Here is a 218547-nt window from a genome sequence, read left to right as displayed (position 1 = left end):
TAAAAAGTTACCAAAAATGGTTCTTCTTTCGCTACATTTTTGTTTTATATACATTTTTGCCAACTTCTGATAGTATTTATTTCCTCGTCGTTGCAAGTTTCGAGAGTATAAAATGCTTGGTTATACCCGAACTTAGGCCTTTCTTACTAGTTATTCTTATGCATGAATTTTGACTGCTGATTTCGCTGTGAGTTTTTCGGAAAAAATTGGTCGCTTATGTATGTATATATCGCTTATTTTGATCTATTAGGTGATAAAAATAAATTTATAAGTATGTATGTATAATTTTTCACTGAATATATTGTACATATTTATCCATACATGTATTAAAGTGTTACCCTTTTCTTGTATGCATTATCAAATTCAAGATTTTATTATCTTGGTACCTTTGAGTAGATTTCACATGACTTTTAAATAAATTCAACCAATTTAACTGATATCAGCAAGTTGTGGAGCTATGTACGAGTATGTATTTACTTTTAGTATAGTTGTTGTAATAAAAATGTTATTGTTAATCTGCATTTGCTTATATTTTTGCATTTTATTGTTATTGCTTCATTTCAATTTCGCTCACACTCTGCGCTGTGCTCGCGCTCTTTAGCCTTTCGTTATTGTTTTGCTACTGCATTTACAACGTACGATCTTTGCTTTATTTAACCCTCGGCTTTGTTGTTGCTACTTATTATTACCGCATTTTTTCTACCATACCACCGACTGTTTGTAATCATAATCGGGTCGTATCTGCTAGTACAACTATGACTATCTACCTATTACTTGATTCGCTCCGCTCGCAACGAGCAAAACAAACGCAAGCAAAGTGAAGAAAAGCATTGAGCAATAAACACAGCAACAACAAATGGAAACACTGCTCGTTCAATGTTTTCGAGGGGGCCGCAGCTTGAGCGCGATCTTGATCTCTTGCAGCTGGCTAAGAGGTGCACTTGGGGTGCCTCAGTGCTGTTCTGTGGCTTGTGCTAAGACGTGCTCTGAGCGCCGCTCTTGTTGCTGGTAGCGTCGTCAGCGGCGTGCATATCCACTTTGCAATTTTTTGCTCCTTCGGATTAGCATCGTTCACCTTCGGCGCTGGTTAATCGTCGTTGACGTTGTTTAAGTTGTCTTTGACGTCGTTGCTGCGCCAATGAAATCAGAAATTCCATTAGTTTACTACTCGCCTGCCTGCTGACTTTCCACTACGTGCTTGTTGTTGCTGGCCGGTTTTTGCAATATTGTGTATATTTTTACACAATCGCCTTATGGGTGCATTTGGTTTGGATGCCAGTGTGGCGGTGGACGGAATAGTCTCACTACGGTTCTCTCTTCATTCGGTCAATAACTGTGTATGTGTTTTTGCTTTTGCTTACTGCTTTGTTGCTGTTGTCAGCATTTTTTGCTTTTGCGTGAGAGTGTATGTGTAGGTTTCTGCTTTTTTTCCGTTTTATTATTATTGTAACTTATATATTTGAATGTTGCTTGTAGTTTGTAAGACATTAAAATTATTGAAAGCTAATTTCGTTAGTCTAATTTTCGATATTTCTGACTTATATGTATGTATGTATATGTGTATGTAATAAGTTTTAATTCCTGTAAACAAATATCCGAATATGTGTGCACATATGTACATACATACATGCTTATAAATTAGGAATCCTATTACCCAATAATTTCGCATTTTTTTCATGTTCATTTCTCTTTTTGTCCAGTTACCCTAGCACGGGGTATACTTATTTAAGATGATTTTAGAACATTAAACATTTTATTAAAATTTAAAATTATGTATTTCCTAACGGCAACATTGAGAGCTCCTTACATAAGAGTCCCCCATCTAGCCTTTCCTTCAAGCTTCGACCCATCCGTGAAAAGGCTCACTGCGCCTCTTCCCTAGCGACTTCTTATCGTCTACATATCCCTCGTCCTGGGATTAACCCTATAGAAACTATTCCGGCGTTAAAGTTTTCCTGATGATTATAAATTTATTAGTGATATTTACTAGGTCAATTTAGCTTTTATCGTCTCTCTCTCGCTCTAGCAGATAAAACATATTATTTTGGTCACCCATGAAATAATATAATATGGAATGAACCAGTAAACCATTTTTATTGTTCACTATATCTGTAATTAATGGAATTATCTAGCTAAATGAGTAAATTCTTACGTATGGTCCCCACAAAGAATCTTAAAATTTCATCTGAATCACAAGCTGACTAATAAATCTCAAATCAGTCAAACAAGCGATTCAACCAGGATCTTCGTAATAAGGAAGAACGCCATCAAGTCGCTGAAACGTATGATTGTTGGAACGTTCAGTATAGTTCTTTGTATTCAGCTTCAGCAAGAGAATTACTAAAAGAATTTTTCAATTAACTAAATATTTAGAGCTTCATAAAAAAAAACTTTTGAGAGATTTGGACTCGTCATTGAAAATTGAATTAAACTTATATGATATAATCTTATTCTCAGAAATGCTGTTGCACATGCTATTATTAAGATAAATGTAAATTACAAAATGTAAAATATGGTGTTAAATTTTAATACACCAGAGGAGCGTCTTTTCAAAAGGAGATATCTACCTTATTATATATTTTTATACGTAAAAATATCCCGTTTTGAAACCAATACTCACATTTAAAGTTTTCTACTTGGAAACTATCTCGTTTAGATCATAATATACATAAGTGAAGAAAATTATGTATATTAGCAATAAGAACAAGACAAATTTTACAAAAATGGAGTGTATTTTCCTCATATGTCATTTGAGAGTTTTTGATGATTCACTATGGAATTTTAAATTCAAAATTTTTTAAATCGGATCTTAAAGTTTTCGAAATGTGTTCGTCGTGTGAAATATAATATGTACATCTATTGAAAGGTGCAACGACAGCGGAAAGAGAAAGTAAATATTATTTATGACATAAAGTTTATGTGTATCTGTACAAATATAAAGCTGCCCTCGCCACATTGCCATTATCAGTACTTATGCAATTCAACGTGGATTTTGGATTTAGTGGAAAGATTTAAACTACTGCTAAACGTATCTGCTAGATACTGCGCAGTTATTAAATTGCTATTCTACCATTCGAAGTATTAATACTGATGTATTTCATTATCTCATCGGGGTCAAGACTTGTTCAGCTTTGTGCATATAAATGATGACAACCATACACATATTAGATTCTCTACTCATATCTTATTACCATTAAAGAAAGATTTTTAAGAATAAACTTTGTTTGATTTTTCTTGTCTTTCATATATGTACATTCGTATATGAGAGGCTCAACATGATATTTTTCAAGAAAAAGGCAATATTATCACAATCCATCTACTTTACTCCAGTACGGCTACAGAAATTCCAAAAAACATATTTTTGTAGCCATATTTTTTCATTTTAGAATATTATTCTTCAGAAGTCACCGGGTCAGCCATGAAGATATTCATCACATTACTATATACATACAGGTATATGTGGGCCATAATTTGCTGGTATATAATCAGCTGTTGAGTAATGTAAATACAATACTTATAATATACCCTCAAACATATTTATGGGTATATACATATATATATGTATGTGTATGTGCAACTCAATGGCGATGTATTTCTATTAAAGCGAGTATGAGAGTGGCATAGGTTTACTTAATGTAGGTAGATTTCAAAGTTGGCAGCTGGTTCGTTAAAAGTGCTACTCACTTGATGAGAAACCAAGTTACATATGATTGTAAATATTTGTGTTTACACATGTATACAAACATACGTTTAAGTAGATAAACATATGTGAAGTAACTGGTGCATTGCAAATCAGGTTATGAAAATCATGAATTATAGAAGAAGCAAGGCTAGCCGTGATCCTGGCAGATCAGTCAAGCGCCGAAGTATATTTTTGGTAGCAAGAAGCCTTTATTATAAATGCATTAGCTGTATAAATCCTGAGGGATTAAACATTTTTGAAATTGTTAAACTTCAAGTAGACAGATGATAAAAGGTTAGGAAAGAAACATTAGAATAACAGCCAAGAGAGAAATATTATTTTCTAAAGTCAATGTTCTTTTATATCTTTTAACTTAATATATATAATTGTAAAATAGTTAGTCCACTTTTTGACTTTTTATTTTCCATCTTGAGTAAAATTTGTATTATTTGCCCTATTTTTTTTTATTAGATAATTAAGATTCAGATGGAGGCGGCTTTCTGAAAAGTAAAAGATCTCTTGTATCCCTGTTACAAAAGGATACTGTCCTAACAAGACACACAGAGTATTTAATTGTCTGGGGTAAAAGTGAATACTCCAAAAAAATACTCCAAATTAGGAAACCAACTTAGCTAATTCTGACGAGATATGCAGCTTAGCATCTTAAGGGACACACCTAGTGTGATTGCATAAAAAAGGCGATCTTTGGAACTTTTTCAAAGAAAAGTACTGTAAGGTTTTGCGTTAAATAACCTACCTTTGCCAAAAAATTAATAAGACAAAACGATAGACTTCGCAAAAAAAACATTTTTTTTTGTTAATAAAAAAGATGGTTTTGGCAAACCAAAATTACATTTTTCATACATTCGAAAAACTGGAATGTCAAATATACTGTCGCAGATTATAAGAATATGTTATCATATTTTCATAAAATTGATTCATGTGTTGACGAATTTTCGCGGAGTTAAGCTCCTGTTATCCTGGGATTATATGTTTGGGTTTAATTGGGGGCCCTGGGGAGATATAAACTGTTCGTTTTGTTTGCTAAGATTCTTATATTTCTTGATACTTGAATTATGGGTTGTAAAGTTAGCTAAGCTTATGAGATTAAAAAAGATATAACGTGGGAATAAGATTATTTTTTATAGAAATTAGTGTATATTCAGTATTTTCAGAACGATTAAAATATTAGGTAAAGTAAAAAGTTCGTTCGGTTTTTTATTGATTTTTTAAAAGATGATTTAAGTCAAATATGCGCCGTTTTGTTCGTAAACTTGAGATGCCAACCTCATTATACCTCTCTCGTAGAAGGCTACGTCCCTATTGGCAAAAAACTCGGAGAGCTAATTTTCACAGGCTTCTCTTGAGGCCAACTTCTTACCATTAAGCGCATTCGCCATGGAGAGGAAAAGATGATAATCACTTGGTGCCAGGTCCGGACTATAAGGTGGGTGCATTAGTACCTCCCATCTGAGCTCCGGGAGCTTCTGGCGCGTCACCAAAAACGTGTGTGGCCTGGCGTTGTCCTGATGGAACACAATTCGGCCGCTGTTGATCATAGATGGCCTCTTCTGGATGAGTGCTGCCTTCAAGTGGTCTAGTTGTTGGCAGTAGGGGGCCTAATTGAGCGTTTAGCCATAGGGGAGCAGCTCGTAGTAAATGATTTCTTGCGAATCCCACCAAACACGCAGCAAAACCTTTCTGGCCGTCAATCCGGTCTTGGCCACCGTCTGGGCCGCTTCCCCGAGCTTTGACCACGACCGTTTGCGCTCGATATTGTCGTAAGTGACCCATTTTTCATCGCCAGTCACAATCCGCTTCAGAAACGGGTCGATTTTGTTGCGATTCAGCAGCGATTCGCAGATGGAAATTCGGTCTATCATGTTTTTTGCGTTAGTTCGTGTGGCACCCAAACATCGAGCTTCTTTTTGAATCCAAGGTTATGCAAATGGTTCCAAACGGTTTTCTGGCTTATCTTTATTTCCTCAGCAATTAAATAAGTCCTCACGTGACGGTCTGTTTCCACTATTTCCATGATTTTATCGCAATTTTCGACGACAGGCCTCCCGACGCGTGGTGCATCTTTGACATCGAAATTACCGGAACGGAACCTAGCAAATCACTTTTGTGCTACACGTTCGTTTACAGTATCGGGCCCATAAACTAAATTAATTTTTTCAGCCGCTTTGGCTGCTTTTTCGATTTGATCGAAGAAAAATTGTAAAATATAGCGAATTTTCTCTTTGTTGGTGTCCATCTTTGACGAGCGCTCACAACGAACTGAGTAAATCAGTCGAAAAACTAACTAACAAACTCTTAGCGCGAATAAACACGTTTTCAGCGCCGTATAGTTTGACATGATGTGACACGTAACACTAGTACTATGGACAATAACGCCATCTCTTAAATAAAAACCGAACGAACTTTTTACTTGGCCTAATATTATGTGTCACATTCGCTTCAAATCGGTCAAACAAAGTTAACAGAAAGCAGGTCTTGGAACACCAATATTCCAAATCTGAAACTGATCTATGTATGTGTGGAGCAGACCTACAAATATATATACATAATTTGGAGTATAATACTGAATTTCAAAAGCGAACTGAAAGGGTAGGTAGGACTTCTAGTCTGCATTTCACCAAAAGCAATTCTTCTTCCCTTGCGATGGTTGTTGCGTTTCTGTCGCTCTTCTAGTTGCCTGTTGCTCAGCTTGCCTTTCTACTCGAGCTCGAGCTGCTTGCTGCTACTTCTCAGCTCTCCGTGAGCTATATGGTAATGCTTTGTTTAACATTCATCGAATGTAATTGCAAAATCGACGGTGATTTTACAAAAAAGTCCTCCGTTAGGACTATATATATATATACATATATATTATATTTACATATATATATATATACATATATATCGTTTTGCGATCGTGGAAGTTGTCCGATTACGCCCATCTGGAATATCTACCCTACTTGGGTACCAATGAACATATGTATCAAGTTTCATCAAGTTATATGGGGTCGTTGCCTTGCTGAAATATCCAATTTTCGTCATGGAAATTCTCAGCAGAAAGAATGAGCTCACTATTAAATAGATCAATGTATACTTCGGCATTCACTTTAATCGGTAAAAATCACATATGAGATTTGCCTTTAGCCCTTAAGGCAGCCCATACTATTTAAGATCCTTCACCATGGTTTCGCTTAAAGCAAATCTTTCTTGGATGTCTTGTATCTCGCCAATATTTGTGATGATCATCTGGACCATCCAAATTAAATTTGTTCTTATCACTAAAAATTACGTGTTCAAACTCGTCCTCCCAAAATCGGTATTTGTCGCAAATTAAAACACGGTCCTTTTTATATCGCTTCTTCATTCGCGACTGGGCTAGTTTTGATTTAAAGTTAAGTCCCATTTTATGCTTTATAATTTGCTGAACACTCTGTCTAGTGATTGGCAGGCCTAATTCTACTTTTATCTGCCTGCAACTTATGCCTTCTCTAGTTGCTAAGTAATGACTGTGTCTCTTGGTGCGCTTATCGACTGCTGGTAACCAACCAGTCCGCTTGGTGACACCATAGATTAAAGGATCTTTCAAAAAATTTGCGACCGTATTACGATAATGGTTCATTGACTCAGCAATTCGACCAATTTTTATTTCGGCTTCATGGATTCCAATTATCCTACGCCGCTCTCCATCCGAAAGTTCTGTACCACGTGGCATTCTTACTATATAATTAAAATTAAAAGTTGTTAATTATATTTCTATTCACTAGATATAATACCTTTTCCAATTTTATCATTTTAGTTAAAAACTAAATTTATGTACTTACATACATACAGTCTGTACAATTGACAGAAGACAAATAGATGAATTTGAACACATAATTATTTTCTATAAACTACAAATGACAATATTAAACGTTATACATAAGTACATAAACAAAATATGTGAACCAAGAATACTGCATATGGAAAAAAATTTTACCGTAATAAATTCACCTATTTTACTCTAACATTTCAGAATTTAAAAATACTTAGGTATTTTACACCTTCTCTAAACTCCTATGGTAATGTGTTCTGTCTCTTTTTATAGTAGGGATTATAAGGCGTGTCTCTTTTTAGCAAAAACAGTAACTGACAGTTGACAAGTAAACTGTACGTCACGACTGACATAAAAAATATGAGTGTATTGGGGAACCCATTAGCAGTTTCTTGTAGGGGTGCTAAAGACAAATAAGTGTGTGTGTATGTACATACTTGAATTCGAGCCATTGCAGTGACCGGTGAAAATATCTGCTCATTAAGCGAAAGGAATAAAAAGAACCAAATAGCAGCGCACACAAAAAGCACAACAATAAAATAATGCGATACTGATATTTCAGCCTGCAAACGGTACATGTGTGTGTAAACACATAATGTTTTGTGGTGCTGCTTAGCGCGATGTACAAATGCATGTGGATGTGCATAAACGCATTTATGCATAGACATTAATCCGTCCGTCCGTTTGTATTTAAATCGTAGGTGTGCTTTTACACACAGACTCTTTTGTAACCCAAACCGGTTTATTGTGGGCGAGGGGACGACGAGGAAAGACGAAGGGACTGTGCCACTCGTGTTCGGGTGGCACGCTTTGTGTTCTTGTTCGTAACAGCTCGCTGCTACCCTTTTCAGCATTCCTTTTCACTTTTAAATTCTTTGAACGGTTGCAAGAGCGCTCGGTTTCAAATTAATTCGTTCACAAATTTGAATTCTGTATGTTATATGCAAATATGTATGCATAGAATAATAGAAATATTTTAAAAATTGTAAATAAGGAGAAAATTAAGATACTCAAATATATTCAATTTACATAACATTACATAAAGCGGTATTAAATGTAATAATGTATCAGTATACATAAAAGAATTCTTATAAAAATGGTAACTTTACTTTTTTATATTAACATAAAATATTAAGATGCTTTCATATTTATTTCTTTTTACCGCAAATGAGTTAGTTCAAATATTTTTTTATTTGAAATGAGAATTGTAATTGATTCAAGGATGTTTTATAATAAATAGACAAAAATATGGAGTAGAGAAATTATGAATTTTTAATACTATACTATTATTACTAATAATAGGATTAGAAAATTCCTGTTATAAATTTGGCCTTGAAAATATTAGTAGCGGGTATGCAATACATTCTGGTGGAATATGGAATTCCCGTCTGAGGTATTTCTTTGAAACTATTAAGCGGGTAGGTATTATGCATATTGTTCTACCACATTAATGCTAATTCATTGCAAGCAAAATGTGGGACCACCATCCCAACATACAAATTAACTATGCAACACACTCTAAGTGTCGCGAAGCCGAACCGCACAAACATTTTCGAAAATTTTATGAAAAGGAATGACAGAAAACTCGATTTAAATTGCTGGACTCTTTTTGCTCGTGTGAATGCACAGAGCGACACCAAAAGGGAATTTGCCAAAAATGAGGGTCAAAAGAGTCCCAATGTAAAAGCACACTAAGCAACCTTACAAGTACAGTGACAATCATTTTACCGTTTATTTGACAGTCGCAAATGAAAAATTTTTGTTAGCGCTTAGAACAAAGCTTTTTTAATATTTTTAAGGGCAGTTTTCCAAAACTCATATAAACAAACGCATACGTATGTGTGAGTTTGTATCTCGCCTTAACATATTGGTATTTGAAACGGACATTGTTGACCATAAATCATCATAGTTCAAAATTGTCTGTTATGTCTGTAAATCTATCACAAACTAAAAAGTCTATTATTAAATAGTCCAATATATGTATTAAATACATATAAGTATATTCAAATCTTTCAAATCGATCCGAGTAAAATTTTAAGAAGTGCATCCTTCGAAAATTCGGCCCATCAGGCCACATCAGTGCAGCGCTTCGTACTTAAATGCGTTTATCTCCAAAATCAATTTTTTAAGTCGGTGGACATGATTTCTATAAAAGTTATGAAGCGATTTTGTTCAAATTTTGCTCATCATTCGTTCAAAGTGTGTCAAAGAGTAAAATTAAAAGTTTTTTTTATCGTGCAATAACGGGATTTATTCATTTATTTATAACTAACGAAATATTTTTAGTTTTTTGTTTTTAGATGATTCAATAATGAGTTATGCTGTCCACGGCAAGAAGGAGATGAGGCTAAATTTTCTGAATTTTTAAATAAAACTTCACAAAATATTGTGCATACTTATTAAAACATGTACATATGTATGTACTTACATATGTATCTTTGATATGCTGAATTGTTTGAATTATATATTTGAATGTATATACTTATACAAAAAATAACAAAAATACCATTTTTTTAACTTCTGTAACCCACTTAACCCTTTAAAGGCAGTGCGTCAAAATTGTTGTAAACAAACGTATACGTGATTTTTCCTCTTGATTTCATGCTGGCTCCTCTCAATAGGCGTGCATGCGTTTTCTTCCAATTCGTGGATATTTCATAATTGAAAAATGTCTAAATAAATACGGAAATGAACTAAAAATATAGTGTTATTTGAAACTAATTTAAGTTAGGTATATTTTATTATAAGGCAGGGACTATTAGTCCGGGTACTGTACGAATAATTTATAATTAGTCATCCGTTCAAATTCGTTTTTGTTTTTTTTTCCTTTTCGCTGCTGTTTGACGAGATTGAATTATGAACACCCCGGTTTTGTACCGACCAGGGTTATTTTTTTGAAGCGCGGTCGAAGGCCGCCAGTGCGAAAAGAAGTTCAACGAAAAAAAACGTTTTTATTTTATTTTTTTTATTGAACAAATTCACTTTCCGCTCACGGATTTGTAACCTACGCGTAAAAATAAGACGATTTAAAAAAATTTGTAATTCTTGAGGCCTCCTTAGTTGGGGGACCTAAACTATACATTTAATGAATTATCTACTGTATTTTTAGACAAACAGCTTTTACTGTATAAAAATAATGAAAGCACAGGTTTTAGGTTAAAATAAAAGGAGTGGCTATTCACACGGATGAAAAATCAGTGTTAAATACATGTTACAGTCAAGCAGCACTGTCCTAAAATAAAAAAAATTGTTTATGCCTAAATATAAAATTTTTAATTTAGCCGGATTAATAAAAAAATATTATTCGTACGGTAACCGGATAAATAAATAAAAATTATTCGTATTCTTTGAATTAAATTTATATTTTTAAAATAAAACACAAAATGGATATCCTACGGAGGCAAACATCACTTTGTTTCAAGGGATAACAGCAATTCTTGGTATTTGACAAATTCTCGAAACTCCTATGGAAATGTGTACTTTCTCTTTTTGACATATACAAAATTTCGATTGTCATTCTACTGTTCATTTGATTGTGGTGACAGTATTAAAGAATTTAGCTATTTCGTGCTCACATACATAGATATGTAAAGCTATGGTAAGCATTATAAATTTTTTACTTACCGATCCAAACTGGGTTAAATCCTCGAAATAGCAGCACTTCGTCGGATAAATTCCGGGTTCAATTCCAGTAACATAGAGCCGACTGTTGTGGGAATTGTAAGCATTATAAGTCGTAGTCTTCTCTTTTTAACAATCATAATGACGGTCAATTGACAAGTCTATTTGACATCACCACTAACATAATAAATGTGAGTGTATTAGAGAACCCAACAGAAGTTTCTTGTAGTGGAGTCTAAAGTCGCACCGTTTTTATTAAATGCTGATAAACACACTTACACAATGTTGTTGTTGTTATTATTGCTATAGCTGTTGCTATTGTTGACGGCGGTGTTCTCTACGCTGCTGCCCTGCAGGGCGCCGACAGTGTACTTAGTCCACTATGTGTGTCATCGGCATTTTTCACACACCACCTCGACAGCCAGCGCGCACCGTACAATCGAGTGATATGAACTGTATGAACTGAACCGCAGTGTGATATTTTTGTTATTGTTTTTTATAAAAAAAAGAAAAGCAAAAAATTTGCCGTTTGGAAGCAACAATCACTAGAGGAGCGGCAGGAGTACGTCCACGTGTGTGCTTGTAAGAGAGAGATCGAGAGCGAGGCGCATGGGGCGGATGAGTTACAAACATTATAAACTCGTCAGCGGTCGTGATGCAGAGAAGTAGCAAAACGGCACAGGGCAGCCAAGCAGTGGCAGTGGCGATGTCGTTTCGGTGGTGTGGCCTCGCTCATTCGCGCAAGCATAGAGTTTGGTTGCACAAAAGAAAAAATGATGTAAATGAAAAAATTTCAGCAAACAAAAAACATAAATGTTATTCAACTAAGAAAGTGTAAAAGTGGCAGCAGAAATACTTTTCAACAAACACACTTTGGGTAAGCGGCAAATTACATGCAACAACAAAATGAACTGCTGCACTGCTGTCGACAGTATATAACAACAACAATTGAGCGCATCTGCTTTCCACTAGCATTTAGAGTACAATAAATTGAAAAAGTATGGAAAAGAGGCAAATAAAATCTGAAATTTAATGCATACATATACAGCGGTGTTGTTGTTGCGGCTATTGTTGCAACATGTGCTGTTGTGACGCATGCTTTGTGGCAGGTTCAATATATGTACATACATAAGTATGTATGTATTGTACATATTGCCAAACGAATGTAATCAGCAGCAGCGGAGCTTGCGAATTAGACTCACAAAGCGGAGGGAAATACCTACAGACAAATATATGTACATCTCATAACTGTAAAAGCGATGGTGGTGGTTGAATATTTCCTAAATTTAATAATGTAGCATTTTTAAGACAATAATTAAAATTTGATGTTCTGAACGCTTTGCTGTTAAGTGACTTTGAATATTTTAATTTGTAAGCTACATTACTAATAATATTTGAGGTTGGAAATTGAAAGGAAGTTATGAAGTATTTAATAATAATTTATTTGTGCGTAGTAACATAAATTATTGGTGCTGGCGTACAGCTGTGTTCATTGAAATAGTGCAACAGAATCGAAAATATACATACAAATGTCCATATGCATAACGTTTTTTTTTGCATATTCTCTTTCGTTAGTTGATCGTTATGTATAAGTATGTTATAATGATATTTCAGAAGTATTTACATATGTATGCATATATGTATGTACAAGCTCCATATATTTTTTGTAGTAATTATCAATAGCCGGAGTGCGGAACTCCGCTAAACCTACTTCCAAATCAAGTATCTCCCACGGAACCACCGGATTAAGTATTACTTCATGGAGAGAAAAGGATATTTAAGTCTCCTCTATGGTACGGACTGACTAACTTCTAATTTGTTGTAAATATTATAGTTTTGTCATAATTAGAGCTGACGCTTCGCTGACAGCTTTCCATTTATCAAAGGACTGACACATACATATGTGCTGTCAAAGTTTCCACCGTTGAGCTACCGCCGAGTGTATATTTAAACTTTTCCCTAATATTTAAAAAACGGGGGCACTAAAAAAATAGGTGTTCAGAGTCTTCTATGCACTTTCGTCTGACAAAATTGACTAACGTCAATACGGACTACCTTCTTAAATATCCATGCCCACTCAGTATTTGGGTTAGGTCTATTCCCGAATGAATGTCTGGTATCAGTCTGGGGGTCCATCGTCCTTTGGATGAGGTTTGCAACCGTTGCTGCCACATTGTTAAGCTCTTGGCTCTCTCCTCTTTTTTTGTTTACTAGTGAGGATGGCTCTGAAGGCTGGTATAGGTGCGCGAATTCGTTCTCCTGGATGTCAATAGGCATGCTGGCTAAAGCTGGATGAGGTTTGCAACCGTTGCTGCCACATTGTTAAGCTCTTGGCTCTCTCCTCTTTTTTTGTTTACTAGTGAGGATGGCTCTGAAGGCTGGTATAGGTGCGCGAATTCGTTCTCCTGGATGTCAATAGGCATGCTGGCTAAAGCTTCAGCAACAGCACCTATTACTCGGATTTGAGAAAACTTATGCACTGCTTTTATTGGTCTAGCATATGATTTTATGTGTAGCGCTTGTATACATATTGGTGCTGCATAAAATATCACGGAACTTATTGCTTTTGTTATTAAAAATCGACGGCTGGAACGCGCGCAGCCTCTATTGGCCAATATTATCGGTCGAGCATTATATTTTGTTTGCTTTACCGGAAGTATACATACACCAGGTGTTCCTTAAATTTGAGTTTGGAGGCTAGTATTACTCCCAGATACTTCAGCTGCAGTGATAACCTTTCTTTTTTGCTTTTTGGATTGCTAACTCCAAGCGGTTTCTTACAAATCGGAATTTCTTTTCGTTTTGAAATTCATTCCATAGTTGCGATTGCGGTCGATTTTAAATTAATATTTACAATTTGTTCCAAAATTTAAATTTCAGTGTCTATTTTTGGTATGTAATATTAGAATATGATCTGAAAGGGAATGCAGAAAATCTGAGTGAATACAATGGGCAACACCAAAATGGAATTTCCCGATAACGAGTCAAAAAAAATTGCCATGTGTAAACCTAGTTTTACCGAACGAAGAACAGTAAATAAAAAATTTCTTTAATTATTCTTATTATACAATACCTTCAAGAACGTATATTAAATATGCCACGTTTATAACACGCAGAAAAAAACGTTGGAGACTCTATAAAATATGTTCATATATGGTATAAATGATAAGCGTGACGAGCTGAGTCACGTCTTCGTCTGTCTGTCTGTATATATATACGCGAACGAGTCTCTCGTTTTGGAAATATCGACCTGAAAATTTTTACACGCCACTTTCTCCTTAAGAAGACTATAGCATATAGCCGCCATACAAGCTGAACGATCGAAATCAAGTTCTTGTATGGAAAACTATTTTATTTGACAAGAGATCGTTACGAAATATTGCATGGATTATTTTCTAAGGCAACGCTACAGTCTCCGAAAATTTTGAGATCGGACAACTACAGCACATACATACATAGATGCTTTACGAACTGACCGATCAAAATGTAGTTCTTGTATGGAAACATTTTTTTTATTTGTGAGGGGTATTCTAGGTTCAGTGCAATCGAAGTTAACGTTTTTTCCTGTTTCCCATCTGTTCACATCTTTTATTTAGTCTTTTTATTTTGTATGGTATAACCTTTGATTTATACTATATGTCCATACATAATTTTAGTTTAGTACGACAGAGAGAGAGAGGACTATTTCGTCTGTATTAAAATTTATTAAAATCGACCAAATAGTTTCGGAGATATTAATTTTTTTAAAAAGGTAACACCCGATGCTATTTTCAACATAGCGCAGTGACTGCCATTTCATTTAGGATAAAATGTAACTCAATATAAACCTATTATCTCCCAAACAGTTTCAAGGAAACCGGAAGACCACTTGCAAATCGATTTTTTTACCGACGAAGTCTTAGCGATACCAGCTGGTCAGAACTGTTGCAGTTATAATAGCACCGCATGTTCTTACATATTTACATACATATATGTATGTATAAATATTGGAGCTAGGGCAAAACACAAGAATTCATGTTATTTCTACAAGTCCAATACTGAGTCAATGCCGAGATGTCACGTTAAATATTCATCATTTGCGTAGATAGTCATCGCCAACACGTCAATGCTTTTACACGTGACAATAAAAATTCAATTCATCTTAAGCAGCGGTGAATAAACGAAATTGTTTATCAAATTTTTTTGCAGTATTTTTATTCGCTAATCACTCATACACTAAAAACAACGTGGAAATCAACTAAATGTTAGCGTACTCAGATATGCATTCACATACGATACACAAAAAACCACAACAAAGATTCACGTTAAGCGTATTGAGCGCTACAACACTTTGTATCGTTAATCTTTTGTTTAGCAAAAGGGTAAAGTGTATCAGGAGAGCATTTCTCTTTTCCCACAGCAAAATCACACGGATACCATATGTGTGTGCTGCTACTGTCGAGAGTATCACTCTCTTAATGGCACTGCCTCTGGCTACCTGACCGGCTGTGGCGGAGACCAAACAACTATTAGTAGCGTCTTCTGAACGTAAATATGACGTTTTCAGGGGTAGTGACGCACAGCTGGCTGATCGCTGCGTCAAACAGCTGATTGTCCCGAGTTGGGCATCTGTTCGTTTGCTGAGAATGCGAGTACAAATTCGATTTTAGCTTGTTTGCCTGATATGCCTAACTGTAAGTATGTATAATATACATATACATATGTATGTTTGTATAAGATGTGTACGTAAAAGCATTTCAAAAGTCGCGTGTGTTAACCTATCGCACTTTAATTGAGTACAGCGTCTGCCGAGAGCGCTTCATAAGCAATAACAGAGCTGTTAGCATTTGCTAAATTCAAATTTTAACAGATTTTCTCTATGCAATTCCCCCGCTGTGTGTCTTTGGACACACTGAATGTCTAACAGCGTGTTTACTTCAGCTCTTTTACCTCTCCTTGAATATGCATATTAGTAAGTATGTAATTAAGTGATTTTATATATATTGTATTTGTTTGTGAGTGGTTATTTCACACGAGTTATTTAGTTGCTGTTATTGTTATTACTGCCATGCTGTTGTCATGCATACAAACATACATAGAAGTCCATAAAAACGTACATACTTGTACTAATATACATATGTATTTAGTTGTAACATACATATTTTATTTAGATACTTAATAAGGTTAAGTGGAAATTACAATGCACGAACACAACCTGCTTGACTCGCGCTGCCGTGCATTAGTTTGTGGTTTTGCTTTCTGCAATTGATGTTTTCGTTTTGCATTAAAATATTGCGTTCACTCATTCAACCGTGCAATATTCCTGCGATTACTTTGCTTGCGATTTATTTGTAATTTTTTGATACATACATACATTTATATTTATTTGCCTAACATAAATATATGTATGCACATATATATATTGCGTGTTATGACAGTCAAAAAAAGCAGAACGAGTGAACATTTAGTCCACAAAAAATCCTTGCTGATTGTATTTAAAATGCATATTTTATTTTCTCCTGTTCTCTATTATAAGTTTTAAAACAATTTTAAGTCAAGGGGTTTATTAGTTTAGCAATATTATGTTAGCAAAAGTTCTTAAAGTTATTAATTATACATATGTTTGTACAAATGTACCATCCCTACAAGAACAGTGACAGTCATCTGACTGGTCATATGACAGTCACAGCTGAAAAAAATTTTGTCAGCGCGTTGAACACAGTTTCTATAATTTTCTTAAGAGCCTTGTGCAAAAACTGATGTAAACAAATGCATGTGTGTGAGTTTGCATATCTCTTTAACACATGGGTATTCGGGTATTTCATTGATTCATATATCTATATTGCTCACATTCATGTCTTTTTCTGAGTCATTGCTGACCATAAATCCATCACAGCTGCAATTTGTCAGTTAGGACTGTAAATCTATCACAAGTGAAAAATTCTTTTGCGCAGTAGATAATATAATTTTTATTTCTTTAATAAATTCAAAACTTTTAATTAAAATTAGTTATAATAATATACATAACTTCTATGGAAATGTATGCTGTCTCTTTTCGACGTATACAAAATTTTCTATTGGAAAAATCGAAAACATTGGCAGTCATTTTACTGTTCATTTGACTGTCAGTACTGTCATAATAAATGTGAGTGTATTGTTGAACACACCAGTAGTTTCTTGTAGGGATATATATCTATATACATATGCACTTCAAATATACATAACTCCAAGTATATAAATGTGTACGTAAATATGTAATATATTAAACTTTTCTTTCCTATTTATAATCGCAATGTAACCCCTACAGTAACTTGAGGCCAGCCTTCTGCTCTAGGAATTTATTACAGCAGCCCTATCGAAGATTGTACGGGGTCCAATGGATTGTTTACTCAAATGTTAACTCCCAGTATTTATGAGAAACTGTTTTACACAAGAAATGTTCAATTTTTAGCACTTCTGTAATGATGTAATGGGTGACAATCCCGCTCACTCCCCATATAACGGTACTGTTAAAAACTACTAAAAGCGAGATAAATCAAGCACTAAACACGCCAGAGACATTAAATTTTATCTCTGGGATGGTATAAAATGACTTTATGGAAACCGCTTTCAAAATCAGGCAGTGGGCGTGGCACCGCTCACTTTTACGTGAAAACCCATGTTTTGGGATCTGCTTAACCGATTTCAACCAAATTCTGGGCATAACATTCTTCTCATAACTCTATGTTACAGTGCGAAAATGCACGAAATCGGATTACATTCACGCCTATTTCCCATATAACCCCATTTTAAATTCCATCTGATTCTTTCACTTTCCACTATGCAAATCAAGCACCAATGTTTGTATTGGGGTAAAACTTTTGCGTGAATAATGCGCTTCAAGCAAACCACCTTGTGACCAAAAATTGTCTATTTGTTTGTTATTTTACCGAAAATATCGGTCTGTGTGTAAATACATAATTGAAATTCATATGATAAAATAAATAAATAAAACTCTCGATAATAGAATGTTTTTGTGTCAAAAATGGGTTGAATCGGTTCAATACTTCCTTTAATATACAATTTTGCCAACACCTGACGTAATTTCACTTGCAAGTTGGGAGAGTATAAAATTTTCGGTTACACCCGAACTTAGAATTTCCTTACTTTGGCTCCCTGTAAATTAATCCGCTGTTATACATACATGAAGAGAAAAATGTGTACATATGTAAGGTATATAAATATATTTCAATATATCTACACTCGTATATAAATACATATGTATAATACCATATATGTATATGTACATACTATGTATGTATGTAAAATCATGCGTTCATACAGCTCTGTGATTGTGCATATGTATGCACCACGTAACTTCCGGCATTTTTCGTGCAAGCAAAGTCGATTTCAACATTACAACAACAATAATAATGCAAACATGATTACAATTGCGGCAGTTGCTTACACTTCGCCATACAATTTAAAATTTTCCCCCAAACAGGTTTGCAATGTTAAGTTGCTGTTGTTATTAATTTGCTTGGGTTCATCTTAACGATTGATAGACTGGCTGGCTGAGCGCCTCAGTGACTGCTCGTAATGACAGCATGACTGAGTTGGCTGAGTACATTCCATTTGCTTCATTCTTCAATTATGTGCTCAGCACACGTTTTCCATATTTATGCACTATTGCTTATAATTTTATCAAACAATTTCTTCTATTTTTTTTGCTTTAATTACTCATATACGTGCGATTTTGTTATAAAGTTTTACGAAATTTTTTTCATTGCTCTTTAAGTTACTAAGTTTGCCTAGCAATAGGTTTTACTAAATTACTAAATCTGGCCATCTATGAAAAGAACCCACACGAAAGGTATTCCATAATTTTAAATGTTCACAATTTATTGTGACCCCGTAGTCGAGTAGTGGAGCATATGATTAACACTCGTTTAAATGGAGATTCAGTGAATCCGTACTCGCTTATGTGCTCGTCGGCTTGAATGTCATCACTCAGTTGAGGGTGTAGATTTATATTCCATTGCAAATAAATAACTCATTTGAGATAGTCCCATAAATTTTTCGGACCAATTCTTTTGTTTCCTCTTGGATTTTAATATATTCCTTATTTTATAAAATTCCTAACGTTTGCGAATGTATATGTACATGTAAACTGGCGAAACTATAATTCTAACATGTACTGTAAAAATACGCGTTAAAGCATTGATTTTCTATAATATATTTTCTAAATTTACTACACTTCATTTAATGGATAACGTAATAATGAAAAAGAGAGGGCTTCTTCGATTCTTACCAGAGATTATTTAGTCATAAGACGTAAAATTTGTAGAAGTACAACTAATAGGTTTGTATCTTAACAGCTACCTATTACTAGTTAGTTCTGCTGAAAAAGCAGAAGAGAGCACAAGTTAAGAGCGCAAAAAGCTGAGAGAGCTGCTAGTTTCTGTTAGTGCAGAAAATATCTGCTGCCATATAAAGATACAGCTGTTAGAGCACATGTGAATACAAGTGATATTTGATGCATTTGCTTTGATTTTTTTAATTTCATTGTTTTTAATTGTTTAATTATTCTATTAATTGATTTCAAGTGTTAATATGAAGTGATTGTAAAAAACATCATATTGGTATTTTCTTGCTAGTTTCTGCTGGTTTTCCGTTTCTTTACTTTTTCGTTATTTCGCTCTTTGTGAGAGCAACTGTTAATTTTCTTCTCCATGAATGCTGGCAATTACTAGCAGTTAAGATACAAAGTTAATGAATCTGGGGGTTGAGAAGTTGTAATGATCATATCTAAGAAAGAACTGGCGTGGATGCTAACTCATATATTTATGTATATTACATTGCAAAGCACTCGTCCGCGCGTTCTTTTAATACCCTGAACAGGGTATATTTAGTTTGCCATGAGGTTTGAAACACAAAGAAGGAAACGTCGGAGGCTCAATATAATATATAGTATTTATAAATGATACCATGGCGAGCTGAGTCGATTTAGCCATGCCGGTTGGTCCGTCTCTCTGTATACGTGGAAACTAGTTCCTCAGTTTCGAAATATTGATTTGAAACTTTGCTCACGTCTTTTCTTCTCCAATAAGCTGTTCATTTGAAAGAAAATTGTTCAGATCGGCTTACTATAGCATATAGCTGCCATACAAACTTACCGATCAAACTCACGTTCTTGTATGCAAACAGGGTATTATACCGAAGCAGCCACCGAACCTAATGTTTTTTATTGTTTAAAAACAATATTCTTCACCACGAGACAATCTACATAGATAAACTATCTTGAGAGTATGTGTAGATAAAATGGCCATTGTTGTAATTAAAGACCAATTCCATTCGAAGTATTGACGCATGTGGCCTTCGGAGCGATGATGTCCCATATGTATGGTCATCTTCGCGATAGGAGTAATTAAAATTTCGTATTGATATGTGCCTCAGCAGATAGAATGTTTCTCATAAATAGGGTGTCTGCCAAACCTGTTAACTTCACTGCTATCATACATACACCAATACATTAGCATAATCATAGGAGGAATTTGTCGACCGATATACAGAATATATTAAAGGAAACCATTTCTGCGTTTTAGTTGTTGCATTCCGCACTTTCTTATCATCTGACTTAGTTGCTTTATGAACACAACTTATGAGAACCCCTTAGTGAGAGCTCAGGCTAAAGCAATGAGCCAGGTGACGTAAGCGATCAGCTAATTAGGGATATATGATGGGTTGCGAATTTTTTAAAACAAAATTTAGGATTGAAAAATTAAAACTTAATTTTTAATCCCAACATATTGCATAAATTAAAAATATAATTCTAAAATTAAAAACTGAAGATAGAAAATTTAATCATGCCTAATACGGGATGGAAAAATAACAAAAAAAAAAAAAAACATTTTAATACCAAAAACCGGATTAAAAAAATTGAATACCAAGCATATAATTTAACTAAATTTTCAATTTTTAATCACAAAATCAGTATTAAAAATTGATAAAATATTAATCGTTACATAATAAATATAAAACAATTAATTTTTTTAATTGTTAATTATATGTTTAGAATTAAAATTTGTTTTTTTTCATATACGGGATTAAAAAAATTGTTAATTTCACATACCGGATTAAAAAATGAATGAAAAAATTTTAACCCCAAATACCGGTTTAAAAATTTATAATTAATTAAATAAATGAAAAATTTTAGTCCCAAGCATATATGTATGTATGTATATTTTTTTTTGTTAAAATAAAATTTTCAATTTTTAATCCCAAACTTTTCGGATTAAAATTAAGATTTTTAATTTAATTTGGTTACGATGTTGGGAACATCGAGATTAAACATGAAAATCTAATTTGTTATTTCAACACAATGAAGTGTGGGTAACATACTTGGAATACTGCTATGAATTCCTTTAAAATAACTTTTTTATATGTAACATACATTCATAAATATGCTAACAGCTGTACATACTTCTAGTACGCTGTCATGGTTCACCTGGTTTTGGAGTCCTCAAATCCTGCATTACACATTCATACACTTACTAACTCGCAGTTGCCCAGTTTGACTAGGAATTTTCCCATGGCGATGGTTCCTTTTATTATGCCATTCCTGGTTTGCTTTGTTTCCACTATAAGCTCGCTGCTTAGCCACAATGCTGTAATTGCTGCCTGCTACCATGCAAAACACAAATAGTAAATAAAAAACAACAACACCAATTCATTACATCGACGCCGAGCAGAGTGGCTGCGTGGAGAAGCGAGCACGAAATGAGCGCAACTAGCGTGCCATTGACCACATACATACTTACCAGGCCGTTTTCTAAGTAAGCGTGGTTAATACAGCTAAACTAGGGCGTCAAATGGAACTGTTGGGCTACCTTCCTGTCACAGTTGCTGACCCTGTGCGCCACGGTGCACTTTACCTACAAATCGGGAGGTCTGTGGGACACGCGGCTTTATACGCACTTTTTTCGCCAGCGCCCAGCGCGAACTTACAGCCGCAACTGCGTCTTCCGCTACAAAGTTTTGCAGGCCCACATTAATGTAGTAGTCCAGTGGGCGTATGTGTGTGTGTGCATAAGTGCACTTGCCTTTTGTTTAATCTATGGCTTTCTTTCACTTCACTTTCGTTGGTATTTCGGTATTTAATGTTTTCACTTTGTGCTTGTTGGCATTGAGCCGCGCCTTCTGCTTCTAAGTGAATACGCATACTTCCGCACTGCCACTGTTGCTGGGCAATTTGCTAAAGCGACGAAGAAGCGAAGCGACGAGAAAGCTTTCAGTGTTTGCTTTTCGAAAATTTCGTGTCCAATCGGGTTTCTGTGTTATTATAAATTTTTCAGCTCACTTTTCAACGAATACACCCTAAATTTTATATATAATATATATATGTACATTAGGTTGGTACTTGTACTAGGGGGATATAGATATAGTAAAACAAGGAAAAACATAAGCTTCAGTTGCAACGCAGATACAATACCCTTGACAAATAAACAAGTTTTCCATACAAGAACGTCCTTTTGATTGTTCAGTTTGTACGCAAATATGTTGTAGACCGGCGAAATCTATGACAAATTTCGTGAAAGTACCTTGTCGAATAAATAAGTTTTCCATAGAGGAACTTGGGTTTGACCGATCAGTTGGTATGGCAACTAGCAGCTTTTTGGAGAGAAAAGGAAATGTGCAAAATCTCAAATAAATTTCTTAAACTTAATTCGTCAAGCTGATCATTTATATATATTTTTATAGGGTTTCTCACGTTTCATTCTGGGTGTTACAAACTTCATGACAAATTTAATATATTCAGAATATAAATAGGATCTTAATCTATATAATATAAGCGCAAAAAATTACATTGTTAAAAAAAAACCTGGAATATTAAAAAATACTTCTATAGTATATATAATATAACTGTAAAGTTATAGTTAAAATTTTACGTGGATTTGAAAAACGCAGTTTCCAGAAAACCGCTTTTAAAGTTTTATGTGCAGCTGTATCTTAGATATGGAAAAGAAAATTTCAGCCATTGAAAAATGTTTTTAGATCACTATAGTATACTTTAAGACAAAATATCGATTTTTTGACAATCCTTAAATGGATAATATTTTTGACACAGAATGGCAAATTTTAATTTTGCTTCTATTGGCGATTTTTGAGTATCAGGTGACTTGGATAGATATTTAAATATCACACAAAATCTTTGATTTTGGCAGTCTCTATCGTATGAATTTGGTTGAAATTTTAATTTTCATTGGAATCAAAATTTATTAATATGGAATTCTTTTAATTATCGTAGTATTAATTGAAAGGTTAAACCCATTTAGTTATTTAGGGTGTTTCTTTTTAGCCATGACAAAAATTTAACTTTATTTTAATGATAATGGTTTGCTTTTAGATTTAAAATTTGATTCCAGATAAGAGGCCCAATTTTCCACCACTTATTGCAGCAGACGCTCACGACGCGAAATAATGGCTCAACAAAAGTTTCCTTGTAAAAATTAATTGTTTCGTTGGCGTCTCTGAGGATGCGCATTATCCACTAGAGTAAACGTGGTGCGAAACTAATTCATGGTTTCTCGAATTACCAACTCTGCTAGGTGATTATGTCGACAGAATATTGGACGCAGCGCGAGATGCGTCACGCGAATCGAACCATTATTTTGGTAATAAATTTGCACATTTTTCAAACATTGTTCCGGAGTAAGTCTGTTTATTATGAAATGCAAACCATACTGAGTGTAAATCTGGTACAGCTGTATCTCCAAAATTATTACTGATATCAACTTGAGAATTTGGGACAATATTCTAGAGATGTTATAGAATTACAAAAAAACAATAAAATACAAATTTTTGAAGCCGCGAACCCTATGTAACACATGTAGGAAAAGACTCGAAAAATTATATACATAATTTATACTCTTGCAACATGTCGCTACAGAGTGTAATAGTTTTGTTCTCCTAACGGAGACGAGTTGAAGTTCGAGTGACTGTCTGTCTGCCCGTCCGGGCAAGCGATAATTTGAGTAAAAATTGAGATATCGTGAGGACGAGTTCATAGCGTAACGGGCCAAAACGGGACTACAAAACGCCATTAATCGAAAACCTATAAATTGTCATAACTAAGCCTGAAATTAAGGTACAAAAGCGTAATTTGGTACAACGAATCGCAATACTGAGGGGCATCTGTGGTTTGGTTTTTTAAAATGGGCTTGGCCCACCCCTTAATAGGTTTGATGTATGTATCTCCCAAACCATTCAAGCTATGTCACCCAAATTTGCACAGGACGTATCATTTCGACACCTCTTGTGATGGCATGAAAGTAGATGAAATCGGATGATAATCACGCCCACTCCCCATATAACGTTAAAACCTACTACTAAAACTGCGATAAATTAATTAGGAAATGCATCAGACACATTAAACTTGACATCCGAGATGACACCAAAGGGCTTTTTAGGAGCAGGTGTTAAAATTAGATGACGGGTGTGGCACCGACCACATTTAAGTGAAATTCCATATCTCCGAGCCTACTCCACCAATTTGAACCATATTTGGTACATATGATTATTTTGACATTCTCATGTAAACGAAATGGGCGAAATCGGACCGTAACCACGCCTACTTCCCATATAACACAACTTTAAATTCCATCTGATTTTTTCACTTTCCAATATGCAAATCAAGAACTAATTAATATCGGATCAATACTTGCCTTAGCCCCCTCATTTACCTAATGTAACGATTTTCGAACTTCCGTTTGACTTTATGCCTCGTATGTATATCGGCCAATGTGTTAGTTATTTTAATGAAATTGAGAAAGCGTGCTTTTCTAATGACAGTGTATCTTTGTGGGTGAAAACTTGCCGTATATATAAGTATTTAATATAAGGGTTTTCAAACATCAATATTACTTTACATCATATAACTCGGTCAATATGTGAGATATCTTAATTAAAGTGAGCATAATGTAGTAAAGCGATGAAAATTAACGAAATCGGTTGAGAACTACAATAATCATTTACGTTCTTTTGCTAGATTTTATCCCATACTGCCAATATATAAAATTTCGTGCCTATTAGTTTATATCGCTTTTAAAATGTATTCATTAGCATTATGCAATTCTGTAGTAAAAATTATAGCTATTGTACCTTAGAACAGCACTAATATGATTATGCTAGTTAGATTGTTTTAACATATATAAATATATCGAATCTTGAAACAAAATGTAGTAACGAAACTTAATGAGTCAATAAGTTATATTTTTATAGGGTTAAAACTTAGATGTGCTATCCAACTAGTTTAAATATTACATGAATTTTAAACACATGCTTATGATTTTAAATATAATTTGTTTTTATATGTATATGAATTTTAACACAAAAATATTAAAATTATCTGTGTCCGTCCCCTGGTTCTAAGCAACCTCCCCACCAATTTTCAGCCAAATCGGCTCAACCGTTCTTGGTTTGTAAATAGTGTAACCAACATGACTTTCTTTAATATACATACATGTATCTATACCTATAGACGACGATGGTGATCTTCTGATCTTCTGTGCAAATTTTCACGGCTTTCCGTGCTTTAGTTCGGAAGTTCTGCGGGTACATAACGTTTCATTTCTACATATAAGAAAGATATACATATATATTTTACATTAAAAACCTTAAATAACGACCAACGGGGATTTGTCTGTACTCGGTTTAACAAACAAAAACATGAAAAAAACAAATGTATAAAGGAGTTGAAAAAAGAAAATGCTGGTAAAACAAAATACAAAAGAAGATAAAAACAATAAAAAGAAACAGTTAATATATTAATGTTTCTTTATATTTTGTATTTGTTTCATTTTCAACCAAGCAAAGGTAATTTAGATGAAGAGAGTTATCTTCCTATTTCGTTGTTCGTAAGGAAGATGAGGGTTATTCAATAATGAATGAAGGTAAATTCCTGAATGCAGGTTTTCCTAATGTAAAGAACGTTATATTATTGTATATGCTTAGACCTTTTCAAATAAATATTTATATTCAACATTTTCGGCGTCGATTCTCGGTCAGTGATTTGAACAAAATTTCAAACAGAATTCCGATAGGGTTGATGATCAAGTGCAAGGGAATGACGAAATTGAAAGTATAAAAACAAAAATCCAACATGAAGCTGCAGAAAAAGTTCGAAGAATATATCTAGTGAGCAAAGAAGAACAATAACGATTTATAAAACTTATTGTACTGACTGAACTTCAGGAAGAAGTCATCAAATATAATCGACGATAAAAATTTTTTTTTAAATATCTTACTGTATACAAACATTTTGATCTCAAGAATTTAATTTCAGCGCATTACATGCTTTAAGGTAACATGCATATGAGTCTGAAATGTTCGTTTTTTTAACAAATAATTCAATTAAACGACAATTTTACTAATTTTTATTGAAAAAACACCTGGCTGGATGAATACTTTAGTTAACGAAAAAATCGATATAACGAGCTGGCCTGACAATTAATATGTTCGTTAATTCGGAATACTGCTGTATTATATTGGTATATGTACATATATGTATGTATGTATGTGAGAAACGCACCAGTTTTGTCGTGTGACCTCGAATAGCAAAAAGTGCAACAACTGCAAATCGTGCTTAGCATACAGTATAAATATCTGTGCACACATGCATACATACATATATGCATAAATTTGAAAGTAAAAACATTTTGCATAGCCAACGCACAAACAACAAAACAGTGCTTGACTAATTACAAGTAGGCGCGGCGAAAAAGCGCAAAGAAGCAACGTATGACAGCGCATCCCTTAACGAATGGGCGGCCGAACAGTGATGAGAATCACTTGCTGGGCTCAGTTAAAGGGTAGTATGGCCAAACGACAGCAACAACAGCTATAGCGACGGTGGCAAACCACAAACCAGACCAGATATATACATGTACATATCACACGGCCCGGAAAGAGAAGTCAAATTATACGCGTCGTAAAAATGCGTACCAAATTTAGAAAATAAAGATCGATGGTTTATGCCTTAACTCGACTTACCAACAATTTTCATAAAATTGCAAAATTTCACTTAATAAAACTATAATACATTATGATATAGTCTGGTAATATCAAATGTGAAGTCTAATTTTGGATAACATCCCAACAAGTGATGACTACTGAAACTCCAATACATTGAAGGAATCAATGCGGAAACTAACACATACACACCGTGCAACTCAAAGCCCAATGCGTGCGAAAGGGATGAACAATCACACGTACACAAGAGTTTCGGTTAGAATTGTCAATTAGGTCAGATAGAAACTTAGGGCCACAGAAATTATAACAGAAGTCACTGATAGTACTGTTGGCTAAGTAACCGGTGACTTAACCGATAGGTAGCTTCAGGGATGGTAGCCTCAAAATCATATTTTCATTCTTGTCTTGGCTGCGCGCATGGTGTTCCAAATTCGCAAAGCCAGACAATTTTTAAAATAACATACAAATTATAAAAAATTTTATACTTTAATTAGGTGTTGGATGTGTTAAAAGGAATGTTGCGGAAAAATTTACAATTAGGCAATAATTTCTAATGTTTTGAAATGGCGGCTGCACTTAACCTCAAATATTCATATTTACATGCAGTCTCAATTCAGGAATTTTAGACGCCTCGGTGGCCCGGTATTTTAATAAGAATCGCGAATAAAATTTTTAAAGAAACCTTCATTTTATTGAGTGATCCTGATGTTGGAGAATAAAATTGTGATATTCTGTTGTGATCGCGTTTCACAATATATATATACTTACATACTCATACATATACCCGAGTCGGAGAAAATGTTTAGCAAATCTGGATCGCTAATATCTGATAGGAGAACAGCACTAAAGGCTAAAAACGTTAACAAATTACAATTTTTAAACAAAAACAAGTGGATTATTGAGGAATAAAGTACTCTACCGAAACATATTTTAAGTATACATTTTTTGATCCCATATTACATTAGTACACTCTGCTACGGGATAGGCAATCATCGCTATAAACTTGCTTCAACAATGGAAACGTTTCGGTAAAAGTTTTACTAATTTTAAAACAAAATTTAATGTTGGCTCTTTGTTCGAAGCTCATTTTCGCACCGATGACAAAAACATACTGACACTTCAAACTCAATAACTTCCCTTCCAATAGATGAAATGTCATGAAATTTTTACTGGAAGTCGATAAAGGATAGCAGATTCTAACGCACTAGTCGACATATAGAAGGCGCCGCTAGAGTTTACTTTGTTACTTTTTTACTGTTTACTTTGGAACGCACCTGGTAAATTTATAAAAAAATTATCTTCTTATAACCTGTCAACTCTCAAAGCAGTTTACATAGTAACATGAAAAATTGTATACATATCTAACTTTATAAAGTTTTTTTGTGTTTTCCGTTTTCCGCTGTTCATGTTTTGTTTTATAAATAAATCCAAACATTATTTTATAAAAATGAAGTGTATAAAGCTAAGGCCTTTTAAATTAAATCAGCGAAAAGTAAGTAGATTTTAAGGAGAATAATTATCTATACTGTAAAAAGATCATTTTAGCTCATTTTTGTAGAGCGAGATTGTAGGCATAAGCTGTTGCTGTTGTTATTGTAGCCGAAAACATTCCTGAAGTAATTTCAAGGATTGGTGCCGAGTTGACAGTCCTTGGCTTATAAAAAGGACGTCAATTAAAATCCTTAGAGGAAAATTAGTGTCAGCGAAAAGGTAACGAAGGTCTCCTTATTTAACAGATTTCTTATGTCATATCAAAAAAAATAATTTGACGTTATATGGGATATCCTGGCTGGGGCTTATAAAAGGGGTATAAATATTTAAAGATATTCAATCAGAGAGCCTGAATTTTAGCTTTGAATTTTTGACGGAAAATATTAGCAGCAAATTGTTAAAAAAAAAATTTTAAAAATGATACAAAAAGTCGTAAGAAGATTATAAGATAATGCTACTGTGAAGATACAGTCAAAATTGTAAGTGGATACCCGCGATAGTCTCCGAATACCATCGCGAAATTCGAATATCATATTAATAATATTTTTTACTATATTAACGATTTAGGGTCTTAAGGTGTTCTTTAAGAAAAAAAAAATTTAAATTTTTGAAGAATCATGCACTGTCCTAATCTTTTCTTCAATTTGGGTTATTTTTACATTTATATATATTCTTTTACATATGTATATGGTTTATTTCAAATTATTAGTTAAACAAAATGTATTATATTTTAATATTTTTCATTGCTAGCGCATTTAATGAAGTGAAATTTCATTAGTAAGGATTTGAGAAGGTCTATTTTAGTTTGGATTATAATTTTGTTTTATAAAAAACTCGGACAGACTTTCAGAATTCATAGGTCATGTACTCATACAAAACGTGTTGGCTCCCTACTAGTTGCAGACCACTACCACCCTTTAATAGAGAGTTAGGCCGCATTCAACCGTAAGAATTACAACGAAGAAGCCAGCGATTGCCAATATGATAAAGAAGAAAAAATTTTAATGACAATGACAATTCATGAAAGGGAAACCAAATAGAATCAGCTGGAGTAGATAGGAAATTGTAACAAAGAATTTCTACGTAGACATCTCAATGCACATAAAGCTGTACAACAGTGTACTTATTCGCTTGGAATCTGCTTTGAGTATATTCTTTTGTAAATCAAAAGAACCAATGAATAGTAAACGAATCTAAAACACTATTCAAATATGCGCGCTCAATAAAAAAACGCACACATAAACGAAATACAATGACGACTAACAACGACGCACAGACAACTGCAGTGGCCAAAAAATGCGATTCTGCGAAAAAACGCCACAATTAGCAGAGCTAAAAAACAAACAAATGCCTTTAAATATTTGTGGATATGCATTTGTGTATATATGTAAACGCACACCTTCTTGTATTGCCGAGTAAACATAAATAAGTATGTATGGTATGTACATATTCACATAAATGCATACAAAAAGCACAACGAATGCTCGGGACGACAGGTTGAGTACAGATTTGAGTCGATCTTTATTTATCATATTTATTTAAATACAAAGGCTACAGTGGCTTTTAGCCGCTGAGATGAATTTTCTGAAGTGATTGAAAACATCTCATGAAACACCATGATCTATACATATTAACGTATATGTACAAGTATAACGCCTTCCTCACACCGCTTTGGGATCAAAATTTTGACTTCGATGTCACCATATCACAACTCCACTAGGTGTTTAGAGCATCAATATGTTATTTCTTATTATATGCTTTGATTGTTTTTCGATTTTCCCATTTCATCCAAGCGATGACTAGGCCTTGTGGCCCTTTCTAACTTTCCTGTCTATTCTACTTTTTTTTCATTTGATTGCGATAATAATTATCAAACTTCGTGCTTCCGTACTCGGTTCAACTTTGCAAAAGCTAATTTTAAAAAGTTAAATACAGAACTTTCTACAATATCATGGCCTAATTATAATGGTGATATTGAATTGAGTGTCTCTCATTTTAATAACATTATTACGAAATTATTTGAAAAGTATGTTCCAATAGTAATTGTTAATAAAAGTAAAAGTAGAAGTCCGTTGTCCTCAGTTTTGTTAAACGTTGGTCTAAAGAATTTAGAGATCCGTATATTACTAAAACACTTTATACAACTTTGGTTAGACCTATATTGGAATATGGCTCTGTTGTATGGAACCCTAACTACCAAATCCATTCTGACAAGTTAGAGTCTGTTCAAAAACAATTTTTACTTTTCGCCTTAGGGAATTTTCCATTTGATTCTAGGGTAAGTATACCTCCATACACAGTCGCTTAAAACTTATAAATCTACCTACATACACTTTCTAGTCGTAGGGAAATGCTTGGCATAATATTTTTAGTGAAAACCTTGAATGGAACAGTTCTTTTTTCCTGTCTGAAATTAAATTTAATAACACAGTTCGCTTTTCGAGATAGACTAGATCTTCACTGTTAAAATCCTGTAAATCAAATTTCGAACTAAACGAGTATATATCATTCCGCCGTATATATCATGATTTTAATTCTCATTCCAGCACATTTGACTTATCTGACTCGCTTTTCAAAATTAAAAAGACTTTATTGTTTTCTCTTAATAAATAAAAATCTAACAATTTATTATATCGTAACTATAAATCTTAGCTGTTGAAATTTTTGTTTCTGAAGCTGAGCAGTTTTAGATCTCAAGACTTAAAAAACTCTCTTGCCTTTTCTGATTCGGCTAATTCCGCACGTATACGGATTGCGCCTCTCGCGTCGGTTGGGCGGGAGGAGGGTGATCGATGGGTTATTGTTATTATTATGTACATACGTATTTTGTTATTATCTGTACTAAAAGTTTTGTTCGAACGACAGCCGCTTAGAGTTATCGGCATTAAAGAAAAAAAACACGGATTTCAACAACTGTATATACAGCTATTGACAATAGACATTTTCATTCCTACAACTTTGAGAACTTTCTATGGCACTCGTAGTTTTGCTTGAAATGCAACGAACAACTTTTCTCTTGCCGACCTCAGATCATACGTAAATTAATTTTTCTTTCATTTTTGTTATTTTATGTTTCGTTTCCAATGGGTTTCAACCTATTATAAATTTCTTTCACTTTTTGTCATTTTCAAAGCCTTCCGAACTGGTCTACAATAATAACAAAGCTCTCAAAAACTATATTGCATTCTACAGAGCCCGAAAGAACGAATAAGTAAAACACGCTACGACGTGGCACAACCGAACACCGAATTATAAACTACTGACGAGAGTCGTTTTTGTCTCACGAACGAAGAGATCACAACCCACCGCATAAGAAGTGGGCAGTAGCGGATTTTAGGCTGAAGCTAACCAACTTCTGCCGCTTCAAAATTATGATACTTTAGTATTTAATCAAGTAAATTACATTTTCTCTCAATAAAATTCCAAATTCCAAGCTCCAACGGACTCGTTACATCAACTTTACAAGTATGTTAGTATCATTAAGAACAAAGGCACCGTATCAAATCCTTCATTATTTTCATATCAAAGATTTACCTCTGATTCTGAGGCATATCTTCAACTGTTAGGGCTATAGATAATTGCTCCTCCGCCTCTCCGTTAAATTCCTAAATATGGTGCTTTTTTTTATTACATATTTTTTACATATTTGGCTCATGAAGTTTATTGTTTTTTTTGCGGATAAATTGCCGTGATAAATTTAAATTATCTATTAAAACTAAACTTTTTTTTTGTTATTAAATTGTATTGGTAAATATTTGAATTTCTGTCAAATTTTCAAAACTCGTATTTGGTGTGGTATTTGATAATTTTTACTTGTGCCGAATTTAGGCCAAACAAGTATGGAAGGTGTTACCGAACATTTCACACTCTTGCAACTTGCAAGAATCTAAGCCGGGGAAATACTTTCTGGTATTGTCAAAACTTATTAGAAAATGAAATTAGCGAAAGAATTCAACATTTATTATTCGACGAAATCAAATTTGGTATATGGATCCATGTATCCGAATACAGATTACATCGCCTCAATAGCACCTAGCAGTATACTGGAATTTATCAATTTACTGGGTCTACCATAGGTCGCGCTGCAATAGGAAATATAGACCCAATTCAACACATTTTTGACATACTGACATACTATTATTAAGGATTCTCTCCGAATTTCAAAAATATATCTCACGAATCATCTTCAGCCATATGCTCCACGTTTCCGGTATCTTGAATAGTTATATTCCGATTTTAAAAAATTTTTAGACCTGAGATGGCATACCTTAAAGTTACAATTCGTGCAAAGTTCTATCTCTATATATTTATTTGATTTTGAATTGACTGAATTGAATTGAATGGACTGATTACGCCCACTTTCACACTGTAGCATGGGAATGACAGAATAGTTGTGTATTGTTGTGGCTTAGTTATGCCAATTAAAAGTTTTCGATTAATATCGTTTTGTGGGCGTAGCAGTGGTTCCATTACATATATCTACGAACATGTCTTTTCGATTCGAACAAGAAACACGTGTACTAATTTTCGTGACTATATCTAAATTTTTACTCAAGTTATATATATAAAACTATATGTATCTCGATTAGTGTTAAGTGATACAAATAACTGTTATGTGAATTAAATTATATAATATTATATTCTGTAGCAATATGGTGCAAGAGTATAAAAATGTGGGAAGTGTAGTTGAGAGTGCTAAAATTATTTAAATGCGAATAAATTTTCTAAAAAAATATTTTTTTTTCAAAACATTAACTAAAAAAGTAAACGTATTTTTAATTTGATTTTGTGATACAGATTTTTTATTACTGGGGTACACATAAATTAACACAAAAGACCCAGATTTAATAATAAGTTATATCAACTTTTCTCCATAAGTTCATCCTCACTTATCTATAGGCAAATTAATGGTTAAATATTATATAATACGTGGGTTATAGAAATGTCTACAATTCTGCAATTTATTATATTTACCTATCCAACGTGCTAAAATACGCACTTGTGGCTTTGCTATTTATTAACTAATTTTGTTTTTTCTCTTCTCGAAGTGAAATTCACTTCTATATATGCCATACTGTATATTTTTTAAAATAACATATTCTTTAAGTTGCAAATAAAAATTTTAGGTACACTAGGGAGATTTTAGGTACACTAGGGAGGGAAGAAAAATCCGTCTTTTGTCAAACGAAGATTTTACAGAATTTTTTCGTACGTCACTTATTACAGACCTAGCTTAAGGAGTCTTTCTTCCACTCAGGAAACAGCATTTCAACCGATAACAATGACAATGGAAGATAGGAAGGAAGAAAGAAGTCAACGTACAACCATACTTGCCAACAAGAGCTTTTTAGACCGATAAAGTTATCCCTCTATAAAAAGCACACTTGACATGGCTTTATCGATGGATCCTCTTAAATTATTATTAATACACGAATCCCTATGCATTGCTTATTATAAATTTTTAGGTATATATTGTTGCTTATCCGAAAAATTAAATCCTTATTATTTCTAAATATGTATGTATTCTCTTCTTATTTTTTTTTTTGGGTACAGCAAGCAACTGTCCCAAACTCTTTTTTACTGTTAAGTATCTAAACGCACCAATTAGTATTGTATTTATAAAACTTCGTAGGTGTGGACCTGATTTCCTTTCCATCACGTTGCCTAAATTTAACTATTACTTTAAAATTCAAAGAATTAGCCTCGCAGAGGTATTCTCAGTCAGTCCAATCTGCGAAGAACGTAATTCGTATCTTTCTTTCTGGGGTTTGCTGTCGATGAGACAAATTAAACACATTCGCCACAGATTTCGCCCGAAAGGTACTCTACATTGTATGGAAACAAAAGTGTGGCATCGGAGACTCCATTTAAACAGTACACAGCGTCAAAGCAAAATGAAATCTCCACCTCAATCAGCGAACAAAAGAGAAGCAAACATGCAGTCGGACGGCACCATGCGCATACCGACGGCCAGCAACGATGAAAAAGGCAAATAGAGTCGGACGGTTTGTCCGACAGGCGGTGAGTTAGTCAGCCCACCAGTAATTCAAACAGCCTCTCCAGGTCCAATCGAGACGAGAAAGAGCGCACAACGCTAATGAATGTGTAAACGAAAAAGCGCAGCAGCGGCAACATTCATGCGCTGGAGCAGGAGGCGGTTGTAAAACAGAGCCAGGCGCTAGAAAATCATTATCAGCGACGGATGAACGAGCGAATGCGAATGGTAGCAATTGAAGTTGAAAATCAAATTGATATACACATAAGTCATAAAATGTGCGACGCAAACAAAAAAATGCAAGTAATATTAAAAAAGAGAAAAATAAAATCTTAAAAGCAGTGGCAATAATAAACTATGTGGAATGTGGAAACTCACACATACCCCGCATACAATGCATACGTCTCTATATAAATACAAATATATATGTATGGATTAATGTGTACGTAGGAACACTAACCGGCCAAGTGGTGGTAATGTACTAAAATGGCTGCGGTGTAAACGGAAGATTGCAAGTAATGAATATGAAACGTTGAGCCGCGTAAAGGCACCTCACCAGTGAGGATGGCTACTATAGTATTATTTGCAAACATACACACACGTATAAGAACTACATACATATGTACATATTGTATAACCATAGAAATATGCATACAAAAGTATATACATACATACGCGTTGACAAAAGATAAGTAAAATGGCTTAATCCAAAACACATGGAACCACAAGCACTTACGCCTACAACGTCCGCCAAGTAGAAAATATCCATTACTTTATTTCAAGTAATGTTAAACACTGATAATTTGCACTTACCATTTGTTGAGTTTTGACACATTATTTATATTTTATGATTCATTTGTCACAAAACTAGCTCATAATTGTTTTGTTTTTTCGAATAGAAGTTTCAGTAAGTGAGGTATGAGCAGCTTTGGCACTTAAAGGCTAGATCCTGTTTATGATATTTTACTACCTTCCCTCTTTTAGAGCTCCAAAAATAACACGTACTGGACTTCACTTATGGTGATTATTTTCAATCAGCCGCTGGGTCTACCATTGCATTTTTTACTTACTGCATTTTTTTAGACTAAATCTAGCTTGATATTTTACTGCACTCCTTTGATCTTCGAAATTCAATGAGTGCATATATTTAGCCAGCTACGTACGGGTTTTTGTTGACCTAACATATAATTCTTAGAGTTTTTAAGGTAAAGCTACTTGGAGATTGACTACTGGGTTGTCTTTACGATTGACCTAGAGAGTGCTCAGTTTAATTTGGGTGTTATCAATTGCAAGTGAAGTTTCACTTAAAAAATAAAAGTTTAGCTAGGTACATATACAGACATGCATACAAAACTTGTAACTAGCCAACTGCGCGAGTTATCCGCGCTGCACTTTATTTTTTGACATCTTCCCACCAGTGCGGGTCGCCGCTCAACATGTGACTTTTTTCTAATACATAGTACATTTTTAAATTTGAGATATCTCTCGAATGCATTGTTTGAATCGAATAATTCAAAAATTTATATAAAGGTATTGAATTAGTCTTGAATATAAGTTAATTTATTTTAATACGGATTAATATCAAGGTAAGAATAGAGAGCTTTTACACAGGCGGCATTTTAGTTATTATTTTTTAGTTAAAATAACATTTACCATATTGTGACATAACTATAAAAGCTTGATATATGCTATCGCGACATTTTTTATGGATAATTATATATTCTGCAAAGTACATAGTAGTACATATTACTTTCAGAAGGTATGTTTGCCCATATTTTTTGAATAGCAGCCTGAACCTTATTATCATAATGTCATAAACTGTGCGCTCTCGTAACTTCGTCTCCATATAAACCAACAGGTGTTCAATGGGATTGGGGTCTGGAATCTGGGGAGGATGTGGCAGCACTTTTTTTCACATTATACAAGACTTAACCTCGAAAGCAGAATGCTTCGGATCGTTAAACTGAATAAAGCAATAGCCACCATTTTAATTAGGTTTAGTTACTGACGGAGCCTAATTATTTTTTGTTATTACCCAGTAAAAACAAGGTTACCGACGCCATTAGCTCCCATTGCACCCATTTGCTACTATTGCACCCCACACCATAATGCAGCCTCCACCATGCTTGACATTTATCTTTAAGCGGTTAAACTTCTTTACGCCATTCAAATCGACGACCATCGGGTCCAATATAAATAAAATTTGGACTCGCCTGAAAAAATTATCGAATCCCAAAATGGTGGATATACTAAATATTTGAAATATAGTAAACGTTTCGCAACATTTATTTTCAATAAGTGTGGCTTGTTTTGTAGTGTATACTCACTTAAATCGGGTGGATGCAAGAAGCTCGGAACACTTTGATGGTGTAGTTTTTCAATGCCAAAAATTCCTTGGCGTTAGCGACAGCGCATATTTTAGGGTGTTCCTTGATACTCCGAGCCACTTCACTTTAATCCTGGAGCGTGCAAATTTTTTTGGGCGATCCACTACTACTATCAAGTTTTCGAACTCCTCCAGTCTTTTTGAGTTTAGCAATACTGTACTGAACAATAGTATAATGCCTATTTTGCGAATACTTCTGTTCTCTTGCCAATATTTGACTACCAGAGCCCGTAAATTTTTAGGAGTTTGTTCATTCACCATATTTTCTTCAAAAACAAAACCGCACAAGAGAAATTCGCTTGCCAATAGTATTGTACTTTTTGACATACGCAAATAATACTCGACAAAAGTAACAATACCTACTTGATAACTGCATTTAAAGCGTTGCCAACGTAAGTGTAGAATTTTTTTTTTGGCCGCTCAAAAGTGAGATATAATATTATAACTTTTTTGAGTATATCAATTTCATCACGGCACGTCTATTGTAACTCTTGCTTGGTTTGGTGATTGACATAGGGAAGCGTTTTATGGACGAAAGACCCGAAATGAATTGTACATACATACCTCAATATTCGCCGTGGCATGCCGAAAGTGAAGAAACCGATTTTTTTGTTGATTTTACGGTTTTAAAATAATACACTTTTCGATGAGTTTCGTTAAATTATTTTTATGTATTTCCGTTTTAAAAATCCAAAGTGAAGTGCTGCTCATAAATACGGAATGCCTATGGGAGCATACATTTTTTGGAGCAATGGCGTTTGCTTCAATATTCAAACTCTTTCATAACATATTACATATGTGTATAGCAGACATTGAGAAGAAAATAATAAAGCGTTAAGACATGACATAAATGAAAGAAAAATAAAAAGCAAACTAAAATTGCCATTTAGATACCCTATTTCAAACGATGGCAGTAAGGTCATACATACATACCTACATATGTACATATGCACCTAAATATTTACATACACTGCATTATCCATTTACACAATTTTATGCACCCACTATTTATTTATTTATACATACATACAATACATATGTATATGGAAGTGTGTATGCCTTCATTTCAATATTTATTACGACAACAAACACTTCAACGCTTATCTGCCCAAGTTCAACTCTTCAACAACGTCCAGTGGCGGCGAATGTAATTTAAAAGCAATAAAATTCATGCTATCCATGCATTAGCATTTAACAACTGCGCTTTCGTTTTTATTGTTGCTATTACTTACTACATTCCTGCTGCGGGTTGCTGTTGTTGTTGCACCCTGTATTATAACTGAACTCTGGCGAGGTTGTTGATAAAGGAAATTGGCTTGGCTGATGACATTGTCTTATTTACATATCATATATAACATAATACAAGTATATACAAGTATGTATGTTTATACTACACACACGCACATATATGGGTGCCAATCAAACTCGACCTTAGTTATGGTTGTATTGGGGAAGTGAAGTCGTTCGGGTGAGAGTGATTAAATTAAATTTGATGTTATGTATTTTTCCTCTAATTGCTTAAATATTAAAGATTTGCATGTTGTTTAATGCCTCTCAAATAAAAGGAATGGTGAGTGCGCTAAAGATACGAAAAATTTTGATTTGACTTACTTGATTTTTGTAATAAATTCAAACTAATCATGTAGGTTTTTCATTGCGTCCGGAATCAGATTGTGATTATACGAGCAAGAAAGCAATTAGGAGAGAGTAATTTTTACTCATGAAGAGAGAACAATGCCACAAATTACACATTGAGCCCGAAAAGTAATATTCTTCTGACGTAATATTTTTGATGTCATGTTGTCAACTGTGCTCAAATAGATTTTTTTTGACTACTTATATAGTAGATAAATCATTTTATAGTCCTGGGTTGTAGCTCCAGCTAGAAAAGTAAGAAATGTAAACATTATGTTGCAGTTCCCTGAGCAATTGTTTGAGTTCCTTCTCACGCAGTGGAGGTGCTGCTCAACATGTTTTTTGAAGCTCTCCCTGAAAATTCCTTTTTTATACAATTTTTTGCATTAAATGCGTTGCAGCTGTCACCATTAAAAAGTATTTACCAAATCAACTTTCAATAGTTTTAACCAGATCTCTAACCAACAAACCAATCGTGCAACTAGGTATCTTGAAAAATCTCATTGGTTATTGATAACTTCCTCGATATTCATATCCACATTTGGCTGTTTTTTATTCACTGCATCAAATATCGTGAGCAGAAAATTCCATAATCAAAGCATAAACTCAGTTTATAATCTATAAAGTACTGTACTCGACTACCTTTTGATTCCTGCCTCATGATTTCATTTAGGTTCTCTTCTATCACGCTTTATGCTTTAATAATTGAGAAACTTTCCAAAGATGGACACCAACTAAACTTAACGAGTAATATGCGCATGGAACGTACTTGGCTAGTTCGTTAACTTGTTTAATTTTTGTTGAAAGTGATTAGTACCTAACAATATACTTTTGTATACAAAAAATGCCTTAAGAGAACTTGTTTTTGATCGATTACTTTGTATGGGAGCTACATAAATACTATAAATATCGGATAAAATAATTTCTTCGGAGATTTTTCCATTATCCATTATCCCATGCCAAATTTCGTCAATATACCTTGTGGAATATACAATTTTTCACACAAGCACTTGATTCCGATCGTTCTGTTGGTATGGCAGCTATATGCTATAGAGATCCGATATAAGCAGTTCCGACAAATAAAATTGAGAGAAATAGACGTATGCAAAATTTCAGATCGATATGTCAAAAAATGAGGGACTAGTTCGCGTATATACAGACAGATAGATAAACGGACATGGCTAAATCGACTCAACTTGTCATGCTGATCATTTACATATATATGTATTTTATAGGGTCTTCGACGTTTCCTTTTGGGTGTTACAAACTTCGTGGAAAAATTAATATACACTGTTCAGGGTATAACAAGAAAAAAACGTTGATTTAGGTTGCATCGAAGTTAGAATACCCTTCACATTCTCGTCGGAATATGAGCAGAGAAAAAGCCGCTTTGAGTGGCCTCTGTGACGCAGTGATCCAAATTTTCAGGAATGCAGCTGAAGGAGGAGAGAACTTCGCTGTGTCCTTGTTCGGACCTCTTCATAAGCTCAACTTCCCTGAGCCTTAATGCACACTTCGCTACATTGCACCTCCCGGCAATGTCAACAGGTGGTATATTTTAAATAGCATTAAGATCTATCATTGGTATGATCCGCAGAGCACCAGAGATTCTGATGAACGCAGCTCTTTGGACTCGCTCAAAGTATTTAGCAAGTGTAGCCCTTTCGAGCGTCCTCCACCAGACAAACACATCATAGAACAATATTGGCTTGAGCTTTCCCTATAGCTCCCCTGCAGGAATTATAAGGCTACCTGCCTTCTTAACTCTTTATTCGATGTTTGGCCTCCAGGAAAGCTTTCTATCAAGAATAAGCCTTATGTGTTTAACCTTATCAACAGGTTGAAGTCGTGAACCCCCCAAAGAAGGGAGTGGCACGTTTGGGATCTTATACCTCCTAGTAAATAAAACCATTTCGGTTTTGATAATGGTTGATGGCTAGGCCGGTTCATGTTTGCCCTGTTGGATACCACGTTTAGGTACCTTTCGGTAAGCTCGTAGACAGTATTTAGGAACTTTCCCTTAACCATAAGAACCACATCATTAGCATAGGTTATCGCCCGAAAGCCTTGATCCTCGAGTTCTATAAATAGGTCGTTTTTTAACAGAAACACGAGGATGGATCTGAAATCTTTTGCCCCGACGTGAGAGCTTTTCCCGGCCTTCGGAGTAAACGTAATCTTAACTTGTCTCCAGGCGTTCGGGACATGGCCCAATCTAACTCCGTCCGCGTAGCCGTACGTCATAGCTTTAAGAGGCATTAGCCGCTTTGCTGCTTGTGTGTATGTAAATATGAATATAAATTTTTCTTTTTTCATTGTTTGCCGCTTCACCCATCAGTAAGAAAATAATTAAATTAAAACAATCTGAAAAAGAATAATAATAGAAAGCGAGTGGCACTGGGACATGCTGGCTTATTCCACTTGGCGAAAAAACACATTTATTAGCATGAAGTCGTCATCAAAAGCAACAGCCAAACACACAAGCTAACTTGCAATCACATATTAGTGCGTACTCATACGTGTGTAGATGTGTATGCTTTCCATGTTCGTAATGTACGCCAAACCATCCAACGATTGCGCCAAACGACACAAACTGCTTGTCAGCACTGAGCAGCCGCCACTATTTGCTTTGAATTCAACATTTAACGCCGGAAAGGCAGCTGAATAGCAACAACAACAACACATAGAAATAAACATAAAAAAAACTCGCCATGGCGCGCCAATACATTGAAAGAATTAGCGCGGAAACTAACACATCACCATCAACTCATAAGGTCTTTGCGTAAGAAAGGGATGACTGATTATACGTACACAAGAGTTTCGGTTAGAATTGTCAATTGGGCCTTAACAGAAATCTCTAGTGGCGCTGTTGGGTAATTAACCGGTGATTTAACCGATAGGCGGCTTGCAGGGTATCAAATGCGCTCTCTCTCTATTGGGCGCTCTGCATAGCTCTCTCGTTTCTCCTATTCGCTTTCTACGCTTTTTTCATAGTAACAAAGTAATGACGTCGTTGACGTTAACATGTTGACGCTAACAGCCCTCTGTACATAGGTAAATAAATATGCATGTAAATGTATGTGTGGGTGTACAAGTGACGATGAGCTGCTGTGTAGGCCATTTGTGGTTGTGTTAGCGCGCATGCGGGTGTTCGTTGCACCTCTCAATGTGAAAAAGTCAGCACAAGCACAAATACATATGTATATATAACTGTTTGAAATACATATTGTACATATGTATATATTTCCATGTCTGTAACGACGTCAAAATGCTAGGGACATCATAAGATGGTAGCAACAAATCAATTTGCGAACCGATGGAACAGCGAAAAACAATTGGCGCAATTTGTATACTTATATACAGACCACATACAAATGTATGTTTGTTTTTCTTCGTTCTCGTCTTTTGAATCGTCTTGTATAGAAACTGGCACTATCTACCTCTCCAGGTGCATTAGAATCAAGAGACCACGAAAGTGGATAAGAAGTGCCTCGCACTTTTGGATTTCCACGAGGCAGCGCTTGTTGTCCTAACTTGAAAGCGGCCTAGCTTCGATGTACTCACATATTATATATCGCGATTGACAATCGTGTATTATAATATGGAAAATATCGATGACCCGGATTTTGCCGGCAGAAATGTGGTCACCTAAGGTTAGATTATTAAATTATAAAAGTCATTAAATAAGGTTTCAACTTGACTTGACAGCAATTTAAAAATAAGAAATTAATAATTTTAAAAGTAATAGCTGTTTGTGTTACCCCAGTTCAAACCGAAGTTCCTTGTGGGGACCATCACTAATCCGTTAAGACTCATCTAAAATCCAAGGAACAAATACAATAGCTTTATTAATAGATAATCTAGTGACTGATAGACGTCTGGAAATGGTTTTTCACATTTTTCGGAAAAATCCAACTGTTAGTTGTTTCTATTTTTTTCATATATAATATGTATGTACAATATATGGTTGTTGAATAAAAAAATTATGTTATTGTGCGTAACGAAATAAAAAACCTGAAATACTTAATGATAGCGATAATGATCCGACCCACACCAGTAAATTTGGAAAGAAGCGGTTTTCAGTTAAGAGAGTTGAGATAGTCTGATCTCAATATTATGAATATTAAGGAGGCAATTAAGGCTGAATGTAAACTTTTGGATAACAAAGTTTCGGTTTGGTTAAGGAAAGTATTTCCAAATATCCACATAAATTCATATGTATGTATGTATACAAAACCACAGTCATTCACATCACTCCCAACCTCGATACTGTGTAAGGGGAATTTATTCTCATAAAATTACAGTTAATTACGCGTAAGCGAATAAGGGATTATGTAATCATAAACTATTCACAAATAATTTCCAATGCGCCCCTGTAGCAGTAATGTCAAAATCAGAGTATTTCTTCCAAAACCAAAAAACAACGAAATCAATGAAAACCAACAATAAAAAGAAAAAAGTCATCACATCAAAGTGTGACGCAACAAGCACAAAAAAAAACGTTAACGAATGTTAAATATGATGAAGCAACAACAATCAAAAGAAACATCTACGGGGTTGTAACACAAACAACAACAAAAGCCACATTCAAGATCAACAACGCGAAACGGAAAAATATTTTAAGAGACGTCAAATCCCTCAGGTGGCAATATTTATCACAACCATAATTTCATATTCTTTTAGCAGAGAGAGCCGTGCACGTCGGTTGGTGTGCCTACTTCAGCATTTCTGTAGTTGTGTGACCGCCAATGAAGCCCGTCAGTCAATCACTCAGAGGCAGCCGTCTTACCGGCTATAGAGAATACATACACATGTGTATTTGTATGCATACGCACGTACATTATTTCCCAGTCCACCTTTTCTGCTCTTAACTGGCTACTCTCTACTCAGACCCATTTTTATATGTACAAAAATAGACATACATACATTACTTATACAAATTTCTATCTACTCGTATTTAAAAAGGTTTGTTTGCGTGAATTTTTATGCTTTCGTACGAATCTCAATAAGGTGAGTTACTGTTGTTGCATTGTATTGTACATACATACTACCATGCAGATAACTTACCGAAGCTCAACTGAGTGACCGTTTTAAGCGGTTATATGAAGAAGGTTTTTTCACAGTTTTATAAGAAATAGTGATTCTTGGTTTATAAAGAGATCCCTGGTCACAACCGACGGCATTCAGGTAAAATAAATGAAATTCCCCTTAGCGTTATAAATTCCACCAAATGAGTTATAATAAGTAGTCACTATTCCAAACTCTCTACCAAAAACAACCGATTTGTTACTAATAATTGTTGTTGTAATGATATGAAACATTATCCCAAACAGGGTTTAAGAGACTTTTGAGGTCTCGGCCAGATAAAAATCTCTCATTCGTGTTACCTGGACCCAATAATCGTAGAGAGAACATATTGAAAAGAGATTTATTTAGAAAAGGATAGAACTCCTTACCATAAATAGTTCAGTAATGAGTTCCAAGCTTTGTTGGATATGGTCACAATTGCTTATTCTTTTATACAGCTCTGTTCATAATTAAAATTTCCTTTGCCGTATAAAATAGTTCATGTCGAATTTCGTGAAGATATCTCGCCAATTGCAAACGTTTTCCATACAAGCACTTGATTCCGATCGTTCGGTTTGCATGGCGGTTTATGCTATAGTGATCCGATCTAAACTATGTCTTCGAAGATTGCACCGCTGCCGTGGAAAATAACCTGTGCCAACTTCATTTCTATCGTTCTGTTTGTATGGCAGCTATATGCTATAGTGATCCGATATCGGCAGTTTCGACAGATGAGTAGTCTCTTGGGGAGAAAGGGACGTAAAAAAGATCGATATCTCGAAAACTGAGGGACTAGTTGCGTTTATACAGCCAGACCGACATGGCTAAATCGCCTAAGCTCGTCATGCTGATCATTTATATACCTATACATTTTATAGGATATCCGACGTTTCCGCGGATGTGTGTTGCAAACTTGATAGACCCTGTTCAGGGGTATAATAATTGGTGTTCCAAGAAAGTGGTATCAAATTATTTAAAAATTAGAAAAAACTTAGAACATGTAGCACAAAAGGATGTACAGAGGACTATACAAAGGTTTTTCAAAGGTTAAGAATGAGTTCAACTTAAAATATAAGTATAGGTATATATATATACATATCATACATGACATAAATGGTGAAATTCTAATTGACGAAGTATTTAATTAATGGATAATGGTAAAGTGGAACTTTTTTACTTGTTTGAGATGTTGGCCGCAATATACCTTAGTACGAGTATGCTGCAAACACTGAGACGGAAACAATACTTTAAATAATGACTTGTCGCTTCTTTTCATGCAATGGCGAATGGCCTATATATAGAATTCAAGGCATTGTGAATCAACTCAAATCTAAATAATAAAATAGGTTAAACTTGGCACTTTCAAGAAGGCGGCTGAATCGAAATTTACGAGAAGTGTGTAAAGGATTGACTTGAATCCCATCAAAAATGCATAAGCAGATATCAAGTAATTTGTCCTCGATTTCGAATTTTGACTAGTAAAGATTCTTTATAGCGGCAATCAGTCCGGGTGCTACATAAGGGTGTTCAATTGACACGACGTTGTCGCCGGTATCGGAAACAAAGCCTACATACAAGTATTAGTTGCATTATTGTACTGACATTTTTCGTTTTTTAGTAAATGCTAAGTCTTCTGTAGTTTCACTGCTGTTTTTATAAAACACATGTTCCCTTTAAAATAATTTTAACTTGTCGAAAGAACGTAAAGAAACTTATATATGTATGCAGGTGTTTGACTGTATTCTAGAATCCGAAAACAAGTTAATTTAAAATTTAATTCCAATTATTTTAGAATTTATCTTAATTTAATTGTTTATAAAAAATCCCTCGATCAGGCACTAGTTTTACATGTTTTCAAAAGCTGTATACTGTATTGAAATCTTCCGATCGGTTTTCGAGCTACAGAGATCAGCAGGACAAAAGACAAACTTAAAAAGTTTTGAGAAAAACGCATTTGAAGTTTTACACTCTGTTTACGTATGTACCTATGTACAGGAGGGCTCTATGCTAATTCACGAATAACTCGAAAAGTAGTTGTCATATTTACTTCAAATTTTCAGAGACTATTTTTAAGACATTATCCTTTAAGAAAATTTAAAATTTTGACTACCCTTAACTTCTTAATATATTTTATACATAATAGGGTTTTGATTGCTTTACAGCTCTTTTAAAAATGCGACTATGCTAAACACTAGATTTTATCTAATTGAATCTATGATTCAGTTTACTGCGAAGTAGACATATTTTAATACATTCATACTCATCTAACCTACCTATACATTTTCGTATCGATCTAATAAGTAGTGCGTGTGGTATTTATGGTGTCAATATGCTGAGCCAACAACAATTTTTACCGAAACAGCATTAATCACGTCAATACATAGTATTGAGTGTTAATTATGCACCGTCCGGCCAATGAAAAAACTCACACTGTTGAACATTTTTATTTGGTTCGTTCATCGTCGTTTGCCGTTACACCAGTCAGCTGTTAGTTTGCTCGGAGGTTATTTACACATTATTCGTCATTTCCACTATTCTTCGTCATTTTAACTCAGCAATGTGCCGTTTTTATATGACTGCTGCGCCGTCGCTCTTATGTAGAATGTATACTTACATTTTCTGATTTTAAATTTCAGCAATTATTAATTGCTTTTTCATTCACCTAAGACAAATATTTTGGCAAACTTTTCAATACCAATTACCTGAAAACATAATGTGATGCTATGTTCTTAGTTTTCCTAAAGAATTATAAGATTTTAAAAGTACAAATAATAACTGGAAGTTTCAAAGACTATAGGTATTTCTTTTATGAAGATCTTCGAGATCTAAAAGATTAAACATGGAAGGCCTGTTAAGGACAGTTTTCTTATACCAAAATTATTAGTTGGATCAAGGTATTCCTCATAGTGTCATTAACACCATTCTTAACTATCTCAGGATATAAATATGTAAGTATATACTACTGTGATCAAGTACTGTGGAAAAGTAAGGTAAGGTGATTATTGTAATGTGGTGCACTATGAATTCTTTCCGCCAGAAAAAACTGTCAACAAAGAATATTATTTGAGAATTTAAATTTTTTAAACAAATTCACCTTAACTTTTTATTCACAGTAGTTGATAATCAAGACGGAGGAGATTTATATCCGACAAAACAAGGTCATATAACGCCTATGAGAATCAAAATAATCTATGTTGTAATGATATCATACGAGGAGTATTTGAAAGTTCAGTTTTAAGATGTTCCGTTTGCCAGAGGATCTTGCTGGTTTTTCCCTATCTTAAGGGTTTACAGTCGGGTACAATGTATGTAGTTCCAAATCTTTAAACGAATGAGGGGTGCCGTTATATGCCCATTTAAAACTTTAGCTTATGGATACGGTTGTAAGTGTCGACGGAAACCGAAAGTATGTCTGTCCACCATCACATAAGCCTTCGCTGTTCAAGCTTGTAATTTCAAACCTGCCACTGGCAAAAGTTCCAATTTTACTGCAAGAATTTCCCAAAAGGACTAATTACGATGACAATGATAAAAAATTTTAGCTTAATATTAAACGAGTATGCAGCTGAAGTGCCCAGTTTAGATACCTCTTTACCGCATTGCGCAAGAAAGAGAAAAAAGACTCGGCTTGGGTCAGTGATTAAAATTGTCGACAACTTGCAGGACAAAATAATGGACTTCCGGGTCCAAATAGTTTCGGTGATTATGCTACCAATCAATCGGAAGAAGCAGACTTTAAATAACTAAATTACTTAAAATGGTTATAAGTATGCATACAGTCAATTTATAACACGCTGCATTCCTTTTGAGCGCTCCAGATTCTTATCTAAATTTATTTCAAACGAAGATAAGCGAAATGCGAACGCCCAAATAAAGTCAGGGTACATTTTATTTAAGATTCGATTTGAATGAGTAATTTTCAATCACATTGCCTATTATGAAATAGAAACCAAAAATAATTTGTTGAGGAAACGTTAAGCATGAAGATAAAAACACATTTAAATATCACTTTTCATACACGGGGCGAGGGTAGCAAACCAAATAAATTGTTGTGAATGGGCTACAATGCAAATGATGATGCTCGCCACTCGCCCCGCGTTGTTGTTGTCATTAATTCTTTTTTGTTGGCGTGCGTGTGGCGAAACGCAAGCAAAGTGTCGGCGGCTGCGTACCATAAATAAACTATGTATATACACACATGCTAAACATAATGTACATACATACATATTTACATAAACAGAGCCTTGTTACAGCTGTGTTTATCTGCTCTGCAGACGCTTACTTACGCACATACACGTGAATACCTAAATGTGTGGATGTGTGTGTCTGTATTTATGCGATTTTAGGCTTACTACACTATGACTACACTTTAATGTTCACCAATATAATAACCACATGCATGGGTGTGTTCGTTGAAAATTTATTGCGGCAGTCTTACCTTTGATGAGAAAGCATCACGTTCTACGCGAAAATACTGGCAGCACTGCCTGTGACATGACGTTCTATCGGTAAATTATTGCTAATTTGTTGCGCATCACTAGCAAAAGAAACCCAACATAAAAATGTTGACTGCGCGCTTAGATGGAGAAGAAATTGAAAGTGAAATTTGTAATAAATATTAATTTTATGTTCAATATAATTTGTAATTTGTTTTAACGTAAAATTTCAAGTTCAAATATTCAATAATTCTAAAAAAGTTTTCACTTTTATGACTTTTTTTGTAATTTATTAAAGTAAAACCGATCTCTTCTTATCTCTTTTCCAGCGTTTCGTCAGCAATTATATACTATGTACGTTAAAATGTAATTATTGCAGTAGAGTATTAGCTGAGCGTCAGCAACAACAAGATAATATCGGGTTAAAACTTTGCACAAATAGTGCCTGTAGGTATGCCATTTCAAGTAAAAAAATTTCAAAATCAGACTAATTATTCCAGACCCAATATACCGCATATTTTGAACCCAGCACTTATGGCTGACCTTTTGCCGAAAATATCGGTCAACCTGTGAGATATATCATTAACGGAAGGAATCTTTTTCTGATAATAATTTACTTTTTTGTCAAAAATGATAAAATTCGATCAACACTTCCAGTATAAATCGGTGAATTTGCGACGTTTCTTAATGAAACAGTGTATCATTTCCTGATAATATATATCACCTACACCTGAAAGTATTTACTCGGCTTGTAAATTGCCGTAGTATAAGCTGTTCGGTTATATCCGAACTTAGCCTTTCCTTACTTGTTTTTTTTTCATTTTCGTTTTTCGCAATTTGTGTGTTGTTTATATTCCCTATTTTTCGTTTAAGTTTTTATTTATTTAATAATTTATTACATTTTAATGGTATTTGAAGTGGAAAAAAATATGTTAATAACGGCTGTTGACAATATTTAGATGCGAAATTTATACAAAAGAGATGAAATATTAATTTCTGGAAAGAAAATTTTTTGGTTTTACCTGAAATCAATAATTTTTAAGTTGTCACAAGCAGTCCACTTTTCTCCATTTTCATTATTTCCTCTATCTGGGTGGGCTGATTTCAGATAATATATTTTTTTCATAATCTAAAGTACTTGTCTGTATACTATATATAGTCACAATAACTCTTCTTCTCTAACCCATCGGTATCTATGTTAAAACTGATCAGTTGTTTTATTAATTTTATTTAATTGTTAATATTATCTATTTGGGAGGATTTTTTCCAGTAAGTCTCATTTTCATATCTATGGTAGATTGGTACCAGTACTTTAACCAAGTTGAGTATTATTATGATACCACGTCCGAGTTTGGTTTAGGCGCATTTGCTTAGAGTGCTGAGACGGCGTGGTGTTAGTACGGCCGTATAATTGGCATGATTGAGACTTTCGAGCCCTAGTAGAGCTTCCTTTTCTTTGCACCTGCAATTGTTCCACGGGCTTGATACGGCATTACTTTTTAGACCCATACCCCCCATTCTTATTCAACGTATATTAAAAAGTCTATATCAAAAATAAATTGTAGTTAACCAATGTAGAATCTGAAGACCAAACCTAGCGTAGTAGTAGTACTGCAGATGTTATAAATTTAAAGACATTTGTTCGATTTACCTGAACGCTTTCTATTTAAAACTTAAAAAAATAACTTCTTATCCAGGAACCATTTGACAATACGAAAAGTGATTCAAAGATATACCTCAGAATTAATCCATGTACATAGGGTAGGAGTTTCAAGATTTTTTTCTTTTAACTAATATAGGACGTTCTATGGGAAAGTTAAAGCTAGTAGCGTCGTTGTTAAATCGGATTGTGGTAAAGTACAATAGTCAGAAGAGATATTTTTCTTATGAATCATTCCGAACGTTCCGTTATTATGACAGCTAAATGTTAAAGTGTTCCGATCTGAACAATTTCTTCCGAGTATGCACTATTGTTTTAGAAATAACCCATGCTATATTTCGTGAAGATACATATGTTGTTAAATAAAAAAAAAGTTTTTTATTGAAGCATTTGATACCGCTCGTTCAGTTTGTTTGGCAGCTATATTCTATTGTTGTCCGTTTTTGGCGGTTCCGTCTAATGAGCGGATTCTTGGAACGTACGTGTTAAAAATTTCAAAAAGATATCTAAGGGACTAGTTCGCGTATATACAGACAGACGGACATGACTAAATCGACTCACCTCGTCACGCTGATCATTTGCATATATACTTTATACGGTATCCGATGTTTCCTTTTGGGTGTTACAAACTTAATATACTCTGTTCACTTCTGTTCAGGGTAAAAAATATATAAATAAATAAAATGTTTATGTTTATAAACATATATATGGAGTAAAGTCAGCTGGACGTTTTAAAATCGTGAATAGCAGTTATATGGAGCTAATGTAAGTTTTCACCCCCATTTTAGGCACAAAGATGCACTACCATTACTAGCACGTTGGCCGATATATGTGATATAAGGTCAATTGGAAATTAAAAAATATTTATATTCGGTATATGGGGGCTACGGGAAGTATTAATCCGATTCAACCCATTTTTGACTCAAGGATATAATATTATCAAAAGAACATTTTCTCCGAATTTCAATTATATTATATATCTGACATATTGACCGATATTTTAGGCAAAAAGTCAGCCATAGGCCCCGGGGTCCACATCCGGTATCATGGGGCTTCAATAGCTATGGTGCGGTTTTCACAATTATATGAGAATGTGGCGTATGTAGCAAATTTGGTTTGTGTTTTGATTAATGGCGTTTTGTGTGTATAGCAGAGTACCGATTACGTTTATCTACGAACTCTCTTTTTGGCAAAGGAACACGTGTACTAAGTTTCATTACGATATCTTAATTCGTACTCAAGTTAACGCTTGCACAGGCGGACAGACAGACAGTCACTCGGAATTCAACTCGTCATTTCTATATATTTATATGTACATTTGTATACATATATATAATTCCGTTGTATCTCGATTAGTTTTAGGTGATACAAATAACTGTTAGGTAAACAAAACTATTATACTCTGTACAACATCTTATAAGAGTATAATAAAGCAAATAACTTATTACGAAGTGTACCAAAGTTGTTGTATGTAAGTATATCTGTACATCGACAAATCGATTTGAAATCAAAGAAAATAAAATCTTGTAAAGGCTGAGGAGCTTTTATCTGTGAGGTGAGCTCAAAGTAAATACTCATGCATACTATGCTCAATTGAATATGTATGTATGTTTTTAAGTTTGTATGTATTGAAATTTGCCACCCTAATTAAATACCCTTCGAACCATTAAGTAGCAATTCAATGAGTACACAATTGTCTTCGCCAGAGTATTACACCAACGCGCACTTAAAAAATACATATACATAAGTTTACAAAGTTACGGGTTGATTCAAGACTGTTTCTAATAAGCCAAATCCAATTAATGACAAACGTCCATAAAGGAGGGTTGATCAGAGTTGATCACCTAGGACGATTTCGACAGTTTTTAGACGAGAGATATCATACCTTAAATACACTATTTGCGCAAAGTCTTATCCGTCTACGTCTAAGAATTGTCAAATCAGCCCATAACTTTTCAAGCCCACGGATACCGTATTTGTGGACCTCAGCGCCTATAATTAATATCTTACTTAAATTGTAGGTAAATTTCTAAGATATATAATGGAAATTCAGAGAAAACATTTTCCTGACAATTGTCTACCCTTGTGACAATAAGGCTGTAATATCGAGTCAATACTGGTGCAAAGGTTTTGTCGGGTTAGAGAATGCCTTTAGAGACTAATTTAGGGATGGGCTTTGAGATAGTCTTATTAAAATAACTGGAAAAGTTATACCTCTATTAAAGATAATTTCTTAATTAGTTATAAGGATTCATCATGATCCCAAATTTAGGTAACTTGCTGTAAAATCGTGTGGCAATTTGGAAACTTTTCTGCTTCTGATGTAAATTTCTTTACGTTAATTTAAATTATTTGTTCAGATATACCATCGCTGAAAACCTGATGAATGGTAGGCCCTTAAATTATAAAAATTTCGCTGAACCAAAAAACTATTAGGCATATCTGTGCCTAATATGTTTATATTGATTGTTATTTTATAAAGTATTTTCCTCTAGTTGGATTGAAGCCTATATATATTCGCGGCAATGTTTGGCCACTTATGAAGGTCTAGTGTCATGTTTCGAACTGTTTCTTAATAAAGAACATATTTGAGTTTCCTGTCGATGTATATCGAATAGCCGAAAAACTCTCAGTTGCAAGAAAATTAAATCATTACCAACTTGACACACAAATTAACAACGAACCAGCAGTAGAATTCTCGAAAATTGTGTGAAGTCAAACACAGTAATATCGCTTTGACTAAAAGCTAACGAGCAAACGAACAACATTTCAAAATCCGATGGAAAATAAAAAGTGTGGTTTTGCCACAAAAGGTTCCATATATGTACTTGATCATAAGCCGAGTCAGTCAATTCATTTAGCTAATATTTTCAGAATTTTCTTTGGTATATACACATGTACATACGTATGTATGTATAAATATTTTGCGAACGAGAAGTGTTGCCCTTTTGGAGTATATTTGTATTGTATTGGGTTGTTATACCCTGAACAGGGTACATATATAGTATTAAGTTTGCTACAAAGTTTGTAACACCCAGAAGGTAACATCGGAGACCGTATAAAGTATATGTAAGTACATACATATGTATATATAAATGATAGGCATGATAAGCTGAATTGATTTAGCCATGCCCGTCAGTCTGTATATACGCGAACTAGTCACTCAGTTTTTGAGACATCGATTTGAGATTTTGCTGTTCATTTGTCGGGTCCGCCAATATCGGACCACTATAGTATGTATGTAACTACGACATAAACTGAACGATCAATCATTGCGACGCATTTTGAAGTTTGATTGGAATTTCTATCTTTATAAAGAGCAATTCATACAAAAATTATTGTCGCCCGATTAGTAATGACCGATATGCATGGTTGCACCAAACATCCATAGGATGTAAAGTAGGTCATCCGTTAACGTTAAAAAACCTACGGCCTTGCAGCCTGTAAAAACTCTTAACGGGCCTTTAACCACAAGATTTGACTCAGATTATGATTTTAGGACTGACAATTTTTGGATTTGTTTTACCAGTATATGTGGGAGTGACACCCTGCCGTAATGGCGGGCGGGTTAACGCCAAGATTGACTCCGTCCGGCTAAACAGGCCTCAGAGTACTTTTCTCTCCCGTCATTATCACACTGCTCTGAGTGGGACCCAACAGACATGAATAAAACAAAAAAAAAAAAAAAACCATCGAATAGTAGGCAATATTTTCGATGCGTCGATGTTTTTATTCTATATATCGCATAACATCGATTACCAGTTTGTATGCATTCTATGGAACAGAGCATTGATGTCTTCTTTTAATGTGCTTCCCTACAAACGACTACACATATCTCTTGAATGTGATTTAGCTTCTGATGACAAAAGATTCAGATTTGATTTTCACAGGATTTTTTGTAAAATTATTTGAATTTAAAAGTACACCCACATTTATCAGAATATTGACGAGTTCAAGGCAAACATTTGTGCTAAAATGATCGTTATCCCATGAGATGCTCGAAAATGTTATAGCAATCGCGTCAAAAATATCTCAATTCGCTGTGCCCAAAATAGTTTTAGTGAGTTATAAAGGAAGAAATCATATAAAATTATGTCAAATAATAAAGATGGTTATTACAATACTATTTTAAGAGATTCAATGTACCTGTGTATCTCCTAAACCATTTTAAATACAATAACCAAAATCAATTAGGACGTCTCAGAAACATAACTTTTTACACCCGAGATGGTAGGAAACGCCTTTAAAGAATCCGCAGTCAAAATTTCACGTAGGGCGAAAACTTTAAATTGTCTGATTCTTTCACTTTCCAGTATACAAATTATGCACCAATCGGGATACAACTTCTGCACAAATACTGCCTTTAAAGTGTGCCAGATTATGACCAGAAATTATCCAAATCGGACCAAAACTTTTCATGGACCCCTGTTTCTATAGCGAACTTTTTATCGAAAATATCGGTCAATATGTGAAATATATAATTGAAATTCAGAGATCATCCTTTCCTGATAATAATATGTCTGTATAACCAAAACGGGTTGAATCGAGTCTATACTTCCCTCAGGCCCATATACCTAATATAAAGATTTTCGATCTTCCGGGTGACTATATACTATATATAATATATCGAATATATCAGCCATTATGTAAGTTATCTCAATACAATTGAGAGAGTGTGTTTTACTAATAACATTGCATCTTGTGCCTAAAATGGTTAAAATTGGGGGATAACTTGACCCTGCACCAATATAACTATTGTAATATCAGAATTTTCGAGCATCCGGCTGACTATATTTCATATGATTGGCTATGGTATGTGAGGTACCTTTATAAAATATTGGGGGAATTTCATTAGTTTGTGACATGTTAATGCTATATGGTATTGGCAAAAATTGTTAAAATCGGGTCAATACTACCCCCAACAAGTTTTCTTAAAAAATATGTGGCTTAGCGCTGAATCAGCATGGAATTGATATTTACCTTGGTCCAAACCTCAAATTCTTAATTTAGTGAAATCCGATCTTTTGGTTCACGTTTTCCACATCAATGAAATATATATTAAATTTAGCCCTTTTGGTCGAGTTACTAAAATATAGCAATTAAAGTCTAAGTATACGGCCTTCAATAAAAGTCAAGATACTGTAATTTTTTCTTTATTTCATTTAATTCTTTCGCCACATTTTTAGTTCTCTCGCAACTTGTTGCTACAGAGTATAATAGTTTTGTTTACTAAACGGTTGTTTGTAGCACCTAAAACTAGTAGATTTAGATATAGGGTTATATATATATAAACGATCAGGATGAAGAGGCGAGTTGAAAGCCTGCGAGTTGTCTGTCCGTCCGACTGTGCAAGCTGTAACTTGAGTAAAAATTGAGATATCTTTATGAAACTTGGTACACATATTTCTTGGTACCGTAAGACGGTTGGTATTGCAGATGGGCGAAATCGGACCACTGCCACGCCCATAAAACGCCATTAATCAAAAACAAATAAATTGCCATAACTAAGCTCCACAACAAGATACAAGACTCTTATTTGGTATACAGGATCACATTTGGGAGGGGCATCTGCAATTTAAATTTTTTTAAAGTGGGCGTGGTCCCGCCCACTAATAAGTGAAATGTACATATCTCCTATACCACTGAAGCTATAATTACAAAATTCATTAGAAACAAATGTTTTTAGCATCTCTATCGACGTTGTGAAAATGGGTAAAATCGGGTGACAACCCCGCCCACTCCCCATACATCGGTACTATTAAAAAAAACTAAAAGCGCAATAAACCAAGCGCTAAACACGCCAGAGATATTAAATTTTATCTCTGGGATGGTATGAGATGACTTTATAGGAACCGCGTTCAAAATTAGTCAGTGGCCGTGGCACCGACCACTTTTAGGTTATACCCCATATCTTGGAATCTGCTTAACCGATTTCAACCAAATTCGGTACATAATATTCTTCTCATATTTCTTTGTTATAATACAAAAATAGGCGAAATCGGATTACAACCACGCCTATTTCCCATATAACATCATTTAAAATTCCATTTGGTTTTTTCAATTTCCAGTATGCAAATCAAGCAACTTTGCGTGAATAATACGTTTAAAGTATGCCATCTTGTGACCAAAAATTATCTAAATTGAACCAAAACTGTTCAAGCTCCTAGATACTGAATATGTGGACCCCAGTGCCTATAGTTGACTTTTTACCGAAAATATCGGTCAACATAGAACAAGGCGGCAAGATCCACAAATAAATCTAAAACGAGTATACCATTTGACTTTGCGAGAGTATAAAATGTTCAGTTACATCCGAACTTAGCCCTTCCTTATTTGTTAATTTGAAGTTTTGCCAACAACTGAAGGTATTACTGCGGCTTTCATCCTTGCAAGTTGCAAGAGTATAAAATGTTCGGTTATTATTATAGTTATTCAAATTTTATGAAAGATGACTTACCCTTTACCACTCACAACCCTCACCTTGAATGGGATATAAATAAATTAAAGCATTTTTCAAATATTTTATTATCCCCTGTCAAATTTATAGCCTCCTTACGACAATTATTTACAGTCCTAATGACATCTAAACATATACATATGTACATTTCTAAGCACATACATACATCCATCCATATATGTATGTATGTACCATATATGCTTAACATAATAGTATATTTGTGTTTTCATAGTTCACTTTACCATTTGTAACGAGTCCACGGCTGACGAATGTACATATGTACATAGGTATTATAATTTATATATGTATATATCAACTTATGTACGTGGATTTAAACATGTTGCTGCAATTCAGATATTCGTCTGGCAACAACAATATATTACAATCATGGGCTTCGTACCTTCCAACATATGGTACTTATTTTATAAAAGAATGTAAAGGGAGACGCACTACATCACAGTTTGATAGATGTTCACATGTTAGAATGCACGAAGAAATGTACAATCCTATGGGGGTATGCACATATTTTTACTTACAAACATATTTATGTATGTACTCGTATATACAGTGTAAATGCATATGTGTAGCTTGATTTACCGACATTGCTAGCAAACACATGTTTAAGCGTGAATATCTGCAAGCGAATCGCGAGTATTTTCCAATTCCTGGGAAGCTTCGCAGTCAGATTATACGCATTGTATGATACTGTGCTTTCTTACATGCTTATATGTATGTATATACATACATACATATACATATATTATGTAACTTCCATATCGAAGCTACATCGAGTAGGAGAACGGACTGATGGGCGCATACTTGTAGTTGAGATGTATTTAAAAGACTTACCATTTGAATTTGGCTTCATTCTTTTAACATGAAACCATCTTAAAAACTAAAGACAACATAGAACCACTCAGGACCACACCTCCTGCCTACCAATTCTAGGCAATTGAGCAATATAGATACTTTCTAGGTAAACAAAAGTAACACTTTATAAGTCTCTTGTCACGACCATCATATTATTATATGTGGTACAGAAGTACGGATGTTGACAAGAACCAGCGACGTAGTTTATGAGGTGTTAATTGGAAAAGATTCTTCGAAGGACATCCATAAGTCGTAACGATGAATGTTTTAGAAGAGAGTACTGTATGAGCTCAAATAAACTCACCCTAAATACAGGGACTACCTACAGTAGGACACGAAGAACGTGTATTTGATATATAGAATTCCCACATCCCCCATAAGCAGGAAAACACATATTCTTACAAATGCTAAGCGTGGAGAGAAACTTCTGAAACTTGTCGAAGTATTATACCAGTTATATTGTAGTTAATTACGGGTAGCAGACATAACACAGTTCAACTAAAATATTAGCAGACCTTAAGACATGGAGGTGGATTACGTTTGATTCAAATACCAGAGAAGATAGATATAGATAGATCATATAAGTTGTATAAGTCCATGCTTCACCATTTGAATATGTTTGTCTAAATCAGGGGTGCTCACGCCAAGTGTGACTGCATTGTAACTTGAAAATAATTTCTTGATCGTGTAATTACAAAAAAAATCAGCGTTTTATGGTCAAGTCGTGCACAAGAAGTCAATCGCTAGTCAATAGGCAATTGCATAATGCTTTCATGAAAGAGCACTCAAACAAGCTCCTGGAGTTTAGTCAGAAGGATATTTTTCCCGATGAGAGCAATTTTTTCGTGTTTGAAATCATGGGGCGTGAGATTTTATAATGAAAAACGGTAACGACACTCCATAAGGAAATCTTGATGCATACTGTAAAGTATGGTGGTGGTATGGCTTGTAATGGTGTGGGCCGAGTGGAAGTCCCCCATAGACAAAGACGCATACCTTAATCCGTTTCCATAACGGTAGGGTCTACGTAACCGGAACGGACCCGGATTTTTTCCGGCCAAGGACTGCCAACTCGATAAAATTCTGCCGCTACAACAACAACAACATACCTTAATAATTTAAAAATAAATTTGAAGCAAGGAGCGGGAGAATCTACTACAAGGTAACGACTCGGAAGCATACAGCAGACTTATTTAAGCTTTGATTACATCATTTTAAAAGTAATGGCGCTTTGTGTTGATTCAGTTCCAACCAGGGGCCATCACTAATCCTTGAAGATTCATCTAAAATCAGTCGGACAAAAAATTAGTTTTATTAATAGATAATCTTGTGCCTGATCGACTTTTTTTGTTTTTAATTAAAAAATGGCGGTCTCAGGAGTTTGTTTGTAAATTTTCTAGAAAAATATACCAGTTAGTTGTTTATAGAAATAGAAATTAAAAAAATTCCTTTGATCAGACACTATTTTTTCATGTTAAGGTGAGAAATTCTTATACGTTACTGTGGATAATTGGGAAGATCACCAAATAGAAAATTATGCCGTTCTTGGCATTGACTGAATACCCTACATTCAAAATCAAATTCGTCACATAATTACAGGCAATCCATAACATTTACCGAGGCGGAAAGAGTACGAAAAAAACCGAATTGAAAAAAAAAATTTAAAAACACAAAATTGAATGGGAAGTAAAATAGTAGAAAGACTGTGTCACAAGTAATGAGGCTGTATGACAAATCGCGCAATGAGGCATGAAGGCAAGGAAATAAAATAAAGTAAAGAAATGTGAATGTGAATAATGGCAGGAGAAAAGAAATGATTTTGTTGTGAAAAGAATTGGCTGCCGCAGAAATGTGCCGTAGAGGCCGCTTTAAAAGTTTGTGTTTAGCTGGTGTTGGTGTGTGATGTTTGGTTAGCGGAACCTTGCCGAGATCCGAAAATATACAGAGAATTTCTACGAACAAATTGAGAAATGCCATTAAAATGCGATAAGAAAAATAGCAGCAACTCGAGGGGAAAATAAATGTAGAATTTCACGTTTTTTGCCACTGCCGTAGAATTGAATGAAATTGACAACAGTAAAAACAACAAAAGACGGGGAAATGTGACAAATGATTGGAAAGCATGCAAAACAACAACAAAAAAGGAAAAAAGAAAAAAATGAAACGCCCTTGTGAGGTTTGATGCAACACTTCAGTGTAGCGACACAGCTGATGGTCTGAACATCCCTACAAGAAACTGCTGATGGGTTCACCAACACACTCTCATTTGATATGTCAGTACTGACGGACAGTTTACTTGTCAGCTGACCGTCACAGTTATTTTGTAAACAGAGACATTTTCGAATTATATTGCTTACATGTGTAAGAATGAAAAACCATATCGAAAAGGGACGCATAAAATTCCATATAAGTTTCTCAACAACTGCGCAAAACAATTTTACTGTTCTTCTTGCCACAAACGAAAAGTGTCGCACGCTTCTGTGCAAAACTCTTTTGGGTTTTTTGTTAAAAATATAAAATTTTATGAAAGAGAGGTGTTTTCAAATATAATATACATACGTAAGTTAAATAAGTTTCAAATAAAAGTATATATTTAGTTAATTTACATTTGCATTTTTAAATTCAGAACTATCCACTGATTGGAGAAAGACGTACGCAGAGCTATTGAGAGGAGGAGATGGCATCAAGTGAAAATTTATTTTTATATTTTCATATTTTATTATTTAAGTATATTTTTTGTTGCATTCCTTTTTATATTTAGGTATATTATTATAACTAATTTTGATTAAAAGTTTGAAATTTAATAAAGAAATAAAAATTATATTATCTACTGCGCAAAATAATTTTTCACTTCTGATAGCGTTTCAGTCATAACTGACAATTTTCAGCTATGACGGATTTATGGTCAGCAATGACTCAGAAAAAGACATGAGAGTGAGCAGTATAGATATATAGTGAATCAATTCCGAATACCCATGTGTTAAAGAGAGATGCAAACTCACACACATACGTTTGTTTACATCAGTTTTTGCACAAGGCTCTTAAGAAAATGATAGAACTTTGTTCTGCGCGCTGACAAAAATTTTTTCAGCTATGACTGTCATATTACCCATCAGATGACCGTCACTGTTCTTGTAGGGATGCTATTAATATGAGTGTGTATGTGTGGCTGTACTTATTATTCACGTACATAAGTGTTCGCAACAATTCTGCGCATACGACGGATAATAGAAAATTCATTAAAAAGTTGTTTCGTTGCGTACTACAACTGCTTTCGTACTTATTATTGCTGCCACCGCGCTAAGTTGTTGCAGTTGTACATACGGTAAACACTAATATTTAAACTGAGATTGCAGTTACACATAGCAGCAATTGCATGAACTTTCTACAAAACTGAAGAAATTAGTTGCTATAAATTTACATTTATTTAAACAAAAACTTTGATGATTGCAACAGATGAGAGCGCAGCAACGGAGGCAATAATGCGGGCGCATAGACGCACTTCGGCAGCAATAAAATGACAGACAACAATAATGGCGTACAAAGCGCGAAGCACACGTACAGACATACTTATATGAGATATATGCATGAATGTACCATATACATACATAAGTATGTTTATCTAATTGTCGGTTCGGTGCCCCCCGTGAACCTGCATATCCGAAAATAGTGCGCGCTTGCATACGACATACACATACATGTATATAGCATAGATATCTTTTTCATTGGCGCGCATAAGAATATACTACATAAGTATAATGCTGCACGCATCCAGTCAGCGTCAGTTCTTAATACAGTCACCTCCTCGGCTTTACGAGCATAATGTATGAAAGGGCGAAGTGAGTGCGACGGTGTGATGCGCGCACTTGTGTAAATATCAAGTATGTATGCTATGCGGTGCGGTGCTAACGCATACATGCATACATACGAGTTCTGACAAACACAATCTGTTGTGCGGCCTACCTATTATTTAACTGAAATGTGACCGCGACAATGTGAATGCAAACAGGGCAGCATCACTGGATAGCAACAGTGGCATTGGTTTTGTATGTTTGTACATAAATACATACGTATGTAAGTATGTTACATTTTGTGTAGTGGCATTGTGGCGTTGAAGGTGGCACTTGAAATAAATAGTAGACATCTACATACATATATGATTATCACATTGTAATTTAGGCTAAAAATATTATGACATATTAACTGAAAAGCATTGTACGAGTACATACTATGGCTAAACAGCTGATTATTCGAGAAGTAGAATTTATTATCTAGAAATCAGTAGCGTTCTTGGTTGATTAATTAGGCGCCTTTTTGCAGGCATGGTATTAAGGACGTGTTCGAGATGCAATCATTGCGGCAATGTTTAATTTTATGACAGAACATTACGTTCTTTGGTAAAATTTCGGCAACAGTGACAACATCACGCGTACGATTAGTAAATTGTTGACAATTTGTTGCTCATCATTAGCAAATCGAACACAACACAAAAATTTTCAATGCGCTATTGCAAGTGGAGAACGAAAAGTGAGTCAATATTAGAACAAATGTTTTCTTGTATTATAAAACTGTATAATATATAACATTAGTTTAAAATTGAGCGTAACTTAATTCAATTTAAGTATTAAACAAGAAAAAACGTTCACTGCCGATAAAAAAAAAAGCTGGATAAAAGAAACGTATTTTTAAGTAATTATTTGCTTTATTTATTAAGAATCACATTACTTAAATATAATTAGTTTAAGTATTAAATTTTAAATTACACAATAGTAAGTTAATATAATACAGGGAAATTAATTGAATTAGTACATTTAGTACTCATACTGCACTAAGGGCAAATTATGATGAATGAATACTAATTTCTCCGCATTGAGATGTAGCAAGCGGTTGCGTTTCTCTTCATAAATAAGCCCAGCTTTGGAAAAAAGTCTTTCGCTATACACACTGCTGCAAGGAGAAGAAAGGTAGATTTTAACAAACTTTGTCAAATTGGGGTATTGTTTGGCATTAGCTGCCCACCAAGAATAAGGTTCGCAAGTGCGATCAATTCGCACTGCCTTGAGATAAAAATCCAGCTCACAGGTTATCGCATTTCTTTCTTCACGTTGCACTTGGTCAGTGTTGTTTTTATTTGCTACTTCATCAAAGCAGTCCCAAAATGTGTCATGAGCTTTGCAAGATACAGTTGGCTCTGTTTCCTCTCCTCTACTCTTTTTAGCCGGTGTTGAACATGAACTGCTACTTGAAGACTCTTCACAAGACATTTTCAAATATTCCAATAAGATCTCCTGGCATACTGTTGCAGCTTCAATCACACCCAAGTAGTTTGTTTTGAATCTAGGGTCTAGATAAGTTGCAATCAAGTAGTTTGAGTCTTGACTTATGGAGGTAAAACGAGTTTCTAACTCAGCTTTTAACGAGGCTCGCATATGTGATAAATCAGGAGTTCTTTGCTCAGTTTCAGTTTTATCAAAGTATTTTTTTAAAGCAATAAAGTGTGGTATAACTTCCGACACGCATGATAGTCCAGAACTTGTTATTTTAGTAATTTCTTCGAAGGGCTTTAATAAATTGATACGCTGCTCCATCAAATTCCACTGTTGAGCTGTCAAATTTATGAGCGTATCGTGATCAGCAACATACAAGGATATGGCCCGCTTCTGTTCTAACAAACGCTCAATCATGTAAAAAATGGAATTCCACCTAGTGCTAACATCTTGCACTAACTGATGCTCGGGTAAACTTAGCTCTTTTTGGATCCTCAGCAGTTTTTCTTGAGCTAGACCTGAGTGATTGAAGTGCGTCACAAGTCGCCTTCCAGCAGCAATTGTAGCTGTTACTTCAGTCTGTATTTTGAGCGACTCGTATATGGCTCTTTGAAGCGTATGTATAAAACATCTCGCAGAATCGTATTTAGCCAAACGAACACCCTTCACTATATTAGCACCACTGTCATGAATGAACAAATGTATTTTAGTGTGCTCAATATCCCAGGGGTTTGCGATATTGTTGAGTTCCATTGCTATATTTTCTCCTGTGTGTGAACCTGAGAAAGGCTTCATTGCCAGAACTCCGTGTTCTAGTTTAAACTCAGGTGATATCCAATGAGCTGTAAAACTCAGAAAGCTAGCATTATTGTGTAAGCAAGTCCATATGTCAGATGTCACTGAAATAGCGAAGGCACTCGAAATGTTATGTTTGATTTTCTCGTAAATTCTATCATACATCTCAGGAACGATTTTTTGTGCAATATAAGTCCGGCTTGGCAGTTTATAGCGGGGTAAAGCTTGTTCTAAGAGCCTGGTAAAACCGGTTCTTTCCACTATGGAGAATGGCTCGTTGTCGAGTGCAATCATTTCAGCTACTAAATAATGGTACTTTGTCGCTTTAGTATCATTTATATCCCAGAGCAATTTCCTTTCGTAAGATTCTGTCATAGTCAATTGCTTTTTTGCTACTGAAGATGAACTTGTCCCCGCAATGACTAAAGAAACTGTAGTAGCCTCAACAGCTTTCTTGTCTTTATTCAAAGCAATAAATTCTTCTGGATGTTTTGATTTTAAATGATTTTTCATTGCAGAAGTACCTAGAAAAAGTACTTAATTAGTAGTATAAATAAATAAAGGTAAAATTAGTAGGTATAAAGATACTTCTATAAATAACATTAAATATTATATTTACTTAAAATAGTATGTGCCTAACAGCAACTAGATACTCGTAGATGGATAAACGATAAATTACAATAAAAAAACACAACCTCATAGCTATCACTACCAGTCGTTTAAATAAATAATAATAAATAAATAAATAAATATTCCACAACATCACATACATTGATCTGACCCAAAAGTAAGTAGCACTTAAGCACTTGTGTTATGAGAATCAGAACAACAGTGGATACAAAAACGAAATACCCCGAAATCAAAAATTATTGAATATGTTACGAAACTTGCAAGATATCATTTTACTTGAAAGGTATTAAAATTATTGCAATTAGATTAGTTATTATTAGCTACATACCTGCTTTTTTCCCTTCGCCACCACGAGAAATATTAACATTGCATAATAAACAAAGAGCAAACTTTTTATTTTCACTGCTTATGTCAAAGTCTTCCCATAAAGGCCATCTTTTCTTCATCGATGCCATTTCTCGTTGCTAAATCTTTTAGACTTATGTATATAAGTAATTATGTATGTACTTCAAATAATAAGAGCACAAATAAAATTATAACCTAAAAACGATCACACACGTGCCTGCACTGCATGCAATCGACACAATGGACGGTACAATTGTTAACTTCACTCATCTGCGAAAAGACCCGAATCGAACCGAGTACACCCGATCATTCGCGCGACGCCTCCGCAAACGGCTAAGTTTCGCCGGATATTCGGCGGCCGGATACTCGGCTATCCGGCCACTTGGTCGGCCGAGTATCCGGTAACCGGTATCCGGCCAAACTGCTATCCGTTTCATCTCTAATTCAAATGGCCTCCACGACTTCTTTTTCCGGAACGAATTTGAGCACGTTCAATATTGACTTATAAAACTTGAAAAGAGTAAGGTTTATTGCTTAAGACCAATGACTTGACCAATAACCCCACAAGAATTAGCCTAAGGGTGTTAAATCACAACTTCTTGGAGGGCATTCAATGTCACAATTTCTTGAAATAATCGGATCTGCAAACTTTTCCCGCCATAATTCGCTTGTTGCACGTGCTTAGTGACACTAACGGTCTTATTCGCTTCATTTCGAAAGAAGTACGAACCGCTGATTCCACCAGACCAAAAACCACACCAAACTGTCAATTTATTATGTGTGGATTTTCTTCACACCAGAATCGATAGTTTTGTTTATTTACCGCAACACTCAAATGAAAGTTAGCCTCATCGGAGAATATGATTTTCTTAAAAAAATCGTTATCGTTTTAAGTTGTTCCAAGAAATCAGGAAATTCACGAAGTTAACGGTGGCTCAATGGCTTCCGCCAGGTTGTGGTTTGAGACAGTTCCAATTCTTGAGAACGTCTTGGAATCGACAAATTGCGGTGTTCAGTAGCACTTGCCTGAACGGCAGCAATAATTTCATTACTTCTTTGCCTTATTGGCATTTGAACATTATGTAAAGAAAATGAATAGCGAGCACAGGTTGACGATTATTACGATCATAAAATGGCAAAAGCGCGCGAAAAGTTGCAATTGAAGAACGATTATTGTGATAATAAAATTAAATAATAATTTATAAATGTTGTTCTTGCGTATGTGTGTCCATGATGAAATTGTAAACATTACTGAATACAATGAAAAAAAATTAAAGATCATGACATAATAAAAATGGCAGAAACGAAACTTAGAAATCATATCATCCCTATTGGAAAACCCGATATATACTATAGTGGTCTAAGCAATTTCTTCGGAGAATGTACCGTTGCTTTCGAAAACAATCCACGACAAATTTCGTACGGATATCTCGGCAATCGTTTACGTTTACGGTATAGTGATCCGATCTGAACAATTTCTTCGAATATTACACCGCTGCGTTAGACAATAGTCCATGCCAAATTTTAGGAAGATATCTTGTGAAATAAACAATTTCCCATGCAAGGACTGGATTTTTGTCGATTAGTTTGTATGGCAGCAATAGTTATGTAGTGTCATCTTCGAAGAAATTGCTTATTACCTTAGATAATAATCCATGAAATATTTCTTGAAGATATCTCGCCAACTAAAAAAGCTTTCTATTCAAGCACTTGATTCCGATTGTTCAGTTTGTATGGCAGCTATATGACATAGTGGTCCGATATCGGCGGTTCCGACAAACGAGCTGTTTTTTGGGGGAAAAAAAAGATGTGAGCACAATTTCAGATTGATATCTCCTAAAATGAAGGATTACTTAGCGTATATATAGACAGACAGACGGACATGGCTAAATCGACTCAGTTCGTCGTGCTGATCATTTATCTCTCTATTATATATAAAAGTTTTCTGCTGCTGTCGAGAATCAACTAACATAAGAGCGAGCTAGCTCGCGCTCGGCGGGGGGTGGACGTAGGTGAGCGAGCGAAGCGAGCGTCTCGGAGCGCAGCGGAGGGCGCCTAGTAACATATATATATTATATATATTTTATGGGTGATGCTTCCTTCTGGTATTTAGGGTATAATAAGCGTAACTTAATGCAATCCAAGTTTTCAAAAAGTTTTAACTTTCCTTCTTTTGAAACACTTATTCTTCTTTTGTCAGTGTTTAACAAAATCTTATCAATGACCCTCTCCATTAAGTAAATAACAAGGTTGAAGTGAAGTCCAAATCACTTAAATTTTTCCTAATACTTAGATCGAGCCAAGCGCAAACACTTAGACTATTATCACGCCCATGCGCTTTCAGCTGAGTCCCATTAGTACACTATTCAATACTCGCTGTGTTTAGCATTTTCTCTAAGTTTTCTTCCAACCTAGATACCCTATTTCTTTTAGATTATAGTATAGGGAACAGTGAATGATATCACATACCAACCAACTGAAGACTGTATTCTGCCGAATAGCTGTGACGACCTCTACCATGTTACCCATTGAAATTTTTTCTAAAATCGGAATTTGTTGCGTTCCATTACCTGAAGCTTTCTAAAATAGCATTTCGACTGACACGCGTGATGTTTTGCTTCAAAGCCTGAATCGGAGACCGATGATGCTATCGGCCCACAAACCACACCAAACCGTTATTTTTCTGGATGAAATGGCAGCTCTTGAATCTCTTCAGGTTGCTCTTTTATTGAGTAAGAAATGGGCCTCTTTGCTGAACAAAATTTGGCTCGATAACGTCGGATCTTCTTGGAACTTTTAAAGAGCCCATGAAGCGAAGCGATGACACTTGGGAAGGTCGCGCTGCTTCAGTTCTTGTACAAGCTGTATTTTGTTGTGAATAGTACGCTCGGTAGGCCGATTATGTTGACCATATGTTGAGCGAAGCGCGCGAACTACATTCTTTACAGAACGTGAATTTTCGTAAAAACATTTAACAATGTGTAAACGCTATTTAGGAGTAAGTCTTTGCATGATGAAATGCCAACCAATACTTAACAAAAATATTAAGACAGCTTGACAGAACTCATGCGTGATCTGTCAAAAAAGGCTATTGAAACACCCATTGAGTTTGACATTAAAGGCCAATTGTTTGTCTCTTAGATTACAAAACGTTATAAGAATTCTGAAGTACATGGAGTTTCTAAGGTAAAATCCTTATTCGCGCCTTCTGTTAACCCCACAATTTTGACAAATCATACGGAACTGTAGTCACATAGTTTGAAGCTATCTTAAACTACTCCTAAGTCAGCTTTAAATTTTGGCAAATCGATATACATATATGTATATATTTCTACGTCTGTACTTCGAAAACTATACCATTGGTCCCTTATCCTTTGTAAGAAAAATAATATGTTTTATTCATCTTCCCAGAGTTCTCTTTTTCTCCGTAGATAGATACTTGTATATTGGGAGAATATGCACCGGAACCATAGGTCTAATGTGCCCGCTGATTCTTTCATATTGTTTCGTTCAGTACTAAAGCCCTTAGAAAATCTAGGATGCTTGAGGAATTCATTGTTTTAATGTGACTTTGCTTCGGCTGCATGATTCCTAAATTCATTGCGTTTCAACAATATGTACGCTGGTATCTCGGATTTTAGCTCACAGAAGCGACAAGTTTCGTGAGAGCTCATTGCTATTCTGTGCACATGTTTGCGTAGTCTGCAGTGTCCTGTTAGTATTCCTAAGTTAGTTTTACTATATAATATGATATGATACTTTTAAATGTTCTGGTGTTGTAGTCGTCTATTAGTTGCTTTTCGTAGCTTTTATTACCATATTTGCTTATGAATCTGCACACATTAATAATTCTTTAATTGTTTTATCCTGGAAAACCCATGGCTTCGGTTTCGATGCAATCAGCTACATTAACATTACCTGCTATAGCTCAACGAAGAATGAAAAAAATTGTGAAGATGAGGAAATAAAAGCAATGTGTATGAAGAAACTCAGCAGAAATTAACCACAGTCGTTTAGGCTTCAATAACGATTGTTTGCTCATAATATTTAAAAGGCTCTCTCGCGTCGCTCTTTGACGTGTCACTCTTGTTTAACCTACTTATGCTAAGAGCTCATATACATTTGTACATATAACATGAGTTGTTATATTTAGTCCCATAGAGAATTTTCCCGTTAGCTTCTCATGTTCGACAATGCCAGAGAACGTGAATGAATAGAGAAGGAGCAAATGTTAAATGAAAACTTTTTGAGTACTAATTTGTAATTCCACAAGAGGGAACATCGAAAAGTATAACTTCGAAAAAGAAAAATACACCACACAATATGCGAAATGCTATAAATAGACACAACGAATATTCCTATATGAAAAATCGTTGCGCATACCTATTTAGATTTATGTTTTCAATTTCTATGATATGACAAATTTATAATTATGAAAAACCTTTTGAATTAAAAATCTGTATTACCGGTAAAAACCCCAGAATTCATAATAAAATAAACATTTAGTAGGCTATTTTTCCAACTTATGTATGTGCGTTGCGTAAGCAATATACTTATTAAACAAATGATAATAATAAAACGGTGGCTAAGCGGCCACGTTTCCACTTTTGTGGTGGCTGAGGTCGTAAGCGGGAAGGGGTTAAGCACAATCCGAATACGAGCCTATACGTTCGAATCCTAAAATGAATTTTATTTAATTTTTTTATTTTATTAATTGGAGTCTAAGCATATCATAATTCAATTTCTTTAATAGCATATTTTACTTCCTGAGATAATTAAAATATATCAGGAAAATATAATATGTTCATATGTTTAGGTTTATTGAATATTTCCTTATTATGCGTATTTACACAAATGTGATAATCACACATACATTCTTAAATACACGTACGCTGATGCTTGCTTCTTCTTGCCCCGCACAAGCAATGACTTTTGTCCACACTTTTTGCTTTTTGCGAGTTGAACGATCGCAGGCAAGGAGGGATTGGGGCGCACCGCCACATAATTATTTCAGATACATATTTTATTTATCGAATTCAGTTTGAAAACGATTATAGGTATGAATTTATTGGTATATATATATATATATACATATATATATAATATATATTATATTACGAAAATAATTCATAAATGCATCAGTATTTTTCAATACAAATTAAGCAACATATCAATATATTATGAGCCCTCACTTGACACGCCTATGTGCATGGTGGCAAGCCAACGAAATAACGGCGAGTTCGCGCGGACATTGTGTTGTTGAAAAAAACCAAATGACGACTTTGCCGACAAACATACATATTTATATACATACATACAAACGAGCTCGCATACATATTGACGCCAAATTTTGCGCATCGTCGCGGAGTTGACAAAATTTGTTTCAATCGACAATTTTGCGACAATGTCGATCGGCTATGTTGTCTCGTTTGTCCTTTTTGCAGTGGTTTGCTATTGAAAGTTGACTTATGCTCTTTTGAAATATTGCGATTACCAATTGGACTGCATTTTCATAGCGTCGTATTTAGATAAAATGGGCTAAATCGACAAACTATGAAATAATGATAATAAGTAAACATATAAAAGTACTATATGCAGTGTGCTTAGAGTATATAGAAGTAGTTAATGATTTCATATACATGTCAATTTTATATAATTTTTTTAATTTAATGCCATATATAGTGAATAATATGCAAAAATATAAATATTATTTAAACTCGCTAATAGGTCATGTTGCCAATTCTCCTTTCTGAAGTGAACATCAGACAAATTCTTCAATTTCTGATTTTTAGCAAATGTTGTGAGGAAGCAGCTTGTGGGCAACATACAAATGCGAGGGAGATGGTAGGATTTTCAGTGATACAAATTGTAAAATTGAAATTTTGCTGATTCTTCAATTTTACTGAAGGCATTCAAATTCAATTTCATTCATTTTTATATTCGCGCATTTGCATTGGAATTCTATATGAAAACCAAATGTGGTTTACCAGGCGCACAGAAAATATAGCGCGGCGCAGAGTTATGAACGAGCGCACTTTGCTTTGAAGCAGACGCACGTTCCTTATGAATGAATTTGTTGTCGTTGTAATATAAAATACTTAGAAAATATGCCGCGACTTCGCTTGAATTTTTATTGGCCGATGATGGTGCGTCTACGTTTTTTTGTCACTTGCGCGAGTGTTAGATTTTTTGCGAAAGACATATTGATGGACATACATATGTACATATGTGTACATATATGCAAATATATTTGGACATGCGAATGAAGGAAGGCAATTTCAAGAATATTCACATATAGACATATAAACATTGAAGCAAGTAAACAACAATAGCTGTTTGAGTTCACAGATTAGACAAATATGTTCTAATACCATCTGTGGTGCTGCTTGTATAGCACACTTCCTTATTGCAATGAAATGTTTTGCCTAAGTTCAAATCCTATCATATTTTTATATATTATACTATTTTTTATTTTTATAACTCTTTTATTAAATGATATTTGAATTCTATTTTAGTATTATTTCCCTCATTATTTATATTTTCTTGTCGGAAGTCAATTACTTTCGTTTTTATTATTTCAATTTTTGTTTATGCGCATATCAAAGAACATCTGTGCATATGTATTGTATATACATACATTTTGCTTATAGAGTGGTGTAGTTCGTTGCGTAAATTGACAGCTGTGGTGACATTTTATTTTCGAACTTGCGCGTTTTCGATGTTCCTTCTTAGCAATTAACATTTTAGTACTGCTAACATTTGCTCCTTCTCTACTCTTCAACATTCTCTGACAATGCTTTCAGACATTTACACTTTGTTTATACTTAGCTGTAATGTACAGCTTGTAAAATGCTAACACAATATGAATGGCAATTAGATCTCGGGGACTTACAACTTACGGCGCATAAGTTACTAGCAATGACATATTGTTGACACATTCATCAGTTCAAAAACGCGTTGCCGCAATGCATTAGCGGATAAGTCAGTAGCGTCGGTGGCTGACTCGAAACTGTTGCAGCAGTCAGGTGACATTTTACCTTAGCAATGACAGGAGTGACTGAGGAAACTGAAGTCGCCACAAATCCAACTGTAAGCAACGTACATCATACCATGGCTTTTACAAAATCATACAAATGAATTTAACAGCTTCTCCGACCAAAAGCCAGCCAAACAGATGAGCAAGTAGACTACCGAGCCGAAAGATACAAGATCAAATACGAAAACTATAACCGTTAAACACATCAATATGTACATACATATGTCTATGCATATGAGTGTTTGCTTGAGGGCAAGCGGCAGCGCTCATAAAAGATGTGCAGCAGAAGATGCCAGCATGAAAAAGTTTCCTGCTAGCTGGCATTGCGTGGCAAATACATATGTATGTGTGTGTAATCAGATAAGTAAGTGCATGTGTTTATGTGAAGAAAAGTATGACTTTTTCAATGCTTGTCCACAGTAAACTATTACCTATGTACATATGAATTAATGTGAGCACAACCCTATACACGTATACATACATACATACACAGATGCCTTGCGCATACTTTGAAGGTAAAAATTTTGTGGCACGTTGTGAGCAAGCTCATTGCGTTGCAGTTGCTACTGCCAGCCACACACCGCCACTTCAACTCGAGCCACTACCTAATTCTGCTCACCTCTTCGCACCCTGGTTCCTCTGTGGCACGTATAAATTTCAATACTGCAACAACGGAGCCGACTAACCATCTCATCCAGCACGCCGTTTTTATACTCTCGCAACCTGTTGCTACAGAGTATAATAGTTTTGCTCACCTAACGGTTGTTTGTATCACCTAAAACTAATCGAGTTAGATATAGGGTTATATATATATAAATGATCAGGATGAAGAGACGAGTTGAAATCCGGGTGACTGTCTGTCCGTCCGTCCGTCCGTCCGTGCAAGCTCTAACTTGAGTAAAAATTGAGATATCTTTATGAAACTTGGTAGACATGTTTCTTGGTACCGTGAGACGGTTGGTATTGCAGATGGGCGTAATCGGACCACTGCCACGCCCACAAAACGCCATTAATCAAAAACAAATAACTTGCCATAACTAAGCTCCGCAATAAGATACAAGACTGTTATTTGGTACACAAGATCACATTAAGGAGGGGCATCTGCAGTTAGAACTTTTTTTTAAAAAGTGGGCGTGGTCCCGCCTCTAATAGGTTTAATGTGCATATGTCCTAAACCGCTAATGCTATAATAACAAAATTCACTAGAAGCAAACGTTTTTAGCACTTCTATTGACGGTGTGAAAATAGTTGAAATCGGGTGGCAACTCCGCCCACTCCCCATATAACGGTACTGTTAAAAACTACTAAAAGCGCGATAAATCAAACACTAAACACGCCAGAGACATTAAATTTTATCTCTGAGATGGTATAAATTTGCTTTATAGAAACCGCGTTCAAAATTAGACAGTGGGCGTGGCACAGCCCACCTTTAGGTGAAAACCCATATCTTGAGATCTGCTCAACCGATTTCAACTAAATTCGGTGCATAACGTTCTTTTCATGTTTCTATGTCATAGTGCGAAAATGGGCGAAATCGGACTACAACCACGCTTACTTCCCATGTAACACCATTTTCAATTCCATCTGATTCTTTCACTTTCCACTATGCAAATCAGGTAACAATGATTATATCGCGGTAAAACTTTGCGTGAATAATGCAATTAAAGTATGCCACCTTGCGGCCAAAAATTGTCTAAATCGAACCAAAACTGTTCAAACCCCTAAGTACTAAATATGTGGACCCCAGTGCCTATAGTTGACCTTCTACCGAAAATATCAGTCAATCCACAAAGAAATCTCAAACGAGTATACCATTTGACTTTGCGAGAGTATAAAATGTTCGGTTACATCCGAACTTAGCCCTTCCTTACTTGTTTATTTTTGTTTATTGCCATGAGCGCTCGTCTTGCTGGGGGGCTTCTTATGGCGAAGTGTTGAAATATGTTGCTGCCACGGCTGCATAAGTGCCCGGTAGAATGCCAAAAAAGCACCGCCGAGTGTTGAAAGAGTGTTGCAGAAGCCTCAACGGGCTGGGGGTTGGCCCGCACTAAAAAGTATAATAATTATATGTAGTGGCAGTGTCACATATACACGTGTATACATACCGTATATACACTCACATACTTATGAGCATCTGTAGTCACATGTGATGCTGCAATGCAGCGCTGTTTGAGTGTACATTCAAATGTATGTACGTGTCTGTGATTGTGGAGGCAACCGTGCAACAAGTTGGGGTAACCAGCACGGCAGCTAGTGGTTGACTGGGTAGCTGCAGCTGTCTGCCACTGGTGTCGCGCAATACAGGAGCTAAGCCTGAAGTTTGCTTGTGGTTGCAGCCTGCTGCAAGCTGCCTTCTGTTGCCTGTTCGCCTGCCTATAGTGTTCCCCTCTTGATCTTCTACGCAGCTCACTCAGCTCTGAATACAACTTGACTGCTTCCCTTGCATGTTATTGCAGTCGCTTGACACGTTAAGTTGTATGTGACTTTTGTACTTCTATCCCATTGTTTTGTTGTGTCTAATTCTAAGTTTGTTGTTGTTGTTTGCGTTACTGTTGCTGCTGTGCCTTTTATGCGGAATCGAGTTCATTTCAATTTCGGTTTCAACTGAACATTTGAGGTGTTTACGCACACACAAATATGGTTGGAAAATAAATAAATGGGACTGTCTCTCGGTTGAAATCTATTTAAATTGGGGGTGTAAAATGCTGAGCGTCAGCAAGTGGTGTTAAATTTTCGTCATGTGCGTCGAGTTCGCTTGAAAATCTAGCAGTAGATTTGAGTAAGAGTAGGCATGAAAACGAATCCAAAAGGGAAGTTCTGCAGAGTTCAACCAATAATTAGAGATCAACACATTAAAGTGAAACTCACGTCAGCTTCATAAAATATTTCTGTTGATGTTGTCAAAAGTGTGCTTTAAGTTTATTAATGAATACATAAGTATATGCAAATGTACATATGTATGTATTGTATATGCATATTGATGTATGTACATATCATGCCATTGACCTTCTAGCACATAAACAATTTTTACGACCAGCTGTTCCGCGATCAATTTGTACTATGAAGAGGTGGCTGAGAACCCTCGGTTAAGAGTTAAGAATGCATTAATGATCGTGTGGTATAATAAATTGAGTAAATAGAAAAATATTAAGCGGAAGTATTAATTTATCTTGAATTTCCCACTTTAAAGAACTAAAAAAATATTTCACAGATTGTAAGAAATTGCACATCTAAACTTATTACCGATCCTTGATATATTAGATATTATGATACATATATCAAAAAAATAGATACATACATACATATATCACTATTCGCTGTCACCAACAAATAATTTATTTGATCGTACGTACACATGTACTGTGGAATGAATGTGGAACTTTAATTCGAATTAAAGCTCTCTCCGCTGCTGTTTCGTGCTCTTTGTGTTTTCGTGGTTTTGGCTTATATTTCGCACACCAGATTCCACTTATCTTTGGATTCAAACATTCGGTCTACTAAGTTTTCAGGGGTTGGATCTCTACCAAATTTATTCTTTGAGCCTTCTTCCTAATCGTCTTTCTTGCTCATATTGCGGACAGTAGGACAATGCCCCACTCTACAATGGTATAATCGTGCTCTACATTCTTAATCGTATCATGAGCAAATGTCATATATGTCATCATCCTCATATTTGAATCGTTATAAAATCGCTTTGAAACTGCTATGTTCTGTGAGAATTTGGGTTTGGCCTTTTTAGCCATGGCTCAATGTTGGGGATCAGTCGGAACGTCCAACGTCCATTTCGACTGACTTCCAATAATTATAAATTTCTGGGTTCATCTCTTTGGCTAAGAGATCTAATAGGTGTTAGGGCAGCATCTTTCGATACTGTCCCAAAATACGATCATACTATACTCTGAGTGTACAAATGGTGTAAATGGAAAAAAGGCCATGCTTTCTCCCATACTTCAGCGTCATATGGAGCAACAGACTTTAAAACTCCAGTCATGAGGTTTGCTTAGGTCCATTGGTATTAAGCAGAATTCGGGATAAAGCTCGGCATATTTTTGAAGCTTTTTCACATGTTTAGGCCAAGTGTTCTTTAAAGGACATTCTTACATCAAGAAAAATTTCAAAATATTTAAGGGCTGGTTGTGTAGTTATACTAACACCTTTTATGCTGAATGTAGCAGTCTCACAGGGTTTCCTGCCAGTAATAAGCACAGCTTCCGTTTTGCTCTCTGTTCAGCAATGTCAACTACAAATTCAATGATATGAACATTTTTAGGTACTTTGAGTCACAGTACTCAGTCGCACATTATGTTTCAAAGTAGGAGCCCGAGTACAGATCTCTGTGGTACACCACCGGTGATTTCATCTTCCTAATAGACTTTGCTTGGCTTTTATGCCAAGAACAATTAAAGAAATTTTCCGTTATTCGTTTTGAGATTCGGTCGGATCAAAATTAAGTAGTGTTTGGAAGTAACCTTTGTCATACTTCTAAAGATTGAACAAAAGCTTCGTAAGTATATCGATAAAGCACTCTGAAGCTATAAACATCTGTTCAGGCACCTAATTTCGACTTCATCTAGTTCGCATAAATGATTGAAGGTGTGGAATCAAACGTACTCTTGTCTAAGCTAGACAGTTCAGGAGAAGTGCCGAGATAATTCTATTTCCCCATTTTTCAGATGAAATACCTTAGCGAGAGCAAATAACTGAATTCAACCTCTAGTGATCTACTCTGGGTTTGAGTGACCTTGCACTGCACCAGCGCTGATAACTGACTAGCGTTTACTGAGCTTACCCTCACAGCTATCATGAAAAGCGTAGATATCTGAATCAATCCTTCTTTGATGATATTGAGACCTCATTCAAGTCTTATCATCTAGTAGCCCTATGCCAAAAATTATACGGATAAACACAAAGTCAGTGAATAGTAGTGTGCTCTCTGAAGCTACAAGTATTTCTTGAAAAACGCTGTACTGTGGTGTTGCAAGCCTAAACTAGAAATAATGACGAGCTCCAGACAAAAACCATCTAAGCTTATATATAGTATATATCAACGATAACGTTAAATACTGCGAAAAGACCGACTGGACACGATAAATGTGAAATGTGGACAAAAAGACCCCGATAAAGAAGAAATGACGCGTCTGAGAATTAATGAGGAAGAGAAACGACGATCTAAATATATCGCAGATTCAACCCAATCGACAATATCATATGATCCTATAAAAGCAGGCTCATCTAATTTAAACGCAGACATAATATTGTTACAAAAATATTCGTCAACTTAGTCGCTCAGGTCGCGTGCTTGTAATTCAAAAAAAACAAAAAAACAAAAAATGTGGAAAGACTTCATCACTCCAAAAATAGTACCGACGCTGGACAGATGCCCCTTAAGTGTAAGAGATACCGTATATGTTCAACTACTATTAAGGCACTAATACTTAAAAGCCCTCAGTTCAAAAAATAGGGCACCGAAAAACCGTGCGGAATGTATTAAAATAGATTTCCAACATGAGATGCCAGAGTTTGTGGTTGTTAACTTCGATGGAAAATTGTTGTCTGCTTGAGATGCTCAGAAATCAAAAGAAGAAAGTCTTGCAGTTTTTATTTGATACATAAATAAAGAAAGATTGATAGCTGTGTCAAGATTAGAAAAGTCATCAGGAAGATAACATGCAATGTCTGTTTGGAACGCGCTTGCAAACTGGAGCATAGAAGATAATATACAAATTCTTAGTTGTGATACTATAGCATCAAACACAGTCGAAAATTTAAAATTCGACCTCCATCAACCAGCCAATTGGATGCCGCGGGCGATTTATGCATTGAAAAAAGCGATCAACTGAATAAGACGAACAAGAATAATGCGGCACTGTTGTTTGCTTTTTCATCGTAACTTCCTGCGTTAAGCCATTGTTCTAATGTATTTTGGCTTTAAATGTATTGTACCTTGTCACTATTTGTGCTTTCTGAACTCATTGAAGACCGTTGAAAACATCGATACAAAGGTCTCGAAAACTGCTTTACAGAAATTAAGCAACTATCTATGGTATTTAACCTATAAAATATGTAGCTGTCTTATCATTATATGATAACGACGTAGTTCAAGAAATTAAAATAAAAACGGATTGACCAAAGAAAATACGACTTCGTATCAGTTAAAAGAAAAGTATTATTCACCCGCCTTAGACCAGTACAAAAGCCTTTGAAAATGGTAATAACATATATTGATATTTTGATGTGAGAATTCTTGATTGAAAGTTACAGTTTTTTTCGATTTGAGATCGAAATAAGGTTATATACAATGTATTTTTCCCCAAAACTAGGTTATTTGAATTTTTCACATAAATTTTGAAGTTATGTGAAAAAGGTGTTGGTACAAAAGTTGTCGATCTTAAAATTCAACGACACCCCTCCCCTTCCTCGTCCCGACCGCGCATCGCCCGTAAATTATTTTTCCTTTAATTTTTGTTATTTTAAGTTTCGTTTCCAATGGATTTTAAAATACGATGATTTATTTTACTCTTAAAAATTATTTACTAAGGTCTACCTTCAAATTGATGATATTGTAGTTTTCTGAACAAAGAGTAATCCACTCAAACTTCGTTATGTGGCCGCTCGTTATATGGCATTTCGCTATAACGGACTTCTTAAATTAAAACACATTTTCATTACACGGCCTTAAATGTTTTACTATACGGTCAAACTTTTAAAAAAACTATAACATCAAAAATTGCTGTTGACACCATCGGTGAAATTTAACAACAATAAACCATGTTTGGAAAAAAATATGGACAAAATGTGTCAAAAGGCCTGAAATTAAGCAAAATATTTTGGTTCTAACACATGAATCGGGTTTGAAAATTTGAATGAACGTGATATGCTTAATCTACTTGAAGCAGATAGGGAATCCTTTTCATATGAGGAGCTCATTCAGCTGCAAACAGAACCGATGATGAAGGGACAGAGCCTTTGTATTTAAACAGCTAACATCAAAAAATTTATCGATAGATTTCTCCTATAGTTTCTCGAGGAATGAAGCTATTAGCTGTAATAAATCTCTCAAAAACGAAGTAGACAAGAGGACAAGACAAACAACGTTGGACAATTTTTTTCAGCCAGTTCCATACTTACCAGCGGAAAATTATGATGATTGTGATCTTTAGATTAAAAGCATTTAAAACAAGTAAGGAAGGGCTAAGTTCGGATGTAACCGAACATTTTATACTCTCGCAAAGTCAAATGGTAACTCGTTTGAGATTTCTTTGTGGATTGACTGATATTTTCGGTAGAAGGTCAACTATAGGCACTGGGGTCCACATATTAAGTACTTAGGGGCTTGAACAGTTTTGGTTCGATTTAGACAATTTTTGGTCACAAGGTGGCATACTTTAAACGTATTATTCAGGCAAAGTTTTACCCCGATATAATCATTGTTGCTTGATATACATAGTGGAAAGTGAAAGAATCAGATGGAATTGAAAATGGTGTTATATGGGAAATAGGCGTGGTTGTAGTCCGATTTCGCCCATTTTCGCACTATAACATAGAAAAATGAAAATAACGTTATGTACCGAATCTTGTTGAAATTGGTTAAGCAGATCTCAAGATATGGGTTTTCACCTAAAAGTGGGCTGTGCCACATCCACTGTCTAATTTTGAACGCGGTTCCTATAAAGTCATCTCATACCATCCCTGAGATAAAGTTTAATGTCTCTGGCGTGTTTAGTGCTTGATTTATCGCGCTTTTAGTAGTTTCTAACAGTACCGTTACATTGGGAGTGGGCGGGGTTGTCACCCGATTTCAACTATTTTCACACTGTAGGTAGAGGTTCTTAAAACATTTGCTTCCAGTGAATTTAGTTATTATAGCTTTAGCGGATTAGGAGATATGCACATTAAACCTATTAGGGGCGGGACAACGCCCACTTAAAAAAAAAATTTAAATGCAGATGCCCCTCCTGTGTACCAAATAACAGTCTTGTATCTTATTGCGGCTCTTAGTTATGGCAATTCATTTGTTTTTGATTAATGGCGTTTTGTGGGCGTGGCAGTGGTCCGATTACGCCCATCTGTAATACCAACCGTCTCCCGGTACCAAGAAATATGTCTACCAAGTTTCATAAGGATTTCTAAATTTTGACTCAAGTTAGAGCTTGCACGGACGGACGGACGGACAGACAGTCACCCGGATTTTAACTCGTCTCTGCATCCTAATCATTTATATATATATAACCCTATATCTAACTCGATTAGTTTTAGGTGATACAAACAACCGTTAGGTCAACAAAACTATTATACTCTGTAGCAACAGGTTGCGAGAGTATAAAAATTATGTATGTATACATACACATATTTATTTCATCTAAGCTGTTTCACTTTAGTTTATGTTTGAATAAATATAATAGATAATATGTACTTGTTATATATGAGTTTTAGGTTTAAATGAAATGAAAATGCATTTTGAATGATAAACCATGATACATATTTAACAAATTTGGAAGCGATCTCATTGAATTTGTATGAATTTGTATTAAAATAATTGATTTATTTTAAGGCTTTTCGCTTTACGGCCACGTTTCGTGGAACGTATCTAGGGCGTTAAGCGTGGTATAAGTGTATATGGAATATTAAATAGTGATATGTTTTGAGTATAATATACGAGTTCGAACTTCCGAAAATATTCTATATTTACCCGGTACAATAATGTTTATTTTATGTTTGGTATCAAGTCGGCACGGGTTTTCATGATTCAATCGCAATAATATTTATACTCTCGCAACCTGTTGCTACAGAGTATAATAGTTTTGTTCACCTAACGGTTGGTTGTATCACCTAAAACTAATCGAGTTAGATATAGGGTTATATATATATAAATGATCAGGATGAAGACGGGTTGAAATCCGGGTGACTGTCTGTCCGTCCGTCCGTCTGTCCGTCCGTCCGTGCAAGCTCTAACTTGAGTAAAAATTGAGATATCTTTATGAAACTTGGTAGACATGTTTCTTGGTACCGTGAGACGGTTGGTATTGCAAATGGGCGTAATCGGACCACTGCCACGCCCACAAATCGCCATTAATCAAAAACAAATAAATTGGTATAACTAAGCTCCCCAATAAGATACAATACTGTTATTTGGTACACAGGATCACATTAGGTGGGGGCATCTGCAGTTAAATTTTTTTTTTTAAGTGGGCGTGGTCCCGCCTCTAATAGGTTTAATGTGCATATCTCCTAAACCGCTAATGCTATAACAACAAAATTCACTGAGAACAAATGTTTTTAGCACTTCTATTGACGGTGCGAAAATAGTGGCAACTCCGCCCACTCCCCATATAACGGTACTGTTAAAAACTACTAAAAGCGCGATAAATCAAGCACTAAACACGCCAGAGACATTAAATTTTATCTCTGAGATGGTATGAGATGACTTTATAGGAACCGCGTTCAAAATTAGACAGTGGGCGTGGCACAGCCCACTTTTAGGTGAAAACCCATATCTTGAGATCTGCTCAACCGATTTCAACCAAATTCGCTGCATAACGTTCTTTTCATGTTTCTATGTCATAGTGCGAAAATGGGCGAAATCGGACTTCAACCACGCTTACTTCCCATGAAACACCATTTTCAATTCCATCGGATTCTTTCACTTTCCACTATGCAAATCTGGTAACAATGATTATATCGGGGTAAAACTTTGCGTGAATAATGCAATTAAAGTATGCCACCTTGCGTCCAAAAATTGTCTAAATCGAACCAAAACTGTTCAAACCCCTAAGTACTAAATATGTGGACCCAGTGCCTATAGTTGACCTTCTACCGAAAATATCAGTCAATCCACAAAGAAATCTCAAACGAGTATACCATTTGACTTTGCGAGAGTATAAAATGTTCGGTTACATCCGAACTTAGCCCTTCCTTATTTGTTTTTATTTAAGGTCATTCGGTCATTAAGAAGAAAATATAGTGATGGAATTAAATTTTCAAGAAAAAAAAAATCTTGCTTATACCTTCGGACACCATAATCTTCGCTTTAAACGATTTCGACTCAGCACAAAAGAGCAGTGAGCCCATGTTATCCAAAATGTATGTATGCACATTTATGAGTATATATTTATATGTATGTAAACACTTATATATTTATGTAAGTGCATACCTATCTACATGTTGCTCTTGTATCTTTCAACATTGTTACTTACTTCGGATGTAGCGTGACGAAATGTGATTGATCTGCGCGAGAAGTGTTTGCTTCCATCGTGAACCGGTATGGACTATATGCACTCCGACGAGGTGACTCATATCGGTGCAATGTTATCTAGAAACGCGCTGTAAGGTTTTAGTGATGATCATATGTACATATAAACCTACATATGTACAATATATGTGTATGATTGACATAATGTCGTTTTTCATGCATATAATTCTAGTCTAGAATTTTAGAAGGCTATAACTATATATGTACATATCTGTATACATGTATGTGTGTGCTTTTTAAACCCTCGTACGCTTCAATTTTGATGCCAATGCAATTGATGATGTTCAACAACTGACACACCAAATCACATTTTGTCAACTTAATAAAACTGTAAGTGGAATTCTGAGCAGCAAAAGCATTACAACAAAAAAAATAAAAGACACTCGAAGAAACAACAACATAGGAAATTCATGAAAAATTGATAGTCTTGAGGCAGGCAAACGATTCCTGCATACAAACGCACACACCTGTATATATACAGTTATATGAGCATAGTGAAATAAAGAAGTAGGGTTGTCGAGAGAAAAACGGTTGAAGAGCCGAGGAAAGCGTAGAAAAGGAGCCTGCAGTAGCAAGGAAGATTTTCTTAGACATCTCATACACATATACACATTCATACATGTGTAAAGGTACGTATCCTCAAACAAATGCATAGAATCACACATCTAATATCAACTAGTGGAAGCAGTGCCGAGCAGCTGAAAGCAAGTACAACGCCAACTTTTACTGCAGGCTCTAAGAATATTGCACTTTTGCCATGCAGACAAACTATTCAAACACACAACAACAAAACTGGTGCAAACTACGGCAGTCAGGCGTAGCCTAGGTTGCAAATATACCAAGAATGTATTGGGAAAGAGTTGCTATCCTTGAAGAAATGGTAGAGGCGGTAGGAGCAGCACCCCTTCAAACGTCATGTCACCGACGAGCTGACAAAGCATGGATCGAGGTTAAGCAGACACAACAGACGATTGCATAGCGAAATGCATGCACTAAAGTAGATGGTGAGGCGGTGGAGACGGTAAAGCCGGAAGCAATAGCAGTAAAGAGTGTAGTTAACAGGAATGAGCAAGGAATTAGAGCAGTTCTGTGTTGGCCTATAAAGTAAGCGGTTGCAAGGACTTGAAAGACTTTTGACTAGTTGTCGGCGTCGCTGTTGTTCCTGTTACTTTTTATACCCAGAACAGGTAAATTAAGTTTGCCATGAAGTTTGTAACACACAAATGGAAACGTTGGAGACCCTACAAAGTATATATGTATATAAATGATCAGCGTGACTAGCTGAGTCGATTTAGCCATGTCCGTCTGTCTGTTTGTATATATAAGAACTAGTCCCTCAGTTTTTGAGATATCGATCTAAAGTTTCGCACTCGTCCTTTTCTCTTCAATAAACTACTCATTTGTCGAAATCACCGATATCGGATCACTGTAGCATATTTATTTCTGCCATACAAACTGACCGATCAAAATCAATATAAAGATCTTTTTATACTTCTTTATGCTATAAAAAATGCACTTGTATAGGGTATTACAGCTTCGGTGTAGCCGGATTAACTTTTTTTCTTTTTTTGTATTTCTGTTGCCTACTTCTTTTCGTTGTTCAATGGCATACTAACATTACGATTATTTTGCTGCTTTATCGATTATTTATATACACATTATGCACAATAGACATGTGGGTTTATAAAAATTTATATTTGATATGAATGTATGTATTTAAAACACTTAAACTCGTTTTATCGTATTATTGTATTGGTCGGAATATGTTTTATGTTATAGGCCTTATGTAGGATGTGTTCGAAAAAAAATGTAATAAAAGATCTTTCTCGGTAAGGTTTTTTTGGTATAATTCCGCCACCGATTTGAGGACAATTGAATTGTCTTGCAAAGTTTGTTAGACTGATTGATATTAGCTTAATATTACTAGAGAAGGAGACCTAAACCATAAACTTATATACTAGCTTAGCTGATAGCATCCATTAAAAACTAGTGATAGTTACTATTTATTGGGATCCTTCAATCTCCGATCCCAGGACAGTCCGCTCTTTGTAACCGAAACAAACCCAGATCTATAACTGCCTTTTCTTTGGTACTGGTGGTTAATAATTATTTTTATTCTATTGATCCTTACTCTGCCATTTTACAACCGCGCTTTGGAAGCTAAACTGATGAGCTGAAGTAGAATCCGTCCAGACACAATATTTTTGGAACCAACAGTCCACGATACAGCTTCATCGTCTCGCGACAATTTTATATTAATTCCTTGACTCTGTCCCGACACTGGTGGTTGAGCAGTGCTTGCATACCAAAAGTTTTTGTTGGTGGGTGATGGCGACAAGCGAAGAGGCGAAACAAATAACACCAACAGTCAAAATACAACAATAGCAACAACATTAATAAATGTCTGTCGTCTGTAACTGCTGTCGTTGTAAATTTTATGGATTGTTCCGAGTTACTGCTTCCAATCTTCTAGCATATACACACACACGCATAGACCTACAAGGACATAAATATTTGCGCAGTGTTGCTAATGCTTTTGCCGAGCTATTTGTTGTTTTTAAACTCACTTGAAATGAATTTTCACAGCATTGCATGTTGTCTGGAAGTTTTGAAAGAGCTGAATGAGGTCGAGTCGTTGGCGGCAGCAGCGTCGGTGGTCGGTGGACGGTGTCGGCAATGGCATTGTTGCGCTGCTTACTCGTCTTGTCGATCCTGGCAGCTAAACCGAGTGGCATAGTAGGAGCTAACTTGACGTTGGCAATGCACACATTTATCTTTATTTCCAACACGAACGGCAAATGCAACAACTCGAAGTTATTACTTTGTGGCTCCGGTTAGAACAGCAAATTTCTGCTGGCGTTGGTAGCGGGCTGCGTCTCTATGAAAAATTTCCGCCCGCAATGTATGGAGCTATGTTAAATGCTAATATGTATGCACATATGTATATTCAAATTGGACATATGTATATATGTATGTAAGACTATCGCCCTTTGTTTGGCGCTTATTCATAGCCGAATATATTGAAATTTATTAAATGCTAAAGTTTGTTGAGCGCAAAAACGGCACCTGCATATATAAGTGAGATAATTGTGTAGTATATGTAGATATGTATATATATAGTATACATATACATTAATATATATATGCACATACAAATACATATTTTCTTTGAAATAGGGGTTTTTATTATTTTTGGTTGCTTGTACATTTAGATAAAAATATTTAGACGTGGGCTCATTTTGTTAGCGATAAGAAATGATTTTATGCAATATATGGAATTAATAATAATCAACTTATAACCTCGTAATTCTTGGCAAAGTTCTTGCAGCTATGTGTGGTGTTTATTCTAATAAAAACAAGAAAAAACGTTTACAGCGGCTGTACGGCCCTTAATAGGTGCATTTTTCATAACATAAAAGGGTTGAAAAAGATATTTTTCTTAATTTTAATCGGTCAGTTTAAAAGTCAGCTATATGCTATTGTAGTCCGATCTGCAAAATATATACTTGTAATATTATATTATAATTGGAGATTGTAGCGATGCCTTGGATAATAATCTGTGCAAAATTTCGTGACGATCTTGTCAAATAAAAAAGTTTTCCTTACATGGACTTGAGTTCGATCGGTCAGTTTGTATTATAACTATATGCTTTAGCTTTCGGATGAGTAGCTTCTTGGTAAGAATAGAATTTGTGCAAAATTTCAGATAGATATCTAAAAAACTGAGGGGCTAATTCGCGTATATACAGACGGATAGATACAAGGTGCGTTCCAAAGTAAACAGTAAAAAAGTAAACTCTAACCACCTACAAGGTGCAATTCAAAAGTTTCAGGACTTTTATTAAAAAACGAATATTATTTGTTTTTTTTTGAAAAATTTATTGGTCGCCTTCAAAATAGTCTCCTTTCGCCTGAATACAATGTTTTGCACGTTCAAGAAGGTTATCGAATGACTTTTTTAGGTCATTTGTCGATATAGCGTTGAGGATAGCCGTCGTCGCCTTTTGGATGGCATCAACGTCAGCATAGCGGTTTCCTTTCATGGCCAAATGTAGTTTTCCGAACAAATAAAAATCGCAGGATGCAATATCAGGCGAATAGGGTGAATGGTTGATGATATGAATGCGATTTTTGGTCAAATTGAATGTTGAATTCTGAGGTCTTTTTCGTGTTGTTTCAAAGTGTGCGGGACAAATCGAGCACAATCCTTTCTGAAGCCTAAATTTTCTGTCAAAATTCCGAATTGTAACTTTTGAATTGTACCTTGTATATGTCGACTAGTGCGTTAGAATCTGCTTATCGACTTCCAGTAAAAATTTCATAACATTTCATCTATTGGAAGTGAAGTTATTGCGTGTATGTTTTTGTCATCGGTGCGAAAATGAGCTTCGAACAAAGAGCCAATATTAAATTATATTTTAAAATTGGTAAAACTTTTAACGAAACGTTTCAAGTGACGAAACAAGTTTATGGCGATGATTGCCCATCCCGTAGCAGAGTGCGCGAGTGGTTTCAACGTTTTCAAAGTGGTCGTGAGGACAAAAATTAGAAATGAACCGAAACCCAATAAATCACGCCTGGAGAAGTCAAAAGTAAAGACAATGCTGCTTTGTTTTTATGATTCCAAGGGTATTGTTCACAAAGAATTTGTTCAGACCGTCTAAAATGTTAATGCGGTGCTCTACCTTGGAGTTTCGAAACGCTTGGTGCGCCGTATTCGACGTGTTCAGCCCGAATATCGCGAAGATGGAAGTTGGCGTTTGTTCCTCAATAATGCGCCGTCTTATCGATCGACGCTTGTAGCCGATTATTTGACCAAAAATCTCATTTTAACAATCAACCACTCCCCTAATATGGCACCGTGCGACTTCTACCTTTTCGGCAAAATGCATTTGCCGATGAAAGGAAAGCGTTATGCAGACGTGGAGGCCATTCAAAAGGCTTGCACCGGCATACTGGCCATACCGGGCAACGAGCTAAAACACTCGTTCGACATGCTTTTGGACCGTGCAAAATGCTGTATTAAAGCAGAAGGAGACTATTTTGAATAAAATTAATTGATTTTGCCAATCAAACCATTTCTTCTGTTTTTTTTTTTTAAAGTCCTGTTTACTTTGGAACGCACCTTGTAGACTGGACAGACAGAAGGACATGGCTAAATCGACTCAGCTCGTTACGCTGATCATTTATATGTATACTTTTTATGGTCTCGACGTTGCTTTTTATGTGTTACAAACATTATGGCAAACTTAATCTATATATTTGTATCCTGTGCAGGATATGAATATCCACAAAGAAAGCGCACAAAAATCTTTTAGTTAATTTTCAACATAGTTTCATGAAAAGTCTTTGTCAGAAATACTCTCAGTTGTAATCGGGAAAGTTGGAGCAAATGATATTGTAATATATAGCAACACTAACGTTTGCAAGTCGTCGTTGATATTAATATTTATTGTTTTATTTAACTCTCAACGTTTATATGTAAACCAATTATCCATAACTCTCTAACCATAAAAGAAAAGGAGTAGAGCGCTTTCGCTATTATTACTACAATAAGAACATGTCAGTCTCTTGTCATGACCATACTTGAAGAGGTACTTTGTAAAGCATCCAAGTAATTTAAGAAATTCCGTCATTTAGAACTCCGTACCCCCATGATTTCTATCCCTCCATGTTATAAGATTTTTAATGAGCTGGAGCGTGCATCGCTCTTTGGTAGTTGTATCCCAATGATCCTGCTATTCGTTTAGACTTTTTTGTCTTTCTTACTTTACCCTTTTTAATTTTTTGTGTTCTTCCGGGTATTTTGTTCAAATCGGGCAATCGTTTGAGCTCAAGTGCCATGATATCTTGTGGCTGAGCTGGCTACTCTAATTGCGCTTAGCCTGAACACTGAACTTACCAATTTTACGAGTTTATACTATATGGGTTAGTGCTGATGCCCATACAGGTGCGGCATATAACACTATCGACCTCCTTTTTTGATTTAAACTACCTACGTTGACCATAATTCGCTATAAGGCCGAAATGACTCGAGCAGCATTTTCATAGGTTTTTTCGATATGCGCTTTGTAGTTCAGTATCGCATCTATTATCACAGCCTTTAGCGATTTCTGTATTCTAATGGTGTACCCATCAACGTTCAAAGTAGGGTCTCTAAATTTTTCTGCTCGGTTTTCTGCCCTACTAACTGAATTTTCGACTCATATATCTAGTTTTTATTAGCACGGATCCTAGTGGCTCTCCACTAGTTACAGTACACAGTCACTTTTGACCCCTTCATCAGTATCATATAACAGTAGTCTGTCGGACAGATAGCTCCTTACAATCCATAGTAAATATGCCGGAATTTTGAATTTTTTCTAAAACCCATATTTTGTGGGACAAGGACGCTGAGTTAAGTGCATCATTCGCAAAAGTGATAACTGCGCAGTATTTTTTTTAGTGCCATACATCCAAGGTACTAGCTTCAATATCTTTATCTGCGATTTCGGTCAGATTTTTCATTGCGTCAAAGGGAAAGTGCTTTCTACGAAACCCGCATTGGTTGCTGTATAATCCATCTTCTACTAATTACACTACATTTAGATGTCCCACTGGTTTTTTTTTTTTTTTGCTTCTGCAGTAGGACTATCCATTGTTTTTTCATATATTGGCACTTGTACTTTAGCATTGCTGAGCCGAGAAGCAGAATTTGTGACTTCTGTGTCAGTAACTATGGGTTATAGGTATACTCTAAATCTGCACTGGGTAATATCTCGTCTTCCCGCATTTGTTGTGTAGGAAAAAGTTTCAACTACATTTTTAAGGAAAATTGGGCAGGTTGGCGCTTGTTCTTTAGGACCTCAAACCTTATGACCAGCATATATGCTCCAACCCAAAGATTTTCGTACGATTTGTCGCAAAGTTCCTCGAAGCTTTACTCTTTTTAATTGCTTTTTTTTAGATATTTTTGTTTCGACAATTACTATACCTCTCTAATACTATCGCCTCGCTTTTTTGCAAGGGCACGCAGCTGTTCTACCAGTAACCTGGATTTCGTTTGGAAATTTGTTGTTCCGATTCATGGCGGCGTCGCAGGCTTTGAGAATATGTTGGACTATCATCTTTGTAATAGAACCACGACCATTATTTTCAAAAGTGCTCCTACTTCCAGTGTTTAGCTCTAATCATGACAAAACTGAGATTAGGAGTCAGTCCGTACCGTTTGTTGGGAGTAGGTTAGGTTTAGCAGATTAAAGTTCCGCACTTCGGCTTTCGATGCTATCCTACTTCCTTGCTACTAGCAAACAAAAAAACAGTGTTTAGCAGTCCAATATCCAGTAGACAAAAGGCTTTGAGTAAAGCACAACCTTGTGCTTCCGCTTTCCCATGCTAAGACCCACGCATTGAACTCTCTTGCTATTATATTCAGGAAGTTGTATGAGCATCTCTAACCAATTCATCAGTAACAGGCTGCGAAAGACCAGAAATAAATGTATACTCTTCATATTTTTATTTTCGTGTAGGATTTATTTGTCAGAAGTTTGTCTTGCATCATTTTGTCGCCCCAGGCACATGTTGCTGCTTTTTCAAAGACCTATATAGTAGAGCCCGGATTTTTATATTGCTTACAGATATTTATTTTCTTTTGGTGCACGTTTTGCTTTTAAAATTTGCGAGACATTTTGCCGAGCTGTTTATGGTATCCATCTTTCTTAACCGCTCTCAATATGTCGCTGTAGGACATGTATATTGTTTTCTTTTTTTTACGTTGATCACATTTCTCCGATTTCCTCTACGTTAACAATTTCCTTCGGCATAGCTTCTTCGTGGAATGTTTTCGCACTATTTGGGAGCGTCTTTTGACTCACTTACTTGCCTTCTTGTAGTCTTTTTGGTGTGAATCCAATGAAAATTACGAAGGTTCAGTCAGTCTCATGGAGACTCATCCGCAATTTTCGCGAGTTACGAAAAGGCGAATAGTCTTGCAGTAAGTCCGATTTTTCTGTGATTCAGAATGGAAACCTAGCGGTATACAATTTTAATTTTTTTTGTTCTTAAAGAAAATGTGGGGACGCCTTTTGATACGATTGAAGAGATAAAAACCGATTAGACGAAGGTCTTGAAGGCTATACTGAAAAAAGTCTATTTCGACTGTTTCGAGGACTAGAAAACGTTTTGAAAACAGTGCGTTTTATCGGACGGGGATTACTTTGAAGGGGATAAAAATGCTTTGGAAGAATAAATAACGATTTTAAATTTTATAAACATATTTACCTTACTTTTGGATCACAATATATATGTATATAGTTTTTTAAATCGACTCCAGGCTTTATCTAAAATGTAAAAACATTACATATTTATGATAATTGTCGGATTAAATTTCACTTAACTCCGAATTTCCTCTAATACGATGGCCAATGTGTCTTGAAAGTTAATTAAACGCGCAGTGTATTTAATATTCTTCGAGAGGAATGTGTCAATTAAGAGAAAACATGTAGTTAAACAGAAATTACAGAAGTTAACGGGGTAATACACCGTAACATAGCTCCGAAAACCAAAATAAAAAACATAAGAATGTCAATTAACTAACATTGAAAAGTAAAACGATAAAAACCGCACGTGTCAAGCAAACTGAAAGCAGAGTAACAAATTCGCTCTACAGCAACCGCACCTCGACGCGCTGTGACTCACCTGAACCGGTCGCTGCCCGCACGTTAGAGCAACCGGTGCTTTGTTGAAATGGAGTTTCGCATATTTACTGGTGTATATTTTTGTGCATTTTGCAATTGCTAGTTTTGGCATTGCTTGGCCATAATTTACGCGCTTTGTTATTGTTTTCGGTTTTCTTACTCTATTTCATGAATCTAGCCTTTGGGTTTTCCGCCTAATTTGTCGTCATTCCACACCTTCGCCAGGTAAGGTGTAACGGCAAAACATGTAAAGTATATGTCTTAAAATCTTTGTGAATACTGGTATGTGCAAGAATGTACACATACATATACACATTTACATATCCGTTTGTAGTTCAGTTATTGACTCTTTTTAATAGGCCAATATTAGGGAGCCGCTTTTTAACGTAAATTCACGCTACTTCACGCACTTCAAAATAACAAATTCTGAAGGTCATTAGTAATTACTTAGCGAAGCAGAAAAAAGCCAGAATTTATATGTATTCACAATGCAGTTGAACGACCATGACGCCACAACCAAAGCTTCCAAGCGCGAAAATTATAAAAAAAATTACTTTCAAATAAACCAATATACTCGTCAATACCTACATACATGTATGGCGAGCGTGCCACAAAGCGCACAAAATATACATACTTATTTATATATTTAGGTACGTATACATATACATGTATACGGTATATAAGTATTTATGAGACGTAGCTATTGTCTCAGATGACCCGAGAAAATTGGTCTTAAAATTCATTTATGTTTCTAAAGTCAAAAACTGCCTGCGCAAATCTACTGATGGGAAAACATGATGAAGTAAAATTCTATCATGTTCGCAGTATACCGAGCGCCGCCTTAGTGAAGACCGAAAGGATTAGCATATTTTTTTATTTCTTTCCCCCAATAGTCGGGTCTACGCAGCTGGAACAGACCCGTATTTTATCATGGTTAATCGTAAGATTTCACAATTTGTTAGAGACTCTAACGGCCAAGCAATTCTTAAAATTTGTCCTGTGATAATATTTGTATAGTGTTACCATGTGAATATTTGCATTCGATTTCGGAAAGTATCACGATTCGAAAAAGTAGTACCGACCATTCGAGTCAAAGGCTTAACTGCTATTCATTGCAAACTATTTAAAGATGTGAATATAATTGTGTGAAAAGTATGACAATGTTTTTAAGCATGAACTTTAAAAAAATGTATAAAATCAATGAAAACAAGAAAAAACTTCGGCTTCACCGAAGCTATAATACCCCTCACAGGTACATTTTTTATAGTCAGTCAGTTTATATGGCAGCTTTATGCTATGCTGATCCGATCTATTCCATTTCTTTGCAGATTTCGCCAATGCCTTAGGCGATATTATATGCCAAGATATCTCGTCATATGTAAAAGCTTTCCATACAAGCACTTTATTCTGATCGTTCAGTTTGTATGGCAACTATATGCTATAGTGCTCCGAACTGAGCAATATAATCGAAAATTGTAGCAATGCCTTAAATAATAATCTGTGCCAAATATTGTGAAGATACCTTGTCAAATTTGAAAGTTCACCATACAAGAACTTGAGTTTTATCGACCAGTTTGCATGACAACTAAATGCTATAGTTGTCCGATATAAGTACATAAGCGGTTTATACAAATTAGCAGCTTTTGGTGGGAAGAGAAAGTGTACACAATTTCAGATCGATATTTCAAAAACTGAGGGACTAGATCGCGTTTATGCATTGCTAAATGGACTTAGCTTGTCGTTTCTTTTTGGGTGTTACAAAAATAGTGGCAAACTTAATATACCCTGTTCACTATAATGTAATACTTTCAAGACAAGAGAATTCAACTTTGTTAATCGAGCGTAATTAATAAATCAATTGACGCGTTGTGTAATTATCATTGTATGTACCTACGTTAGCTTGCACTGAGCAATGCGATACAGATTTTGATAAATATATTTTTGCGTTCCTCTTAGTGGTGATAAAGCGGTCGCAAACAGCTATGCAAAAGCGAACTAATAACTGCGATTGCTGTACATACGCGTACAAGTAAGTTATTAATAGATACTGCTTTTGTTTCGTTGGTTAAGTAGCTGCCTGGCGCCGGAGGCAGGACGCCAGCTTGCCTCCGTGTCTCACTGTATTTATCCTATAATAATATTCAATATTATCTGCATTTATTTCACTTCCATTCTTTCTGTTATCGTTCACTACTATTGTTAGTTGTTGCCACCTTTGTGCCATGATTGTTTTGGTTGCTGTGCACGTCTGGAAAACGGTATAAACGAGCACAACTGGAAACACGTTTTCGGTACCGAGACGACAAATGACGACGAAGAAGTGATTGGGGTGATTAAGAAGAGCGCGAAGTGCGTAAACAGAAAGATGCGATATAAAATGGGAAATAATCATCGTATGGTCTGTTGGCGCGAGTGTTGAAATAGATTTTTATTTTTATATGTGTGTATGAACCTACATAGTTGCCGTTATTTACATATGTGTTACAATTCAATTAAGCCATGCGTAACTTCTGCAGCCGAAACGAGAGTTTCAGTGTTTATATACCCTGAACAGGGTATATTAAGTTTGCCATGAACCTTGTAACACCCAATAGGAAACGTCGGAGACCCTATAAAATATATACGTAAATGATCAGCATGATGAACGGAGTTGATTAAGTCATGTCCGTCTGTCTGTAAATATGCAAACTAATCCCTCAGAAATATCGATCTGAAATTTTGAGCCTGTCCTTTTCTCACTAAGGAGCTGCTTGTTTTGCCGTGATTTAAGCAAAGAAATACGCCGCGAAAACAGAGTGAGAAATAGCTTTAATTTCGTTCCACAAGTAGCTGTTGTTGCTTTTGGCAATCAACGTGTGGTATTTTAATTTTTTTATGCACTTGCTTGCAGTAACAAATATAAAATTATTGACATCCATGCACATACCTATACAGACATTCGATATCAATTTATTTTTCACTGCTGCCAATTTCAATTTTTGTTTCAAATTATCCAGTTTCACATACATACACAAATATGCTTACGTGTAAATCAATACATACATAATATGTACATAGCTTGTCAGTATATCCTTCTATGTACCTATTAACTATCATGCTACAAGTTTTGCGGTTTCACTTTATCATGCATAAATTATAGAATTCACATTTGGTTGTTATGCTTGTGGTTGAAGGCCACACTTGCTCGCTGTTAAATCATCCGCATATACATACACACATTCAAACGTGTAATGTATGTATTTATGCGTTTAAGGTACGCATTCAAATGATAATTTAGTTAGGGAGTAAGTGTACAGGTTATATTTGGTAACTAATTAAGCGTTAAGTAGGGAAATGATAGGCGTTCCATAGCTTCATACTGCTACAGCTACATATGTACATATGTGGATACATACATGCATGTATGTATAAGTATGTATGTACATATGTATAAATGTTAATTTAGGTTTGAACTTACTTGTAAACATCACACCTAATAGTTCGCATATAAAATTATAACCTAAAATTTAATCAAACATTTTCATTGAAAACCATATTTTGTTATTCAAACATAAACTTTGAAATAATTCGTCTACTTATCGATACCAGGGAAACCATTTTTCAATTAGGGTATTCACAAGGTGTCATATTGTGTCATATCGTCATATTGTCTTATTATGACTGTCATATCAACACTGTTGTTGTTTGTTAATATGGAAGGAAGCCACGATATTCAGGCAAATTAAGTTAAAGAAAAGTGAAATATTGTGGTTGCAATGTAAACCCAAATGCCGGCGGTTCAACATAAAGAAGCTTCAATTTTATTTTTGTCACTTTCTTATGGCATTTTTGTATTCCTTATTTTTCACTACCAGCTGGTGAAGTGAAGAAATATTACAGAATATGACATACAACAATTAAGGGGTGCTCACAAGTGTCGTATTTTTTAAGACAATTGAAATACGACATAAGACATAAGACGAAGCTTGTGAATTGCCCAAATATATAATAATCTAATTTTTAATCCAAGTTGTTTGGGATGAAAAATTCAAAATTTCATCTAAATTTTAATCCATTATGTTTGAGATTAGAAATAAATTTTTAAATTTGGCAAAATGTTTAAGATAAAAAATTGAAAAGTCTTAGATTAAAAACTAAAATCGATTTTTAATTTTCAAATATTGGATTTACATTTTAAATTTTTAACCTCAAAATCAGAACTGAGAATTAATAAACATATAAAATATATAATTTGAATGTGTAAGTTTGCCGACCAGTTCACTATAATATTGAACATACATTTGAAATGGTAGCACACCAAGGACGGAAACGCGAAAAATTTTAATTTTAAAACAATTTCTTTTTTATTTCTTAATTATATGCTTAGGATTAAATTTTTTTTCAAACCGCTATTTAGGATTAAAAATTACAAATAAATTATCCAGTAAATTTTTAATCTAGGTTTGGGGACTCGATTTTTTTCGATCCCGTATTTGAATCTTTTTTTTTCATTTTTTAATGGAGTTATATGGGACTAACTTTTTTTCTATTTTTTAATCTCTTTTTTGAAAGTACACAAAACATAATAATTTAAATGTTAATTCAATTATTATACTCTCGCATGCTGTTGCTACAGAGTATAATAGTTTTTTTCACCTAACGGTTATTTGTAACGGTTATTGTATCCTAAAAGTAATCGATTTAGATATACCGTTATCTATATATAAATGATCAGGATGAAGAGACGAGTTGAAATCCGGGTGACTGTCTGTCCGTCCGTCCGTCTGTGCAACCTGTAACTTGAGTAAAAATAGAGATATCTCTAAATTTCGTACACATGTTTCTTGGTACCGTGAGACGATTGGTATTGCAGATGGGCGTAATCGGACCACTGCCGCGCCCACAAAACGCCATTAATCAAAAACAAATAAATTGCGATAACTAACATCTGCAGTTTAAAACGTTTTTAAAAAGTGGGCCTGGTCCCGCCCGTAATAGGCTTAATGTGCATATCTCCTAAACCGCTAAGGTTATAATAACAAAATTCACTGAGGACAAATGCTTTTATCACCTCTATCCACAGTGTGAAAACGGATGAAATCGAGTGACAACTCCACCCACTCCCCATATAAAGGTACTGTTAAAAACTACTAAAAGCGCGATAAATCAAGCACTAAACACGCCAGAGAAACATTACATTTTATCTATACGATGGTATGAGAATCAGATCAATACTTCCTATAGCCCTCATATACCCAATATAATGATTTTTGAACTTACCGCTGACTTTATACCGCATATATCGGCCAATATGTGAGTTACCTCAATGAAAATGAGCGAGTTTTACTCATAACAAGGTATCTTTGTGTCTAAAATGGATGAAATCGTGTGAAAATTTTACCTAGCTCCAATGTAACTAATATCAGGATTTTCGAACATTCGTCTGACTATACTTCATATGATTAGTGATGGTATGTGATTTACCTTAATGAAGCAGTGGGAGAATTTTATTAGTCTGTGGCATGTTCATCGGGTTAATACTAACCTCAAATTCCATATACTACTTAGCATTATAAGTTATTCGTTATTCTCACCAGTTTTATTCCGCATATGTCGGTCAGTGAGTATTAATATTTTTTTTCTCAAACGAGTATGTCATTTGACTGTGCGAGAGTATAAAATATTCGGTTATGTCCGAACTTGCCCTTCCTTACATGTTTTTTAAAAAAAGGTATGTATTTTACGTGGTAATGGCTTGTGGTGATCTATAGGACGGTACTGTTGATTTCAATAAGCAATAATTAAATATTTTTTCAATACCACGCAGTCTTTTCAAAGTTAAGCTGGGTGCTAGTATCTCGCCCAAGCCACCCAAACCCTTACGGAGAATTTTCACAGTCTGTCCCTATCCCGACAAATTCGTTAAAGTGCCGCTAACTTCATATTACTCCATATTCATTTATTTCAAATTAATTAATTATCAAAATCAAATATCAACTATGACTAAATAAATATGTACTAACCACTTTACAGTAAAATAAGTCAGTTTTCATAATTCCTTTTGATCCGTTAATTATCAATCATTTACTGGGTTATTACAATTACATTTTTATGAGCTGATAACGTGAACATTTAAGCTCAACACTATTTAGTAAATAATCTGATGATCAGCTCCATTCATTATTTTCTTTCCCTCGATAGGCAGGCATATATTGTACATCCATACACACAAATGTGTTAAATAAAGTGGAAGAAGAAGCAGGCGAAGAAGTTGATTCGTTATGTTCATTTGGTGTAGCTGTTTAACGAAAAGGAATAAGGTAAAGTTGAAATGTGATTATTTTTTCCAACTACCTTCATTTGTATGTAGATATGTATATACGCAGGAGTGTATTTTTACTGTTGTTGTATATGCATGTATATAATTATAAATTTGAAGTGTGCTCAGGCATCTACTTTAGTACATACATTGTGTGTATGTGTGGCGATTTGTGCGCGCTGTTTGAGAATTGCATGTCATTTTCGCTTCGTTGGCCGCAAGTCGCGTTAAGCGTCAATCATTAAGTATTTGATTTGCAATAATGAAAATGAAATCGAAACCATAGGCGCAGAGAAGACTAAGCTGGCAGCAAATATTTTCATAAATATGCATGGGTATGTGTGTGGATATAAACAACAAAGTGTAGTAAATTTATGTTTATTGTTTTGCATTTAAAACTTGCAATTTTTATGTAAGCAAACGCGTACATACATACATTTATATATATTTAAGTATATAGGCACGTAGCACATTCTGTGTGAGTTCCAACCCGATGCAGCTGCTACATACTAGCTGCACACACATACATACATACATATGTATGTTATATTAAAGAAAAAAATCACATATTGCTTGAGTCGATTTCTACCTATGTAGCAATAAAAAACAACAAATGAACAGCAGCAAAAAATAACTGAAGCGGAGCAGAAACGCCCGCAACAGCTTAACAAAAACAGCAAACAAAGCAATGCACAAATTCGTTAAAGAAAACAACACAACAAAACTAAGTAAAATAAATAATAAAAAACAAAAAAACTTAGCTTCGAGTTGCACATCTGAAGTTCAAAGGTAGTTAGGAACTTGTTTAGAGTTGCCATGTGCATACATTTAAACTGATAGTATGTGTATGTTTATAGTATGCACACATATGTATATATGTACGAGCAAGTAATAGAGTAAAACAGTTGAGTAAATATCCCTTCATATAGAAGTAGATACAGACACACTTGGAGGTCACTTCGACTGTTTAATTGTTAGGTGTCACCTTCTAAGCAGACGATCTCGAATTCCGGAAAAGTACAAATATTTTAAATGAAGGCTCATTGTAATTAAATAAATTTTATTGCATCTATTGAATTGAATCTATTGCTCAGAGCTGGATCTCAGGCGACCCTTCAAGCTGCCGGAATTCAGCAGTATCTTTCAGGTGGAAGTCTTTGCGGTAAGTAAAGCGGCTGAGTTAGATAACAACCAAGGGAACAGCATAAAGAAAGTCAACATACATGTAATACGATAGCCAGTCGACAATTAAGAATAATCTCACATCGTATTACATCAGAGATCGTCCTCAGAAGCAGGGAGGCTTAGATGCAGTGGTTGCTGGAAAGCGGTTGCATATATACTGGGTTTCTGTCCACAGACAAATTCCGGGTAACGAAATAGCTGATAAGATTGCCAATAGTGCCAACCGCCAAAGAAATATGTAAGTCGCTAAAAACAATAAATAAAGAAACTACCGAAATGGCATATAGACAGATCAGGGTGAGATAGAATGCCTTGAGGACATACAGGATCGCCAAGAACATGTGCGAAAGCCCTAAAAAAAATTACGCATGCTTTTTACTCACACGTTCTCGAAAGAACTGCAAGACGGTTGTTGGGCTAATGACAGGTCACAACTTACTGATATCGGTCACAACTATCTGAAGTAGGCACCTGGAACAATTCCTAAGCTCCTGAGCAGCCTTATCTAGAATTTGTCTCGGATACCTAGGAGCTTCGCAGCTCAAGAGACTAGATGACGTACTAAAATTAGATATCAACCTTAATAACCTAACCATATTACATATCTGATATTTGGCTTATAAATATTCAAGCCTCAGGCGTTTAATAGGTTCAGTGTCGTTATAGGCATGACATAATATGGATCCTTTATGGAACTCGCCTTAATTAATAATAAAAAAAACCTAAAAAATTTTTAAACTTCTGGGTTTAAATGGAAGGAGACAATACTATTACATATTAATAAAACATTAACATAGCAACGACTACGAAAAGTGATCGCAAATTCTATGTATGGAGCATCCACTCGTTCGGTTCCGTTGAAAATGCAATTGTTTTTAATTATCATCTGTAAAACTAAATATTTATTGTTTCCTTTAAAAACTCCAACAAAATGATCGCTGTCCAAGTGTTCGACTGGAAGTTTACCGTCTTTGTCGTATTCCTCGGTTCTAAAATATTATTTTTGATACTAGAAAAAAATCATTGTTTTTTAGTTTCATATACATATAAAAGGCTCGATCAAGTTGTAAAGGATTTATATAACTTTTGGCTTTCCCTAAAAATGTACATTAAAAGGTTTTGTAACCAATAAAATTAACAAGATTGGAAAATGTTTGTATTTCTCTGGATAATATTATTTGAAAACTTTGTCTGAACTTCAAGGTAATCGATCAAGAATTTCGCGACTTGTGCTTCCTGCCGTGTAAAAAAGTAGTTTTCAGATAAATTATTTTAAACTTTTGTAACTGCTCCGGTTTATGTTTTAAGTAATATCGCATCTGATTTGAGCCCTTGGGTTGCTCCGAACTAAAGTCCACGACTGTCGTTTTAACGATTTTGTGCAGAATTACAATCAAACTTGATTTTTAAGACAAATCACAGAGAGAGGATTTTTTGGAAAAAAATACTGAATATGAAGAAAAATAAACGTACCGGTTGCTTATGACTTATGCTTTGTACTCAAGAAGAAGAAATCGATTGTAAATTGTGTAACTTTATTTGGATAATGTGGGTAAAAGCAATATTAAGAATGGTATAAATCTAAAGCTAATTAATTTGTTTTCACTTAAAGTGAGATTCTGCTAATGATCAGAGATTTTTGACTTTAGCATACTCGTCAACAAATAATAATGAAGTCTTCAGCAGAAACTTAACCTCACAATGATTTAGCTGAAAATTGCCAAATACTCGACAACCAAAACGAAAACATATACGTATATATATAAACAGACTTATAAGTATGTATGTACATACATATGTATAAATGAATGCAAAACGCTCGTAAATCAAAAACAAAGTCATAGTGTGAATAATGAAACAGCAGTAACAAAAAATTTAAGTGCTGAGGTGAATAAACGCTCAAGATAAACTGGTGTCAAAAACGCCCAACAAAAAAGAGACAAAAATCAAAGTACAACAGAGATTTTAACTTATGTTTTCGTAATTTTATAAATAATTTTTAGAAGTTTTTCACTGCAAAATTAACCGCATCTAAACGGTATAGGGTCAAAACAAACTACAACAAAAGTAATAAATAATTGAAATTATGTATGTGCCTACATTGTATATAAACATATAATATTAATTTACAATAGAAACACACTAACGTACATATCTATATATGTACATACATATGTTATGAGGCTCTACTCGTATGGCTATGAATAATTTGTCGATGCCAAAATTTCAATCGCTTCGCCAACAATACAAGAACAATGGCGTGCCCGTTATGCGGTTCGATTAACGCTGCGGCAGCAGAAGCAATGGAAGTGTTAATAAAAATACATAATTACAGACATGCAAGCGCATATGCACAGACACATGCACATATTTGCACATTATTGAATGATTCTTTGTATGTATGCTTGATTGCATGTGTGTGAATCTGTGTTTAGGTGAAGCATATGAGGAGAATAGACACTCGCTGTGCTTGGCTTATTTACTTCAATGCATCAAGAACGACTCCAACAACAAAGCAACCTTCAGTCGAAAAAACTTCGCTACAATGTCCGTGAACTTAAATTTCGGTCAAAAAGTGCAAAATATTTCCAAAACGAAAATAAATTAACATAATTTGAACAACAACAATGAAATTCCATAACAACAATTACCGAAAACACTGGACCGCGCTCACTGCACGGCGGGCGGAAACAAAATTGAGCACGGCTTTTAGTCAGCAAACGCAAAGAAGCTTCAAACTGAGATAGAGAGAGAGAGAGAGAGAGGGAGAGAGATTTAAGAAAATTAAACAAATTATTTGTGAACAAATCAACAACGCATGCACAAAGTTTGTATTCTTTAATTGGCGGTTTGATTGCTTGTTAAACAGACGGCAGTCAAATTATTATGACTTGCATATGAATTTGTACGTAGTCGTTGAAGTATCAATTATTAAAGGTAATTTTAATTACACTATGTCTGAGTTTAATTCTAATACCCTGAACAGGGTATATTAAGTTTGCTACGAAGTTTGTAACACCAAGAAAGAAACGCCGGAGAACATATAACGTAAATGATCAGCATGATGAGCTGAGTTGATTTAGTCATGTCCGTCTGTCTGTCCCTCCGTCCGACTGTATAAACATATGTAAACTAGTCCCTCAGTTTTTAAGCTATCGATCTGAAATTTCACACCTGTCCTTTTTTCACTAACAAGCTACTCATTTGTCGGAACGGCCGATATCGGACCACTATAGCATATAGCTGCCAGATATCTCTTAAAATAAAAAAGTTTTTCATACAAGTACTTAATTTTGATTGTTCAGTTTGTATGGCAGCTATATCGGCGGTTTCGACAAATGAGTAGTTTATTGGAGAGAAAAGAACGTTTGCAAAATTTCAGATCGATATCTTAAAATATAGCGGACTAGTTTGCGTATATACAGACTGATTTACAGACGGACATGGCTAAATCAACTCAGCTCGTCACTCTGATCATTTATGTATATATAACGTCTCCGACGTTTCTTTCAGGGTGTTACAAATATCGTTTCAAATAAACTTGATATACCCTGTTCAGGGTATAAAAAAGTATTCTCTACTGGCTTGAACTATTAAACCAAGCCTTCTTAATAAAAATAGAGTATACAGTCTACCAGCTGAACAAATAACAGAAGGTCGATCTGTTTCAATTCATTACTCCAAAAAATGTGATAATAACTATAATCAATGTCATGAATTACAATATTACTCTTTTTTACTTTTGCGTTTTTTGTTCAAATCATTATCTCCTTTATTGCACATTTATATATACTTAAACCTTACTCAATTTAAATAGGACGTATTCTTTAAAATCATCCACTATTATACACACATAATTGGAGCAAAATCATGAATTTTGACTAGATTTTTTTAACCTTCATTTTTTAGAAATCTTCAGAAATATAAGTATTTATGTGATAAACTGATACAAAAACAGTGTCATTAATATCTTATTGTCCAAAATTTTACATTGTGTTAGTTTCCTGCACCTTAAGTTTGGCAAAATTGTGGCAAATTTTGATATTTAAATTTCCTCATAACTTTCATATCCCTCACACGAATTTTATCTACATATATCTTTGTTACCAACAACCCTCTGTACACTTCATCTTCGTTTCTAATTTTTAAAAGCAATTTTTGCAAAACTTAAGGCTCTACCACTTCAGAAAAGCACTTAATCTTATGAAAAAATATGTAGAAAGCGATTTTAATTTCGTTTCTTATAAACAATGCGCGCTTGCTCCGAATTTACAAATTTTATAACGGATTTGACTTATTTAAATCTTTCCAATAACATCAGGCAATTATAATTGCTATGTAAATTGAAATAATTTGAAGACGAAAATAAGTTTTTTAAATAAAAAACTAGTTCACAACATCTCTGATACAAATTATTATTAATTTATTATTGAAGTACATTATCAGTTTATATATTTTTATGCTTAAATACGATTAATACTTTAAGCTTTTCCAAATATAAAAGAACATAAGCATATTAAAAAAAGCAACCAACCATTTTGAACCAACTGCAATCTCAAACAAAAGTGCGAAAATGGACGAAGTCGGATTACAACGCGCCTATTTCCCATATAACACTATTTCAATTTCTATCTGATTCTTTCATTTTCCATATGCAAATCAGGCAACAATGATTGTATCGGGGTAAAATTTTGCGTAAATAATGCGTTTAAAGTATGCCACCTTGGCTAAATGGAACCAAAACTGTCCAAGCCCCTAGGTACTGAATATGTGGACCCCAGTGCCTATAGTTGACTTTTTACCGAAAATATCGGTCAATGTGTAAGATATATAATTAAAATTCATATAATAAAATAAATAAATGAAACTCTCTATAATAGTATGTTTTTGTGTCAAAAATTTGCCAACAGCTGAAGTAATTTCCCGGGCTTTGATCCTTGCAAGTTGCGAGAGTATAAAATGTTCGGTTACACCCGAACTTAGAACTTCCTTACTTGTTAAAAATAGATTTTAACTGTTTCATCAAAATAAAATCATAAAAATGAGTCTCATTTTACTCGTCAGAACTTAGGTTTGAAAGTAACTCTGATAAGGTAAACTAAACGTTAGTACTAGAAGAGAAACATTTGTATCAAAGAAACTCTTCTCTTTACGGCGAGGTTTAGGTAAGCGAGTAACAAAAGAACGCGCAATTTAATTATATTTTGACTACGACTATAAGATTGTTTCAAAGTTCTTTTTTCATAAAACGATATGTTATTTGGAATCGCTTTTTTTTGCCGACCTCGCTTTAGTCGGATAAAATAGCTGATATTGAGTTTTTACTTTATCAGCTTTGGGTAATAGGCCATAACTTTCTCGTCTTCTTATGATAGGTGTACGATTATACGAAATGTTCAAATAAAACCCTTAGTTTCGTTTCTATAAACAATTATAATTGATTTTAATTCTTAAATATTTAAAATCAAAGATCAATTATAATAGTAAAATTGATTTCAAATATGCAAAACTAGCCTTGGTAGCATTGAAGATAGAAGTTATACCACTTTAAAGAGGTATCCGCATACTCTCTTACGAATTCAACTCGATAACTTGTTGTTGCTTTTAAATGTAATTTTTTGACAAGAGTGCAGCGAGCAAAAATAGCGAACTGAGAAATGGCGAATCGAAGACATCTAATATTTCAAGTCATATATTTACCTCACACTTAAAAATTATTACTTTTTAGTTACAAATCGGACACAACTTATAAAATTGACCAATCAGATGATTGGGCACTTTAGCTTATTTGGTAAGCACGCCGACATGTGTAAATAGTTTTAGTTCTTCTTGTTATCAAGGAAGCTAACAAACTCAAGTGCATAATGGTTTGTGACTAAAATTTTTCAAATAACAAGAAACAAGTAAACACTATTGAACACCTTTTAAGGGATTTATGTACATCAACAAGTTCTTAAGCAATCGCGCCTGAATTGTAATTTTGTGCACATTTCACTTCCAAATGTATTAACAGATTTGAAATACTCCACATTTCTTTGTGGCTTTTATTTTTATCTTTTGTGGTTGCTTATTTGTGGTTCGCTTTTTAGGCTTGGCGTGCGTATTATTGTTGTCTTCGCACACCTACATATGTACATACATATCTAAATATATACATACATATATGTACTTGTATGCTTGTTTGAAGCACGTCCGGCATATCTCTCTTCTGGTCAATTCGTTATTATTAGCGTATTTTGTGCCGTTTCACATTGGGATGCAAAAGAGTCTGATGTTTTTCAAATTTTCTTTTGGTGTCGCTCTGGGCATTCACACGGTCAAAAAGAGTCCAGCAACTCGAGTCTAGTTTTTCTGCATTCCTTTTCACAAAATTTTCGTAAATATTTGTGCGGTTCGACTGCGCAACACCGCGCAACACTGTGTGCTGCGTATTTCATTTGTATGTTGAGATGATGGTCACACATTTTGCTTGCAATGAATTACCATGAATATGGTAGAACAATATGCATAATACAAGTACCTACCTACGGGAATTCCCTAATCCACAAGAATGTATTGAATATCCGCTACTAATATTTTCAAGGCCAAATTTATAATAGGAATTTCCTAATCTTTAAGTATTAAAAACTCATAATTTCTTTACTCCGTATTAAAAATTCATAATTTCTTTACTCCATAATCTATATCTTAATTTTCTCCTTATTTACAATTTGTCATAATATTTCTATTATTCTATGCATACGTATTTGCATATTACATACAAAAATAGATAACAGAACTCAAATTTGCGATCGAATTCATTTGAAACCGAGCGCTCTTGCAACCATTCAAAGAATTTGAAAGTGAAAAGGAATGCTGAAAAGGGTAGAAGCGAGCTGTTACGAACAAGAACACAAAGCGTGCCACCCGAACACGAGTGGCACGGTCCCTTCGTCTTTCCTCGTCGTCCCCTCGCCCACAAAAAACTGGTAGGAGACTCTTTTGAGTCCCAATGTGAAACGGCACTTTGCAGTTGCTGTTGCTATTAGTTTTGTTATTGTTGTAATGTTTTTAGATTTTTAGTTGGATTTTAAAAGTGTACCATGTTTCTTGTCTTTTTCATTGCACTCTACTGCGCTCACGCCCTCTCTCATTCTCGCGCTCTTTCTGTCTCTAGTGCCTAACACTCTTCTTTTCTCACATACACACATATACATATTTAGTTGTATATCTCTGCTACATTTAAGCTCTTTTTGGCTTGAGGTTCGACGTTATCGCACTGTTATCTGTATCTCAAAGATACTTGTCGTTTTTTGTGGGTTAGACGACCTCAAAATATGTAATATCGGAAATGTTGTGAATTAATTGAACAAAAAAAAAAAAGCAGAACGAGCATTCTTCTCATTTTTTGTTGTTTAAATCTTTGTAAGCAACAACAAGCAGCCGTTGCGACACTGGGACATTTTCAGCTTGCACAGTCACGCTTCCGCACTTTTCGTTTGGTTTGCCACTAACTTTTTAAACATACATAAATATGTACATGGAAACTAACATGCATACCTGGCGTCGTAACTGCTTCTGACAGCTGCTGCCATTGTTTCAAGAGCAAACTTAACAGCGGTGAGCAAATGGTCATATTAAACTGTAAAAGAAGCAACTACGTACTTATATTAATAGCGGCAATCAGCGACTGAAAGTCTACATATTATGCTATCGATTTTGTTGTTATTGTTGATGATGATGTGCCGATAATAACCACTGCTGTCTAGAACGAATACTTTAAAATGTTTCACTACAAACTTTGAGAAAGCAAAAATTATGTACATATACATATAAAGTATATTATTATATCCATTCTGCGAGTATGTGTGACGTATAATCTGTCGAAGTTTTTTCGAAGTCGTTTGGCAACCTGAAGATTAATCTTAAGACTAGATGACTTATCTGTATATCTCATACGTACCTATATATGTTTGTACATGCAAAAATGCTTGAAATGTCAAATTGGGGATAGTGTATGCATATGAATATGTACTCAACTATTGAATCTGAATAATTTTTGGGTGAAAATATACATACAACTGTGTTTGAAATAATAGCAGTGACTTGTGAAAATTAAAAGAATGTTATTTTTACACTTAAATAATCTTGTCTTGAATTCATTCTATGCCAGAACATAGGCTCAAATATTGGCACTCTGTATTTAAAGTGATTTTGTAACAGTTACCACATAGTAGTATAGTTGCTGTTTTCTATGATTTAAAATAACATTACAAGCGAGATAGTCATATTATTTGAACGAATTTGACTGCAATGCGAAATTTTAATTACCGTCAATATAATAATAACCCAACGATTACCCTCCTCCCGCCCAACCGGCGCGTGTGGCGCAATCCGCATATGTGTGGAATTAGCCGAGTCAGAAAAGGCAAGAGAGATTTTCTAAATGTTGAGATCTAAAACTGCTCAGCTTCAGAAACAAAAATTTCAACAGCTAAGATTTATAATTACGATATAATAAATTGTTAGATTTTTATTTATTAAGAGAAAACAATAAAGTCTTTTTAATTTTCAAAAGCGAGTCAGATAAGTCAAATGTGGTGGAATGAGAATTAAAATCATGATATATACGGCGAAATGGCTCGTTTAGTTCAAAATTTGATTTACAGGATTTTAACAGTGAATGTCGGAAAGCGAACTGGGTTAGTAAATTTAATTTCAGACAGGAGAAAAGAACTGCAAACTGTTCCATTCAAGGTTTTCACCAAAAATATTACCCCAAGCATTTCCCTACGACTAGAAAGTGTATGTAGGTAGATTTATAAGTTTTAAACGACTAGTGTATGGAGGTATACTTACCCTAGAATCAAATGGAAAATGCCCTAAGGCGAAAAGTAAAAATTGTTTTTAAACCGACTTTAACTTGTCAGAATGGATTTGGTAGCTAGGGTTCCATACAACTGAGCCATAATCCAATATAGGTCTAACCAAAGTTGTATAAAGTGTTTTAGTAATATACGGATCTCTAAATTCTTTAAACCAACGTTTAACAAAACTGAGGACAGCTTTTCCTTTCAAGACCATGGTATCAATATGAAGACTAAAATTAAGCTTATGGTCCATATTAACTCACAAATCAACATAGTTAAAAACTTGCTCCAGAATATGGTGTTTTATTACATAAGAAGAGGGGTGCACAGATCTACGGGAAAAGCACATCTTCTTACATTTATTGAGATTCAATGGCAAGTCACACAATGCAACCAAATTATTTAAGTCTTTTTGCAACAGACTCCTTTCCTCAGTTAAAGTGTATGATTTAAAAAGTTTTATGTCGTTGGCGAATAATACAATTTTTGAGAATTCTATTACAGAAGAGATATCGTTTATAAACAACAAGAACAGAATCGGGCCAAGATTACTACCTTGCGGAACATCTGAATAGACATTAATTGCATCTGAAAGAGTATCCTCAAATATCACTCGTTGTGTTCTATTATAAAGATAAGAAGCTACCCATTGAAGAAATCTTGTCTGAAAGCCCAGCAGATCAAGTTTATGTATGAGAATCGAGAGATTTACTTTTTCGAAAGCTTTGCTAAAGTCTGTGTGTATAACATCCGTATGCTTATGTTCCCTAAAACCCAATGATACGTGGTTTGCAAATTCAAGCAAGTTTGTTAGAGTCGATTTCCCTTTCCGAAATCCATGCTTATATGACAAAATTAAGGGAGAAATCGAAAAGGTTATATGGTCAGTGATGATAGCTTCAAAAAGTTTAGGTATAACTGATAGTTTTGTGATACCTCTATAGTTTTCAATGTTGGACCTAAATCCACTTTATGCAAAGGGATTATAAATGATTGTTTCCATATTGAAGGTGTTTAGGAAGCATGACGGTATCATGTCTGGGCCGTAACTAAAAGATGATTTTAACTTATTTAAACTAAGTAGGACGTCTTCTTCAGAAATAATTGGAGCGTTAATTAAAGTATTCGGACACAGCAGTGCTGATATGAAAAATTTTAGAATTATTACAGTAGAGCAAACATATTGGATATAATGTCATTGTCACTTGAAATGATAGATTTGTATTTCATCGCGGACGAAAATTTTGAAATCCTGCGTTTGGAGTTAACGAAATCATAAAACGATTTTGGTTACGTACACTATTCTTGTTTACCTTATTTAAGTAACAAAATAACAGTGTAGTGAATATATCGCCCTTTTTGCAAAAATGGGCCGTGTCAGACATTGTTGTAAAGATGAATCAAATCTCATCAAAAAATGGTTGGGGGAAGGAAAATCTTACATGTTCACCGAAGACTTTCTTGAATGTTTTGCCAAAATGATTGCGAATGCAAAGAAATGGAAGCCAAATCTCATTAAAAGAGAACGAAAAGACTCTCTTTCACGTTCCAGAGTTGAGAAAAGTTGTGGCTCAAAAAACCATCCAAGATGAGTTAAATGTTAGTGTTACTGGGCCGCAAACGGTTCCTTTAGTCCCAGATATGTTTCCGGACGGGTACTTCTCTTTTCTCTCTCGCAAATTGTATGTTAAAATAATGGTCGTCTATGCTACCATACGCTGAATGGAATATGCTTATGAAAGGGCAACGTCCCCAAGCATACCAGCAAGTTGGCAAAAAAGTGGTTTACTTCAAGTTGTCTTGAGGTTATGAGCAGGACGGCTGAGTCACCTGACCTCAATCCAATTGATAATTTTTGGTAAAGGTCAAGGAAGCTGTAGGGTAAGAGAACCCGTCAAATACGAAGTAGTTATGGCATTTTTTGAAGAAGGGTGGGAGGGCCATTCCCTTTGAAAAATGCAGTCGTTTGGTGGATATGCGCAGCTATTTCATCTAACCACGGTCATTCGACGAAGTATTAATTATTCATACTTTATTTTGTTTTATTATTATGAATCAGTTAGTTATTGATGTAAAATGCTTAATACTGCCGTTATTAATAACAGATGAAATCTTTATTTTCACACTTTTTTATTAAATTAAAATAATTAAAGAAGCACGCAATGTTATTTTTTAAAGAAACCATATTTCTTGCCAACTTGAATATCATGGAATCAAATAAAAAAATAATGTACGAACAATAATGTATTTTTTTCTTCGATTGAGTCCCTGGTTATGCCACTGCTATTATTTTGAACACAGTTCTATGTACTTATACATATGTAGTGTCGTGGAAACTCAGCCGGTTTAGATAGTATTAAAATTTTTCTCGATGTTTCATTTTTACTATACTTCCTTTTATTGCGAGAAGCGACAAAAAATTTAAACTTTTAACTGGTAGTATTGGTTTTGTTTTAATTTGGAAATTTTAAAAAATGACTGAAAAAAATTCCACCAATATGTGGTTTAGAATCCACCCTTTTTTGTTTTCAGGTGTTCAAAAGGGAACTGAGATGATTTTACTTTAAATAAGCATCTCAGTGAAATTAATGAGGTACGCCAATGGCTCGAAAATAGCGACAGGAATTGTTTCTAGAACTGTACGTATGGTAAAAGTTTTTAGCTTTTTTATTGTTTATTCAGTGCCCAGCAAACATCAGGAGTATTTTGTTATTTCTTGAGAGAGTTAAGCAGCACGTCAGGCATTAGTCCTGGTGTGCGTGAAAACACTCCAAAACTTGTCAGCAAGGAACAGCGTTAATTTCATATGGATCGCGCGCAGAGTTTTAAAATGCAAGGAAAGCAGCTGCATTTATGCCGATACGACGGAAAGTTATGTTCCTATTTGCCTTAATTTCTTCTAAAGTTGTGACATCATAGTAAAATGTATATAGTTTAACCCACTAGTGTCCAAATGTGGTGGTTCAAATACCAAACATTTATACATACAAATGTACTTTCTTTCAAGAGTATATAAAGTAACAAATTTGTTTAAATTGTTATCAAGTAGTCGTTGGAAGTATATATGTACATACATATGTATATATGTATGTATGTATATTTTTAGGAATGTGTGTACATATATTTGAATATTTTTCACTGCCCTCGCTAGCGCGTGTAATTATATTGTTGCTCATGCCGCTGTGACTTCTTTATCGTTTGCCTGTTCATTGTTGTTATACTATGTATTGTTTATTTTGTTATTTCTTTGGCTATAATTGCTGTCGATGACGTGCTTCTAGCAGTGCTGTGCGGCTATTTTTATATGACGATTCAGCGCTAAAAGCCAATACAGTATAAGAATGAGAGAAGAATAAACAAAATACACAAACAATACCAACAACAGCGTTACACAGCCCCATTAATAGCATATATTATATATAGGTACGTATGTGGATTTGCAGTTCAACCAGCTGAGAGAAATGCCCATGAACTTAAAATGAACTAAAGGCGCTCATAGAAGAGTTCCGCTGTGACGGCCACGAATTGCATCGTGCACTTCGGTTATTTTGCAACGAAATTGGTTCGATTTTATAACAATGCATTGTGACGTCTTCTTTCTAAGCATTATTTTGTACTTATTGTGAGCAATTAAATTGTATAAAATTACTGATCATCTGATTGCAATTGTTAAGCAAGAATTAGCTTAAACACAATACGATATATAGCATATATGTTATTTCATGACAAAATAAAGTGTCAAATTCGCTCTCGTCGCTGCTCTTCACAAAACTCTCTTGTTTTCTCTTTGCTGTTTTGTTTACGATCGTAGTAATTTATCTCAACATTTTATTTACTTCTGTTTTCACAGTCTATACGGTACTTTTGTAGGTACATACATACATACATTCGTTATTTATGGTATGTGTACATAAAAACTTTAGTGAGCTGATAATATAACTGCGACTGTTACCAATTTTATTTATTTATTTTTAATTTTATTTTATTTTTTGTAATTATTTAATTTATCTGATTTATTTTAATTTAATAATAATAAAATAAATATCCAATCTGCAAGATGATATTTCAATCCCTATATAATAATCCGTGCTATAGGCAAAACTTTCTTCAGCGTTCGGTTCATGAAGTATTCTACCAAGCGGATATATGAGTTCCGGTAAAACAAAAAAAAGAAAACCTATCTCTAGAATGAGGTCGCTGAGCGATGACTATTGCGATCCTTACATCATATTCTTCTTAGACGGCGTACAGACCGGGACTCGTTCGTCGATTATTATCGGTAAATCGCTCATTGCGTTTCTCGTGTCAACATAATCTTACATAACAGGCGAGATATTTAGGGGCTTGTCAAATTATAGTCAAAACCTCATCCGAAATGGTATGAGTCCATGTATAAAATATTGTTAACAACTTCTATGTCTCTTTCGTGATAACACTACCGTTTTCAGCGCAATTTCACTGGCCGCAAGTTTTCTACAAATAAAATAACTTAAAAAAAAAATAAGAGTTTATGCAACAGTTTAACGAAAGTAAAACCATTTTTCTCGAACGTTTATTATTTTGAGGCTTGTTGTTGTTTACTATGTACATATTATAGATGATATGGCAGCCTGACGATGTCGAGGAGTTTATTGAGATTTTATAACAATCAAATTTAACAATTGAATTGGCTAAAAAATCAGCAAAAGAAACATAAACATAAAGAATATTTATAGAAAATGTGCAATCGACTCTACTATCATGCATCTAACCGCCATAAACTCGAGTTCATAGGCATTTGGTGTTAACAATTTACTTAAACTGGAGTTAATTTATATTTCGGTGTTTAACATTAAATACTAAGCTTTCCTTACAATTTAAACTTGAGTTATGCCTTATGCCTTAGCAGCTGCTAAATATATAATATTTTATAGGTTAGTTTATGCAATAATAAAATTTCATTAAAAACTTAAGTTCTTCCCTGCTTTAACTGCTGCAACTAATTGAAGACTCAAGCGACATCTATTCGATTTTACTTAAAACAAGTTTAAGCGGAATTGATAATTTAGTTTTGTATAAATTACTATACTATATTCACAAAACAAGTTAAAACAGAAGCTAAAATACTCAAAACATAGAGAATTAATTTACGCTGTCGGTAAGATCCTACTTTCATAAGAACTTCACCTACCTTCATTTAATGAACTCACTCGTTAGTTCTATTTTACAATATTTAAATCTTATTTGGTAGTATATTGTATGAATAAATTTGATTTAAGGCAGGGAATAAAATCTAAACCAAAGAGAGAAAACATTTCAGGTGCAAATTATGAATCTTCTGATTTGGGCGGTAATGTAGTCAGTTGCAAAATTGCTTTAAAAACATTTGTACATAGGACGAGGTGCTTCTAGAGACATTGGAAAAAAATGTTGAGAAAAATAAACCAGAATACTAACGACTAACGGCCAAATCTGTGGTTCAGGCAATTAAAATATGATGTTTCCAGATCATTTAATAATTTGATCATATCCGATCATAGCGGCCAAATTTTCTAATTATAGTATTTTGATGCGAAATTTTCTCGTTTTAAAGTAAATGAATATTTCGCTTTAGGAATTTCAAAAGAATAGGAGTGCTGGTTTGAAATCTGTGTAGAAACTATTCGCGCATTGTGCCTTAAGTGATGCAAAAACACCTTGAACAATATTTTGTATTAACTTGTACACGAATCAGCCATCCAAAATTCAGTTTCAAGTGCAAAAACGTATTTTCAAGTAAGGAGTTTTGTTTGTATAATATACACCATAAGCCGAAACATCCGGATGACCACGAGTGATATTTAACAAACTTGATACCCGTAAAACGGTTAAAGGATGTGAGAAAACTGATGCAAAATATTGCATAAAAACTTATAAACATACTGGGGCAAGCTTAATGGTGTAGACATGTTTTTCCTACTACGCCGTAGGGTCAATATACTGGAGCAAAGATATCATGGATGGGTTTGGTTATGTCAATATTATGCATATTTATGATCAAACATAAGCAGTCGCTTATAAGGCTCTCACAAATATTAAGGAGCTTTGGTAGACGTTAAACTAGCTTGAAGTCAATTCCCTTATAAAGGTGCCAAACATTGGTAGATTCAATGTGCTGCATTTTTTTGCCACATAGGTGGTGACACAATATATTAGACGTACAGTCAAGAAATTGCCCTGTTTAACTTAATTAAAAACTCACTTTTGTTTTTTAAAGTAATTCTCGTGCTCTTAGATGATGTCGACAAATTCCCAGAAATCTGTGAAGTCTAACAGTGAAATAGAATGGTAGGGTGAATAGATATCTACGCCAAAGTTATTTTCTCAAAATGTTGTTTTAATACGTGATCAAGTTGGAATGATAAAGTAATTCGCCAAACAGTTAGAGGTGAAAGTATATTATTTTAATTACATTTGTAGAAAATATACGAAGATTTGGAAAAGTTGAAAGGTGGAATACTTGATGGTCCTCAGATATATATAGCAATTAATGAAATATACAAATTTGATCAAATTTATGACAGTGTTCGAATATTTGAAAAGCTTTGTGTCGATAGTTGAAAATTTTCTAGCTAATCATAATGCACCAGAACGTGTGCAAAATATGCTGAGAAATTTTCATACTCTAGGAACATGTATATGTAAGTATCAAGTTAGACTATCTCCACAGTCATTTAGATACATTTTCAGAAACAGAGAGAGCGGTTCCATCTAGATTTACAAGTTATAGAAAAAAGGTATCAAGGTTGGTGGGATCGTGATATGATGGCAGATTACTGCTGGTTCTTAAAAAGAAATTGTCAACAAGAAAGAAAGTTATAAAATAAATGCTCATAAAAGTAGTTTTATTGAAATATAACATATGCTTCCGATAATTTTCCTTCTGCTTACTATTACTATATATTACATACTTATTTTTTCACTACTCATTATGTAAAATAAAAATATTAATTCAACAATTAAGCCACATTTACATTATTTTTCTGCATTATCAATGTGGTCAATATTTTCTCTTATCATTTTGATATTCATTGTAAATATCGAGTTCAAAGGCTCTTACAAAGAAATCTTATATAGTATATATAATATATACGTAGGCTATGCCTGCCATCTCTTTCTTGCAAAAGAAAAAACATAAACTTTATCGTTTTCTTGCTTAAAAACTGAGCAATTATAGTAACAACAAAAAAAAGCTAAAATTATTTTCATGTTCTTATAAAATCTGATTCAGTTTCACAACAAATCTCTTAGAGCGACACGAATTGCTTTTGAAAGTGTTTCGTTAGTTGTTAAGCACTCTATCTCTGACTGACTGACTAATCAGTGCAAGTGCAAGTACACAGTTTTGCCGAGTTGACATTGACCGAGATTATGTTTTATCGCTTCCTCTCATGAAATGGTACAAAGGCAAGCACTATCAGTTGATAAGTGTGTCTTCGGTGATAGCTGCTAAACAAGCTTTGTTGTACGCACATATGTACATACATATATTCATATTTAAATAGCGAGAGGCGAAAATAAGAAATTTCCGCAAAAAAATGGAAATTGAAATGCTAATTGCGAAAAATTCACAAGAATTTAAATAACGAGTCAACTCAAGGAGGCGTTGGAGCATAATTTGTGCCTCTATGCTAGCGCTAGTTTGTATATATACGTATGCATATGTGTGTGTTTGTTGCCAGAATTATAGGCACGAAGCGGCGGTCGGTAGCCGTGTTGAAAGTGTGTTGTTAGACGCCCACCCAAACATCTTTAGCGCGTAAACTTAGAAGGCGGACACAATCCGTTCTAAATTTGTTGATTACCAAAACAGGCACACAAATGGAAGAAAAAACAAGAAAAAACGTTAACTTCGGTTGCACCGAAGCTATATCACCCTTCACAAATACAACAGGTTCCTTAGAAGAATTTGATTCCGATCGTTCAGTTTGTATGGCGCCTATACGCTATACTGATTTAAACAATTTCATCGGGGATTACATTATTGCTTTAGATAACGATCCGTTCTAAATTTCGTAAATATATCTCGTCAAATGAAAAAGTTTTCCATACAAGAACTTGATTCCGATTGTTCAGTTTGTATGGCAGCTATATGTTATAGTGGTTCGATATCGAACATTCCGACAAATGAGTAGCTTGTTAGTGAAAAAAGGACAGGTGTCAAATTTCAGATCGATTGCTTAAAAACTGAGCCGGACGGACAAACGGACATTACTAAATAAGCTCAGCTCATCATGCTGATTATTTATGTGTATATTTTATAGGGTCACCGACGTTTACTTCTTGGTGTTACAAACTGGCACACTTAATATACCCTGGTATAAAGGGTATAATTATAAAAACTTACTAATTGTGGGTGAGAGAATATGCTTTAAGTAATTTTGATAAGACGAGCAATAAGATATAGAATACATAAAGAAAATTTCAGGAAACAAAAGTTACAAATAGTTACAAACTATTGCCGGGCGCTCGTGAAACTCTGAATTAGACTAAGTTGGAAATATTGTAAGCCGCGGAAGGCTTGATAAGAATCGTAAATTTTTACATTATTTTATAATAATCACATCGATTACCTCCCTCCTAGCCTTGGGTAATGCACTAATGTTATTGCATGAGTAAGTTAAAACTTATAAGAACTGTTTTGGTATTAAGGGTTCCATGAGCTTCGCAAGAGCATTAACTTAATATGCTCATGATTTGTGCTGCGATCTGTTGTCTAATGTGATCTCTCCTCTGCACAGTGCCTTATCAAGCCTCAGTATTTTCATAAACTTTAGATTTGCACTTGAGGCTCCTACACGCATTCACAGATTCGAGCATTTACCACCTAACTTAGTTCTGATGAGAATATACTCATATTGTAAAAATGCTGAATAGCTTGCCAACACTATCCTTAACTTATCTTTAGATAATTTGTTTATTTATTTGAACCTTTTCTGGGCATAACCCAGCAATAGTTCTTCTCGGAACTCCTCATTCATGATATAGGTTTCTCAAGTAATACTGAATTGAAATTTTTTTTTTAGGTATATCCACGAGAGCCCATGGAAACAAATCGGGCCAAAAAGTACCCTATTAATTATAATATAATTACAGCTGTTTGATTTATCATCTATATACATTCAAATTCAGTAGCATTTTATGAATCTCGAATGTATTTTCTGTTACCCAAATACGGTACCCAACGCAAAGTACCAAAATACAAAGCGATACGTGGTTAGAATTTGAGTGAATTGAGGTTTCCTGATTAGCAAATGGCAAATATTTTTATAGTTGACCTTCTTTTTGTGGGGTTATTTGAAAAGCAAAGTGGACTTCAGCAAACCTCGGATCATTCACGAGCGTAAAACAAATATTGTTGTCATCAACATATTGTATCATCATCATCACTATATCACACGAAACCCTCGAAAAAGTACTGAAAATTCAGAAAAAGAATCAGCCTGACTGTGATCAATAAAGGCGGCCTCGATTAATGTTAAAGAACCAATCCAGGTCAATCAATTCAGTTCATCATGCTGATAATTTGGTATTATAGAAGCGTATTGGTAATTTTGAAATAGTTTAAACATAGGCCTATAGATTTGAGTACCATCGAAGAGGACCAGAAAATACCTGGAATGTGGGTCTCTTTGCCGTATCACCTCCGCCCAATAGAAAAACTGCTAAAAAGTAAACTGGTGAAAAAACAATGTGTTTATTTCTGGAATTTCTGATAATAATATATATAATATATAATATATAGATATTCGTAGCTGAGGCCTTCTCATTATGAACTATGATGAAACTGAATTGTTCTAAAATACCCATAAGAGTTCTCGCTGGTGGCTTTTATGGACTATTAAGTTTGCTTTGTGAATTCTTTCCTTACACAATTGCAATTATTACACTTTACTGTTCATTTAACGGTTGTTTCAATTTTTATCAAAATTATTGGGAATACGAGAGGAATTGATTTAGCAGTCACTGTCCGTACTGAAATATTTAGGAATATTAAATCTCAAGTTCCATGATATTTTTCATAATGAGGAATTAAATGTACTGTGGAGTTAAAAGTGTTATACCTAGAACCTGAAAAAGCAAAAATATGAAAAAAAATGTAGTGCAGTACATGGTTCCAAAATTAGTAAGAATCATATTCGGAATTTGAATTATTGCACAAAGAACTCACATCATTTCTAATGTGAAAGATATAGATAATAGATTATAGGGTCGAAATTGTATTTAAGTTATCGCAAAGTGAAATTTTTTTTTTAAATCCATACAAACAGATAAAAGAAGATAATTGCTTTTAGGGTTCGTCGAATGTGTATGTTTTTAAGACCGGCTGCGCTGTAAAGTCGAGGTGAAACACTTGGTCTAAGGTTGCTAAAAATGCTACATCAAGTTGCAACTCTTAACAAGAACAACATCATTTGTGCAAAAACAATAACTGCAGCATCAGGCATGGACTCGCATATATGTACATTATATTTACATAAATACGTAAGTTCATACTGAAAAATCTGTATGTGTTCGTAGTTGATGATGTTTTTCAAATTTTCTTTTGGTGTCGCTCTGGGCATTCACACGGTCAAAAAGAGTCCAGCAACTCGAGTCTAGTTTTTCTGCATTCCTTTTCACAAAATGTTCGTAAATATTTGTGCGGTTCGACTGCGCATACCGCGCAACACTGCGTGCTGCGTATTTCATTTGTATGTTGAGATGATGGTCACACATTTTGCTTGCAATGAATTACCATGAATATGGTAGAACAATATGCATAATACCTACCCGCTTAATAGTTTCAAAGAAATACTTAAGACGGGAATTCCATATTCCACCAGAATGTATTGAATATCCGCTACTAATATTTTCAAGGCCAAATTTATAATAGGAATTTCCTAATCTTTAAGTATTAAAAACTCATAATTTCTTTACTCCGTATTAAAAATTCATAATTTCTTTACTCCATAATCTATATCTTAATTTTCTCCTTATTTACAATTTGTCATAATATTTCTATTATTCTATGCATACGTATTTGCATATTACATACAAAAATAGATAACAGAACTCAAATTTGCGATCGAATTCATTTGAAACCGAGCGCTCTTGCAACCATTCAAAGAATTTGAAAGTGAAAAGGAATGCTGAAAAGGGTAGCAGCGAGCTGTTACGAACAAGAACACAAAGCGTGCCACCCGAACACGAGTGGCACGGTCCCTTCGTCTTTCCTCGTCGTCCCCTCGCCCACAATAAACTGGTATGAGACTCTTTTGCGTCCCAATGTGAAACGGCACTTACATTCAAATAAAACTCACCACGTTGCAAGCTGCACTGTCTATCGTCGGGATGAATCAAGTCAGCAAATGAATGAGTGAATGCGTGTGTGTGAGTGTATGTAGTAATTGTTTGGGCAGAGATAGTGCCGTTTCACATTGGGATGCAAAAGAGTCTGATGTTTTTCAAATTTTCTTTTGGTGTCGCTCTGGGCATTCACACGGTCAAAAAGAGTCCAGCAACTCGAGTCTAGTTTTTCTGCATTCCTTTTCACAAAATGTTCGTAAATATTTGTGCGGTTCGACTGCGCAACACCGCGCAACACTGCGTGCTGCGTATTTCATTTGTATGTTGAGATGATGGTCACACATTTTGCTTGCAATGAATTACCATGAATATGGTAGATAATACAAGTACCTACCCGCTAAATAGTTTCAAAAAAATACTAAAGACGGGAATTCGCTAATCCACAAGAATGTATTGAATATCCGCTACTAATATTTTCAAGGCCAAATTTATAATAGGAATTTCCTAATCTTTAAGTATTAAAAACTCATAATTTCTTTACTCCGTATTAAAAATTCATAATTTCTTTACTCCATAATCTATATCTTAATTTTCTCCTTATTTACAATTTGTCATAATATTTCTATTATTCTATGCATACGTATTTGCATATTACATACAAAAATAGATAACAGAACTCAAATTTGCGATCGAATTCATTTGAAACCGAGCGCTCTTGCAACCATTCAAAGGATTTGAAAGTGAAAAGGAATGCTGAAAAGGGTAGCAGCGAGCTGTTACGAACAAGAACACAAAGCGTGCCACCCGAACACGAGTGGCACGGTCCCTTCGTCTTTCCTCGTCGTCCCCTCACCCACAATAAACTGGTATGAGACTCTTTTGCATCCCAATGTGAAACGGCACATAGACGTTGAGGCAGCCAGACGTAATAGCAACAACAATAATGCAACAAAGTGCAATATACTTGTGCGTGCAGCAGATTTGCACTTGCCGAACTTACACATAAACATACGTAAATGTGTGTGTATGTAGGAGCATACAATGTGGTATATGTGCATTTAAATGTGCGGAATAATTTAGTGAATAGTTTTTTTGCAAAACATAACAGCTGAGGTGCAGAAAGAATTTATAGTACAGTATAGTTGTAATCAAGAGCGATACACCTATTCTTACAGCCATATTTTAATCTTCGAGAATATATTTGTAGTCCTTTGCTTCAGACTAGGTTTCGATCTCGGCGCTTACCTCTTCTATAATCGTTACATTGTCTTTCATGTTTTTTGTCTGGTCTCTATATTAAATATGAATGTCCCTGTAGAGTGCGGTGAGGAAATCTAAGAACAGAAAACAGTTGAGAATAATTGGTGTAATTTTTCCATTGCTTTCATCAATTTTTCCTTTTAAAATTTCAGTTTTCCCTTAATAATAATATATTAAATATGAATGTCCCTGCAGAGTGCGGTGACGAGATTCCACACTTAAAAAATATTTTTTGTTTTAAGTTTTTCTCGGTTTACTTTATTATGAATAGTATGATTTTCATTTGTTTACTTCCATTCAAAATATTTGGCATGATTTCTTAGTTAAATGAATGTTATTCTGGAAGGATATAATATTTGACGTCGAAAGCATTCCCTAGTATTAGTAAACTTTAAGTTTATTTAAGAGATTATATGATTTTATTGCTAGCGACTCTTTCATATCCAGTTAAAATTCTGAAATGTCAAGATCAATTTATTCAATCTAACCAACAGAAGAAATGTGTGTAAATGAATATCGAAGCTTAAAGACAACTTGATTGAAACATCAAAAAGCGGTTATAATACCGAGAACATCCCATGACTTTTTAATTTGCAATGTAGGAGGGTTTAACAACAATATAACTAAGCAACTGCAAAAACGTAAAAGGGTGATACATTTTATGAGACATATTTTTAATAGTTTTTCGAAGCCGGGATCGTAGTCGGAGCTAAAAATAAAACACGTTTTTTTGTCAGTAGAGAAACACTAATAAATTTTTGGGAGAAAAATCTCTTGTTCTCAATATTAATTTTTAGTTAGGATAAATATTTGACTTATTTGAAAAAGACACGAACTAATTTTAATGGTACAGTCTTCTTTGTTCCTTCAATGATACAGGGAGCATATGCTTGTGTGTAGTTCAACGAAATCTCGCTCAAAGTAAATTAAATTTCCATTGTTATATGGTATTATTATTTCCCTTAATATAATTTCCAAATTTGTAATTAGTTTTTCTCTAGGTGCTCTAGTTTTCGAATGAATAAATATGAACATATTACATTTAAAACCACAAATACGACAATTTTAGAATTAAAATATAATATATAGTGTTGAAACTTAACACGAAAAATACTTTCTTTTGTGTGCTTTTCTTGCATAAGTATAAACGTCACTCTTGTTTTTAATGCTCCAGCAGTAATCAATCATCATATATGTTTTTCAACGACCCTGGTATCGTTCTTCCATAGTGCGAATATCCTGATGAAAGCGTTCTTCTTGTTCTTCGCTTGAACCAAGAGAAAGTTTACCATTTTAAGACCGATGAATATCAGCCAGTTATGTTCTATGTATTTCATTTTCTCCAAAACCAAATAAGCATTTTTTATAGAATCAGACACATTAAACGGCAAACAGCACAAAAACTATTTGGATAATTTATACAAGTTCTTCTTAATGTAGACATAGCGGTTTATTTATGAAATGTAGTAATTTTTTGTCCTAAAAATTAATTCAAGTAAGACAAGTAACGATATTTCAAGAAGTACCTATATTACTAAAACCAGATTTGCTAAAAAGATACTCTGGGTAGATTTGAAATCAGCTACGTCAAAATAGTAAGAAACAGTGTATAAACTTCATAAAACAAAAAACAACTTTAATTTTGTTTACCAGTATAATTCTTCTCAAAAATCCATGGGTTTCGTCCCGAAGGCAACATTTAATTTTGAAAAAAATACCACCAAGTATGTTTTGAAGCCATTGCTTCCTATTTTTCGACAATTTACGGAGTTTCTTCGACATTTTTTGTTAGATCATTAGGGATTTCTCAAGGAAATATTTTCTGATTAACGATAAATTGTTTCTCATTTTCAAACATTTCAAAGCCAATGACTGGAACATCCTTTAAAATGCCTAGGATTCAGGTGATGATTACTAGCTCGAGAGTGTTTGTGACAATATCCATTATTGGTATGATTAACTATCATTCAGTATTCCTATTAATTATATTCTGTCGAACGTGTATTGAGTCTGAATTTTATTCTGTCTATAAATAGGTTTAGGAAACTGATGGAAAGATCGACTTAAACATTTTCGGATGACGCAGGTAATGTGTACGTAATTGAATAATTTTGCAATGATAACTCAGAGAATAAAATTAACAAATTAGGTTGAAACGTTGACTAAGTTATATCGTTTATATAATATTAACCGCGAAGATTTTGAATACAGCGTTTGATAATAATGACAGAGTTAGTAAGAGTCTTCCTGGAACTTCTAAATTTTTAAATTCAGAGAAGAGGAAATGATTAACTCAAGCGGAAGAACTTAACCACACGCTTTTACGTGATATTTGTGACGCCAAACGGGCATTGTGAATAATCGAAATTATACACATATATTTACCTATAATTTTTATTTCTATATAAATTCATCATTTCTCTTTTCATATGAACCAAAGCCAAATTTCTTCAACTTGCCTGATATTCAGCTACTAACACTAATTCGAGTGTAACCGAACATTTCATACTCTTGCAACTTGCAAGAATCAAAACATGGGAAATATTTTCAGGTGTTAACAAAACTAAATATTAAACAATTTTGCGAAAGAACTCAACATTCATTGTTCGATGAAAGCCTGAAATAATTACCACATACATATATAGTTAGTATCTTATTAACTATATTATAGGTATAGGTATTAGACTCACTTAGTTTTAGAGATATATTTTAGTGATAGTTCAGTGAATATTATATTAAAATTATCCTCAAATAAGATATACGTACATAGGTGACCTAAACTCAAACGAAGAGGCTAAATTTAATATATTTAACTGACGTATAAAACGTCAACCGGAAGGTCGGAATTGATTATATTATATTAGGGATATGAGGTTTGGACGAAGGTCTAGACCAATTCGATTCATATTCCTCGCTAAACCACATCATTGTTAGGAAAACTTGTCAATTTAATTTCATTGAAATATTACACACTTTGACTAACCTAAACGCTTAAAAGTCAGCTGGAAAGTCGAAAATCACTATAACATATGGGGCATATTTTCAAGCAATTTTATAAATATGTAACTCACATACTGACCAACATATTCGGAATATGGTTTGTTAGAATAACGAATATTATCATATGTAGCATGTGGGAGTTTGGGTAACTCATATAACAATTTCACATATTTTCTGTATTAAACTATAGTATATACTTGTACAATATTATACGTTCAGTTAATATTGCTAAGATATCTTACGTATTGACTGATATAAACGGTATAAAGCCAACCGTAATGTCCAAAATCTTATATTAGTTTCATTAAGTTTCACATACCATCAAGAATATATAAGGAGTAAAGTCAACTAGATGTTTGAAAAACTTAAAATACACCACATTTTATCCATTTTAAGCACAAATATGCATCGTTATTAGAAAAACATGCTGAACTTATATATTGGCGGATATATGCGGTATAAAGTCAGCCAAAAGTTCGAAAACTTTATGTTATTTCTTTCTTTATATTATTTATTATTTCTTCGAATTTCAATAATAAATATATCTCACAGATTGATCGACAGTTTTGATGAAAAGTTCGGAATTTGAACTAGGCCCCAATATGTGGTATATAGGGACGTGAACAGTTATGATCCAACTTTAACTATTTTTAGTCATAAGGTAGTAAACCTCACAGGCACTATTTGTACAAAGTTGTATCCCCATATATTCATTGGTGCCTGATTTGTATACTAGTAAGTCAAATAATCAGATGTAATTGTGTTATATGAGAAATAGGCGTCGTGTTCGTCCTATTTCGGCCATTTTCGCACGATAATATATCAGGGTAATGTTATGTATCGAATTTGGTTAAAATTGGTCTAGTTGGTTCTGAGATATGTGATTTTACCTAAATGGGGGCAGTGCCACGCCTATTGTCCAATTTTGATAGCCCTCTCGTACCATCTAGAGTGTAAAATTTCATATCGCCTACTTGTTTATTGAGTTATCGCACTTTTAACAGTTTTCAACAAATCCGTTATATGGTGAGTGGGTTATAATCCGATTTCATCCATTTTCACACTGTCGGAGGGTAAAACAAATAAATTTGTTCAGAGCAAAAATGGTTGATTTGACTTTAGTGGTTTGGGAGCCTATGTCCTATTATATATTACTATGGGCCACGCCCAATTGTTTTTCATTACTAATACTGCAGATGTCAATTGCTAATGCAATGCCTTGTATTAAATAACGTTATGATTAATTACGTTTTAATTCATTTATATATACATGCATATATATGAACATTGGGTTATTTATTTGAGAAGATTTTTTTATTATAGGTAAAAAATCATTCGATTTAAGGAATTATATTATTTGGGCGATCACTGTAATCATTTTTATACACTCGCATTGCTATAAAGGGCTCCACTTGGTTTATTCTATAATATTATATTTTAAAGTGCAGGGTGGCCCACGAATCGTGCTACAAAAACTTAGCGTAATAGCTTTTTGTTAAGTCAACGTCAATGTTAAATTTATCTTTTCTTTTGTTGTAAAGAAAATTTGATATTATTTTATAAAATTTATTATTTTTTAAAATTATGGACCGTAAATGATCTACATGCGCAGCCACACATATGCGACACCTACCTAGAAAATTATTCATTGCGGCCTGAAGAGTTGAAGTCGGGATTTTCTGGGTTTTTTTTTTGTACTTCTTGCTTGACATAATCCCATAAAAAAGTGTGGTGCAGTCAGGTCTGGTGACCTTGGGGGTCCGCTTGGAGCTGTGTGCAGTTGTAGCATCTAGCTGGAACCAAACGCTATTGAAAGTGAAGTAAGCTCATTTAAAACTTTAAATAACGGTGCCCATTAACCGTTACTGTTACACCGTTTTTGTTTTTTATCAAGTCATTGCTTTCTTCGGCTATTTCGATAATTTTTTGGCAAAATTCCAAGCGAATAGACAAATCTAGAAGGTTTAACCGGCTTGTAAGTTGAAAATTGTAAGGAAACATGTTTAAGTCATCACGAATTATTCGTTGTAATGACCGTCTGCTAACTCCAAGCTGTACCGATAAGTTGCGAGTCGAAACTCTTGGATTTGTCTGAATTGACGATGCAACAGCCGCGATTGTTACTTAAACACGAACATACGGATCTCGATGGTACGGTCTTCTTACAATACTTCCAGATTCGGCAAACATGTTTACCAACCTCATAATGGTCCATATACTCGGGGGAGTGCCACCAAAATCCCGTCTGAATTACCTTTGGGCGGAAATGACGGACTTCAAAGCATGATACCGCTGCACTATCCTAACTCTCTTTTCGGTATCCCAATCATTCATTTTTTTTTTAAATTTAATAAAAACCTGCCAAATAAAATAAAAAGTAAGTCGATTACTCACACAGAAAAAAGTTATTACGGTTTGTTTTTGTAGCAAGATTCGCAAGCCACCCTGTATTTAAAGGGATGGTATGGAAATACACTTACATAGATATGTTTGTACTAACGCAACGTGACGTGTAACGTTTCTTTGTAATGTTTGCATTTTTGTTGCTAATTTGTTTGAGTTTACCAAATGTACGGAGAAGTAAATATATTTCTAATTAAAAACTAGAATTTATGAGACTTTTGTGTGTGATCGGGGAAATATTTAGATGCATTTGCGGCAAATTACCACTTTTAGAACCAACTTTATTTCGAACGATTCACTTTGGTAATATGTATACTTAAGTATATTGTCATTTCAATTAACTTTTGTTAGCAACATGTGGCACGACACTCATTTATGCAAAAAAACGCTGATGGAGATCAGAAATCAGCAACACTAAATAATCATGTCAACTTATTAAGAAGTTCACAACATATGTACATATTCCCCATACACACATATATACATATACACATATATACATGTACAATTGTATGGTATTTTACGGCTTTAGTTTTCGATCTTATCGGCTTATAGCGGCATTTAAATTTAGCCACAATAGAATTTACTTTCGCTACTGCATTGATCATTTTCCAACGTGAAAACTATGAACAAGCAAATAAATAGAAAAATTTTAACAACAAACGATATGATAATCGTGTTTGTACTACTGCGAAAGCCATTTTCCGCGATACACACATGCATGTTAAAGCATATTTTATATCTACCTGCATACATACAAACATACAAACGAAGCCGATGGGGTGCGAAAATAGCTGGCGAATGTCTATTTTTAGTATCACACGATTCGTACAGTTAAGCCGGGACAGATATTCACACATATACGCAAACATGTATGTGTGACTGTTCAGTTGTGGAGGTCGGTCAGCTGGCATATGGAATACACACAAATACATATATGTAAATATACACATGTTGTTACCACAAAAGCAACGTGTGCACGCCCCAGTTTAGTGGCGCCCCACTTGAGTTGCAGCTTTTGGTTAAACTATGTGTATACATACGTATGTATGCATGTATTTCCAGTTGTTTAGTTAGCTTGGCGTCTGGAAGCCAATGCATGGCTTGTGCCACAATTATGGTTATGACAGTGTGCAGTTAATTGTTTTTCAGTAAAGAGCGTAAACCAATAGCGGTATATAAATACCTATACATGTGGTCATACACTCATATACATACATATGTATGTTCATACGCGTACATATTTATTAACATACACAGTCGTATTTATGCAAATACATAAATTGACTTTGCTGCACGTTTGCAGGTTGGAATCAGTACCGTTACCCTTGACTGGGTAAAATAGACCCTTTCAATTACTGATATCGACCTCACTTGGTGGCAGTACTTGCAATTGAAAATTACATTACTGTTTACACACACACTAGGCAGCACGTCTTTAATTACTCGCATTAATTAATGGCCGGATATTTATTAGTCGTCCCTTGTAAATCTGCAAGTTAGTCGGCATACCGAATTTACACTACCATATCGGCGCCAACTTACCGAGTTAGTGGATTCAAATTGTTGACAAAACGGTTACTTAAGGGGTTACATAGTTTTGAGAAAAACGCATTTAATGTTTCTTGTAGCTGCCGCTAGCTACCTGATCCCGAGCGCTTTTTGTTATTTGTCGAATAACTTAAAAAATAATTATCGGATCAACTTTATATTTTCAGATAATATTTTCAAAATATTACACTTAACGAAAATGCAAAATTGATTTTTTGAAAATTCTGACTACCCCTAATAAATAAATAAAATAAATAATTGTTACGAATCATAAAAATATTCAGCCATTAGGAGTTGAGTAAGTACTTTTAGAATCTTTCATTTGTAAAAAGTTGTGGAGGTTTTTTGGGAAAAAACATGGGGTTTTAAAGAGGGTTTTTGGGAAAAAACATACTCTCGTTAAAGCTCACTATTCACTATACATATCCGAATGGATTATAATCAAATTTGGTATCTTATTAATTTTAATTTCATTAAAATATTCCACATATTTACCGACATAAACGTTTTAAAGTTAGATAGAATGTCAAAATGGATGGAAATCACATGTGTATCGCGAATATTGAGGTTAGGGAAATATCTGGACTGATTGCATTAACTTTTGACATAATTCAAGTACAGGGTCACCAACAACAAGAACGACGTGATGTTAAAATAAAATAAAACACTCAAATTTGGTCAAAATGTGTTCTGTTTTTTTTTTGTTATACATAAAATTTTAAGCTATTTGTGATTTTAACATAATGTTGGCAAATGGCCTCCACGGTTCCGTTTCCTTATCTCCACCCGTTTATGCCAATTTTCGATGAGGAAAAAGGTCGGTCAACATCGTGTTATAACGTTCGCTATTGATGGTTGTGCTGTCTTTATTCGACTGCCTTTTATAGTCCAAGTTCATTATAGGGCTGTCGTGTGCTTATTCTAATTTGCATTGTTGTATTTAATGTTAACCAATATGTACTTAATACTAATAGTTCTAACAGTAATAGATTAAGTATAATTCCTCAAGCTACAATAATTCTATAACAATTGTAATGACATTTCCTGCCTCATTTCGAAAGAAATAAGGCCCAATAAGGCTCCCATACTGAATTCCACACCAAACGGTAACTTTTTGGGGATGCAATGCGTTTCCTACACCATACGAGGAATTGACTCATCCAAATAGTGATAATTTTGTTTGTTGGCGAAGCTCTTACTAGAACTCCCTTGAGTGTCATGGTACATATATATGTACTTACAAACGTAGCATAAATTTCATGAGATATCTTATAAATTTTTACTCTGTTGCTTGCGCGGATAGACAGACATCCAGTTCTTAGATGTAGGAGTTTTAACAGGTTCAATCGGTGTTTACGTGGTAAGTTTAAAAAGCTTACCAAACGAACAATTTATTCTTGAATTTATCACTTTTGCGGGATCAAGTCGTTACATGACGCCCGGTGATAACGGGAGAGCCACTGAAACCTATTGGTAATCAGGGAAAACAGGAAGAGCCAATGACAATCAAGGAGAATTACTGAGAGCCATGAGAGCCCATGAGATTTAGAGAACCAATGAGAAACATGGAGAGCCAATGAGAAACCCAAGAAATGCCCCCGAGAACCAGTGAAAGCCACTGAGAGTAACTGAGAGCAAGAACTAGTTGTCATTGCAGTGGTCATCGAAAGCGTAAAAGGCGTATTTACTTTAAAGTAGATTTTAAACTCGGCATTCCTAATCCAACGTCGTTGAATTTCTTTCTAAAGACTATTTTTTTGATATCTGAGAACAGGGAAAAGTTGCTAAGAGGCCGACCCGAAGAATGAGTGAGATGAGAAAGCATTTCGAAGTAATTTTTTTATCATTTTCATTGATTGCCTGGTATTTTGAAAGAGATTTTACCAAAATACAGTATACGTCATTTCATTTTTTAAAATATTATAAGTAAATAATTAAGTGTTATGCTACAAACTTTTCTGCCCCATTAAGACATCCATATATAAATACATCAGTTAAATTGTTAGGTATGTGAAAATAAAAAAAATCCACCCTGTTAAAGACCTTCGATATAATTTTGTAATCACAACAGGCTCATCTACTCAATTGGAATGACAAACATTGGCGGATTTACAGATTTGTCGCCTGTAGGCTTTTCAATTATTACCACCTCTACTTAACTCAGAAATTCGATACCTTAGTTCACAATTACATAAAATATATTTTCTTTCTATAAAATTCATATTTTATGGTATAAGAATTAAGGTATCGTGTCAGATCCTTGATTATTTTTACGGCAAAGAATTGTGATGAAACATTATTTAAAGCAAAGAAAATCTCAATCATGTATGATACATGATATGAACAAACATTTTTTATTACACTCACAATTTAATAACAATATAATAAAAATTATTTCTTAATTATCTATTAGTATTAAATTTTAGGTAAAATTATAAAAGCATTACACTAACTTTTTGCGGAACTTTTTGTCGTATGAAATCTTGTTCGTTAGTTCTGACTATGCATAAAAGAGCTAAAGCGTTGAACTTTTCTTTTTAATGATCCAGAGGAATGATAGGTTTAAAAGTGTAGGCATTCTCGAATTAAGTTTGTTTCTAAATCATTAGAATACATTTTTTTCAAGAAACTGGCTTTTTCCGTCATACTCGATGGTCACAACTCATTCATTTTAGTAAGAAGTGAAATTTTCTCGTTAAATTCGTTATAGGCCACTTGCCGTTTTGCTAATTCGGATATGAATGTATCTATGAGAACGAGAAACGTGTTAACCCTGAAGTAATCACTCGCAGCCATTCCAATGTCTTAATCGGGAGTTTCATCAAATATTTTTTTCTTTTTGGTTGTCGTTTTTCCATCTCTCTTGTATATGTTTTAATACGCTTAATTCCATCGCCTTTTTTTTCGAAATACTTGAAATTCTGAAGTTGAGCTATGAAAAACTTACGGAGTGATTCGTAAAGATCAGCAACGATGATAAAATCTATATTGGATGTCGGAATTTGACCATTTACAACAATAACAATTACTGCCGTCTCCAGCTTTTGCAAATTCAATAATATTCCTGCCGCTTCTTGTCGTGTTGCAGGCTTTTCGGTACAATCATCTAAAGTTTAAAGAAACTCATGCCAAGATTCTTCTAAACTTTTACATGCATCCTCTAACTGATCAACGTGTCAAATTTACTCTTTCAATGCTTTTGCCTTTTCCGATTTCATTCAGCGTTTTCTCGAGCTCACAAAAAAATCGTAGATTTTCTGTAACATGAAAAAACGACAAGCTTCTTTTGACGATTCAGCAGCTGTAGCTGCTACTTAATTCAAAGAATGCAACAAGGCACGTAAAAGGCGATAGGTACTGGCTTGTAAATTTCTGCTTGTAAGATTGTTCATATCAGACATGTTCGCGGCATTATCATATCACAACAGATATTCTAAAAGTTCATAATATTAAAGGATATTTTACAAAGCGTTCAGCAATTATTAATGTAGAGACGTTAAAGTATTTAGTATATTGTCAGTAGTAATAATACATTTTTTTGATTCAAAAATTCAAAATAAAAAAATGTAGAGCAAAATTTTCCGCCCTAGGCCACTGCCTACTCAGCCTGCTGATAAATCCGCCGCTTATGACAAACTTATAGTTAAAAGGCGTCCATTCATCTCAACCCTGTGGGATATCTGCAAACATTATGTTGTCATACATTCAAATCACAGCGTATCGAATATAAAAGTGTAAACTAAATATGTACATACAAACTTATCTGAAAGCTATTTTAATTAGAATTTAAAAGCTATTGAGGTCGATGGTTTTTTAAAACGGTCTCAAGCACAAATTTTGAATTTTTGTCATATTTCTGAAGTGCAAATGTAGCAGTCACCCGTCGTGTGTGCCGTTAAGGTTCGCAACCCACTTGTGTTGTTTCTTTACCAATTGAACATACTTTTGCACAGCAAAACCTCAGCTTTGATGGCTATTGCGGCGTTTACAGCCGCGGCGATGCGTCGGCACGATCCAATTACCGCTACCGCCGCAACAACCAAGTAAAAGTGAAATTATGCAACAACTCATTGTTGCTGCTTTGTTGGCTCTGCTGTTTTGTAAAGAAAAAATACGAAAAAGGGTCATAAGAGAATGGCGGTAAAAAATTACTGGCGACCAGAAATCAAAGTTGAAGCCAAATTTTATTTCTTGCCGCGCCACATTGTGGCAGTGTAGTGTGTGGCTGTGTAGTAATATCCCATAGCGTCATTTGGATTATTCGATAACACTGTTTGGCCTAAGACCGTTGATCTGCTGATTATCGAATGCTCTTGTTGCAGTTACTATTTAGTATTTGGTAATTTGTAAGAAATTTCGGTTATACAGTCGAAAAGGTAGCTGTAACTATTTCTCTTATTATCACGGCTATAATAGACGAAAACTCTCTATTTAGGGAAGTTAGAAATGTATTTATGAACAACTAAAATATGTTCATACATACGAATTCATAGTTCAGGTTTTGAGTTGGAACCAACCAGCCGAAATCTCCGAATAAACCTAGGTATCTCAAGCGAAGGACCCAATAAGAACGTTTTTCTTGCACTTTTCTTTCTGTTGTCTGTAACAAATAATTACCAAGAAAAGAAGAGAAATCCATTCTTCTGAAAGATAAAACAATGGAAAAGTGTATGAAAAATGTATGCCAAATCTAAATCATTACCGTTAATAGCGTAATTACATTAAATAAATAAATATATAAATATATATAATATATAAATATATATAATATATAAATATAGATCAGGTGAAGTCTTTGATCAAAAATGGCAACTAACGGGCGTTGTTTTTAGACATGTGGTTTTCAGTACAACATTTGCAAATCGTGCCAATTTATTACCTAAATAATGGTTTGGTTCACGCGACACATTGCGCACTGCGTCCAATATTTGGTCGACATAGTCGCCCTGCAGAGTCGGTGATTCGAGCAACCATGGATCGATTTCGCGCCACATCTACTCTTGTTGATAAAGTGCATCTTCAAAAACGCCGTACAGTGCGCATCAAAAACACTACTGCTGTTGTGGAGGAGGGTATTGAAAAAAACACGCATTAGTCCATCCGCCATCGGATCTTTATTTGCGGGCTTACAAAATCTAACTACTCCAAGAATTGAAGTCGAAAATTCTTTAGGCGCGTCACACGTTCGTAATGCCTTTTGTTTCAATCAAACAAAAAAAACAGTCACTCACATGATCTTGTTGATAAAGTGCATCTTCAAAAACGCCGTACAGTGCGCATCAAAAACACTACTGCTGTTGTGGAGGAGGGTATTGAAAAAAACACGCATTAGTCCATCCGCCATCGGATCTTTATTTGCGGGCTTACAAAATCTAACTACTCGAAGAATTGAAGTCGAAAATTCTTTAGGCGCGTCACACGTTCGTAATGCCTTTTGTTTCAATCAAACAAAAAAAACAGTCACTCACATGATCCTTTGGTTCGGTCCAAATCATTGGTATAGCAAATGGCTTATGGCTGGATTTGTTTTTAGCCCAACTTAATAGCAGTCTCACAGACGTTACACAACATTTAAGTGGAACCCAGGATTTATCTTGATTCCTCACAGGAAATCCAAAATAGTTTAAATAGCACTGTTCAATTAAGGACGTGAAATTACGACGCTGAGATATAAAAGTTAATTCTCCAGACATATAACAAAAACTGTCGGGGTCATTAGAACAAAATCGTGGCATGGTTACGTTGTAAAAAACTTATATATGATACAAGTAGTCAAATGCAATAGTTATATCGTCGTATAAATGAAGTTATTTAAAAGAAGAAAAAACGTTAACTTCGGTTGCACCGAAGCTATAATACCCTTCCCAAATACAAAGGTTCCTTATAAGAACTTTATTCCGATCTAATTTCTTGAAGATACCTCGTTAAATAAAAAAGTTTTCCATGGAAGCACTTTATTCCGATCGTTAAGTTAAAATGGCAGCTATATGCTATAGTCAATCGATCTAGCATTTGATTCCGATCGTTCAGTTTGTATGACAGCTATGTGCTATAGTAATCTGATCTGAACAATTTCTTCGGATATTACATTGTTGACATAAAAAAAAATCATCTCAAATTTCGTGAATATATTACGTCAAATAAAAAAGTTTCCCATTCAAGCACTTGATTCCGCTACAGTGTTTCGATATCAGATTTTCCGAGAAATAAGTAGCATCTTAGTTCGATAGCTTAAAAACTGAGGGACCAGTTCGTCTATATACAGACAGACGGATATGGATAAATCAGCTCAGTTCATCATGCAGATCATTTATGCATGTATATATATTTTAGGGTCTCCGACGTTTCCTTCTGGATGTTACAAACTTCAAACTATTAAGGATATAAAAAGACACGTATATGAGGTCTGAAATGAAGTATGATTGAAGCAAAATTATTATATATTGTTAATGAGGGTATACCAACATAAACAAAATCATCACAAAGTTCGTGTGACAAAAGAAGGTTTACCAGTGTTATTGTAACTTTGAGTCTAAGACCCAATAAAATATATCCATGCAGTCAAGTCTAAAATTCCTTTACATTTCTCTTGATCAAATCAGCTAAGAAAGAAAAGAAGGAAAACGAAGGAGACACAATTGTATCATTATATAAAGTAAATAATTACTCCATTTGTCCACATATATATGCACAAAACGCGCCACATGATTAGCATCGTAGTTCGATCTGATTGCTATTGTAACACGCAATGCCTTCTTCTAGAGATGTAGCGCTGGCCAGTTGAATTGAAAAAATCTCTAGTTAAGGTTATAAATTAGGCAAACATCTACATGACGCAGCGCTACTTTCAATACCCGTTTGAGCTGCGCTTGTGCCAACACCTTGCACATATGTACATACACACACAGATATAATATATACATACGAGGTACGTTCAAAAAATATGAATTAAATTTTTTTCGAAAACTATTTATTTATTCATCAATTTCTATTTTATCCTCTTCAAAGTAGTCCCCCTCAGACGTAATACACTTGTGCTAACGTTTTTTTTAATCCTCGAAGGAGTTCTGATATGCACTTCTTGGTATGCCCTTGAGCTCTCTCAGCGATATTTTTTTGGTCTTGGCTCTCTTGGGCTCTTCTATTAGGACGATTGGACTTTGGTTTCGAAGTCATAACCATATACCCATGATTCGTTCCCAGTTATGACTCTTTTAAGCAAATATAGATCGCCGTTGACGTCATTTGACAATTCCTGAGCGATGCTTATGCAACGATTTTTTTGGTCAAAAGTCAGCAATTTTTGAACGAATTTCGCTTCCTTAGGCTTCATGCTGAAAATTTCCGAAAAAGTTATATGGCATGAGCCAACCGATATGCTGACACCTTCTGTAATAGTGATTCAACGATTCTCCATAGCAATTTTTTTTTCTCGACCTTCTTTCTAAAGCTTGTACCACTTGTAAATATTTTTTTGAAATTTAATGCAAATTCTTTGATCCCTTTTTTTCGACAGCAGGAAATCGCTGAACACCCAAAACACATCTAACTTTGATGCCTCTTACAAAAAATAAATAAATATGCTATATAGCAGAAACTGTGCACATATGTTCGAGATGAGTGTACCAACATAATAAAATAAAAAAATAGATAATCGAATGTACGTAGCTAACGAAATTTGAAAATTCACCTTATTTTTTGAACAGACCTCGTATATGTAGCATGTATCGGCGCGCAGGTCGCGTAGTTGCACACGCTGAACGACGAGTATCAAAAGTCAATGCCGATGCACAATGAAGGATCGTTCATTATTTTTATTTATTTCGGTTGTTGCCACAACTGAGGTGGCGACAGCAATAACACCATTACCATAAATATTGCCGTTGCTTGGCTGCTGACGCGCCAGTTTATGCCAACACCGTTGCGCCGGCAGTACTGCCGATGGAGTGGAATCGTAAAAAGCGATTGCACTATAAAATGAGGCAAGGCATTAGCGGAACCGCTCTTTTCAGCCAGCCAACCAGCCAGCCGATCCATTAGGCGTATGTTGTGACTATGGCGTATGGTTGTTGTTGATATTATATTGTAATTTTCGCTTTTCAGTTGCTGTTTCGCCTTCAATGCAAACTTGTTCGTTGCAACTTAACGTGTGTGTCAATGTTTTTAAATGCGGTTTTGCAAATATTTTTGCATTATGTCTAGGTGATGAACGTCTACTGAATTTTTATTGGCATTGTTATTGTTGCGCTACTCGAAGAGGCGAATAGGTAATTATGAATTTTCGGCTTGAACGTTCCGGTGTTACTCGGTAATTCCAAATGGAGGTGACTTCGTTTGAAGCAATATGGCATAGAAGTACGTATGTATATATTTTGTTTCCACCACAGAAATAAACGCGGTAACCAGTGAAATTGAGGTGCTCTCTATGACTATCTTTGGAGATATTTTTGTATATTATACTTTCATATATGGTTCTATCTACTTTATGATATAAGAAAGAAAATTTCTACAGCATGACCAATCGACAAGAAAACTTAAAGCATGCGTGAAACCCGAGAGAAACCCAACTTAATTCAAAATCTAAAATATTCAGCTTAGACTGTGGATTATGACCGCCTGCGGAATTTTGTGGATTTTAGACTTGGGAATAGAGCAATATCGGTTTCGTTTAACGAGTTTTAACGTGATCGCACGTCAGTGTGCATCGATAACGGCTACAACGGAGTAAAATGGGACAAAATCCACTGTCTAGTATTGGAGAATCGCCAACTGGGTCCTGCGATGGACAACAAGTGCAACCATGAGACCACTTCATAACAGAGCTCCACGCTGATTAAACGCACCCCAAGGAGTTTCGGCACCATTATGTGACCGTCGAAGGATCCAATGGTATACACCAGAGGGCAAGAAACAGTTCTGGTCCATTAGGACTTCATTCGGCGAGCCTGCCCACAGAAAAGACAGTTCAAATTAAAGAATATAGGCCGAAAAAATGATGCCCACCGTTACTGGGGCTTACAAAGTGTGAAATGCACTACTGGGAGAACGTCTCTCCCTCTCTCTACTATGCCAATTATTAGGTCGATTCGATATATTATATAATTGCAGAAAAACTATGTACTATGGTCTACTTTCCAGTAAACAGGCGTGTTAAATAAGTTGGAGCACCCGTGGGTCAACTGTATCGAGGTCAAAGGATATATCAACATATCAAAGGATATGTTGGGAAAAAAACCTCCATTTATCCAAATATTCAATTTTCTTTTATAGACTAAGTACTTATCGGACTGCTCACGTACATGATACAAACAGCCCGATTCGGAACTGAGGGCTTTCAATTGCATAGTCTGAGAACATATAATTATATTCTAACTAGAAGGTTTTGGCTATCTAACTACACTATCTAAAAACATTCTTTGAGCGTTGAATATCCCTTTCAAAATAAATTTCATAATATTTTGTGACTCTTCGATAGATTCCAACTCCGTGTGTAATACTATACTTTTTCTTTTTTCCCAATCAATTAAATAACCTGTTATCTTATACAAGTTTGTATTAGTAGCTCGTTGAATTTCTTAAGCGTCGAGTGTGTTTTTTATTCATTTAATGCATCCGCTGACTCACTTGATTCCTATTGTTATTTGGCTACGTCTGCGATCGCAAAATTTCTAATTAGTAAAAAATATTGAAAACTCCACTTGGCCAAGTCATCGTAAATCATGGATCAGCTGGCAGCCGACAATTGCCAACTGGCGCGCGGAGATCGGTGTGCAGCTGGCAGTACGGCAGCGAACATTTTAAATCTTTGGCGAAATGTGTTCACTATATTTAGTAATTAGACGCGCTAATCAACTTCAGTACTTTGCCAACTTGGCGAGCGAGCGCGATAGCCATAAATAACAGTGATTGCCTTACCTGGTGGCCCAATATATGGCTAATGCAGCTGCAGCGCTAACTTTAATTACATGTGTACATATATACGGATTTCTAAAACTACCAAGCGTGCTCTCTCGAAAAAGCGAACAGTCAGAAATTTGGCAGTTTTGTGTCACGCTCATGTAATTGGCGGACTACTTAGTTCAGGCAATCAATGCATACATTAGATTTTAAATTTAAAAATAGTGAAGACGTAATAAAGAGGCACAGAGAGTACTTTACCTAACCTTCTTATTAAACAGTTTTTAAGTTTGAATATGGATTTGGTACAATAGCTGACATAAGGGCTTCGGATGATAAGATAATTCCAACATATTACAACAATCATCTGCTTCCGTAGCTCAGGATTTCGATAACTAGCCACAAAGAAAATATAGAAATTCCATCTTCATAGATTGGAGTTTATTCACTGTTTTGATGTTGAGCATTGAACACTACTAAAACGAATTAAAAACTTGACTGATGTGTCTGAAAAACTGTGACTGAAAAATCATAAAAAAAACCAACAATTTCACATTAAACTCCGAGAGTTTTACTCACTTCAAGGCGAACAATTCAGTTGGGTCAATAAATATCAAACTTTAGCTCGACAAAATTATAGCCTATAGGAAGGAAGTAAGTGCTAATATATCCATTTGATGAACAATTACAAAGCCGGTTTGTTTTGCGTTTCCAAATGTTAAATGAATATGATCAAATTTTATTTATAGAATAAAATAAAAGTATATTTATTACATATTTTTTGACGGAAGTCCCAAATAGTCAGCAACATCTCTGTATTATGTCGCCAAATTATTTTCTCGAAAATTCGCCTTCAGCGGAAATGAAGCCAGTTGAAGAAAATACATCGCTGGTTCTACACGCAAGAAAAGTTATTCTGTCTCTATCTCTATAAATGCATTCCGCAAATACTTCTTTCGCAAACAAAATTAATGGTTCAATCGTTTTAACACTCGGAAACCGAAGCAAACTGGGATCCGGATACGTTCTTAAAGTAAATATAATTGAAACAACATACTTATACTATTTTATCGAAAGTTAACTACACACTTAAGAAATGTTTTCATAGGGAAGGATATGTAAGAAAAGCCGGGCTCAAGAGTTAGAACAGAACAATCAGATGCAGCCGATTACAGGAATCATGTTTTATTTAACCATAACCGATTCTTTCCAAGCCTGGTATATTTCTATTTTACCTTTCGCAATCGAAGTCGTTGGTTCGTGCGCCGTTGTTTCTACGACTTGGAATTCTTTTTACAGCTGCTAACACTGAGGAACATGCCACGTGTTAAATAAGCCTGAAACATTTACAATGTGCAGATAACATGAGACGCTGTAAAAAAGGAAATCAATTTCTCGCAAAACACAATTTAGAATTGTAATAACAAAAATGAAGCTGCGCGGCTGAACAGGTTGCTGAGACGGCTTGTGTGTACAATCTGTTGGAGAAATTAATAGTTCGTATGTATGTCTATCACGACTGTCAGTTACCATGCGTGCCGTCTATCTTTGTAAGAAGCAACTGCATTGGCGTTCGTTATCTAAGCTGACAGGAACATATCACACAAGAGCGCCCAACGCACCAAAAACTTCAAAGCACGGAGATATAGGAGCCAAGCGGCAAATTACATAAAGAATTAGCAATAAATACAGAGTCCACACATGGTTGGCTCTATTCAATAGCAACAATCCCCGATCAGCATAGCAATCAAACGTCATGGAAGTTTGACCATAACGAGAGCGAGGACTGCACCATTTAAACCCTAAAATAATAAAGAAGATTGGCAATAAAAATGTAACTGTGTAAATGTCCAACTTAAAATATAAATGTGAGCTTCAAATCACCAAAGCTACCACAGCTCGCTTGAAATTCAAACTTATTGTGGATTTGCTCTAGCTTTGCAGACAGTTGGACCGGTTTCCCATTTACAGCAACATACAAGTATGAATATGTTATACCTATGTATGTTATGTTGCAACAAAATATTATATAAATCTAAAAAGACTGGTGAAAACAACGGACTGTGCCATAATTAAAAAAAAGGTTAACTCCGGTTGCACCGAAGCTATAATACCCTTTACAAAAACAATGTATTCTTAACTTAACTTAACTTTGATCGGTCAGTTTATATGACAGTTATATGCCACAGTGATTCAATCTGAACATTTTTTTCCGAGACTCCACTGTTGTCTTGGAAAATACCCCATGCCAAATTTCGTGAATCTACAGTCCATACAAACCCTTGATTCCAATCGGTTAGGTGTATGGCAGCTGTATGTAATAGTGGTCCGATATCGGCGGTTACGACAAATGAGTAGCTTCAATGGAAAAAAAGACATGTGCAAAAACCCATATCGATAAACGATAAATGGCAAACTTAATATATCCTGTTCAGGGTATAAAAAAAAACAGTCGTCGAAAAAGTCAACTCAAGTGTCAATTTCCGTTTATTGAGAGAAATTCTTTTGATCTAATAAAATAATTGACGGAAATTATTAAATGTGTCCATCCAAAATCCATATACATGATGTCTATATTATCGGTGGCCAAAAATTTTAACCGAAGAGCTAGAAACTACTTAATGTTTATCGATCTTAAAGGCTCGGTTGGGTGACAATTCACTTGATGCTAATTCAAAATAACCGGTGTTTTGGACCAGTGGTTTTTAATAAGGCAATACTTTTTCCGGGGTTGGTTTTTGTGACAGCCGTGACTTGATTTATACTCAGTTTATTTTACCTTTTCATAATGAACAAACTTACTCCAGAACAACGTTAAAAAATCGTGCTAATTTATCAACAAAATATTGTCTCGGTAATTCCGGCAGCCATAGATCGGTTTCTTACCACGTTTACCGAAGACACTATTGCTGCTGTGAGTCAGAGTATCGAAGAAGACCCGAATGAATCCATTTGTCATCGCGGGCAATTGTAGCTGTGCTCGTTCCCTTAATGGAAGATTTTTGGTAAGGATCCATCAAGCTCGTTGCACGTTCGGTGAATGGGTCCAAACCCAGAAGTCCACCGTTCCCGATTTTCTCAAAAAAATATTGTTCAGCGATGAATCTCACTTTTGGTTGAATGAGTACGTTAATAAACAAAATTGTCGCATTTGGAGTCATGGTAATTCAGAAACCATTGTTTGCTATTACATTCTCAAAAAGTCATCCCTCAAACCTCGAGTCATCCCACTCCTCCCTCACTTACACATTGCTCTCAGTAATCAATAAGTTCATAACATTGTTTTTTAAGGGATTAGTCAGTATACTTTCAAAAAGTAGAACATTTATTTTACTTAAATTACTTTTAAGGGTGCTCATCAAATCAGTTGATTGGATACTAAATAAAATAATGTTCACGAAGAATCAATGTTCTTAGAGTGCTTTTCCAAACTTTTCTTACATCATTACATAATATATTGTCGTGGTCTTCGCAAGATGGTGCAACTAACAACTCCAACGACTCTAGGGGGAAATTTGTAAAATGTTTATGTAAATAGACGCCTTATATACCACATGTCACCCTAAGGCTACAGACATCTACACTATGCCTCCGGAGAAATAAGAGAGATTTCAGAACATATTGCAAGAAGGTAAATATTTGACTTCACCTGTCTGCAGCAGTGTCCACATAACATAAATTAATATTTGGATGCGATGGTGGTGTATGTAGTTCGACGTAGTCTTAGTTCACTTGTAGTTATCAAATATGTCACGCCGACTTTTAATTGAAGTGTTACTTTTACACACACTTTTGTCAAGTTTATTATCAATTTGCCCAACCATTGTTGCTGAACTCTTTTAACCTCTGAACTAAACGAATTTGCATTTGAATAGCTTGAATGAGCAGGCGCTTACTCGTTTGACTGTAAGATAAAAGCGGCAAATAAAGCCGACTAATTTTCTAAATATGGTTTCTAAAGAGAATGTAAAATAATGAAAATGAAATGTGAACTAAGGCAGAGTTAAGATGTCAAAAGTGAGGATTATCTTTGGGTCTAACACGTAAAGCGGTGAAAAATGAGGCAATGCCGGAACCAATGTTTGGAAGCAAGCGAATAAATTTACGAGTGCATACACAACTCTAAACACGAGGGTATTTACGCAAATAAAACAATGGCAACAAATGCATACAAGGGACGCTTAAGGCCAAAGGTGTGCAACACGAAATTTGTCCTTTATGTACATACTATGAGTATGACATATGTACGTATTTTGACACCTATAGATTTATGTATATGCACACTTACGGTTCTACTGTATATGCATTGCATATTGTCTGTGAAAAAGTTGTGAGCAGTGCAGTTGGCCGATCGTTCATCTGCCTGGACTAACCGTTCGGTCATGCTTGCCATGTTAATCAAAGCGAAAACATGTGTTTGTTGTCATCACAGGCAGAAGTGTATACATACTTGTACATATGTATGTATACTAGTCAAACAAACCCAATTCCAATGTCTTTGAGCAGTACAAAAAGATATGAAAAAGTGTTCTTTGAAGTGAGGAAAACCTTTTATTAAACGAAAAAGCTAAGCACAAATATTTCACTAGCTTAAATAACACCAATTTAGATAAAGGCAGTTTTTGTAGAAATTAGATATTTGTGTGCACAATTTTATTATACATATTTCAGCATGAAATTTATTAAATTTTTTTTGTGATTTCATTCACTCAGTTTTCAAAGGGCAGAGTACAAAATTTTAGATCGATAATTACAATTCTGAAGGATTAGTTCGCGTATATACAGAAAGACGGACAGACTGACATGTGGACATAGGTAAATCGACTCAGCTTGTCATGCTGATTATTTATATACATATATATTGTATATTTTACAGGGTCTCCGACATTTCCTTCAGGCTCTTACAAACTTCGTGGAAACTTAAAATCTCCTGTCCAGGGTATAAAATTAAATATTATTATTTTAAAATTAAAACAAAAGTAGCATAACAGTGTTAAGTCTCGGTATAGATATTATACTACATAAAATAATTAATTGGCTGTAACGTTTTTTAAAATTTTCGATACCAGGTCGATCTTGGCCTCCTAATTTGAGTAAAGACATTTTGTCAGCAAAGCACTTCTTGAGTGTGCGAAATAGGAAGTAGTCTCTCAGTTTATGGTGGAATTCCTTTGATTTGTGAAAGCAACTCGGCACTCATCGTACGCAAAATTTCTTCATGTAACTCACTCAATTCCATTTTACGGTTATATTTATAATAAGATTTCACGATTCTTCTGGCGTTACTCTTGTTGCTTCATTTGTGCTGGTTTAGTAACGTCTAAATTTAGCAAACCCGTACTAAGCTGATGAATATGCTGATTCAAATTAAATGTTATCAGGCCACTACTTTGCCTCAACGGTAGTGCTTTTCCCAAAATGTGTTTTTCAAAACACAAAATCCACTTTTTCCATTGTATACATAAATGGAAGAGGTGGTCTTACTTCAAGACCAATAACTACAGAACGATTATATGAATTGTCTTTCATGTAAGTATGTAAATAAAAAATTAAGGAATGGGAAGAGGTTAAGCGGGAGGTAAGGCATTAATATTAAACTCACACCACACTAGACGAAACAATCTGACAACATTTTTTAAGTCTTCTCAGTAATTGGCTGATATATGACACGTAAGTTATATACATAAACAGTATATGGCGTCTGAGAAAAAGTATAAACTGATTGTCGCATTTTTGGAAGTAGGTAGATATATTGATTTATCTGGGGTGGGTGTGATTGACGCATATACAATGGGCGACAAAAGTCTACGCACGACCCATATTTTTGATGTCTTGCTGCATGTAAAAATAATATAGATAAAGTAATGTACTTAACCATTGTATGAACATGTAAGTAACAAAAGAATCAGATGTTTTCCAAAAATTTTACACGGCTGTGATGACCTGATCGAAACCTGCCTTTTTTGGACACGAGATGTAAAAAAAGGAATATAGTATAATAACTTTTTTGAAAAGAGGTATTTGTAATGGAAAAAGTAAATGAAAACTTTTAAGAATATTCATTTATTTATTGACAAATTTAAGTATACGAAAGTGGCGTCGAATAATAATTAAAATAAGAATTTAGACATAATTGTTGTATCTATCTAATTATAACAATGATTATTATCACATAAGCATTTTCGAAACAAAAGTTTATTGCACATTTCTTGCTTTTCTTCACCACCTCTGACGTTGCGATGTAGCATTTAATAATATCATGATACAATAAATAATATTTTATACAAAACTATGTAAATTTAGTCTTTAGGAATTTTAATAATAGCAAAATATTTGAATATGTAATAAAAAACATTCTTAGACTTATAAATTTTAAAACATAACGCGGCAACAGATTTGAGGCATTTGGACATTTTAGTAGTAGAATATTAGTAGGCAACCCATACAAAATGTGTTATTAGTAGCAGAACTATTGGGCTGAAATTTGTACCGAATGTTATTTTTTTGAGTATGTGTTAGTGAAAACTTTAGGATTGATTACTTGTTAGTTTATACAATGAGCTTAACGTGCTGGTCAAATAAAACAAGCCTATGTACATGTACCTTGGGCATTCGCATGTCATACCCCCAATAAATAGGAGTAGTTTGTGGTTGCTCCGATTTGGGTCAACACATATATTAACTTTTGATATAACAATTTAATAAATGATTTGTGGTAATGCGCTGTCAACCACCCCCGCTATCGTCTCTTTAGTTATTGACGGTTGGTAGCTGGCTAAAGTTATAGTATAATTGCCGTACTAAAAGGAGATAATGTTGAGAAATAAATCTTGATTTTTGTGACATTCTTTCTTTTTCTTTTTGTTTTCTAGGCTACGCTCTTGTCCTTCTCGTAAATAATCTTTTATGATATGAAGAAAATTTCCCTTAGCCCGCTTTAATAACATTATCGAAAACCTATGAAGTGCCATAACTTAGCTCCACAATAAGATGCGAGTCTGTTATTTGTTACAACGAATCGCATTAGGGAGGGGCATCTGCGGTTTGAGACATTTTGGAAAGGTGTGTTTGGCCCAGGCCCCAAATAGGCTTATTGTTCATATCTCCTTAAGCATTTAAGTTAAATCAACTAAAATTGTTTAGAATAAATCTTTTTAGCACATTACAAAGGTGCAGTAGTCGGGAGCAAAACATATTGAGAACTTAATGAAATTGCAGTGTTTTGCCAATTAATTCGTTATAAAAATTTTTTATTGTACAGAAATTCGTTATAAAGAAGTTGGACTCAAATTTACTTTTTATTGTTTACAATTTATTCTTCTCAACGCAATAAATATTAATGATTGACAGATTTGTCGGCAGACATTCTTCAAACAAGTTTCTGCAGCTGAATAAGTATATACATATGTATATACAAGGTGGGTTCCAAAGTAAACAGGACTTTTAAAAAAAAAGACAGAACAAATGGTTTTATCGGCAAAATCAATTAATTTTATTCAAAATAGTCTCCTTCTGCTTTAATACAGCTTTTTACACGATTGAATACGGCGCACGAAACGCTTCAAAACAACAAGGTAGAATACCGCATTAACGGGTGGAACAAATTCTTTGTGGACAATACCCTTGGAATCATAAAAACAAATCAGCATTGTCTTCACTCTTGACTTCTCCAGGCGCGATTTTTTGGGTTTCGGCTCATTTCTCATTTATGTCCTCACGACCATTTTGAAAACGTTGAAACCACTCGTGCACTCTGCTACGGGATAGGCAATTATCGCCATAAACTTGTTTCATCAATTGAAACGTTTCGGTAAAAGTTTTACCAATTTTAAAACAAAATTTAATGTTGGCTCTTTGTTCGAAGCTCATTTTCGTACTGATGACAAAAACATACTGACACTTAAAACTCAATAACTTCACTTCCAATATATGAAATGTCATGAAATTTTTACTGGAAGTCGATAAAGGATAGCAGATTCTAACGCAATAGTCGACATATAGATGGCGCCACTAGATTTTACTTTGTTACTTTTTTACTGTTTACTTTGGAACGCACCTTGTATATATGCTTAAAAAAGGTTTTACTCTTGCACAAAAGGCTTTATGATCCGTGGTGATTTAGTTTTACTCCCAATTTCAATAAGATCTTTTGTCGGGACTATGAAACACTTGTAATTACCACTGCTGGGCAAAGGCCGCACTTTCATCCAAGTATTTTGTGTCGGTTTGTAAACTTCGACAATGCCTTTCCACTCAGTTGATGATGATCCTCCAACGGCCATCAAACGGTCACTGAGTGTTATGCCACAGATACCACTCCGTGCTATATTCACTGATGCTGCCTAAAAGATACATACATATATGCGGTGAATTCTTTTGCTTTAAATTTTTAAAATAACCTGTGACCACGTATTAGTTTTCGGATCGTAACGCTCTACGTCGCTTCGGTAGGGGGACTGCATTTTTCCTGAACTTATTGCATATAATAGACCTTTAAAAAAGGATGCCTGCCATAAGAACACATGTAAAATTATTTTTGATCAAAATTACATATTGCATACTGTTTTTACCCCGCAATTAAAACGCGCCTGAAGCATGTCTGCGCACTTACGCCACTTCCCTGTTTTGGTGTTATAGCATTCCACTGACTTTAATTCTTCACGATCGATTCCTATACCACCAAGTACATAAATTTTATCGCCAATAGCCACAGCCGTACCTTCGGCTCGGGAAACAAACATTGAAGGTAGTAAGCTCCATTGCAAGGTGAAGGGATCAAATCTATCGCAACACATATTTTATGTAAAAATTAAAATTAGCCAGGCATTGCAAAAAAAATAAAATGGCGGGAAGTACTAACTTCTCTGCAGTATTAGTAGCACTGCCGCTGATATAACCACCTATTACGTAAATGATACCATCGACGTTGACAACACACATCCCTACTCGCGCAAACTTCATCAGGGGCAGTTTACTCCACATTTGTGTTTCTAAATTGTAAGAGTGGACACAATTCAGCGGCAGATTTTGCGGACTAATGCCACCTAGAGTTATTAGCCTTTTATTAAAGTACACCAAATCTGGGCTTTGTGTGGGGAATTTCAACACACCACACTGTATCCATAACTTCTCCGTCTCGTCGCATCGGTAAATACAACTCTCGGTAAACTGTGAAATAAAATTTCAAATTGAGTAAATATCTCTATCCCACTGCCGCAGCTAATATTAGAAATACGAGAACTGAACCAAAAGTATTAGACTTTAGTCATCCGTCCGATTCTGACAGTGTAAAAGAATGCCCAAACTTATCGATAAGATAATATAACGATGTGACACACATTTGCTACTGGAGTTTAATTAACTTAGCATTTTCCCAGTCATCAGCCAAATAGCTCAATTCACTGTCAGTTAATTTATTATTCTGTATGGATATCGAAACCTGCTTAAGCAGACTGTTTCGCTGACAGTTAATTTAGTATGGCTATCGCTTAAGCAGGCTGTTGGTGTGATGAGGTTCCAGCCCCAGAAGGGTGTGGGTATATATTCGATCAACATTTACTTCACAGCGAGCTATCGATGTGCTCAGTGAGCATTTGGCAACATAACAATTTATATACTTATTCTTGCTAAGAATGAATCTGGGGATAGTTGGAACGCCCCTAAGCATTTTTGCCTAACCGAGCTTACGCTCGTATATGTCGTCTAAAAAGTTTTGAATTCTGAAAATGTTTACCTCTTTTACGATCCTTTGTCGCACTGCCAATATAGAATTATTTGTAGTAATATTACTTGATTTTGGATGGTTTGAAGGAAATTGTAAAGCTGGAATTGCTGGTGAGCGCGATCCTTCCGTCGATCCTTTTAAGTAAGCAGTGCAATGAGCAGCAGCACCGTCAAGTTTCAAAATCGTGGCTCCATTTAATAGTCTACTGACGTTATGCATTTTAGGGTTAAGCCTGCCCGTATAACAGTAAGCTATAAGCAACTCAAATTCAACCGGTGCAATATTGTCAATACAAATAACTGGAGCCGAACCTTGCTCCGTTTGAAATAATTCGTCGAAATAAACACTGGCAGCAGCCAAGATAAGTCGATGAGCTGTAATACTAGACAAACGTATTAAAACAATATACTCGTATTAATAAATAGACGAGCGATGAATTGTAATTAAACTCACCGCTTATGATAACTCCGCCACAAAAACGTAACATCAATGTGTTTTTCTTTATCAAAGAATTCATGACAATTCTCCCACATCATATCGATGAAACGTTTGTCTTGACGCACAACGTCCTTTTTAGGGATTGCACTGGCCATTAGGTTCTATTAGATATATACGAACAACTAGATTCCTATTATTGTCCTATTATTATACAATAGAATTTAGATTTTTTAATATTTTTTTTTTGGTGAATTTAGCGCCTAAATAGTTTAACATTAAATGGGAATAAGAACAGTGTTTCTTGTGCAACATTTTAACCGATCATAAGTAATAGTTCCGAGCAATCAACTTGCAAATTATTACATAATACGATTACAAAACAATGCCATACATTTTTTTCTGGTAAACTTTAGAAGACACGTACAAGTCCTCAGCTCGATTCACCATTTTAAAATGTCTGATGACCTCTTTATTTAAATAATTGGTAGCTGTCTTCGTATTGTCGAACCTTGGAGAGTGTCGAACATACAACTGGTTTGAATCGTATACCATTTTAATAAAGTATTTCTCTCATGTAAACTCAAATCGATATGTTTATTGTATGCTAATTTTACGACAAAAGAATGTAGAGCTCAAGCATATCAAGCAGAATAGCGGTGAATCGAAAACGATGAATTTTGCTATCTTTTCTTGAGTTAAATAGTTTTTTCTATGCTATGTATTTTGGCCAGTTTAGATGAAATTCTTAAAGTAAGATTATTGATTTTCTGCATATATGTTGGCAAATCTTCTCTTTTATTATACTCTTGCCACATGTTGCTACAGAGTATAATAGTTTTGTTCACCTAACTGCTGTTTGTATCACCAAAAAATAATCGAGTTGGATATAGGGTTATATTTATCGAAATGATCAGGATGATGTGACGAGTTGAAATCCAAGTGACTGGCCGTTCGTCTGTCCGTGCAAGCGATAACTTGAGTAAAAATTCAGATATGTTAATGAAACTTGGTATGCGTGTTCCTTGGCAAAAAAAGTGAGGACGAGCTCGTCGATTGGCGTAATACGACCACTCCCCCAAAACATTATTAATCGAAAACCTATAAATTGCCATAAATAAGTCACAAGTATAGATACAAACGCGTAATTTGGTACAACGAATTTCAATAAAGAATACCTGTGGTTTGAAATTTTTTTAAAAGTGAGCGTAATTGCCTTAGCCTCCAGATAGCCCACTGATATTCACGATTTTGAAACGTCCAGCTGACTTTACTCCATATATATGTTTATACATATTTATATATTTATAAAATTGCTTGAAAATAAGTTCTCAAGTATACCTGAACAATGTCAAAAAATTTATGCAGTTCAGGTTCTATGCAGATTCTGTGGCCTCAATAATTATAGTATAATTTTCACTGACGGGAAGTGAAGTATTATAATATAACTAAGTGGGTCTATGAACTTCAAAATAAGTTAATATGATCTCAAATTTGATGGTAATCCATTTATGATTTCATTGAACAATGAAGTTGAACCCTTTCGCTACATTTTGTAATATAAAGTTTTGCCAACATCTCAAGGTATTTCCCCGGCTGTGATCCTTGAAAGTTGCAAGAGTATGAAATGTTCGGTTACATCCGAACTTTCTTGTTTGATTTGGTTATTTTTTCCTATTTTCAAAGAAGCGCACCGTATCAAATAACTGTTCGCCTATACACAGAGAGGAAACATCCTAGAAACCAGACCTATCTAATAAAGAACTAATGTAATAGTTTTAAATGCATTTCTTGTAGTAATGATGCATTTAATGTGAGGCAATTCCTAATTAAAAAAAACTATACCTCTTCAAGCCTCCATATAACGAATATGAAGACTTATTTTCCTGTGGCGGTATAAAGTCACCAATATTAGTAAACAATAATTTGGTCTGGCATTAAAAAGTGTGCCCTTGCCTAATATAATGATTTTCGCTCTTGCGAGATTAGTGTCTAATAGAAATAGGTAATATATTATTTCGCGTCGAACTCCTTTTAGCACTGACGACCTTCGGCTGCGCTTGAAAAAAAAACCCTGATCGAACCAACACCGGGGTGTCCATAATTCTTTTGCGTCAAACTTCTTTCTGCACAAATATATTCATTGAGACATACATATAGCGAAATAGCGAGCATTACTTTTACAATATTTGAACTTTAAATATAAATATCTCGAAGTCTGAGGCGGGACTATGTTTATTCAGCTTTTAATCCTAATGACCTTCTTTATCCGTCCATACCATCAGATCGCGGCGCCAAGAAAACGTAATTTTGCCACGAAACGTAATGCAAAGGCTACAATACTGTAATGAAGAGTTTGGGATAGATTTCAGCCTGTGGTTTTTTTAGTGCTTTATGCATCACATGCAGTACTTTTTTTGTCCATGTTTTGAGTTCTCGCCATTTTTGCAGGGCTGTACTGATATGATATGTCCCATATGTTGTGCGCGTCACTATATACTCAAAATGTAAATATTAAAAGAACTTATGGTCGTTATATAAGAGATTAGCTTTGTATTGTATTTCACTCTCCGCATTTATACACTTACACATGCATATATCTACATATGGTATATAATATATGTATACATAATTATGTAAAGATTTGTGCTATATTTACTTGTATTCCTTCTTGTTTAGGAAATCGCTGATCACAAATAATACACTGCTACAAATCACGAATGCCCGTTTAATGAAGCAAAACAAATTATTAAATATTATATTGTGTGATATGTATTGCAATTTGCAACGAAATATATTTAGACACATGCAACGGCGTAAATAAAATCAACCAATCGGCTTACACCGCGAAAATATACTACTGGAGATGCGATTCGATTTATATTCTCGTTCAGCTGAAACGTGCTTGCTCAAAACTTTTCGAGTCACAATGAGACCCATTAGGGGCGTACATAAGCGACCCTCGCAAAGAGTAAAATATTATATTAAGTACGGTACGTATGAATATAAATTAATACCTATTTTATGAATGTAATATTGTTTTAGATTCTTCAATAAAATTGTTAAGAGAACCAATTAGGAGTTGCTATCTGTTTGAAAATGAAATTTAGTAATGTCCCGACATGGCTTACAAAAGGCTTATATGGCTTTCATTTCAAAATATGTTTCAAAAGTGTTGCAAACTGTTTCAAATATTAAATACAAAAAAGTGGAAAATCTTATCTTATCAATCTTATTTCTATTTTCATTCTTTTTTTAAGTTATCTAATGCTTTGTAAATGATTCTATGAAAAATTAAGAAACTTCCGCTAAATTGAAATGAAAAATCAGTTGTCGTGTTCGAAAGGCAGGTTACCTCCCTAATATGTAATCGTAAAAATTCTCCAATAGCATGTGTGCGCGATAAGAGTGAAGTTATTTTCTGAGTGCATGCTTACTGTTTGTTTGGCAGTGAGCGAGAGCTCAAATGATTACGGGTATTCCCCGGATTTATTTCATCATCAGAATAAAAAGCTTTAAATTTATTGAACATACATATGGTATATACTTGCCTGAGAACGTGATTACGTGAAGCTAAAATATGTACTCGTATATTCCCTGATTCTTAAATTAGCTCATAACTGTCAGTTGCCTTGTCATGAGAAAGAAATGGAATATGTATATATACATATATATGTAAGTATATATATATACAGTCAAAGACAAAAGTTTAAATACACCAATAAAATTTCACTTTTTATTGGAAAAAATTATTTTAACAAAAATGTAAGTGGGAAGTTTATTTATAGTCAATTATTTACTTACATTGAAATTAAAAAAAAACTTTCAATATAGCTTAGATAACTGTAAATTCATCAAAAACATAAAATTACGCGGGACAAAAGTTTAAATACATTACATAGAGTTTCATATCGCGACTAAATTAAACTAAAATATAAGACATAAAATATATTTAGTATTTTGTTGGTCCACCTCGTGCTTCAATAACTGCTTTTAGACGCCGTGGCATAGATAGAACCAAATTTTCTGTTTCCGATGGCGCAATTTCCGACCATGCCTTTTTCAGAGCTTCTTTCAAGGATGTTTTGCTAGTTGAACACGCATTATCAATTTTCCGTGCCAATACCTCCCAAACATGCTCAATCGGGTTCAAGTCTGGTGATTGTGGCGGACTATAGAGTTGACGAGGAGCATAATACATCAGCCAATCCTTCACCAAACCCGCGATATGCTTAGGGTCATTGTCTTGTTGGAATATCCAAGAACTTCCGAGGCCTAAGCAATCCACCGAAGACTACATATGTTATTCCAAAATACTTTTGTAAACATATTTGTTCATTATACCATCGATAAACGTTAGATGTCCTACGCCAGCCGCTCCCCAAACCATGACGCTACCCCCCCATGCTTAACGGTTGGTATTAAATTTTGGGTTTGATATGCTGTTCCTGTTTTACGCCAAATTTTTGTACGACCATCGCTTCCGAAAAGGTTGAACTTAGATTCGTCAGTAAACAGGACTCTTCTCCAAAAAGATTCATTCATATCCTTGTATTTGTTTGCAAATTCTAGACGAAGTTGCTTATTTTTCTCAGATATGAGAGGTTTTTTTCGTGGAACTCTGCTTTGATAGCTATTTTCCCGTAAGCCTCTTGCTACAGTTTTTGGGTGTACAGATTTACCAGAAGCTGCAGCGATGCTATCGGCTATCTTTGGAGCACTTATTTTGGGATTTTTTGTCACTTCTTTGATGATTAAACTAACATCTCGCCGAGAAAGCTTCCTTGGACGCCCAGACCTTGGCCTATTTTCCACGGATTTGTGCGTTTTGTACTTTCGAATAATATTTTGCACACTTGCATAAGATATATTAAGGATTTTCCCTATATCTCGGTAAGATTTTCCATCTTGAAAATGTTTAATTATTAAATTTTTAACGAAACTCTCTATTTGTTTTCCTTTACCCATTTTTTTATTCTATGTCCACTCTTGGAGAAGAAATCGCTTCTAATACCGAATACAAATGTATAAGTTCCTAAACCATCGCATATAACGGCACTTTTTTCTAAAGAATTTTGTGAAACATATGCGATGCGTATTTTTCAGTGGTTGTATTTAAACTTTTGTTCCGTGGAATTTTATGTTTCTGATGAATTAACCGCTATTTAAGCTACATTGGATGTTTTTTTTTGGTTTCAATGTTAATAAATAATTTACTAAAATTAAACTTCATGCTTACATTTGCGTTAAAATGCTTTGTTTGCATAAAAAGTGATATTTTGTTGGTGTATTTAAACTTTTGTCTTTGACTGTATATAAATATACATAAGTTCACATAGCCTTAAACACAACTCGTGCCTAATTTTGTGAAGACAACTCGTCAAATAACGTTATCCATGCAAGCACATTATTCCGATCGTTTAGTTAATATGACAGGTATATGCTATAGTCATCCGATCTCAACAATTTCTTTGGATATTTTGCTTTACTGCTTAAACTATAATCCATAATCGTTAAATGAAAAAGTTTTCAATGCAAGCACTTTATTCCGATCGTTCAGTTTGACTAGGGATAGTATTTACCCGATTTTATTGATTTTTGACACAAGGTTACAGTATTATCAGACATAGAGCCATAAGCACTGGGTCCACCTCTCCACCATATTGGGGGCTTGAACAGTTATGAACTGATTTTGATAATTTTTATACTTGAGATGGCATACCTCAAAGACACTATTCGCGCCAAGTTTTATCCCGATATATTCATTTGTGCTTGATAGGTATACTGTATTGTGAAACAATCATATGGAATTTAAAATTGTGTTATATAGAAAGTAGGCGTGGTTGTGGTCCGAGTTCAATTCACCCTGTAAAATAGGAAAGTCTGGATAATGTTTAATACCGAATTTGGCTTCATGTGGTAGTGCAGGTCCTGACATATTTGATTTCACCTGAAGGTCACTCCAATTGTCCAATTTTGATACCGGCTCCTATGAAGCGTTTGATACCTTCTTGGCTGTAAAACTTCTGTTCTGACGCATTTATTTAGTGAGTTATCGCACTTTAGTAGTTTTCAACATAACCGCTGTATTGAGAGTGGGCGGTCACGATCCGATTTACTCATTTTCACATTGTCAGAGAAGGCACCGAAATCAATTGTCCTGAGCAGTTTTGGTTAATTTGGCTAAAGTAGTTTGGAACTGTATATACATATAACGTATTGGGGGTTTGGTCCACACCCATTTTTATACTCTCGCAACCTGTTGCTACAGAGTATAATAGTTTTGTTCACCTAACGGTTGTTTGTATCACCTAAAATTAATCGAGTTAGATATAGGGTTATATATATATAAATGATCAGGATGAAGAGACGAGTTGAAATCCGGGTGACTGTCTGTCCGTCCGTCCGTCTGTCCGTCCGTCGGTCCGTGCAAGCTCTAACTTGAGTAAAAATTGAGATATCTTTATGAAACTTGGTAGATATGTTTCATGCTACCGTGAGACGGTTGGTATTGCAGATGGGCGTAATCGGACCACTGCCACGCCCACAAAACGCCATTAATCAAAAACAAATAACTTGCCATAACTAAGCTCCGCAATAAGATACAAGACTGTTATTTGGTACACAGGATCACATTAGGGAGGGGCATCTGCAGTTAAAATTTTTTTTTAAAAAGTGGGCGTGGTCCCGCCTCTAATAGGTTTAATGTGCATATCTCCTAAACCGCTAATGCTATAATAACAAAATTCACTGGAAGCAAATTTTAGCACTTCTATTGACGGTGTGAAAATAGTTGAAATCGGGTGGCAACTCCGCCCACTCCCCATATAACGGTACTGTTAAAAACTACTAAAAGCGCGATAAATCAAGCACTAAACACGCCAGAGACATTAAATTTTATCTCTGAGATGGTATGAGATGACTTTATAGGAAAATTAGACAGTGGGCGTGGCACAGCCCACTTTTAGGTGAAAACCCATATCTTGAGATCTGCTTAACCGATTTCAACCAAATTCGGTACATAACGTTCTTTTCATGTTTCTATGTCATAGTGCGAAAATGGGCGAAATCGGACTACAACCACGCTTACTTCCCATGTAACACCATTTTCAATTCCATCTGATTCTTTCACTTTCCACTATGCAAATCAAGTAACAATGATTATATCGGGGTAAAACTTTGCGTGAATAATGCAAATAAAGTATGCCATTTTGCGGCCAAAAATTGTCTAAATCGAACCAAAACTGTTCAAACCCCTAAGTACTAAATATATGGACCCCAGTGCCTACAGTTGACCTTCTACCGAAAATATCAGTCAATCCACAAAGAAATCTCAAACGAGTATACCATTTGACTTTGCGAGAGTATAAAATGTTTGGTTACATCCGAATTTAGCCCTTCCTTACTTGTTTTAAATAATTTAAAACCACAGATACCCATTCCTAATGCAATTCGTTGTAACAAGAAAAATATAGCTTATTGGGTGGTTCAGTAATGGGGCGTGGCAATAACCCGATTCCGCCCATCTGCAATACAAACCTCTCTTTCATTACGATATCTTATTATACCCTGAACAGGGTTTGCCACGAAGTTTGTAACATCCAGAAGGAATGGTCGGATATCCTATAAAATATATACATAAATGATCAGCATGATGAGCTAAGTTGATTTAGCCATGTCCGTCTGTCTGTCTGTCTGTCTGTATATATACAAGCATCGATATAAAATTTTGCACCTGTCCTTTTCTCACAAAGAAGCTGTTCATTTGTCGGAACGGCCGATATCGGACCACTATAGCATATAGATGCCATACAAACTGAACAATCTGAATCAAGTGCTTGTATGGGAAACTCTTTCATTTGACAAGGTGTCTTCACGAAACTTGGCACGGACTATTATTTAAGGCAACAATGTAATCTATGAAGAAATTATTCAGATCAGATTACTATAGCATATAGCTGCCATACAAACTGAACAATCTGAATCAAGTGCTTGTATGGAAAACTCTTTCATTTAACAGGTATCTTCACGAAATTTGGCATGGATTATTATTTAAGGCAATAAAGTAATCTCCGCAGAAATTATTCAAATCTGATGACTATAGCATATAGCTGCCATATTAACTGAAAGATCGGAGTAAAGTGCTTGCATGAAAAATTTGTTTATTTGACGAGGTATTTTCACGAAATTAGGCACGAGTTATCGCTTAAGGCAACAAATTATTCTCCGCAGAAATTGGTCAGATCAGATCACTATATCATATAGCTGCCATTCAAATTGAACGTTCGGAATCAAGTTCTTGTGAGAGGCCTTTGTATTTGTGAAGGGTATTACGCTTCGGTGCAACCGAAGCTAACGTTTTTTCTTGTTTTTTTACTCACGTTATAGCTTACTCAGAAGGACGGACCTGAAACTCAACTCGACTCGTCATCCTGATCATTTAAATTTATATACCATAAACATATAATATGTTCATAAGTATTGTTAACACCACCACTTACGTGCTACTTCAACTCCGCGTATATGTTAATGAAATAAGAATCGTATGGTTTTTGGTTTCAAAAATATTCACAAACTTTATTTCCTTTTTTTTAATATTTACAAGGATTAGCTCAACGCACTCCCTGGTCGCATACCAGTGGAGAGGTAGTAAAAAATGTTGTGCAATACAAATTGCAAGAGTATAAAAAGATGGTTGATAGCCGGAATGAATTCCCGCGCGCCAAAGAAATGGTGTTTTTTACTCGACCGTCGCTGGTAGAACGGCTCTCCGCTTCGAGGACGATATTTTTGTACTGTGTGTTGTGTAGAGATCCTAGTCGGTGTGTGGGTGTGTGCGCTGTATGATGAGTTGTGTGGGTGTTCTGCGGTTTCCAGGTGTGGTGTGTTTGAGTTCTTCGGGGCGGGAATCTTAACTCATTTGGCCATCCCGGCCCCACTAGGCGAATGTTCAGCCTAGCAGTCGCTGTAACTGTTGCAACGTTGCCACAACTTTGCTGAGTCCGGACGTGCGGCGATAGTTCGGCCTACGCCTAGTAGGTGCAATGTTTTGCTGACGCCATGGACGGGACTCAGATCGGGGTGCCGTTCTTCGGCGACGTGCCCCGCGATTGGTTTGCTGCGGTCGGTGTGCGCCACGGATGCGTTGGGCAGGCTGCCGATTGACCTCTCGTCTTGGGGTACGTTGTGTCGACGACATGCCCTTGAAGGGCATACAGTGCTGCAACTTGTGTGGACGGCAAGAAAGGGGTCATCGGATGCGATGGGGCTCCTCTGGTGAACAGCTATGGATGCTCGTGTACCGTTACGAGCGGTGGTTGACGGTGCGGTTGCGGCTGATGTAAGGGGCGCCGCTGTTGGAATAACCCCAAGGCGAGGCACAGTGATGGCCGATCGCATTGTTGGCGTTGGGGTGGAATGCATCTCTGTATCCATATCTATATGTATGGAGAAAAAGGCGTGTTTAGTTACGATTCAGTGGTATAGAGTATGGATATCTTTCTATATGTGACCAAATTTATTTGGTTTGGTGATCGTATTAGTCTACCCATTATTTTATTAGTATATATGATTGTAATTTGTCATATTATATTCGTGGTTTTTTATTTCTGTTTTCGGTTATTTAGACGGATATTTCGATTTTTTCTTGTAGGTATTATTGAACGGATGGTTTACTACTTGCGTTTTCGCTATTATTTGAGATTGGCAGGAAGCATAGTTTAACGAGCGGTCTGGTTAGCGTTCCATTTCGAGTACGGAGGTCAACTACTCGTATATGATCGTCGGAACCATGATGTAGCTTCTCTATACAACCAAGCCGCCATTCTGTAGGGGGAAGACAATCGTCATGGATTGAGGCAAAATCTCCAAGCTTTGGCGCCTTTTCGGGAGTTTTCCAGCGGTACCTTTTATGAAGGTCCTTTATATACTCCTCCTTCCATCGGCGGCTGAAATCATGATGGAGAATTTTAATTCTTTCCCATCTGTTTTGTAAGGATAGCGACTCCACGCCTGGCTCAGGTATGGCCAGAAGGGGTGCTCCTTTTAGAAAGTGCCCTGGAGTTAGGGCTGTGAGATCTGAGGGATCTTGCGAGAGTGTCGTTAGTGGCCGTGAATTGAGAATGGCTTCAATGCGAATTAATATGTTGTAAATTCTTCATAATTAAATTTGTAGTTTCCAGCTACTTTCTTAAAGTGGGAATTGAAGCTTTTTACAGCTGATTCCCATAAACCACCCATATGAGGAGCGTTTGGAGGGATAAACTGCCAGTTAATACCTTGGGGAGCGTACTTTTGTACAATTTCAGGTGAGACTTGTTTGACAAAATTCACGAACTGTTTTTCTGTGGCTCTTTGAGCTCCTATAAATTTCTTACCATTGTCGCTCATGAGTTTTGATGGAAAACCGCGTCGTCCGACGAAGTGCGCAAATGCCGCGAGAAAAGCCTCCTTTGTCAGATTCATACATAGCTCGAGGTGCACTGCTTTTGTCGTGAAACAGACAAAGACAGCCACATAGCCTTTCATGAGGGTGGATGACCTTAACATGGATGCCTTTATCTGAAAAGGCCCAGCAAAGTCGACACCTGTAATGGTGAAAGGCACAGCGTTCCGGTGGAAGTGCTGCCATAATCTGCGTTCGCATCTTCTGCTTATGCATAGTGCAGATCTTGCACATGAAAATGCATTTCTTTATTTTGGGCTTGAGTCTTGGAATATAAAACTCTTGACGGACGATTTGTTGCATGGGGCGATGTTCTGCGTGTAGCAATAGCACGTGGACATAGTTAAAGTATAAGGTGGCAAGTTGCGATTTCTCTGGGATAACTATGGGATGACGTTCGTATACGTCAGGCTTGAATTGGCAAGCCGACCATTCGCGCGGAGTACTCCTTTCGTGTCAATGAATGGATTTAAGACTAAGAGTGAGCTCTTTTTATCTATCGGCTTCGATTCTCTTAGTAATGATATTTCTCGGCTGAAGTAACGCGCTTGTGTAGATGCGATAAGAGCGACCTTTGCTTTTTGTAAGTCTAGGTGCGTCACTGTATCGCATTGGGAGTGTAATGAAGACACTCCCTTAAGTTTAATTTTGAGTCGCTCTATGAACTTGAGCATGTAAGCGATTACCCTGAGGGCTCGGGGATACGAGGAAAATCGCTCAAGGATGTAAATATCCTGCAATGTTGCGTGAAAGGAGTCGATTTTTCGACTTTCTGGGGCAATTATATTGCGCGATTGTGGCCAAGAATCGGGAGATTCTGTTAACCATCGGGGGCCATTCCACCAGAGGGTGGTGGTGACAAGGTGCAGGGGTTTGCACCCTCTTGTAGCTAGATCAGCAGGATTGTCAGCACTGGCTACATGTCGCCAAGTGGCTGATCCTACTAGGTCAAGTATTTGAGACGTTCGGTTGGAAATATACGTCTTCCATGCATGTGGGGGTTTTTCTAACCAGGCTAGTACGATTTCGAAATCGGATTATAGATATAATTTATATTGTGCCATGTTTAAATGCGTTTGTACGATGGACACGAGTTTGGCTACTAGTAGCGCTCCACATAATTCAAGTCGTAGCAGACTTATTGTTTTTAAAGGAGCCACTTTTGCTTTTGCTACTAGTAAGTGGCATGTGGTCGCAGTGTCGTTTTGTGTGCAAACATATACACTGGCCAAAGAAAGTATTCGACATATGCATTTTTCTATTTAGTTTTGAAATATTCCTTAATATAAACTAATAAAAGATCAAAAATCAGTGTTTTTTGAAGCAATAATTTATTTAGTTTGTAACATGATGGCTTTTATCATAATAAAAACAACAAAACTAACCAAAAAAGCACAAAAACCAAATTACCCCGAATATTGAAGCAAAAAAAATATTCGACAATTACGCAAAAGAGCGAATTCCAATGATTAACGGTAAAAAATAACGATCGGTTTGAATATTTTGCTTAACATTGTTTTGCAGCAATCCATTTTAAAGCGATATTTAAAGTAAATAAGTGAAGTATTAAACATGGGTCGTAAAAAGAAAGAAGTGTCTGAAGAAATAAAAAATTGTATCGTAAAGTACTTTAAAAGTGGATTAACCGAAAGCAAAATAGCCGAATTAGTTGATAAGCCACGTACAACTATTCATTATATTATATTATTAAAAAATGGAAAGATAAGAAGTCGGTTGAAAATCATCCAAGGTGTGGTCCACCTAAGATCTTTTGTAAAACAGACGAACGTTGGTTGGTTCGCCAGGTCAAAAAAGAACCAAAAACAAATGCAACGGTTCTCTCCAAAAATGTTAAAGAAAGCCTAAATATAGATGTGACACCCCAAACCATTCGAAATTATTTGAAAACAAGTAAGGAAAGGCTAAGTTCGGATGTAACCGAACATTTTATACTCTCGCAAAGTCAAATGGTATACTCGTTTGAGATTTCTTTGTGGATTGACTGATATTTTCGGTAGAAGGTCAACTGTAGGCACTGGGGTCCATATATTTAGTACTTAGGGGTTTGAACAGTTTTGGTTCGATTTAGACAATTTTTGGCCGCAAAATGGCATACTTTATTTGCATTATTCACGCAAAGTTTTACCCCGATATAATCATTGTTACTTGATTTGCATAGTGGAAAGTGAAAGAATCAGATGGAATTGAAAATGGTGTTACATGGGAAGTAAGCGTGGTTGTAATCCGATTTCGCCCATTTTCGCACTATGACATAGAAACATGAAAAGAACGTTATGCACCGAATTTGGTTGAAATCGGTTGAGCAGATCTCAAGATATGCGTTTTCACCTAAAAGTGGGCTGTGCCACGCCCACTGACTAATTTTGAACGCGGTTCCTATAAAGCCAATTTATACCATCTCAGAGATATAATTTAATGTCTCTGGCGTGTTTAGTGCTTGATTTATCGCGCTTTTAGTAGTTTTTAACAGTACCGTTATATGGGGAGTGGGCGGAGTTGCCACCCGATTTCAACTATTTTCACACCGTCAATAGAAGTGCTAAAAACGTTTGCTTCTAGTGAATTTTGTTATTATAGCATTAGCGGTTTAGGAGATATGCACATTAAACCTATTAGAGGCGGGACCAAGCCCACTTTTTAAAAAAAAGTTTTAATTGCAGATGCCCCTCCCTAATGTGATCCTGTGTACCAAATAACAGTCTTGTATCTTATTGCGGAGCTTAGTTATGGCAAGTTATTTGTTTTTGATTAATGGCGTTTTGTGGGCGTGGCAGTGGTCCGATTACGCCCATCTGCAATACCAACCGTCTCACGGTACCATGAAACATGTCTACCAAGTTTCATAAAGATATCTCAATTTTTACTCAAGTTAGAGCTTGCACGGACGGACAGACGGACAGACAATCACCCGGATTTCAACTCGTCTCTTCATCCTGATCATTTATATATATATAACCCTATATCTAACTCGATTAGTTTTAGGTGATACAAACAACCGTTAGGTGAACAAAACTATTATACTCTGTAGCAACAGGTTGCGAGAGTATAATTAATGACTACAGGGGAAGAGTTGCGCGCAAAAAGCCACATATCTCTAAAAAAAATAGATTGGAAAGATTTAGCTTTGCAAAAACGTACATAAACAAGCCCGCTGAATTTTGGAGTAATATGATCTTTGCAGATGCGAGCAAATTTAATTTTTTTGGATGTGATGGCAAAGTAATTGTGTACAGAAAACCCAATACAGAGCTGGAAGAGCGAAATACAGTGGCAACTGTGAAACACGGAGGTGGAGGCGTTATGATTTGGGGGTGTATGTCGGCAGCAGGAGTTGGAAAAATGGAACCAATTCGCCAAATCATGGACCACATGCAATATATTGGTGTTTTGAAGAGAAACTTGCGAACTAGTGCAGAAAATCTCGGAATCGGAGCGACTTTCCAGTTTTACCAAGATAACGACCCGAAGCATTCCGCATTAAATACAAAGCTTTGGCTTTTATACAATTGCCCTGGAGTAATTAAAACGCCTGCTCAAAGTCCAGATCTAAATCCCATAGAGCATCTATGGGATCATTTAGAAAGAAGACTAAGACAGCGTCATTTTACGAGCAAAACCCAAATGGAACAGATACTAATGGAAGAGTGGAACAGTATAGACACATTCATAACAAGAAAGTTGGTCGAATCAATACCAAGACGTTTAAAAGAAGTAGTCCGAAGAAAAGGAAGAGCTACGCGATATTAAAAAGTGATTTTTGTTTTTTAACTTGGATTTTACATTAATTGTCGAATATTTTTTTTGCTTTTAATTTTGAAGTAATTCAGTTCTTTTGCTTTTTTTGTTAGTTTTGCTGTTTTTATTATCATAAAAGTCATCAAGTTGCAAACTAAATAAATTATTGCTTTAAAAAACACTGGTTTTTGGTCTTTTATTAATTTATATTAATATTTCAAAAATAAATAAACAAAATGCATATGTCGAATACTTTCTTTGGCCAGTGTATAGTTGCGCAATATGCCTTTTCAGAAGCGTCACAGAAGCCGTGTAGTTAGGCTTTGTGCTCTGGGGCATAATTTACCCATCGTGGGATTTGTATCTGTGAGATATCGTTTAGCTTGTTCGCAAACTGAGACCACTTTTCTAAACGCAGTGGTTTTACTTGTTCGTCCCAGTCGGTTCCATCTAGCCATAATTCTTGTATTAGGATTTTGGCTTGTATCATAACTGGCGAAAGTCATCCTGCGCAGATATTGACTCTGTCGTGTATGAAAACTGGTCAGATATCGCATTCCATTGGATCCCCAGAGTTTTTGTTGTACTTTCCTTTTCGAATTTAAGGAAATTAGTATCTAACAAATTTTCATGTGGTATATTTTTTAAAATATTAGGGTGGTTCGCCGTTATCTTTTTCAACGGAAACCCTGAGGTTTTGAGGGCTTTTACCACTTGTGATAGTGACTCGTATACTTGTGGAAGACTGGGACTTTCAGATATCGTCTACATATGTTTCTGTTTTTAACACTTTGGTTGCCAGAGGAAATTCTGACTTTGTGTTTTCTGCCAGTTCGTGGAGTGTTCGAATGGCTAAATATGGAGCACAGTTGACGCCAAAAGTAACTGTTTTTAGTTTATAGTCGCGTAGTGGACTATTGGGAAATTTTCGGAAAATAATTCGCTGAAAATCTTGAACGTCTTTATGTACGACTATTTGTCTATACATTTTTTCGAAGTCTCCGTTAAATACGTATTTGAATATACGCCAATTTAATATGAGGAGCATTAAATCTGGTTGGAGCGTGGGTCCCGTAAATAGAATATCATTTAGGGAATTCCCCGAGCTAGTGGATCTTGATGCATTAAAGACAACTCTTACTTTAGTTGTTTTTTTGTCTGGCTTAACTACTGCATGGTGCGGCAAGTAAAATGAGTAGTATTTGCCGTTTATGATTTTTCGCATGGGCTTATTTCCTCCATGTGGTCTAAATGGAGGTATTCTTCCAACACACCATCATATTCTGGTTTGAGTTCGCCTTTTTTAAGTAGGTTTTTTTCCATACTTTGAAACTGCTGTATTGCAGAGGTGCGAGAGTGACCTAAGGCGATTGTGTTGGGAAATTGTTGGTTTAGTGATAGTCGTACGACGTACCGACCATTATCTGATCTAGTTGTTGTGGCTTTGTAAAAGTCTTCACAATACTGATCTTCTGGGGTTGTAATTGAAGTGGGAGGGAGTTCTTCTAACTCCCAAAATTTTTTTAATTGTGAGTTGAGGTATTCGTTTGAGATTTCCTCAACTTGAGTGGTCATAGTGGTAACTGGTTCCGTAACTAGTCCACTTAGGATCCAACCGAAAATGGTATTTTGTGCCAATAGGGTATTTGAAATTTTCTCAATACCTTCGAGTATTATCTGTGGTATGAGATCGCTGCCTAATATTTATCTACGATCTATTTGTGCAGGAGTGTTGCAGTTGGGAGCTGCTAGCTTTAGGTTGTAGGCTATTTTGAGCCCTAGACGCTATGAAAGATCGTTGTGATCCTTAGTCTATTAAGGCCCTAAGTTTAAACAGTTCTCCTCGGTGTTCGATGGAGACGACTGCTGTGGGTAGTAGTACTCTACTTTGATTTTCGCTGTGTAGCGTTTGGGTTTTTATTGCCTTTGAGCAGCATGGTGCTTCTTGGCAATTTTCGTGATTTCGCACTTCGGGATTTGCTGTTGCAACTAAACCCGTGGCTCTTTTCATATTTGCGCTGTTTGGGGGTGATCTGGAAAAATTGTTATAATGAAGCATAGAATGATGTCGTTTATGACAATAAACGCAATTAAATTTGCTTTCGCACTCTTTAAGTGTATGCGCATGTGACAAGCAGTTTGTACAAAGTCTTTTTGTTTTTACAAAATTGTTTCGGTCGATAATATTCAATTTTTTGAATCTCTCGCAAGATTTGAGCTTATGCCCCCCTGTACATAGTTCGCATGACGTTTGTTTGTACTGTTCGGATGTGAACGTTTGATTTCTGAAGAAGCTTCTATTTAAATTGTTGTTGCTACTGGCTTGGGGACTGTGGAAGCTTCTATTTAGGTCGTGTTGAACGGTTTTCGTTCTGACCATTTTTTTATCTACCCTTTCTGCGATTTCGTATTGGGTTATTAAAGAGTCTTTCATCTGTTGCCACGTTGGGCATTTTTTTCGAGATGAGAGCGATTGCTCCCACAAAAGTAACGATTTTTCTGGTAAAGCTGCGGTGCATATATTTACCAGTATTGGGTCCAGGTGTCTGTGGGAATATTTTGTGTCGATAGAACCGACAAGCAATTAGAAACAGTGGATTGCAGTTTTATAAACTCTTTACTTGTTTCCTTTTGAATCTTAGGCAAGTTCATTAGTATCGTTACTTGCTTATCGACCAATATTCTCTCATTTTCATATCAAGATTTAAGTGCTTCCCAAGCCAAATTGAAATTATCGTTATTTAGTGCGAACTGTTTTACTATTACGCCTGCTTGACCTTTTGTTTTGTATCGAAGGTGATACAATTTTTGTGCATTTGATAATTTTGGGTGGTTCATGTAAACGGCTGTAAACATGTCCCGGAAGGACGGCCATTGTTGATAACCACCATGAAATATTTCTGTGTCACATGCGGGCACCTTGAGATGGATGCCTGAACTTGCCTCTAGACTTTGCACTTGTGGCAGCTCTACTCGCTGATGTGGAGTAGGTGCAATTGGTTTTATTAGCTTCAGCTGATCGGAAATCATTGCTTTAGTGTCTTCGAACTGGTCTAAGCAGTTTTCATATTTGGCGTAAGCCGAGGACTTAAAATTTTCTGGTAGATCTGATTCGTCAGATTCTACTATGGCAGTATCTCATTAAATTGTCACTCTCAGCATTGAATTTACTGTATGTAATGTCTTTCCCCCTTTTTTGTTTTGTAGTACCTTGCTTTGAGCGTGTAGCTTCTGCAGGTGTACATGGACTTTTTTCGTCCGAAATCATTTTTGGTACTTTTAATAATTGTGTAGATTTAGAATTTTTAGAATCTACGTTCATTTAAAAAAATTCAATTAATCAAATTCTTTCTCTCAGTGTAAAGTGATTACATTTAAGCGAAATTCGTAATTGTAACGCGTAATCTCTTTTATCTAAATAAGATAATTAGTAAATCGGTTTATTTTAATTTTATTTTTTTTTTAAATCGGATTAAATAAGATAGCGTGCTTCGTTATTACGGTATTTATTTATTATTTATCTCGATTGTATTGTTAATTTCAACAATTATTAAAAAATTGCAATATCAATTTTTTTTTCAATTCTTCTTTGTGTTCGTATGCGTTATAGGGTATACCTCTAAGCGAATTAGTATGTGTCAATGAGAGCTCGTATAAGAGAGTTCTTTAACTTTCAGTGGTACCCTAGTAGGGTATAATAATATGTCCCGTACTTGTGTAAGTACGTATGTAAACGAGCGGGCGTTGTTTCTCAGTTAAGAAATAGGGCATAAACGTAATTAGCAACAAAGTTATCGTATGTGCACTACGATTCATGAATATGCACTCTCGGTATATGAATGTAAATATGTACGTATGTATAAGTAGTAGAGTACTTGAATTTCATATATATGTATATATCATATATTTGTGTTTTGGATTTGGAATAATTGTGTTAAACACGAAGGTAAGCTTTCCTAGGCAATAGAAATATATATATAAATAATAATATAATATAAATTTTTTCGGTCAAACCCGAAATACCGCAAATACAATAGTTTAGCAACCGTTTTTGAAAACCGTAATAAATATACTTACATATACGCTGCAGTAATGAGGTACAAAACGGAATCGATACAACTCACTTGAATATCCGTCAAGGGATTTTGGGTACTATAGCCTGTATTTGCCGGTAGGTGTTTATATGTTAATATGTTTATATGTTAATATGTATATATACATATATATGAGTTTTAATTCGCGCTCGTTTTCATTTGATTGTATTTTGTTTTTCCGCGCCCGTTTTTTTTTTTGTGTTTTGGGTCACTGCACTGTTAATTATGCACCAAAAGCATATGTATATATATATTTTTTTTTGTTGTTGTGGTCACTGCACCAAAAGCATATGGAGATATATATATTTTTTTTCACTGCACTTTTTTTTTGTTTTTGTCAATCAATGCACTTTTTTTTTCACTGTTCGTTCATTTTTTTTTCGTTCACTTTGTCCCTGTATTTTTTTTTTTTTTGTTTTTGCCAATAAATTCACCGGTTCTTGTTTTTTTCACGTTATTTTAAAACTTTTTATTTTATGTTTTGTAACCCATAGTGCCGTCCACTAGGCCTTGAAGGACCATATGTTAACACCACCACTTACGTGCTACTTCAACTCCGCGTATATGTTAATGAAATAAGAATCGTATGGTTTTTAGTTTCAAAAATATTCACAAACTTTATTTCCTTTTTTTTAATATTTACAAGGATTAGCTCAACGCACTCCCTGGTCGCATACCAGTGGAGAGGTAGTAAAAAATGTTGTGCAATACAAATTGCAAGAGTATAAAAAGATGGTTGATAGCCGGAATGAATTCACGCGCGCCAAAGAAATGGTGTTTTTTACTCGACCGTCGCCGGTAGAAGGGCTGTCCGCTTCGAGGACAGATATTTTTGTACTGTGTGTTGTGTAGAGATCCTAGTCGGTGTGTGTGTGTATGCGGCTGTATGATGAGTTGTGTGGGTGTTCTGCGGTGTCCAGGTGTGGTGTGTTTGAGTTCTTCTGGTCGGGAATCTTAACTCATTTGGCCAAGTATATCTGTCTCGATCTGTTTGAGGTGTTACAAACAAGCGTTAGTTGAACAAAACTATTATGCTCTGTAGCAACTTGTTGCGAGAGTAGCCAGTTGGAACAGGTATTACTTGGTAATATATGAAGCAATGCATTTTTTTTTTCAACGCACACACTGGGCGCACAGAGTGAAAATATGTATTTAGGCAAATGCTTCGTTGCTTACTCACCATTTGTTTGAGCTCAACGCAGATTAGAAATTAGCATCACTTAAGTTGCGTTATAAACACACTCACACATACTATGTACATGTATATGCAGAAATTATTTTTTGCCTAAGCCTATTCCCTTACATTTATAAGAGTATTATTTTTGTTGTTGTTGGTGTCATTAATGATTTTCACATGGCGTTGGCAACATTAAATGGGCGTTGGCTGTCGGTAAACTACAATAAGTAGCAATTTTCGATGACAGCGAGAACCCTAAACCAAGACGACGAAAAGCAAAGAGGAAGTAGCGTAAAAGTAAAACCAAAAAGTAGGTGTACATATCGACACAACGACAGTTGAGTCAAAGGAGCGAAAGCGAGAACGGCAAACAAAATGAAATGACTTTGTAGGATGTCCTGATTTTTCTAACTCAAAGCGATTATGTGTTGGCGTCGTAATTGGGTCATGAAGGTTGTTGCTGTGTTGGGAGGTGAAGGTTTATTAAATATGCTGGAGTTTTATTCTGGAGGACTAGTTAGTGGCATACAGGCAAACTCGGTTTGTTGTTGACGTTGTAGCCCACTTTGAAACTGTGGTATGGTATTAAGCGCTCACATCAAGAGATTCCAGGTTTTTCGTTGGATTCGCGCTTTTACAGGCGTATTTTAAGAGATTGCAAATAAAAATGGTACTTATACGGACAAGTGGCAGAATGAAGACAAGAGGGAAATGAGCAATATGAACATATATATTATATATACATATATGTATACCCCATAACATTTTCTTTCTTTTCTTTTCATGTCCGCAATCTTTAAGTGTCTCAAAATTTACTTTTTCACACAATTAGTGGTGGTACTAGTGTCCCAAGTTTCAGTTTAATATATGTGCCGACCAAGAAAAATATTAATCTATTTTACAGTGAGTTTTATTTATTAGACACTCACAAATTAATTGGGAAGAAACTGGTTTAGCAAATTAACCAGGCTGGATTTTGTTTTTGAAGTTCTTGAACTGGTTTCATATTTTAGAATGCCATAAGAACCTTCTATTCCTAAGCGTTAGCTTGTAATACATATACTTACTGAAGAAGTCAATACATTTCTCAATAGAATGTTTCACATTTGTTTTTTGTTTAATATTATTTTCCAGTATATTTTCTAGAAACAATAGCGTATATTTTACCTGATTTTACAATAAATAAGTTTTTCCAGAGCAGAAAATTACTTGGAGCTGATGCATTATAGAGCTTAACACCTATACAGATCAAAAAATCTAACAAGTCTTCATTATGCTTTCGACTTTTTTCAAGGTATCGTCAAAGCAGGAAGAGAAGTGGAAAATAGGCTGCATGAAGAAGTTATGAAGGGATTGATCTGCATATTAACACGAACTTCCTAGCTTACATAACACAAGCTGTGCTGGGCCATTTGTGAACGAGCGGACACGAAGTTGAGAGCACAGACGTTACTTAATGTCAAAACACAGTATGAGAATATCTGCCTCGCATTACACAGAAGTCTATTCAGATTACATATATGTAATTTGAAAGTGGAGGAGGATTAATTAAGGACCAATTTTGAAATCAAAGAACGGCCTAATAAAAATTCTTCAACATTTTTCTCAAAAGAAGACGTGCAGCTTTCAAGCTACATGCATCATAAAGGTAGGAACAGCAGGGTTACGATTTATTGTGAATGAGTCTTTGCAAAATCAAGAGAACCGCAGTCAACTTCTATTATTTTAAAAAATTTTCGATGACTTAGGAATTTCAAAGAAACAGTTTTAAGGTTTCATTCGAATGGCTTTAAACATTAAAAAAAAATTGTTAGCTTGGGTTCTGCAAATAAGCATATAATAACATACCATAAAACTAAACGAGCAAAACTATTGGTCAATATTTTGACTTCTAAATTGAAAAGGGTCTTGTAGTTTTTTAATTAAATTGATAAAACTACCGAATGGATAAATTGAATAATATGTAGGAAAGAATTTTACCCACCAGCACTTTGGGTTTATTATAATATTTTTCCGAAACTCATGGCCGAAGGCTGCCAAGGTTGCAATCAGAGATATTCCTCGGAATGGTTTTGCTGTAACATACTTCAACTGTTTAACAAAAATTTTAGTATTTATATAATCTATTGTATTTTCTAATTATTTCTAACTAATTATCAAATTGATATTTTTTTATTTTTATTAATAAATGCACTCTTGAGAATGAACACAACGTTTTAATTCCCCAATAGAGAATAATGGAACAAAGGTTTTGTGATCGACAGTTCAATGGGCGAAATCTACATATTCACGGATCAAAGTGTGAAATAGGAACAGAATCGGGCTTCTTCTATAGGTGTACGCAAAAGGTAGCTTCAAACTATATTACAACCATTCAGTTTTTCAGGCTGAAATTGTTGGCATAACAGAAGGCACCAAGTGAGCTTATGCTCTAACCAGCATTTTCATAAATCTTCTGGTAATTAGCCAAGCGGTAATTAACGCTATCCGTAGCATCTATATGTACTAAGTCTCACTGTATTAGGTTATGAAAGCAGGCAATAACTAGAATTTCAGTAGGTAGCTCGTTTAATATCATGTGGGTACCCAGTCATATAGGAATAGAAGGAAATGGAAAGGCAAACAAATGGGGCAGCTAGGAACACAATTCCCTTGAGCTGCCCCAACCCATTCAGCTCATTCAAGGGTTATTGGAAGAAATGGACCCTCGACTAACACATCAGGTCTTGGAACATTAGTAACACAGGGCATAGCACAAAGTTACTTTGGGGTTTTGTTAATGATGGACAGACCAAAATGCTTCTATTCTAGGTAAAGGAAACTTAGTAATATTGTTGGGGTCACCACAGAGCACCCTTAAGATCCCACCTTCAGAAAATGGGAGAAGTGGATTCGGCGGAATGCAGAGTTTATGCAGAGGAGGATGATGATATGCTGGAACAGTATCTTTGCGAATGTCCAGCCTTCAGCCAGCTGAGCCAATATTCCAATATCCAAGGTTTTCTACCAAATCTACTGAAACAACGCTTAATTTGGTTACCACCCACACATTAGTAAAAAAAATATAAGAATATGTCTTTATTAGTTTAAATTAATTAAGCAACACATCAAGCAAGCTTCCTCTATGCAATACATGACAAACAAAATATTAAGTTGCAGAAAGTAAAATAAGTTTAAAGAGCAGACTGTTTTAGCAATGAGGTTTTCCTTTGCATTACTACAATTTATTATAAGTAATGAACAAATTTCAAAAGAGCAATAATTTTATTTTTAAATAGAAAGCAATTTAGAAGCGAAAATTGTTTACCAGCGTTTGTCAGCTAAATTTGAGTGCTGCTTTAACTCTCGATAACTTTCCGTTGAGAAAAAAAAATTTTAAAAAGGAGATAAATCAAAAAATTTTAAAAAGGAGATAAAATCATAAAGGAGGATGAGAAATCATCCGATGATTATTTTTATACTCGCGCAACCTGTTGCTACAGAGTACAATAGTTTTGTTCACCTAACGGTTGTTTGTATCACCTAAAACTAATCGAGTTAGATATAGTGTTATGTATATATAAATGATCAGGATGAAGAGACGAGTTGAAATCCGAGTGACTGTCTGTCCATCCGTCCGTCCGTCCGTCTGTCCGTCCGTCCGTCCGTGCAAGCTCTAACTTGAGTAAAAATTGAGATATCTTTATGAAACTTGGTAGACATGTTTCTTGGTACCGTGAGACGGTTGGTGTTGCAGATGGGCGTAATCGGACCACTGCCACGCCCACAAAACGCCATTAATCAAAAACAAATAACTTGCCATAACTAAGCTCCGCAATAAGATACAAGACTGTTATTTGGTACACAGGATCACATTAGGGAGGGGCATCTGCAGTTAAAACTTTTTTTTAAAAAGAGGGCGTGGTCCCGCCTCTAATAGGTTTAATGTACATATCTCCTAAACCGCTAATGCTATAATAACAAAATTCACTAGAAGCAAATGTTTTTAGCACTTCTATTGACGGTGTGAAAATAGTTGAAATCGGGTGGCAACTCCGCCCACTCCCCATATAACGGTACTGTTAAAAACTACTAAAAGCGCGATAAATCAAGCACTAAACACGCCAGAGACATTAAATTTTATCTCTGAGATGGTATAAATTGGCTTTATAGGAACCACGTTCAAAATTAGTCAGTGGGCGTGGCACAGCCCACTTTTAGGTGAAAACGCATATCTTGAGATCTGCTCAACCGATTTCAACCAAATTCGGTGCATAACGTTCTTTTCATGTTTCTATGTCATAGTGCGAAAATGGGCGAAAGCGGACTTCAACCACGCTTACTTCCCATGAAACACCATTTTCAATTCCATCGGATTCTTTCACTTTCCACTATGCAAATCTGGTAACAATGATTATATCGGGGTAAAACTTTGCGTGAATAATGCAATTAAAGTATGCCACCTTGCGTCCAAAAATTGTCTAAATCGAACCAAAACTGTTCAAACCCCTAAGTACTAAATATGTGGACCCCAGTGCCTATAGTTGACCTTCTACCGAAAATATCAGTCAATCCACAAAGAAATCTCAAACGAGTATACCATTTGACTTTGCGAGAGTATAAAATGTTCGGTTACATCCGAATTTAGCCCTTCCTTACTTGTTAATAATTGGATTAAATACATTTTAATAAGACAACAACTCTTTGTCTCTCTTAATCGCATTATTTAGACATTTATATGTGTCATTATATTATTATGTGCTATGAATCAACTTATTTTAAGAAAATACATATGAAAAAAAAAATTTTTATAGTTATTGCAATTATTTTGCATCCCTATTTTTTAGTATAGGGTGTCCAAAACAGAACAAAAAAAACTATCGATTTCACATTCAAAGTATCCTAAAATGGATATGCCATCTTTAATGTTGAAAAAATGCTCACCCTTGACTATCTCAATTTATCCATCAGTTTTATTTCACACGCTGTTCACATCGCTTTCTAGGTGTAATAAATTATTAACGAACATTAAAACACAAAAAAAAAAGAGTTTTAGGACACAGAATTTATATTTTATTTTAATGTTTCAAAGTTAATTGCATACGTTTTAAGATTTGTGCGGTTTTGAAATGTTTATAAAGAGAGGAAAATAATGTAAGAGAATACATTGAAGAGCAAGAAATTTGGAACAAAAATTTCACTTCAGAATATTTTTCTTTTTTCAAATACTTCCAAAGCATAAAGTATCATAGTACAATATTTTTAGTTTTTGATGGCATCTTCTTCTTCTTTCATCATTACTTTACCGTGGGTCGGTCTGCATCGAGAATACTAAACTTCGCCAGTTGCCTCTATCCTTTGCGTGGACACGCCAGTTGTACATCCCAAGTGCAGACAGGTCGCTATGCCCTTGGTTCTCCCATGCTTGCTTCCGTCGTCCTTCGAATATAAATGGGGTGTGGTGGTTACTCTGGGGTATTTAGCTGTAGTGGACTGCCAAACTCAATCCCTATTCCTACGTTCAATACGCTTCTCTTCGGTTTTTTGGAACATTTTGTAGAAAAACCAATGAAAAATTAAAAAAATAATAAAGCACCTCCCATCTTTAAAATCTTTCGTACAAAAACATGATTTTTAACGAATAAATACTTTCGCGATAAATATTGAACATGTAGCATTCAATCGCGATCCATCAATCCTCAACGTGGATCACGATTTAAATATCACATTTTGAACATGTGACAGAAGCCAATAAGAAAACAAGCTATTAATGGAGTATAACTCAGAACTAAAACATGAACCAAGCTGATTATATTCGAAACAAGAAATGAAAAGTGAAGTCAGAATGCAGCTATTAAACATTTACTTTGTAAATTACCCATGTCTTTTTACAAATAACGGATGTTTTTCAACAAAAAGGCTTTATAAGACCATGCAATTTCACTGCGCGACCAAGAAAAATATGACACAGTGGAAATCTATACGAAACCGAATGTACGATTACCCTAAAAACGGTTGTGGATAAGAGACCGGGAGGTCTGAATAAACTTTAAGATTTTTATAGTTTTTCTAACGCTCTACGACTATATTTATACCCTGAACAGGGTGATATTAAGTTTGCAACGATGTTTTTAACACATAACATAAAATATCGGAGACCCTATAAAGTGTATATATATAATCAGCTTGACGAGCTGAGTCGATTTACCCATGTCAATCTGTCTGTATGTACGCGAACTAGTCCCTCGGTTTTCAAGATATTGGTCTGAAGCTTTGCGCATGTTCTTTTCCCACCAAGAATCTGCTCATTTGTCGAAACCGCCGATATCGGATAACTATAGCAGGCTCGGGCCCTTGTTTGGAAAACTTTTTTACTTGACAAGGTATCTTCAGAAACTTTCACATAATTTATTATCAAAAACATCGCTAAAATGTCCAAACATATTGTTGAAAGAGTATTTCATACAAGCACTTGATTCCGATCGTTAAGTTTGCTGGGGTGCTTTATGCTATAGTGCTCCGATATCAGCCGTTCCGACAAATCTACAGCTTCTTAGTGATGAAGGACAGGTGCAAAATTTCAAATCGATAGCTTAAAAACTGAGGGACTAGTTCGTATATACATATACAGAAAGACGGACATGGCTAAATCAACTCATCTCATCATGATGATCATTTATGTATAAGTTAACAATAGTTAACTAAGTCAGTCTCTTGAACTGCCAAAATTGCAACCTATGCAGTTTGGATTTCTGAATGACCGACAGCCGCAATTCAACACCTTGCAGTAGCCACCGACCGTGTGGCCGGCGGATGTAACGCAATGCCTTACACAAGCTTAGGCGTCAGTAGAAACTTAGAAAAGCAGCGTCAATGGCAGTAGCGGCGATAGTAATAGTAGGTTATAAATAAGAGAAATGTTATTTTAATAAAACAGTTTAAGAACGGAACTCAACTTGTGCTTATTTAAAATAACATAATTCCGTGGTAGTCGACAACACCGTCGCTATCGCATAATCGGAAATATTATTTAAATAGTTAGTGGGTATTCGACAACACCGTCGCTACCAATCACAACGCACATAAGTATTCAAACTACTTATAGTAAAAGTAGTGATAATAAATAAATAACTATTATTTAAATAGTTCGTGGTAGTCGACAACACCGTCGCTACCGAAAAAGGAACAATAAAAGTTTAAAGATAATAAAAGTATAACTGGCGCCCAACGTGGGGCTCGTGAAAAGTGCTGTCAAAAAAAAAAAAACAAAAAAAAACCCCATCGTTATTGTCCCGGTACATGAATTCGTCGTTAGGAGAAAAGTACTGAAATATTAATCCGCAAATTGTCATTCCAACGTGGAAGGAAGATTACAAGCAACGTGCAAGAAGGAAGATCGCAACCAAGGAGGAAGAAAGAAGATCACAATCAACGTAGAAGAAAGAAAATCTCAATATAATTATGTAAGTGAAACCCATTTTCATATCCGCCATATATCGACTCTTTAGTAGTATTTGTATTGACTGTAACTGTATGACTGTGTAACTGTCGACTTAAACTAACGAATCAACCGCGGGCAAGATATGAATGAACAGCAGTTGCAAGGTATTATATATGCGCCGTTAGTGCCGCACTGCAGATTCAAAGAAAAGAATTCGAAGCCAGGATAGAGCAGCTTACAAACCAATCCAAAACTGTGACAGCCCCCGAAATCAAGGCCTACGAGCCAATAAAAATTATAGACGGTGTCGAATGTCATGAAGGGCTGGACGCAGTTAAGTCGGTCCCAGAGTTCGATGGCTCACAGGAACTATATGTGTCCTGGCGGGAGACAGCATCTCAAAGAATGTCATGCCCTGCTAAGCTTACCATTCCTTCACAAGTTGAGTAAAAAGAACTTGCAACGCATCTCCGAACTACGCATACGAACAATTGCTACACCAGTCGTTACCGCCGTAATCTGTGCCATTATCTCCGTAAACACAAACCGAAACTTCGGAGGCTGTGCGGCGAGTACTGGAAAGGTTGGGTATGGCCGAGGACGCCCATATTTTGGAAGAGGGAGTAGTTAACAATAGTTAACTAAGTCAGTCTCTTGAACTGCTCCTATGCAGTTTGGATTTCTGAATGACCGACAGCCGCAATTCAACACCTTGCAGTAGCCACCGACCGTGTGACCGGCGGATGTAACGCAATGCCTTACACAAGCTTAGGCGTCAGCAGAAACTTAGAAAAGCAGCGTCAATGGCAGTAGCGGCGATAGTAATAGTAGGTTATAAATAAGAGAAATGTTATTTTAATAAAACAGTTTAAGAACGGAACTCAACTTGTGCTTATTTAAAATAACATAATTCCGTGGTAGTCGACAACACCGTCGCTATCGCATAATCGGAAATATTATTTAAATAGTTAGTGGGTAGTCGACAACACCGTCGCTACCAATCACAACGCACATAAGTATTCAAACTACTTATAGTAAAAGTAGTGATAATAAATAAATAACTATTATTTAAATAGTTCGTGGTAGTCGACAACACCGTCGCTACCGAATAAAGGAACAATAAAAGTAAAACAGATAATAAAAATATAACTTATATATTTTATAGGATCTCCGACGTTTCCTTCAGGGTGTTACAAACTTCGTGGCAAACTTAATATACCTTGTTCAGATTATAAAAATGCAGCCGAACTTAATGTTTTTTATTATTTCTTAGAACATTCAGTTAGTTAAAATGAAACGTAGTTATTTATCGCATAAGCAAAACATTTGTTAAGAGATTACATTGACAACTCTCTTCAAATAAGGTTTTAAGGGTGTTTGGGTAGTTTACTTCTCTTCACTCTCTACTAAAGAGTAAGGTAGTAAATTTTTCTACTTTTTTTCCTAGGTAAAACAACGATCAACAGTATGCAAGGTAAATGCCCTCTGGGAAGCACATACTAAAGCAGTTGCGGAATTTCTGTTTGTAGATGTATACGTGTCTGTGTGCGTCTGCAGTGGAATGTGGAAGCAAAAGGAGCTTAAGTCCCTTAACACCTGGCGCGTGTGCACTTACATATGTACGAGTATGTACATACATAAACATCTGTTAAACATTACTTCACAACGATTCTGCTGTTGTTGTTGTAAACGACTAGTTCTAAATACGAATACAAATTTACTTGACATACCTGCATACACACACAAAAATATCGGGATAACTGCTAGCCAGATTGCAGTTGACAATAACACATTTATGAGCTCAATCATCGTGCTCTTACCAAAGCATATGCAGCAGCACACGTGACTTGCAAGCTACGCGTATACGCGACGATGCAATGGGGTTGTGTCCATCAACGCCTTCGTGTCGCATCAAGGGTGTATATTTAAATCACCATTGACCCTATTGTCGGGCGGAGAGCTCGGCTCAATCTTTATGCCTTTCAGCATGTTCACTTATTTCTTCCATTCAGCGTTCCTCCCTTTCAAACAAATACTAACCCGTCCGAAATGCAGTTAGCGACTGTGGCATAAAACTGATGGCACGATTGCACTGCAGCTGATCTCTATATTAATGGACCGGAGCATTGAGATGACGTTCTGTGACTGTGTTGAAACCCGGCATTCGCCCGTATATATTACCTAGGTACCTAGGTAGGTAGATATATATATTTGCGTTTAAGGGCAGTCGATTAGGCGCACCAATATAATTTTTAATGTAAATTCTAACTGTATAACTTTGTGTTAAATAAACTGGGGAGAGCACGTAATTGCTTAGGGATTGTGTTCGTTTTATCCATGCATAATATTCCACCAACAATACGTTATTCAAAGCTACCTACTTATGTATATATGGAATTTGATGAGGGCAATACATAATTCGCTAAATAAACTCCTAAAAGGACTAGTGTCGTAAAAAAGACATTTTTTTGATTGTATTTTACACAGATCTTTCGCATACCAATGTTTCCATGCATATTGCGTACGACGCGTTTTATTGATATATAATATTTAGAATATTTTTTTTAATATCATCAAAAACCATTTTGCTGACAAAGTTTCATTAACTTGTAAAAAAGAATGCACTGATTTGTAAATATACCATATACAATACATATTACAAGACTCCTGAATGTAAGAAATACCTTGCAGTATTTTATATAGTTTTGAGTCACATCTCTAAACGAATGTACCTTTGGGGTAACGTGGATACATTTGTAATCCGGAGATGATACAGATGAATTATCAATTATTTAAACGGAAATAAAACATAAAATATCCACCAAAATCTAGGAGCAGCGTTATTAAAAATTTATAGTAATTCAGTATAACTTCATTACTTAACTTGTACATCCATTTTCATCGTTTCATGAAATGTAGATACTGGTTTCTTCCTAAACCAATTATTGGAGACTATACATCAGATCGACAGCATCTTATCTCAATAATATATTATTTACTATCCCAATAATATATTTTTCGTAAGTATAAGTCACCTCGCAACCGAATCTTTTTTGCTGTATAATTCTGAGTTTTCCACCGACGCGTTCTGTACTTAAAGAACAGATACTTAAAATCATCGCTTTTATTTTAGATAATACAGATAGTCTAATATTGATATTAATATGACTAGAATCAGAGCTGAATTGGTTGTTATACTCTTGCAACATATTGTAAGAAAGTATAATAGTTTTGTTCACCTAACGGTTGGTTGGATCACTCAAAACCAATCGAGATAGATATAGTGTTACATATACTCGTACAGGACCGTAATAACTTTTTTTCTGTGTTCTCGACTTCCTTTTTTTATTTGGCAGGTTATTGCTTAAGTTTTTTAAAAATGAGTGCTTGGGATACCGAATAGATTTTTGGCGGCACTCCCCTGAGTAGATGGACCATTATGAAGTTATGAAACATGTTTGCCGAATCCGGAAGTATCGCAAGAGTACCGTACCATCGATATCCGTATGTTCGTGTTCAAGAAAGAATCGCAACTTGGAGTTAGCAGACGGTCATTATAACAGATAATTAATGGTGACTTAAACCTGTATCGTACAAAGTTCAAATAAAAAGCCAGTTAAACCCTCTAGATATGCCTATTCGCCAGGAATTTTTCCAAAAAATTATTGAACTGGCCGAAGAAAACAATGACTTGATAAATTGAGTGTTTATGTCTGATGAGACCCATTTTGATCTAAACGGAAATCTAAACAAGCAAAATTGCCGTGTTTGGAGTGAATCAAATCCAGAAATAATGCAAGAGACGAAACTTAACCCAGAACAAGTTACTGTGTGGTGCACAGTTTCATCAAGGTGTATTGTCGGGCCATACTTATTTAAAGAAAATGGTGTAACAGTAGCTGTTAATGGGCACCTATATTTAGAGTATTGAATGAGTCGTTTTACCCAGAACTTCGCCGAAGACTTATTCCTTTCAATAGAGTTTGGTTCCAGCAAGATAGAGCAACTGCACACATAGCCAGACCGGTTATTGCAGAACTTCAGCGAAAATTTTATAACCAATTAAAACAAAGAAACTACACTTTTCGCTGGTCCCCCAGGTCACCTGACCTGACTGCACCTGACTTTTTTATGGGGTTATGTCAAGCAAGAGGTGTACAAAACAAAACCCAGACATCTGACTGAATTGAAACAGTCCATTAAATCGATAATTGAGGCAATCCCGACTTTAACCCTTCATGCCGCAAGAAATAATTTTCTAAGTAGGTGTCGCATATGCGCAGCGGAGCATGGAGGTCATTTACTGTCCATCATTTTTAAAAGTAATTAATTATATAAATAAATATGTTGCATAGATTAGAAAAAAGTTATAACGGTTTGTTTTTGTAGCACGATTCGTGAGCCACTCTGTATATAAATGATCAGGATGACGAGGCGAATTGAAATCCGGATGTATGTCTGTCCATCCAGATGAAACTTAGTACACATGTTCCTTGGCAAAAAGTAATTACAAATTCGTAGATGGGCGTAATTAGACCACTTTCACGCCCACAAAGCGCCATTAATCGAAAACGTATAAAGTGCTATAACTAAGCCATAAATAAGAATACACAACTCAAATTTGCCAAAACCAATCTAGTTAAGAAGGAGCACCTGTGGTTTAAAAATCGTGAAAGAGTGGGCGTGGTCTCGCCCTTAATACATTTAATGTATATACAAGTATCTCCGAAACCAATAAAGCTTTTTCACTCTAATTTGCACACAACAAATATTTTCAAACCTTCTTGCGATAGTGTGAAAATAGGTGAAATCGGACCGGTTTTGTTAAAAACTACTAAAAGTGTGATAAATCAAAAACTAAATGCAGCAGAGACATTAAATTTTACACCCCGGATGACAGAAGAGGGCATTATATGAGCCGGTATCAAAATTTGACGGCGTGGCACCGCAAACTTTTACGTGAAATCACATATCTCGGGACTTGCTCGACTGATTTTAACCAAATACATTCCTACAATATTCTCATGTTACGCTGCGTAAATAGAAGAAATCGGATCACAGCCAACCTGCTTACCATATAACACTATTTTGAGTTCCATCTGATTTCTTCATATTTCAGTATACAAATAAAGCAACAATTAATATATTGAGATAAAACTTTGCACAAAGAGTTCCTCATTGTGTGCCACCTTATGGCCAAAAATTGTCCAAGCCGAACCAAAACTGTTCAAGCCCCTAAACACCGAATATGTGGACTCCAGTGCCTATAGTTGACTTTTAACCGAAAATATCGGTCAATTTGTAAGATATATAATTGAAATTCGGAGAAAATGCTTTCCTGATTATGATGTATGTTTGTGTGTCAAAAATGGGTTGGATCGGGTTAATATTTCCATTAGCCCCCATATACCTAATATAAAGATTTTCGAACATCTGGTTGACCCTATACCGCATATATCAGCATATATCTCTCATGTACCTAACATAAGATTTTCAAACTTCCGGTTGGAAGTTGGTTGTTGAAAGAAATTGGTCCAAACCTTATAACCCTAAAATAATGAATTTCGATCTTTTTTTTTTGACGTTTCCACATCAACTCGTTAAACCATTTAGCTTTTTCAGTTAAGTTTATATCCCATATATCCCATTTGAAGATGATTTTAATACAATTTTAGCGGACGGAAAGTATGATATAGTAATATAAATATAATACAACTTAATAGAATACTAAATTTAATTGTAATCCATTTACAATTTCTTCGAATAATAAATTTTGAATTGTTTCGCAACATTTTTTAATATAAAGATATCCTAACACCTAAACGTATTTTTCCTGCTTTGATCCTTGCAAGTTGCCGGAGTATAAAATGTTCGGTTACAGCCGAACTTAGCCCTTTCTTACTTGTTTAGTTTGTTTCTCTCCAACAGAGTTTGCTATTTTAGAAAATTTAGATTTGACAGTGAACCCCTCGAATAGACTAAAACAAATGTAGTTATAAGGCTGTCACCTTCTTTAAAATTTTTAATCACCAATTACCAGAAAGGTAAACGTATTATGAAATCTTTAAGTATCAAATAAAAAAAAGCATATATTGCAATTTTTTAAGTACTCTTTGTTATCGTCATTGTTGACATACCTACATACATATATACCAACACTTTGACCCCCGACTGTTCTATTTAAACTGCGCGAAAACCGAATCAGTAAAATGTATGTTTTCCTATATTGGTAAAAGTTTTTTTTTATTTGTGTATAAAGTTTGATCTATATATGTTAAATTGCGTGTGTTTACAAAGAACGTAGAATATAAAGAAGACAGACTTATAGTATATTCTACGTTCTTTGGTGTTTAGCTCGTACGTGGATTAGATTTCGCAAAAAAATATTCGTGACAACGTAAGTAGCTAAGAACCTTACATTCATCAAACGCATCATTACTGGTGACTAAAACTGACTGAAAGCACTGAGGGTTGGTATGGTAGAAAATAATTAAATTAAAGATTTGTATTCAAATCAGTACGGGTCAAAATTAATCTGATGGTATTATATTGGGTCGTTCACTACGTCATTCGTTGTTTATGTGCAATTTAAACACGATTTTTTATTGTGTGAAACATTTTGTGAAATTAAACAAACTTAATCTTTTAACAATTTCTCGGTTTTAATAGGTCTTCCAGGACGTGATGCATCCGAAGTTGCCGGAACGTATTTTTGCAAACCAATTTTGGCATTGGCGTTCGGTCAACAAATATTCTGCTGTCAAATGCTGTTTTCGGTCTTCCATCATCGATAAGGCATCAAATAAAAGTAATTCCAAAAAATTTAAGAATATTTTTTCCAAACAAGCTTTACAATATCAGCTGTTCAAGTATTTATATAGCGGTAAAGCGGTTAAGGGTGCAGTTGGCTGCGAAAAATTCAATAAGATCAGCTGTTGTAACCAAAGGAGATTACTTAGTGTACAACCCAATAATAAAATCTAAAAATAGCAAAATTAAGTAAGTATAAAGTTTGCACAAAGTTTTTTGTAAGTATGTATGCATTGTTAATTATGTATATGTGTAAGTGTAATTATATATTTCCATGTATTTGAAAGTGTTAAATAAGTTTATATATACGAATGCAATTTTATATGTATGCCGGTCTATTTTCTCATATCCTTTAAAATGTCTCTTTTCAAACCAACTATTATATAATATACCATATCAGTAAGCATGTACTGCATACGAGCAGACATAAATAAATGATTACACAGTCTGTTAGAAATGCCCCTTTGCTTAAGTTTTGTAAACTCGATTACAGTTTGAACTGCTGGTACGGATTCAGACACGTAGTCACAAATGCCAATAGGGAATGCGTAAATAAATTGCACAAAGGTTATGTCTATATATAAATTTTCCAGTTCAACTCCAATGAAAAGAAAAACACAAACGGCAACAACAACTACTTGATTGGACTAACAGAAAAAGGCAACAATAAGGGTGTACTCAGCGCAAGAACGATTCGCTCTATTTATGATTCTCAGTTGTTGTTATGTATGTTTGTTTGTAGTGTGCAGGTACTTTGATCGAGACTCTGCACTAGATTTGTGCGAAACACACAAATAAATAAAGACAAGAACAATAAATAATTCAATCACACAATCACTTAATCATTTGCAATCCAACCAACCACGAGCAGAAATTCATCTAGATAAACATTCGACAAAAGGATGAATGTTTGCTGCTGTTGATTTGAGGATATATTTGGTTGTTGTTGACTCGATACACTACCCGAAGTAAGGGAAACATAACATGGTAAAAATCAGCAATGTGGCAGAGACTGAAACGAACGGTAAAGTTAAATAAAATCTCCAGCAGGTGCAGTAAGTTCTCTACAAAACTATGAGCTTTCTCATTTAAAATATTTTTTTACTACCGAGTTATAAAATTAAAAAAAAAACAAAAAAAAAGAAACAAATTTGCCTTAAACTAATCAAACTTCAATCGTTAATATCTTTTAAACGGTTAGGTTTATAAAAAAATCGTAAGAGACCATTTTGTAGAGCAATTTCCTACAACATTAAAAAAAAAATAAAATAATAATATATTATCTGATAATAAGAAAAAAATTGATAACTGTAAGGCGGGGGACAATACCGTCATAATAAAGAGCTCATGTTGAAGAGCCTTTCTTAGAGGTGTCTTAGAATCTTTTTTTCTGAGTACCAAAGAAAAAAAATTGGTTTTTTGACGCACTCTAATGTATATTGCATTAGACTGTTTCATTTTTCCCAAGTGTTTTATATGGAACTAGAAGACCCCGACCACGCTTTGCTGTGACTAAGGTATAATTAAATTATATCAAGTAAGCAGTTAGTAAAATATTATTATCAACATTAATTTCTACATTTTTCGCTGTCTATATAGCTCGTTTGCCGAGCTAGTTAAGATTTAAGTAATTATTTTGTGCGTCATAAACATTAAAAAAATTTTAATTTCCCGATCGTCGCCAAAGTTTACAGGATTAATTGCTGAGCCATCTTGAAGACCGTCTGAAAGTTTCGTTGAAAACGGTCTAGCCGTTTCGGAGTTTATAATATATTGGAATACTCCTGTATTTTACTGTACTTAGAAAGCGTTTCTCTTATGTTCATAAATCCATTAAGACCTCATAGGTCAAAGACAATTATCATTTGGCGAGTTGCGTCAATGGGGATAGCATAATCGTTTTCACCATGAATAAATACATGTACATACTAATTTTCGTAACCATCGGTCAAACTATACACAAGTCGGTACATTGCAGCGCCACCTGGTGGCGAGTTACGTCATTGGGAATAGCATAAAAGCCTTCTCCGTGAAAAAATACATATATATACCAATGTTCATAATGATCGGTCAAATAGTTTCTGAGTCTATCGACTTCATAATATACACATCCTTCTTTATATATATAGGATTCTAAATATTAGTATTAAGAGCTCAAATTTGAAGGCTTTTTTCTTACTTTCTTGAAAATTTTTAGTCAGTTTTTTAATTGAAAAATAAATGTTGCCTTAAAAATTACACAGCTTAATAAATATGTTACGAAATGCGTAGTAAAATATACAGCTATGTTCTGTAAGCTCTGTAAGCATTATCTAGCAACCAGCACCTGGCGACAGCGAGATCTTGCTGGTCCAAAGAGAAACCTAAGAGGTCCTGTATGAAGGAAGATGAAGTTGAAACATATAGATACTTTTCTTTCTCTGTCCACCTTTTGCAAAGGGTGAAGCAAAACAGTAGTCATACTGTAGGCTAGTGGGCAAATGGACTGGAGATGATATTAGCTGCCTCGACAAATTTGTGATATGCTTTAGGCGCTTTGGCGATATGCGACGGTCTTTTGATCACAACGAACCGGCGTTTCTAGCTTTTCAAGTAAGATCAATGCCTTTACGAATATAAATCTGATTACCTAACCTAAAATGTGAAATTCAATTAGTACATTTTTACATATATTTATGCATAATTTGGCTTCTCCTTAGGAACAAAAGAATGATCAAGATCAAGGAACTTGCAACTGAACTCCATAACCACGGCGATGCTATACATAGTAATAATCAGACATGCGAACCATCAATACCTCCACCACTTCAAGCATACAAAATTTTTTTCAAGAAGTTCCGCTTATTTTTTGTTATTTCTTTGTCATACATTTCCAATTCAATCCACTCCCAATACAATCTCCGCTTAGAAACCTCTATTAGTCAACTCAGTACTTTCGACACGGTACTTCTTCTCAATTAAACGCCAGACATCATAACAGTGCTTCTTCGCAGATAAAGCGGAATTCTTGAAGCTTAAATTTCATTCGGTTTCAGGAACACGCCTGATATATGTATGTATGTATGTAAATACATTATTAAATTTTCTATTTTTTCAGTGAGAGCACTTTGATGACGAACTTTGTTCAAATTGGTTGGTTGCAATAGTCTATTAAATATGTTTGTGTAATTTTATTCTTAAAATCGCTCAAAATATTAATTATAAAACCTAGCAAAGACTTCAAGAATATTTCAATTTGAAATTTAATTTTAATTTTCAAAAAAAAAAAAATATGTATACACCTAGCAACTCCAATTGCCTGATGATGTTTGAAAGAATGACATATTTAAATAAGTCAAATCCGTTAAAAAAAGTGGTAAATTCACAGCGGGCACGCATTATTTATAACAAATGTATATCAAAATCGATTTTACACATTTTTAAATAATGTCAAGTGTGTTTATAAACGACGATGAAGTGTGCAGTGGGTAATTGTACACAACAATTTTACCAAATTTAAGGTGAAGTGAACTTAATATAGTGAAACAATATGTATAGAAAGAAATTCATGACATTGTTCATGTATCAATATGTCACAGAAATACATATACATTAGGGTGGAGCGAAAAAACAATTTTTTTTATTGTTTAGCCTGGGGGTAAAATCTATAGATTTTAAAAAGAGAAAACTTTTGGACAAAAAAAACCAATTTTTTTTTACATCTAGAGGCGGCGCACTCAGTTTTAAAGTAAATTTTCGAGTTTAAATTTTTTATTTCGTAAAAACTTTGATATGAGTTCTAGAAGGTGTGTGTGCTTAAAAAAAAATTTTGTGGTTATTATTGGAGTTTTAAAAAAAAAGTTTTAAACGACAACATGCTTTCCTAAGCGTTAAAATAAATTTTGAGTCTAAAACCGTCACATTCGGTAATTTTTATATAAATGTAAAGAGTTTAAACCAAAAATAATTTTTTCTTGTCTAAAAAAAATGTCTCGAAATTTACTTCAAAACTGACTGCGCCGCTTCTAGATGTTAAAAAAAATTTTTTTTGTCCAAAAATTTTCTTCTTTATAATTTATAGATTTTACTCCCAGGCTAAACAAAAAAATAAATAAAAATTTCGCTCCACCCTATTTATACATGTATACATATGTTTTCCGCTCCATCTATTTTTGTGATTTATTACAAATTAGCTTTAAAGCTAAATTATATATTTTGCTTCTTACGTGTATGTATGTTTGTTATTAGGTTCAAATACACATTTCTTGAGATTTCTCAAAAATGAGGATTTAAAAATGCTTTAAGTCACCTTTTGCGACACGGAGGTTAGTTAAAACTCAATAATTTTAAAGTGCACGATGTATTTATTTAAGTTTTTGGCATTTACAAAAATAAGCGCGAATTCGTAAGAAATATTTTAGTAATTTGGGTATTATTTAATCAAATAACGCTCTTCAACACCTTTATGCCGACTGGGATACATTTGCAAAAAATTGAAAACGGAATTGGTTGAATTTGAGACCGATTATAGGTTAATCACGTATGCGAGACTGGGTTGCTGAATCCAGCTGAAAAAATAATGGAGATTATGAACCAATGTGAAAAAATATTTAAAAATCTAAATGGGTAAACCATTTAACATCAAAAAATTGTATCTAATAAGTAAGGAAGGGCTAAGTTCGGATGTAACCGAAGATTTTATACTCTCGCAAAGTCAAATGGTATACTCGTTTTAGATTTCTTTGTGGATCTTGGTAAAAAGCCAACTATAGGCACTGGGGTCCACATATTCAGTACCTAGAGGCTTGAACATTTTTGGTTCAATTTATATAATTTTTCGTTACAAGGTGGCATACTTTAAACGTATTATTCACTCAAAGTTTTACGCCGATATAATCATTGTTGCTTGATTTGCATACTGGAAAGTGAAAAAATCAGATGGAATGTAAAATGATGTTATATGGGAAATAGGCGTGGTTGTAATCCGATTTCGCCCATTTTCGTACTATAACATAGAAATATGAGAAGAATATTATGTACCAAATTTGCTTGAAATCGGTTAAGCAGATCCCAAGATATGGGTTTTCACCTAAAAGTGGGCGGTGCCACGCCCACTATCTAATCTTGAACGTGGTTCCTATCCCAGAGAAAAAATTTAATGTTTTTGGAGTATTTAGGGCGGGGTTGTTACCCGATTTCACCCATTTTCACACCATCGATAGAGATGCTAAAAACATTTGTCCCCATTGAATTTAGTTATTGTAGCTTCAGTAGTATAGGAGGTACGCACACTAAACTTATAAGGGGGCGGGGCCACGCCCACTTAAAAAAATTTCAACTGCAGATGCCCCTCTCTAATGTGATCCTGTATACCAAATAAGAGTCTTGTATCTTATTGCGGAGCTTAATTATGACAATTTATTTGTTTTTGATTAATGGCGATTTGTGGGCGTGGCAGTGGTCCGATTACGCCCATCTGCAATACCAACCGTCTTACGGTTCCAAGGAACATGTGTACCAAGTTTCATAAAGGTATCTCAATTTTTACTCAAGTCACAGACAGACAGGACGGACAGACAGACGGACGGACGGACAGACAGTCACCCGGATTTCAACTCTTCTCTTCATCCTGATCATTTATATATATATAACCCTAAATCTAACTCGATTAGTTTTAGGTGATACAAACAACCGTTAGGTGAATAAAACTATTAAACTCATAATGTAGATAATATTTTTCAAATTAGTCCGACTTAGGTATGACGATGTTGATTTAATGAATGAAAATAAATCATTAGTAATATTACTGTGTTTTATTTTTGCGTTTTTTGTTTATGTCATTATTTATATATAGGTAAAACTTATCCAATTTGAATAGGATGTATTCTTTGAAATCATCCACTTCAAAATGATTGGAGCAAATTCTTGAATTTTGACCACCCTCTGCGTCGCAAAAGGTTAACCCAAAGCTTTTTTAAACTTTCATTTTTAATAAATCTTCAGAAATGTAAGAAGAAAACATATATATATGTAAGTATGTGTCGATATACTGATACAAAAACAATGTCAATAATATCTTATAATCCAAAATTTTACATTATGTTAGTTTCCTCCCCTGTAAGTTTGGCAAACTTATGCGAAATTTTGTTATTTAAATTTCTTCATTACAATCATATCATTCACACAATTTGTCTATATCTTTGCTACAACAACCCACTGTACCCTTTATCCTCCTTTCAAATTTTTAAAAGCAATTTTTGCAAAATTTAAGGCTTTACGACTTCAGAAAAGTGTGAAAAAAGTTATGAAAAAATGTATAAAAAGTGATTTTCATGTTCGTTTTTTATAAACAATGCGCGCCCGCCTCGAACTTTTATAAAGGATTTGACTTATTTAAATATGTCATTCTTCCAAATGTCATCAGGAAATTAGATTTGCTATATGAATAATTTTTTTGTTAAAAATTAAAACTTGATTTTAGAGTGAAATATTTTTGAAAACTAAAATAAGTTTTTTAAGTGCAAAACTATTTCATAATATCTCTGATACAAATTATTTTTAATTCCTTACAAGTAAATTGTCGGTTTATAGCTTTTTATGATTAATATTTAATCATATGATTTTAAAGTTGTCGTAATCTTGTATTCTATGAACGTTGAAGGAGACAGATTCTAAATAAACTTGATTATTATATTTACAAAAAACAAAAAACGTTTTAGGATTTAAAAGTAATGTTCAAATTTTAACCGCATTGATTTTTATACCAGCAATGACGTTTTCGTTTTTATTCACAAATAACATTTTAAGATATTGAATAATTTACAATAATATAATGTAATGTAAACCCTAGCCACAGCAACGTGTGGCCGGTGACTTCTAGAAAATATTTTTATATATTTCGCCTTTTCACTCTCCGCATTACAAACCTATATACAGGTTAATGTAGTTGTTGTGGTCACTAGATACTTAAAAGCCCACAAAGCACCAGTGAAAGTTTGCATACGAAATTCGCCATTTTACGACTCTCTAATTAATTCTTAACTTAACATTTGCGTGAAACTTTACTTAGTAAGCAGTAGTCCTAAGTAAAAGAGGGCCAAACGTCAGCTACGGATTAGGACAAGTCGCGCATAACGGTAATGGGCAGAGGTTGCGGATGCTCGGCGGACGTTTATAAGTGTACAACCCAACTTTGTGAAAAGTTTTGAAATTACGTTGTTTTTGGTAGTTATTCATGCACTTTTGAGAAGCGCTTTCAAATAGTATAGTATAGGTATATATAAAATAGTATATGTACCTATGTAGTATATATCTCTATATAGTACATATGCTTTTGTGAGTGCATAAAAATTCACAAATTCACCCGAGGTTTTCACCGTCTCCACATGTACATTTATTTGTATTAGTACACACCTACATATATATGTATATTTGTATGTATGTGTGCATGTATGTACACCGTTTTAAGTATAAGGTCCTTCAGCTTGTAAGCAGGTTATCTGCTTTCATTTCCATTTGAGTGCTTGTGTAGTGATTGTTTGTATTGTTGTTGTAATGTATACACACCACGTTTTTGGCGGCAGCATAAGGAGGGTTATTTTCACTTCGGTTTAAATTTCTAAAACCTGAAATTCCCCACATAGGCGAATTCAGGGAAAACAAAAGTTTTATAAAAATAAACTAAAAAACAAAAAATATTCTCCTCATTCCTTTAACAAGCACTTGCATGTTGTTTTTACATATATACATACATGTGCATACATATATGGAAGTGTTGTTGTTGCGCTAGTCCTTTTGCTTCACAGCCAGATACATACCTATACACGCACATAGAACCAAACGCACATTACTTCTCTCTCGTTATATTTCTTGTAGTTATCCTCCAGTTGTTGCTGGAAAAACCACATAATTTAAAACTCGCACTGCATTGAATGCCTAATAAAAACCAACTAGTTATGCTCGAGTTCAACGTTCTGACGTGCCAACGCACCGTCGTTGTGGCAGCAATTGGCTCTGCACCCCACCCCAATACTGGTATATATGCAAGTGGGTCCTTTGTTCCATCGCTTCGGTACAGCACTGAAACCAGAACAGTGTCAGGTGGCAGGTGGCATTCACTGGCTGTCGTCTTCAACTGTTTGCCGTAGCTATCACTTTGGCGTTATCATCGGGGTTCTCCCGTCCATTCGGCTCTATAGAATTCACTTCCTGCTCTAATAGGTGCGTTCGTTTGCCAGCCGGCGAATGCGGCATTTAGTTTGCAGGATAATAAACAGTGCGATGTAGCGTTGTAGGTTTTTGTACCCGTTGCCAGGGCGAGAGAACACGCGCAGCATTGAGGTATTTAAGTCCAGCCGTACACTGGCGGTACGTAGACTTCGTTTGTTGCACCTTTCGTTGATTGTGTTTACAGGAATTTATTACCTTGCGAAGCCACTGTTGCTATCAGAGCCAGCGCCGGCTTTCATCTATTTCACCACTTTACGTCGTTCGCCTTACTTACCTTCCTGGTAAATTTGGTTTTGTTTGTTCTTTTTCCACTACTTACATACATTTTCTCTTTTGATGCTCCTTGCTCTACTTGTAAAAATATCTTCCACGGCTCGCAGCTGAGCCTTCGCTCATCGCTTAAGGCGGTCGTAGCGATTTGTGGCACATTTTTCGTTTTTATTGCTTTTTATTTCTCTTCACTTCCCACTTTTATTATATTTTGGCTTTGCTGTAATTTCTTTTTGCCTTCCCGAAGTTATCCTTCGTCCTGACACGCTCATATTTCCTAACTTGTTTACTTTATAGTGTGCAGTTGTGTGTGCGCTCGTCTTCGTGGGAAAGAAACGATTTCACATTGCGATAAGCCAACAACAAATTAATTTAATCATTAAGGATTTTTTCGAAGTTTGAATTTAATGTTTCGCGTGTGCGCACACTTTATGGTCAACCGCTCCGCCAGTGCTGAGCGCTCCTTGATGGTGCGTGTAATTAAATGATGAACCTCGTAAATCTGTGATTAATTTCCTGGCGTAAATTCGCCTAAAAACTTTTTTCCTTTATACCTATTAGCAAACTTCATTTCTTTATTTCCAAGTTTTTTTGACAAGTGTAATGAGTCCATTGAAGGCAATAACGAAAGCAAACTGTTTTCTAATATTGACGTGGTGGGAGTGGCTAACGAGCTCGTATGCATTTACGCTTTGAAAACTTAATCCGCGCTGAAATAAAAGAACATTCACAGAATTTTCTAAGATAGTGAAGATCGAACCACATTATTATTAATTCTCTAGTGGAGAGTTCTTTTTACCATGTACCTCCTGGACAGATAAGCATTGAACTAGCTAAGTGGACATTAAGCTAACACTACTATATATAACCGTAAGGTAGCGTCGTCTCTGTGGGTAATGTCGTCCGAATAAGGACGCTGACTTTCAACTAATTAATGGAGACTCGTGAAAATAAAATAACCAAAAATCGGAGAAATTCAAAATGATTCAGTAACTTAGAATACCACGTCCGATCTTAGAAATTAAGTAGCCTTTTTCGGGCAATGAACCACACTTCCTTAAGAGTCGAAATATTAATTTATACGATTTTTATTGATTGCTGATTAATATCTGGATTTTTACTTAAGTTATCGCTTTCACAGACAGACGGCCGGACAAACTGTCAATCGGATTTCAATTGTCTAGTCGTCCTGATCACATATATATATACATATATATATATACATAACTCTATATCTAGCTTGATTAGTTTTACGTGTTACAAACAACCTTTATGTGAGCAAAACTATTACACTCTGTAGCAACTTGTTGCGAGAATATAAAAATTGTATCGTAAGAATTGACAAAATATATTTTCTAAAATGTTGCAAATATTTCCGCCTGGTAATTTCGGATTAGTTATGATTAAATGATAATGGCATTGGCTTGTACATTTGACTAATAATTTTGTTTTTTTTTAGCTGAATAATAATTCATGCACGGTCTTAAAGGCTTGGTCTGAAGTGTTAAACGATATTGATTACTGCGTGGAAAAAGCCTTGTCTGTATATAAGCCTCTATTCCTATCTAAATATTATATGTTTATTTCCATTTAGATAAGCTATCGGTAGAAATATCTAAAGGTTAGTAAATCTCCTTCACTGATTTTTAATAATATATGTGTATAACATAATTTTCACTGAACTCTCCATTCCCAATTATTAGAGTCCAGTCCAAAATCAAATTCACTCTCAACTCAAATGTTTTGCTGTATGAAGCTGATTTAAAAGTGAAATGATTTTCATTTAATTATGCCGCCTGGCAGCCGGGTAGAAAATGTAATACAAAAATCCATTCAATTTTCTCTAACTACCTCATTGGGTGGGAAGCTGAAATCCGGAAAAATACGGTCTACGGCAAACAAGCAATGGAAACAAACTGCACCAAATTAATTTGTTGATGATATTGGCTTTCGTATGCGGCAGCAGCCACGGCATTGAGAACAAGCCACAGTGGACGGAAAGATAGAGAGATGGAAAGATGAAATTGCATCAACAGAAGCAACAATAACCACTTTGGCATTTGTACAAGGGTACTGCCGCGCTCCTCATACGGTCAAATGTCGTCAGATCGTTATTTACAACTACTGTGACACCAAAAAAACAACAATAACACGTTGTCATCACCAACACGATTACTACCACCACCGTCGGCTGCTTAGACAGGATGGCATGTAGTTAGACTATTGCTTGCAGCTGCTGTAACAAGTTGCTGCAACAACAACGGCAACGTACAGCAGGCAAATCAGGTTCACACTGTCCGTGTATAATCACGAATGCCAACGTTGTAATAATGATAATTTCAAATGAAATTGAATCCTTTCATGCCTTCCTCCAGCCGCCGACAACCAGCTACCACATACAAGCACGCGTCGCAGTCTTTGAACGACCGAGTTCGCTTAGTAACGTAAGACCAAACAGATGGTTGGATGGATGGAGGGGTTCCAAAGACCAACAGAGCAAAAGGCAAATGGGCTTGCGGACCAGCAGAACGATTGGCACAAATGATTTGGCAAGTGAGCCGACATAGTGAGCTCAACAGTTAGACTGCGCGTTGTGAGTTGTGAGAGTTGATGTATGGCGGTCTGACCCACTTACAGCTAATTTAATTCGAAAATTCACTGCGACAAAGATGTAATTTTTTATGCTCATTTTCCTGCCATTTTTATTTACATACAAAAGAAATTACAAGTTCGCAAAAATGGGCAGCTTGACAGAAGTAGCTCAAAAGTATTTAAATGGACAAAAAATCATGAGCGCTATCAGGGTTGGCTTCGATGCGGCCAGTAGGGTATGAGTGCTGCAGAGCAGGCAAATAAAGAAAGAAGATGGAGTGGGTAGAATTTCGTATTTCTCTGTAAATAAGTATTAGGAATAGGAGACTTTACATAAACGAGTATATTTGAAGAACCGTAATGAAGCGCCTGCATGAGTATCAGGGAAGAAAGTAAAGGAAATGAATACGGTGAATAGCATGTACTTACCTTTCTACCTACTTAACAAGAATACACAATTTTCAAATATTGTGATAATCACTTTTATATAAACGGAAATTATATTATACTCGTACATAACTGAACAGAGATTTTTTCTTATTATTAAACATAACCCACAGACATTAGTTGATTGCGTAGAGATATGTATAGCAAAATACACCATGTACATATATTTGATAATTTCATGTTCATATTTATACTAGGCTTGACCGAATCGAAACACGAAGGTGCCTCTACTCAGTGATCTTATAAAGAATAAAACTGATTTTATTGTCGCCCAAGATTTTTAAATTTGTAGAAACTGAACGTAGATATCGGAATGGTGATGAACTAGAGAACGCAACGATTAGTAGATCGTTTACGTCACAATTTACATACAAATTCACCTTAAAACTTGCGCAAGGGTTGCCTTCTAAATGCGCTTCGAAATGTGGTCTTTCCTGCCTAGGCTAATAGACTTCACTGGTCCCTAACCTAAGATACACAAAGAATTGTAGTATACGAGTTACCTTCCTGTCATTGAAACGTAAAACGAAAATATAATGGATCTCTTTCATAGATGACGCATTTCGTATTATTTGTATGCATTATTTGCCAGACAACTTCCGATTTATCTATATCTATAATTTTTGTCATGAAACATTTTTTCATGTCTATAGTCAGCTAACTAATAACCTAAAAAAAATTAAGAAAAACCATCACGACGATAAAACGACATAGGAGTATGGACATTATCTCTTGAAAGACTATTCAGCCACCCCAGACTACATAAATCTTTAGCAAGACAACGTGAATTTGTTATTTTGTCCCAAGTGCATTCCTTACACACATGCACTCTTTTAAATACCTTCGTGCGTTTTCTTCACCTCTTTCCAGTTCATTCTTTCGTTTTATTTAACTCTCTTCAATGCATTCGTCTGTTCCTTGCCTTGCGCTTACCAGTGCATCTCCGTTCGTTCCCGTAAAACTTGTCAACACCCATTTGTCGGCCGTAAGTATGCCATTGTTATTATTGTCGACCAAGTGGTGGTCTCAATTGAATTATTCCTTCCTGCAGCGCATTGACTTCTGCATGCAACAGTCATGTTGCTTTGCTCGGCCTTCCTGCTGGCGACGCTATATTAACGCTTTCCACGGCCAACGAGCCATATGTCTGGGTCTGATTCTGAGTCCACTTTAATAGCTTTGCAATTGAATGCAATGAATTTTTGCTACTTTGCCAACATTCACAATGCGCCGAGACGACCGATGCAACAAGAAAGTATAAAGTGTGTGTATGTATTCGAGGATATTAACGCATACCACGTAGTCGACGTGTCTAGTCAGTCACTCACGTACACACGCGCTATTTACATTGACTTTATTTTCCCATAAATATATGTTTGGCCCTCCGAAAGATATGCGCTGGCTTGTTTGTAACGCTCTTTCTTGGCAAACTCCCTGTCTAACTTTGACTGTCTGAGAGTTTCATGTTCCTTATTGCCTTTCCGCCCACACCCATTGGTGCGGTGTCGCAAATATTTATTTTACTTTGCTCTGCAGCCGTGCCAAGGCTTCCAGCTCTGAATGCCAGCTCACACCGCTTCAAAAGCACTTCTTAACTTTGAACTTGCATACCAATTGCGCTTGCTTACAAATGGCGTCACTCTGTGATGCCATATTTCCACTTGTGACACTTATTTTATTTTTTCCAACTTATTTTTGGAGTACAGGTCACACTCATTTGTAAGATTCCGCTCGTTTGTCGCTGGAAGCGGAGTAACATTTCCTTATGTGCGTTGGCGTTCCGGTACATGCGAGCGTCTCTGACAGTTTCAAACGGTTTCTAGATTGCTGTGGAGTATAAACGATATAGTTTTCGGCGGAAAGGTAGAATAAATAGAGGACGAGCACCTGTTTCTGAATATATGTACCTATCTATAGTACAAGTACATGTTAAGAAAGAACTTGAAACAAGTGATGAAAACGCCAGAAATATTAGTTTATATCATAATACTGCACCCCAGAAATAAGACCCCAAAAATATTATAATTCCTTCTTCTGTTCTCGCATTGGTAAAGCTCATCATGATCTTTGAATCATTCCAAACATTGTCATCTTGCCTTGTTGAAGTTAATTAAAGGTTTTTACTCGAACGAAAAATGAGTTATTGACAGTTTGTTGAGGCGCCTAATTTCCATTTCAGCTACATCGTTTTCATGACTGGTGATAAGAAATAATAAAATAAATTATAGAAAAAGCTGAATAGGAAAGTTGGAAAGGCCAATGAGGAAAATTATACACATATACTTGTAAACTGACGTTTTACGTCAGCCTTTCTCAACATACAGAAATAATTATATTTCGCCTTTACCACAGGCAAAGGATCGATTCATGCCTCTTTGATTTCCGTTTAATTCCTATTTGTAGCACAAGCTGAATAAGAAGATTAAAGCTACTACACAATACCGTGTATTAGTAGTGTAGTAAAGTGGCCATTATATACCTAATTATTTTTTCCAGCTTCTTTGGATTTCAAGTTGTTTATTAACTTTCAATACTAAAGAACCTTTGAATGGTCTGGAAGTCAATTTTATAGATCGGTTATTGGGATTGTCTTGTCGACACCACAAATTGATTCAAGCGTAGTCAACAATTCCAGAAATATTTTCAGCTCACTGGCTGGTCAACTCCACTTGTCCATAATTAAGGTTTCTGGCCACAAGAACATTTTATGCAACGAAAAAGCAGATGAACTGGCAAGGGTAAGAGCTTCTTTAGACGAATCCGAGGTGGAGTTAATACCATGCCCGCTGTGTACGATCAAAAGAAATCAATAACAAACTGTAAGATAACGAAGCAATTACGACCCAAGTATAAAAAAGGCTAAAACTAAGGACCTATTAAATAGGTCCAAGAATAGTATTTACAGATTTACAGCTACTATAATGGGGCACAGGCCTTTAAGAGAGCATGCGCTAAAAATGGGTCTGCCTCATAACAATATTTGCCGCAACTGCAAGGTAGAAGGGACTACGGAAACGGGTTTCCACTTTCTTTGTGAATGCCTAGCTCGATCATGGAAAGGTATAAAAAAGCAAAACGAATATTAGTAGTGTCATTGAGAGCATTAAATGAACGCAACGATCAAACGAGATAGCAACGTTATAAAGGTCCAATTATATTGCATCAAAATGGCGCATCTAGCGCTAACTGAGCCCAGGGAGCCTGATCCTACCTACCTACTGGGATTATAAATGCAAAAAAAAAAATACAGGTAAGTTAAAAGCTTAAAGTCCTGGTTTTTGTAATCTCTTAATATTTTAAAATCTCTCTTAAAGGTTCCACTTAAAAATCGAGGTATTGCAATTTTGGTACTATTTTAATGAAAGAAATTGAAGGTACTAATCGAAGCGACGAAGTTCACCTCTATAAAGTTTTCTACTTCGGATTGTTTTTTACGCCGCGTCGCCAAAACAACTTTGCATGCGGGGTTCCATAGATCCGAAGTAATCGTAGTCGCATTCACTGTTTCAATTTAAACCTACGTCATATTAATTTAGCATTAGCGCCAATAAGTTTTAAAGCCTGAAAGTAGACATACAAAAGAATTTAATCACTCAAAGTCAATTACAGCCGCACGTTGAGACTGTGTTGGTATGTTGGTTCGCCATAAAAGTCATTTAAGTCCATAAAAATTTTACTGGTCGCATTGTGCACATCGTTGAGCGGGCGTTGTGGCAAACCGACATGTGTATTTGTACAAATTTACACACACAAACATTTTCATTAGCATTCAGCCGTGGTGGCAGCTGTGCAGAGTCCTTTGTGACGGACTACATGGGCGACTGTTGGCGCATCTAACTGTGCGCCAAACCAACCAGTTACTGCCTCAGTCAGACTTCCGCTAGCACCCAAACTCGCTTCCTGCTCCGTAACAGTTAGTGTCGAGAGTGCCGAGTGCCTGACGCCTGAGGGCTGATATTACCGGTTTGCTGTTTGTTTTTTCCACGTTCATTTTTGCTGCTGCTGTTACTATTGTACGTATGTAGCACTGCCTGCCTGCGCTGGCGCTGTTTTTGTTGTTTCACTTTCAATGTGTTTTCGCGCTCTTTGGTACTCGTAAGGTTCATGTCTGCTTTGCTTTTGTGTTGGTTTTCAACAAACACTCTCCCATACATAAATACACGTATATGTATGTATATGTGGCATAATACATTTCATTTTGTTCTTCTGGCTTTCGTTTTATGCATTTTTTCTGCTATCGTTTATTTATCTATTTTCTCGTCCTTTACTTTCAATGAAAATCAATAAAAGTATGTGCTTTTATGTGAGCTGCCCCGCGCCCGACTTGCATCAGCATGCGCTCAGCGCCATTGTCGACGATTTGCGCTCAGTCAGCTAGTGAATATGCTAGTAGGCCTGTCGGCACGGCTATGGCTGTTGCTGTTGTTGCTTTAGTCTGTGCTTTCATTTTCTTTTGTGGTTTCGCGTGTGCAAGTTTTTGCCGCCGTTGTTCGCCGGTGTACTGCATGCAGGACTTTATGTCCTTACACATAGTCATATTTTGTGCAAACAAAGCCATAGATTATATTGCTAGGGAGCGCCAAAGCGGGCAGGACACATGGCACATACGGCTCACATGGCAGCACACACGCACGTACAGGACTTAACATGCATGTAAGGGTGTGTGTACGCACCATGTTGAGGCATCCATCAAGCGCACACACATCCAAGCTAGAGGATACAGCAATGACAGTAGCGAATTATGGCCACATCCGGATTTTAGCCAAACGGATTTGCTCCAAAAAATCTACTTTTCCTTACCTTTGCTGTGTTTAGCGGGTCGTTTTGTTCTACCAACAAGAACGACGTTATGATGCAATGAAATAAAACACTCAAACTTGGTCAAAATGGGTTCTGTTATTTTTTTGTTATGCAGATAATTTTATGCCATTTATGATTTTAACAAAATGTCGGCCAAATGGCCCCCGAGGTGCAACATTTTGGCTGGAATTTCAGCTATAGTGGGCTGAAGGTTGTCTTAGAGCTCCTCGAGCGTTGATTGGTGTAAGCCTTTGAATTAACATACTCTCAGAGAAAATAATCTACAGGTGTTAAATTGCATGATCTTAGCGACCATTTGACTGGACCATTTCTCGAAATTAACGAGTCACCAATCTTGACAATTTCTAAGCGTTGTACCAAAGTGAAACGTGACATGATGAAATGGCAAACCTTACTGAACACAATGACAAAATTTTACCCGAATCCGTAAACAAACGAGCTGTCAAAATCATGTCATCTCTATAGGTAGACGCTGTATTGTTGCATGTAGTATTTATATAGATTCGGAGAACTTATAAATTACTTATCTACACATTTTCATTATATAATATGTAAGGAATTTAATATATTTCAAACTGTTACTAGTAAGTGCCGTATTAAAAAATATCGCACTATTCACTACCACCACATTTTAAGTTACGCCAATAAAGAACTTATAGCAGTCCGTGATTTCAGGAAACAAACTTGGACGGTATTATTGGTTTAGTGCCAGTATTGGTAGTCCTTAAACATTTGTAATAATTGCCTGGTTTGCTAAATAATGAGTTCGGTCAGAAACCCAACCTCAAGGTACCGAGCTTAAGTTTTTGTAATTTTTTTTTTAAGATTAATAAATAAAAAAAATATGCATTTACATAATGTATGTACTTTATCAATCGCCGATTCATTTTGGATTTTCTTGATCCCGTAGGTGATTTCCAGGAGGACCAGGAGCTCCGGAAAAAAGGTTTCTGACAATGAGGAAAATGTTTATACTATAATTTTTTACTAATAATTTTTTTCCCCTAACGGTTGTTTGTAACACCTACGTAAAACTAATCGAGAGAGATATAGAGTTGTATACATATATATGTATATATATTGTATACATATAACTTTAGCTGACCATTCGTCACGGTTCGGCCAGGACAGTCCAGGTTCCGAGTTAAGCGTCCCTGCCGTCCCGGGCTTAGAAATTGAAAAAAATAATGAATTTGTGTTGCTCTCTCACCTATTATACAATATATTGCAATTTTTATTGAATTATAATATGGAAAAATTGGTGACTAAAAAAAACCGTCCCGGATTGACGACCGTGGCATCGCATTATTTCAACAATGGTAATTTACGTTGTGAAAATGGGTGAAGTTTGACAACAACCACGCTTACTTCCCATATATACAAATTTTAAATTCCATACGAATCAAGGACCAATAGAGTTAAGGGGATTAAAATCTTGAGCAAATAGAGGATACTCCATATAATATGTATGATGATTTTGATTAGTCCAGCAGACTTTATGATCAAAATGTTGTTCAGTGTGAATTATTTTCGCAAAATTGTGTGAAAACATGTTGCAACAATGCCAAATGTTAATGCGATCAGTCCAGATCTTCCAATATACGCAATATAATTTCCATCCATTTTGACTTTCCATCTCACTTAAAGATTCAGACCAATATGTATTATTCGATCATTAGGGTAGTAGTCCATATAGTTAGAAAGGTATTTGAAAATTTCAAGTCGATCGGTCTAGAAGTTTCGGAAAACTTTTAATCACTGAATCTGAAAACAGAAAGAAAATCACGCAATCAGCAGGTCAACTATAAGCTTTTAATGTTTCAAAATCCGCATGTTATGTTCTGAATTCTGCCATTTCTGACTTATTTAATCTAATTAGGCAAAAACGAGAGATAAGAGCCCCATCTCTCATGATATCTCCTATCAGACGAATAAAACTTGTATACTTTTATACTTCTTCTTCGTTTAAAGTTGAAACTTTGTCATCGTTCCCAATGGCGGGAATTATGTTTGTATTTTTATCACGGATATATTTATGCTCCTCTTTTCCATTTGAACTACATTAATCGTATTTGACGAGTACCTTTAGTGGATACTAGTATTGAAGAAAAGAGATTTGGCCTTAAATTTACTAGCAAGCTTTGCCGAGAGTACTACAACCCATATTATCGCTGCTTGGAAAAAAGTAGAAGTACATTCCGGCTTCCAAATTCATGTTTAGGAGTGCGAGTTATTTAATTAGACGCCACCCCATATGAAACCTTACCTTCTTACGCGCTCGCTTGGATAACTTTATCAAACTCCAAATTTTATTCATTCCACTACTGCCTGGTTCGAAATAACGCTCTGTAGTGTCCCCAGATTAATGTGCCTGCTGCTCCAACTCACCTCTGAATCAATGATTCTGATTTTATGTCTTTTTGGCATCACGAACGGTGTGTAGAATATTGTATGGAGCAACTACGGAATTTATTATCATTCCTCTGCTCAATAGAAGGTTTTATGTCAATGATTTGAGTTCTTGTGTTTTCGCTCAGTCCTTTGTAGTAATACACTTTTTTATGTTCTCACGTCAATGAAATTTGTTTATTACTTTGTATGAGTGTGTGAGCTTTCGCGGCGCTTTAAGTAGGTTAGTAAGCTACAATGGATTTTGGGCTCACAGGATAAACGCATGATGTAAGGACTTATGAGTGATGATGATGGCACAATTGTGTGATTCATTCTGTCGTAAAAATGTACAGATATATCCTCTATCGGTGGATTTTTACAATAAATGCTGTACATGTCAGGAAACAAATGAATCTCAACATAAATACAAACATACACGCTTATAAAATAGGTGAATCTGTTTAGGAAGTACATTTTTATATATATATATATATATGAATATATATATAAATGTATATTCAGTTAAATTTAAATATTTGGGCTTCATAGTGATGAACAAATAACTTACGTCATAGCAAAATTTCACTTTCACCACATTCGTGATTGATATCATCTTAATTTTAATTACACTAGTTAACAAAAAAAAAACTTTTTTTGTCACATGAAAACTCATATGAAATTTTGAATGTACTAGAGCCACTAAGCAATAATATGTGAATGAAGAAAAATTCCACATCAGGTTTTCTTTGGCATCAGAACGTATACACACTTTCTTAAAAATTACAAACATCTGCTACATTAAGAGAAAATATTGCTTAAAGAAATACTGCTAGAAAAAATACTTTTGGTTTTTGCTAATATTTAGCTTCAGGAAAGTATTTTTTAAGTCTCTAATAATAATCATTCCTGCGCTCCATGTTTTTTGATGGTGCTTCTTCATTAAGGAAATGCCCTGATGAAACGTCTCGTCACTTATAGCCCCCAAATTTGCCGGAAAGAAATCCAGATGAGAGTCCAGCATATGTATTTTTAAGGACATGAAATCCGACATACTGTCTGTTTGTCCGTCCGTCCGTCTGACAATATAACGGTTCTGTTAAAAACTACTAAAAGCGTCATAAATCAATAAGTAAATGCGCCAGGGTCATTAAATTTTACACCCAAGATAATAAATGAGGGCTTTGGAGGAGCCGGAATCAAAATTGGACATTTAGGTGAAATCACATATCTACAGACCTCTCGACCAATTTCAACCAAATTCGGTACGGTAAGTGTATCACAATTTTAAATACCATATGATTCTTTCACTTTCCAGTTTGCAAATCAAGCACCAATAGATATGTTCAGAAGAAACTTTGCATAAATAGTGCCTTTGAGGTATGACATCTCGAAACTAAACTTTTTCAAAATCGGACTACAACTGTTAAAGTCCCCACACAACGGTCAATCGGTGAGATATATTTTTGAAATTCGGGGAAAGTGTTTCTTGTAATCCCTTGCGTCAAAAATGATCAATACTTCCCTTAGCCCCCATATACCTATTATAAAGATTTTCGAACTTCCAGTTAAGTTTATACCGCAATTCTCGGTCAATGTGAGTTGTCTTAATTAAATTGAAAGAGCGAGTTTTTTTAATGACAGTGTATCTTTATGCTTAAAGTGGATAAAATTGGGTGAAAACTTGCCTCAGCCCCCATATAATATATATTCAGTATTTTGAAACATCCGATTAACTTTACTCCATATATACATATGTTTATCCATATTTATAATATTAAAAAAAAAAATTCTCAAGTATATCTGAACAATGTTAAAAGTAAGTCATCAGACATTCCATTACCCCCGTATATTCTATGTAATGATTTCCGATCATTATCAGGTGGTAATACTTTAAACTGTTTAGGTCAAAATATGTGATATTTAAATGAAATTAACTGAATACGGTTTCTTAAAAATAAAATTATATAATGAAATCCAATCCTTTTGTTGACGTTTTTCACATCAACTCAATATATTTATTAAATTTAGCCTCTTCGGTTGAGTTTATATCAATTATGGTATATCTCATTTGAGGGTGATTTTAAAATAATTTTCTCTGGCAGGAAATAAAATATTATAATATAACTAAGTGGGTCTATGACCTTTAAAATAAGTTAATAAGATACAAATTTGATTGTAATCCATTCACAATTTCGTCGAACAATGACCTTGTTCCTTGAAAGTTGCAAGATTTATACCGTTAAACCCGAACGATTTTTTCGATTTTTTATAAACAAATAATTGTTGTGTCTTTCCTGAAATTCTGCAAAAAATTCTGCTGAGGCTGCCATATTATTCACTAGATTCGCTATTAAAAAAACTAATTTTTAGTTTATCCTATTTATTATAGATTAATCTCCAACGATTAGTGATGGTCATCGAAAGGAGCTTCAGTTGTAACTGGATCAACACAAACATCCATTACTTATAAAATTACAATTTGTTTTTTTTAATTCTGTCAAGTTCTTTTTTGATTTGTATAAAATTAAAGTATTTACTGACAGAAAAAATTATTAATAAATAAATTTTTTTCATATTTTTGACCTAAGTTCCTAAATAAAGGACATGCCGAGGACACTTAATAATTTGAAAGTATATATCTCACAATTCACTAAAGCTGAATCATCCAAATTTGTTGAGAAGAAGTTTCTCTGGCCCATCCATTGTTACATATAATATAATATTATTTCAAGTAAAAAGTTCGTTCGGTTTTTATTTAAGAGATGGCGTTATTGTCCATAGTACTAGTGTTACGTGTCGCATTGTGTCATACTATACGGCGCTGAAAACGTGTTTATTCGCGCTAAAAGTTTGTCTTTGACAGTTTTTCGACTGATTTATTCAGTTCGTTGTGAGCGCACGTCAAAGATGGACACCAACAAAGAGAAAATTCGCTATATTTTACAATTTTTCTTCGACCAAAGCGAAAAAGCAGCCAAAGCGGCTAAAAACATTAATTTAGTTTATGGGCCCGATACTGTAAACGAACGTGTAGCACAAAAGTGATTTGCTAGGTTCCGTTCCGGTAATTTCGATGTCAAAGATGCACCACGCGTCGGGAGGCCTGTCGTCGAAAATTGCGATAAAATCATGGAAATAGTGGAAACAGACTGTCACGTGAGCACTTATTTAACTGCTGAGGAACTAAAGATAAGCAAAAAGGAGCTCGCTGTTTGGGTGTCACACGAACTAACGCAAAAAACATGATGGACTGAATTTCCATCTGCAAATCGCTGCAGAATCGCAACAAAATCGACCCGTTTCTGAAGCGGATTGTGACTGGCGATGAAAAATGGGTCACTTATGACAACATCGAGCGCAAACGGCTCAGTTCGGCCCTCTACTGCCAACAACTGGATCGCTTGAAGGCAGCACTCATCCAGAAGAGGCCATCTTTGATCAACAGAGGCCGAATTGTGTTCCATCAGGACAACGCCAGGCCACATACGTCTTTGGTGACTCGCCAGAAGCTCCTGGAGCTCGGAAGAGAAGTTCTAATGCACCCATCCTATAGTCCGGACCTGGCACCAAGTGATTACCATCTTTTCCTGTCAATGGTGCGCTTAATGGTGAGAAGTTAGCATCTCGGTGGCAACAAGTTTACGAACAAAACGGCGCATATTTGACTTAAATCGGACAAATGTACACAAAGTTATCATCTTTTGAAAAATCAATAAAAAACCGAACGAACTTTTTACTTTACCTAATATATAACGGTTCTGTTGAAAACTACTAAAAGAGCGCTAATTCACAATTTAAATTATTTACTATTAAATTTCACAACCAAGATCGTGTTTGAGGCCTTTATAATTGGTGTAAACATTATACAATGGGCGTGACACCGCCAACCTTTAGGTGAAACCGCTTATCTTAAGAAAGGCCCTACCAATTTTAAACAAATTCGGTACACAATGAATGCTATGTCGGATTGCATATGCTGTATATATCGGTCAATATGTGAAGTAAGTTAATGAAACTCTTTGGTCACCCTTTATATAATAATATAAAAAATATGATAATATATTGTTTATAAGAGTACATTACTCTTTCATAGCAAGAGGTTAGGTAAAATTTATATAAATTATCTGTTCAATAAAATGCATATACAATAAAAAATTTTAAAATATTTAGAATTTACAGCATCAAATTTGTCTCTATATAGGTATATTCAGTTTCATACCAGTCATAGTTCTAACATGTACAGTATAAAATTTTTTTTTTTTTAACTTTAGTTTAATATAATTTAACTTAACGACAAGAATGATAGATTATTTATCTAATTTTAGTCTGGTGAGCGAATCCGTATTAATTCATATTTCTCAGTGCGAGGGCATCTTTCATGTAGTTGTAGATTCTCATTAGATTAGCTTTATTTTGGATATTCAGTATCGCAAAGATAATAGCAGGTTCGTTGAACTCTGCCATTAGGTCCTGAAAGTACTTTATTCTAGTTTGCTCATATCTCTGGCACTCAATTAATAAGTGCAGTATTGTTTCTGTGCTTTGTTGCCCACACGCTTCACATGGAATATTAGTATTGAGTTTATACAAGTAGCTTATGCTATGGCACGTTATGAAGCAATAATATTTATTCGCCAGTTTGAGTTGTAAAATTAGCCTGGTTAGTTCCAGAGAAACTCTTAATCTTAGATATTTGGGAGTAGATAAGTTGAGAGATCTGACAGATTGGACTTGTAGTGAGGTCGATCTGAGGTATTGGGAGTAGACAGCTTCTCTTAGAAATTTTTCATAGTTGGCTAAGAATACGTCTTTAGTTTTCTCGCTAGATTTGGGGTTCAAGTCCTTGAACATGTCCCCGAGTCCTTGATCTGCAAAAATCTTGGTAAGAGTGGCAATCTAATTTTTCTTATTTCCCTGGTTTAGGTTATTGATATTAATTTCTTTATATATAATACATTTTAGGCCAGGAAGATTCTCTCATATTTAGCACCTTAATTATCAAAGTCCATATGAGGCTTAGTGCACGAGTAGATAGTCTTGTTAGTCCCAATTCCAGTCTAATGATGTATCCAGGCGTATTCTAGGGCAGGTTGAAGATTTGCTTGAAATAATCTGCTTGTACTTTATCAATTTCCTGGAAATTTCCAGGACCCCAGGTTTGAACACTGTATAGCAGAGTGGAGGTAACCAAGCTGTCAAAAAGCCTGGCTTTAGCAAACCAGGAGTCTACTTTCGCTTTGTATAGCACAGATTTAGTTGCACCGAGAGCTTGTCTGGCATTGTTGACTGCGTTGGCTGTGGCAAGGTCTGTCGAAGCTTTGTTCCTGATTATTGTTCCCAGATATTTAATTTGGTTGACCGTTTTAATTGGCTTACCCTCAATCATGAAAGCATTTTTTTCAATATTCTTGATTCTTCCTGATGCTCTGCATACCAGAATAGAGGATTTCTCCACATTGACCTTTAACCCGATACTTTTAAAGTATTTGTTTTATATACTTGTGTATTTCGGTCAACACTTGAGATATCAGTGTGTGAGTTATCTTCATAAAACTGCGTGGAAACTCGATGGAGCATGTATGGTCACACGTTGGTCATCGCTTCCTAACTGGTTTTTGTTTGTTATGTATTATATCATATACTCGTAATTCGACATCTTTATAAATATACTTGTATGTATGTCATTGAATCACTTTATATTTTTTTCATAAAATTCTCAATCAAAAGCATTAATCTAACCACTGGACTAACCATGCTATACGTTGAAGCAGATATCTAAATAATTTATAACGTATAAGCCAACATTCAAATAACTGTCAATTACCTTCGATATACGCACAAAGTTATGGTCTGGTTTTGAAATACAATTTGGCATTTTCAAATATTGAACCGCTCACCAATATCGTAAATATGAATTGTTAATTAATCCTTTGGTGTACTCAATCATTTTCAGTCATTTCGCAATTCAATTGGAATCCCGTTGAAGCACTTTATAGGTGATGATTTTTCCAACAATTTGTGTGCTCTAACTGTCATCCAATGCAAATACGGCTGTCAACTATTCAATCAAATTTGAATGTGGGGAGAATCGATGCCCAAACAAATAATCTTCACTCGAAAAGAAAAAAGAATAATTTAAAGATGCTGATGACTTTAGCGAGCTTGGAAGTAAATCGATTAAAAACTTCGATTACTATTACGAGGTTGAATGAGTACTAGTACATTTTACAATTGAGCTAGAAAAGAAAGAGTATTTCATTATGTAAGTATGTAACTAGTTTCGTGTATTAAGTAGTGTTTACTAACCTTCTTACTGTATAGCAAAATCTTCGACTCCTAATAAACTCCCAGCGCAACCTGATAAAGGCTAACCAAGAGCAGTAATCTGAATTTAAGACATTAGTACTCAAGGGGAGTGCAGAGGAATCCCAATCCCAAGCAGAATCAGTTCATTCAATTCGAAAAATCTATTCGTGAAGTGTAAAGATTGTTAATAGTATGGTGTTCAATTCTGAGAAGAGCTTTACAGAATGTTGATCGCTGGAGGTGCTAAGTTGATGTGAATTTTAATGAGATTCACCATTTTTTTCTTGTTTTGACCGGGATGGATTTATATTAAGTTATGGAAGCACTTCTTCATGATAAATCCTACGTTCCAAGCAAATACCATAGATTTATCGCTCCACTGTGCGACTATTAGTTTAGTTTTAAACGGTACGGTATATTTCGTTTAACTGCATTTACCTCCGTTACACACGATTGGTGCGTTTTAGATACAGTTAGTACGTTTTGTTTGAAGTTGGCTTATGAAAAATAATTTGCAATTTTATTTTGCTTTTTTGCTTACGCCAATATGTCAATAATTTCTTCCATTTCGAAAAGTGGATGAAATTACTAATTTGGCACGGATAAATTAAAATTTTCAATTTCTAAAATGCGCTGATATTTTGTTATTATTCGATGGAGCGGAAACATAAAAAAGGGAAAGGTCGATACAAAACACACATTGTGAGAAATATTGGGGGAACTGTTTTGGTCCCTTATGGGCGACAAAAGAGAGAACTATGACAAATTCAACACAGTTTATAGAAGTAAAAAAATAATATTTTAGATTGTTTAAATGAATGTAATGTTGATTCTTATCCTAAAACAAAAAAAAAAACGTTTACTTCGCACAAACACAAAAGATTTCATAAAATACCTTGATTTTGGTAATTTAGTTTCTATGGCATCTATATCCTATTGTTAACTTATATATTGTATAGGATCTCCGACGTTTCCTTCTGGACTAACGAATTGAAGTAATTTTGTGCAAGTTATGTATGGGAAGGAGCTTCTAAAAGTGTGGTATAATTCACATATGTAGAAGAAATCTTTTTTTACATTTTTCTCAATATAATATGATTGATAATTTATTGTAATCTTCCTTAAGCACATATAAGTCTTCTTCGAATGAGGCAGCTTGTTTTAAGAGTATGCTCATTAATTGTTGAGCCTATATATTATATAGCACGGTAATAAGAGTACGAGCAGAATATGAAGTGAGTTACGAAAACTTTTCGTCATGCCTGAGGACACGTAGGCCGTTGCTGTTCACCAACAGTCCCTGCCTATGTTAGTTGCTAACATATTTTATGCTCTCTTGACTCTACGATCTAATTATTTTATATACAGGACATACGCTTCTCTTTTATAAGTGAGAATAGTTCTCTGTTTGACAAATACACTCATGGTCGGCTTCCTATGCTTTTTGGTCGGCCGGCGTATTTTCGGTTTAGCAAATCCAATTTCGGTCACGCCGCTCAGAGCGCCAGTATATCAACAAAGTGAGAGCAAATTGCATGCCGGTAAAATACTTCAGAAGACAGCAGAAAGGCTGTTAGCGCGGGGAGAGACGGGTCAAAATAATGAAGCAGAGGCAGATAGCGCAGGATATGACTGTGCATACCCGCGTCGTTTTCAATATAAACGCTACAAATGGTGGTGGTGTTATTGTTGTTTCAATATTGTGTTGCGCTTAAATTCGTATGCTTGTGTGTGTGTGTGGTGTGCGCCTTTGTTGATTTTGTTACCCTTGAAGGCGGCAATGACAGGAAGGCTGGATAATCAGATTTTATGCGCTACTTTGTTTGTGTTTATTGAACTGCGGCTCAACTCAACACTGCCACTCATGTTACACACAAGCGAGTTATTGTTGTTGTTTTCCCATTGTTGTTGCTTGTGCTTATGGTTATGTTATTGCTTTGCCGTTCTGTGCTATGATGTATACAATTAATGTTTATGTTTTATAGCACGAGATAACCTGCGAATTTCTACTTCACTTCGTTCGCAAAAGTTGTGTCCAGCGTGTAAAAAGACTACCAACACCGTCTCTCACTCTCTCTCTCTCTCTCTTGCGCTTTCGTTATCCCTTTGGTACTTTTGGCTTTTTGATTGTTATTTAGTCGACACTGAAAATTGCGGTTAAAGCGCCTAAATTTATGGAGTTTATTTGCTTCGTTGTTGACTGTGAGTAATTTGAAATGAGCGAAATGAAGTCAGAGTAAATTTGGGTAACTTGGTTTACTTTCGTTGGCATTCATAGAAATTGACAAAAATACGTGTATCTATCAGCATAACTATATACATACTTATATATCTCCATAGTTATAAGTATGCCTCTTTAAGTCATAAAATCGCATTCGATGAACCCAATAAGGATTGCTGGCGGCAGTTGAATAAGGGGTTGTCATGTTTCAGCTTGTGAACGCATTTATGAAGGTTCGTGTGTTCTGCTTTTCGTTTGATGGGTTATCATGAGCTTTGACCACTTAAGTGTACAATTTCAATAATACTTTTTGCGGCACCAAGCTAACGGGATATGGTGTTGAATGTGCTATCCCACTGGATATTGAAGGTATGACTGAAGGATCTGGGGCAGTAGCAGGCAATGCTTTTAACAACAGCGACGGTAGAGGCGAGCTCGTCTATTTCTTTGTTGTCTTTATACAAATTATTATTTACTCCGTTCCCTGTTAAAATTTTGTTAATGGTACAATGACCGTAAGATACCGTTTGAGTTATTGGCCTTCTTCAGAGCAGAACTCTGCTCCTTTATACACCTGGAATTTGGTTAATTTATAGATTTTTTCTTTACGCAAGTCTCCCTCTCAATGTTTAATTTTTAAGCAGACTTCAAACGAATTTCACGACAAAGCTTTTATCACAACATTTTTTTTAGGTTTGTTTTAACACTATGTAATAACTATTCACAAGGTGCAAATTTATTGGTCGCCTTCAAAATAGTCTCCTTCCGCCTGAATATAACGTTTTGCACGTTCAAGAAGGTTATCGAATGACTTTTTTAGGTCATTTGTCAGTTTAGCGTTGAGGATGGCGGTCGTCGCCTTTTGTATGGCATCAACGTCAGCATAGCGGTTTCCTTTCATGGCCAAATGTAGTTTTCCGAACAAATAAAAATCGCAGGGTGCCATATCAGGCGAAAAGGGTGAATGGTTGATGATATGAATGCGATTTTTGGTCAAAAAATCTGTCTGATTCTGAGGTCTTTTTCGTGTTGTTTCAAAGTGTGCAGGACAAATCGAGCACAAACCTTTCTGAAGCCCAAATTTTCTGTCAAAATACGATAAATCGACGCTGCGGATATTGATAATTCCGATTCCATATATTTAAGCGATGATTTCGGCTATTTTTTAATGAATTCAAGCACAATTTCCGTGTTTTTTTCGTTCACAACATCTTTTGGCCGGCCCGAACTTTCGTCGCCTTCCAAGTCCTCCCGTCCCTCTTGAAAACGTTTAAACCACTCGTGAATACGGCTACGGGATAGACAATCATCGCCATAAACTTGTTTTATCATTTGATGAGTTTTGGTTAAAAGTTTTACCAAGTTTAAAACAAAACTTTAGGTTGGCTCTTTGTTCGATGCTCATTTTCCGACCGACACTACAAATGTAATGTCACATGTAGCGCGATATCTCAGCTGTTATACAAGTCAGTTGTTATATAAATTTTATACGACAACACTGCAGAATACACAATTGAGGGATAACAATTTCAGACAGATGGCGCCACTAGAAGCCGCGTTGTTTAAAAAGTCCTGGAACTTTTGAATTGTACCTTAAATATGGTTGGTTTGCGGTTTTTAGAACATAGAGCTGCATTTTTTGCGGCTTCTCAGCATTATCTTAGGTTTAATCATTTAGTTTACGAACCATTGTTTCCTGCAGTACTATGAATCTACGAAATTGCGTGCCAACCCTCATATATCGAATGCTGCCCCTTCCATACAAGATGGATTGGTGTTGTTTAGATCGTTAGAACTTTATTTGGAATTTTTGATTGTTTTTAAATTTGGAATTAAATGTGACAATGTCAGGTATGTTATCGCTAACTGTGTTATTTATGCTTATATTGCATCTGGGAAATGAATTATGATAGTTAAAGGAACATTGATAAATTATCTTCACTCACTTTACCTTTCTTTTAAAGAGCAAATTGGACTTGTAGTTTTTGTTTTCAACTCTTTATACCCTTGTAACACCTAAAATGTCGACTTGAAATTTTTACACTGTTTTACTTCACAAGGTATAGTCACGAAATTTAGTATATATTATATATATAAGGCATCGGTATAGTACCCGAACATATTGTTCAGATCGAAGTACGGTAGCAAATAGCTGCCATACAAAATAATCGATAAAAATCAAGATTAAGATCTGTTTATACCGTTTTATGCTATTAAAGCTTCGATGCAGCCGAATATAACGTTTTTTCTTGTTTTTATACTCTCGCAACTTGTTGCTACAGAGTATAATAAAAAGTGCGTTCCAAAGTAAACAGGACTTTTAAAAAAAAGACAGAACAAATGGTTTTATTGGCAAAATCAATTAATTTTATTCAAAATAGTCTCCTTCTGCTTTAATACAGGCTTTTGCACGGTCCAAAACCATGTCGAACGAGTGTTTTAGCTCGTTGCCCGGTATGGCCGCCAGTATGCCGGTGCAAGCCTTTTAAATGGCCTCCACGTCTGTATAACGCTTTCTTTTCAACGGCAATGCATTTTTCTGAAAAGGTAGAAGTGGCACGGTGCAATATCAGGTGAATACGGGGAGTAGTTGATTGTTAAAATGTGATTTTTGGTCAAATAATCGGCCACAAACGTCGATCGATGAGACGGCGCATATCGTGCAAAAAACGCCAGCTTCCATCTTCGCGATATTCGGGCCGAACACGTCGAATACGGCGCACCAAACGCTTCAAAACTCCAAGGTAGAATACCGCATTAACGTTTTGGCCGGGTGGAACAAATTTTTTGTGGACAATACCCTTGGAATCATAAAAACAAATCAGCATCGTCTTCACTTTTGACTTCTCCAGGCGCGATTTTTTGGGTTTCGGCTCATTTTTCATTTATGTCCTCACGACCTCTTTGAAAACGTTGAAACCACTCGTGCACTCTGCTACGGGATAGGCAATCATCGCCATAAACTTGTTGCATCAATTGAAACGTTTCGGTAAAAGTTTTACCAATTTAAAAACAAAATTTAATGTTGGCTCTTTGTTCGAAGCTCATTTTCGCACCGATGACAAAAACATACCGACACTTAAAACGAAATAACTTCACTTCCAATAGATGAAATGTCATGAGATTTTTACTGGAAGTCGATATTCGTCGAATATTCTTCTCATATTTCTATGTTTTAGTACGAAAATGGACGAAATCGGATTACAACCACGCCTATTTCCCATATAACATCATTTTACATTCCAACTAATTTTTTCACTTTCCAGTATGCAAATCAAACAACAGTGATTATTCGACGTAAAACTTTGCGTGAATAATACGTTTAAAGTATGCCACCTTGTGACCAAAACTTATCTAAATTCAACCAAAACTGTTCAAGCCCCTATGTACTGAATATGTGGACCCCAGTGCCTATAGTTGACTTTTTATCGAAAATATCGGTCAACATAGAACAAAGCGGCAAGATCCACAAAAAAATCTAAAACGAGTATACCATTTGACTTTGCGAGAGGATAAAATGTTCGGTTACATCTGAACTTAGCCCTTCCTTACTTGTATAATTTGTTTTTCCGGTTCTGTTACGGTTCTAGGATTAGAGTTACATATGTAAATTATTATAATAAAACAATATCGTTAATGGAATGGAAAAATATGGAAAATATTATCGCACCCACATTTGTTGCTCCAGAAATCCATGTCATGCTAAGTATCTATATTTTAAATAATTTGCAATAATAGAGAAAATTAAGAATGCAAATTTATGTCGCAAATATAAACGAAATGAAAAAATATTTATTCTGTCTGCACCACATTTTCGAAGGGAGCAAGCGCTGCTGACATATTTTGACTGCGTCCGACAGCGAATGTTGCCACAAGCACACATAACCATCGAACAGAGCAGAATAGAATGGCACAGAAAGGAGAATAATGAGAAATAGGACGACAAAATTAAGTCAAGCGTGCGGTTACTGCTTTCAGCGACAGCTTTTACGCTCGTTTCGTCCTGTTGTGCTTTCGTAACGTCTTTGTTTGTGCAACAATCACATATGTATGTTGGTATGCACGAGTACATTTGAATGCTTGCTTATTGCCAAAACGCGATTGCTGTTTTCATTGCACAAACAATATATGTACATACATACTTCGAAGCTTACAGAGAGAGTTTAAATATAAACTATTGAATGAGTGCTCACACCATATTTTTATTATTGCTGTGGGTTTTATAATTGTTTCATTCCTCAATTTTGTTACATATCATCAGCAGATTTGTTGCAAATAAACGCAACCAAATTTTGTTAGAATGTGCTACCAACCAGCCGGTGGCTGTACTTATCCATACATGCAAACATTTTTATGTATGTGTTTGGGTATGCATAAGTGTTTCAGAAACCGGATAGGCATTATGCGGAGCATTTTGAGTCTTATGAGCACCATAAGCGCATAACAAAATCTCTTCCCTCGACGGACAATGCATATGTTGGCCTCAACTCCCATCACGTCACTTCTAATTCGCAGCAGCTCGTTCAAGCATGTTCTCAGCAGGCGTGCTATTCTCATATTGATTTTACATGAATTTTTTATAGATTTCTTACGATCCTTTGAATTACTACATGAAATATGCATGCCACACAACACGCCGTCACTTCAAGGCTTGCCTTCGCCATGGCATTCGCCTGCTCCACCAAGTCGTTCATTCCATATTTGTTGTTGCTTTGCACTCATTGGTATGTGTGTATCACATATACTTGTATATGTACATATATGTTGTGTATATGACTTGTGGGTTGTTGAGAAAAACGAAAAAGTCATAATGGGAAATAAAGAAATACTTTGCCACCGCCACACGAAAGCGGAGTGTTATGTATCGGAGGTTATTAAAACACGTATTATTTGTTAAGCCCATTACTTAGATACATTTACATTATTACGATTATTATTGTATAAACTTATATAGTTATGAACTCAAGAACGCAGGAAACCCCATCTTTTATGTGCCAATACAGTTAATTGACATTGTTTAACCTAAAGAATTATGAATTATAATATTCCGTCGCAAAAGTAATGGGGTAGCCGCACTCCGATTAGACATTATTTTTCGATCAGAGGTATGTACAAGTATATCGACGTCAAGAATTCTTATTTCCGTTACAATTAATAATTACTACTTAGAGAAATTTTGAAAGATTCGAAGAAATTCTCTCTTCTCTATATATATCTTTTTGATATGGACTTTCCGCGGTCTAAAACGAGATATCCTCAGCCTCTCAGGATATCTTATTAGGCTACCGAACTACCGCCGGAAAATGTGGCAAGGAGTTATGAAGTTTCAAAGCAAATAGAACTGACGATACCTTTTCTGATCTGTTTCAACATAGACCTTCTGTCGCATCGACTTGGAGATATTAACAGCTGTCAGAAGATACTTACTTCTATCGCCAGCGAAACATTATTGACTGATTACTTCAACAAGTTCTTGCTGTCAAATATGCAACGGACGATCATATCAAAAAATTAATATTCTCACAAACATCTGTTTTATGTTGGAGGCAAGTGATTGATAAAGCTTATCCCGAAAAAATCAAGACAATCGAAATAATTCAAATAAACAATAAGTTTTGCTTGATTCGGTATTAATTAGCACTTAATGACCTGGTTTAGTTGAGACGAGCCATATACCATATGTACGATAAGAAAGGTATAAAATTATCAATCACTTAATCACTTTATCTACTCTGCTTTGGATCAGTTTGATCAACGAACCACTCTTGCTTCTTAAAAGTTTGCACATTGGACACTTTTATAACTTCACAGATAGATTGACAGTGTGATTGTGGAAAAGGGGAAAGCCTTCAAAAATGAAGCCGGCCATAACGTTACAGTCAATGGTGAACTCTGTAGAGCCATGATTAATGACTTTTTCAATTGTTTTTTTTACTTAATGGTTATGACAACTTTGTTGACACTGCCAATATCAGTTTCGGCCAAATCTTCTGGTCCGACGAAAGTGTGATTGCCGAGATGGGAGGAGAAAGTGCCGGGATGTTTCCACCTCACCCTTCTCCAACTTTGACAACTAGCATCGGGCCGCACCGCATGAGTTCCCATTAGACAATGCCCAGTGAGAACTCCTACCATAGCGGCGAGATGAACTTTGTTCAGGTCGAGAAGATCCCCCGACCTCCTGCGATCCATCCTCGTCCGATATCGCAGTCGCGCAGGAGTTGGTCGTCGACCTGCGTCTGCTAAGTGCAGGCGAGGTTCATTGCTCCAGAGCCAGAACGCAAGACGTTAGTGGAGTGCATCATGCAAAGCAGTGTCGACCAACCTACCCTTGATATAGGCATGTTGCGACCGTAACAGTTTACCCCTCTGTATTCTGTTCCTAATGTACAGATCGATAAGTCTCTCCAGCGTTTTTAACAGAAACGAGGATAGGCTGATGGGTCTGAAATCTTTTGCACCGATATGAGAGCTTTTACCGGCCTTCGGAATAAACGTAACCTTAGCCTGTCTCCAGGCCTTCGGGATATGGCCCAATCTAATACAGTTCGCGTAGATGGGGGCAAGCCAGCTGCATGACACCTTGACCGTACGCGTAGTTGCGACGGTATGATGCCATCGGGACCCGGGGAATTGAAGAGCTTGAATGATTTCAGCGCCCATGTAAGGTGACGCTCATCCAGAAGCTCCAAGAAGACTGTACAGCCTTCCTGAAGCTCCCCCATTGGCACTTATTAAGTAGAGCGATTTAGCGGAAAATGATAGGTAGGATTTTTTGCAAGAATGCGCCTAAACCTTGAGGACTGACAACCCTCTATACTGCCGCAGAATGCTCTCCACGAAGCTCTTTTGGCTTTCTTCAACTCGGACTTGTAAATGGCCCGTCCGGCCTTGTACAACGCTCAGCCGTCACTAGAGCCACTTTTACGGGCTTTATTGCAGAGTCTTCTACTCGAAGTTCTGATCTCCGATAGCTCGGAAGTCCACCAAAGGGTTTTCCCTTACTTTTCTGAGTTCTCAGAGGACAGGAGCTTTCAAGAGTAGTTCTACTAACAGAGCAGAAAACCTCGACGAGCTCATCAATCACGTCCGCAGATAGGATCGAATCCCAGTCAGGCGTGGTTGGGAGAGCTGATCGAAGCTTCCTCCAATATAGGACCCAATTGGTATTCCTGAAACTTCTATAGGTTTTGTGCTTCTGGCGCGAGACGTCCAAGCTGAACCCAATTCCCGCCCCTAGCGACGGTAAGCCAAGTATCCCCTTGATTTTTATCCTCACCCTTTACCGGGGACGATTTCGTCCCCCTCGGTGAAAGTGTCCCCCAGGCTATGTCCGTGTCGAGCAAAGGTCAGATCAAGAGTTTAAAAATACCGTAAAGGTCGCAGGTCATTTGGCGTTACCTGCACTAAATCCCTCATAATGGTTATAAAAATATATGTTTTAATTGAAGCTTTAAGCTTTTAAAATCATTAATTCAAAACTTTTGGTACTTATAAAATGACCTACTCACAATGGTCTGACATCTGTAAAAAATCTTGACATTAGAAAAAGCATTTTTTTCGATTCGCCATTTCTCTGCTATCTTATACTCTCAACAACCTACAACACTCAAGTTATCGAGTTAAATTCGTACAAGAGAGTATGCCGATACCTTATTAAAGTGGTATAATCGCTATCTTCAATGCTACCAAGTTTTGTTTTGCATATTTTAGATCAGTCTAACTATTGCGAATGGTTTGATTGACAAATTAAAATATAAATTTCTTCTTTTCTTGTATATTTATATTATCATATCAATTATAGTAACTTATAGACAACTAAAGGAAAGTGTTACTGCAAAGATTTTTAGCGCGTATTTATCCTTTAATAAAGTGTCAGAATACATATTGCCGCAGGGTTGCACCATAAGTGCTGCCCGTTTGTTTGAGCATCTGGTATAGTTCGCTGGAGAGTAACACTTGGCGAATCGAAGACAGCTATAGTTAGTTAACTTTACATTCCACTAGTTATCGAAATTATAATTTGACAGTTCGACAATATAATTTACAAATTGCATTGAACAATATAAGCTATGTACTAGACCATTTACATATACGAGTCAAATGTACGTATTCAAATCTATTTCTTCCTCCCCGACTTTTCATATGTAAAAGTAACTACATACATTTACACATACAATGTATGTATTATTGTAAATATATTACAAATCATATGTGCTTTTATCCCCAGTTTCGTTCAGATCGCTTTTATCCCTTGCACCACCAACTCACCTTTTTCGTTTTTACTGGATGTATCGAATGTATTTGAAAGGGTTTCGCTGTGCCATTTTTATGCCTATTTGCGAGTGTGTATTCAAGCGTAGATTGATTTTTCAAAAGCGATTTACATTTTATTGTTTGTCGACACACGAATCGGTCCCCATTTGTACACACTGTGCTCATATAGGAAAAGTACAAGGCTTTCTGCGCTAACATTTTCGTAATATGCCGCGCATAGACGATTCCAACAGCGTAACGTGCCTTTTCCTTCAACAACTGTTTGCTTGATTTAATTCGCACAAAAGCAATTTTTCACATCTTAGAAAATCAGCGCACAGCATGTGTATAGGCGAAAAGTGCAAGGAATAGAAATAACTACTACCTTTAAGCACACATATATAGCAACCCAGCGAACCAAAAATTACAAAAAAGAAAATAAAACAAACATTAACTTCTGCACCGGAGCTATAATAGCCTTTACAAATACAAAAGATTCCATACACCAACTTGATGTTGGTATCTGCTATAGTAGTCCGATGTGAACAATTTCTTCGGATCGTTCCTTTGGACAATATTCCAAACCCAATTTCGTGAAGATTTATGCTATAGTGGTCCGATTATAGCGGCTCCGACAAATGAGAAAGAGATAAAGACGCAATTTCAGATTGATATCTAAAAAACAGAGTAACTAGTTCGTGTATATACAGACAGGCCGACGGACATGCCTAATCAATTAAGGTCATCATGCTGATCATTTATATACATATATGTTTTATAGGGTCTCCGACCTTTCCTTTGTGTGTGTTATAAACATCGTGGCTACATGTCGTACACTGTTCAGGGTATAATTAATGCGCAATTTGAAGAAAATACCTAGAGAACAAAAAAGGTCTGTGCTGATGCTCTCCGCGGCTGAACTGCTCGCGTATTAGTAAGGTTTTGCAAGTAAATTCATTTATTTTATAAAAGTAAAAACAAAGCTGGTTAACATCATTAAATAAGGTTTCGACTTGACTTGACAGAAATTCTTGTCTTTTGGCTGAAAGACCTGGATACCCACAGAGAAATTGCTACAACGTCTCCGTTTTAGCGTGGTTCTTATCACATTTTTTTTATTGAGCACATCTGTCGCACATGACGATCGGTAAAACCATGAGTGATCATTATAGATACTGAAGAGTTAGTAACACTGACCCATTTTACTTCGAAAATGCTACCATTTACGCCATGTAAAACGATAGTGAGCAGTACAGAGGTTGATAAATTATTTTTGGTGAACGGAAATTGAAAACTTGGGCATACCATCAGCTTCATTGTATTAATATCATTATTGGCGCAGTATATTAGTCACTTCGCAACTGATTTTTAACAACGTTCGATTTTGTTCCTTCTATACTTCTTTTGGGTACCACGGTAACCGAAGTTGTGCGAAAAATCTATTAAGGTTTCCAGCTCTCAAGAATTGAATGAATTATTCAGATTTTGGTCAATAATCGTCATCATTATCGAGGAATACTATATTCATAGGAGATAACGATAACTTCAGAAATATATTGGTAATCCGTAAATATAAATAGATTTTGCTCTTTACAGTTACATAAAAATATTATTGTTTCATTTTTAGTTTAGAAGCACTACTTTTACCATCCTATATTTAAAAATCTAGTTTTTCTTGATATACTACTGTACATTGTTTACATAACACTGGTCTGCAAAAAAAAAAACTTTTTTTCTCCTTCTGGTTTTCATGCATGAATTCTTTATATTTTGTGCTCTAAACACGGAATTTGACATACAAATAAGTACCACACGTAGATTTTCCATAAATTATTTATTTAATTAAAAAACAGAATTATTAAGGTATCAATTATTATTATAAGAAAATGAAAAAATATTACGGTCCAAGTTTTTCAGTGAAAAATCTTAAAGTATGATTTTATGATGATAAGATGATGTTATTTTGTAGTTTTTTTCCTTTTCATTGTTTCCATTGGAGTTTCTCGGCGAAGTGACCAACAGAAATCAGCAAGCATTGCTGCTGACCATTTCCCATTGTAGCGTTTTTCAATCTGCATTATATCTTGATGAAACCTTTCACCATGCTCATCTGATACGGCTCCAATATTTTCAGGAAAGAAATCCAAATGTGAGTCCAAAAAATGAATCTTGAGTGACATATTGCATCCTAAAGATTTATAAGCAGAAAGAAGCTCCCGAATGATTTGTCGGTAGTTGTCAACTTTGGTATTCCCAAGAAAATTATGACACACTTTCACAAACGCCACCCAAGCTCTTTTTTCTGTTTTGCTCAACTTCGATTCAAAAGCTTCATCTTTCATTAGCTGACGTATCTGCGGACCTACAAAAATCCCTTCCTTCAATTTTGCGTCACTGATTCGAGGAAATTTGGTTTTTAAATATTGAAAACCTGCACCATCTTTATTCATCGCTTTCACAAAGTTTTTCATAAGTCCCAACTTTATGTGAAGTGGTGGCAGAAAAATTTTCTCACTTGGGACTAAAGGTTTCTGAGATACATTTTTGAGCCCAGGAGTTAAACTTTTTCTCAGAGGCCAAGATTTTTGTTTGTAATGTTTTTCTCTTGCGCGACTGTCCCATTCACAAAGAAAACAGCAAAAGCGACGACTTTTAAATCAGCACAAATATTCCATAGGTATTGAGAATATTGAATTTTTTCAAGTAATACCTCTAGGTTTGCATAATTTTCCTTCATGTTTGTAGCATGTGCAACGGGTACAGATGGGTATTTGTTACCATTATGGAGTAGAACGGCTTTTAAGCTTATTTTCGAAATATCAATAAAAAGTCTCCATTCACTTGAATCTCCTGGAAAACTCAGTTCTTCAAGAAGTCCTGCAGCATCATTACAATATATCAAATCATCTTCTTTGGAGAAGTAACTTGTAAAGTCTTCTTGCCTCGTACGAACATATTAAACTCTGGTACTTTTGTCCAACAGGTTCCACTGTTTTAATCTTGATCCAAGTAATTGCGCCTTAGATTTTGAAAGTCCCAAGTCTCTAACAAGGTCATTTAAGTCACCTTGTTTAAGGAAATGGGGTTCCTTAGATGGACTGGAATTTGCAGATAAGGTGTATGAAGGAGAAGATGTGACAGCAGAGAGAAAACTCGATTCAGATTGAAGACCAGAGATTTGTTTATTTTCCACCTTGTCGCGAGGAATTGGTCTCTTTGCAGATGGGATGTTTGGGTATACAATCTTATTTTTAACGTAGACACACAAAAAAGTGGAAAAAAACCCAAATTTTTGAAATATAAAAAAAAAATTCATATAAAAAAATCTAG

The 218547-nt window shown here is 35.3% G+C and overlaps 2 protein-coding genes and 6 long non-coding RNA genes across 10 annotated transcripts; 3 read left to right on the top strand and 5 right to left on the bottom strand.

Annotated features, from left to right (window-relative positions):
• Positions 1–9877: 9877 nt before the first annotated feature.
• Positions 9878–12119, bottom strand: LOC118682452 (uncharacterized). The gene is made up of 2 exons (XR_011396476.1): positions 11118–12119; positions 9878–10165 (listed from the first exon to the last, which is right to left on the bottom strand). It is a non-coding gene; the product is annotated as an uncharacterized lncRNA (long non-coding RNA).
• A 15659-nt stretch (positions 12120–27778) lies between these two features.
• On the top strand, positions 27779–180153 carry LOC118682462 (uncharacterized). 2 transcript variants are annotated; one of them, XR_011396470.1, is made up of 7 exons: positions 27779–28593; positions 28647–28811; positions 96276–96394; positions 148684–148997; positions 166770–167123; positions 179565–179703; positions 179766–180153. It is a non-coding gene; the product is annotated as an uncharacterized lncRNA (long non-coding RNA). The 2 variants fall into 2 exon arrangements; XR_011396469.1 differs by having other exon boundaries at positions 27780–28593; positions 179565–180153.
• LOC118682451 (zinc finger BED domain-containing protein 4) lies at positions 61829–73977 on the bottom strand. The gene is made up of 3 exons (XM_036371350.2): positions 73277–73977; positions 73043–73218; positions 61829–63684 (listed from the first exon to the last, which is right to left on the bottom strand). Exon 3 carries the CDS (start codon positions 63671–63673, stop codon positions 61910–61912), a length of 1764 nt encoding a protein of 587 aa, XP_036227243.2. The 5' UTR covers positions 63674–63684; positions 73043–73218; positions 73277–73977; the 3' UTR covers positions 61829–61909.
• LOC138857407 (uncharacterized) lies at positions 96013–97161 on the bottom strand. The gene is made up of 2 exons (XR_011396468.1): positions 96429–97161; positions 96013–96372 (listed from the first exon to the last, which is right to left on the bottom strand). It is a non-coding gene; the product is annotated as an uncharacterized lncRNA (long non-coding RNA).
• On the top strand, positions 136601–137760 carry LOC118682465 (uncharacterized). The gene is made up of 2 exons (XR_004978311.2): positions 136601–136878; positions 136954–137760. It is a non-coding gene; the product is annotated as an uncharacterized lncRNA (long non-coding RNA).
• Positions 143136–148805, bottom strand: LOC106620146 (kelch-like protein 5). 2 transcript variants are annotated; one of them, XM_014238550.3, is made up of 7 exons: positions 148664–148805; positions 146023–146168; positions 145579–145951; positions 144706–145013; positions 144416–144626; positions 144245–144352; positions 143136–144187 (listed from the first exon to the last, which is right to left on the bottom strand). In XM_014238550.3, exons 2-7 carry the CDS (start codon positions 146160–146162, stop codon positions 143927–143929), a joined length of 1401 nt encoding a protein of 466 aa, XP_014094025.1. In that variant the 5' UTR covers positions 146163–146168; positions 148664–148805; the 3' UTR covers positions 143136–143926. The 2 variants fall into 2 exon arrangements, with proteins under 2 accessions (XP_014094025.1, XP_036227209.1); XM_036371316.2 differs by having other exon boundaries at positions 146023–146208; positions 148664–148803.
• Positions 180154–181879: 1726 nt separating the features above from the next.
• LOC138857412 (uncharacterized) lies at positions 181880–183002 on the bottom strand. The gene is made up of 3 exons (XR_011396483.1): positions 182825–183002; positions 182134–182748; positions 181880–182078 (listed from the first exon to the last, which is right to left on the bottom strand). It is a non-coding gene; the product is annotated as an uncharacterized lncRNA (long non-coding RNA).
• A 20898-nt stretch (positions 183003–203900) lies between these two features.
• LOC118682459 (uncharacterized) lies at positions 203901–205371 on the top strand. Its single transcript, XR_004978301.2, has 2 exons — positions 203901–204696; positions 204756–205371. It is a non-coding gene; the product is annotated as an uncharacterized lncRNA (long non-coding RNA).
• The last annotated feature ends 13176 nt before the right edge of the window (positions 205372–218547 follow it).

Source organism: Bactrocera oleae, chromosome 5, assembly GCF_042242935.1.
Source record: "Bactrocera oleae isolate idBacOlea1 chromosome 5, idBacOlea1, whole genome shotgun sequence".
Taxonomy (NCBI): domain Eukaryota; kingdom Metazoa; phylum Arthropoda; class Insecta; order Diptera; family Tephritidae; genus Bactrocera; species Bactrocera oleae.
Note: the sequence above shows the minus strand (reverse complement) of the source record. Positions and strands in the feature narration are given on the sequence as shown.

What these genes read in the sequence shown, in the direction of transcription:
- LOC118682451 (XM_036371350.2), bottom strand. Translation starts at nt 63,673, where the DNA reads ATGAAAAATCATTTAAAATCAAAACATCCAGAAGAATTTATTGCTTTG.
- LOC106620146 (XM_014238550.3), bottom strand. Translation starts at nt 146,162, where the DNA reads ATGGCCAGTGCAATCCCTAAAAAGGACGTTGTGCGTCAAGACAAACGT. An exon ending in TGGCGGAGTTATCATAAGCG is followed by an intron (nt 145,952 to 146,022) that starts GTGAGTTTAATT and finishes ACGTTTGTCTAG; the next exon opens with TATTACAGCTCATCGACTTA. An exon ending in AAACTAATACGTGGTCACAG is followed by an intron (nt 144,188 to 144,244) that starts GTTATTTTAAAA and finishes TGTATCTTTTAG; the next exon opens with GCAGCATCAGTGAATATAGC.